General features: G+C 44.6%; 17 protein-coding genes across 41 annotated transcripts; 7 read left to right on the plus strand and 10 right to left on the minus strand.

The window, feature by feature from the left end:
- Nucleotides 1-1,301: 1,301 nt before the first annotated feature.
- LOC309376664 (elongation factor 1-alpha 1-like) lies at nucleotides 1,302-16,154 on the minus strand. Of its 6 annotated transcripts, none has more exons than XM_081923214.1 (8): nucleotides 16,068-16,154; nucleotides 12,710-12,873; nucleotides 11,651-11,830; nucleotides 10,876-11,172; nucleotides 9,995-10,145; nucleotides 9,277-9,533; nucleotides 3,732-3,966; nucleotides 1,302-1,625 (listed from the first exon to the last, which is right to left on the minus strand). In XM_081923214.1, exons 2-8 carry the CDS (start codon nucleotides 12,851-12,853, stop codon nucleotides 1,504-1,506), a joined length of 1,386 nt encoding a protein of 461 aa, XP_081779340.1. In that variant the 5' UTR covers nucleotides 12,854-12,873; nucleotides 16,068-16,154; the 3' UTR covers nucleotides 1,302-1,503. The 6 variants fall into 6 exon arrangements, with proteins under 6 accessions (XP_081779340.1, XP_081779336.1, XP_081779338.1 ...); XM_081923210.1 differs by lacking the exon at nucleotides 16,068-16,154 and adding an exon at nucleotides 14,101-14,220; XM_081923212.1 differs by lacking the exon at nucleotides 16,068-16,154 and adding an exon at nucleotides 14,101-14,200 and having other exon boundaries at nucleotides 12,710-12,913.
- LOC309376663 (cyclic GMP-AMP synthase-like) lies at nucleotides 14,291-23,776 on the plus strand. 6 transcript variants are annotated; one of them, XM_081923209.1, is made up of 7 exons: nucleotides 14,291-14,309; nucleotides 17,137-17,396; nucleotides 17,771-18,048; nucleotides 19,140-19,371; nucleotides 19,876-20,121; nucleotides 20,903-20,993; nucleotides 22,148-23,776. In XM_081923209.1, the coding sequence occupies exons 2-7, from the start codon at nucleotides 17,141-17,143 to the stop codon at nucleotides 22,596-22,598; spliced, it is 1,554 nt and encodes a 517-aa protein (XP_081779335.1). In that variant the 5' UTR covers nucleotides 14,291-14,309; nucleotides 17,137-17,140; the 3' UTR covers nucleotides 22,599-23,776. The 6 variants fall into 6 exon arrangements, with proteins under 6 accessions (XP_081779335.1, XP_081779330.1, XP_081779334.1 ...); XM_081923204.1 differs by lacking the exon at nucleotides 14,291-14,309 and adding an exon at nucleotides 15,602-15,633; XM_081923208.1 differs by lacking the exon at nucleotides 14,291-14,309 and adding an exon at nucleotides 16,147-16,237 and having other exon boundaries at nucleotides 17,140-17,396.
- A 997-nt stretch (nucleotides 23,777-24,773) lies between these two features.
- RPL11 (ribosomal protein L11) lies at nucleotides 24,774-31,540 on the plus strand. Its single transcript, XM_081921559.1, has 6 exons — nucleotides 24,774-24,905; nucleotides 26,781-26,934; nucleotides 27,878-27,984; nucleotides 28,085-28,216; nucleotides 30,088-30,198; nucleotides 31,466-31,540. Exons 1-6 carry the CDS (start codon nucleotides 24,900-24,902, stop codon nucleotides 31,493-31,495), a joined length of 540 nt encoding a protein of 179 aa, XP_081777685.1. The 5' UTR covers nucleotides 24,774-24,899; the 3' UTR covers nucleotides 31,496-31,540.
- A 2,318-nt stretch (nucleotides 31,541-33,858) lies between these two features.
- On the minus strand, nucleotides 33,859-44,005 carry LOC309375612 (kelch-like protein 31). The gene is made up of 3 exons (XM_081921472.1): nucleotides 43,857-44,005; nucleotides 36,861-38,067; nucleotides 33,859-35,277 (listed from the first exon to the last, which is right to left on the minus strand). Exons 2-3 carry the CDS (start codon nucleotides 38,048-38,050, stop codon nucleotides 34,545-34,547), a joined length of 1,923 nt encoding a protein of 640 aa, XP_081777598.1. The 5' UTR covers nucleotides 38,051-38,067; nucleotides 43,857-44,005; the 3' UTR covers nucleotides 33,859-34,544.
- Nucleotides 44,006-47,470: 3,465 nt separating this feature from the next.
- ELOA (elongin A) lies at nucleotides 47,471-72,110 on the plus strand. Its single transcript, XM_081921444.1, has 11 exons — nucleotides 47,471-47,598; nucleotides 54,071-54,127; nucleotides 54,577-54,695; nucleotides 57,076-58,282; nucleotides 60,707-60,821; nucleotides 62,453-62,608; nucleotides 63,960-64,057; nucleotides 66,711-66,891; nucleotides 67,366-67,477; nucleotides 68,404-68,561; nucleotides 68,826-72,110. The coding sequence occupies exons 1-11, from the start codon at nucleotides 47,527-47,529 to the stop codon at nucleotides 68,885-68,887; spliced, it is 2,337 nt and encodes a 778-aa protein (XP_081777570.1). The 5' UTR covers nucleotides 47,471-47,526; the 3' UTR covers nucleotides 68,888-72,110.
- A 957-nt stretch (nucleotides 72,111-73,067) lies between these two features.
- On the plus strand, nucleotides 73,068-82,364 carry PITHD1 (PITH domain containing 1). Its single transcript, XM_081921547.1, has 6 exons — nucleotides 73,068-73,369; nucleotides 75,786-75,829; nucleotides 76,399-76,476; nucleotides 78,640-78,744; nucleotides 80,124-80,232; nucleotides 81,560-82,364. Exons 1-6 carry the CDS (start codon nucleotides 73,172-73,174, stop codon nucleotides 81,659-81,661), a joined length of 636 nt encoding a protein of 211 aa, XP_081777673.1. The 5' UTR covers nucleotides 73,068-73,171; the 3' UTR covers nucleotides 81,662-82,364.
- A 2,710-nt stretch (nucleotides 82,365-85,074) lies between these two features.
- Nucleotides 85,075-110,873, plus strand: LYPLA2 (lysophospholipase 2). 3 transcript variants are annotated; one of them, XM_081921542.1, is made up of 11 exons: nucleotides 85,108-85,172; nucleotides 90,378-90,460; nucleotides 95,655-95,753; nucleotides 99,414-99,445; nucleotides 100,156-100,221; nucleotides 103,037-103,084; nucleotides 103,923-103,993; nucleotides 105,323-105,396; nucleotides 106,379-106,480; nucleotides 106,699-106,875; nucleotides 107,804-110,873. In XM_081921542.1, exons 3-11 carry the CDS (start codon nucleotides 95,676-95,678, stop codon nucleotides 107,852-107,854), a joined length of 699 nt encoding a protein of 232 aa, XP_081777668.1. In that variant the 5' UTR covers nucleotides 85,108-85,172; nucleotides 90,378-90,460; nucleotides 95,655-95,675; the 3' UTR covers nucleotides 107,855-110,873. The 3 variants fall into 3 exon arrangements, with proteins under 3 accessions (XP_081777667.1, XP_081777668.1, XP_081777666.1); XM_081921541.1 differs by lacking the exon at nucleotides 90,378-90,460 and having other exon boundaries at nucleotides 85,075-85,172; nucleotides 95,649-95,753; XM_081921540.1 differs by lacking the exons at nucleotides 85,108-85,172; nucleotides 90,378-90,460 and adding an exon at nucleotides 90,506-90,647 and having other exon boundaries at nucleotides 95,648-95,753.
- Nucleotides 110,874-115,832: 4,959 nt separating this feature from the next.
- Nucleotides 115,833-133,686, minus strand: GALE (UDP-galactose-4-epimerase). The gene is made up of 11 exons (XM_081921520.1): nucleotides 133,576-133,686; nucleotides 124,297-124,423; nucleotides 122,717-122,832; nucleotides 121,641-121,754; nucleotides 120,984-121,160; nucleotides 120,096-120,209; nucleotides 119,920-119,986; nucleotides 118,648-118,733; nucleotides 118,112-118,189; nucleotides 116,770-116,884; nucleotides 115,833-116,217 (listed from the first exon to the last, which is right to left on the minus strand). The coding sequence occupies exons 2-11, from the start codon at nucleotides 124,415-124,417 to the stop codon at nucleotides 116,162-116,164; spliced, it is 1,044 nt and encodes a 347-aa protein (XP_081777646.1). The 5' UTR covers nucleotides 124,418-124,423; nucleotides 133,576-133,686; the 3' UTR covers nucleotides 115,833-116,161.
- Nucleotides 133,687-136,720: 3,034 nt separating this feature from the next.
- On the plus strand, nucleotides 136,721-147,574 carry LOC309375642 (uncharacterized protein). Of its 4 annotated transcripts, none has more exons than XM_081921545.1 (6): nucleotides 136,721-136,871; nucleotides 142,819-142,848; nucleotides 144,927-144,959; nucleotides 146,648-146,809; nucleotides 146,913-147,032; nucleotides 147,136-147,574. In XM_081921545.1, the coding sequence occupies exons 2-6, from the start codon at nucleotides 142,836-142,838 to the stop codon at nucleotides 147,267-147,269; spliced, it is 462 nt and encodes a 153-aa protein (XP_081777671.1). In that variant the 5' UTR covers nucleotides 136,721-136,871; nucleotides 142,819-142,835; the 3' UTR covers nucleotides 147,270-147,574. The 4 variants fall into 4 exon arrangements, with proteins under 4 accessions (XP_081777671.1, XP_081777672.1, XP_081777669.1 ...); XM_081921546.1 differs by having other exon boundaries at nucleotides 136,737-136,905; XM_081921543.1 differs by lacking the exons at nucleotides 136,721-136,871; nucleotides 142,819-142,848; nucleotides 144,927-144,959 and adding an exon at nucleotides 144,629-144,866.
- Nucleotides 147,575-153,182: 5,608 nt separating this feature from the next.
- On the minus strand, nucleotides 153,183-167,604 carry HMGCL (3-hydroxy-3-methylglutaryl-CoA lyase). 2 transcript variants are annotated; one of them, XM_081923317.1, is made up of 9 exons: nucleotides 167,456-167,604; nucleotides 164,388-164,471; nucleotides 162,278-162,385; nucleotides 161,555-161,650; nucleotides 160,000-160,148; nucleotides 159,418-159,481; nucleotides 158,286-158,474; nucleotides 157,268-157,393; nucleotides 153,183-156,251 (listed from the first exon to the last, which is right to left on the minus strand). In XM_081923317.1, the coding sequence occupies exons 1-9, from the start codon at nucleotides 167,489-167,491 to the stop codon at nucleotides 156,150-156,152; spliced, it is 954 nt and encodes a 317-aa protein (XP_081779443.1). In that variant the 5' UTR covers nucleotides 167,492-167,604; the 3' UTR covers nucleotides 153,183-156,149. The 2 variants fall into 2 exon arrangements, with proteins under 2 accessions (XP_081779443.1, XP_081779442.1); XM_081923316.1 differs by lacking the exon at nucleotides 167,456-167,604 and adding an exon at nucleotides 165,536-165,680.
- An 870-nt stretch (nucleotides 167,605-168,474) lies between these two features.
- Nucleotides 168,475-182,724, minus strand: FUCA1 (alpha-L-fucosidase 1). Of its 2 annotated transcripts, XR_014171286.1 has the most exons (9): nucleotides 182,334-182,724; nucleotides 179,698-179,832; nucleotides 179,429-179,566; nucleotides 178,244-178,349; nucleotides 176,601-176,801; nucleotides 175,207-175,397; nucleotides 173,921-174,020; nucleotides 169,638-171,069; nucleotides 168,475-169,598 (listed from the first exon to the last, which is right to left on the minus strand). XR_014171286.1 is itself a non-coding variant. In XM_081923315.1 (8 exons), the coding sequence occupies exons 1-8, from the start codon at nucleotides 182,699-182,701 to the stop codon at nucleotides 170,929-170,931; spliced, it is 1,380 nt and encodes a 459-aa protein (XP_081779441.1). In that variant the 5' UTR covers nucleotides 182,702-182,724; the 3' UTR covers nucleotides 168,475-170,928. The 2 variants fall into 2 exon arrangements, 1 of the variants encoding a protein (XP_081779441.1); XM_081923315.1 differs by having other exon boundaries at nucleotides 168,475-171,069.
- Nucleotides 182,725-184,955: 2,231 nt separating this feature from the next.
- On the minus strand, nucleotides 184,956-197,798 carry CNR2 (cannabinoid receptor 2). Of its 5 annotated transcripts, none has more exons than XM_081921601.1 (3): nucleotides 197,228-197,798; nucleotides 191,202-191,281; nucleotides 184,956-186,891 (listed from the first exon to the last, which is right to left on the minus strand). In XM_081921601.1, exon 3 carries the CDS (start codon nucleotides 186,817-186,819, stop codon nucleotides 185,779-185,781), a length of 1,041 nt encoding a protein of 346 aa, XP_081777727.1. In that variant the 5' UTR covers nucleotides 186,820-186,891; nucleotides 191,202-191,281; nucleotides 197,228-197,798; the 3' UTR covers nucleotides 184,956-185,778. The 5 variants fall into 5 exon arrangements, with proteins under 5 accessions (XP_081777727.1, XP_081777725.1, XP_081777726.1 ...); XM_081921599.1 differs by lacking the exon at nucleotides 197,228-197,798 and adding an exon at nucleotides 195,326-196,766 and having other exon boundaries at nucleotides 191,202-191,855; XM_081921600.1 differs by lacking the exon at nucleotides 197,228-197,798 and adding an exon at nucleotides 194,698-196,766 and having other exon boundaries at nucleotides 191,202-191,478.
- Nucleotides 197,799-209,591: 11,793 nt separating this feature from the next.
- Nucleotides 209,592-214,034, plus strand: PNRC2 (proline rich nuclear receptor coactivator 2). Its single transcript, XM_081921243.1, has 3 exons — nucleotides 209,592-209,742; nucleotides 212,606-212,814; nucleotides 213,275-214,034. The coding sequence occupies exon 3, from the start codon at nucleotides 213,293-213,295 to the stop codon at nucleotides 213,707-213,709; it is 417 nt and encodes a 138-aa protein (XP_081777369.1). The 5' UTR covers nucleotides 209,592-209,742; nucleotides 212,606-212,814; nucleotides 213,275-213,292; the 3' UTR covers nucleotides 213,710-214,034.
- Nucleotides 214,035-218,245: 4,211 nt separating this feature from the next.
- Nucleotides 218,246-226,218, minus strand: SRSF10 (serine and arginine rich splicing factor 10). 3 transcript variants are annotated; one of them, XM_081921533.1, is made up of 6 exons: nucleotides 226,018-226,218; nucleotides 223,919-224,025; nucleotides 222,124-222,225; nucleotides 220,678-220,840; nucleotides 220,355-220,408; nucleotides 218,246-220,220 (listed from the first exon to the last, which is right to left on the minus strand). In XM_081921533.1, the coding sequence occupies exons 1-6, from the start codon at nucleotides 226,080-226,082 to the stop codon at nucleotides 219,926-219,928; spliced, it is 786 nt and encodes a 261-aa protein (XP_081777659.1). In that variant the 5' UTR covers nucleotides 226,083-226,218; the 3' UTR covers nucleotides 218,246-219,925. The 3 variants fall into 3 exon arrangements, with proteins under 3 accessions (XP_081777659.1, XP_081777658.1, XP_081777660.1); XM_081921532.1 differs by having other exon boundaries at nucleotides 226,012-226,218; XM_081921534.1 differs by lacking the exon at nucleotides 220,355-220,408 and having other exon boundaries at nucleotides 226,012-226,218.
- A 3,629-nt stretch (nucleotides 226,219-229,847) lies between these two features.
- Nucleotides 229,848-235,118, minus strand: LOC309375657 (uncharacterized protein). Of its 2 annotated transcripts, none has more exons than XM_081921577.1 (5): nucleotides 235,010-235,118; nucleotides 231,995-232,026; nucleotides 230,867-230,899; nucleotides 230,207-230,368; nucleotides 229,848-230,103 (listed from the first exon to the last, which is right to left on the minus strand). In XM_081921577.1, the coding sequence occupies exons 2-5, from the start codon at nucleotides 232,008-232,010 to the stop codon at nucleotides 230,027-230,029; spliced, it is 288 nt and encodes a 95-aa protein (XP_081777703.1). In that variant the 5' UTR covers nucleotides 232,011-232,026; nucleotides 235,010-235,118; the 3' UTR covers nucleotides 229,848-230,026. The 2 variants fall into 2 exon arrangements, with proteins under 2 accessions (XP_081777703.1, XP_081777702.1); XM_081921576.1 differs by lacking the exon at nucleotides 235,010-235,118 and adding an exon at nucleotides 233,928-234,010 and having other exon boundaries at nucleotides 231,995-232,028.
- Nucleotides 235,119-238,468: 3,350 nt separating this feature from the next.
- On the minus strand, nucleotides 238,469-245,078 carry LOC309375658 (uncharacterized protein). The gene is made up of 5 exons (XM_081921578.1): nucleotides 245,026-245,078; nucleotides 242,542-242,571; nucleotides 240,649-240,681; nucleotides 238,830-238,991; nucleotides 238,469-238,726 (listed from the first exon to the last, which is right to left on the minus strand). Exons 2-5 carry the CDS (start codon nucleotides 242,552-242,554, stop codon nucleotides 238,650-238,652), a joined length of 285 nt encoding a protein of 94 aa, XP_081777704.1. The 5' UTR covers nucleotides 242,555-242,571; nucleotides 245,026-245,078; the 3' UTR covers nucleotides 238,469-238,649.
- Nucleotides 245,079-248,375: 3,297 nt separating this feature from the next.
- On the minus strand, nucleotides 248,376-253,242 carry LOC309375654 (fatty acid-binding protein, liver). The gene is made up of 4 exons (XM_081921568.1): nucleotides 253,080-253,242; nucleotides 251,605-251,777; nucleotides 249,421-249,510; nucleotides 248,376-248,502 (listed from the first exon to the last, which is right to left on the minus strand). The coding sequence occupies exons 1-4, from the start codon at nucleotides 253,144-253,146 to the stop codon at nucleotides 248,452-248,454; spliced, it is 381 nt and encodes a 126-aa protein (XP_081777694.1). The 5' UTR covers nucleotides 253,147-253,242; the 3' UTR covers nucleotides 248,376-248,451.
- Nucleotides 253,243-257,534: the final 4,292 nt, after the last annotated feature.

Below are 257,534 nucleotides of genomic sequence, written 5' to 3' on the forward strand. Positions count from 1 at the left end.
AGTTGGGAGTCAAAATAGTACCTGGAAGACTGTAAATTTCCCCACCTATTTTAAACTGGCAGACATGCCTGACCATTATGCCTGTTTGCAACAAACAGAACAAGCTTTCCACTGTCAGATTTGCAGTGCAACTCTATAAATGTATACTTCAAAATAAGCCCCTTGATTTCAGACATATGGTAAAGGTAAAGGGACCCCTGACCATTAGGTCCAGTCGTGACCATCTCTGGGGTTGCAGCGCTCATCTCACTTTATTGGCCGAGGGAGCCGGCGTTTGTCTGCAGACAGCTTCCGGGTCATGTGGCCAGCATGACTAAGCCGCTTCTGGTGAACCAGAGCAGCGCACGGAAACGCCGTTTACCTTCCCGCTGGAGCAGTACCTATTTATCTACTTGCACTTTGTGCTTTCGAACTGCTAGGTTGGCAGGAGCTGGGACCGAGCAACGGGAGCTCACCCCATCGCAGGGATTCGAACTGCTGACCTTTTGATCGGCAAGTCCTAGGCTCTGTGGTTTAACTCACAGCGCCACCTGCATCCCTTGGACTTGGCAATTTTATTATTTAGGAGAGACCAGATAACTTTCCTCTTCAACGAGCCTTTGGTGCAAGATGACATCTTTCTGTCTCACCTGTTTTGAGAAATATATTATGCCCTGATGTCCACCTCTCACTCTCCTCAATATTGAAAGATACAAAGACTGGAAAGTAAATACATGGGGCAGAGGGAGGATGGTTTAAACTTTAAGCTTAAAGTTTGGAAGGGAGAAGACAGCTGAGTTTGAGCCTTATGGAAGAATCACCTTGTACTCTTGCTTAGCTTTTTCTGGATATATTCATTGCTGGAGAGTCCTAGGAGGAAGTCACTGCCTGAGGTCCAGCAATCCTGGTAACTATGCATGGCTGTTCATGTTCTCTACTTTTTAAAGTATGGCTGGGTACATCTAGGTTAGACCTAGATTGTAGAATCATCCTCTTACCCCCTTCTCCTACAAGCAGAATCCTCATAGTTGCTAATGCAGTAAAATAACACTAGCATTTGTTTAGTACTGTAGATGCAGTTTTTAAGAAGTCTCCAATCCTATGCACACTTACCTGGAAGCGAGTTCCATTAAACTCGGTGGACCTTACTTTTGAGTAGACATGCAGGATTGCACTGAGAACCACTACAGTCCTTAAAACTAAGGATTATAAAGAGGCCAATATATTCTCTTCCTCCCCTCCACCCAACTGCAAATTGTACATTTGGACACAAGTATTATAATCTGGTTATGGATGCTATAACAATGGAGAAACATGGCAAATTAGATGCACATTTTTATTTTTATATATTTAAGGCTTTTAAACCCACCGCCCACACAGAGTGTCCAGTTTCCTTCAAGATCCTCTTCCGCTGCATGGCAGTGCTCAGCCATCAGTCCAGTTTGAGTGAGGCCAGGCTCCAGTCAGGGATCAGAAAGAACCTAAGCACCAGCTGTTGGTGCTGGGGGGGGAGCAAGAAGCTGTTCACTTTTTACTGGCCTTTATGGCAGACTTTGTTATTTTAGCTGCCCCACTAGCCTTCTTCTCCACAGACTTAATTACACCCACGGCCACTGTCTGCCTCATGTCCCGAACAGCAAAACGACCTGCCAGAGAGAAGAGATCTCATTAGGGCACAGAAAGTTCAACACAGTTTCCAGAATCCTTTTACCTATTGATGGGGGGGCATGTCTTCTTCACCTTCTTCTTCGCTACAATATATCCATTTATTTCCAATTGTCAATGTCAAAAGGGACTAAAATCTATAAAATTCATAGAAAATCAACGTGCCAATTTGCTCAATTTCTCTAGGACTCCATGACACCTCCCTGTCCTCCATAATCCCTCAAGCAAGGTGTCAAGACCCTAATCCTGTCAAATCACTCTGCCAAGCCTTTCCTCCAGGCAATGCCAGTACATGGACCATTGTCTTCTCATCACCGGTACTCAGGATGTGCTTATCTGCGCATATCTCCAGCTCTGCATATTTCCCCCTCCCTCCTCCATATGTTAATCCTGTGTAACCCAACCTCTTCTTAATGTATTCATGATGTAACTGGGATGTGTTTTGCACTGTATTCTGGGGCATGGAGGGAAGTTTCAAAAGTTCATGTCACCCCTTTCTCGCTGTTCTATCTCGCCTTGAACCTGTTGCGCAATAAACTTGGATCTTCTGCAGCTTGCTCCTGTCTCCGGCTGAGCTCATTTTCCTCCGCAGGGACCCGCGGACTTAGTCCGACGAGCTGGGTGGCAGAGCAGCCTCGCACCCAGATTTTACCGTAACACTATGACCAACAGGTTTGAACTGCCATGGCTTAACTGCAGTTGCCAAGTTTGAGATTTGTAGCTTCACTCACAGAATTACCAGCTCCTAGTATTCCTTAGGAAGAAGGACTGATTATTAAACTAGTTTTTAAAGTTGTCACATAGATGTAGCTATAAATGGCTGTAGAATGCAAAACTGCAAGCTAGAAGAGTGCACCATTAGCAAGCAGCAGCCTTCCTAAAAGCCAGAAATAAATGTCTAACGGAAGATGGGGGTAACCTTTGGTCTGCCAGATGTTGCTGCACTACAACTCCCTTCAGTCCTAGGAAGCTTGCCCAGGGATTATGGAAGTTGTAGTTCATCAACATCTGGAGGGGTAAAGGTTACCTACTCTTGGCCTACCCACTCATATCATACAATAGCCACTAATATTTAGCATGTGGCACATTTAATAGGAGGATACAGTTAAAGATCATCACTCACTGCCAAGCTTCAAAGGAGGACCTGATTCATCACAACTGACCACAGAATGATTCATTATTTGTTTATTTGGACGATTTATGTGCGCGGTTTTCAAGTTCAGTCTACTCAAAACAGCTACTGAGGCAGACAGGAGAGGCCTGAAAGAAGACTCCTAAACAGACCCAGAAGGTCCTACAGAGGCAGTTATTCCTAGCAGAATACCCTTACATGAGCAACACACATCAAGTACAAACCTACTCAAAACTTCCTGTTACAGCAAACTCTCAAACCACATTCTGCACCCACTCCCACAATTCAGTCTCACATCCTCAGTCAAGGGCAAGGTGTACTGGGTATAGACTTAGCTACCCAAAAATCTAATTTTTCAGTCCAATTTTAAAAAATCCAAGTTGCTAGCCCTCATGGCTGTTGGGGTATGTGCACATGCACAATGCCCCTTAGTGCCAGAGGAAAACAGGAACATACCACTGGCCCATCAAGCTCAGTACGATCTGCCCTGACAAGCCACGGTTCTCCAGGGTATCCGCCAGTGAGTTTCTCTTCCAGTCTTACCTGGAGATGCCTGGGATTGAACCTGTGACCTTCTGCATGCAAAGCAGAAGCTCTGCCACTGAGCAATTGCCCTTCCCCAGGTCAAGGCCTAGGCATAGCTGAATGACCCAAGTGATGAAAAGGCCCTTGCACAACCTAGACCCTCACCCTTCCACATAATGAGAAAAACCAAAATGATGCCCATTGAAATGGAAGTATGGACACTTTTGCATGATGGTTCCCGAGATCAAGCAGCAGGTTTTAATCTGTGGGTTTTTTATACATTTGGAAGTCATTTTGAATCGAGATAGTGGACTGAACCTTTCTAAGCTACACCAATTTCAAAACTGCCCTGATGTTTTAGTTTTTTAGAATTCCTAGCCAATCCCAGATATGAGGCCACAAGTCTCTGATAAATGTGCTGCAAACTTACCAAGAGGTGGGTATTCAGAGAAGCTCTCCACACACATGGGCTTGCCAGGGATCATATGAACAATGGCCGCATCGCCAGTCTTCAGGGATTTGGGGTCATCCTCCAGCTTCTTGCCAGACCTGCGGTCAATCTTCTCCTTCAGCTCAGCAAACTTACAGGAGATATGGGCTGTGTGGCAGTCCAGGACTGGGGCATAGCCTGCTGAGATCTGGCCCGGGTGGTTCAAGATGATCACCTACAACATCAAGGTCAAGGAGGAAGAACAAGGAAACATTCACTCTACCTGTCCAGCAGCCTTTCCCCAACTGGGTGCCCTTCAGATGATTTGGACTACAACTCCCATCAGCCCTGGGAACATGGGAGATGGCCTTTTCAGTGGCTGCTCCTAAACTATGGAACTCCTGTGATGGTTCAGAATTTATCTGGTTAAATTCCCCTGGTGTGTGTCACCTGCTAACAGTCAGCTTACAGCTGGGCGGAGACAGAAGCTTTTAGAAGCTAAGAAGGAGGAGTTTTTCCCTGTACTTTCACTTCCCTCTGTGTATCTGTGAGGGAGACATGGCTGAAAGAAGCCCTGGACTTTGTTTGCTGTAATGTTTTAATAAAGAGCTGTAAATAGACGAACCTGTCTATGTGTGCTTACAAGAAGCAAGACTGCTTTACACGCTGTGCTTCTACTCTGCTAAAAAGCCGTGACTGAAACGAGAGACAGCAGGAGTTATTGCGCAGCTTGAGAGGAAGCCTGCCGGACCGCTGTAGGTGATTGATGCGGATCGTAAAGCTGTCTGACGTTGCGGCTCTATCGATAAGGCAAGATCGATATATCTCCGAACAGGTTATGGTGTCAGAAAACGCTCGTAAAGCAGTCGGTGTGAGCCTCAGGAATGCTTTGAAGTCAGCGGTCTGCGGCTGAGGAGCGGAACGGGAGCTGACTGGGTGCCGGAGAGCAGATGATTCATTGCCTGCTTCCGAGAGACAGTGAGAGCTTCTGATACACAAAGAGCTAAAAAGCAGCTAAAAGCTGGGAGCTGAGACGCAGCTGAAATATCGTTTCTCCACGGAAGGGAAGGCCGGAGGAAGCTGGTACGGAGTAAGTACAGCTTGGGGCACCTTGGGAGAACGGGAGAAGATGGCTGAAAGCCAGAATATACCGCTGGAAAAGCTCACTCTAAAGAGTTGGGCAACGTGGTCCAGACAAATAAGGGGATGGTTCTTGGTCGAAGGGCTCTGGGAAGCAAGTCAATGGGAGCCAAAATCACCCCTTAGCCGGCCAGCAGCTGGAGCAGGTGAAGCAAGCTGTGGGGCTGTGTTGGCTGAAGATAGCCAGCAGAGAATGCAACTTGAGCTGGATATGCTCAAAGCATGCGTTGATGCATCACTGAGGCCTCATTTGGAGGGCGTAACGACAGCGTGGGCTGCCTGGAATTTGCTGAAGGGCTTGTGTGAAGCGTCAGCGAAAGGCCAGAGCCCTGCAGGAAGCCCTGGAGAGGCAGAAGGATGCCCAGAAAGCCCAATGGGGGCTGGGACAGTGTTGGGGAGCTGTTGTAATGCTTCTACACGTCTGTGTGATGGACTGAGTCCTGGAGAGGCTGGACTGGCAGGCCCTGTTCCCGATGTCTTAGCCTCTAGGAGCGCTAGTGAGCAGATCGGGGGGGCGAAGAGTTCCAAAGGCGAGTTTAAACAACTTTCCCTTTGTGCTGAGGCAGAGAGGAGCTTCAGGGGGGGCCAAGCTGGTGGAAGGCACCGTTCCAGAAGGAGGAAGGCCAGGCCAGCTGGGAGGAGCCCCGGGCAGTGTTTTTCCACTGGAGTTCAACGTCGGCGTGGCAGTTGCCCCCACCGGAGCAGAGAGCCGATGCAGGATGTTTGCAAAGACTTTTCCCATGGGAATCAGGCAGGTTTCCATGGCAACAGGCCTGGGATGACAGGCAGGCGTGGAACTGAGCCAGGTGGTCGTGGTAAACAACAGGAAGAGTCTTATCAGGTTTCTGCGAGTATGGCAGTGTTTGAAGACGGCGGAGTGGAAAATTTCCAGCTCAGCCTTGTAATAGACTCTGCAGCTAACCGCAACATGGTTCCAGAGACCCCTGCAGTCGAGAGGTGGAATTGCACAGCAGTTCCGAAGGGACAAACTATTAAGTTCGCGAATGGACAGAAAACTAGAGTTCGCAAATGCACTAATGTCTATCTTTCTGTTTTACAGGAGACGGTGGATTTTTGTATTGTTCCGGAGATTCATCACTGTTTGCTATCTGTGCCTTATTTGTTGAATAAGGGGTTCAAAGTTTGTTTTGAAAATGATGTCTGCACAATCTCCAGAGAGGGGAGGTTACTGGCCAAAGTGCAGAAGGGACAGAATGATCTTTTCATTCTTAAAACGTCTCTTGGGGGTGAGGGGAAGGTTGAGAAAGCACAAGCGTTGCGTGCTACAGTTCCCAACCAACGTGCTACAATTCCCGCTCATAATGTTACATGTGCATGCGTATGGCATCAGAGAACAATTCATGGGTCGGTAGAGGACTTGCAGACTCTGCCCGAGATTGCCACGGGGTGTAGGATTCAAAATTGTGGAAGTGCCATTGATTGTGACACTTGCAAGCAGGCAAAGGTGAGAGGGTGCAGTTACCCAAAGGTGGAACGTGTGGCCACTAAACCTTTTGAGTTGGTACACATAGATTTGGCCGGTCCTGTCAAGGAACCAAGTCTAGGGGGGGCCAGGTTTCTCCTAACTTTTTTGGATAATTTCTCGCAGAGTTCCTGGGCTCACGGTCTCAAATCCAGGGAGGATGCAGCACAGCTGATCAAGAGCTGGATTGAGGGGGTGGAACAGAGGTTCTCCACCAGGGTTCAAGAGATCATCAGTGACAGAAATGCTGAGTACACTGGTTCTGCGTTGCAGAAGTTCTTGCAGAAGAGAGGGATACGCCACACAGTTAATTCACCCCAGCAAGGGGGGGGGCAGAGCTGAGGAGTGGAGCTCTGGTTAAGGCTGCACAGGTGATGCTGAAAGAAGCCAGGTTGCCTCCTGAGTTTTGGGTGGAGGCTACTAGGGCTGTGTCATTCACCTGGAATCGTGTCTACAACTCACTGGTAGGTGACACACCGTTTTCTTTGTTAAATGGCCGCAAACCCCAGGTTCACTTTCTGCGGACTTTTGGGACTCCTGCGCTTGTCGCTTTGCCTAAGGCTTTGCAAGGGCCAGATGGAGCCAAAGTCCAGAAAATGATCTTCTGTGGGTATGAGCCAGATGCCCGTGCATGGCGTTTTGCCTACCCATCAGGTGATCAGAGTAAGGTGTTGATCAGTAAACACGCTGAGTTCTTAGAGGAGGGTGTAAAGTCAAAGACTCCTGTCAGGCGTGATGTTCTCTCAGATTGTCTCTCTGACCCAGAAGACAGTTCTGATGAGGCAGAGGAAGAAGGGGCTGAGGCTGCTGATGACGACCAGGTCACTGACCAGGGTCAAGAGCAGGATGTGGCATCTCCACAAGTTGTTAAGAGACAGCCCAAGAGTCAGCCTAGTTCTCCTGTGAGTGTAATGGAGAGGATTCGAAGACGCTTTAAGTCAGAGAGTGAATCCCATGATGCAGAGGATACACCTGCTGATCAAAATGAGTCAGGGGGAACACCTGAGTTTGTGCCTAGGAGGTCCAGTCGCACAACGAAAGGTATCCCACCAGAGAGGTATCAGGCCACAGGTGCGTGGGTAAGTTTCGCACAGTGCGATTCTGAGAGTTGTGAGGTGGTTCCACAAATGCCAAACAGGTTTGCCAAGGGAGGGCACAAGGCATTGGGGAAGGAATTGATCTCACAAGGTGTTACTGAAGATGTTGCACAGGTATCACGCAGGGACACAAGGGGGGGTGTGATGGTTCAGAATTTATCTGGTTAAATTCCCCTGGTGTGTGTCACCTGCTAACGTCAGCTTACAGCTGGGCGGAGACAGAAGCTTTTAGAAGCTAAGAAGGAGGAGTTTTTCCCTGTACTTTCACTTCCCTCTGTGTATCTGTGAGGGAGACATGGCTGAAAGAAGCCCTGGACTTTGTTTGCTGTAATGTTTTAATAAAGAGCTGTAAATAGACGAACCTGTCTATGTGTGCTTACAAGAAGCAAGACTGCTTTACACGCTGTGCTTCTACTCTGCTAAAAAGCCGTGACTGAAACGAGAGACAGCAGGAGTTATTGCGCAGCTTGAGAGGAAGCCTGCCGGACCGCTGTAGGTGATTGATGCGGATCGTAAAGCTGTCTGACGTTGCGGCTCTATCGATAAGGCAAGATCGATATATCTCCGAACAACTCCCTCCCTGGTGAAGCTAGATTGGCACCCTCCTTGCTCTCCTTCTGCTGGCAGGTATTTTTTTTTTTTTTTGCTCCAATAGGCTTTTAGGAATTGACTGCTTTTTATGAAAGGGTTGGTGCCGTACTGGTTTTTATTGTAATTATTTGTAAGGTTTTAAATAAATTGTATGTATGTATATAGCTTTTTGTTCTATCAGTGTTTACTTTTTTAATGATTGCTTTCCCCCCTTTTTTGCAGTTCTTATTTTTACTTATTTTAAGGCACCTTGAGTCCTGTTCTAGGATGATGATGCTACACAGCAGAGGCAGGAAACTGCCCACTTGACATTGGATGATTGTTCAACTTCAACAGATTCCTCTTGCTGTTTATGCAGTATTCCACAAGCTTTGTTTTCTTCTCTGAATGCCATGCCACCTGGGGCAACTCCATGTTTCTGACCAGGACAGTAATAATAGTTCAGGATTCAGAATACTTGTAATGCAAAGGGCTTGATCTCAATGGTGACTGGAGCCCATGGGGAATGGCATTATGAGTTACTGTATCAGCCATGTTGATCCTTGATTCTGGCCCTGATTTTAAGGTACTTAACCTGGGCAGACTGGAAATGAGAACTGAGCATCCAATGAAGCAAGCTTGGCCTTTTTACACCTGGTCTGGGAGGGTGGGGCCTCAGGCTGCTGAGGTGGGATTGAGGAGGGAGTTGTTGCTCTTATTGCTAGGTTGTTGTTCTTTTTGTATTGTTTGCTGTGATGTATGGGAATTGTTCGGTTTCGTTTTGTATTTTTGAATTTACTACTGATGTCTACTTTTGTTATGTTGTAGTTATGTGTTTATTCATTATGTAAGCCGCCTTGAGCATGGCTTGAACTGTGGAAAGGCAGCATACGTTTGTTTGTATGTATGTATGATTGATTGACAGGTAGTAAGTTGGCCTGTGCAGGTGTGGGGAGATAAAGGCCTGGCCCACCAGGCCAAAAAGGTCCCCCACCCCTGCTTTATGGAGTTACAAGGATGTGCAACCAAGCATTATGGGAAGGGCTGCAGCTCAGTGGAAGAGCATCTGCAGACAGAAAGTCCCCAGTTCAATCCCCAGCAACTCTAGGTAGGACTGGGAGGGAAACCAGGCCCAAATCATGGAGACCTGCTGCCAGTCAGTGTAGACAATACCAAGCTAAATGGACCAATAAGTGACTAAATATGGAAGCTTCCTCTATCTCCCAAGACCCCTCTGGCCCTGCCCACCCCTCACCTGGGCTGAGAAGCTGCCTGTCTCCATGGGGGGGTCGTTCTTGCTGTCCCCGGCCACGTTCCCACGACGGATGTCTTTCACCGACACGTTCTTGACGTTGAAGCCCACATTGTCTCCTGGCAGGGCCTCCGCCAGCGCCTCGTGGTGCATTTCCACAGACTTCACCTCTGTGGTGATGTTGGTGGGGGCAAAGGTGACCACCATGCCGGCCTTCAGGAACCCTGTTTCCACCCTGCCCACCGGGACAGTGCCAATGCCTAAGGGTAAAGCAACAGGGTTACCCACTGAGCTGCACAGCTAATGGCCTGACAGAGTTACTCCAAGCTCTGCCTCATAGAACAACAGCCGCCCCAAGTCGAGTAGTGAAAAATATGGCCTAGTCAGCCTCAGGCAACCCACTAGGCTTCCATATGTAAAGTAGTACTATTTAACACTTAAGAATTGGTGGCCGAGTTTGTGTTTCTCCTCTTCCATCCCAGTCTCTTTCCCCTTGTGTGCCATGGCTTTTAGACTGCAAGCCTTCAGTTGATTCTATGTAAGCTGCTCTGGCAGCCTTTTTGGCAGAAATGCAGGCTACAAATGCAGACCAGCAAGGACTTGGAATTCTTCCTGAAAGCTGGAATATTTGCCTGCATTGAATCACTGCACTGAGCATAACTATGGAAGCGCAGGTCAATATCCTTTTACATTATTATCCCACTTGTACAATAATGCATACCGCCAATCTTGTAGACATCCTGCAGAGGAAGGCGAAGGGGCTTGTTAACAGGGCGGGAAGGAGGGATAATAGAATCCAGAGCTTCCAGCAAAGTGGTGCCAGAGGCATTGCCTTCCTTCCGGGTGATGCTCCAGCCCTTGAACCAAGGCATCTGCCAACAGAGATGAAGAGCATGTGCAGTTTTGAGCATGCCGGCAAATATTTGTGACAGCCTGAAGTCACATCATGCAATTCTACAGCTGGAGACCTCTTGGTCTTTGGAAGGGAGCATGTTCTCCTGTCCCTCTCCTGGGAATGTGTTTCCAGTTTTTAGGAAGGAGTAGGAACAAGCTTGGCAAGTCTAGGCTTAATCCCTGGGATCTTCAATTGGGAGCTTACCAAAGACTTCCTTCATGGTACTCTGGAGAACTACTGCCAATCTATGTTAGCCAAAGTGGGTCAGGTGGGCAAACAGCCTAACTCAGTATGAACAGGGCTATCTGTCTTCTGCAATTCCACTGGATGTGGAATTCAGCTTACCAAAAGCCTCAGATTTATTTTCAAAGGAGGGGGGAAATGAACTTTCTAGTTCTTATGACTGCAGAGGTATGTTTGAAAGTGGGCATAAGATGTCTGCTTAAATCTCCAATGCCAGAATAGATGCTTAAGTAAGATTTTTAGACATGGGATAAAGATAGGATGAGGTCTTACGCCCTCCAGATGCTTGACTCCAAGTCCCATCAACCCCAGCAAATACAGTCAGGAATGATGGGTGTTGTAGTCCAACAGCATCTGGAGGACCACAGGTTTGTGCTGGAGAAATACTACTGACCTCATCAATCTAAACTTCCCCACTGAGTAGGTTTGAGGAAAGGGGAAGAAAAATACTGCAGGCTACTCACATTACTGCTGGGCTCCAACATGTTGTCTCCATGCCACCCAGAGATGGGCACAAAGGCTACAGTGGCTGGGTTGTAGCCAATCTTCTTGATGTAGGCACTCACTTCCTTGGAAATCTCCTGGTAGCGCTTGCTGCTGTAAGGAGGCTCTGTAGAGTCCATCTTGTTCACCCCAATGATGAGCTGCTTCACCCCCAAAGTATAGGCCAAAAGGGCATGCTCACGGGTCTGCCCACTCTTGGAGATGCCAGCTTCAAACTCACCCATGCCAGCAGCCACAATCAGCACTGCACAGTCAGCCTGGGGAGACCAAGAGACAGCTCTGGAATACTGTCTGGTGTCTAGGGACTCCCAAGGAGTCAGGGTAGAATCTAGGGCACAGTTAGGGCAAACTAATATGGCAGGTGTAAGTCATTTACATTCATCTAGAAACTATTAGTGCCATGAAATTGGATACAAATCTCTAATGGAGTTTCAAGAGTCCTCAGCAAACTACAACCCATGAGGTTGTGTTAGGGGAAAGCTTTGATTTCCAGACTTTTTATCATCTTGGTAGCCCTCCTCTGCACACGTTCCAGTTTGCCAATATACTTCTCAAACTGTGGCACCCAGAGCTGGCCACAGTACTCCAGATATGGTTTGACCAAGCCTTGATCGAGGCTTTAAAAAAAAAAAGCAAGTTACATTTTACTTTGCACTGTTTTGCAAAGAAAAAGGAAGCAGACATAGCTAATGGCACACATTTCCTCTCCATGGGAGTGGAAGGCTGCAGCCTTACCTGAGATGTCCCAGTGATCATGTTTTTTATGAAGTCCCTGTGGCCGGGAGCGTCAATGATGGTAATGTAGAATTTGCTGGTTTCGAACTTCCACAGGGAGATGTCGATGGTGATCCCTCGCTCCCGCTCAGCTTTCAGCTTGTCCAGCACCCAGGCATATTTGAAAGAGCCTTTCCCCATCTGTAAGGAAGAGAGAAAACTACTTTTAGCAACCAAACTATACATGATGCAAAATGCATCATCAGGAAGTCCAACTTACTTTGTTTTTTTAATTAACTGCATGCACAGATGGCGATGGGGTCGGGGGAAGCTTTAATTAGGACTGCAGTGCAGCACATAGGGAGATTTAATCTTTTCATTCTGTACCACATTCCTTATTAAAATGGCATACCTACTCACTGCTGTAGGAGCTGTTTCTTTCTGGAATTAATTGCATGTGAGGGGGATTTTCAAAATGATTGTAACAGGGTTAGAAAGGGTTAACTCTTCTCCATGGTCATATACCAATAATAGCCTCTTAAGTGAATTTAAATAGTTTGTTAAAACAAAACAAAACCCTGATGTGCTTGCTGCTATGCATTTAACATCTAAGCCAGCTTTCTCCTGAATCTGGTGCAGTTGCAGGAGGTAGATGTAGCTGTGTGTAAGAGAGTGTTAATATATTGCTACCGGCCACCCCAAACTCAGCCAAGCGGTAGCAAGATTTCAGGGGTCTTGGCACTTAACCGGGGTTTGTGTTCCTTTGGAATGAGGCATGGCAGAGCCTGTAGTATCTTTAAGATATATAGTTTTATTTACACATACATACACCTTAGCCTTGAAGATGGAGGCTACATTAAGTTAAGTCAGCATCTTAAAAATAAATAAAAATAAATGCACACTATTTCCAAAACACTCCAGTGGGGTGAGAAGAGGACAAACAAGGGGAGATAGGATTCCTGGAGCAGCCAGTGGCTCAAAGCTACCCCAATATCCTAGTTGTGCAAGCACAGTCAAGGAAGTAGGAATACCTAGAGGCACTGCCTTTCATTCTAGGCCTGAGCCCTAGCATGAACTCACCTCAGCTGCCTCCTTCTCAAATTTCTCTATGGTACGCTTGTCTATGCCTCCACATTTGTAGATGAGGTGGCCTGTGGTGGTCGACTTGCCAGAGTCCACATGCCCAATAACCACTATGTTGATGTGGGTCTTCTCTTTGCCCATGGTGACGAGGCTGGGGGAGCCTGTAAGGATTGGAAGCAAGAGGACAAAGCCCAGATGTACCTGGAAGAGGGGGGAAAGTCTACAAACATGGTTCAAACTGCAGCTACACAGCAACATTTGCAGGCCGCCAGCTGCAAAAAAAGGACTCTGGAGTCCAAATTATGCCTCCAAATTTAACATCAAAGTTTTCCTACTATGCCTGCATGCTTCACCCCAGCATTTTTTGGGGGGGGCAGTAAGTAGAAGACAGTGGCCCCAATCAGAGGCTGCTAATTTAAGATGCCCATGCCCATCTGATATGGCAAAAAAACACCTATCCAGGCTTGAATTCTGGTGCATGCACCAAAGTTACTGGAGTGAGACCCATTTAGACCACTGTAAAGATGTGCAGTGAACACACACACACACACACACACACACAGCCAAGACAAAGCCTTGGCTCGGAGAAAAGACCAGAAGGGAACAGAATAAGCAAGATGGGCAGAGACCCCCACCAGCAACTGGCACCTTCACTGGTCCAGTTTGACAGCCCTATATTCTGCATTATGGATTCAGAAGGAAGTCCTATTCAGAAATCCTATCCAGTTCAATGGGCATAAAGTAGGTGGGTTATGAGTCTACAATTTTAAGAACTAGGGAGTAAATCCTATTGAGCACAGTAAGTATGTATAGGATTGCAATGTTCAATCCCAAAGAAATTCACCCAAATAGCCACAGTTGGGGTGGGCAGGGAGCCAGATAGGGCAGGTCTCCTGCACCTTTAACAGGTATGTAGAATTGAGAATCTCTCCTCCGCAGGTGTGCCTGGGATAACAAGCTGCTAAATTCGCTCCCCCACACAGATATTAAAGGCACAGAAGCACAGCCCCTTCACCCAGCCACCCGAGTACACCTCTCCCGACCCGAAAACCAAACGCCCCCTAACGGAAACCGAAGCGACTTCGAAGTCAAACCACACCAGAGTCCCTTGACCTTGCTAAGATCAGAGGGGGAGACACACACACACCCGGCCAAGCATCGGTTTTATCGGGGGGGTCTTTGAAAAGAAACAACCCCCCCCTTTCCAGCCTGCGTGTAAACGGATCAATTCGAATGAACCTCGTAAAAGACACCCAGCCCTTCCCACGAGCAGGTGCCAGCTTCGGCACGTGCAGAAGTGAGCCCCCCATTTTGCAACGCACAAGTCACTCGCGAATAAAACGGGTTGAGAAACCCCGCCGAGTCCTCCCGCACAAACCCCGCGTCACCTTTCTCCACGTGTGAATCCCGAAGGCCCAATGTGCACGCAGTGCTTTGGTCCGCGGCTTTTAAGTCCTCAAAGGCGGGGCCGAGTTTGGGCAGAAACCAAAAATCCCTCCCCCCCATCGCTTCTTTTCGGCCATCACAATGGATTGATGGGAGGGCTGGGTTGACGTGAAACAGAAGTTTTTAAAGGTGGAGGGACCAAACGAGAGAAGTAAAGTGACACTGGTGTCTCGCTTTACTTCGGAATTTGATTTTTTTTACAAACTCTTACTTTCCTGGAACAATGAGGGCTAGAGAGTTAAAATGATAAAATCAGACATTCCCTTCAGTTTTAGCGGTGGATCTGTTTCTCTACAGGGAAAAGGGTGGTGCTATATGCAGCCACAATGCAGTGCAAAAACACTTTTTTGAGGCAGTGGCAAGGCAACTCCCATCCGCTCCAGCTGGCATAGCCAGGGGTCAGGGATGCTGGGAGTTGTAGTGCAGCAATATCTGCAGGACCACAGGTTGCCCAGCTCTACAGTAAACCTGCATGAGTTCACGCTGCTCCTGCTAGACTAGAGGTGTGTGGTCTGAATATTAACATAATTCTAGACAGATTTCTAGTGCAGAATTTATATATATATTTGGGGGGAAAACACCTCTCATTGGATTCTTCCATTTTAGCTGCCAACAGAATATATTTATTTTTGATGGATCAATCTCAATTTCCAGTCTGAAGAAATGCTCCACAGAATGTAAAGCAATTTTCCATTGTTTAGGCTATATAATACATTCAAATTCCTTAATTCACACATCTCATAAGATCCATTAAGTTTGTATGAACAATGGCTACAGGTTCAACTTTCTTTAAGGATCTCGAAGCTACAAACATGAGTCTGACCAAACTGCGGGAGGCAGTGGAAGACAGGAGTGCCTGGCGTGCTTTGGTCCATGGGGTCACGAAGAGTCGGACACGACTAAACGACTAAACAACAACAAGGATCCAGCTATTTCCTCCAATGATTTAGGAGATGTCACTCATTGTCACTTTTAATCTAACACCCAGGACCCAAGATTTGACTAGCCACACCCATTTGTTATAGATGAGAACCAATAATTGCTCTAGATTGATCAGTTTCCAGTGGAGTAGCTTTATGGCACTTTAAAGCCTCACAAATTTGTTATGAACAGTTCACAAAAACTAATGCCATAATGAATTTGTTGGACTTTTAGGTCCCACAAGACTCATTGTTAGTTTTGCTAGATTGGTTAGTCACTCTTCCTGCAGAAAAATAATTAGGAAATGAACACTTTATCCTGAGTTCACACACACACACCCCTTGCTCTTTAGGCAAAAAAGCTCTCAGAATAACATAACACGTGAGGTAAAAGGAATTGAGAGGGAGGAGAAATATCAAGTTCAAAGACAAATTATTCAACTTATAGAGAGTAGTTCATAACCTAGTTCAAAGACACAAGGTTTGGTGTAGCTGAGCATACATATGTTTACTCGGAAGCAAGCTTAGTCTGCATTTAATGGGCCTTACTCCCAAGTAAGTTTATTTTATTTCTGTATCAAAATATTTAGAGACCCCACTTTAATAAAAATACATAAATAAGGTATGCAGCATACAAAACAAGATAAAACATCAAACATTAAAAACTTCCTATGAAAAACTAGCTCCAGTAAACTCAGTGGCAAAGGATTGCTAAGAGGTTCAGCTATCTATATGGAAACCATCTAAAAATTTTACCACTAAAGACCAACTAAACAGACATGAATGAATCAACAAGCTTTTGAGTTTATCATAATTATTTATCAGCAAAGAAAAAAATTGGTTTTGTTTTGTTTTGTTGCAGAGATACAACATAGTATTTCTGGGCATGATGAAAAAGCATCTGATGAGATATACCACTGCAAGGCTGAAGCCCTGTACCCATTTACTTAAACGTGAACCAAACTAGTTCATTTTGTAAATGGACTAACATGGAGTGGAATCAGTTCCTTTGGGGACATGTTGAACTTGAAATAGTTCCTCTTTAAAATGAACTTTCCAAGCTCCAAGCAGCCCTCCTGTCTGATCAGGAATGTTTGCTCCCTAACATTCTGAGGGTTTGGGTTTGACCGTTGGAAGTGGGCAGTTGGTGATCTCTGGGGTAAGTAAGGATCCTTAGGAAACTCTGTGGGGTGGGGGAATTGCAAAGGCAGGTCCCTACTAGTGAATATAGGCTAGGGGGACTTAAATATAGTAAAAACAAAGAAGCCCAACGTACAGATCAACTTCCCTACAAACCAAGAGTAAGTTCATTAAACACGAAACAGCTCCATCATTATGCCTTTTAGTGTCTCTTCACTTACTTGTCAACCATTATTTCAGTAATTTTATTGATATCTACTATGCTTTTATGCTCCACACACTTGTCGGTCTGTTTATATACTACAGTGGTACCTTGGGTTAAGTACTTAATTCGTTCCGGAGGTCCGTTCTTAACCTGAAACTGTTCTTAACCTGAAGCACCACTTTAGCCAATGGGGCCTCCTGCTGCTGCCGGGCCGCCGGAGCACAATTTCTGTTCTCATCCTGAAGACAAGTTCTTAACCTGAAGCACTATTTCTGGGTTAGCAGAGTCTGTAACCTGAAGTGTATGTAACCTGAGGTACCACTGTATTCTCTTTTGTATGCTCGATGTTATTGCAGGAAAACTCACTTTTTAAAAGTCTGTCCTTGTCTCCTTCCTCTCACGCCAGTCTCCCTGCCAGGCCTGCCAAATGTGCTGCTACTCCAACCACAGACTAAGCAAAATATTTCCTTAGCACCCACCCCTTGCTGCAGGATGTGAGATTCCTCAGGTAGTTTTAGGGCAGCCTGCCCCAAGGTATTTTGGACTACAGCTGCCATCACCCTCAACCTTTCACTGTGACGGCTGGGGCTGATGGGAGTTGGAGTCTAACACATCTGGAGGGCATCTGGTTGGGGAAGACTGGTTGCTAATCTTTCAACATGGCTTCCAGAGCGGTCTGTGAAACTAGGCCCGGTTCTCCTTCCCATTCTCAGCAGCATGCCTGTCAGGAATGGCGAGAAGATGGAGAAGAGGTCTCAGAGTAAGAACAGAGGGAGGACATGCACAGAGACCAGCGATAGGGAGGTGCCTGGCTACAAAACCCCATTGCTATCAGCAGGAGAGTCCAAAGAGCCTGCAGATGGGAATCTGCAAAGTCCCAAGGTGCCCCAAATCCCTGAAACTGTGGAGCATCCTGGGACACCAGCCCCCTGGTCCAGACGGAGGGCAGACAGGCTCAAGCAGGAGCCGGCAGGTAGGTTATTATCTTGCTTATTTTATGCTCATTTTACTACTGGTGCCACTTTTGTATTCAACATTTTAGATCAGCCTTCTTTGACCTGGTTCCCTCCAGATGTTTTGGACTACAACTCCCAACAGCTCCAGCCAGCACAAGGATATTGACTCCGGTCTTCCCTGCCCAGTGTGTATATTTGTAAAACATGCACAAAACCTCCAGATATTAAAAATACACCATTAATCTCACAAGAAAACTAATTTCATGTGGCAGCTGTTCCTGGAACTCCCCACTATCTTGGGAAGTGTGGAATGTAATCAACATCATCATCATCATCATCCTTAGCAAGCGAACTAAATACAATTATGATCCGAAATGTTTTTTTGTTCTAGCAGGTGATGGGTGGGTGTCCAAAGATGCAGAGGCTTTGTCTGCAGTGGCTGTGGGAGGCAGAGAAGGAAACCACCAAACCCTGCAGGCAGAGAGCAACACACTGGTTCAAAAGAAGGCAAAGCCTCTGTCCCTGGAGGAGCCAGACAGAGCCCAGGCAGCAGATGTGCTTGAGAACTTCCTCAGTCATTTTCTCACCTATCTGCATGATTGCCCAGACAGGCCTTACTTCAGGGACACCAGGGAACTCGTTCCAGGCAGCAGCTATGAGTATGAAAAGGTAATGTATAACAAATGCCAGGTAAGCAGCCTTATCCAAACCTGGGCAACCTCTCAGTTGTTGTTGGGATGCAACCCCCAACATTCCTAGTCAGCTTGGCCAGTGGTCAAGGATGATGGAAGCTGAAGTCCAGCAACATCAGGGGACCCAAGTTGTAGAATAGGGCTGGGGAATCTGTGGTCCTCCAGATGTTGCTGGACTCCAGTTGCCATCAGACTCAGCCAGGCGACCAATGATCAGGGATGATGGGAGTTGTAGTTCAGCAACATCTGGGGTACCAAAAGTCCTAGTAGAAATGGCTTTACATGCTGTCCTGACTCATTTGGAGAAGCAAGGGAACTACGCGAGACTGTTATTTGCAGACTTTAGTTCTGCATTTAATACTATTCTTCCGCATAGATTGGTGTCCAAATTATTAGACCTGGGACTTCCACCGTGTTTGTGCAGGTGGATATTAGATTTTCTATCAAACCATTCCCAAAGGGTCAGGTTGGGTTCCCATGTCTCTGTGGATCTCATCACGAACACGGGGACGCCGCAGGGGTGCATGTTGAGCCTGCTTTTATATACGCTCTATACAGCTGACTGTGCCCCCAACTACCCCAGTAATAAGATCATTAAGTTCGCAGATGATACAATGGTGGTTGATTTAATCACGGCTGGAGATGGGGAGGTGGCCTATAGGAAGGAAGTTGAGCAGTTGGGAGAGTGGTGCAGGAAAAACAACTTACTCCTTAACTTAAAGAAAACAAAAGAGATCATTGTGGACTTTAGGAAATGTAAATTGAATATTCAGCCACTTATTATTGAAGGAAGAATTAATCTCAAGGAAGCTGCCATGTGTCTCCTTGCTGCTCTGCTGCTGCAACCGCCACTAACCTGCCCCACCCCCTGCAATGCAATTGGGCACACCTCCCATAATCTCAAACCACGGATCATACTGGCTGAGGCTGATGGGAACTGAAGTCCAACAACAGCTAGAAGGGAAGACCTCAGAGTCAGTGTGACAGGTGAGGCAGGGTTGGTTCTGTGCCTCAAACCCTCTCCTTCCTTCCTTGTTGTCTTCAACGATGCTGTTGGTTTGCCTGCAGGTCTTGCATCCGGGCGAGTTTGAGGTGATGCTAAGCATCCTTGTCCCACAGGACGTCCAGTACACTGAAGTGGAGGGCTATGGTGGCCTCTTTTACACCCTGGCTCTCTTGAGAAAGTCTCGCAGCTTCCCAGCAATGCTCCTTCTGGAGGATGGGAAGACCATCTCCCCACGGAACATCATGGAGGAATTCCGGAAAGACGTCGACCAGTTTCTTAAAGCTTCTTATTCAGGTGTGGTTGCCAAACAGGGATTTGGGGTGAGGGTAGGAGGAAATGATGAATAGCCAACATCGGAGTGGGGGTTTGTTTACAGACCTGAACCACTTTATATTGCACCCAGGCACCACACATTCCTGGGAGGCTTGTAAACATTGCCAGCCACAGCTTGCTGAACTATGCAGGCACCCCAAGCAACTCCCTGTGGTGCCTGGGATACCCAACAGACATCAAAAGCATATGACTTCCCCCCCCCCAAAAAAATCCTGTGAACTGTAGTTTCCACCTCACAGAGTTATAATCACCAGCAAACCCATTTTCTGTAAACTGCTTAGAGAATTATTTATGTTTAAATTAAGTAGTTTATAAATCCTGATAAATAAATTCATAAATTTGCTGCACACATGTACACCTGGAGGTGTACTGCATTTTTGGCTTGCATTTTTTGCTAGTGTTGCAGGCTGTTTGGCTCCCTGAGCTGCCTCACTTGTTCACCTAGCTGTCCATCTGGTCTCTCAGTGCCTTTTCCAGGTTGGCAGATGAGGCTGGAGAAGAAGAAGTCAAACTGTCCAGCAGTTCAGCTTGTAATGCTGGACAACCAAGGCGCCAAGTTCATGTCCTTGAACCTCATCCCTGCTCTGGAGATGACTGGCCAATGGCCCTGCATGAAGAAGGCGAAGGAGCTGATCAAGGGGAAAGAACTGCTTCACTTGATGAGGGTGTTTTATTTCATAGCTGAACAATCCCCCGGGAGGCACAATAAAGGTAACACACCCCACTTACCTCTGTCAGCCAACCTGGTGCCATCAAAGGGTTGTTAGGGGTAAATTTCAGGCTGGAGATATAGGCAAAGGTTCCAGTTTCCCAGCAAACTCTTCCAATATGTAGGCTCAGCAAATGTTTCACCTAGATTCCCACTTACACACAAACACTCATGTGCCCATTAAGGATTTTATTTTTGTAGAAAATAACTAAACACGTCACATGTCAGCAAAGCACGAAACTTCTTGAATTTCCCCCAGAAATGGTAAATCTGAATTGTGTGGATGCTGTAAAAAATGTGCATGCATAAAGAGCATTGATCCTACACAACAAGCCCCCACCTGGAATTAAGCCTGGTCTGTGTTTAGCCCAGCTGATCTTGGAGCCCTGCTTGGTGGAAATTGGGGGCAAGGCAGCCAGGGAAGGGGCTAGGTGCAAGGAGGAATGCAGCAGCCATAGGAGCCAACTCCAGGGGACTGAGGTCCCTATGGCCCCTCCCCCAAAAATATTTCAGGGGACCCCCCCCATTGATGGGCATTGCCATTCAAATGGTGTGTGTGCACCACGTCTTGTGATTGAGGGCGGGGCTTACCTGGGACCCCACAATATTCAAGTTGCCACCCCTCTTCCACACCCTGCATAATTTAATCCACCTCTTTCATATAACATGTCTCCTGCCCCTAATTTTTTAAAAAAGCTGTCCACCAGCAAACGTTTCCTTGTAAGGAGGTGTCTCCAGCTTACTGACACAGAGTGGTGCGTGTCTATGTCCTGTATATTTCAGAGACCTGGAGAATTTCATTCTCTCATGTTGAAAAAGAGATTTTGAACCTCAACAGCAGGTCCCAATCGTATCACAAGACCAAGTGCTGCAGGTATGTGTGCCTGGCAACATTGTTAGGGTTTGTGATTAATGAGGGCAGCACTTAGTTTCTGACATAGGTGCTGTGGGGGGAGGGGCATTGTGTATGCATGACTTCATGCACATGATACCCCTGCCAACCCTGCCAGGCCAACTCAGACTGCCACCCCCCTTCCCTGCCAGCCGTCTTGCCTATGTGAAAGGGGTGTGCTGGACAAAGATGCTTCACCCTGCTACATCCCTGGCAATCCTCAAAAGGATATGGCAGGATGAAGCATCTTTATCCTGGCGCATCCTTTTCAGGATCGCTGTGGATTTTGGGAGGGAGCTGCCTTCTGGAAAATATTGGGGGGCTGCCCCCTGCCCCCCCCCAGTAGATGGCATCCCTGGCTTCCGAAATGAGATGGGCAGCTGTACCAGCATTCCACAAATGGGGAGCCACTGCAGAAAAGGCCTGTTCTCCTGTTGCCACCTACTGGTGGAGTGGGCCCACAAAGAAGCCTCTGTTCCTCTGTCTCAGCCTCCTCCCTCATGTCATCCTCCTGTTCCCCCCCTTCCTTGTATGTCTCAGCCTGACGTTCTATTTCTGAGCTCACAGAAGACTTGAGACTCATAACAGAAAGCCTGCTCTTTGGCAGGTGTCTTGGCTGAGATCTTGCAGTGCAGAAAGGAGTGTTGGACCAGGAGTGACAATGTTTGGCATGGAGTGTCTTTGCAAACGGAAAGCTTATGTGCTGCATGTAGGGATGAGTGCTTTCATGTGTGTGTTAGAGAGAAATTATTCCCTGCTGTTGGGTTACAAGAGAGCTAGAGAAATATAGTGTACAGACATGTTCCAAGGCATAGTAGTCATATATTAGTAAAGGGAAGAGCAACTGCTCCACCATCACTTTCTCCACCACCTTGCCCCCCTGAAGTTTTCTCTTTTCTATAGTTCCCCTCAGCAGATATCCTCCATGTGTGCTCATGTGTGGATGACGGACTGTATGGCCAGAGAGATATACCTCATGCCACAAGCCCTATCGTCAAGTGACTACCCAAGTTTCATAAATGATAACCATGGTTCATTGTACACAGAGAGATGGGGGGGGTGGATATTGTCTGGGGAAAAGCTCTAAGAAAAGATCTGAATGAGTCAGGCTAATGACTGGGAGATGTCTGTTCTAGAAAAGACTGCTTGAAGATGCTGGAGGACCTTGTGAATGCTCTCAAGATGGAATACCCTCAAATGTTGGGTCACCTGAGTTCCTACCACAGTCGGACGTCCTTCCTGCACACCCTGTGGGAGTGGAAGGCCGATAAAGACTGGAAGCCTTCTGAAGTCTCTCAGTGTTTCGAGAGAGTCTTGACCAATTTCATCCACAAGGTGGCCACTGCTCACCTGACCCACTTCTTCCTACCCAAATGCAACCTGTTTGGGGCAAAGTTCTTCCCGCCCACAAAGCTGAAATTCTTATGGGCGCAGCTGAAAGAGAAGGAAGGAACTATGAAGTCATTCACTGTGTCCCGCAAGAGACGTTGTTCTGTGATTGTAAATCCTGATATGACTTGGCCTCTCATTATTACCCTTGGCCTGATAGTTCTAGTGTCAGTTGTTCTCCCACAAACTGCAACTTAAAAATGTAGGGTTATCAGCTTCCACTGTTTGGCTTTCTGAACTGAGAGAAAATGTGCTTTAGGATATCTTTGTTAATGGCAATTCATAGTCATCTCATCCTGACCCAGATAGCAACATTTTGATGTAATCCACAGCAGTGCTTTAGAGGCAGTGTTTTACAGGATGGAATTTGTGTGGGGAAAATGTGTCACTGGGCTGGAAAATCCACATGGAGTTTAGGTAAGACAAGAGAACTGTGAGCAGGATAGCAGATGATTGTCAGATCCTCCTCTTGGTCCTTCTTGCAAAATCTGTGGGGATCTTTCTCTTACACATTTTCCCATGGAAGGGTGTTTGTTTGTTTGTTTGTTTGTTTGTTTGTTTGTTTGTTTGTTTTGCATCTCAAGCACTCCTGACTTTCATCAGAGATAGCTTATATGGTAACAGTGGTAGCACATGCAATGATCCTCAATATTCCTGTTATGCATTTATCCCTTGATGATTTGACCATATGAGGAAGACAAAATATGTGAGTATATGGTGAGATAATATACCAGAGGAATGTAAATAGAAGGCCTTATTCCTAGTATAAGACAGGCCAATCCCATTACCACTTTTGAACAGATCTCTGTATTCTGTTTAATTAGGAAATGTTGATTTGTGGGTTGGTGCTCTGTCCTGAAAATTAATTTCTCTGTGTGTTTATGCCCATAACAGCTAGTTAAAGCTACATCTGTGGCTCCAAGTTGCTTGGTCCTCTCAGTCACAATATACAGGATTTGATAATGTACTGATTTGCCATTCAGCCATTCCCAATCTGGTGCCCTCCAGATGTTTGGACTGCAACACAATCCCATTAGTCCCAGGCAACACAGGCATATTTCCATCAGCCTCAGCATCATGCATGCCAGGGCTGATGGGAGTTATAGTCTAAAACATCTGCAGGGCATCAGGTTGGGGAAGAAAGGCTAGTACAGTATCACCACCTTTTGCTTGCCTGGGTATTACTTCAGCTAGAAATGGGCTGCCTAGTTTGGTTTGGAGAGATCTCTGAGTTAATGAGTGGGATGAAAATAGTTTGTGTTTCGTTTCCTTCCTCATTGTTTTGTTTATTGGTGAGCTGTGTTGGTGTTCTGAGGGATGGACTTTGTTTATTTAAAACCAGAGAAAAATATAATAAATAGATTTCCTAAAGTTTATTTATGTGTTTGTCTTATTTATTACCTTTTTATCTGGCACAAGCACATCCAGAAAGCTTCACGGTGGAGTGAAGATTTGAACCCAAGTCTCTTTGGTCTTAGTCTCAGTGTACCACACTGGCTGTCTATTCCCTCATTGCACAGCTAAAATTCCTCGAGAGGGGGAGAATGCCTATTAAATCAGAGGATGCTGCAGCTAGACTGCTGACAAGACACCTGCTTATTTCAACTTAGTACTCCAATACTGCATCCTCTTAACTGGCTTCTCAGAGTTTCCTGTGAAACAGCGTTTTTAAATCACTATGAAAATTGTAGCTCTAGGAGGGTACTAGAGGTCTCCTAACAACTCTCAGCACTAGTAACAACCTACAGCTCCCAGAATTCTTTGCGGGAAGCCATGTTTGTTTAAAGTGGTATGATACTGCTTTTAATGTATGGTGTGAATGTGGCCTTAGTTGAAAACAATCCTTACGTCTATTACAGCCAAAAACCACAGAGTTTTGTGTAGTATGGTCACATGTTGGACAGAGGACAGTCTTTTGTTTAAAGGACTTCTCAGGTTGAAAGGCTGTTCAGTCATAAGGATAAATTGTTCAGTTTAACAATAAATAACCCTAACAAGGGAGAGCTGAAGTTCCCCTTCCACAGCTAGCAGCACCTCAACAGCACACTGAGCAGATACAAAGGTTGCCTGGTTGCTGAGATTCCTGCATTGCAGGGCATTGGACTAGATGACCCTTGGGTTTCCTTCCAACTCTACAATTCTACGATTCCATGACAATCTTCTCTTCTGCAGTGAGATGTATCACATTTCGGCTGAAAGTATAGTAATGATGTCTAAATTTCCACCTGCACATATAAAACAGCAGATGCAATTTTCATGCAAATCCGTGTCATGCTTTTTTGGCGATCTGTAAGCGACCGCCCGCGACCAGCGGCAGATTAACACAGCGTAGTTATCCAGTGATGGGGATAGAGTGCAGTTCCTCCCTCCAGCCTCCAGAGGGCAGCAACGTCCCCTTCAAGCAAGCCTTCTAGCTCCCCTTCTCTGTGGCAGTCTAGCGCAGCTTTGGCGTTTAAGATCCCGTTCCGGGTCTATCGCGCTCTCTTCCACGCCTCCAAGATGGCGGTGAGTAGCTTGTGTTTGAGGAGTTGCGCGAAGGGACCCCTTGAATCCGCCGCCATCCTTCCGCGTCCGAGTCCTTCTGGGCAGGAATTTACTCAGACGCGGCGGGGAAGGGCTGGGGGCTTTCCGTGGGGCCGTTTTGGGAAGCGGCGAGAGTCTCGCCGGGCGGGGAGGGAGGGCTGTAGGAATAGCTGGCCCTGTGGTTAGACCAGGCTAAGGAGTCGAGCTTCCTCCTTTGGAGAGGCCTTAAACGTGGGTCTGAAGATACTGTGGTCCTCCAGGCCCTCTTATCTCTGACCCCACTGGGCAAGTTGACTGGGCCTGATGGGGTGTTTCATTCCCATCCTCCATTCCGCACTCAGTTCTCTTTGGGGTGCGCGCTCCGGGAAATCAGTGCATCCCCCAAACTTCACTTTATTTGGGGGTGCATTTTCTTACCCAAGATGATATGTGGTTGCCAGCTCTCCCTTCTGTTTCTTCTTCCCCCCTCCAACTTGGCGTTCTTTGAGAACAGCATGATAACACGAGAAAAGCAGCCAGTGCAATTTGCCCTGTTGCTTTTGTCTCCATGCTTGAAAAAGCTTCGCTTGCTGAATTCTGTAGATGTAGTTCTCTCTCTTAAGGCTGAAGGGTTTTTGGGATAGAATACCTCATGCAAGAAAAGTTCATTGCACACAGAAAGTTGGTATGTTGTTAGAAAGGCTAGTTTAGAATATTTCTACCTAGCATGCTAGAAGTCTAGGGAAAGGGAATGTATTTGCTATCTTGTTTTTGTTGTGCTTTTTCTGGGCAAAGCCAGTCCAAAGTAGTTTACAAACAAGGTATAAAAAGTCAATATTACTAAAAACAGGGCTAAAACAAATTCATGATGTTAAAAACAAACCAGGACCTGTTGGGTTGTCTGCATGTCTGGTTCTTGTTGTGTTTACCTTCGTGTATTGGTCACTAGCCTCACTATATTTTAAAGATACTGTAAGTTGCAGTTACCCCTTGTAAAGTATCACTCAGTATTGTATTTACCTCTTGCTGGGTTTGGTTTATAGCCATGCTTATGAACAACCTATTAAAACTCTACATAGGGTAGCTACCAACAGGTTTTTACAGAAACAGCTCAAACTTTGAAACAGACCTCCAGAATTAGGAACCATCTTAACAATTACTGTGTTTCTCATGGTGCTGCTTATTCTACTCTATAAGGTGCTCATGTGATACATATATTGATGTTGAGGTATTGGAAGGCTTCCAGTAGGGAAGAAAAGGCTTTGGGATAGGATTTTTCAAGAGCCTGTACTAATCACATTTTGTTGGCTAGTAGGCTGGTTTTCTTTTTCTTGAAGCTTGCCTACTAGAGCAGAGTAAGGGGACTGGGCAGACAAAGGAGTTTGATGGTAATTTGGCCCTTTTCCTCAAGTGGATGGGCAGTGTCAACAGTATTGATAAGCCATAACAATTGGAGAGGGTAGGGTCCAGTTCAGGAATCTTTCTAAATTGCAATAATGAGAGATGAATATGGAGAATACCACAAAGAGGGGTACAGTGGCCACTTGAAGGCCTTTTAGGGTCCAGGGCAAGGATGGGGAACCTTTGGCTCTCTGGCTGTTGCAACTCCCATCATTCCTGACCATTGGCCATGCAGGCTGGGACCGGTGGGAGTTGGAGTCTAACATAATGTGGGGTGGGGCACACATTCGCCACCCCAGTCTAGGGTTTCATGCTAAATTGTCAACATGGGGACAGAAGATATGCTTGTAAACATTAAGCCTCTTATGAAAACTTGTCCCAGCCCAATACGTTGCTCCTTGTGTTATGCCGTGTGAGTTGGGTATAGGGAAAAGCTGTCGCTGGTTTAACTGCTTTCTTTCCCCCACCATTGCACAGCAACAAGACAAGGGTGAGAAGGAGAACCCCATGCGGGAGCTGCGCATCCGCAAACTCTGCCTGAACATCTGTGTTGGGGAAAGTGGAGACAGGCTCACCCGGGCAGCCAAAGTGCTGGAGCAGCTCACAGGCCAGACTCCTGTTTTCTCCAAAGGTAAGCTTTTTTGGAAGACTGTTACTGAAGTTTCTAGAAGAAGGCTGAAATTTTATTTATACCATTTTATTTTTATTTTTTGAAAAACAAAGGAAGGATCAGCTTCTGTGCAGGATGTATAGCAGTGTTTCCAAAGTTATTTAAGACTATCAGTGGTCTGGAAACTTCATTTGCTTCCCCTTGCCCAGACTTCTCTTTTTGTTATGTGGGTGGGCACCCTGGTCCAGCTTAACGCATGCACAGCATGGTGACTAGGGCAAAAGAATAGGGATAGGTGATTGCCCCAGGGCAGGAAGTCAGGGAATGGGTTGGCCCACCTCACAGTTCTCTGTACACCAAATTGGATTGATTTTGAACTGGAATCCACATTTCATGCTTTCTGTTCTGTAGTGTCCAGGTCTTTGTCCTTTGCAGACTTCCCTTTAACTATGAATGCTAGAAACCTTTAAAAAAGAGAACTGGATTCTTAAGTTAGCCTATCAGTATTACCAAAAGTAGATTTTAGCTCAGGCCTCTCTGCTTAGTGCTCTCTAGAAGTTTGGGCGGCAGCTTCCAGCAGCCTCACTAAGCACAGCTAGTGGGTAAGTGTAATGGAACTTGTCCAAAAACATATGGTGAGTACTAGGTTGGGAGAAGTTTAAGCCATTGACTGGGGCTGCTTACAGCTGGTGTTTTTGTTGGGGAGTTGCCACTCAAACCCATTTCCTGATCATGCCTTCCCCTCTCTGTGCTTGCAGTCATATGGCCTGTCAACAAGTTTTCTGTATAGCTTGTTTGCAGATGTGGACCGGCTGTTTGGAAGTTGTAATCTTAAACTTGGAGCTGGGTGTTTGGTGGACATTTCTGACCATCATATTTTTGTTCTCCTTGAATATGGCATGTCATACCTGTCCTTTTGCTGACCCTTTGAGCAAACTTAAGAAAAGTTGTGTTTCTTCTTCAGCTCGATACACAGTCAGGTCCTTTGGGATCAGGAGAAATGAGAAGATAGCCGTTCACTGCACTGTACGCGGAGCCAAAGCTGAGGAGATCTTGGAGAAAGGGTTGAAGGTGAAGTGCTGTCCTTGCTGTATTTGGATGCTTTCTTAAGAGAACTTGGCACATGCAAGTCGGAAAATGTCAAAGTTTAAAGCTGATGTCAATGTTTCAGGTGCGAGAATACGAGCTGAGGAAGAATAACTTCTCTGACACCGGCAACTTTGGCTTTGGAATCCAGGAGCACATTGATCTGGGGATTAAATACGATCCTAGTATTGGTATCTACGGCTTGGACTTCTATGTGGTTTGTATACTTAGCTTACCCTTTTGCATTCTTAGGCTGTAATCCAGAGGTCATGTCTGTAGAGTTGTTTTGTTGGTCTTACTAACTCTGAGCCTAGGTGCCACTGCAGTGGTAGCTGCCATTTCCTGCATGGTTGGACATACAAGAGAGGGGCTGTTACCCTAAAACAAATCTGGGGAGCCTGAACTTAAGCTGTAGCAAGTGCACTTGGTGCATGCGTGCAAGCAAATATTTATTGATAAAAGTAAACAGCTGCAAAGACCTATTGGCATAGAAGGTTCTTCAAGATATGCCTGAAAGTCAGAAGCAAGGATGCCTGCTGAATCTCTCCTGGAAGACTATTCCACAGTGTGAGAACAGCAACACTGAATGCCTGATTTATAGTTGAGGCTAGTTGGGCCTCTGTAAACACAGGAGAAAACTAAATGCTCTCCACAGAGAGTCTCTGTGATTGACCTGGTATATAAGGGCTCAGCAAATCCTTAAGGTATCCTGAGACCAAGTTGTTCAGGGTTTGTAAATCAACACAAGAGCCTTGAACCTGACCAAGTAGCATAAAGGGAGTCAGTGCAGAAGTTTTAGCAAAGGTGTCACATGCTTTCAGCTCCCATCAGTGGTCTAGCTGCTGCATTCTGCACCAGCTAGAGCTTGTGGACCAGAACATGCCATGATATTTTATTGTTCCAGTCTGTATCTAGTTAACATTTGTATCTATGGACACCTGAGTTACGTATGAGGTTAGGTAGGCCCAAAACATGTGGTGTGGTGTGTGTGGGCTCTCTTCCTACTTTCTGCCCCTGTGCTATAACAACTGGTAACAGCTGTAGAAAGGAAACTGTGTGGTTTGACCAATTTACACATCTTACTTTCTCTGCAAACTTTGCCTTTGGATATGCTCATGCTGAAATTCCCACTTTGTCAAGCTTATTGGATGAGAAGTGTCTCCTTTCTCAACCTATTTTAGCTGACAGGGCAGCTGTGAGAATTGAATAGGACCAGATTGTAAAAGCATCAACTGAAAAGCTGGAATGATTGCTGCTGTTCTTTACTGCTGCTGTTCTTTACTTCTGCAGCCATACAGAATCGTTTTTTGAATAGTTTACTGTGTGTTCCTGGGGTGAGACTGACACATATGTCCAGTGAAGCACTGCTGACACTGCTCTTAAGATAATTTTAATTGGCTTGCTGGAAGTTCCCTTGTTACGCTTACTGTTTTAAAAATAGGTTGCTGCTTTTAAAAATTTATTTCCCAGATTCATTTTCTCCAGATTTTTTTTTACAAAAATTAAACACAGAAAGTTAAAAATATATAAAATATAATAGTTTAAAAGTAATTAAACTAAACTGGAATCAAAAGGATGTTGTCAGTTTTCTGCTCTGTTTTTTGATAGTCAGTTTTGGGGTAAGTCTATTGGGGGGCACGCAGGCGGAAAAGTGGCTTTACAAGGAACACATTAAATAGCTGTTCATGTAACATTATGTCTATAGATTCTTTAAAAGGAGCATAGGAGTTAGTCCTAAGCAAGTGTTGCTCATGATGGCTTTGCTTATCTCATTAATGTTGGAAAGTGGGGTATAGCATTTTAATCTTCAGACCTACATCTGAGGTAGGTTAGTCTAGGAGAGTGACTTGCATCAGATCGCCCAGCTCTTCCTTGTTACCCAGGTCCTGCATCCAAATTCAACACTAGCAGCTGCTGCAGCGTGTTTACTCTGTGAGAAGCTGTGAACCCCCTTCTTGGGTGCTGTGGATAACTTGGTTGCTTTTCTTAAATTTCTTTCTCGAACATTATGAAAGATGGAAGTCTGTCTGAAAAGGCTTTCTAAAGGTAGGTCTTTAGGACTCAACGAGGCTTGTGTTTCTGCTGCAGGTTTTGGGCAGGCCAGGCTTCAGCATTGCTGACAAGAAGCACCGAACTGGTAGCATTGGGGCCAAGCACCGAATCAGCAAGGAGGAAGCCATGCGTTGGTTCCAGCAGAAGGTAGGTTTTTCTGCATTTTAAGCTGCGAACAATCTTGCAAAACATGTTTAGTCCACTTTGTTGACCTCTTTGTGTTAGACCAATATATCTAAAAGAAACTATCCCTGCCCTGCCCTCCCCCAAGTGTACAGTGATGCCAAAATCAATTGGAGGCTTAACAGTACAATCTAGTGCAATCAACAGTTTCTGACCTTAGCATCTTTAGGATAGGGTTTACAGTTAGCTTGGCTGATGTCAAACGGTCAGCGAGAGCAGAGGTATGTTGAACTTTGCCACCTGGCCAAGCTCAAGGTTCTTGTGTTAATTCACAAAGCCCTGAATAACTTTGGCCCAAAATACTGTAAGGGCAATTATGATATCTTATGCTCCACCTGGATCACTGAGGTTATTTGATGGAGCACTTCTTAGTGTTTTTAACACTCCTGAAGCCCAATCAGCCTTCACTAGGGACCAAGCCTTTAGTGTGGCAGACACTGCCCTGTGGAACTCCCTACCAGTAGAGGTTTGGCAAGAATCACTCCTGCCTTCTTTTAGATGTCTCCTAAAAAGGATGTTGTTTAGACAGGCCTTTGAAATGTGAATTTGTCCATTTTGCAATTTATTTGTTTTTATTGAAATTTTTGTATGGTGTAAATAGACTTGTATTTTTATGGAAAAGCTGTTTATAAGTATTTAAATAAAATAATTGTGCTCAGTTCTTACCTTCCACTTCTAAAAGAATCCCAGTACATAAGTCTTCAGCAGTTCTGGTAGTTTGGAACAGTTTTGGAGAGCTGCATTGAATTGTTAGTGTTTGTCTAATGGAGCTCCGTTTAACAAATGTAAAAGATGTGTGTGACCTGTGCATTCTGCAGCAAGGTTGGCTGGAGATTTCGGGGGTGGGGAGCAATTCATACAGTTCTTCACAGTATTGGGAAATGTTGTGAGCAGCATCTCAAAAGTATTTGGAATATGCTTCCACATGGCAAGATCATTACTTACAATGTGTAAGCTTCTCTTTTATACCACTCTTCCTGCTTAAATGGCTTGTAAATATACTCTTTCCTTTCAGCCAATCAGAAATTGGTTCTTTTTTTGTGCCACAAAAAATCACTAATGTGTGGACTGGTGCAATATTTATAATCTGCTAACTTCTGAGTTTGTTTCCCAGTGCACCAAATCACTTTGCCATAGGCATGATGAGGGAGAAATTTCCTGGTGGTGGCTGTGCTTTAAAGACTATTCTTTCTTGCACAATTATTTTGATAATCCTTTTCTTCTCTTGCAGTATGACGGCATCATCCTTCCTGGTAAATGAAAAGTTTCCAGTATAAAAAAGTCAATAAATTTTTCCACCATTTAACTTGCTGCTGCGTATTTTGTGGTCATTTATCCTTTGCTGAGCCACTATATCTGTTTGTCCTTTCCATGTTTTGTCTCAGGAGCTATTGTCTGCCTAATCAGGAGGAATGGCAAAAGCCGCTATAGGAGGAGGACTGTGTAGACATACAACATGATTTCAAACAGTTCCTGAAGCCTATCATTTGGCAGGGTGGGGGTAGATTGAAAACAGGACAGAGACACTCCACAAGTAGAGAGGGTGGGGTGAAAGTGGCAATATTTCTGATTCTGCTTTCTCTTTCACTCTTACAAAAATAGCTTGGAGGTGTTGCCTGTGGTTGGCTTGGCCATGAAGAGCCTAGTTTCCCCAGCCTAGGCCACTGGCCATCAAAGACACAAGTGATCCCAGTAGCCGTCTCCTCATTGCTAACAATAGATGTCATTTCTCTACTTTGGAAGATCTTGTACCTCCTTAGATAGTTGTATGCATGATAATCCATTTCCTGTACTAGGAAAATGCTCCACATTATTTTGACATCCAGGCCACCACTTTTATCTTAACATTTTTCTTCTAAGGAACCAAAGTGGCATATAGAGGGCTCCCATCCTCTTGTGTCCAAGCACTGACAGTAGACCTAGACCTGGTTAGCTTCGGCACGGCTGCTGCATCACATGTCTTCAGATCATGCTCTGTCTGACATTAGTAACAAATTGAATTCTGTAAAAACTTCACTTCGTATTCTCGGTGTGGAGTGGAGCAGAGTCTTTGCTCAGACTGCCTTTTAGCATATTCTCTTACTAATCCCCTTTCTCTAGTTCTGATCTGTATTCAATATTTGATAGACAGCTGGAGTACCGTGGGTGATTCTTTTAGTTTTGGGTGGGTTGTAAAAAAAAACCCATTGGCCTTCTTGGCTGGGACGTTTCCTGAGATCAAATTAGTAGCGCTCCTTGAAAAGCACAAGGCACAAGTGAGAGCGTGAAGGAGAATTAAATATATGCTGAGTCTTCACAAGATGTGCCATCCAGACACACAAAATGAGTGACTTCCTTCTCCCCAAATGGAGCTAGCTCAAAGAAAGTCTAATGAGAAATAATTGCTCTGGCCTAAGAGCCAAATGGGTAGATGAGAGGAAGGGGCCATGGAGGATGGCTTTTAGCATGTTGTGTGTGCACTTAGTGGGGAAAGCTGAAGGCTTGCTGTAATAACACCGGAATACAGTGGTACCTCGGGTTAAGAACTTAATTCGTTCTGGAGGTCTATTAACCTGAAACTGTTCTTAACCTGAAGCACCACTTTAGCTAATGGGGAAGCAAAGTTCTTAACCCAAGGTAATATCTCTGGGTTAGCGGAGTCTGTAACCTAAAGCGTATGTAACCCAAGGTACCACTGTATACCACCTCTTGGTCAAGGTAGGGACAGACAAAAGTGAGCTGGCATGGCAGATTTAATCTTTTATGGTAATTGAATGGGCTGTATCTGAGTGGCGGAGTGCCTAACTATGGACACAGAATGCCCAAGTTGAGTGTTGAACTCTCCAACTAAACGCATCATAGGAAAACGGCTCTGGAAAGACTTTTTTTTTTGCAGGACAAATGTTGGCACCAAAATTACACAATGCAGGAATTTCCACCTACGGTATTTAAACTGCAAGTAGTAATGGGAGCTGATCCAGATAAGGACTGCCAAGGGGAGGGATGTTTTCCTTCCCGTTTCTGTTGCTACCTGTAGAAATTTTTTTAAAAAATCCACATATTTCCTGTTGTTGCATCCTTACTTAGTAGATACTATTGGGTTAGATGGACCTGGTATAAAACAGCCTCATAATTGGCACGAGGCAGGCCTGTGTGAAAACAGGAAAATCTTGTGCCTTCCTCTGTAATGGTCGCACTTTTTCTTGGGAGGCTTATACTGCCTTGTACAAAAGGCTGTCACCACAATTGTACAATGCCCTCAGCTCAGTACAAACACTTCCAAGCACACGTTCCCTCTTTGCCCAGGGTGGTGGGGGAAAGTGCTGTCAGCCACCCTGCAATTAACTCAGCTTCATTTGCCTCTCATAATTATTCTGTCCCCTAGCAACGTACTTCCTTGAGGCATAGTGTGAAAGAGAAATTATTAATGTAAAAGATTTGATGAGAAACCCTTTTGTTCTTATGGGTGGTACTCCGGGGATGGGGAGGCTGTAAAACTGTAAGGGCCTGAATGGGCAAGTATGGGAGTGCAGGATTTGCAGCCTAAATCCCTTCCTTGAAAACTTCAAGAGAGTCATTGGTTGACAGAACACACTGGATGCCATTTCAAAGTTCCTCCACACCACATAGACGACACAACACAAATTTGTAAAGTGTGCTTCAGATTTTTAATTTAGACCTCAAGAATCCTTTATCTCAGTGACACAGTTCATTCAAGGTAGGCCTTAAGGGTCACACCTTTCTTTTAAAAAACTAGTGGTGATATTTGGGGGTAGAAGCTGAGGGACGGGGAGTTGTATTTCAGCTCAAATGGCGTCTTCAGGTTTCACTTGAGGCACCAAAAATTGTGCTTTAAAAGTGTTATTAAAATAAAACCGTGGGAAGAAGGTGCTGTATTCAGCCATGTTACTTATTTTTCTGTGAGGTAAGCTATAGAACATGGGTAACTAATTTGTGGCCCTCCAGATGCTCTTACACCCCATTAGCCCCAACAGTAAAGGATGGGGGTTGTCCAATAACACCTGGAGGGCTGCAGGTTAGCCTCCCCTGCTGCAGTAAGACAGTGCTAATTCTCTAAAGCAAGTTTGGGGGACCTTTGGCCTTGGAAGTGTTGCTGAACTACAATTCCCATCAGCCTCAGCAAGCATGGCCAGTGGCCAGGGTTTGTATTTCTGCAACATACAGAGGACCAAGAACTGCCCACACCTGCTCTACAGGTAGAATATTTATCTCCTGGAAGCTGGCAAAACCACTCTTGTGAACCCCCTGATCATGCCAGCTGAGGCCAGTTCTGACTGTTTCCTCCATTCCATCCAACCATCCTCTCACCCTTAAATGCTGACCGTTGCTGAGGCAGCTGAGCTGGCTCTGGAGCCCCTGGTGCTTGAGTGCGGAAGGGCGATGGTGCAGCAGGAGACCCCCACGGTGCCTTCGGAAAGTTCTCCTTCCTCTGTCCATTCGTTCAGGTCCGGATTGTAGGCGTGGATGCTCTTCTGATACTTTTTCCCACTCTCATTCCAACCGCCGACAACCAAGATCTGCCCACCGAGGGTGGCCACTCCCGCCATGCTCAAGCCGGTGGGCAGGGGGGCCATGTGGCTCCACTGGTTCGTGGAAGGGTTGTAGCACTCCACCGGGATGACGTCCACCCTCTCCCCCCGGGGACCCAACTGGCTGCCGCCCAGGACGTAGGCGCGGTCTGCTAAGGTGGCAGCGCAGTGCCAGCCTCGGGGGCTGCTCAGCCATGCCCCGTCTCGCCATGAATCTGTGGCGGGGTCATAGCTGCAGACGGTACGGGAGTAGGCGTTGTTGACGTAGCCGCCCGTCACCAGGATCTTGCCATCGATGACCACGCTGGCATGGCAACAGCGGGGCAAGTCCATGTTGGCTTTGGCATGCCATGTGTTGGCTGAAGGGATGTAGCATTCAAGAGAGACTAGGGTCCCCTTGGCATTACGTCCCCCGATGGCATAGAGGTTCCCATTGAATGCGCTGAGGCTGAAGTGAGTTCTTCTGTGCGACATGCTGGCCAAGTGCAGCCAGGTGCCGAAACGGGGATCATACCTGCAGAGGGGAAGAGAGTTTGTCATTGTCGCCATTGAGCGTGATGGCTATGCTCTGCCTCCATAGTTGGAGCAGTAATGCCCCTGAATACCACTGATGGGAACTGCAGGAGGAGAGAGTGCTCTTGTGCTTGGGGCCTGCTTGTGGGTTTCCACTGCTTGGCCACTGTGAGAAGAGGATGCTGTACTTAATGGACCATTGGGCTGATCCAGCAGGCTCCACAGGTGTTGCTGTGTTGGCTTCTTATGTGTGGTTGAAGCAGGGGATCTGAATTTGCCTGGTGAAGCTGTCAGGGTAACAGTTTGCGGTCCCACTCCTCAGATGGGGCCCCTAGGAAACCCGAGACCAGTTAACTTAAGGGGTCACAGGTTATACATTTTCTAAATACAGTCATACCTCGGGTTACAGACGCTTCAGGTGGTGCTTTTTCGGGTTGCGCATTGCGCCAAACCCGAAAGTACCAGAACGGGTTACTTCCAGGTTTCGGCGCATGCGCAGACGCGCCAAATTGTGATCCGCGCGTGTGCAGACGCAGCACTGCGGGTTGCGAACGTGCCTCCCGCACAGATCACATTCGCAACCTAAGCATCCACTGTAAATAAATGCAGCAAGGCCATAAGACCACTAAGCCCAGAGTCATAGAGAACATTCAATTTCTCTAGGTGCCCCTGGGGGGAAAGACCTACTGCCTCAAAACACATCTAAAGTTCCTCTGCCTGCCTGTTGTGCCCCTTAATTTTTTGGCTCAAACGGATGTGTATTATAACGTCTCTCTCACCCATGAAATAATGTTTTGTGACATGCCTTAGGCTTCTGTCTTCAATAAAAACCAGGGTTAGAAATAAGTACCTTCCCCTGTCCATAGGAGCATAATATAAGAAGAGCCTGGCTGCTGAATCAGCCCAAATGTCAGTTCAGCAGCCTGTTCCAGTGGCCAACCAGATGCCTATGGAGAAAATGTAAGCAGGACCTGAGTGCACCAGCAACTCTCCCCACTTGTGATTCCCAGAAACTGGTCTTCAGAGGCACCTTCCCTCCAATACTGGAGGCAGCATGCAGCCCTAGCAGCCCAGGATAGCTGGGGGAGTTTATACATCAGGTGTAGGGAACCTCAGCCCCAGGGGCCACGTACAGCCTACTGGATCTCTCTACTTGGCCCGTGGGACTCTCCCCAGGCCACACCTCTCACCTGCCCCACTTCATACTGTCTTTGGACTTTTTTCCTGGCTGGAATGTGTCTTTGAGCTTTGACAATGCCTCTTGCTTGCCTAGATGGAGGATAGAGAGGGCTGGGTGTACAGAAACTAGTCTACTGTACAAAGGTAAAATTCACATTTGTTGCTCTGCCTACTTGTGCCTCTGGCAGGTGACCCCAGTATATCCAGGGCTGGGAAACTGCTGGCCTCTTCAGATGTTGCTGGACTACAGCTCCCAAAACCATTGTCCATGATGGCTGGGGATAATAGGAATTGGAGTTGGGCCATGGATACCCCAACATGGATTTAGAAGATTTCAGGCATGAGGAAGACCCCTGCTTGGGCACCCTATAGACAGTGTCAATCAAGGTGCAACCTCCCCATTACCTGCACAGGTTGTTAACTGCATGCTTTGCCTGGTTCCGGGCATCAGTTTGATCCTCTCCGCCAGCCACGTAGAGGAATCCGTCCATCACCACAACACATTGGTTAAAACATTTGGTAGGCATCTCTGTTAGCTTATTCCAGTTTCCTTCTTGATCTCTGTAGCTTACATCTTTGCTAAGAGCTTTCTCGGCCGAGCACGGGCGGCCCCCAACCATGAGCAACACTTTACGGCTTCCTCGAATCTTGGTCCTTCTGGACTGGAGGTCATTTTGCTGAAAAGGTAACAAGTGGTAATTCATAGCGTCTACCAGGAGCTTGTGGCATTCCGGGTTCTGCATCATGCACGGCACAGGCTGGATGTAGTTGATCAAGTCGTGAGCCGGGATCGTGCCAAATCGGACATTGTTCAGGAGGTCGGCGGCGTGTTTGATCCGCTTGGGATCAAACTCGATCCATTTCATGACAATCTGAAAGACCACCACCTCATTGGGGAACTGAAGGTTGTCGTCCATCAGCAGCTCGTTGAGCTGATCGAAGGTGAGTTTCATGAACTGTTCAGTGTCGGAGAACTCCAGGAAGCATTCCCGGATGAACTTCCTTGCAGCATCCTTCGCCTGGCTGAGATTGTAGGTGTCTGCCAGGTTGGCGATGTACATCCAGTTTTCCACATTCATCTCCTGGATGAGGAAGTCGGTGCACATGTTGAGCAGAGCATACATCCTCAGGCGGCTGGCTATGGAAATGGTGCTCCCAATGGTGTACAGAGAAAGGTTCAGCTTTCCGGTGTAGGTGTAGGCAATGGCCGTAGCCAAGCCTAAGGAGGAGGCATCTTTGAGGTCCACTTGTTGAAGGTTTGGGTCTTTTTTCAGCAGGCTTCTGAAAAACTCGCTGCAGGAAGACATGACCAACTTGTGAACGCTGAAGGATTTTGTTTTTGTGACAATAGTGAGGTCACAGAGGAAACGCTCCTGGTGCATGAGGCTCATCTCCTCCAGAACACTGGTTCCGTGGCTAGGATTTGTGACTTCTGTGGCAGTGCAGAGGAAGCCACCTGAACCATTTTCAAACAAGCCGTCCAGCTGCTGATGGTGGTCAATGTCAAGAGAAGAGTCCTCTACCATGGTGACATTCGTAGACGTCTCTGTCTTTGATGCCTTGCTCTTCTTTGGGGCTTTCTTCTTGGGTGCCATTGGAGCGGAAGTGTGGCCTGTAAGGCGTATTAAGGAGAACGTTGCTTTGTAAAGGAATATCATAGGTGACATATATATTGGCCTCCTGCACAAAATGGATGGAGGAATTTGAAAGAGACAAGAGTGGGGAACCTGTGGCCCTCCAGATGTTGCTGAACTACAATTCCTATCAGCCCCAGGATGGATGGCCAGTTGCCAGAGGCAATGGGAGCTGTAGTTCAGCAACATCTGGAGGGCTAAAAGTTCCCTATGCCTCTACTATCAACAATTGCATTTAGATGTGGTCCTAATCTAGGAGCCAAATGCATTCTACCCCCACCCCCTGCTTCTCTAAAGCCCTTAGGACTGTCTCGAGGCCACAACCCATTCTTAGCCACACCCCCAATCCCCAGGCCACACCTCTCACCTGCCCTACTTTATACTCTCCTTGCGTATTTTTGCCTAACTGGAATTCATGGGCATAGCCAGGGGGCGGGCAGGGAGCTCCATGGGTATAGCCAGCATTTTTGTTAGGGGGGCAGGCCTTTTCTTAAGGAGGGACAGTACCTCAGTGTGCTATGTATTTTCATTGATTTAGAGGGCAGCTGCCCCCCTTGGCTATGCCTATGGGGAGGTCCCCCCCAGATCAAGTAAAACAATAGAAATACTTAACTTCCTGACTAATCACGTCAGTTCTGCCATCTCCCAACAAAAGTCCCCCCCCCCAAAAAAATCCTGGCTACGCCCATGCTGGAATTTCTTTGACTTCTGCGAATGCCTCTTACTCTCTTACTTACTTGGATGGGGGCTAGAGGAGGGGTTTGTGGATGTGTGGATAAACTAGCCTATTTTACAAAGCTAAAATTAACATTTATTGCTCTAACCACTTTTGCCTCTGCTCACACCCCCACACTGGTATTTTATTTGTTGCATTTATATCCCACCTTTCCCTCCAAGGATCTCAAGGTGACATACACAGTCCTCCCCCCCTCCTTTTATCCTCACAACAACCCTGTGAGGTTGGTTAGGCTGAGAGGCAGTGACTGACCCAGAGTCACCCAGGGGGCTTCATAGCCAAGGGAGATCAAAACCTGGTAGTCTGACACTCTAACCAAGATTTGTGGCCCCCTAGAAAGTTGCCAGGAAGCGAACATGGCCTTTGGGCTGAAAAGGCCGATCCCTGGATCAGACAATACTGAGCTGGTTGGACCATTGGTTTGACTGGGTAGAAAGCAGCCTCCTGTGTTCCTGTAAAGTAAAGGTAAACGGACCCCTGACTGTTAGGTCCAGTTGCAGACGACTCTGGGGTTGCGGCGCTCATCTCGCTTTACTGGGCGAGGGAGCTGGCGTACAGCTTCTGGGTCATGTGGCCAGCATGACTAAGCCGCTTCTGGCGAACCAGAGCAGCCCACGGAAATGCTGTTTACCTTCCCGCGGGAACGGTACCTATTTATCTACTTGCACTTTGATGTGCTTTTGAACTGCTAGGTTGGCAGGAACAGGAACCGAGCAACGGGAGCTCACCCTGTCGTGGGGATTTGAACCACCGACCTTCCGATCGGCAAGCCCTAGGCTCCGTGGTTTAACTCACAGCGCCACCCGCATCCAGTATTATAATACTGTAATAATACTGGGCCAGTATTATTACTGTCCTAGTACAAAGCTGGCAGGGTGGGCCTGAGGCTTTAAAATAGTAGCTTGGCCCAGGTCAACCAAGGGAGCTCATAGCTGTGGTGTGATTTGAACCAGGGAGTTGCTCCCTCACTACTCAAACTTCCAGCTACTTAGCTACTCCAGCTCTGTACAGTTCTTTTTGCAGAAACCCATCGTGGGAGAATAGAGTATACGATTTAGGCTGTTGCCTGTAACTGAAAGCACAGGCTGTGTCTCTGAGCAAGACAGGCACCTTATCTTCCACAACACAGAGAAAAGGTTGGTGTACCCTTCTGTAATAATTCCTTCCATCAAGGCCTGCCACGTGTGGACTTCATGACTTGGGACATGCTGCATGACTGCATTTGATATCTGAACTGAGGGTGCATACAGATTCTGACCCTCCACAGGCAGGACGGCTTATTGCTAATGTTTCTCAGCTGTTTCTGTCCACCTTCCCTTCCCTCTGCTGGGGGCGGGGAGAGGAGGGAAGGAGATCTGAGCTCCTGGGTGACAAACCTGTTTGTTACAGGCCAGAAATAGCCAAAGTGCCTCTCTGTCTTGCATCTCTCAGAGCTGGACGTAAAGATCAAATTTCTGGAGGGTTAAGCAATTGGCAATTCTTAGAACAGGATGGGGAGGAAGCAAAGTCCTCGGCTAGGGTTGCCAACTTTTTTACCAGCCTTTGTAGCTGTGCCTTTAATAGGAACTTGATCTGCGGACATTTGTAAGTGTTAAGGATCTAGATGGAGTAGCACACCCTCTGAAAGATCAGGCTTTCAGTCTAACAGTGTTTCTGGACCCAGCTTTGCCTCTGGGGGGCAGGTTGTTGCTGTGGCCACAGAGTGTGCTTTGTGCATCTGTGACTAAGGTGCTACGTAGCTGCAACCCTTCTTACAGAAGGCAGATCAAGCCACAATTACACATGCTTTGATTAAATGTAGGTTGGACCATTGCAACATCCTCTGCTGACTCTGAAGACTGTTGGACAACTATACTCTGCTACTGCCACAGACTCCTTATTGACAGACTCTGTATCTATTTAGTAAAGGTAAAGGTGGCTCTCAGTGTATTTTTGAAGCCCAGTTCTAAGTATGCAGCTTGGGTCTGTGAAGGACACCTCCCCTTGCTCCCTCTGCAGGACTCTGCTCACCAGTAAAGACTTTCTGAAGAGGTCCATGTGATGTGCAATTGGAGAGTACACAGAACGGGACCTTCCCAGAGGTGTGCCTAGGCTCTGGAAATTCTTCCCTGCCTCTTCCCTCCCAGTCTTTAGGAAAATGTTCCAAGCAGACTTATTTAGATATGCTTTCCATGCCGTCTGTTTCCCAGATTTGTATTTATGATGCTACTGGTTCCCCCTTCCCCCCACACTTTTCCTAGTGGGGTTGCTTGTTCCTAAATTGATTTTGTTTTATGATGGTTGTATTTTGGTCTTAGGACAAAAATGGTGTGCAAAATCTGTAAAGGCAATGTGAGTTCAAAACTGGGATGTACTAGTGTACCGCAAGCAGGGTCTGAGACTGCAATACTAAGGCACTTTCCAGGGAGTAAGCCCCTTGAGAGCCAGTGTGGTGTAGTGGTTAAGAGTGGTAGTCTTGTAATCTGGTTTGAGTCTCCGCTCCTCCACATGCAACTGCTGGGTGACCTTGGGCCAGTCACACTTCTCTGAAGTCTCTCAGCCCCACTCACCTCACAGAGTGTTTGTTGTGGGGGAGGAAGGGAAAGGAGAATGTTAGCCGCTTTGAGACTCCTTAAAGGGAGTGAAAGGCGGGATATCAAATCCAAACTCTTCTTCTTCTTCTTGAACTCAATAGGCTGTGTTTTTTAAAAAAAAAAACACTTCTGAGTAGATCAATCTACAATTGCACTGTAGTGTGTGTTTTGAAAAATATATGGTACAATCTGATATGCACATAGGAAAGCTACCTTATACTGAATCAGACCATTGGTCTATCTAGCTCAACGTTATCTATACTGACTGGCAGTGGCTCTCCACAGTTTCAGACAAGGGACACTCTCAGCCTTACCTGGAGATGCCAGGGACTGAACCTAGGACCTTCTCCATTGAAAGCAGATGCTGTACCACTGAGCTACATCCCTTCTACTTAAAAGTAAATTGAGTTCAGCGGTATTTGCTCCCAGGTAAGTGTGCCAAGGATTCCAGCTTGAGCCATTACATTGGATGCCTCCACTACTCTGTGTCCATTGAGCAGCAACTGGGAGGAATAGGGATTCACTTTTTCCTAACGGGTCCTGCATTACAGGTGTACATCTGGCCGGTGATGTATAAAACACTGCGGACCAGGTGGTTCCTTGATCTGATCCAGCAGGACTGCTCTTATGTGCTTATATCATAGAACATTAATTACATTCATGGAGGTGGTGCAATCGAGCCCTAAGGTATTAGCTATGGCAGCTGAAGAGAACCTCTCCATCTAGATATAGTCTACCTATTAATGAATAACACCTGCTGGGATGAGGGGCAAATGACAGGTGAGGATTCTTGCTTCCATGTTTTGCTTGTCAGCATTTGTCTGGCCAGTGTAAGAAACAGGAATCTGACCTAGATGGACCCTTGCTTTGATCCAGCAGAGCTCTTATTAGCGTTCTAAAATGGATCCATATTTTTAGTGGAAGTGAGTGAAATGTGTGCCTCCAATATAAGCCAAAAAACAAGCTAACTGTGATCCAGATAACAAAACACTGTAATGGAATAACTATTAAAAACAGCAACAGCAGCATCAACTATGTGATGTTCATTGTAGGTTTATCTATGAGGCTACCATTCACTGCTGCACAAACCATATGGCTTGCCTAAGCATTTGCGTGGAGATGGGTGCTGATTCCTGCCTTGGAGGAAATGCTCATATGAGCCATCATTCTCGGTTCCCAGGGATTCCCCCTTTCCTTTCCAACTCTCTATTGAAGTTTCTAGCCAAAACAACAAATGCACTCTTGAATTACACTGCAGAATACATGCTTGGATCCAGACTAACCAAGTGGCACTTTGGTCTCTCTTAAATCAATATGAAAAGTTTAAGTCAATGGGACCTAAATGTGATTGACAAGCAGACATAAACTGCAATCCTGTGCCCCTTAACTGGAGAATAAACCTGCTGAACTCAATGAGACTTACATCTGAGTATAGGAACATGTCGTTAATCTGGATCCAGCACATCCAACTCAATTTGCCAGTGTAAATCCCTATCAATAGCAGAATTATGTGCAAAGTTACTACTTTGTTGACCAACTATCATATACACACAACACACAGTACAAAACCTATTGCACCACAATGTTTGGAATCTGGATCTTTATTCTGTTCATGTTTTAATAAAATAATAATTAGCATTTATCTCCTGCTTTGAGTTTTCAGAGCACTCTAGGTACCCGTCTCAGGACATCCTCAACTGTTCTATATCTATATTCCTTCTCCCTCCACCTGCTGCCTTTTTGGACATTACCTTTGTTGACCATTTTTAAGCCCCACCGGCAGATTAGATCAGGGTTAGAATAATCTGTTTTATGTGTTGCAATCCTCCCTCCCTCTGCTTAGAATCCCTCGCTCATGGCCACCAACATGTGTTAAATTTATAAAGCGAGAGTGCACACTCAGTATCTCTTAACAGTTAAGGCATAAGTAATCAGTGTCAGATGATACTGAGCATGCTAAATGATACGTTTACTTAGAACATAAAGAAGTGTCTTGCTAGATCAGGCAAAAGACTACTGAGTCCAGCATTCTTTGCAAGAATCCTAAGAACCAGAAATTGTCCATTACGAGACTTCCCCTCCAATCTATTTTTTCTGCCCACCTCTAGCTTAGCTAAAATACTGCTATGGCCGTTCTGGTTCCTATTTACTTTTTGGAGTGATGACTTTGTGTCGATAAATAGCTTGAGTTTTATTTTGTTTCCCCACCTTGAAATCATGAAAAATTGTAGGTTTTAGACAACGGAAATCTAAGCTTTCTCCTGTTGTTTTTTCCACATTCCAGTCACTCACACAGCTAATGTTTCTTTCTCTTAAGAAGGACTCGCTTTGTTCCATCTGCACCCAACTTTTTAAGAGCTCAAGCGACCCGTAAACCACTCTGCAAATATTAAAGTAGAAATGGGCAAGCTGGTTGGTTCAGGACAGACAGACAGACAGAAGGGCCTTTGCTCCCTACCTTGGCGTCAAGAGGCTGATCCAGTGGAGGGTGTAGCAACCAATGCCTGTACGCTGCACAAGCTAAGAGGCACTCGGGAACCCAGGCAGACGTCCAAAATGTAGCAGCTACCTTGTCCCTCCTCCTCCTTTCCCAATTCAGCCTGGCCAGCTGACGACCCTTATCAACTCGCCAGTTGCATCCAGCTTGATGGGAGTGACGCACTACTGCCATACAAGTATGTGGTAAAAAAAAGAAAAAAGACATGGGACTTCAAATGAATGTTTGGGCTCCAAGTGGGTCTGAGGTTGAAGACTATTGCATTCAGTGGTCTTAGGCAAGCCAACATTCTCTGTCTTAGCTGCTATTTGTTATGTGGGGATGATGATTATTATAATTAAAATAATAAATAATAATAGATGGATGTCAACCAATAACAACTGACCTATCACCTTTGGCTGTGCACACACTAAAGGTAAAGGTAAGGGACCCCTTAAAGCACATAGCTCCCCCCACAAAAAAATACTAGGAACTGCAGTTTACCTCTCACAGAACTACAATTCCCAGCACCCCTTAACAAACTACACCTCCTAGGACTCTTTGGAGAAAGTCATGTGGGGTGTGTACATAGCCTTGGTCTGCTGGAAGGATTGGTTATGAATGCTTGAACTATATATTCAGCAAAATGACATGGTGGGAAGAATTCTGGTGCCAGACTTTGAGGAGCCCTTGGCACTATGCTGCTGATGCCCTCGAGTACACACATCCACTTAGCAGGGAAGAACGGGCACATGCCTTGGGCAGGTGGGCTGAGTGCTGTTGCACTCATGTCCAGTTTGCAGGCTTTCCACAGACAGTGGGTCAGTCATAGTGAAAACAAGATGCTGGACTAGTTGAGCCTTTGGCCTGATCCTGCAGGTTCATCTTATGTTCTTAGGCAGCAGTGGCACCGCACATCATCATCTCTTTAAAAAGCAAGCGGCTCATCCTGGGAAAAGAAATAGAGGGCCCTGCTTCTCATAATTTTTTCATGAACAAAGAAGTGTCCCACTGGATCAGACCACAGATTCATCACCACATCTTGTGATGGTGAGTTCTGTAAATTAATTTTGCATCATATGACGAACTAAGAAGTAAAATCAGGGATGAGGAACCTACCTATAGCCCTCCATATGTTTTAGATTTGTCTGTCTTATAAAGTAAAAAGATAAAGGACCCCTGGACAGTTAAGTCCAGTCAAAGGCGACTGGGGTTGCGGCGCTCATTTTGTTTTCAGGCTGAGGCAACAGACAGCTTTCCGGGTCATGTAGCCAGCATGAATAAACCACTTCTGGTGCAACAGAACACCGTGATGGAAACCAGAGTGCATGAAAATGCCATTTACCTTCCTGCCTCAGTGGTACCTATTTACGGTATCTACTTGCACTGGCGTGCTTTTGAACTGGTGCTTTTGAACTGCTAGGTTGGCAGGAGCTGGGACAGAGCAACAGGAGCTCACCCCATCATGCGGATTCGAACTGTCAACCTTTCACTCAGCAAGCTCAAGAGGCTCAGTGGTTTAGACCACAGCAGCACCTGTGTCCCTGACCTGGCTGGGGTTGATGGAGGGTATTAGGTTGGGGAAAGCTGAAATAAGAGGCAAATCAAGAATGAGGAACCTGTGGCTCTCCATTGTTGGATTCTCCCATCATCAGCCATAGCATACCCTCCAACATTTCTCCAGTGAAAATAGGGACACCCCATTTGGGCCATTCCATAATGATAATTTTACTATTTATACCCCACATATCTTACTGAGTTGCCCCAGCACTCTGGACAGCTTCCAACTAATAATAATAATAATAATAATAATAATAATAGTAAAAAAAAATTAAACATTATAAAAACTTCCCTATAAAGGATTGCCTTCAGACAGCTCAGGGGTTGGATAACTCCATACCCTCCAACATTTCCCCAGTGAAAATTGGGATATCCTAAGGAAAAGCCTGGCGTGCTCTGGTCCATGGGGTCACGAAGAGTTGGACATGACTAAATGACTAAACAACAAGAAGGAAAATCAGGACATTCTGGGATCAAATCAGAAACGGGGACGGCTTCTGTAAATCAGGGACGTCCCTGGAAAATAGGGACACTTGGAAGATGACTGACAAAGTTGGAAGGCCAGACATTTCCCCATGCCAAGGATAAGCACAGTTGTTTAAAGAGGAGTAACCAGTTTTGCTCTTTCCTTACAGTGGTACCTCTGGTTACGAACTTAATCCTTTCCGGAGGTCGGTTCTTAAGCTGAAACCATTCTTATCCTGAGGCGCACATTCACTAATGGGGCCTTTTGCTGCATGCGCGCCAGCGCACGATTTCCGTTCGCATCCTGGGGCAAAGTTCACAACCAGGAATAGCTACTTCTGGGTTAGCAGAACTCGTAACCTGAAGCGTTCATAACCAGAAGTGTTCATAGCCAGAGGTACCACTGTACTTAAATTCCAGTTTTGGGGTTTGTTGATGCAGACACAGGACCAGCAGTTGGTCTGGTTGGCAACTATCCAGGGCTCAGCAGGACTGATCACTGGCCTAGCCCAGCTATGCTGCACTTCATTGCTGTTTGTGTTGGGGGCCTGGCTGGCTACTTTAGGGGTGGGTGGGTGGTAGATCCACTTTTGAATAGGAAATGAGGTCGTCTACTGCTATGCAATGGGAAAAAAGAGTATGTATGAGAGTAGGGGTCTGGATAGGGCCCCATTGTCAGCACTAGGCTGAGAGCTCCCTAAATGGTTCTGGCCCTGTAGAGACAGTTTTGTTTGCTCCTGATGCTTTGGGGGGGGGGGAGGGATCCCCAAGAATGGATTAGGATGGAGAAAAGGCTGATATGCAACAAATTCTCAGTTGATAACAGATGGAGGTTCCTGGAAGTGAGGCATCTAATCATAGCCTGCATTTTTATCAAGGCTTATATTTTGATCAGGATCTGTATTTTAAAATGAGCTTAAAGATTTTCAAATGTTATATTTATTTGTTGTCAGACAAATAAATTATTATTTTAATTTCTCTATTGCTGCGTTGAATATTTCATTCCAGCTAAGCGTTAACCACAAGCAGGGTGCTACAGAAGCATTTCCCACAAATTGCAGTGGAAAAAAGACTTTTAAAACAAAATACCACCCCATTAAAAGTATATTTTATAGTAATTTCCTTATTTGAGCTATTTATTCAGTAAAGCTGAAATCCTGGGGTGCTCATACTATGTGAAAAGGCACGAAAAACCTCAGCGACCGACTCCAGGCTTAGAACATATGAGGAGAGTAGGTTCTTGCCAGCACGTAAGATGGCGGCTGCACCTCAGCAAGGAAACTTCTTGCCCTTCTCCAAGATGAGAGGGTTCCAACCCGTTATCTCTTCAGCTGTTTTTCGAGCTTCGCCCTGATCCGAGATGGCGATTTTTGTCCCTCTCTACCTTTCTCGGTTTCGAAGCAACTTGCCAGCTCCTAAGATGGCGGAGCCGACCTATGGAAGAGAACGGCTTACTGGCCCTTCTTTTGACCAGCGTCTCCTTTTTTTGCCCGGAGCAAACATGGCGGCGCGAAAAAAAAGGAAGCGAGGGAGTAAAGGTTCGGAAGGAGGGAAGCCCCGAGTCCTCCTGGGTAGACGGTGAAGCAGCAGCCACTTCCGCCGAGGAGAGGCCTCGCCAGCAGTAAAAATGGCGGAGTCGGTGCTAGAAGTTGTAGGGAAGCTGCAGTCGCGGCTCACGGGCAGTTCAGAGCCCAAGAAGGTAAAGGACCCCCTGAAGGGGAGGGCGAAGCAAAGGTGGCGGGTGGGTCCTCTGGTAGCCGAATGGTTTGGGGAACGCTGGCTAACTGGGTGGACAAAGAGGGGGCCCCGCTTGTAAGGGCCACACAGCGAAGGAGACGAGAACTGGGGAGGGGTCCTTGAGAAGGAGGTGGGGGGCGACTCGGAGGAGGTCGGTGGGATGTGGCGGGGTGGCTCCCTAGTATGGATCCAGGTGATCTGGAGTAAGGGATCCCACCCCCTACTCAAATTATGAATTTGGGGCAGGCTTGGACTTTTTCACACCGGGAAGAGGGAAAGACCAAGAGATCCAACGTCTCTTTTTCAAAGTGGGGTGGCAATCAGCAGAGCTCCGTTTCCAAGGGCATGTACCTTAACGTGCCTTAAGTTATTCTACGCCTCCCCCCTCCCCGCGCCGCCCCACGACACCCCGGTTGAACTCTGCAAGGAGGGCTCCGTTCTCAAGCCCCGTTTCCAGTGTGTTCCTTGAACCCCCTTTTCAGTGTGTGCTGATGAATGGTGTGCGGGGTTGTCGCTATGAAAGGGTCGATCTGTCAAATAAAATCATCATATGTGCAGTGTAAAGAAGAAAGCGGGGAGGTTGTTGGGTTTACCCCCACATCGAGCGGGTTGCTGGAGATATCTGAAGCAAGGCAGTCCTCAAAATTTTATAAACCCCTCTGCACAAATGTGGAATTATAACCACCCTTTGATTTTGTAGTTGCAACTACTTTAGGTGTGCTGACCAAAAAGTAGAATATATCCCTATTAATTTTAAACAGTGCTTTTTTTCCTGGGGGGACGCAGGGAAACGCTTATCCCTAAACATTTTGTGAATCTAAGTTTGGCTTCATTGAAGGAAAATGAGAGTACCCCTAAACATTTTTAAAGAAAAAAGCACTGATTTTAACCATCATGTTTACATGCATCCCCAAAATGGTTAAAGTGTGCAAAGAGGCAACTAAGCTAAGCTAAGTGATTTTCATTATGTGCTGATTGGGGATGTAAAGTGGGGGGGGGGCAGGCATGGGATATGGTGAGTGACTCTGTGAATAATTTAGAGGAAAGGGCTGGATTTCTTTTTACTGGACTCATAAAAGAGGGTTATTCTGGCAAATCAATATAACTTTGGTGTCTGCTGAATACCTCATCATGTCTTTGCATTGAACTGATTTAAAATAAGGTTACGGGAGAGATCAGATGCATTGCACTCCATGTACTGGAGCACATTAAGTGCTAGGGGGAAAGCACCATATCTCTGGTGCACAGCATCAAACCACGAAGTGAAATCAACTTTGTATCTAGAAGTGCTTCCTGTATTTTATGGGTTTTAGGTTTGCTTAGCAATGTGAGTTACATTTTTACCTAGAGATTCCTTAAAATCAGATGGCCCTGCTCCTTGGGAATTCTGGGAACTACAGTACTATAGGCTTGGGGTTTCAAACCAGGTCAAAATGCTTTTTGATTTATATGTAAAATGTTATTTTTTTAAAAGTGCCTGGTTCTTGCAACAATTTATAAAAAAAAATTCATAGGTGTGAAAAGGAGAGTTCCAACGCACCCCCCCAGCTTAATTCTTATTAATCTACATGTCCACAAGTATGCTTTTTGTATCATCTGCTCTGTATCATTTGTGAGAGGGGGTGGGAAATGGCATGCACAGCTAGAATCTGGTGTCTGCCCTATAAAATATTGGCTTCTGCTTAAATAAAAATGTGAAAGTCCTAGACCTACTCATTAGAGGGTGGGTACCGATCGTCCAAAATGGCAGCTTATCATAGTGTACCTGTTACCATGTGAGACATCAGGGTGGTCTGTAATATCCAGGCAAATGCTAAGGAGTGTGTGCCTTTTCCTGTTTTGTTGACTTTCTGAATGGGTGCAGATGTTTGGCCAAGGTCTTGTCATACAGGCAACTAGTTGTGCCATATGGCAGCATGTGTACCATGATAGCTGATACCACTTGGTAAAAGGACCGTCTGTGTTCACCCTTCATCTGAAAAATTCTGTGAGCTTTGTCTAGGGCAAAGTCCAGAAACCAGTAATATAAGCTTCTTGGGAAGAATTTCCACTGGAAAAGCAAAATCAAATAATTTTGCTGCTTTTAGCAAAAACTTGATTTTATTCTTGCAACAGTTTTTCTAGTTGAGTCTTCATAAATCATCAAGGTGAGAGGACTGCAATTTAGAAAGAAAGGGACTTACATACTCATGTAGATCAGTGTTGAACAATCTCGGGTCTCCAGACATTACAACTCTCGTCATCCCTGGCTAGCTTAGTCAATGGGCAAGAATGATGGGAGTTTTAGTACAATATCTTGGGACCCAAGTTTGAAGAACACTGTGCTGAACTACATGGTCCTGAGGCTCCTAGGTGGGGATTTTATTGAAATAATTTCTTCTTTGCCTTTTAGCCAATAAGGCTTCCAGAGCAGTTAGAAAAACCAGTAGTAAGTGGTTCACTGCCCTCAGGCTTATGACACATGAGGAAAAAGGGGCAGGAGGGCACTCTTTCTCATTCCTCTCAAATGCTAACACCTCAAGCAGACCCTTGCCTCTCCTCCCCCTGCCCCATGAGGCTTTATGTCTGTTGTCCAGGAGATAGGGATTTTGCATGTTTTATAAAACCCAGGGAAGTGTTGTTGGAATAGAACTCACACCAGCCCTTAGTTGGTGATCAGGGCTGATGGGAATTGTAGTTCAAAAACATCTGGAAGGCCACCCCTGCTATAAATCCTCTTTTCTATTGCCCTTTTGTTGTTGTTTCACCTGTATTAAATCCCCACCCATACTTTATTCTCATACTTTTCTTTTTAAATAAGCTGTTTGTATGCCTTTATTCTTCACTCTACCAGATTTTGCGTAACTGAAACTCTAATTTTGGGCTTAGCATAAATGATTACACAGTTTGTAGTTTTATTTTTGCTTCCAGACAGTTTTCAAAGATGTGGATTTCTCTTTTGGGCGAAAGGCTGAAGTGGCAAGGTGGCAAAAAGGACTGAAGACTCCGGAGATGGGTGTTCTTTGGCCAGTCCGGGCTTGTAGGTGCACTGTGGCCAGGGGGAAGGAAACGGGGGTCGGAGAATGGCCCTGTTCTACCTCCGTGTCTGATCCTTTATGAAGCATTTTCTATTTGTTTCCTTACATGCCCCCCCTTTTTCTGTTTTGGAGCCATGCTGTTAGCTGCAGGTCTAAATGCTAGACACCAGACTGACACCAGACATGCTTGACCTGCTGCAGAACACATGCAGCCCTGGCTGCAAATAAAAGTCTGAAAGGAGTTTGATCTCTAACTGAAATTTTGCCATTGAGCCTCTAATCCAGGGTTGGGCAAGTGCATTCGTCTATGTGGATGGCTCAGAAAATGTCGCTCAGTGATCTGAGTTGCAGAAGTTCTTTACGGCTTGTGAAACATTTTGCCTGACTCTGGGCTTTTGCTTCCAGACTGGTTTCTGGAAGAGGTAGTGCTCTGGCTTTAGCCAAGGGGGCTGTAAAGGGGAAGATAGGAAGTTGACTTATATGAAGTCAGACCACTGGTCCATCTAGCTTAGTGTCATCCATACCTATTGGCAGCTGCTCTTTGGTTTCAGGCAGGGAGTCTCTCCCCCTTCTACCTGGAGATACTGGGGAATGTTCTGTGTGCAAAGCGGATGTTCTCCCACTGAGCCAGGGCCCTTCCCTTAAACAAAGATAGCGTGCACTAGTGGCAACACCAATGTTTTCTTTTTTGCTTTGTTAGTTTGGTCTTCTTTCTGAAGAGAGGCAGAGAGAGAGAGGTTGACCAGCTGCAGGAGAGAAAAGGAGCAGATATCTGGCTGCACCCAGAGTAAATAATTTGGCACGGCACATTTTAACTCGTGCAGCTCTTCTCTAGACCATCTATAAACAAAACTGCAATAAAAGAACAAATGACAAGACAATTGGATGGGCTCCCTTTGTAGTTTAGATCCATTCAATAAGCGAGTTTGTACAATTATCCTGTTAAAATATCTTCGGATTGTAACCAGTGTTGGTCCGACTCGGAGTAGATCCATTGCAAATAATGGACATGGCTAATACATTAATTTCCATGGGTCTACTGTGAACATAACTTACAACCCCCTTGCTGAAGAAAGAGCAGTGCCACATTGGCCCAAATGAGACTCTGCACCTTTGAGGCCACGTCTCCCTTTTGCTTTTAGACTTGGCAGATGGGAAGGAGGTGGGCGGAATTTTTCTCAAAACAGTTGTGTAAAACAAGAGATTTGGATAGATGCTGCTTTTTCACCCACGAAAAGGCACTCTCCCCTTGGAAGAATTCCCTCTGCTCCACAATTGTTATAAATACAGGAGCCTTGCCTTTGGGGAAGGGCTGTAGCTTAGAAGCAGAGCATCTGCCTTTCCTGCAGGACACCCCAGGTTCAATCCCTGCCCCCCAGCAGCCTTAGCTGGGCAAAAATAGCCTGGCTTCAGTTATCCATTCTACGGTAACCTTCAGGTTAGACTACTGCATGGGATTGCCTTCAAAGATTGCATGGAAATTATTAGTGGTTGGTGGGGCATAAATAGAATATATTCGTGGCATTGTATACAGTGTTAGTCTTCCTCAGAGTAGCCCATTGAGGTTACTGACCTTACTAGGCACCACACAGTTTGAGTCATAGAATCATAGAAGTGTAGAGTGAGGAGGGACACAAGGGTCATCTAGCCTAACCCGCTGCAATGCTGGAGCCACAGCAAGAGCATCCATGATAGATAGTGCTTGATTCAAGATGGTGCAGCCCTCAGTAGGTCTCCTATCTGTCTGTCTGTCTGTCTGTCTGTCTGTCTGTCTGTCTATCATCTATCTATCTATCTATCTATCTATCTATCTATCTATCTATCTCACCCTTACTCCAAAAGCAGCCCATGGCGGCAAACAAAGCTGCAAAACAACACACTTAAAGATAAGTAAAAAAAGAAACAACCCGTCAGAGACTCCATCAGCAATGCATACTGTCCTTGAGGTTGGCCCAGAAGCTGCAGCTGGTGCAGAAATTGGCAAGTTGACTATTTGGGGCAAACTATCACCACCGTGTTTCACTGCTGCTGAAAGAATTGCTCTGGCTGCCAGTTTGCCAGCAAGCTTAAGTTCAAGGTACTAGTGTGCAAAGCCCAGTACAGCTTGGGACCAGGGTGCCTGAAAGATAGTCTCGCCCCTTCTGCACCCAGCCACTGGGTTCTGCAGGAGAGGGCCTCCTGTGGATACTGTCTTATTAGGAGGTCCATTGAGCATGATAGAATTCCTTCCAATACATACTAAGACAGGCACCGACTATGTTGACTTTTTGGTGCCTACTGAAGACATTCTTCTTTCAGCAACTCTTTTAAGTGGAGATCTTTATCCCAGCCTATGACCACATTGGAACTGTTTTTATATGTGGATTTTTTTAAATGTTCTATACATATGGAACTGGGTTTCCCCCCTCACACACACACTTTTTTTGTTTTACAGCTGTAACTCTTTTATTTAATTTTTATTTGTATTAATTTATTGTTGCTACCTTTCCTGGGACCTTGTGGTAGAAGGTGGATTGATTAAATAAATAAATAAGAGCATAGAAAAACATTTTTTAAATAGTTGCATGTCCTCATGGCTAACAATTTCAAGGTTGCCGAGAACAGTATTTTTCAGCCATCAGATGCCTGCTTAAACAGGAATACGCTCAAACTTTTCCTGAAACTTAATAATGCGGGGAGATGGGCATGCCTCACCAGGGAGGGCATTCCACAAATTGGAGAACCACCACCAAAAAGGCCCTGTCACCAGTCAGTGGCAACCGGGCAGCATCTAATGGTGATACTGCCACCAAGGTCTCAACTGCCAATCATCGGCTCCAAGATGGTTGATATTGTGGGAAGGTGCTCTTTTAGGTACCTGGGTCCTCAGCCAGTTAGGGCTTTGTATGCTAGTACAGACATCTTGAATTGGGCCAGGTAGCTCCTGGGCAGGCTGTGCAGTACATTTGGGACCAGTGGCACATGGTCCTTCCCACCAGCTTTGCAGCTGTATTTTGCACTAGCTGCAGCATCTGGGCCACCTAAACAGGTCTGGTGTTGGTAACTCCTTGACTCTGCCAGCTTCTGGTCCTGGCCATGCTGCCTTTGCAGACAAGCCACAGCAGTGGAGGGTTAAAGTCAGAGTGGCACCTGCCTTATGAGATGCTAGGAAGCTTCCTGTGCTCCAGTAATTCAAATGATAGGAGAGCTGCAATGGGGCTGCCTTTTGCTGAATCTTCAGGATTCCTTGTTCTGCATCGTTTGCCCACAAAAGGTGTGAGTATTCTTGTTCAGCAGGACTTAATTTCCCTCTGTGTGGCTGCCATCATAGAAGCTGGATGGATTTGTTTTCTTGTGCCCTTCCTGCTTTGCTGCTGCCAAATGGAACTCCCTTTGATTGGCGGACACCTCATTCACTTTTCATTTTTGTCTCTGCAGCTGATGAAGAGTTTGAAGCGGCTTTCAGAGTTGCCTATTACGGTTGATATCCTTCTGGTAAGACCTCTTTTGATAACAGCACTTCTTATTCCCAGATATGCAGTGCATCACTGAGGGTATGAACCACCTTTAGGATTAAACAGGTGGAAGCCAAAATGAGCTCCGGTGGCTTTTTGTCTGACCCTTAGCATCATTCCTAATCTCAAGGATTCTCACAAAAACCCAGTATTTTCGCCCAAATTGAGAACCAAGCAAAGGATTCTTTCATATTTTATTTTGGGTGGGGTTTTTATTTGGTTGTGTTCTGATGTTTTTAATTTAACTGTTTTGGGCTCCCTTTGGAGAGTGAAAGGTGGGGTAAAAATAAACGAGCTTTATTTTATGTTCTTGGGGGGATTGGACATGTTACCTGCCAGGATGAGACTGGATATACACAAACCTAAAAGAAATACACATTGGCAATCAATGATGGTTAAAACTTGAGGTTTTCTGTATCCCTTCTGCAGGAGACTGGAGTGGGGAAAACTGTGAACGGTTTACGGAAACACGAACAGGTTGGAGAGTTTGCCAAGAATTTGGTGGCAAGGTGGAAAAAGCTAGTGCCAGTCCCACAGGAAGTGGAACGGTAAGCCAGACATCCCCTAATTCTGTTCTTTGATGACCTTTTATACCAGATGACATCTGGGGACTTGTAATTCATCAGCTGAAGTCATTTCATACCTCAGAATAATTTGAAAGATTCCCACATTTCTTGCATTGATTGTGGCTGACCAGGTAGGGACCAAGTAAGCAAGCCTATAGCAGTGTGGGATAGAGTCCAGGAATCCCTGCTGTTTTGGGGTACTTGGTGGTACAGCACATTCTTGGGGTGTAGAGTTTCCTGGCTCAATCTCTAACATCTCCGGGTAGCACTGGGAAAGGAGCTTCTCTATTGGAAACCCTGGAGAGGTGCTAACTTTGGGTTATAGCCAATGTTAGTCCTACTCAAAGTAGACTCATAGAAATTAATAGGCATGACTAACTTAGGTTTATTAATTTCCATGGGTCTAATTCTTGATTATCACCCGTTCTGTGTAGTGACAATATGAACTTGGTACAAGGCAGCTTCCTTTGTTCCATAGCACAGGGGATTCTGGTTTATCTCTGATCTGCCTTGTAAGCATTAGGAAGGTTAGAAGGGGCCTGTTGGATTAGGCCACTCTAGCACAGCATCCTGTTTTTGCGGTGGCCAATCAGATGCCTATGGGAAGACTGCAAGAAGAACCCAAGTGCAATCCACCCTTCGACTTTCCAGAAATGTCAGAAGCATACTGCCTTCAATACTGGAGGGTTGTTCATAGCGACCGACAGCTTTATCCTCAATGAATTTGTCTGAATGCTTTTTAAAACCATTCAAGTTGGCCCCCACTACATCTTATGGTAGTGAATTCCATACTTCTAACTTTGTGCTGTGTCTAGAAGTACTTCCTTTTGTCTGTCCTGATTCTTCCAACATTTGGCTCCTCTGCATGGCCCTGAGTTCTAGAACCGGGTGACTGGGAGAGAGAAATGTCTCTCTGTCCATTTCCCCAACACCATGAATAGTTTGTCCACTCTGGTGTTTCTCTCCCTTTTGATCATTCATATAATTCCTTGCTGGCATTGTAGTGAAACATACATGCCACTCTTACAGGAAAGCTTTTAGAGAACTTCAGTGCAAATATGCTTTTAGTTGGAAGGCAGGCTATAATATATTTTTTAATGGATACCTTCCCTCAGAAGAACAACCCTCCCGTTACAAGTATTTCTGCAGGAATTGGTGATCTGGGCATGACTCCTGATTAGAAGGACACAGTGGGTTATATCTCCCCACCAGGAATGCTTGAATGGTCCAGTTGCACCCATTCTAGAGGCAGGCAGCAGAATTGTCCACCTCTAAGTGATGCTGCATAGCTATATGAGACTTACCCAGAGGGATAGTAGGCATCTTCCTCAGAGGCCATGTAATCTGTTGAATCTGCATTGTGTGCGGTCAAATAATCTGTTGTTCCCAGTCCAGAATTGGGTCACAGCAGGAATAGCCCACCTCCAGGAGAGACTGGCTGAGAGTTGGCACGGGCATTTTCATGTAGAGATAGCAGCAGGAAACTTCTTCCATGTGATGGCCCCTTTGGGCTCCTTGGAGTCTTTAATTACTATTTTTATTTTTATCGTGGCTCGTTGACCGCTTTCTCCTAGCAGTAAGAATTACTAGCCTAGCTGCTGCTGGCGGACAAAGAACAGGCACTGAGAACTGCTGGAAACAAAGGCAAAGTTGACTGACCTCCTCTCCCTTATGCTCAAGGAGGGCAGTGACTAAGTTTGTGAGAGTGAGACTGTAACTGTAACTCAAACCCCAGAGAGTTGCACCATCTGTGTTGCCTTTTCCTGTGCATTGTATGTGATCATGGAACCTGGGTGCCATTTTTTTTGGCCCTTTTGAATGATGACTGTAGAACACCAGTTTAAGCAAACATGTTCACTTGCATTTTGACTTCTTCTGCATTATCTCAAATGACATAGTCTGTACTTGGACTGTTGGCATGTGAGAAAGTAAATAAGGGACTGTCGAGGTGAAGGAAGAGATACGTTGTACTTCTTGAGTGCAGGGATATTTTATAGACACACGTGGAAATGTGCAAGCTCCATCTTCAGCCATAAGGACTAGAAACTTGGCCTCAAAAAATCTCCAGCATTCTGTCGATCGTAGAACTGGAATGGGGAGCCTCTGGCATTCCCAATGCTGTTGGACTGCAACTCCCATCACCCTTGGCTATGTTGGCTGGGGCTGATGGGAGTCATACTCGAGCAGTGCTTGGAGGGCTGGAGGTTCCCCACTCTTGTTGCAGAGGCACTGAAGTCAATAGTCTTGGCTGCATTCTTTTTCTACCTCAGTAAAGGGAGGGAGGCCAACCTCAGAAGTAACTTAATGCTTTGATGTCAGGTTTTTCTGATCTACTACTACTTTCCTTTTCTATTTTGCAAAGACCTAACCTCGAACCTGTAGAGCGCAGCTATGACCGAAGCATCTCTAGGAAACGGCAAAGGGAACCTTCCCCCAAAGAGGATGAAGAGGTTGACCAGGACTACACAGAGGCGTACCAGCCTTCCTGCAGCCAGTCGTACGAGCCAGACAATGGGGCAAAAAAGCCCAAGAGATATTATGAGCCCGAAAAAGCCCATGAGACGTTGAGCTATGGTGTTCCAGAGGACAGGACGTGGGGCAGAGAGTCCCCGGCTCTCTCCTCCGACCAGGAATGCTCTGACTATGGACATGTAGCCTCGCCCGAGCCTAGTGATAGCCCTCAGGACCTGTACATGGACCTCTGTAGAGCTGAGGACCAGGAAAGGGAGCAGAAGTCCCTTAATCGGAAGTCCAATAAGGGCCATGGCTTTCAGGACAGGCAAGAGGGAAGCCAGAGTAGGAGCTTCAGTGACTCCCAGGAGAAAGCCAGCTTGGGTCGCAGCAAAGAGCACAAGTCTTCTCACAAGGAGAAGCTGCGGCTGGAGGCCAAGGGGGAGGAGAAAGGGCCTGCTTTTAGCCCGGAGAGGCTGCTAAAGGCTTCCTCCAAAGAGCCCCTGCGAGACTCTTCTATGGTGGGGGGCAGCAAGGAGAGGCTGAAGGCCTTGGACGGCACCAAGCGAGAGAAGAAGAGAGAAGGCGGCAGCAGTAGCAAGAAGGAGAAGCCACACGTGGACTTGGAGGAAACGCTGGACAACCACTTGAGGAAGCAAAAGCACCAGGACTCTGAGAGAGTCAAGCCAGAGAAGGTGAAGCTGGGCAGCCTGGAGGCCTTGCCTGGAGATCGGGAGAAGCGCAAGCCAGAAGGCGATCCCTCCAAGAGCAAGGAGAAGAAGGTTTCGGGCAGCTCCAAGAACTTGGAGGGCAAAGCCAGGGCCTCCGAGTCAAACAAGAGACCAGCCAACTTCTCTCCTCCAAACGATGGGGAGGGAGACGCAGAGGATGAGTACGAGAAGCCGAAGATGTCCTTTGAGTCCTACCTGAGTTATGACCAGCCGCAGAAGAAGAAGAAGAAGAACGTGGTGAAGCCCACGGCTCCCGTCCCAGACAAAGACAAAGGGCACAGCAAGCAGAACGGATCCAAGTCCAGCACCAAGAGCTCCGACACGAGCAGGAAGACACACAAGCAGGCCAGCGAGAAGAAGCAGTCGGGGGCTTCCAAAGCGAAAAAGGTGAGCGCGATGTTTTGGGGATACATTGCGCCTTCTCCCCTTGAGGGTTCACTTGCTCCTAAGTGCCTTTTCCAATAAGGAAAGGGGAGATGGCAGGTAGAGAGCATCCACAAAGGCAGCAAAGAGGTGGACCTGCCTCATGGCATGGCAGCTCTGGAGGAGGTTCTCTGGGTTGCAAGGGAACTGGAGTAGCATTCTAGGGTGCTGCTGTTCATTTCAACGAGACCTGTGCAGAGACAGTCTCCTCACCTTATTAATGAGGAGGAGAGGGGAGACCATTTATCTTGGGGTGGTTCTGCATGTGCTCCATCTGTTTGTGAAATATGGTCTCTCTTATCTTTGTGGTCTAGCACCTTCTGGGCAGCCCAGGACCTCCATACATACTGCCCAGGCTTGCACCCCAGAGAGGTCACCGGTGCTGCAAATGCAGCAAAAACAATGTGGGAGGAAGCAGTGCAGTGCAGTTACATCTTGAACATTTTACTTTATTCTTGATGTTTTATTAAAAGGTGTAGCTCGCCTCTTTTTATTTCTATTTAGCTGTGGGAGCGGCCTCAGCTCATTGGCAGAGCTTTTGCCTTGAACCCAGAAGGTCCTGGGTTCAATCCTCAGCACCTCTAAGTAGGGCGAAGAAGGACTCTTGCCTGGGACTCTGGATAGTCGCTGCCAGTCAGTGTAGACAATGCCAAGCTAGATAGGCCCATGGTCATTGGTCTGACTCAGTATAAAGCAGCTCCCTAAGTTCCCTATGTCTTCTTGGTGACTCCAGCCTCTGATAAACTTACTAAAAAGCAACTGTTGGAGATTTGATTTCTCCTTTGCAGCATAATTGCAAGGGGTGCAGGGCTTGTGACACCTCTGCTCCTCAATGCCTCAGGGCATCTTGCTCTCTGTTTTGCTCCTGTGGATTCTGAACTCCCCAAATTCTGAATTAATGAGAAAGAACTGCTCTCTGCTTAGGAAATACAGTTTGGTACCTGATCTAGCTTCAGCACACTGAGGGGCAAGCTAGCTTTAGTAAATCAGAAGGAGGATAGAACTTCTTTGTGGAACAGTGCTATGAGAATAAGGAAGACTATCCATGGAAATGGGATCTGCCTTGTCTTCATCCCAGACTTATTCACATGCAATGATGATCCATGGTTAGTGGATAATTGCATGTATGGGGAGCCTTTGGCCCTCCAGATGTTGTTGAATTACAATTCTCAGCTGCCCCAGCAAACATAGCCAACAGCAAGGATGATGAGAGTTGTGGTCGAACAACATCTGGAAGGCCACAGATTCCCCGGCCCGGCCTGCACAGTGCCACCTCCCTCACCCTGAAAATGGCTCATCAGCATTGTGTAAAGCTTGCTTAACTTCTGTATTCTTGGGGCCGCTATATTCTCCAGGCACTAATCCACAGAGACCAGAGCAAGCCAACCTGTTGGGCAATGAAATAAAATGGACGCTGTCTAACAGCGATGGCTTCAGGTGTATGGAGTGCATGAACTGGCATGGCATAAGGTCATGGGGGCTGGGCAGAGCACTGCCGAATAAAAATGCCTCCCACGAGATCTCCTTGAGTGGCAGCACTGGCAGGGAAATACATGTCTGGGTAGGACTTGCTGTATCTTTCCTTTGAAGAAAATTTCAAACAAAACATTTTACTGCACTTTTATTTTAAAATACGTGTTGCACTGATGACAATCTCTGTTGCTGGTTTTATTCCATGTTAGATTTTCTTTTCATACTGTATTTTATGTTTATAATTTTTACTTGTAAACCACCCAGAGGACTGTAGTCATTAGCTGGTATATAAATATTGGAAATAAACAAGCAACTCTCTTTGGCCTCAACTTGAACTGAAAAGAAGACTAAGTGCATGTGATTGTATTTGCTCTCCTTTCTAGTGGCGGAAGGGAGGTGATCATAGGTCACTGGTAGTGAATGTGCTTTGCATGCTGGGAATCCCTAGTTCAGTTCCTGGCATCTCCAATTAAATGGATCGAGTAGTAGGTGATGTAAAGAAAAATACCCCTTATGTCTGAGACTCTGAAGAGCTGCTGATAAGTTAGTATAGACCAAGGGTGGGGAGCCTCAGGGCCAAATCTGGCCTTGGAACCCTCCCTCAGTCCACACCCTTTACAGGCTGCTGCCAGTCAGTGTAGACAATACTGAGCTAAATGGACCAGTGGTCTGATTCAGTATGGTTGCTTCTATTTGGAGGGCAGAGAGAACTGCCATTAGGCAACCAGGCAGACAAGTGTTTGCTCTCTCGCCACTCCTGCCCACCAGCCGTCTTCCTTCAGGACATCCATGGGCCACAAATGACTGTGTGAGAAGAAAGGCTGGTAAATATTCTTGTGGATTAGCAACACTTTCATGAACTTTATTTTGCAGAGCTGCCTTAGCTTAAACACTTTATTTTCTCCTCTATTCCAGATGATCATTGACGTGGTGCCAACGCTTCCTGACATCCCCTTGCCCCCAATCCAGGCCAACTACCGCCCTCTTCCTACAATTGAATCGATGCCCCTTCCCCAGCCAAAAAGGAAAGGTAACTTCTGAGCTAAGAACAGGATGGAATCTGCTTGAGAAAATCCTTTCTAAGACTAGTGGGACAGCTCCATTCTTTTAAAACCATCAACAACGAAACCCCTATTAGAATGTAAAAAGCAGGTGCTGAAAATAACCAATATAGAGAGTATTGGAGGAATCTTACCTTCCAAAGGCTTTGGAATAGAAATGCACCATAGCTCTTCCCCCAAGGCTTCTAAAGAGCTCAGCATGCAGTCCTCCTGGGGAAGGAGGTTTCACACCTGGGTGCCACTGCTGGAAAGGCACTGCCCTGACTTGCTCTCAAAGGGTGTAGAGAATGGTGTCATGTGAAGATCTTAATGTACAGCAGGGGTGGAGAATGTGTGGCACTCCAGATATTGGATTCCCAGCTCCCATAAACTGGCTGTGGGTGATGAAGGTTGGAGTCTCACAGCATCTGGAGTGCCACATGTTCACTAACCGTGATACATTAGGGAAAGGTGCACTCAGGTACCTTGGACCTTAGCCCTCCGATATGCCTGCTGGATTGAGAAATAGATGAACTCAAAGTTTAAGTCATTAGGATCTTGTGGAAAAGGTATGCCCCTCTGAACATGCTTGGAGATCAATTCTTGACCTCTGTTTGGCTTTGAAATGCAGGCATGGATTTCACTTCATTGATCTGTGATTCAGTTTGTGGAAGCTTATTTCCACTTCTGTCAGTATTTTGCCATGCAGCATGCTCCTTGTTTTCTGTGTTGCTTTTGGTTGCCTGGTATAGAGAACCATCATTCAAAAGCTCTTTGCTTCTCAGTCATTTTAGTCATTATGATATTAGTGGAAGAAGGGCTGGAGCTCGGTGGTAGAGAATCTGCTTTACATGCAGAAGGTTCTAGATTCAATCTGTGGCATCTTCAGGTAGGGCTTGGAAAAGACTCTTTTCTGAAATGCCGGAGAGCCACTGCCAATCTAGCACTGAGTATGAGGCAGCTTTGTATGTTCTTCACACCAAGACTCTGAAATCATAGGATAATAATAATTCACAGTTATGTAGTTATAATAATAGTAATTAAGAGAACTTATAAACCACATCTTGGGATCAGAATGGCATGTGTTCCATCAATTTAAAGTGAATTACTATTAAAAACAGTTCATTGTCATGTTATGGGAGCCATGTCTATTAAAAAAGAACTAGACAAATTAATGGATGATAGGTCTGTCGACTCCTAGAAAACCAGTGGCCCTCCAGATGCTGCTGCACTGCAGCTCCCATAATTCCAGACCGCTGACTATGCCAGCAGAGGCTGATGGGAAATGCAGTCTACTGACATCTAGAACACCACTGGTTTCCCATCCCTGTAATAAATCATGGCGATTGCTATGTGGAATCTTCCAGGTTCATCAGCATACCCGTGTTCTTGATTCAGGAGCTGTCAGCTTTCCAGTGGCAGCTTTTGGACCAGGGCTGGAGATGGAGTGGTATCTAAGCCAGATCGTTGACCTTCTGCAATGAGGCAGCAGGCCTTCTTGGGAAGGACTCAGCAAGCCACCTGAGCTTTGCATTGTATTTACCTAAACTCTGTACTGGATCCTGAGAACTGACAGTGACTTTTTTCTCTGCTTTTATCTCACTTTCCTCCTGTCCCTCAGTACTGTCCTCACCCACAGAGGAAGACGAGGCTGGCTTCACAGGACGCAGGCTGAATTCCAAGATGCAGGTGTACTCAGGCTCAAAGACTGCCTACCTCCCAAAGATGATGTCTCTGTATGAGCAATGCATCAGGGTACTCAGCAATAATATTGACTGTGAGTATTTGCCAGCTGGGCTCCTTTAACATAAAGGGGTGGGTTTTGCAGGGAGGAGGTTGGGGCCTCTGGCTGGCTGAGAAAAACTGCCATTTCTGGTTCCCCATGTTGACTGAGTATTTCTAGTGGGGGAGGGGAGGGCTGCTTAGGCCTTCTCCACAGCTCCTCACCCTTGACTTCCTTCTGCCCCACCTCAATGTAACCATGTTTATTTCCTGGCTCAAATGCTGGAGACCCTCTGTCAGGGTAGGCAATATATACAGCATATATATTTCATTTATTTATCCCAGCTTTCCTGCAAGGAGCTCAATGTAGTGTGCATAGCAACTCCCTCCCTCCTTTATCCTCACAACAACCTTGTGGGGTAGGTTAGGCTGAGAGTAAGTGACTGGCCTGAGGTCACCCAGTGAGCTTCATGGACAAGTGGGGATATGAACCCTGGTCTCTCAGATCTGTTCTGACTCAATCTAAAGCAGTTTCCTGTGCTCCTATTGGCTTGCCGTAGCAGCCACTCTAAATTGTCAATGCCAGGCATATGTGGCTTTCACTAGAGACATGCAAGGCTACAGGAACGTCCTTATTTGTATTCATAGAGTCATGACCAACAGCAACTTTCACTTTAATTATTGGAAGTTCTCTCTGCCTGTTGCTCTGGCTCCCCCGCCGCCTGCCTCTGTGTCAAGATCCTCCTGCTCATTCAGTGATGGGGAACTTGTGGTCCTTCAGATGTTGATGGACTACAATTCCCATCATCCTTGATGCTAGTTGGGAATTGGAGTCTATAACAACACCTGGAGGCCTATTGGTTCCCCATCCCTGTGCTAAATAGTGGTTTGAAATAGAAGTAGGACGTCTCTCCATGACCTTTTTTTGTTCACTTTCTTTGTTATCCTCCTGCTTTGCCTTCCTCAAACCCTTCTTTATATGGTCTCTCAAAGCTCCACTGGGAGAATATTCACACCCCACTCTCCCGGTAAACACTCCTGATGTGTGTGCCCCTCTACGCCAGTTTCAAGCACCCCTTTCTACATATTTGTCGGTTGCCACCAATGGGCTCCGTGACTGGTTTATGTTCAAAGCGGTCTAGGTCTTCCTTCTGCTTACTGCCCCCTCCCCAGCTGGGTAATGGCCTGCGGGGAACATTTGTTATGATCTATTTCTGCCTTTGTCAGCCCTTCAGATGTTTTGGAATACAGCTCCCAGCCCACAATAGCTGTGGCATTCTCACGCGCCCCTGAGTTTCAGAAGGTGCTACAGTGGCCTGTGCTCTATAGCGAGTCGAATCAGTTGGGTCGTTGACTGCTCTTGGGGGCGTTTTCGTGGATCTGATGGGTCGCCTTCTCTCTTACAGCAATCTATGAAGTAGGTGGTGTCCCTTTCTCTGTGCTGGAGCCTGTCTTGGAGAGATGCACCCCGGAGCAACTGTACCGCATTGAGGACTGCAATCACGTGAGTGTTATGAGATGGTGTGGGAGAGTCGGGGGCAAGAAGTGTTTGCATCTGTTGCTGCTGCTGTTCCATTACCAGCTGCGATTAGTGTGTGTTAGTGGAGGCTGGTCCATTAGGGGAAGTGTCACGCTGCCCCATCAGCCTCTGCCTGCCCTCATCCAGCCCTCACTTGCTTATCTTCTTACTTGCAACCAGTCTAGGGTAGCACTAGCTGTCTGCTTCCTTCTCCTTAGCCTCAATGTTGCCCTTATAGAGTTCAGCAGGGAGGGAGATGGAGACAAAACAAGAATCACTTGGCTCTGGCTTCACCTACTGTTGTTCTCCCTGCCTTCTGCCCTATTGGTCCCAATAGGCACTAGCTTCCACTTCCTTATTCAGCCGTGCCCCCAGCTGCCAGTGCTTTACTGCCTTCTGCAGTAATGAAAGGCAGCCCCATTTACTTACATTGGGGGCACAAAAGGGTGACTTGAACCTGCCCCTGGTTATCCCATGCATTAGGAAACAAGACTGCTCCTTCCTCTCTGTGTAGTTTTGTATCCTGGATTTGTTTCCTGGGATCTGCAACGAATTTTTGCAGCACAGAATGTTCCTGTTCAGGTGCCGGCCAGTAAGCCATGTCCATCTGTAGGATATTCCTTTCTCCTTCAGCCAAACTTGCAGAGTCAGCATTCCATGCCACAGAGCATGCTCATTTCTCACTGGTCGTTTTTATGAGGGGTTTCCATCCCTCCCCACCAATATTAGTATATACTAATATTAGCATGATGAGTTCTTCCATTTATCTGGGTCTTTCTTCCAATAAGCTCAGGCCAACGTAAGTGGCTCACTTCTCTCCCCCCTCCCATTTTGACCTCACAACAATCCAGTGAGGTAGGTTAGACTGATGATTACTTAGTAAGGGATTTGAACCCAGGTCTTCCCAGGCCCCCTCTGACACTCCTTAGCCTTCCCCAACCTGCTGTACTCCAGAAGACTTGGACTTCCAACTCCATCAGTTCTAGCCAGCACTCTAATGGTCAGGGATTTTTGGAGTTTTAGTCTGGTAACATGTGGGTTACCAGGTTGAAGAAGGCTGCTCACAGCGTTCTGTGCATGGGTTCCCAGCCACCCTCTCAGGAAAGGTGGCCTTGGAGCTGAGAAGGGAGAGCAAATCCTTTCCCATGGGGTAAGGGGGAGAGGATGTCGGGTCTCCCTCCTTTAGTATCAACGTGCTCCATGGTCAAGATTGATAGGGCAGCTGTTGTGTCTTATCTATAAAATGCTTACTCATCTGACGCTCCCACAGGAAAGCTGACAAAACATAAACGCTGTTAATTGCAGTTAGCCACAGTCTTGTCTGCTGCTTTTCCAACATGCAAAAATAGTTTGGTTTAAAACTGTTTAAAAAGGCAAAACTAAGTTTAAAACTAAATTTAAAGGCTTAAAAACTACTGAGCTATAAATCTAGCTGCCGTTTCCGTCCTCAGCTGGAGCCAGAAGGCTGCTCTTAATCATTATGTTGTGTTTGCTCAACATTGGCCAAAGTGGTGTCCTAGTTGGACAGGATGCAACTGATTTCACCCGTATGAAAATTATCTGACTTACGCCAAAGACACACCATCCCTTGCTTTACCAACCTTACTAAGGGTGTAAATCATTAACTACTTAACGTTTATGTCCAGTATTGAATACAATGAGCCTGATTGCTTTTCAGGAAAAGGGTCAGTTGAGCTACATCTGTGTTTAATAGTAACATTTTAGTTCGGAACTCATAGCTTCAAAGTTGGGTAATGCTGGCCAGCATTTCTGGCACCGAGATCAAATTCTGATGTGAAACTTGAAGTTCTAGCTGTTTAGGCTTCCTAATTCAGATTTTGAATTACAAAAGCGATCAGCCTCTTGGTTTTTCCCCCTTTGTTGATGGCTTTAAAAAAAGGCAGCACAGATTTATCCAGTGTGCATGTGTGTTTCCTCCTTAAGGCAGCAAGCACTTTGTTAAATGTCATACCAGTTATGTTTTGATGAGAAACCTTAATACAACTTTCCCCAATCTGGTGCCCTCCAGACATTTTGGAGTGCCACTACCACCATCCCTGACTGCTTGCAGTGCTGGATGGGGCTGGTAGAAATTGTAACCTAAAGCATCAGGAAGGCATTAGTTTGGGGTGGGCTGCTTTCATAGTACCTGTGGGTTTTGCTACCTTCCCACAAGGCAGAATCTCTTAGAGCTCAGCTGGATTAGGGTTCCCTAGACGGCGATGGAGCGGATGCTGCGTTTTTCATTCTGAGTTGTGCTCAGTAGAGGGAATTAGATCTTGGTTAGAGCAGCGCAGGTTGGTCAGCAGCTGTTGCTGCTCTAAATGAGCCTCGGGGGTATAAACAGAGGTGAAAAAAGAGAGAGGTGTCACATGTTTTTGGAGAGCGAAAAAACACACTCAAGAGCCCTTTAATTTATGCTCCAAGGGGGAATGAAATGCAGCCTCCCCAGACAACCAGGAGGCAGGTGGTACAAGTGATCTCTCAAGAGCAGTGCAGAGAGCTCTGCCTTTAGAAAAGCAGTTCCAAGTGGATGTGTAGAGAATTAATTTAATCCCCCGCGGTGTTTGTCCAATGTTTTGCCTTCTGTCTTTCCCATTTGCTGGGCTCAAGCCTTTTCTCTGCTCATGGCCTGCAGGTTTTAATCGAGGACACAGATCAGTTGTGGCACAATCACTGCCTTCGCGACTTCAAGAAGGAGAAGCCAGAGGAGTTTGAGTCGTGGCGGGAGATGTACTTGCGCCTGCACGATGCCCGAGAGCAGCGGCTGCTGATGTTGACCAAAAACATCCAGTCGGCTCATGCCAATAAGCCCAAAGGTAGAATGTGAAGGCCTGGGATTTGAGGGGGAAAGGCTAGCCATTTGCTTATGAAACTGAAAGGAAGTGTGGATGACAACGGCCAACTTAAAAATAAAATAAAAAATAGTCCTGCCCTTTTGACTTCAGCAGTAGTAGCTTAGGTGGACAGAAATTTAGCATCAAGCCTGGAAACAATGAGAAGGAAAATCTGGCTTATTTACTTTCATTTGTGAATGGTTTCTTGTGAAACATATTTAAATGATTTAGCAATTTTAAAAAGTCAACTAGTAAAACCTATATAAAATCATTTCATACATTAAAAAAAAATGATTTAAACAATTTCATACATCTGCTTGATGTTGGGAGAAAGCCTCTCCCTGCTCCATGAGTGGCTTGAGGCCATGAGCAGGGAGAGTGGGGTGGATATATGGGTTTTCCTTGCAAAGCGCTTTTTGTTTAACCTGATCCTTCTCCATTTGCTCACCCTTTTAGGCAGAGTAGCCAAGATGGCTTTCGTCAATTCAGTGGCCAAGCCGCCCCGGGATGTGCTGAGACGGCAAGCAAAATTTGGGACTGGAGGAGCTGCAGTCCCAGAGAAAATCAAGTGAGTCTGAAACCACATAGTCACTTTTTTTTGTAATGTTGAGGAGAAGAGGACTTGGGGGTGTTTTGCACTTTATCAACCAGTGGGTTTCTGGCAGCTCACTTTGACACATTCCAGCATTTTCCCTATACAGTCCAATAAAGTTACAATTCCACATTTGCTGAGATGCCGTTGTGGTTCTCCTTAGGATCTCACTGGGTATGGCGTTGTCTTTTAACCGTATTGGGTTCTGATTGCCAAAGAATCACAAGTGGGAAGTGTTGCTGTTGCCCTCAGGTCCTGTTTTAGGGCTTTGGGTTGACCACTGTGCAAACAGAATGCTGGGCAAGATGACTGCTATTCCCGGATCCAGCAGGGATTCAGGAAAAGTTCCAAGCAGCTTACAAGATGTGTACTTTTCATTCCTCACCTCCATTTTGGCCCATTGTGGCTGTTCTGGTGTTTGCAGAAGCTGATGATTCCTTGAGCCTAGCAGGGCCCAGACTAACAAGAGACAATTTGTAGGGAGAGGGAGCAAGCATCTGTGAGGCTGAAGTGTACAGTTTTGATTGTTTTTTGCTTTCACATAGCAAGTATGATGGCTGGGGCTGAAAGGAGTTGTGTTACAAAACATCTGGAGGTTACTAGGTTGGAGAAGATTGCTCAAGACGGTTCAGATTTAGCAGTGGTGCTATAATACCTTCTCTTCCATTCATTGTTAGTCTGGTGTCTTTTTTAATCCTTGCAACCTCCCTGTGAGGGATGTTAGGCTGAGAAAAAGAGAGCTTCCACTCTCCCTGGTTCTAAACTGACACCCTCTCGTCTACATTCTTCCAGCTTAAACTCAGCTTAAACTCAGAGTGATTGAAATTGCCTCACTTATTCAGGCAGCAGTGTGATTTCTTGGGTGCACGCAGAGCAACCTTGTGTCTTTTCTCTCTGTCTAGGATCAAACCAGTGTACTTCACGCCAGCTAAAAGCAGCACTGTTCACACAGAAGAGGAACAGTCCTACGATGGACCCAGCACTAGCAGCGGCCACTCAGGGCCGTCCCTGGGCAGTGCCTCCTCTGCTGGCTATGACTCCAGGAAGCCTCCTGTGAAGAGTAAGTAAGGCAAATGTGGGAATGCAGCTTTCTCTAGGGGTTATGCTCTGCTTGAACTCTTAGCTGTTGGTATACATTGTAATACAGCCCGGGAACAATGCTGGAGCTGTAGGGCATCTTGGTTTAAAGGGCTAGAATCTTACTTTAAACATCAATTTGGGGGTTCTGTATTCCAGAGGCACTAATTGGAATCGGATCAAGCACATTCTTGCACTAGATGGTCTCAACTTTCCTTTTCTCTCTGTCTTTATTGTGTTGTTTCAGAGATTGCACCTATGATGGCGAAGACGATTAAAGAGTTCAAAAACCGATTTTCTCGGAGATAAAGACACCCATGCCTGAGCGAGAAGGGAATTATTCTCCTCCTCTTTTGATAGAAGCAGTGCTTAATGGGAAAACAGGGAGGGGTTGGGGTGGCTAGGAATCCCCCCAAGCCCAATTTTAAGACCAACAGCACAGTATTGTTCAAAGCAGCCCTCCAGTTCCTTCCTCTGCTCCTACAACCTGGTCTGTTCACCCAGCGTTTTTTAAAATGTGAAGTCTTGGCACTTGCTGAGATAAGAAGGTCCACAAACTGTTGCTCTTCCTTCAGTCTCTTTCTCTGAACTCCAGAATGGAAAGGAATACCTTCTTCCTCTACCTACAGTGTTCTTTTCTCAGTCCCAATATGTATGGATCTTGATCTCTCCTAGCATCCAGTTTGGAGAGTTCTTTTTTGCTGGTACTGTTACGAACAAAGGCCTTTACTTGTGACTGTGGCAGCCACTGCTGCTTCTCAAACCCCGTTTGGAATCCCAGAGCCCTAGATCCACTCCATGGTTTTGCCAGCCCTCTATCAAATCATCCCTGGTGCAGCATGTTCTTATCCCCTGAATTCTTAAATCCCCATTTTCCCTCTTATCCCTAAAACTCTCATGCCAGATATGTGTTGATTAGGCCTTTCTACATATGGACACAAAACAGTCCCTGCCCCTGCCTTTTCTCCCTTCTCTTCATTTGGCAAAAAACACATGATAAAGCTCTTCCACTTCTTCCTCTTCCTTTTAAACTCATAGGAAAAACAGCACAGGATCTGAGAAGAGGAGCCTCAGGAGGGGAGAGAAAATGGCAGGTTGCAGAAATCTAAATTTAAAGCAGTCTGATGAATTGGAGACTGATCTCTGCTTTTGAAAGCCAAATTTATTTTTTAAAATGAATAGTGATGTTTAAGGTTTTGTGTCCCTGCTCCTAACACCTCTCTTGGTGGGTTTGGGGGTGTTGTTCTAAAACCCACTTCCAGTTTTTGGTCAGACTGTTTTCTGACTTTTTTAAAAAAAATAATGATGACAACAACTGGCACTTTAATCAGTTCCCTGCAAGGAACTTTGGGAGAGATGCATGGAGTAGCTTTACAGCCTGTCTTCGTTTTCACATTGAGCTTCTAGATGGGAAGATGATGAAACTTCTTTCGCCCAAGAATCTTGGACGGCACCTAATCTTAGAAGGAGCTCCAGGCAAAAGATGCAGGTGTTTTGTCTACCTTGAAGCGGCAGCTTGTGCAACTGAGTAGAATCTGGACCTGCATTTTCCCCATGCAAGAGGCCAAGGGAGAAAATCCACTGGGAGTTACATCTTTCTTGTCTGTCTGAGGAGTTTGAGGCATCTGTACTTTTGGGGGCCTGCTTTTTCAGCAGCTGGAGGGAGCACAGGCTTTAACTATTATTTATGGTGATGGGGGTTGTTGGTTGAGCAGGTCTGAATCAGTTTTGGGAGACTTGACGGTGTGTTTTTCTGGTTGCCAAGGCTGCATGAAGTTCGGCTAGGGGGTTTATGAAGGAGCCTAGCCTTTCCTGATCACGTGAAAGTGGAAGACGGGAATCTCTTTCTTCAGTGGTTTTTCAGCCTCGCTCTTGTAAACTCAGGCCTTGCAAGGATGTTCCACAGTTTGACTGACACTCGGTGGTGTTAACCGAATTGCAGCAGCTGAAGAAGGCCTGCTTACCTTTAAAAAAACCCTGCTGCTAATTCCTCAATGCTTGGGGCTCGATGGGACCTATGAGCTGTGTGCCATGCAGGGTTTGAAAACCTTCTTGATGTTCTCTTCAAGCTGAAAAAAGCACCCCAATGTCCCTCGAAGTTCCAGTTTTATACACATGCACACATACATACACACACATGAAAATTTTAATGATGATGGTGTTCGAAAACGGGACTCTTGGTCTCTCTCATGCTGTTTGGAGCTGATTAAAGTTCCGCGGAAGCTTTAATGACATCGTGTAGCATTTCAAGGTGTGTTGTGATGTTGAAAAAAAGAAAAGAAAATCATGCTCCTTTTTGCTTTTTGCTGTACTTCATTTTGCTGTATTAATTTAGTTTATTATATAGATAAATCTTCTGCCAACTGTTGTACTTAATGTATTTTCTCCTTGTAATAATTGGGATCGGTGGTGTGAATGGGGGGGGAAATTGAAGAATTATCAATCACTGAGGAAAGAGCATTTGACCCTGGAAAATATCCCTTCTGTTAGCCACAAAGAGTAAAGGAAACGTGGGTGGTTTCCCTCTTTTTACTAACCAAGGAAGCATCTGAGGAATTGTATATTTGAAATGGTCAGCTGGCTGTAGCCCCTCCCACCTTGCAGTGTGTGATATCACTAGTCTGCAACAGCCCTGGTGTAGGAGAAAGCTCCATAGTGTACAACACACAATAAGTTATGGCGGGGGGGCGGTGACTGTGGCAGCCACTGGACCGGAATGATGTGATATCAGGCTTGCTTGACTGGAAAATGGGCAGTTGGGTGGGCTAGTTCTGTGAGATCAGGGTTTGCCCCTTAATTTCTGGTTGTTGCTATTGCCATCTTGTTGGTAGAGATGAGTGTCTGGATGATACTTGCTGCTGCTATCAGCTATGCCATTGGGTGTATTCCACCACTGAAACTGAGCCATCGAGTATATTCCACCCTTTGTGTCTAATCTGAGACTTCAGCTGTCTTATCAGTATTACGGACTAGTTAGGTGGCATTGTCCGATGAAAGTTGCAGTGCAAATACTGTGACATCTAGCTCAGTGATACTGGAACAAATTTTCTCAAATAGGAAAAGCGGACCCAATGGAGAATGAACTAGCACATTGTCATATCCCTCTATTTTACAGGTGGGCTTTTTCTCCAGCCAGATGCTAGATCAGTTTGGCTTAAAAAGCATTTTTTTAAGCTTTTCAGTACCTGGGTGATACACAAACAATCTTGTGCGGAATAAAATGACCCCAATTCTGATTCTTCTTTGGGCTTCCCACACATTTTAAAATGGGTACAATTTTCAGAGCTATTCTCCATGCAAAGGAATTGAATGAAAGTGCCCTTCCTCCCCTTTCTTTCTTTCTTCCTTTTTTTTTTTTGCATCCTACAAGGAAAAGGTAATGCTGAATTGCATTTGTCTTTTGTTTCCCACAGCTGTAAATAACAGTTTTCTATTTTACTTTTTTGTGGTAACTATATGGAGATGAATATTTTAACTAGATAAGTTATATGAAAGGAAGAAAATTGTGTCTCAATAAAAGCCAAACACTGGACATTTGTGTCTGTCTGTTCTGCGTTGTTTGTTGAGGTGTATGCTTTGTTTGCTGGGACCTGGGAGTCCAACAACATGTGGAAGGCCACAGATCACCCATGCTTGCCACAAGGCAATAATTTCCAAACGTGTCCACAGGGCCATTGTAAATGCCATGAAAGTATGGCGGGTGGACTACTAAGAATAAATGAAATAACTCAAGGATTCTGTGAGTTCAAGATCACAACCTGCATATGTGTCTTGGTTGTGGCATGTGGCAATTCTATCGTGTCTACATGTAAAGCAGAGCTTTCCAAACGGTGTCCACATTAGTGTGTCGTATGAACACTCTCTGTACTCCTGCCGGAGCTGGAAAGGGGTTAATTTAACCTCTGGTTTGCTAGTAAAACTGAATTGCTGTGTTGTGAAATGATGGATGTCTAAAAAGTGTCACCAACATGAAAAGTTTGGAAAGCTCTGTATAAAGTGTGTGACTTGGTTTTAGGAGACACTGTCTATGGCCAAGTAATGGCACATGAATGTCACTTATACCTCAGTTACTTACTGACACTTGATATTTGTACATTTAAGACTCATATTGCTGTTGGGGTTGTAAGATATTTTGAACTTTTTTATATTGTGTTTTAATGTTGTAACTTGCCCTGGGACCTTGGGATGAAGAGTGCGCAACTAATAACAATAACATTAATGATAAATGCTCAGGTGGTTGGGGCGTGGTGCTGATCATGCCAAGGTCGCAGGTTCGATCCCCACATGGGCTACCAGCATATTTCTTCATTGCAAGGGGTTGGACTAGATTAGTTCAGGCATTGCGGGGACACTCTATACTTTTTCTAGCTCTGTAACGAAACGGGCACCGTGTTTCAAGAGACGCGGGAGGAGCCAAGGGAGGCCGGCCTCATCTCTCACAGGGCCGGGAGACGCCTTTGAAGGCGGCACAGCGCATGCTCGGCCATTGTTGACATCCGGGTTCTTTCCCTCTGATCAGTGCGTGTGGCTGCGTGTTTGCTGCTGTCGCTGCGGGGAACGGGGCGTGCGGGGGGCGTCGCCACGCGCTCGGCCATGTCTCACGGGCACAGTCACGGCGGGGGCAGCTGTTGCCATAGCGACGACCACGAAGAGCCTCCCGAGCGGCGCGGCCAGGCCTGGGGGCTTTACCTGCGCATCGACCGCGAGCGCCTGGAGTGCCTGAACGAGCGGAGGGAAGGCAGCGGGGCTCTTGTCTTCCGCGCCTGGGAAGACCGCGGGGACCGCCAGAAGGTCTGCCCTCTCTCTCTCGCCTCCCGGAGGGGTTGGGGGGAGGAGGAGCTTGTGGCCGTTTCGGTGCTGCTGAACTGCAGCTCCTACCAGGCCTCGCCGTGGTCTGTGCCAGGGAGTTGTAGCTCGACAACACCTGGAGGGCGTTGGTGCAATGCACCAGCACAGGTTGCTACACTAGATCCCATGTTGCTGAAGTACAACTCCTGACATCCCTGCATGGGTGCATCCAGGAATTATTTTTGCGGGAGGGGCAGGCTTTAGGTTAGGGGGTCAGAATCGAGTTGTCTTCGACGCAATTGTTCAGTTAGGTAAGAATTTTTTATTTATTTACTTGATGGGGGGCACCTGCTGCTCCCCCTGGCTGCACCCATGCATCCCTATCATTGGTCATCAGGCTGAGTCTGATGAGAGTTGGAGTCCAGCAACATCTGGAGGGCCACAGGGCTCCCCATTTCTGGCGTAGATATCGACCCAGCGAAGGTGCTGGTTATGGGGAGGGGCAGAGGGAGGGTCAAGCGTGTGTGTCAAACGCCCAGGCACTCGCCCGCCCATTCATTGTTATTGGATGCATGTGGTAACTGCGCAGAAAGGTATTTTTCCACGTACAAATTATAACTCAGTTATGAAGTGGAAACTTTTAAAAAATCCTAAGAATTTTCCAGAGACGTAACGGTGTTTATTCTGTTGCCGTAGAAACAAGGCTTATCTATTTAAGATATTTGTAAGCTGACTCTTAGGTAAGCTATCTGAAGGTGGCTTCTTAACAGTATAAATTGAAAATCGGCATGCTTAGAAAACAAAAACTAGAGTTTTACCCGGAAAACGTATGGGGGAAAGTTGCAGCATTCAGGACTTTGTGGTTTAGAGAACAGGCGGGTGTGAGGTGACATGATAGAAATTTATAAAATTATGCATGTCATTCAGGAAGTGGATAGGGAAAAAACCATTTTCTTCTCTCAAAGCACTAGAACTGATGGACACCGAGTGAAGTTGAATGTTGGAAGATTCAGGACAAATAAAGTACTTTTTCATGCAGCACATAGTTAATCTCCGGAACTCGCTCCCACAGGAGGTGGTGATGGCCACCAACTTGGATGGCTTTAAAAGAGGATGGGACAGATTTATGGAGATAAGGCTATCTGTGGCTACTAGCCATGGTGGCTATGCTCTGCCTCCATGGTGATGCTTCTGTATACCAGTTTCTGGAAACTGCAGGAAGGGAGAGTGCTTTTGTTCTCTGGTCCTACTTGTGGGTTTCCTACAGGCATCTGGTTCTCTACTGTGAGAACAGGATGCTGGACTACATGGGTTATTGGCCTGATCCAGCAGCTCTTCTTATGAGGGCTCAGAAATTTAATATTGCAAATAAGATTGACCGGAGTCTTCATGCTTACTGTGAAAGTTAACTCCATCAATATAAATATAAATTACTTCAGAAGGCATACAGTATACTTAGGATGGGAACAGTAATGTGAAGCATGATGCTATTTTCCCATTAGAACTTGAACATATGAGACAAAGTGTTGAGGATGTCCAGTGTACTTTTCAGGTTAGAGAGAGATAAGACATCCCTACTTTTAGAAGCAAAAACTTACTGGTTTCCAGTACTGTCTGTCAATGTGCGTAATACATAGACCGTGAAGGGACAGGTCTTGTTACACCACCTGGTCCAGTCAATTTGTGTGTTGACTGGAAAGGGTCAGAGAGGTGGCTGTGCCATCTTGCAGTATTGCTTATGTCTCCTGATAGATTCCCAGTGCACACTATGTTATAGGACTGTTTTGTAGGTAGTTGAGTTAAAGTTATACTTGCCTGTATTGGATTTAAAGTGCAAAGAGGTTTTAAAGAAGACAGACTTGGATCTGTATGTGTTTGCCTAGATGTCCAGAATTCTGCAACGGAGATGAATTAAGGCAAATTATATATTTTCTGTCTGTGCACTTAAAATTCAGGTTTTGAAGTTACATAGAATTATCTGGGCAAGAATGGTATTGGCATGGAGAGCAGGGTTAGACTGACAGCAGGTGTGGTCTGTGAGTCACAGCACATTAGTTCTGGGAGGCATAAGAGATGGCCTCTCCCCCAGGCTTGGAAATAGCCACCTGCCTAGGGTGGATCATTATTGCTTCCAGGCAATCCAAGAGGGTGGTCTTGCAGAGTGGAAGCAGATTCCTCCTCAATTTTTCAAGGAGAAAATGAATAAGTAGCATAAAGGCTTTCTTTCAGTTTATGTTGCTACTGCCCGGCTTGCATGCATTCAGACTTTTCTTCTTAGCTGTGATGGCTAGGAACTTGTTCTTTAAAAATTACAACCCAAAAGTGGCCTCTGGTGTTCTCAAGGTGCCATGCAGGACAACATTTTTATTCACTGGATATAAATTTCCTTATATTAAATGGAGTTTTATGTTTCTTCTAGTTTGTAGAAAGCGATGATGAAGAAGAGCTTTTGTTTAATATTCCGTAAGTACCTATTTTGCATGAGTGCATGATTTATTGACATTCACGTCTCTCCATGTTCAGTGCTGTTTTCCTCACTCTTGAAATGTAGCTTGAAATACAGAGCATTTGGGTGGCAGTCAAGCTGTAAGAGGTAATTTTGGAAGATAGCTACTATAATTTTATTTTTGTTTCTACCTGATTTTCAGGAAAGACTGACTCTCAAAGCAGGTTGCAATTAAAAATCCACAAAAAGAGTGATATGTTAGGGATATGTGAAGTGTTTATGGCACTCTCCAGCAGCTGATGCCATAATAGACATTTCAGAGGGGGCTGCAGAAGGAGCTGTGGGTAGACTGGGCGGCAGTATGACTGGTGGTAAAGATGGCAACCCACAGCAGCAGTCTTTCCAATGTTCTAAAGAGTCATCGGACAATGTTGAAGGTGTGACATTCTTACTGCAAGATTTTAATCATATGAGTACAGATTATGTTACACTTTAGTACACCACCACCTAGGAATCTTCTGGATTGTTAAAAAAATGCTTTAAATCTACTGTACTTGGAAAACCAGCAGTCTGTCTCTTGTTGCAGTTTTACCGGCAATGTGAAACTAAAAGGGATAATTGTGATGGGAGACAATGATGACACACACCCATCAGAAATGAGACTGTAAGTGGGGCTGAAGGGGAAATATTTTGTGGGGAAACTGTTGTGCTGTGCAAATGCCTAATCCTACCAAGACAATAACTGAGTGGTTATTCTTTTTTTTTTTTTTTGCTTTAGCTCTTCTATTATTCTAGTCAATACTGGCCACTGTGTAGCTTGCAGTAAACGGTTAAGTTCAGTAAATTTGAAATTGCCCATGCCCAAATTCTGTGCCCGAAGAACTGTCTTTCTTTACTCTCATAACTTCCAGGTCATCATTTAGCAGTGACAGCAGAAGCTACAGTTGGCAGAATTTGTCAAGATCTGGCTACTATACTAACACGTGCTCCTCCCTTGCTTTCCTGCCACTGTTGAATGGTCCCTTTGCCCCCGTCCTACGTAGGAGAAAGTAGGAGAGTGCCTCCCATTCTTCAGCTCCTTTCCTCAGGTGTCTGCTTTGTCCCATTTCCTTCTAACCATCTTGCCACTTGGCTAGCCTTCCTTCCACTCCCACCTCACCTTGGTAGCACATAGTGTACTTAAGGTTTCCCTCTTAGCACCTTTGTCACCTCTGAACAAAATACAGGATGCTAGTTCTTAGGTGGAGCCCATAAAAATAGGGCCATACAAATAAAAGCTTATGAAATGACCTGGGGGACCCCTAGAAATCATACATAGATCCCTCACATTCATCAGGAAGAGTGCACGTTTTTACACTCCTGTGAAGACTGAAACTGTAGAATCATGAGAGCCAGTGGATATTGTTGCTTTGGCTGGGTGCTCTAGGCAAATTGGCATTTGGCTTTGCTGTTGTAGCATTTGCAGGTTGGTGCCCTTAGCAGTTGGGTGCAGGAGCTTCACAAGTAGCTTGCCATTCTGTCATCTGTGGTGGTTTGAGGTTGCAAAGGAACAGGAAGTTGGTGAATTGGGGGTGTGGCTGAAGATTCTTAAATTGCTAACATTTATTAAATCAGTATTTCCCCTTGGTAGCAATGTTGGTACTACTGATCTACCAGCCCAGTTACTCAGAGATCCATCAGTTGTAGTTCCTTTCTTTTTCAATAGGAGGAGCAGTTTCCTTTTCTAAGTAATACATTAAGGCAGTACTGTAGTCTTCAACTATTTCAGACCTGGGACTCACCTTCAACTCAAGTATGCATTTGGGGATGTATCTCTTAATTTTTTTTACTACATACAGGTAACTCACATCTATGCTTATTTTAATTACACTATCATAGCTTTGCGTGTGTGGGTAAGGGAAATGATTAAGTAAATAGAGAGCGGAGGAAACCCACTCTCCATTTATTTATTCCCCCCACCTGTGCAAAGCTGCAATTGTGGGCTTACCATGCTTTAGGTAAGCAGTGCAAGGGCCCTGGAAGCATCCCAGAGCCCTTTCACTACCTTCCTAGAGCCAGATAAGTGAGGCACTGGGCTTTGGGAATGATGCATGAGGGCTCTGGCAGGGTTCTAGAGTCCTCCCACCTCCTTCCCAAAGGTGGGCAAGTAGCGCTGGACCTTGCGGGGGGCTGACTCTGGGGGTTCATGACTTTATTTATTTTTGTGTATATGCATGGACCCCTGGAACCTAGCCCTGACATAAAATGAGAGTTACCTGTACTTTCAGGGTAGTATTTCGGCTGTTGTGACCCACCTTAGATCAATCTGTGACCCAGCAGTGGATCCCAACCCACCAGTGGAGGACCAGTGGAATGGAGCAGGGGTAACCATTGCAGTGCCCTCCAGATGTTGACAAACTACAGTTTCCATCATGCCTGATTTTTGGCCATGCTGGTTGTGGCTAATGGGAGTTGTAGCTCAAAAACATATGCAGCTCCAAAACACAATATTGGGCTGCCTTTGCAGTAGATAGACTTAGAGCATGTCTTAAGCCAGCCTTCTCCAACCTGGTTCCTTCCTGGTGATGGTGGGTTACAGCTCTTGCCACCCCTGACCTTTGGCCGTGCTGCATGGGAATGATGGCCATAGCAGTCCCAAACAGTTGGAGGGCACCAGGATGTGAAAAATAACTTATTTTTGTCTTCTGATTTCTCCGTTTGTGTGGTTCTCCTAGCAGTTGGGCTATGTTTCGCAGTACAAAGCCAAATTACTACAGTGGTTGGGATATATAAGCAAACTTTGAATTTGTGCAGGCTGACCTTTGCTGTTGTCTTGTATTTATTTCAGCTTTAAGAACATTCCTCACATGTCTTTTGGTGATACTGCCAGAGAACCAGATCAGATGTTCAGCCTGAATCGTGACGTTACTGGAGAACTGGAATATCCTACAAAGTGAGTCATTACTCACCTGTCACAGGGGATGTGCAGAACTCCCTTGTTTTGAAACTGGAAATAAATATTCAACCTGTGCCTCAACACCATCTCTCTTACAGTTCTCCACGTACCAGATGTCAGGACCTTCTCTTTTGAACTATAATTTCTCGTGTTCTTGAGCATAAGGAGCCATGGCAGTTAAATTGGTTAATTTTTCTACTGTGCAGACATGCTTGGTGTAAGAAACGGAACATAAAGAGAAGGGCAACTTTTATTTCTAGACTGATGCTTAATTATATTTTATTTTCTGGTATAGCTCACAAACAGCATTTTTGCCACTGCTGTTTTATGTGGTATGGTGCTTAATTGCTGCTCCTGAAGCGTATGTGTTGAGTGAGAACTAAGCACCACAGCTGGATACATGCAAATTAATAAAGAAGTCAAAGAAGGGAAGTTAACTTGTTACCTAGACTGTAGAGAAGCTTTTTCCTTACTCAGCTTCTTCTTGAGCTTTCTTCTGCAATTGAGGATTAGAGAGTCTTTTGTGGCTGGAGAAGACTTGAAATGTAGCAAAAGCTATCCATCATGGGGTTTTGGCCTCCTGTTTGTGTGACACCCATTAAATGTCATCATTTGCTCCCATTTACTTTTGTGATATTATAATTAGTTATTATTGATGTGATGTTTTGTCATTACAACAGAAAAAGGTGATATGTACCATTTTCTGGAACAAAAAAACCATAGGAAATTTAAGGGTGTGGAAAGTTGCAGTCCTGGTTTTGAAGTAATTCAATTTCTGAATTAAGTTCCCAAGGTGACATGACCCCCCATGTGCCCTAGAAGAGGAAAGGCAGGAAGAAGAATGTAGTAGGTTGGTTGTGTTGCTGAACAGACAAAACTGGAATTTCAGAGAGTTGGAAGCCCTCTAAATGGGGGGGGGGGGTACTATGAGGCATAAATAGGCACAACAGTCTCTAAATGTGATCGGTTGTGTAGTCACTGAAAAATCCCAAAAATCAAGAAGTGAATTGAGTGGCTTTAAGGGGCAGCATCTGATAGAGGAGTATTTCAGTAAGGGATCAGGCATTAGTAGGTCTCTCCCAGAAAAGAAAGATAGCACCAGTGACAAGTGTGCCCTGATTGGTTTGCTGAAACAGCCAAAAAATGCTCTAACTGCTGCTGCAATCCAGGAAGTTAAGGTGATCCCTTTCTCCCTTCAGGCTTTGCCAGTTCCTTAGCTTGTGTCTCGGTCTGAAGTTGGTAGAGACAGTGACCCCCCCAAAACTGTTTTTCTATCCCTATGTGATTATTATTATCCCAGAGACCAGAATGCAATCTCTTTCATGTCTGTAATGAGAATTGTATATTCAGAACACCAAATTTCTTTTTTGTTTCAGAATTGCTCGCTTCTCAAATGTTTATCATCTGTCCATCCACATCTCCAAGAACTTTGGTGCTGAGACGACGAAGATCTTTTACATAGGCCTGAGGGGAGAATGGACAGAAGTAAGGGGCCAAGATGACAAATGGAAAAAGTGTGCAGTTATGAGGAAAGAGGGCCATGCAGAGCTGCTTAAATTTGTATAAATTATCAATAGAGATAGAAAAACAAGACAGCCCCTGCCCATGTGCTTCTAGATCAGTAGACACAATAAAAAAGGAAAAAGGGGTGGGGGGAAGGGAAGCAAACAAAGATAGATCTTGTGCCAGCAGGAATGGCCACCAAGGATACCGCTACTTATTTATAAAATTTCTATACTGTCCTTCATCACTGGGGAGTTTATAATAGCAGGAGACAAGTCAAGTTACATACAATTCTGTATGTAATTCTGTCTGAGCAGAGGCTCCAGGGTTGGTGCAAAATCAGTGTGACAACCTTGGACGTTGTATATTTAAATGACTCCTAGCTGTTGTCTGCTGTTGTTAGTGGGAAAAATGCATATGAAAGTCTGTGCTTAAGGCACATCCATAGTAAAACATTAACAAAGTTTAAATACAATTATTGCATTCTAGCAGGTGCCCACCCCTTATGGTTCTTAGTGCTATTTGCTGTGGTAATGATGAGGAGTATGACGTATACCGAAGCCATGCAGATGAGTCCACAAAAGCTGCTATCCCGTTGAGCTTGCTTGACTTCCTGAAGGTTACTTGTTACTTTTAGCACGTTGTATAAGGGAGTCACCCTTCTGTAAAAAAAAAAAAAAGCTTTCCTTCCTTGTCACATCTTGATGCATCTTATGTCTCACAGATGACTCAATGAGTGGCTGTTTGCAGACATGCCACTTTTATATACCTGCCACTTGATTGCTACAAATCTGGCCCCAGGCTCTCTGTGCAGGATGTGTTTCAGTTATGTGGAAGATCTGCCCTAGGATCTAAAACAGAGATTCCTTAGATGGGCAGTCTGTCTTCAATCCCACCTGCTGCTCCAAATTGGGGTATGATTGTAAACAAAGCAGTTATAGCTGTTTTGCTGGTTTTCCCTAGTGTAGAGCTCTGCCAGGTTAAAGCAACCGCTGACTTGTCTTGACAATCCTGCCATTTTTCACTGCACACAGCATACCTGAGTGATAAGGCATGCTAGACTTTGAGGGGGCAAGACATGAAAAGAGACATCACTGCATCCCCAAAGGGAGGTTAGCATCATCTTAAAACTCATCAAAGCATGCACAGGTTACTCAAGGAATCTTTGCATAGTGAGTATTCTAGGGAAAACATGGTGGAAGAGAAGGTCCCGCTAAATGGAAATGGTATCAAAGGACTGCTCTGGCTTTCACCAGTTCTCAGCTTTACTGCGTTACATCTTAGGAAGTCTTTTGTCTTTCCTGTACAGCCTCATCGACATGAAGTGACCATCTGCAACTACGAAGCAGCAGCGAACCCAGCTGACCACAAAATTGATCAGTTTACACCGGAGACGTACTTCATTTCCTAAGTGGTTTGTGCACCACCAGACTGCTGTGGAGGCTTGGAAGACTGTCAAACACTTGAGGCTATAAGGAGCATTGTAGCATTCATTCTTTTTTGGGTGTGGCTGCGGCTGCTTTGGTAAAGCAGGGCACCAAATACTGGCAATTAGGTACCAATAATTATACCATTGCTAAGGACAATCATGGCTTGAGATCTTACAAATATTGAAGGAGTTGATTTTGGAAATATTGGCCTTTGCCTGCCTGTAACACGGTTGTCTCAACTATGTTGTATCTGTGCCAGGGCAGAAGTTGTTTTTTTCAGTCAGTCAGTGATCTTCCTGTTCAGTTGCTGCTTCTGCTGGCAATACATAAATGTGTGAGGTTGGTGGAAGACTTGGTCTGGGAGTGCTGTACCATCTGAGATTCTGTTCTGCCTTTTGAATGTACTTTATACAGGGCGATAAGTTATTGGTGTTCTAGATGAGCTCTTGGCTAATTTCAAAAGTTAATGTGACTTGTACATGGCAGTATTCATTTGGTTGTGCTCCAGAGAGTGCACCAAAGTACTGCATGCTTCTCCTTGAATATCATCCAGTAAGCTGCTTGCCAAAATGCAACAGTTTCAACTGTGCATCTAAAACCTGAAGAGAGATGTCTCTCTCCTGGGCTTAACTTTCTAACCAATGTGGCTTAATTTTTTCTAATAAACATGGCAAAGAACGTGTATGTCCCTTACTTATATCATTATTTTTTTTTACCCTCCAAGCAGGAAATCTGCCCTTAGTGCCTGACACAATTGACTGGTACAAAATAAATGTGGAGGAGTACAAAGAGCACAAGAAGAGCCCTGCTGGATCAGATTAAAGGCCTAGCTAGTCCAGTTTTTGGTTCTCACGGTGGCCAACCAGATGCCTCTTGGAAGTCCACAAGCAGGGCAATGGGGAAATAAAATAGTACGGAAGGGTTGAGATTTATGGACTGCTGTCAGCATTAGAGTTTTGTTGACAACTGTAGATTTTAATAAAATCTTTTCCCCCTGCAATGCAGGAATCTCAGCTAAAGCATCCATGACAGATGGCCATCCAACCTCTGCTTAAAAACCTCCCTATCATCACAACATTTATATTCCACCTTTCTTTCAAGGAGCTCAAGGTGGTGTATGTGGTTTTCCCACTCTCCAGTAGGCTAGGCCAATAGAAAATGTTTAGTTCAAGATCAGTGATCTTCATGGATGATTGGGAATTTGAACCCTGATCTCCTTAGTCCTAGTCCAACATGCTAGTAGCCAGTTCTTAACTAAGGCTCAGCCTTAAACCCTTATAGCAGATTATTCCCCATTGAACAGCAGGACTAAAGACACGATCCTGTGCATGTTTCATGGCAAATGTCACTTTACATGTGCCAAAGTAATAAACCCTTTGTTGCCGCTGGGTATAAACAACAGCCAATCCAGCTTCCTGTACATTTTCAAAATATGTGTGCATTCAGTGTCCACTTTATAGGCTAAAGATGTCAGCCTCTTTCCTATTACACCTTAACATTTGATGAAGGGAGGGAAAAAGAATATTTCTTTCATTAGTAGTGGTGGTTGTGAGCAAGTCCATTTGTTGGCATCCGTCTCAACACAATGGAATGTGCCTCTGAGAGTAAAGTCAGACTATGGGACGCAATCCTGCGCAGTGTGTATGAAGGTCCCGGGATGCCAAGACAACAAGAACTCCCTTTTGGTCTCACTGATGTGGTCCAACGGAAAGCAGAGCAGTACGTTTGGCACCAGCTTGGCTGCAGGAGATGCTGTAAGGGAAGGAAGTGTACAAGGCACTATATCCAGCCACCTTAGGGACTCCACTCTGGATTTGTGTAGGGTTTACTCATTAGCCTTTTCTTCTCCCGAAGATATACCACAAGGTAGCAGAGGTTTAGGATCAGTGTTTTCCTTCTAGATGGGCTACCTTCCCAGGTTAATGAACCCCATCTACTCCTCACTTCGCTCTACTGCGCATGTAGAAACTGCCTTATTGTCCGTTGGACCCACTTTTGGTCTCATCTGCTCAATCCACTGGAGCTTGTCTTCACATGCAGAGGAAGTCCCTAACTCAACAAGGGTTTGAGACCCATAGGCTACCCTCATCTGGTTTAGCCAGCCAGTGGAAGCTGTTCCCAGGGCGTGGCTATAAGTGAGAGCTGAGTGCAGGGTGGGGACCAAAGGTGGACAAACTACCCCACAGAGAACATATCCCCTACCTGAGGCACTAGCCCTCCCTAAAATCCCATACCGATTAACACCCACCACCCACTACCAATTAGTGTTTTTCATCTCAGCAGATAGATGAAAATAAGTAATCTTGTTACTGTTGGAACAATTGTGTCAAAAGTCCTTGCTGATTCCTCCTCCCCTCCTTTTTCCTTTCCCCCTCAACTCCTCTTCCTAATTGTTTAAACCAATTCATAAACCAAGAACTTATACATTGACCACTAATAATGAAACACGTTGTAGATATTTTTCCACATTTATTATGCTGTTTTTGTGATATACAAGTGACATGAGAAAACTTGGTATACTTGTTTGTATAACATTATTCTTGTTTATAAAACGCAATTAAAAGAAGTCATTGCCGATCTACGGTTGTACCAGCAGATCCTAATCTATCTTTCGCGGTCATACCCATTGCTAATAGGTGTGGGATGTTAAATTCACAGGAAGGGATCGCCCTCTAACCTGGTATACTCAGTATGGTCACCTGGTCAGACTTTCAAAATCAAGTTAGGCAAAATTTATCCTGCTAACTCGATACAGTTAGCAGGCACGTGCTACTATTAAGTACAGTATGTATGACGTTATTATGACTAACGGCTGATACCAAGAACGCAAAAATAATTAGCAACGCCAACGCTGCTGTTCACCATAATAATTATGAATCGGCCATGGCATCAAATGCTATAATCCCCATTACCTAGACCCACCAAAAAAAAGAGCTGCTATTTCAAATACAGTGGTACCTCGGGTTAAGTACTTAATTCGTTCCGGAGGTCCGTTCTTAACCTGAAACTGTTCTTAACCTTAAAGCACCACTTTAGCTAATGGGCCTCCTGCTGCTGCTGCCGCGCCGCCGAAGCCCGATTTCTGTTCTCATCCTGAAGCAAAGTTCTTAACCCGAGGTACTATTTCTGGGTTAGCGGAGTCTGTAACCTGAAGAGTATGTCATCCAAGGTACCACTGTAATAACAGCAAAAAGCCATGTGAAAATACTGAGCCATTTAATTTATGACACCGGCACGAAGAACCCCGCGGGTCCTTACTTCAGCCGAACAAGATGGCCGCGCCCCTCGAGGCTCCTCTTCCGGACTCCGTTCTTTCCAGCGGGATAGAGCGGCGCGCGACACTTCCGGCGGGGCCGAAGCTTGAGCGGACCCGCCCACCTCGCGCGCGCTGGCGGCAGCGGCGGCGGAAGTTCCGGAGCCGTCTGGTGAGCTCGAGAACTGACTGAATCCTCTTCAGTTGGAAGCCGGGTAGAAAGAGACAAGAGGAAAGAGGTGAGGGGGGAGGGGGGCAATTAGAATCGGGACCATTCTCGAGGGGATAGTCTCGTCGCCGAGGGGGCTTCTGTGTGGGGAGAGAGAGGAGGAGGGTGGGCCGGTCTCTGCGTGAGCGGCGGGCTGTTGGTAGAAGTGGGGGGGGGGGGCACACGAAAGGGGCCCAGGTCTGTGAGGTAAAGGGTTGGGGGAGGGCGCGGGTGGGAGCGGAGGGGGCGTGGGCTGGAGGGAGGCAGAGGGTGAGGCGGGCTGCAGGGAGGGTGTGGCCAGGAGGTGACACTCGCGAGGAGGGAAAGGAAGCTGAGAAAGTGGAAGAGGGTTTGAGGTGCTGGATTTTTTTGGGGGGGGTGTCCAGGGGTTGCAGGTGGGAAGAGGTCAGTGATGGAGGGTTAGGAGCACGAGGAGGTGCTAGCATGGACCAGATACAATGGAAGAGATGAGAGAAAAATATGCACCTGCCAGGACTCCCTGTCATTCTGAGAGTTTGTGTGTGTGTGTGTGTGTGTGTGTGTGTGTTTTTAAAGGTGTCCTGACAGGTGCATATTTTTTTTCATCTCTTCCCAGTTTACATTTACATTTGCCTTTGATGTACAGGAGCTGCTCACCTTTCTCTTCCTTGGTATGGGCTTATCCTAAGAGGACAGGGGATGAGGAGGGGGAATGAGTGTGGGCAGGAAGATGCAAGCGATCGTGGGTAGAATGTGTGTGTGCAGATGAATGGGGGGTGGAATCTGGGTGGGATGCTTTCTGAAAGGATAAGAACCAAAGCTGTGCCAAATCATAGGAGAGAAGTTAATTGCATGCTGCAGTATCTCATGCAAACTGTATTTTTATTGTGAGCAGTGACCTAAGTACCTTTAACTGCTTACAACCTTTGCATATATTGTAGGTACCCTTGCAAATAATAGATGATATGCACTCAGTTTCTATCTTCTACCTTATTCCTAGAACAAAGGTGGACAACACATTCATTATTAAAAGCATATATTGTCTTTTTTCCATTGTATAATAATGTACAAAGTGGATTGCAAGTATCATAATAAAACAGTATGAAATAATAATAAACTAAGCAGCATAAAAACGTAACTTTGATAACTAAAAGAATATGATTCACCTGAACTCAAAGGCTTGTTGAAACAAAATAGCCTTTACTACAATGTTGTATTGTGTAATAACTGTAGATTACATTGGAACTTTTGCCATCACACATCAATAGAAAATGGGTGTCTCTCATGGACTGGGTTCTTTAATATTTAAAGTGGGAGAGACACACACATACATTTGTTAGGAAGAAATAATAACTTCGTTAGTTGTAAGTTGTAAGTTTGAATGCCTTAAACCGTAGTTAACCTACAGATTGATCTGACCATGTTTCCTTGGCATTCCAAGATTGCCTAAGATTGCAGTCAGCATGCCAGAAGTTATAATTTGACTTACACAAAAGCTCAGTTTGTGAAAAACACATCGAGTGATTTGTAAGTTAATTGATTCAGCAAGGCCAGAGTTTCCAGAGCAAGTTATAATGGAATCAAGCTGATGAGTTGTGGTTTTGGCTGAAGATGCACAGCACAGTGTTCTTCATTACAGTACACACAAATCACATTGCTAGATCTGACTAGGAGCCCACTACTCATGCTGTCTTCAGCCAACTACAGTAAATGCCTCAAGATAGAGCATGAAAGCAAGAACCTTAGCCTTCTGCCTTTCCAATTATCTGATGCTCAGTTATACTCTCTTTAAACATGGAAGCTTTGCTGAACTTTTGTGGCTAAAAGTTTCTGTTAATCTTGTCCTTCCATGCGTTTGTCTGATCCTTTTTAAATACCATCTCAGTTGGCCATCAATCACTACTTCTGGCAGTAGCAAATCCTATCAGTTTATTTCATGTTGTGTAAAGTACTCAGGTCCATTTGCAAAAGTTGAAAGCACCACAGCAATAAATAGAATGTGTGGGAAAGGTTTGAAGGGAAGATTTATTCTTAGTATGTATAGTCCCTTTCCCCATACATCTCAGGCATGTAAAATGCTCCATATTGTAGCATTTGTTGTTGTTGTTTAGTCGTTTAGTCGTGTCCGACTCTTCGTGACCCCATGGACCAGAGAACGCCAGGCACCTCTGTCCTCTACTGCCTCCCGCAGTTTGGTCAAACTCATGCTGGTAGCCTCGAAAACACTATCCAACCATCTCGTTCTCTGTCGCCCCCTTCTCCTTGTGCCCTCCATCTTTCCCAACATCAGGGTCTTCTCCAGGGAGTCTTCTCTTCTCATGAGGTGGCCAAAGTACTGGAGCCTCAGCTTCACAATCTGTCCTTCCAGTGAGCACTCAGGGTTGATTTCCTTCAGTATGGAGAGGTTTGATCTTCTTGCAGTCCATGGGACTCTCAAGAGTCTCCTCCAGCACCATAATTCAAAAGCATCAATTCTTCGGCGATCAGCCTTCTTTATGGTCCAGCTCTCACTTCCATACATCACTACTGGGAAAACCATAGCTTTAACTATACGAACCTATACCTATATTGTAGCATGGAGGCTTGATAAACCATTTCCAGCTTGTTGGGTTATGTGTCCTATAAGAAATGAAGTATCTTTTTTTACTATAGCATAGGAATTGATATCAGGCAAAGAACAACATATTTGTGTGAAATAGTTCTTAAAGAGTTGGCTTCTCTTTCCAAGCAACCATCTACTTATGGCATCCTGTTCAGGAGGCACTAGGGAGAGACTTCTTTGAATCAGTAAACAACAATTACAAGTAGTTGTTAGGTCTTTTAGGTCTTCTAGAAAAAAATCCAGAAGAAGTGTCATAACACCTTTATTAGGGTCACCTCAAACACTACCAAGTAGTGAGCAACCTTTCAAATTGTTTGAAACTCACTCTTTTGTAGTGTTTTAGTTGGTCCTAATAAAAGTTTTATGCTACTGTTGCTTTTGGACTCACTCATGTCATGTATTTTGGGAGCATGTTGGGACTGATTTTGTTAGCAATGTACTTAGCTCTGAGAGTGCTATTATTACTGAACAAGCATTATTATTAATATTGCATGACTTCTCTTTGTTACTAGAGAATGAGCAGAGAACACAAATGAAATTCCATTTGCCATTTGAATAGCTTGTTTCTCTTGCCCCATCACTCAGATATGGACAAGGAATGTTCATTTTCCTCAGTCCATTTTCCTAAAGAAGTGCTGGTCATAAGAGCATAGAATTGCCTTGCAGAAAGTCTCTTTAGTCTGGCTTTCTTTTCCAGCTGTGGCTAGCCAGATGCCTCTAAATGAAAATCATGAGCAGGGTATGATGAGAGCCATCCCCTGCTGTTTGTCCACAGCAGCTGATATTCTGTAGTATGCTACCTCTGAACATGGATATTCCAACTGTTCCAGGGTTATTGGCTAGTAGATTTATCCTCCTGAGAATTTGTTTAAACACTTAAAAAAAACCTTCAAAATTAGTGGTCAGTGTTTGGTAGTGCACTTTGTAAATTTAAGAGTTGCATGCCCAACGTAATCCTCTCCTATATCCTGAGCTTGCTGCTGCTTGACTTCATTGGGATCCTAAGTTCTGATAATATTCTGTTTCCCCTTATTCTGTCTTTTTCCCTTTTGAGGCAGAGCAACTGGTAACCTAGTATTCTAATAGCAAGTGCACTACAGTTTTCTATATATGTAATGGCTGTTTTATTTTCGGTCTCTTTCCTTGGGATTCTTCCATCCTGTCTGAATTTTTTTTTATCTTCTACTGCTACCTCATTGTTTCCTACATACAGCTCCATATAATTTATGAATAGGTGAAATAACACCATTCTCAATTCAGAACTGAGGGAGTTTAATTTGCTTCCCACCATTGTGAAAACTGACAATTTATTTCTAATGTCTGTTTCCTGTTTTTTAACCAGCATGCTAAGGGTTTTTTTTCTTAGCAACCCTTGATAAAAAGTTTTGTCAAAAGCTTTTGAGCTGTTCTTGTATTCTTGAATTTTCTGAAATCTTTTGACAAAATTATATGTCTGGCAGGTCTCATGTTTAATGCTCAAGGAATTTTCAAAAAATGGCTAGAAAAAGCTGTGCTGAATCTTTCTCAGGATACTAATTCCTCAGCTGATTCTTCCTCTCTATATGTTTAACAATTCTAGCCCTTAATAAGGTTTTCTGTCAGTAGCAGGGACAGCAGTTAGCCTAATTAATCTGTAGTTTACTGGATCCCTTTAAAAAATGGTGTTATGCTGGCTGTGTTCCAATAAGGAAGCTGATTTCCATGATGCTGTAAGTCGTGAGTTCTCTTAAATTCAAGCAAAATTGTCATTGTTCTTGAAAACTACCTAGCTCATTCAGATTTAGCATGGTTTAGCATGAGGTTCTGTAAAATGTTTTCCCCTCTCCTCAGTCCTTATATATGACAGACTTTCACATCTGTTCCTCAGCTAGGAATGAATGGGCCCTGCATGCAGGTATGCTTTCCTTTTTTTTTAAAAAAAGGAGGCAAGCCTAAGTACTGTATTGTGTAAAATTGGGGGGGGGGTAATTAGATTATAGTACAAGTGTTAATTTCAAGATGAGTACCTTGTATAGAGGTGAAAATGTATGCAAGGTACTAAGATTCCAGTGTCTGATTTTAATTTTTTAATGCACAGATGACCAGATTTTCTATCTGACACATTTCTTTTACACTCCTTCATATAAATAAGGCCATGGTATGCATTTGGGAGAGGAAGGGATTATGATTTCTTAACAGTTAGGGATTGTATTTCTCATGGTTTTTTTCACATGAGCCAGGGTGCCTTGAATGAGGGAATCCTGCTATTTTCTGCACCAACCTTTTCAACATCTTGAGCTCATAGATCATATAAACTAGCGATAGGAAATCTGTGACACTCTAGGTGTTACTGGACTTCAAATCCCAACATACCTGATCTTTGCCACACTGTCTGGAGTTCATGTAAGTTGGAGTTAAACAATCTATGCTATGTGCATAGCAATTTAAATATTTTGGTCACCGCCGAACATAGAATTAGGCACCTTTAAGTTCTTTGCTTTTTGGTGGATTTATGTACACATGGCCCTTGCACAGGTTTGTGGCCCTGATCTTTGCCTTTATGGAATTCTAACCTTGAATACTGTACTGTCTAGTCACTTTTTTTCATAGGCTTTAAAATGATGGTATGGAATAAACAAGCTTGGTATGTCCTCATCTCACTCAATTTGTGGGCAGGTTACAGGACTTCCGGGGAGAGGAATGGTGGTTTGGTTGCCTCTCTGTTAACTCCTGCTTACAGAAGATAATTACAGTATGTAGTGATTGATAATAGACAGATAGCCTGACTATTAATCATTATGCAGATAAGGGTGATCTGGGAGTTGACCTCAAATGTTTTTATCAAGACTGTTTTTATATGCCTGGTGGCTTGGACGGGAGTTATAACGAGCTGGGAAACTGACGAGTTGCCATCGTGCCCAAACTCCACGTAATCAATTTTCACAGGTAAGAAAGACCCACACCCTCTCTTTTTAAAACACTTCTGGGACAAGGAAAACTGTAACAAAAATTCCCTCCATCAGCTGGTGAAAATCTACAATCTGAAAATCTGTAAGTAACACCTTCCGTCATTAAGGAAAACAGAAAGGAAAACGGATTGTTGTCTAAGGCAGAGTGTCTACGGCAGAGCAAAATTCCAGATTTATGGTTTACAATAACGATTAAATGGACATGGGGAACCTCTGTGTGAAAAATCTTTAACTCTTTTTCTCTTTTCCTGCCACTAAACAACTGAAAAAACTGAAAGTAAAGTGGCCGTTGCCAGCTGTGGGTTAGAAGTTAATATGAGATAAGACACGTTGCAGCTGTGATTTTAAGGTGGAAATATTAAGCTAGACTGAATTGCTAATAATATCCAGAACATCAAAAACGTTCATTATGGTAAAGGCACTTTTGGATCTTCCTGTGACTGTTGGTGTAGTTCAACAGTTGATGACTGAATAGTTTCAAATGATCGGATCAGAGATTAATGGAGAAAATGGAGAAGGGGAATACTCAGAGGCTTCAGACTAAATTGATGAAAAGTTGAGAGGAGTAGATCATGAAATAGTTAAGCAGATGGTGATGCTGAAGTGGAAATGACTTCCATGCCTTGATTTGGATGAGAAGGAGAAAATAAAAGTGAGGTTATAGGGAACCCAACAGAGGGCCTTCTCGGTAGTGGCGCCCGCCCTGTGGAACGCCCTCCCTTCAGATGTGAAGGAAATAAGTGGCTATCTTAAGTTTTTAATATTTAATGCTGTATTGTTTTTAACACTTGATTGGAAGCCACCCGAAGTGGCTGGGGAAAATCAGCCAGATGGGTGAGGTATAAATTATTATTATTATTATTATTATTATTATTATTATTATTATTATTATTATTGAAAATTATCTGGATGTGGTATTGATGAAGTTGAGGGGCGAAAAAAACTTTGAGAAAACTTCAGTCCTAGCCTTGCTTCAGTTCTAGTAGAGAGAAAGTATTCTGCACACAATCTGAAGTAAATTAAGAAAATGCTGCTGCTAAAGTTATGATATTCTCTGTGGAAAAAGACTGGAAAGAATGAAAATGGACATGGGCAGAAGAATTTACTATCACTCAATATGGAGTAATGGTGGTGGGAATTAATGGAGGTAATGGCAAAAGAAAAAATATGGTTGACATTTATCAATAGCAATAACAATTAGAGAACCAATCTTGGACTTTTCGTGAGAAAAAGAGGCACCTTGACATAAAAGAAATATTGTTTAACAGAAAGTGGAGAAGGTGGATGTTAGCATGGACTGGATGTTTGAAATAATCCTTTTTTTCCCTTTTTTTATGTAACCTGCGGGTGAAAAATCAGAAGTTTTCTTTTTATCTTTCTCTAATGTTTCTTCTTTTGTCTCCTCCCACCCTTCTTTCTTCTTATTGTTCCTTTCTCTTTTTGTTTCTCTCTTTTGTTTTTCTTCTTTCTTTGGAGTCTTATGTCTGGTGCCTTTATTAAGGTCCAGAGATTGTATACTTATGGGAGTGGTAGATGGTGGATGGAGAACCCTGGGTGAGAGATAGGGAAATGTCGGTCTCCCAAGGTGCTTATTTGTCCTCTGTGGGTGGTAAGGGCTAAGAGTCTAATTACTTGATTTGTATTTTTTGTAGAAGCTATTTTATTGTATTTTGTAATAATAATAATAATAATAATAATAATAATAATAATAATTAATTTCATTCAAGGAAAAAAATTGTGGGCAGGTTACTGTTCACACATTCATGTGTGGAATGCAGTGGATCAGTCTGTGTCTGGACTCTTGGTAAATGGCCTTATCTGAACCATTCAACTGGATTGCACCAATAGCTCAAGATGGCATTTTCAGTGGGGAGGTAAAAAGCTGATGGACCTATGAAAGATCAGCTTCATCCAGATAAGAAATAAGATGCAGGAAATATAGCAATGTGAAGAAGACTTGGTTCCTATGTATTGTTGATATCTAGCTTGGTGAGGTTGCTCAGCACTTGAATCAGGGTGTGAATGATTTGAGGGTCATCTGGTCCACCTTTCTCTCTCATCCTCCCTTCACAAAGGTAACTGTGGACCTCTCTGCATACCACCCTGTCCAGTCCACACCACACTGTGACATAATCAAATAACAGTTGTTTGAGGGGGGGGGAAACAAGCAGAGCAAGCTGCTTCATGTTATTCAAGCAACTGGTACCCTATTGCAATAGAGATGGAAGACCGCTTGAGCTGGACCTCTAAAGATTCTGTGCTTTAATAGCCAAAATCCTTCAAGTGGGATACATTTGTTGTTGTTGTTGTTGTTGTTGTTGTTATTATTAATTGAATTTATATCCCTCCCAGGGTGGCAAACAGATCTACAGTTTAAAAAACAAAACCCTTCTAAAACAGTTAAAACCTTCTAAGAGCAGTTACAGTTTAAGCATTCTAAAAGTTACAGTTAAAACCATTCATTCATTCCAGTGATCTCAGGGATGCCAAGAGCAGTGTTCATGCCACCAAATGCCTGGGTAAACAAGGAATGTTTTAGTATTCCTCCTGAAAATTAATAATGATGGAGACAGATGTACCTCACTAGGGAGAGCATTCCACAAACAGGGGACCACCACTAAATATGTCCTGCCATGGGCCGGTGTCTGCTGAGCTGCCATTGGGTGGGTGCGTGTGGGTGTTTGGTGTTGTTGATGGGGAACATCTCTGTTGTTTGTGTTAATTTCAGGGAAGCAAGGGATGGGCTCACAACAAAGACAAGGGAGCATGGGCTAAGAAACTGGAGTGTGGCTGATAAGTTCAGTAATTAGTGAATAATAACTCTTGTCCTGACCTTTTGGAATTCTCATTCCCGCTTCCTAATCTTTTTCGGGCAAGTTTCTTTGCATAGCTACAGTCACAGGAGGCTAGAAACTTGGTGTTTATTTTAAATAGAAGATCAAATTCTGGATTGTATTCTTAGCCTCTGCTCTAAGCTTTTGTAGGTAACCATAGCATTCAACTTGTCGTTGCTTTTGGCTGTAACACTGATGTGGACTTTTAGGTGATCTGGTGGCAATTGAGCTATACAGTGGTACCACGGGTTAAGTACTTAATTCATTCCGGAGGTCCATTCTTAACCTGAAACTGTTCTTAACCTGAAGCACCACTTTAGCTAATGGGGCCTCCTGCTGCCGCCACGCCGCCGGAGCACTATTTCTTTTCTCATCCTGAAGCAAAGTTGTTAACCTGAAGCACTATTTCTGGGTTAGCGGAGTCTGTAACCTGAAGTGTACGTAACCTGAAGCGTATGTAACCTGAGGTACCACTGTAGTATGATGATTTGCACTGCGTGATTAGGTTAATAATAGGCTTCCAGGTGTACTGGCAGTGTGGCAATGGCTTCATACCTTCCTGGCTTTTGTGGTCATAGTTACACCGAAGTGGGCAGCCATCGGGCATAGCTCTTGTTTTTCATTGTATTGGCTGCATCAGTACATCTCCAGTAGCAGCCGAGGCAGCACAGACTCTTGAATCTTTATGCCCCTGCACTGTTATCAGTGGTTATATAAATAGCCTTGTCCTTTACTGGTGGCATAGAAGTAACAAAAACTACTTTTAAACCTTCAGCTTTTTGGTTGCAGGAGGGGTTTGCTGGGATGAGAAATCCCAGGCTTAATATCAGGGTCTTTATGCTGCAGTTTTGTAAAAGCCACTGACTCCCACTCTGTCCTTAAGCTGTGCCTCCCAAGGCCTTTGGCAGGATGTTACAGGGAACCCTTATCAAACCATATCACTGAATATAACAGATAAGCAGCATTTGAAAAACAAGTCACGGTTGCTTTGAAAACCCTCAGAGTTGGAAAATACAGAGTGGGAGCTCAGCTACCATGTGGTAGCCAATTCTTAGCCTGTTCAAAATGTGTTCACACACACATATACATATTATTTTGTGCCTACGGTATATTCCTCTAGTTGCATCCTGGTTTTGAATTTTGCTTTTTATGAATGTAGCACTTCTTATTCTTATATTTCTACATTAAACGGGTTCATACTTAATTTGTGGGAAAGTACCACAATACTTTCCCACAATACTTTAAATACTAGGGGACAAACCCTCATGGTTGTTTCAGTATAGGATAGGATTTTGTTGACTAGATAATCTGTTACAGACCTCAACTCTATAATTCATTGACATGTATCTACTAGAGGACAACTATAAAAGGGTACAGAAATGTTTTCAGAGGTATTAATAATCTGAATCCTCGCATGTGTCCTTCAGAGGAATGTTTGTAGGTCACATTTCAGGCAGCTCTTTGTGTTTCACGTTTTATATTAAATAATGCTCTAAAGAAGAGATCCATGGCCTGAGATAGGTTGGAGTTTAAAGTATTCAAGGCTTTTAAACGTTGTGTATGTTAGTCTTTTTGCACCTGGCCTGTATGCAGCCTTCTTTTTGTTAGTTCATATCTACCGGAAACTTTCCCAGATGAACTTTTTAAGCAAATGTAAAGTCTCCTTGGAAACCAGACTGGATTTTTGCTTTGCCTAGAGATGGAATATTCTCTTTGCCACTGTCAACTGCTGGAACTAGCTGGTCCAGGTTTTCCAGGTGGATATTCCACCTTGAGAGCTAGTTGTTTGTGGCTTTTGGTCTTGGGTGCTGGTCTGAAGCCCAAGGTTTCTGGGTTGCAACCTTTGCTCTGAAAATCTTGGTTTTCATTTTTAATCCAGGAGCAAGCTTCTAGCCCTTATGCAGGACAGGGAAAGAGATGAAACCTGATGGGCTTCAGAACGGGAACTTGTACATCATGCACACATTTGAAGAGAGGCTTTCACACCCCTTTTGATTCTGTACCCTGCCTGGTTATAAAAGTGACCTAGCTCTTCGCATAGTTGTAAGGTCCAACAAGATTAAGCATTGCAGAGCGGCTCTTAAATTAAAAGTGCTTTGCATATAATAAATGTGTGTGTGTTTCTCTATCTCTGTGTCTTTCAGCGTGAGCTGTGAAACCTCTATTGGTGTATGTGCGGTAACAACATGTCTGTCCCCCTCCTCGCCGATGCCGTGACCATTTCAGGGGCAGAGCGGGAGACTGCAGCGGTAAGGGCTTTCTCTGTCTCTCTCCTTGGCTTGCCATCTGTCGGGATCCAGAAAGATTAGGGGAATTAACTGGATTTCTTTCCTCCACCCCCCTCCTCTTGGTTGCTGCTAATGTCAAGGGGCTGCCCTCCCTTTAACTCAGAAGCTGTTTGAGAGAAAGGGGTGGTGGGGGTGGTGGCAGAGGAATTGTGCAGAGAGAAACTTTGGTGAGGGGAGGGCTGCGGGAAGAGATCAACATGGTTTCGTTCCTTTCCAGTAAACAGCACAATGTTGTTTGTGTAGGACCTGCGCAAAACACCACCGCTGCCTCTGGCAGGTAATTAGCCCAGCTGTATCAAATTGTGTTGGCCTTGACGCTACTACTCTTGCACTAACAAGGAAATAATAGCCAAGGCTTGCTTTCTACCACCCAATTAATGCAAATGTGGGGCTGCTGTGGTCAACCATCATGGCCAGGCGCTTCTGCAGAAATGACACTGACACCCACCAGACTCCCAAGCTCCTATAATCCTCGCCCTTGTTGCTGGCTCTGCCTGCATTTGCACCATCAGATGTACCTTGCAGTTTTATTTCCTGCCTATCTGTGTGAACCAAGCCCTCCCCTTCACAAAGATCTAAATTCTGCAAGGAGAACACATTACATAAATCAAACACATTTTGCCTAGATCGGCTTATTTGTATATAATTCTTTTTCAGTATTTGGTCTCCTCAGTGCTGTGAGAGTAGAGAGATGAGTGGTCTCCAGGGGCGTGGCTGTGAGTGATCAGGAGGCAAGGGGACACCGGAAGTGCTCCCTTCTGACCACTGGTTAGCTCTGCCAACCCCCAGAACACTTTTTTAAAAAAGGTTGTTTTCTGCATTCCTGAGGACTAGTAACAGCTTTTCCGAACATATGTGCCCAACAGACAAAATATGCTAAATTTTGCCACATTCTGGCCAACAGAAATTATCGCAATCTGGAATTCAGCAAATATTACTTTGTAAAGCCCATCTCCTTGTTCTATTATGCAAATGACTCTTGATTAATTTGCAGGTGTAATTGTGCCTCTGTTTCCTTTTTAAAGGACAGAGAGAAAGGCTGATGGGACATGAAGATTTGGAGTAGGGTGTTAAATGTTTCAGAACTGTGGGAAGGAGTGAGATTAAATTATCAAAGAGCCAGCTCCCCTTTGCACCCAAGTTCCATGGGGGGGGTTAAATCTGTGAAACAACCCTCGGATTGTCAAGAACTGTGGGATTGAGAGTTTCGCTGTAATGTGTGCTGATTGAGATGGGGTAGGCAGAGGTATTTGTAGAATTTGTAGCCGTTTTGGTGAGGGTTAGACATAAGAGAGAAGAATGGATGTGTTAAATGAAAGATGGAACTAGAACAGTAATAGGTTTTCTGGCATAACCATTTGGAGCCACAGGAAGGGAAAGGAAACTGTACAATTTCCTCTCCCAAAGACCACAGTGATAATGGCTAGGAACTTGCTCTTCCGCTAGAAATGAAAGCCATGTTTTTCAGAGCTCGTAAGCAGCCAAACCATATATCAAGATCTGCAACAGAAGCAAAGCTTTACAAGTCTCTAGCTTTCCATTGGGTAGATCCTGTGAAGACATTCACGAGAACTTAGTTTGCACTAACCTCTCTGCAAGAGGGTCTCTGGTGGTCTGCCACATGGGGAGTGGATGTGAATACTCAGGTGTAAATATTCGGAATGTGCCTCCTCAGTTAACTTGGATTGTGAACAGAGATTGAAGCTGCTCAGGAGACATGACTCCGAGGTAACTGATGGTGCGAACAGGCCTGCCTGCCCGCACGTGGATCTGTCACTGCCAAAATACTTCTGGGTTTAGCAGTGTGGTAACCTGCTGCAGAGATGTAGCCATGTAGCTGGTTGATGGAAGCTTTTTAACCCTCTCACCTGGACTGGAATTGCTAACTTCCCTGACCTTTCTAATGAACAACTCTGTTTTTCTTCAAGAAGGCTGGAACTTGTGGTTGCCAACAGAAATGGGGAAGCAAAGCACATCCAGCTCTGCTAGCGGGTGTTTGGTTTCCTCTATCTGGGCTGCTGGTCAAGAATAACATTGATAACAGAGGGGTGCAAGAAGCTGTGCACCAGCATTTCTATGTGAATTTTCGAAAGGCCAGATTCCGTTGCATGGAGAGCCTGCCTTTTAAATAGGACCTTTATATCACTGTGATTCTCATTGCTAAGATAAATTGCCCTGTTCTTCAGCAAGATATGCTGAATTCTTAAACCTGTATAATTTTTTGCAAATTTGTTCAATATCTCTTTATTATGTATAATTTACTGCACAACTTCTACTGTTTCCATTCTCATCAAATAAATATACCGTATTTTTCTGTGTATAAGACTAGGCTTTTCTCCCTAAAAATAATGTCAAAAATTAGGGTGGGTCTTATATACAGATACATCTCCCCCCCCATTTTCTTGAATATGAGTCCCCAAAAATAGGGGGTGTCTTATACATGAGGGCATTCTACAGACGGAAAAATACGGTAATATGCAGAGGGGGCAGAGGAGTTATGCAAGGCTCAGAAGCCTCAACCTCTAGAAACCAGACTGGGCCACCTCTATGGTTTTTGAGACTTTGCCGACCATACCCACTTGGCCTCAAAGCCATAAAGGTTAGAAACATCTTCTTTTTGAAAATGGAGATTCTCAGGAAGCCAGATATTGCGATCCTGCGAAAGCTTATACTTTCTTTGAGGTGAAATAATAAATGCTTGAAATAGGCAAGGCTTAGGAGAGGAGGTGGTAACAGCGTGTTGGATTAATTCACAGAAAGCAATAACCTTGACCCAGACGTTATTGGGGGTGGGGCATATTTTTTAAACAACATTTATATAATGGTTACTCAAACAAAAGTCTTCTAAGTGGTTTACAAACCATCTATAATATTCATTTAAAAATACCAGCAAAAGCAAACATTTAAAAAGTTACATCAAAAAGTTTAAAATACAAAAGAATATAAGTAAATTTAAAAACACAAATTGCAACTACATGCCTGAGTATGCTTGCTGAAATGAACAAATTTTTACCAGGCACTGAAAGTATTACAGTAGGTGCCTCCTACTGTAAGTGGGCAGGGAGTTTCAAAGTTCTGCCACACTAAAGGATGGATTTCTCACAAGTGTGGAATGCATGTTTTGTGGCATTTGTAGAGTGCTGGTTCTGGAGATCTAAGCAGTCAAGTGGGCATGTATGGGGTGAGCTTATCACAGTGCCTAGGTTTAGGAATCCTAGATGATGGTTTAGGAATCCTAGGTTCCTAGATTCCTTGGTTTAGGATCCTAGATGATGGGCCTCTCTGCATGGCTCAGCTTACGTCTTGTGTTTGCCTCTGTCTTCCAGGTGCAGATGTGTACATGATGTGTTAGCAGTCCCTTTTCAGTGACGTGGGGTGTGGTTGAGGCATTCTCTTCTTACAGCTGGGGCACACACATGGTGATGTGTAGGCTCTTCGTTCCCAGCCTCTCCTCCTCACTTTAGGTTGGGTCCTTCCTGCTTTTCCCCTTTAGCATAATTCACTACAGCACTTTTTTTTTTTTGCAACTAATTGGTCTCACAGGATGCTCCTGATGTGCTTTGGTAGCACTTTTGCACTTGTTGTGCTGCCTAATGTGTTATTTTCTGCTTGATTTCACAGGTCATTTTTTTACATGGGCTTGGAGACACAGGGTGAGTTGTTTGGGTTGTGTTAGTAACTGAGGCAAGAAGGGAAGGGGAAACCTAATTTGTCCCAGCAGCCTGGACCCAAAAGAGCTCCTGTTTCTAGTTGGGAAATGTTGAATGTTAATATTCTAGCCAGCATGAGCAGCAGCAGGATTGGAATGAGGAGATGTTGAGACAAAAGCAATAGTTTACCAATCCAGAACACATTTTCGCATAGGAAAATGCCTTATACCAAATCAGATTATTGGTCTATCTAGCTCAGTATGTCTACACAAGCCTTCTCCAACCTGGTGCCTTCCAAAAACCTTGGACTACTGCTCCCATCAGCCCATTCCAGCATGGCCATTGGTCAGGGATGATGGACATTATAGTCCAAGACATCTGAAAGGCACCAGGCTGGGGAATGCTGGTCTGTGTGGACTGACTGCTGAGCTCTCCTGTTGGGATGCTACACCAGGTGGAGGAGGGCTTACCGACTTTACTGGATTGCAGTTACTCATACAGGGTATTTAAATTTGCTTGAGTCTTTATGCATAGCTTTGCATAAATGCTTCTTACCACAGTTGGCAGCTATGAAAATGTCCCACCATGTCTTTCCAGGAGAATGGCTTTTGGTGGGGGAGACAGGCAGTGGAAAATGCTTGCTTCTCCATTTTAGTTTGTCTGTTGTGCAGTGCAAGTTCTTATCTATGTTCTTTCTGCCTTCCCTACTTCAGGCACAGCTGGGCTGAGGCCCTGTCCTCCATCCGGCTTCCTTATGTGAAATACATCTGCCCTCATGCGTAAGTGTTGCCTCTGCCCTGGGTTACAATTAAGGCTCACATATGTTTCAGGAAACAGGCCTCTGCTTGGGGTGTGTGTTCCCCTTATCAGTCTGGTTTCCCCCAGCCAGAAATAAGCTTCCCTTACAAACTCAGAAAATACACTCACCACCCCCAGCCTAGTGCCCTCCAGTCATTCTGGACTGCAGCTCCCATTGGCCCCAGCCAGCACAATCTCATCATCCCTCACCAATGGCCATGGTAACTCTGGGCTAATGGGAACCAAAGTCCAACAATGGGGAGGAGGTGCGGAACACAGGTTCCCTTCAGGCCTGTGTGTGGTTTTAATCCTAGCCAAACTGGAAACATTCTCTTCACCCATGGAAACTAGTTTGCAGGCATTCTGACAGCTTTGCTCTCATGTAATTTGGAACCTTATAGGCTGAGAGGCAGGATAAGGTTGTTGCCTTAGGTCATTTTTGTGAGCTTCTCTGGGCTTCTGGTTGGTTACTGTAGGGAGCAGCATGCTAGAGTAGGTAGCCCTTTGATCTGATCCAGCAGAGCTCCTCTTAGGCGCATCATTGCACCAGTGCCAGAGACTTCGCTTCCTTAAGCACAATACAATATATATTCCATTAGTGGAATTGGGCTGTGATGTTTTTCCTGCCTGCATCCACTTTTTCCTTTTTAAAATAGAAATATATGTATGTGCTAAGGCAGAATCTCAGCTGCATCCCAGTTCTCTTTCTTGTTGGATCAAGCCAGCTCTGGCTGTCTCAAAGTGAGAATAGCACTTAACCTATAGCTTTTTAGGGGCTATGGCTTACGTTTTTGCTGCCTGCTTAAGATTCTGCCCTTGCAAAAAAAAAACCCATCCCCACCAATCATTAATTAACCAATCATTGTATTATCCCTGATATTCTAAACTTTTTCAATCAATTTTTTTGAAGATTTTAAACTGTAAGATACTACAATCGCACGAACATCACAACAAAAAACAATAATTTGGTGTTAATGGTAAAACAGCTATATTAAATATTGAGGTTGGTACATTAATATCATAGTGGTGACCCAATCTGAAAAATAGACATCAGACACGATGTTGACTTTTGACCACCTAGAGGTCAGTTAGTGCAAACTTCTTGACTGACCAACATTAACAGAAGCCACCATTTCTCCACGAGGATGTCAGCCTTAATCAGCTGATATTCTAATCTGAAGAACATAAGATGATCCTGCTGGATCAAGCCACTGATGCATCTGATCCAGCATCCTGGTCTCACAATGGCCCACCTGTTGTCTCTGGGGAGCCTGCAAGCAGGACCCAAACACAGAAGCACTCTCCCCTCTTGCACTTTCCAGCAACTGGTACTCACAAACATTACTGCCTCTATGACAGTGGCTGGAAGGAGCTCAGTAGATCTTGCTAGCCAACCCAACACTCTGCCTGAACTCCCTAAGCTCCAGCTCCCTATAACATGCATGGATTATCCAGTGTCAGCCATTCAGGGTGTTGTACACCACCCAGCAGAGGTGCTTATTTCAAAAAGCCTTCAGTAAATTAGCCCAAGATCTTTGAGGCACAAAGCACACTGCCTCTCCACCTCAGCTCTTAGCATGAGTTTGCTTGCTTTGGACAAACATAGTATCTGCCAAGCACATACTAAGAGGGGCTCACAAATAATTTTGCCCTTGTTACAAAACTTGAGAGTCTGTTTGACCTGGTTTTCCTTTCACCAAGTCCCCACCCCAGCAGCTCCCAGGGGGAACATGGACAGATAATCATACCCCACACCTGGACCATCGTGCCCCCCCTTACACTGGGGAATCTTTAGGTTTGCCACAAAGAGCATGTTGACAAGCAAGGTGGGGATGCATCAGCTGGGGTGGGGCTAAAGTGGTGTGTCTGGGTGCCATACAAGATGATAAACGGGCATCAGTTTCCCTTCTAGGCGCCTCTTTGAACTTAGACTTGCAGTGGTAATGGCAGGATGAGTAAAATAGGCTCCAAAAGAGCTGATTTCTGCCTTCACCTACATTCTTTTTGTCAAAACACTGGGAAGAGCCATGCAGTTCTGCCTTGAGCCTGCAGTATCTCCCCCCACCCCCCGCTTACCTTGCAAAGCAGCCGTGTCTGTTTTTGCGACGCCACCTGGGTTAGATTTAAGACAAAATGGAGTGACTTGCAGACTGCTCCTACTTGAGTCCGGCTCTTTTGTTGGTAGCAACAGGCAGACATGCGAAGCCCTGTGCCCACTGTGGTGAGTGCAGACTCGTGAGCTTTTCAGGAGATGGCTGCTGCTTCCTCAGCAACTCTAGCCAAAGCACCTAGCTCATGCTCAAGTCAGTCCCCAAATGTCCAGGTCCCAGGGTGGGCTGCTTGGCAACCACACCAAACGCTGCCTGATCCAGGAGGGACTGTGTGTATTTCTTAGAAAGGAAGTAAGGGCAAGCAGAGCAGGCTGTGTGTGCGTGCGCATATGTAAAGATCTTTGTCACCTGCTTCTTTGCAAAGCTAACCCTACCTGGGCAGACCCTGAGGTTGGGTACTTGGGGAAAAACAGCTAGCAATTCTATAGCTGGAACTCAGTCATGTTTATCCCATACCTTTTGGAGTCACATACAAGTTCAACTTGTACAAGTGTAGAAGTTCAGGATTTGAGAGAATGTGCAGCCTTTGCAGGTTTTTGCAAACTCCGCTATGTCTGGATGAGTTGAGGTTTCTTAGGTTTGTGAGGAGCCTCATGACCTGTTGTCTCTTCCTACTGGAGCATAATTGCCTGCTTCTCTCTCTCTTTTTCTCTCTCCCTCCCCCCACCCTCTCATATGCTTGCAGGCCTAGGATCCCTGTCACCCTCAACATGAAGATGGTCATGCCATCCTGGTTAGTATAAAACAATGTTAATTTAATTGCTGACAGATAAGCGACGTGCCCCGGCCTCCTGCCTCCCAGGCACTTCTTTTTCTGGCCTGCATGACATCATAAGGAGATATGGCAGCCAGAACTAGGCTTGTGGCAGTCACCAGGAGTGATGGGGAATGATACAGATGAGAGGCTGATGGGAGGGGGAAAATTAAAGGCAGCAGCTGTGTGCAAAGGTTTAGTGGACCTGAGGAAGCTGGCCGATGCTTTTTGGCTAGGGCAGATTGGTGCATGATTTGTAGGGGGCACACCATGACTACTCCTATAAGGCTGGGGTTCAAACACTGTCGAGGATGAAGACTCTTTAAATAAGACATTTGGGCCATGAGGTTGAGGGGTACTGCCTACCAGGTAACTTGCCTTGCCTAGGATTCTGATTCCTTTAACAGTCTTTTAAGAAATGTATATTGTTTCAACACCCACAGGTTTCACTTCTAGATTTTTCTACAAACTTTTCCTGTGTCTCTAGTTACTTTTCTGGGCAATGGGCATTAATGTATATTCACAATACAGCAGAGGAGCATAGGCAGGCTTGCTGCCTTTTAAGACCTGGTGGAAAGAAGGTCTCTGAATTGGTGCATGTCTGCAGCCAGCAGATAGTCTTTCGGGTAGAAACCTCTCCAGCTTCCCAGCAGAGTCCTCCCTTAATCACTTTAATTCTTTCATACAGAAGATTTTGGAATGGCACAGCCAAGCTGCCAGGACACTATATAGTCATATAATGTGCTTGCTTAGCCAGCCTCATGTAGGCTGCTGGTGGACCAGAGAACAGGGGCTGACTTGCATTTTTTTCTTCCAGGTTTGATTTGATGGGCCTGAGTCCTGATGCACCTGAGGATGAAACTGGAATTAAAAAAGCTGCTGAGAACCGTAAGAAAAGTTTGCCCAGGGGTAGTGTTAGAGCTGGTCTACATTTCTTCAAATTGTAACTGACAACATTTGAAAGCCAGAGAGAAAGAGAGAGACTTGGGTTCTGTCATAAAGAGCCTCTGCCCTTTTTTACATTCCCAGTTCAAAAAGGCCCACTTCCTAATTCTTGCAAAAAGTAAAGCGAGTGAAGCAGTTTGGGATGTTTACATTCTGAATGCATGGAAGGCTTATTTTAAAACACTTCCTCCTAGTGCAAATGTAACAGAGGCATCCTGTAGACAATGTTTTGCATATCTTAAGCCATCCTCCACTCCCACACCATATTTACCCCTTCTCCAAGAAGATTTCACCCCTGCCTGCCCTTTCCAGTTTTAACTAGTTTTGTGTTACAGGTGCAGTGGTTGCAAGCCATAGTTCCTATCGGAAACATATGGAAACCATGGTTATGAGGAAAGCTGGTTGTAGTAACCATGGTTTGCATTGGTCTGTATAACAAGTCCTTGGCTAGCAACATGGGAAATTACCTTACCTAGTCAGACCTTTGGCTGGGTGCTGTCTATGCTGATGGGCAGCTTTTTGACAAGGGTCTGTCCAGCCCTATCCAGATTCTGGGGATTGAATCTAGGATCTTCTGCATGCAAAGCAAATGCTCTACCACCGATTTGCAGCCATTCCCAAATTGTTAATGCTGGCAGGAGAAGAAGAGGAGATGAATCACTCCAGCAGGAAAGATCCAGAGAGTGGGAATGTGTGCTCTCAAGGCGGATTCCTGATTTGCAAATGTGTGGCACCTTAGCACTGTCTGCCTTTTTAAACACCAAAGAAGAGTGGTTTCTGGGTTTTAGCAATCACACACCAACTCTCTCCAAAGCTGGTGTGACATAGTGGTGAAGGCTGTGAATTGTGAATTCACTGAAGAGGTCTTGGGCAAGCTTCAGATTCCAGAGAAACAGCCATGTTGGTCCACTGCAGCAAAACCCAGAGTCCTCTGGCATCTTAAAAGACGAGCATGTATTTTGTGGCATCACTTTTCATGAGGGAGAGCTTAGCCCAATGCAAACGTTGATTGTCTTATGCTTTCTCTCTCTCTCCCCCCCCCCCTTTTCAAACTCTACTCCTTTTCCCTTGATCTCTGCCACTGGAGGCCTTGCCAGAAAGAACATCACACTCCTTTTAAAAACATGACATTTTGAAGCAGAGGAAACTGTGAAATAGATCTGTGCCAACAGACTTTGTCTTTGTAATTATTGTACACCCAGCATATTTGGCACCTGAGATGCAAGGCCTATGATATTATGCCACCTTGAACTCTCTCCCTCTGCATTCCAGTTAAAGCGGTGATCGAACATGAGATAAAGAATGGGATCCCAGCCAACCGTATCATCCTGGGAGGCTTTTCACAGGTGACTGGTGTGTGTGTGGCAGGCTACATCCCCAGGATGGCAAGCCGGTGTGTGGATGTCGGGGCTGGAAATGAGGAACAGGGCATGAGTACTGGTGCTGGGGAAGATGGAGAACTAGTGGCTGCCACCTTGCTAATGGGGGGGGGGAGCATGGGAGATGAGGTATAGCTTCCTCTGGAGCAGCAACTTGGATGTGTGCAGTTGTTCCAACAGTACTGAGGTTAAGTGGTACCCTGAGTCATACTGCTTTCACTTTTTCCATTCAAAACCCTTATTGCCATGGGAAACACACATGCTTTGGGGCAATGTCTGGTAAAACCTTACAACCCAAGGATGGGTGTGGGAACAGAGTTAGACCTCTGGAGTGGAACTTCTGCCCTCCTAACCTACTACAGTGGTACCTCGGGTTACAAACTCCGCTAACCCAGAAGTAGTACCTCGGGTTGAGAACTTTGCCCCAGGTTGAGAACGGAAATTGCGTGGTGGCAGCGGGAGGCCCCATTAGCGAAAGCACACTTCAGATTAAGAACGGTTTCGGGTTAAGAATGGACCTCCGGAACAAATTAAGTTCATAACCCGAGGTACCACTGTATTTTCCTGTTTCCTTCTGGCAAGCTGAACATTGCATGCAAAAAAAGAGAGGGAAGCCTTTGAAGTTTGTGTTGGTAGAATATAATCAAATATTTTTGAAAGCTTTAGGTTGCACCAGGTCTATTTTTCCCCTCAAGCAGTTAAGTGGGGCAGGAAGCGGCGAGGGCTCTTCTCTGACACTGTGCATGAGGAGTGTGGCCTCCACTGACCTATGTGTGTCCCCCATACCATTCGTGCCATAAGAACCAGGAAATCTCCTACAAAGGGGTGGGGTGGGGAGGGCTGTTCAACGGGGGTGGTAGTAGATGAGAGTTGTGTGCACCTTTGCATTGGTAGAGGGTCTTTTCTGGAGCAAGCTCTGACCTGCTTTCTAATCTTGGTTGCGCTTCAGGGTGGCGCGCTGTCCCTCTACACGGCGCTCACGTGCCCACACCAACTGGCTGGCATTGTGGCCCTCAGCTGCTGGCTCCCCCTGCACAAGACCTTTCCTCAGGTACTGCAGCCCCCTCTCCCCCTTGAATGTGTTGCTGTTGGCCCTGTGGGTTGGGCTTGGTGCATGCCGGGGTGGCTGCTCAACTGGGAAATGCCTGTCTGGTAGAGCAGTTCCTTCACAACTAGCTTGCCCAGGTACTGCATTTCCCAGAGTGCAATGGGTTGTTCACAGCTTGGTCTCCTTCCCCTGCTGCTGTTTTCCCCCCCTCCCTCCTGCAGGCAGCAAATAACAGCATGAACAAAGACATCCCCATCCTACAGTGCCATGGGGAGATGGACCCCATGATCCCAGTCCGCTTTGGAGCCCTCACTGCCGAGAAACTGAAGGGCATTGTGACTCCAAGCAGGGTCCAGTTCAGAACCTACCCAGGAATGATGCACAGCTCCTGCCCTCAGGTTAGTTGGCAGCCGGTAAACCCATTTCCTAGGATGACTAACTAGTCTTAGTTGAGGGCCATATCTTGGTTGCAGCCTGGGTGCATGCCGGGACAGTAGGGTTGAGATGCCCTCTCTCTACCTTACTCTGGAAGTATCTGAGAAGGTCCTGTGCCTGGTGCCTCGAACTTCAGAGGTTCAGTGGATGGCATCCAAAAGCAAAGCATCCTTTGAGGTACTCCTTGAAGTGCCTTCTGCCATGAGCCCTTATTATGGCTTGTATGCTCCAGTTTTTGCAGACCTGGTGGTCTCAGGCAGCCTCTTTTTGATCCCCACTTAATTATATCGTACTGCTGCAATCAGCTGTCTTTAAGAGGATATGTATTTTTTTTAACCGATTAATTCAAAGGAGATAACAGTGTTAGTCTGGAGAACTAAAAATAGCAGGTGCCCTGTGGAAGCTTAAAGGTAGACAACTATATTGTGGCATCAGCTTTCATGGGCCAGACCCCCGAACTCCTGATAAAGCCAAGTGCCATCATGACACTTTAATGGTGGCTTTTGTTTAATCTCAACTTGCTTCAATTGACTTTTGATTTTATATGAGCAGCGAAATAAGTTGCTGTGAGCTGGCTTGGCAGCCGCCTCTTGTGGCAGCCAAAAGACTGCTTGAAGCTTGAAAATCAGCGTACATGTGTGGGCAACAACTCATGTAGCATAACAAGGAAAATGGCCAGTCCTCCCCCCCCCCCCGCCCTCTTGATAAGCTCAGTTCTCATTTCAGCTCTTGATTTTTTTTTCTGTTTTATGGCCCTCAGTTCAATGCAGAGAATCTTGTCACTCCCCGAAGGGAGCACATGAACTGTTTGAGGCTGTTAAGTCTTTGAAGGGGAGCAGAATGAGCACACGCACAAAGAAAAACCACTACTTCTCTTTTTACTCTGTGCAGGAGATGATGGCTGTGAAAGAATTCATTGAGAAGCTGCTGCCCAGGATTTAAACAAAGCTACTGGAGACTGTTGCAGGGAGAGGAGACAGAGGTCACCACCTGTGATCTTTAACCTTGACCTGCCCAGCTGCAAATGGGGAGCCACAGCAATCCACCTCCACTTCAGCCAGTTTCCTTTCTCTGGCCTTTCCCTTCCTCCTGCACCGCCCCCCTCCTGTGCATAGGGAGGGTTGCCCCTCTCTCTCCAGTACATGGAGTGAAGGTACGGAGCGGTTTTAAGGTACAGCTGAGAACCATGTGGCTGCCTCCATGCAAATTTAGTATTTTTGGTCACCTGATTTCCGCCTTTCTTTGCTATCTCTTCCCCCTTCCCCAACCCCACACAAATGCTTGCTGTGGCAATGAACTGGGTGGTAGCCAAAGGCTTAAAACAAAGGTATTACGAGACTGTGTTCTGCGCTGTTACAGTATTTGCAGGGAGCATCTACAAAGGTATCTGAGCTCCCTGATGGGTTTGCAACAATCCCACCCACAGTCCCTGTGCCCCCCCTTTTCTGTGATGCAGAGCCTGAGCCTGTCCTGGTGGAACCCCCTTAGAGGTGCAGGTAGGCTCAGGGCCCCCCTCTCGAGTTGCCAGTGCTTGGCTTTTTGGGGGCAGGGGAGGCAGGTAAACTGCCCCACCTAGGCAATCATTCCATCCCTGTTCTACCATCCCATCCACTCTGCCAGGCGAAAGGAGGAAGGTCTGGCTGGCTGACGGGCTGTTGTACATCCTCCAAGCATGTCCTGGGGCTGCTCCTCCCCAGTCAGCCACATGCACCATTCAGCGTGCTAACAACTCCCAGCTTGGGCTGGAGATACCATCGGTTGGGGCGGCGTTAATGTGGTGGAGGGGCCCCCACCTCACCAGGAATTGCTTCTAATGTATGTTCTTTTAAAAATTCCTTTGTTTGTTTCTTTCAAAATCATCTCTGCTGTGGTCCCCTCCATTGGGTCTATCTTGTTTTGTACCTACACAGATAGGGTAGCGTTTGTCCGGAAGGTAGACACGCAGCAAGCTCTCGGCAGCCTTTTGGGCACCGCAGCTCTCAGAAGCACCACTCCTCCACTTCCTATCCAGTCTGTATCGAGTAGCTGCAAGCGGCCTTTTTGTCTATGGGGTGCAGTCTCCCTCTTATCACTCCCCACCCCGCTGGTCTTGTTAGTGGAATGGGCAAGCACGGTCCCCCTCTCTCCCTTCTAGCCCTGGTGGCTGGCATATTTTTTGAGGCTCTCCCCTAAGTCTCTAGTCTGTTTTATTTCAGTAACTCTCCCCTTTCACCTCAAGCAGAAGGCTCTCATCCCTATTTCTGGCAAGGGGCTGTGCTGTTGAGCAGCCAAGGTTCTCTTACCATCACCCCTTCAGCATCCAGACCCGAATTATCCACCGGCGTGGGCTGACACCAGCACTGACAGCCAGGGACAAGATGTCTATTCAAGGAGTTTTCTTCCTCTTTTTGTGTGAAGGGCTAAATGTTGCCTCCCACATTGTCCTACTGTGTTGCTCTTTGTGAGGGATCTCTCTGCTCATTTCCTTCCCCTGGCTCTGTATGGTCCTCGGTGGTTGGTAGCAGCAACAGCAAGGGAGGTGTTTGGGGTCCCCCAAAGCTAGGACAGCCCTCCCTCTGCTACACTTTCCAGTGCTTTATACAGCTATATGCAGCAAAGGGGGATCTCGGCATATCCATGTAGGAATACATGGCCTGCCCTTCTAGAGCTTGCATCACAATGGCAGCCCCAAAGGAGATGTTGCTCCCCTTCCTGCTTTCAGTGCAAGGCTGCCTCCTCTGCCCTGAGCAGCTGCTGCTTCCCCCAAAATCTGCTTTTTGCCAGCCTTGGGGATCATTTGGCCGCGGCCAAACTTGGCTTCTCTAGAAGGCAAAGTGCCTTCACTGCCAAGTGCAATGCCTCCCACTTGGGGGTCTTTCCTTTTTAGCAGCTGGCAACTTGCTGGGTTGTCCTCCAGGTCGCAGGGGCTTCCCAGATCTCACTGGAAATGGGGCCAGATTACATGGCTTGGTGCTGGAACAGCTCACATTCACAGAAACAGCAGGGGTGGTTGGAGAGATTTGTTTGTAATGGGCCAGAATATTCTGTATGGCCTCTTTTTATCGCCAGAGAAGCAGAAGGCACTAATCATTTCATAAACTGATTTGCATTAGATTCATTTTGAGCGACTGCTTAAATGGCAAAGCTGCCTCTTGCTTGCTCTGTGGAGGGTTTGAATCCTCCACTATTCTGCTTTGGGTTTGGACGTTCTAGTGGTTGGGAGGACTGTGGCTGGTCTTGGACATGCAGCAGAATGAAGTGGTAGAATCCCAAGGTAGTAGAGGAGGGGGACTGTACAATTTCACAATTGCAAGGTGGGTTTTGTGTGCACTGTTCTTGAATGCTCCCTGACGTAAAACTCAAATCCCTGTAAGTAGCAACACATCAAACAGAGGTTCTTATCTAGCCCTCTCATCTGCTGGATTTCTACCTGCAGGGACCTTTGTGCGTGTGTATGCTGCTTTTTTACGTAGGGAGTATTTAGGCATGTTATCCCACCACCACTTCAGCCTTCACAAGGAAGTGTTGTGGTGACAATCCTTTTCCTTCTGCATTTTGCTCCATCTGCAGACCAGGCCTTGGCTTCCTTCTCTATAGTGAGCGTGGGCAAGCAGACATGAGGGGTGATGCTCCTCCTGTGCTTGTGGCTGCCTGGCTGCTGCTGCTGCTCTCTCTCCTCTTCTCTGACCATAAATTGGATTGTTCTATATAGTAGTTACACAGAGAAGCGCCCTGGACTCTGCTTCAGTTGCCACTGCCAATTTTGATTAGATCCTTCTCAAAGCAAATTGTCAAAGTGGCCTGCAAGTCTTGGGTGTCTCTGGAGGGAATGTGTTAAGAATATGGAAGCCAAAGCAAAACAGTGGCTTCTGTATGTTCCTGCATATGAATTAATTCTCTTCCCCAACCCCCCTTTCCCTTTTGTCTTCCCCATACATCATTTTTATTTTTGTGTTCCACTGAGATTAAACAAACACAACCATCTGTGCCTCACCTTGTTGTTTCTTCAGTGTAGTCAAGATGTGTCAGTTTCTCCTACAGTCGTTAAGTGTTTAAAGCACTGTGTACGCCTCTTGGTTTAGATGAATAACAAGCCTGTGCAGTAGCTCATAGGCCAGGGGCGGCTGGTATGTGACCCTCCAGTTGTTGCTGAACTACATATCCCATCACCCCCAAACATTGGCCATGCTGGCTGGGGCTGATGGAAGTTGCAGTTCAGTAACATCTGGAAGGTTGCAGATTAGCTACCCATGCTTATAGGTGACTTTCCTACATGAAGAGCAGCAGGGGAAAGAGAAACTCACCTAAGGCCCTGTGGGCTTCATTTGTGAACTAGCATTTGATCACAGATATTCCCAGTCCAGGCCCAAATACCTATTGCAACACTGGAATTCTACAAACTGCAAGTTACCATCTTTGATTTCTAGAGTGCAACATGTGACCCACAAGACAAACTCCCTAGAAAATATTGTTTTTGTCTACTAATTTTTTTAAGGCTCTAGCCCTTATTGTGGCACAAAAAAGCCTCCTGAGGCTAACTGCTGAATGGCTCTGAATCCAAATACTGTATGTACAAAAGGGCTTTATGTAATAGAGAAGCAGAGTGGGTGGTTTGGGTAGGAGAGACTATTCCCATGTAACATCTTCGGTTTGAAAGGGGTTTTCTTAACTTCCCCTTCTCATTGAGTCAGGGCCAGCTCAACTGTTAGGCAGGTGCTGAAGACGTAGGGAGCAGCAATGAAGTGTTGGCTAGCGCTGTGTGCTTGTGCCTTGTGATCCGCCTTGCACCCCCTCAGCTGACCGCCTGTTTCACCAGTTGCAGTGGAGAATGCTGTTCCATCACCAGCACTGAAGTAAGGCTGAGATGCCACTCGGGGTGTGCGTCTGTGTGCATGCATTATTTTGTCTTTCTGGCACTGGCAGCTAGATCTCTTAGGCTGGCCCTGAGGACAGTATTGTTTACTCTGTTTAACACTGGCTGTTCAAGATCTATCTTCCTTGAGAATTGTTTCAGCTCGAGATGTTTAGGGACTGAAGTTGGAACATTACATGCAGAGCAGGAACTCCCACCTCAATCACACAGGAAACTTGTAACCCAAGCAAGGCAACATTCTCATTGCAATAGATCTTGCTATTGCCAGGGTGTGTGTGGTAGGCATCTGTCTTAAGTGAGGACAAGGAAGTTCCTGTTGCCTACATTTTGTCTCAACAAAGAGAGATGCCTTGTGCGTCTTGAGGTGGCAGTCTAATCTTACTCTGCTATCTCAGAGTATGTTAGGCAAGGCCTTGTAAATACCTGGCTTTGGGGCAGGAAGCCTTAATCCACTTGTTCGCAAACAGTCCCATTGACGTCGGTGGGCGCTGTTTCACCACCAGGATGTGCTTGCATGTTACTGCTGGTGCTATAATAAAAGCTGGAAGTGAGCCTAGTAATTATTACTATGTGTTAATCATTTCGTGTATATTTTGCAATATCTAAAAACATATCAAAACACACCTTTTAAAAACCTCATCCCCCTTAGTCTCAAGCCACCAAATTTACACTGGCAAGATTTACATTTTGCTAGTATCTTCTGGGATGTGTTCCAGGCAGATGACCCTAAGAATAACATGGTTATATATAATCATTCAATTGCATTTTCTCCAGTGCCCTTCTATGTTTTTTTAGACCTCAGAAAAATCTGGCTCCTTTTAGAAGGATCAGTGCCACCTCTGCTGCTACTTGGCCATGTTTCTGGTGGCAGTGGCTATCATTATGCTTCACTTACTCGGCACAATTTTAATAATGTGTCTATTTTTATTGAACTTCTAATTTGCCCTAAAATACTTCTGCCTACATTAAAAATTATATGCACATTCAGATGCTGGTGCTCAATAAAGAAGTGTTTCACTACAGATTTAAGAGTTCTTTAAAAAGCTAGGCTGCTAAATGGCCATTCTTCAGGGCACTGTAACTCACTAGGGCAGAGGTTGCCAACACGCCGCACACAGGTACTAATGTGCCAGCCAGTATCACCTACAGTGCCTGCAAAAGGTCTTGGTAAATATACATAACATAAGAGACTGTTTGATCTTCCTGTTCAATTTGTGTTTGCACTTGGCTTGGCTTCTCCTACGTTGAATACGCCCCTTTAATTATGCCTACTTTTTTTGGCTGCCCAAGAGTGGGCACCTACCATCTCTGCTGCTCTAACAGGGAAATTAGGCTACCCCCACCAGCCATTTTGGCACTTTCTCAAAATTCCAAATATACCCCACAGGCCCCAAAAGGTTGGCAACCCTTGGACTAGGTTATGTTTCCCAATGTAGTTGGAATATAGCATGACACTACCCACCTCCCACCAAAATTGGGAAAAATCAGCTGCAATTCTACATGTAGCTTACAGTGGGAGCAGTGAGCTTTAAATGAAGTTTTCAAACATTGAAAGATGGTAGCCTCAAATGGATTCTCTTGTTCACTCCAGTAGGCAAGGCTATGCAGCTTCTAAGCCCCACAGAACACATTAAGAATTGCTTCTAAGTAGGCAGGCACAGGGTGGTGCTTGCAGTGGGGATAAAAAACCTCCTAGCAACTGGCATGGGAGTTAAAGCTTCACCTGTGAACCGCTTGCCAGCAAGCAGGGTGGATCATAGATTATTAGCAATACAGAGGTGCAAAATCTGGCCTTGGACTTCTTTTTTTAACTTCAAAAAATAAAGTATTTAGTCCTTTTTAAGATGGAGGGATCACAATGGCAACAATAGCACCACAACAGAGACACACAAATAGATCAGAAGGGTAGAAAGAGTAATCTCTGGTTCTTTGATCTTGTAATCCAACATCTGGGGCTGCATCTCCCATTATCCCTGACTATTAACTATGCTTGCTGTGGATTATGTGAGCTGTGATCCAACAAGAGATAGGGAGCCATGGTTGAAGGACATTGTTCCAGTCAATCAGGTAGAGCTTTTTCCCTCAAAGCTTTCTGCCCTCAAGTTCTACACTAATAAAACATTCTGTGCTCGTGAAAGCTGCTATATACACAATTTCTTCTAAGTGCACAATCTGGCTTTACACTGCAGGAGCTACACACAACTTTGCTACTGGAGTAATTTATCTGCTACAAGATGACTGCAGCAGGGTTTTGATTTGGCCGCGACAGAAACTGCTGTGTGAATTCAAGTTAGTTGTAACAGATCAAGGCAGACCAGAAAGGGGAACTTATTCCACCAAGCAAATCCTAGCTGATGCTCCATTTTTGCAACTGGTTTCTTTTTCTTTTTTAATCCGTACACCACCAAAAATTTTCATAATGCTTCAGAGATTGCTACTTATAAACTTGTGGTGGATGATCACTAGAGAGGCCAAAATAATTGGTTCCAATGGGGGCAAGAAATGTGGCTGGTTTAGGAAAACATGTCCTGCCTCAGAATACATTAAATATAGAAAGAGGAAGGCGCATTGCAGGAGGGCAATTGCAAAGAAATCCACGTGTGATGGTGAGCTGAGCTAGCTGGTGCAAGACTAGGCTTTTGAGTTTCCAGGCTGACCACAGCCTGTGTCTCTACTTGACCAAAGAAATTAACAGATTTTTGCACCAACTGTCACAGTTACAATGAACACCAAAGAGGAGCTTAGGAAGTGCTTCCCCGCCCCCCTCCGGTTAGGGATCTGGCCCCTATGCCACACAGCCTAAGCTCAATGAACTAGTTTTACTGGAGTGGCCATTTCTGTGGCGCACCTGAAGTGAAACAGGAATGTGCTGTCCCCTGCCCTGCTCCACCACCATACATTGCCTGCCCCTCACTTCCACTGCCATCGGAACGGCCCGGTTCTCACCAAAACTCTGCAAGAAGGGGCCATTCCGTGAGTCCTTGACACTCATCTTCACCCTAGTGAAAGAGGAATAGCAATATTATGGCCAGCTCTGAATTTTACAGGACTCTCTGGATTCTGGTTTTTATGGGGCTACACAAGTGCAATTATGCTTAATGAGAGGTCAGCTATTTGCCTCATTATCTAGTGCAGTTCACACTGGGATTCTACCTCCTCCTGCCTCCACTGCAGCTACAGCCCTAAAGCCAGCATTAATTATATTGGGCTTGACCTTTACAGCGACCCTGTTTGCTTAGCCTCTGCCTGCTAGAAGATACTTCAAAAGGTTACTACATTCCTATTCAGCTGCAGTATTTGTCCCCTCCAAGTTTGCTTAGGAGCAGCCTCCTACCCTGTTGAAGAGTAACAATGCAAACCAGATTTCCCTATCCAGGTGGCATCCAACTGTTGTGGACTACAACTCCATACAGCTCCAGGCATCACAGCTGATACTCGGGAATGATAGGAGTTGCAGTCCAAAGCTTTCTGGGGGTGCACCCCTTGATCTAATCTGAAAAGCGTGTTTTCCCACAGGTGGTAGACATGCCCTTGGAACTGACACCCCTCTTTTTCCTCTCTTGATTTTCATCACGGCCTCAGTGACGCCTGGCAGTCTGTAGACCATCCTGCAAAGGGTCACTTGACATAGCATGGCCTCAAAGCTGCACCAAACTATAAGCCTGAAAGTTCACTGAATCACCTGCCAAAGAGTTGGTGTACTTCTCTCCTACTACTGCTTTGTCACATCAGTATTGGGGAACCTGCCGGACTGGTCCAGGATGATGATGAGCTGTAGTGCAGTCACGTCTAGAGGGCCACAGGTTCCCCACCTCTGATTTACAGAAGGCATTACAATTTAGAAACAGGAAGCCAGGGAGCAAATGACAACAAGGCTCCATGGACCTAGCTGTCGTTTTCCAACTACATTTTAACACTCATACCTCCATGCAGCCTCTTCCCACAGCTCAGAACCTCATGGAGCAGCCTGCATCCACCAGGACATCTCAAGAACCTGGCAGCAGAGGGTGGACTCTAAAACCAAAGAAACCAAGTTTGTCCCCAATGAGGGGAGCATGACATCCTCCATGGGCTCCCATTGACACTTTTTATTTGTCAGTCTTCCCACTCAATGGGAGGGTCAGAGCTCCTTGCTCCCTGTTTGGTACCAACCTGGCTGGCAGAGAAGGTTCAGGGAGAAGGCACAAGAGAGTTAAAGAAATGGGTACAGCAAAAGGCCAAGATAATCTTCCCCTTCCTGAGTCTATTTGGTCTCTTACGAAAAGGGAGAAGAAGGGCAGGGGAAGGAATGAGCAGGAACCACCATCTTCCCTGAGTGAAAAGCAAAACAGCCCTTGGAACTGCCCTTGGGTCATGGCAGCCACGCACTGGGGAGGACAGGCAACATCTTCCCGGCGCTAGTTCTTGCTGTAGCCAGTGGGGTTCTGTGACTGCCACCTCCACAAGTCCTCACCTGGAAAAGGGCAAGAGAATAACAGCAATGAGTTAAACTGGAATTCGCTACCACGCTGTGGGGGTGGGTGCCACTACAGAGAAGGTCCTTTCCTTGATTTGCAGAGAGACAAATCCGTGGAGGATAAAACTAAAAATGGCTACTGGTTGTGATAGCTATGGTCTACCTCCAGTGCCAGAGGCTGCATATACCTCTGAATACCAGTCGTTGGGAATTGCAAAGGGGAAGAGATGTTGTTGCACTCAGGTCCTGCTTGTGGGCTTCCCATTGAGGCACCTGGTGGGCTGCTGTGAGTGAGAGCAGGATGCTAGGCTAGCTGGGCTACAGGCCTGATCCTGCAGGATTCTTTGCATGCAGATGTCAATGGAACATCCCACCCCATGAGGCTCCAGGTGAACAGTGGCGGGTGAAGCAACTTGGTTGAATTAAGGAGGAGGGAATGGAAACCCATTTATTTCTCCAGCTTCTGCCCCTAGGAATAAAGAAGGGGGAGGCAAAGGCTGGCAGAAAAGGAGCAGGCAGATGGCCCTCTGTTGGGGAGGCTCCACTTACACATTTTGTCCAAGCCAAAAACAGCTTTCCAGCCCAGCTCCTGTTCAGCTAGGGCAGGGTTGGCGTAACAGGAGGCGATGTCTCCTTCCCGACGTGCAACAATCTTGTAGTTTATCTAGAACAAAGACCGCAGCCTGTCATTAAGCAATGGGAAACTGACCCGGGCAGCAGCCAAGATGATAAGACACATTACTATTAGTAGTACTATAATTTTGATTTATTAGTCTCTCACTACAAAATAAAACCCTCTCAGACATAACAAATTAAGTGTCACAGGCAAAGAATGAAAATGAAAAAAATATGCATTACAGTGAAGCAAATCGCCAACAGCAATAAGCAAAACGTTTATCATAAACCATCAAATGCATGGGAGAAGAGAGTTGGAAGGATGTTAATGATGGTGCCAGGTGGACCTCACTAGGGAGAGCATTTTTCATTTATTTAAAGGCAATCATTGGTAAGCTGCTTAATATTCAATTATCTGCAACCTAATCACAATGGCATTCCTTCCAGAAGACTAAAGCGCTGGTTGACGTTCTCTACTCTAGTGTGAGGCTCCTAGACCAAACTCAAAAGCACCCTGCATTCTGCATAGTAGGTGGGCTGGTCGTGCCACTGGCAGAGGGGAGCAATGTGCCTCTCTATAGTCCCAGTATTAAAATTTAAAGGTACACATTCTAGCCCCAGTTTTATGCCAACTCTTTTTAAACAGGGTCGCAGATCAAAGAGGCCATGTTTGCCTCATATCAAAGGAGGCAGATTTTGGATCCCAAAATACTGAAAGCTACCTCAGGTATGGCAGGCATTTATTATTTTAGCACAGGCTAAATAGCCTATGAGCCCCTAAAGCAGGGGTGGGAACCTGTGGCAAGTCATTTGATTCCAATTCCCATCATCCCCAACATCATCTAGAAGGCCACAGGTTCTCCCCAGCCCTGCAGAAAAGTGGATGCAACTCATCAGCCATATATGGAGACCTGGCTTGATAGCCAACCTGATCTTGCTGTCATAACTAGCACTGTGAACAGAACAGCCTGGCAATGGTCTGGTAAGTGCTAAAATGTGTGGGGAGCCTCCAGTCCAGGGGCAAAATGCAGGACTTCTCCAGGCCACTCCCCTTCCTGGCCTTGGTCCACTCTCAAGTGCTTTTGCATTGCTGGAATGTGTCCTTGAACATCTGGAGGGCACCAGGTTGGGGAAGGCTGAACCAGACTTCTGCTTCGGGTGGGCCCAGCGAGGGTTGGCCAATTGGCAATGCCTTCCTCTCTCTGGTCCCCTTTACCTAGACCCTAACAGGAGTTCAATCCCCCCTCCTGGAACCCAGGTTGTCCCGATACTCTACCTCTCTTCCCGACGCCTTCTCCATTGCCTTCACCATTTGCAGGACTGAGCAGCCGGTGCCGGTTCCAAGGTTGTATATCTGCAAAGATGCAACTCTTGTGACAAAGGCTTTGTCGACCTTATTGCCCTGTGCGGCACTTTCCAGGTGCCTGTCCCGAGGAACTTACAAATATAGGAAAAACTGCACCACAAGGGAAGGGTCTATAGGAAGGAAATGCATTCACTTTTCAGGTACACATCCCTTGAGCTTAGTTTCTGTAGGTTGTGGGAAGTAACTAAGGAGCCATGCCAAAGTCTTCATGGAAAAAGCATTCTGTGAAACGGGAAGTGTGCGTAATAATATAGGGTGGTGGAACTTTCTTGGCACAAAATTTTGGACACACCCCCGCCTAAACTGAGCATGTCTCCTGAACAAATTAGGAGAAGTGCCTGGAGTCTGCAAGCAAGGATGCTCCCAAAATCTAGGTGACAAGAGCTCCAGCAGAACACAACAGGGATTGAAGCAGTGCTACTGTCCAAGTCTATGCACTTCCCTACCTTGCAGCCGCAGTTCTCCTTGAGCTTTTTCAAAGCCGCAATGTGGCCTTTGGCCAGGTCCACCACGTGGATGTAATCCCGGACGCCTGCAGAAGAAGGAGGAAACCCATTAGCCAGCGCACTGGCCACCCCCCTCTGGGTAGGCTTACATCTTACTTAGTTCAACCTTTGCCAACCTGGTAGCCTCCAGATGATCCCATCAGCCCAGCTAGCTGAGTCGCCACCAGGATGGCGAAGGCTGAACTGGTTTATCATCAGAAGGAGGGATGATAAATACAGACACTATCCTGCTATGAAATGAAAGGAACAACCCAGGGAAGATTTTCCAAGCAGATCATGGATTTGCCAAGTTTGATTTTAAACAGGGCTTCCAAAAAAGAATTATGGGGATTCCAGTTTGCCAAGGGTGCTGGGAGCTGTTAGGAGACCCCCTATTCCCCTCCCAGTGCTTCAATTCCCAGAGTTCGCTGGGAAGAGGGATTGTTAAACCACTCTGGGAATGAGACTCTCCCCAGGCCACACCCCTCACAGGCTACCGCTTGCAACCAGACTGCTTCTGCCTGGCTGGAAGGTGCTCTGCTTCTTAGTTGCCTGGATGGAAGACAGAGACGGGTGTTTCAAAACTAGCCTATTGTAAAGGTAAAGGGACCCCTGACCATTAGGTCCAGTCGTGGCCGACTCTGGGGTTGCGGCACTCATCTTGCTTTATTGGCTGAGGGAGCCGGCGTACAGCTTCCGGGCCATGTGGCCAGCATGACTAAGCCGCTTCTGGCGAACCAGAGCTGCGCACGGAAATGCCGTTTACCTTCCCACCGGAGCGGTACCTATCTATCTACTTGCACTTTGATGTGCTTTCAAACTGCTAGGTTGGCAGGAGCAGGGACCGAGCAACCCCGTCACGGGGATTCGAATCACCAACCTTCTGATAGGCAAGTCCTAGACTCTATGGTTTAATCCACAGCGCCACCTGCATCCCTTTATAAGGGGACAATTCATGTTCACTGCCCCACCCAGGTTTGCTGTTCCTGGCCCTGCCCTTCACTGGCCTGTGACCCTCAAAAGGTTCCCCTTAAAGTTTCCCCATCTCTGCCCTAGAACACATACAAAAGGAGAAAACACCCCCGTGCCTATGTGTGTCTATAAACCACTAGGGTTAGAGGCCCTTAACCTCTATGGCTTCCACATCTCCAAACTTCCCAGTGCCGTGTTTCAAGTAGATTTAGGGGTGGAGGTATCTTTCCTTTCAAGCTAGGGTGATTCCAAGCAACTCACCAGTCCCATCCACTGTATCATAGTCATCCCCAAATACACTCAGGTACTCTCGGCGCCCCACAGCCACCTGGAGTGAACAGAAGGAAGAAACGACAAGAAGGCACAGGAGTTAGCAGGAGAAACTCGCTGTGCAAGAGGTGGAACAGAGCAAACTCTCCCAGGGGGGTCTTGGGTACCTGAGCAACGTAGGGCATCAGGTTGTTTGGGGTGCCCTGGGGGTCCTCGCCAATTCTCCCCGACTCGTGGGCTCCAATGGGGTTGAAGTATCGCAGGAGAACCGCGTTCCAGTCCTGAGAGAAGCAGCACAAGAGATCGGATCAGAAAATACCGCCCAGGAGAGCTGTATGGAGGACTCTGGGACATGCTTTCCGGTTCTGCCTTGCACAAGTCTGACTTTAGAAACATGAGATAAAAAGCTTTTATTTATAGTGGTATCAGAAAAACTAACACGTCACTCAAAGGTACAAAGAGGTAAAGCCACTTCTGAGGATCTGGCCACTGTTTGGTGGCGATGGCAGTGGCGTAGCGTGGGTTGTCAGCACCCGGGGCAAGGCAAGTAATTTGCACCCCCTAACCCGTGGATTTGCGCCCCCTAACCCGTGGATTTGCGCCCCCTAACCCTAACCCCCAGATGTTGCGCCCGGTGCGGCCGGCCCCACTGCACCCCCCACGCTATGCCACTGGGCCATGGATCAATGATCCACTTAAATATTATATGCCCAGACACAATTCATTTATATGAAATTACTTGTAATCAATCTCCGGATTATGTCAATTATATTTTCAATATATGTTTTTATATACTGGGGCAGATAAACTAAGCTAAATGGATAGGCTTATGCTGTTATTATAAGGCCATGTACTTGTGGATTCTTAATATATGCCTTTCCTTCCATTAGTTCCAGAAGTAATGAAATAAAATTAATGCTATATGAGTTTTTGCAAAAAAGACAATAAAGATTATTTTAGAAGAAAAAAAGAAAAAAAACCCAGAAAATACTGCTGAGGACAGTTGTACCCCTGTGTTATAAGGGGGTTGGTGGTGTGGTACGTTGCTCACTCACCGGTTCTGCCTTGCACAAGTCTCGGATCATCTCCTCAATGAAATACTTGGATTTCCCGTAAGGGTTTGTGCAGCCTCCCACAGGGTGGTTTTCGTCAAGGGGGAGGTAGGCCGGGTCGCCGTATACTGTGGCTGAGCTGCTGAACACAATGTTCTTGACCCCGTGCTCTTTCATGGCCTGTGGAGGAATGCAGACAACCTCAGTGCTCTTCCTCCAGATGTCTCTGGATGTTGTTGGACTGCAACTTCCATAATCCCTGACCACTGAGATGGCTGAGGATTATGGGAGTCCAACAAGAGTCGGGGAGCGAAGGTCGAAGGGCACTGAGCTAGCCATGCTCTATTTAGCAGCGGTTCTGTTTGAAAGTGATTCCTCAAGAGCAGGAGGAAGCCCTGATGATGGGTGAACAGCACTTTCCCAGGCCAGGGCGGGCCAACAGATAGGCCACATCCAACCCCTGACCAGCCTTCCTCCAGGCCAACATGGCGCCTTGAGTGACACTATGGAAAGCCTGTCGCACGTGATGCCGTAAGCTGCTCTGACAGGTATCTGTGCCACACACGAGAAGGGCCTCCTGCAGTTGACGTCCTCCTGCAAACCCAGACTTATAACAGAAGCCTTTTAAACACTGGTGGAATAAGCCATGTTCCTGCTCACCTCCAGCAATCGGATGGTCCCAGTCAGGTTCACTTTGTAATATTCCAGCGGCATCTGGACAGACTCTCCCACAGCCTTGAGGCCTGCAAAATGCATCACGGCAGAGAAATTGTGCTGCCGGGAAACAGAAGGGGGAACTGCCTTAAGAATACTTTTGCGGAGGCTATAGTACGTTTTCTATTTATACGTGCCCATTTTATTTTTTTAAAATGTTCCCCTAATGAAAAGCCGGAAGAGAGCAAAAACCCCTGTGGTGCTTTTCTTTTATGAGAAATGCCATTTTGTGTAGTGATTTCAAAGGGCTTTTGGCCCAAGCTTTGACCAGAGCCAGATGTCCTGCATCTCTGGCAGGAGAGGCAGATGCCAGCCTGACACAACCCACAACAGGGCTGCGTGGCTCCCGAGTGGTGCAGATGCCACTTCTGAGTTCTGGGATTGACAGGTGTCACTTGTGGCTCCCCAGCAAAGCCCAAGGAGGCACAACTGGCACTTTTGCCACATATCTTTAGGCAAAAATGTTTTTCTAGAAACAGGCCTTTGGCTAATTAACATCCCATGTGTTTGTGGGAAAGGGGGCTATTGGTTTATTTTTGTTCTTGCTTTTATTATGTATTTACAAAATACAAAATTATCATGTTTTGAACCACCCTGTGATCCTTCAGGTGAAAGGCGGTATACAAAATAAATAAATAAATGGGCCAGAAATAAACACCGCAGGGGTGTTGGGGGGAGCAGCATGGCAGCGACACAAAGATGCACGCACATTGGGAACAATGAAATCTCCCCAGAGGCTGAAAGGAGTGCTGTGGGGAGGGAGGGGAGCAACAGGGGGGGTGAACAGACAGCAGAGGCAGGAGAGATGGAACCCCTCTCCTGCCAGCCCAAAGTGTAGTCCAATACAGTGTAGACAAGAAATCTAGGGGACCACCACTGAGGAGGCCCTGATGCCACCCAGAGAGCAAAAAGTAAGCCAGAATAGTGCCCCCATTGGTGGGGGGGGAAGGGGGCGATGCTCTGACCCATCTCAATAGGTGCAATGGGGAAGGAAACATTAAGCTGTAGGATCAGGCCCTCACCTTCTTGAAGAGGTTGTGGAGACCTGCCTCATCGAGGACATCCAGTTCCTGGAATGGGATCTTCTTGCCCACGATCTCCTCCACCCGCTGAATACTCTCGGGGACCGTGCTGCCCCCTGGGGAGAAAGACTGTTTTTGACACCATGCCAAAGTGGACCCGATTCCCAAATCACTGCTGTCCTCTTCAATGAGTAAGACTTAGTGGTGCCTTTTGGGGGGCAGAAACCCAGGGGCCCCCACTCAGCAGAGTGAACGGGTGGGGGACCCTCAAATATAGAACGGCTGGGCTAATGATCACATTGTGAGGTAAATACATGTTTCCATCTAAGGACTTAAACTATCGTAACAGCACTACTGAAAGGACTCACACATCCAGGGGGTTGGTCTCGATGGCCCTTGTGGTCTCTTCCAACTCTATGACTCTAAGATTCTATGATCCAGATCTATGATCCCCTTCTTAGGATTGGGATAGGCATCTGGTGGTCCAGGAGCTTGGTCTAGCCTTCAGGGACTTTCCATCCACGTTCCAGCCTAGAGCAGGGATGGGGAACCTGTGCCCCCCCCAATTGTTGGGCTTCAACTCCTGTCAGTCCCAGCCAGGACAGTCAATGGTTAAGGAATAATGGTTGCTGTAGTCAACCACAAACATCTGGAGGTTTCCCCTCCTGGTCCTAAAGAGTTAAATAAACCTCTGCTTTTGTGAATGGGTGAGTGCAGCCAATGTTGCTGCTCTTGATCCCTTCCACAGGTGGAGCAATAGTGGCCTGGTCAGATGACTGGCTGAGGTGCAGAAAAACAAAATCCTACCACTGACCCAGTTGCTGTTCATGGGGGGAGGTTGGATGAAAAATGGAGACCTTTTGTCTGTATCTCAAGTAAGTGAATGAGGAGGCCTAGGAAGAGGAAGGCCAAAGTCTGTGTTGCCACGCTGGGAAAGAGAGGGTTAAAGAGCCCTTTGCCTCTGCAAATCAGTGGGTGGAGCTAATGCTTCTGGCTTAAGGGGCTTTGCTCAATTATGAATCTCCCTTTGCTGAGTCGGACCATTGGGAGGGCCATAGCTCAGTGGTTGAGCATCTGCCTTCCATGCAGAAGGTCCCAGGTTCAATCCCCAGCATCTCCAGGTAGGATTCCCAGAGAGCTGCTGCCAGTCACTGTAGACAACCCTGAGCTAGATAGACCAACGGCCTAAGCTCAGCTTAAGGCAGCTTCCTGCATTCCTAGAGGTCCATCTAGTTCATCAGAGCTCAACCTCAGGTCCCCAGATGTTACTGAACTACAACTCCCATCATCCTCAGCTACCTTTGCCAATGGCCAGGGATAATGGGAGGTGCAGTCCCAACAGAATCAAAGGACCCACAGTTGAAGAAGGCTGGTCTGCATGAAATGGTAGCGGCTCTTCATGGTTTCAGGAGATGGAACTTCTCCATTCTTCTGGATAAACATCAGGTGTGATCTTTTGCCAGGGATTGAACGTAGGACCTTCTACATCCAAAGCAGGTGCCCTACCACTGAGCTATGGCCCTTTTCTAAATCCCTGTCAAACCATTTGCTGCCAGCCCTGGCCTTGGCTGCCTCCTTACCTCGGATGGCATTGTGGAAATTGTCCAGGACCACAGGGGTGTAGCCGGCCTCAGCCAGTTCCAGAACGCAGTGGCTCCCGATGTAGCCGGCTCCGCCCGTCACAAGGATCTTTTCCGACATTCTCACCTGAAAGGGGACATGGAAGCTGCTTGAGAGAGGAGGGATGAGGGCCTTCATGGGAACCTCAGGGCTGCAAAAGCTTTCACAGAGGACCTAGGAAGGATGTAGGTGCCCCCAACTGATAACTGCCTGGATGGCACAAGAGGCGAAAATCCAGCCTGAGTCAAGGCAGGTGTTGCACAGAATGAATGCACACAGCTTTCATATATCACGACTGCACTGGGGAAGTAGTGACATTCTTTTCAGGCCCAGAAGTCAGCATCCTGAGTGTTTTGGCTCATATTTAATAAGGGAACATAGCAAGTTTCAAGTCTTTAAGGCTGCAACGGCAGACTTGGAAATCAGACAGCGATGTTTCAGAAGATGGGCTTCCAGTGGTGTTGAGGTACTCAGGACACTAAAACTGTGCTAAGACAGTGTAGGGTTGTTGTGAAAAGAACCGTGATGTCTTTTGGCGCCCTTTGCATGCTAAACAGAAATAGGGGAGTGTTATCTTCTCTGAAGATGTGACATTAATGTCACAGGATGAAACCCCCTCCAAGCCTGCCTCCTTCCTTCCCACAACTTCCCTCCACCTCAATACAATTCGGAGTAAATTGCAACATTTACTTCATCATCTATTTCCCACTCCTTTGGGGTCCTCTGTGTGGTAGATGCCATACAGAACCAACACTGTCCTTAGCTAGGGAGCAAAGAAACTTGCAGTTCGTGCGTGTGGCGAAAATATAGTCATCGGGGAGAGGACAGGATCAACCACGGAGGGGGGGGGGGAATTAGACTCTGACCAGGGCAATGAGTCACTTTGTTGAGATCCACCCTGTTTTGCCCAAGAACCAAAGAGTGGGTTGCCAACACCACAGGGCAGCTGCCCAAAAGCACACCTCTGGGCATGTGAGCCTCTTCGCAGTTGGCAGACACATGGGTCAGCCCCACCTTTCTGCCCACTGAAAGAGGTTTCTGTCCTTCTGCTCCCTGGAGAGAAAGGCGGGGCTGGAGCAGGAAGGGGTGGAGGGGTGTTTCATCCTCCCAAATGGACATTTTTTTTTTCCAGAGAACAGACAAGCTTTTAGTCTTCTTGAGCTGGCAAGGTTCAGCGTCATGCTTGGAATAGAAGCTCTCAGAGTAGCAGCTGAGAAGACTAAGCCAACTAGACAAACTGGGCTCACTCCAAAGGCCAACGGAAAGAATATCCAAATACACATACACAGAGAAAAGCATTCATGTTGGGGGGAAATCATCGCAGAGATGTGGCTGGGCTGTTAGGCTTGGACTAAGGTTCAAATTGAGCCTCAGGCAGGCTCCTGAGCAGCCTTGGCCAGATTACCCCAGAGCCTCAGTTGTCTTCATCTGCAAAATGGGAACACATTGGGTCCCTGTCTATTTCTGGATCCAGCAAGAGCATCCTGTCCTTAGCTTCAAAGCCCTTCTTGGCCTTGCTCCCTCCTCACAGTATTCAATAAACTCTTGTCCGTGATCTTCCCTCCTTCAGTTCCACCACCCTCAACCAACCAAACATTTTCTCAAAAGACTCCATCCTTCCTCTCTCTGCTAGAGACTGCCTCCTACAATGCCAGCCTGATACCACCTCTCCCCCTTCAAAACCCACCCCCATCTTTTCTGTGAAATATTTGGCACAACCCCACCCCAATATCCTACTGAAGCCACATGCAACTGAAAGAAATACATATTTTATCCCCATTTCGTCCCTTCCTCTGTTGCATCCGCTGCCCACTGAGTCCAATTACAGATTGGAAATGCCATGGGGGCAATGACTTATACACTGTAAAGTGCTGATACCACTATGGAAATGAACGATTAAAAACTAAACTAAAAACAAGGTGGGAACAAGGTCATGGAAGAGATGCAGAGCATGACAATCTGAAACCAGAAACATGCCTAATGCCCAGGCCAGCCTCCCTTAACCTCGTTCTCTCCAGATGTTTTAGGCTAGGCTGATGGAACCCAGAACATCTGGAGGAGAGCACCTGGTTGAGAAAGGCTGGCTTATACACCCAGCAGAGGAAATACGAAGGACCCAAGTGTACATGTAATGCCCATTAACATAACTCTTACAAAGGCATCCGCCACAAAATCCCCACCACTTCCTAAAAGAGAAATAGGAACAGGCGTGAGGAAATGGCTGGCAAAAAGAACTGCAGTTCAGCGGTCGAGCACCTTCTTTGCATGCCAACAATCCCAGGTTCAATCCCCAGCATCTCAACGTGGGACAGACCCCCCCCCCTACGAAACCCTGCAGAGCCACTGCTAGTTGCAAGAAGGACCGGCTTCCTGTGTTCAGATGCTCCTATGACAATCTCAGCATATGAGCTTCTTCCAGGGCCTCAGGCCCATTTACACACCATAATAAAGCAGTTGTGTGGACTTTGGCGCTCCTGCAAGCACATTTGATCCAATATTGTATTTGGATTATTGTTTTTACTATTTTAAATCGTGATTAGCCAAAACAGAAGCCCTGGTGATAGCCAGCAGCTATGATGTGTTCCCCCTGCCATTTCTCCTGGCTGAAGAGACCATCTGCTTAGCCCCTTCTGGGACTGCCCTGGCGTAACCTCACTTGCGCCTCCGCCCAAAACCATGTTTTCAATCCGTTTCTGCTTTATAATCTGCAACCTTTGCTGCAGGGTGATTAACGTTTAAGCTTTGATTGCCAGGACAGGCAATGGATATATTGTGCTTCCGACAACCGTGCAGTTCCCAGCACCCTCCAACTTAGCCAACTTTTAAAAATATGTTGACAGGTTCTGCCCCTGCGCCTTTAACAACAGCCTGAAAAGCACAAATGTAACAGAAAGCTTTTCCCATTTCTGTGTATCTTTATGTCTGGAAAAGCTACATTTGCTTTTTGTTGTTGTTGTTTTGCAGGAGCAGGGAGGTAAAAATGTCGTTGGCTCAATTCCTGCATTGCTGCTTTTGCAGGGAACAAGAGAATTAAGATCCATGCCAGTTCAATCTACTTTCTGGCCCCCATCGCAGGTATGTTGAAACACAGTCACACCCTGTGGGTGTGCAGAGTCAGTTACATGGCTGGGAGCCAACCTGCTTCAGAGAACAGGATATGGAGACACCAAAGTCACACAGTTCCTGGTCAGAGATAAAAGGGGGAGTGGCATGATGGACTGGAACTCACCTGGGCAGGCCAGACACCTGCAAGTGGAAATAAAGCCTTAGGAGGAATGGCTGAGGGAGTTGGGTAAGTTTAGCCTGGAGAAGAGAAGGCCGAGAAGTGATGATAGCCATCTTCAAATATCTGAAGGACTCTCCTTCACTGGGGGTTTTTAAATAGAGCTTCACTAGACATCTTTCAGGGACTCTTTATCTGTAATTCCTGTGTTGCAGGAGGCTGAACTTGCAGGAGTCTCCTCCAACTCTACAATTCTATGATAATTAGACTCTCCTAATTAGGAGAGTCTAATTAGACTCTCCTGCAGGAGTCTCCTCCAACTCTACAATTCTATGATAATTAGACTCTCCTAAACAGTAAACAGTAACTTATATGCAGAATTCATCATGCGAAAGGCTGGGCTGGATGAATCCCTAGCCGGAATTAAGATTGCCGGAAGAAATATCAACAACCTCAGATATGCAGATGACACAACCTTGATGGCAGAAAGTGAGGAGGAATTAAAGAACCTTTTAATGAGGGTGAAAGAGGAGAGCGCAAAATATGGTCTGAAGCTCAACATCAAAAAAACGAAGATCATGGCCACTGGTTCCATCACCTCCTGGCAAATAGAAGGGGAAGAAATGGAGGCAGTGAGAGATTTTACTTACTTGGGCTCAATGATCACTGCAGATGGTGACAGCAGCCACGAAATTAAAAGACGCCTGCTTCTTGGGAGAAGGGCAATGACAGGCCTAGACAGCATCTTGAGAAGTAGAGACATCACCTTGCCAACAAAGGTTCGTATAGTTAAAGCTATGGTTTTCCCAGTAGTGATGTATGGAAGTGAGAGCTGGACCATAAAGAAGGCTGATCGCCGAAGAATTGATGCTTTTGAATTATGGTGCTGGAGGAGACTCTTGAGAGTCCCATGGACTGCAAGAAGATCAAACCTCTCCATACTGAAGGAAATCAACCCTGAGTGCTCACTGGAAGGACAGATTGTGAAGCTGAGGCTCCAGTACTTTGGCCACCTCATGAGAAGAGAAGACTCCCTGGAGAAGACCCTGATGTTGGGAAAGATGGAGGGCACAAGGAGAAGGGGACGGCAGAGGACGAGATGGTTGGATAGTGTTTTCGAGGTTACCAGCATGAGTTTGACCAAACTGCGGGAGGCAGTGGAGGACAGAGGTGCCTGGCGTTCTCTGGTCCATGGGGTCACGAAGAGTCGGACACGACTAAACGACTAAACAACAACAACAACAAACAGTAATCATTAGAATAGTACAGTGGTACCTCGGGTTACCGACACTTCAGGTTACGGATGCTTCAGGTTACAGATTCTGCTAACCCAAAAATAGTACCTCGGGTTAAGAACTTTGCTTCAGGATGAGAACAGAAATCGTGCTCCAGCGGAGTGGCGGCAACAGAAGGCCCCATTAGCTAAAGTGGTACCTCAGGTTAAGAACACTTTCAAGTGAAGAACGAACCTCCAGAATGAGTTAAGTTCTTAACCCGAGGTACCGCTGTAGATGGATTCAGGCACGGACTTTTCATATTATTATTAATTAGATATATTGGTCCCTTTTTTTACCAAGGTAACTCAAAGCAACTTACGGTATATAAGCAAAGAAACACATGCAGTAAAACCAGCATAAAAGAAAAACATTTGAAGCAAAATCAAAAGGGCAATTCTATCAAGGAAACCACAGATAATTAACAGCCAAATGTTTTTCTAAGCTATGTAATGATGGTGCCAGGCAAGCATCCCTGGAGAGAGTATTCCACAAGCTGGGAGCCATCACAGAAAAGACCTGTTCTTGTGTTGCCACCCCTGGACATCCTGAGGAAGGAACACACGATTAAGGGCTTCAGATGACACTCCCTGGGTCCAGGTTGGTTCAGAGGAGACTTTAGAAGGTGGTAGGTATACAAGCTGTACTGCAGTTACACCAGCAATGCCACACCAGGACCATCTGGCTCTGCTGGCACACCTTGAGTACACACAGCCCTCTCTTCCACAATTTGAGCGCAACTCTAACAGCCCAATGAATGAGGACAAGTCAAGGTGACTCAGTTATGTGAGAAGAACCACAAGCTGTCAACAACTGTAGGAGAAGCAAGAAGAAACCTGATTTCAGTCAGACCATGTACAAACAACAAAGAGACACTGTGATGGGCAAGATGCAAAAATCCAGGTAGTAGATCAACTAGCAGGGGGGGAAAGCATGTATAATACAGACAGATCTTTATTGGCATGTCTGTGAATTTTGACAGGTACAAATTGCTTTAAACCAGATTGTGGAGACACGTCTAGAAAATTTATTTATTCTTGCAATGACCAGAAAAATCTTCTATCATATCATTAATGAACCCTGTACAGCTTCCGTTTATTAACCGGCAAGAGCCAAAATTTATCCTAGGACTGTGAGTTACAAGCTGCTCACAGCTCACAGCATCTGCATCGCCGAAGGGGTGCTACAGAGGGAAGGTTGACCTTCGTCACTCATGCCTTTTCCTTACTCTGAAATCTCCCCCTTCCAACCACTGTTCATTCTGAAACCTGTATGCAGGAGGGAGCAGGGGCAAAGATTTAGATCAAGGAAATAGCACCAGAGGGAAATTTAAACCACTTCCCTTATCTTCAAGGCAGCTATGCAGTGCTGGTAATTAGTTAACCAAAAGGACAAGCCATGGTTTGGCTTGACATGTTGTCTGAACCCAGGCTCATGGTTAAGCTCCCCTGGTCTAACCAAGAGCTGTAAACCATAGGTTCAAACCACCAGCCCTGTTTCAGATAGCATGCTAAGTAAGGCAAACAGTAGCTTGTCCCAGCACATCTACAGATTGACTGGCAGGGAGCAAAGTGACCTCAATCTCCTCTCCCACAGCCCATGCATTTGTGCTAATCCATGGCTTGGCTCAGCATGATGTGCAAAGTCTTTGTTGGCCATAGTATCACACCAACATGATGCAAGAATATGAAGATGAAGGGATGGAGCTATGCAGGTCCAACTTGCTCATTTCTCAGTGGCACTCACCCAGTTCTGTATGTGAAAGCTCAGTCGGGGATAAAGCTGAAAGTGACCAAACCTTCCTGACAACAAGAGGGCAGGGGTGGGGAAACTGTTAGACTCCAGCTCCCATCATCCTTCACCTTTGACCATGTGGGCTGAGGCTGATGGGAGTTGGAGTCCAACAACATCTGGAGGGCCACAGGTTACAATGCCAAGTATGACTTCAATATGATATCTTCGATTTTTTATTTTATGGTCCAATTTCAAATACAAGGGGAAAGTGAGTATAACATGAAACATATCCTGCATAGAACTTACGTTCCAAAAACCTCACACATATACTTTGTAAAAGAATGAATGTTTACTACCCTCTTCTCTCCTCATCTCTCTCCCCGCCCACCATATACTGTATACAGCATTAAAATTTCACATCGAATAAAAACGATCTGTAAAAAAAGACTTTATGATCTGAAAACATCTTTGTGACCCAAGAAATTCTTTAATAAAAACCATTTTTAAAAAAGAACTTGCATTCCAAACAAAGCACACAGGTGTAGCCTCAGGAGGAAAGGGAAAGTTTTGCCACACACCTTAATATCACCCCAAACAGCCATCAAACCACAATATACTCCCAGCACAAGTCACGTGCAGCGAGGGGCCTAATTCCAAGTACATCAATTTTAATGAAAGAAAAGAAATGCGAATCACATTGCTTCAACAACAGTATCCTCTAGTCTAACAAACTCTTTAGTAATCTGTTACAATGTATTAATTGCCAAACTCAAGAGTAACAGCTTGTATAGACACAACTTTGAGGACATCATCCACACTCCAGATATTTCCATGCTGGCTGCTACTAGAAGGAAATTTTTCCTTTACAGAAAAGTTCATCACTGCAGAGAAGCAAAATCTTCCCTCTATATGTGATGCTAGGCGATCTGAAACCTACAGACAGAGATTATGCAATGGGGAAAGTGCATCTCTGTGTAAAGAAAACATTGGGGTACACTGAACACACCTGACTCCCTGCAACACACTGGTTTCTCCTACTACTACCTATTCTAAAACATAGGAAGTTGCCTTCTGAAGAGTCAGACTATTGGTCTATTTAGTTTACTATTGGCTTTTACACTGACAGGCAACTAAAGTGGTACCTCTGGTTACAGACGCTTCAGGTTACAGATGCTTCAGGTTACAGACTCCGCTAACCCAGAAATAACCCAGAGGACGAGATGGTTGGACAGTGTTCTCGAAGCTACAAACATGAGTCTGACCAAACTGCGGGAGGCAGTGGAAGACAGGAGTGCCTGGTGTGCTCTGGTCCATGGGGTCACAAAGAGTCAGACACGACTAAATGACTAAACAACAACAAAACCCAGAAATAGTACCTCGGGTTAAGAATTTTGCTTCAGGATGAGAACAGAAATCGCGCAGTGGCAGCAGGAGGCCCCATTAGCTAAAGTGGTGCTTCAGGTTAAGAACGGACCTCCGGAACGAATTAAGTTCTTAACCCGAGTTACCACTGTAACTGCCTTGCAGGGTTTCAAGCAGGTATGCTTCCCAGGTCTACCCGGAAATGCTGAGCATTGAACTTTGGACCTTTTGCATACACAGCATGTGCCCCAGGCGCTGAACCCTGCCCCTTTCCCATAGACAGCATTTAGCTGGTTATAACTTTAGAGGAAAAGCACAAAAGTTATTATGGCCTAAGCTTCCACTGAGTAATTTGTTCGTCTTTTATTAGGTGCCACACCAGTCGGTTATAAATATAATGGATTGTCCACAGTTTGAAGTGATCCTGACCAGCTTGTGGAAAGAGCAGATTATCATGCCTTGTTTTGATTTTAACACACAGGTGTTTACTTGCATAGCACTAGAAGCAAGATGCCAGCCCTGCCTCCGGATATTTAATTTCTGGAGATTCAGGAGAAAGCAAGAATGGGAATGCAAACTAACCTCCCCACTCACCCTCCACTAGCTCTTGCAGCATAATTACCCCAAAAGCAAACAGGAAATGTAGGAATACGGAGAACTGCCTATACTGAGTCAAATCATTCCTGCATCTTGTGTACCGGGACTAATAGTGGCTCTCCAGGGTTTCAGGCACAGGCCAGCCCCCAGCCCTATCTGGAAATGCCAGAGTTGGAACCTGACACCTTCTGGATGCAAAGCGGATGCTCCACCACTGAGTTATTGCCCTTAAAGTGGTTTAAGACAGGTAAAGGTAAAGGGACCCCTGACCATTAGGGTCCAGTCATGACCGATTCTGGGGTTGCGGCGCTCATCTTGCTTTATTGGCCAAGGGAGCCGGCGTACAGCTTCTGGGTCATGTGGCCAGCATGACTAAGCCGCTTCTGGCGAACCAGAGCAGAGCACGGAAACGCCGTTTACCTTCCCGCCAGAGTGGTACCTATTTATCTACTTGCACTTTGACGTGCTTTTGAACTGCTAGGTTGGCAGGAGCAGGGACCGAGCAACGGGAGCACACCTCGTCGTGGGGATTCGAACTGCTGACCTTCCGATCGTAGGCTCTGTGGTTTAACCCACAGTGCCACCCGTGTCCCTTTAAGACAGGTATCGGGAAGTAAATGGAGAAAGCTGTATTGTTTCACGGCAGGACACATGATGGAAACGATCAGGTGAAGGCTGTCCTTTGCATGGAGGTGAAGCAGGCCAGGAAAGCTGCTCATTTGCTAATGCTCCAGCCTGCTGTTAAAAGCACACGAGCAGAGCCATCAGGAAAAGGTGGCAACCTGATTGCACAGAGGCTACCCGGGCTGCCGACCTCCCCCGCTGAACACCAAGAGATCCTATTAACCCCTCCTAAAAACTCTCCCCCACCCCGCTTTTAGGATGAGCAGCATCCCTCGAACAGCATCGCATGTATTAAATCAAAATCTCAGTCAGTAGCATTTTCTTCTCTATGAGGTTTCAAATTGCCAAGGCCCTCCATTTCATTCACAAATATATAAAAATGCACACACACTGCCCGGTACCGCCTCCCAAACTCCCCCACTCACCAGCAGCTCTGAAAGCGCCTCCAATTCAACAGGGGCGCATTCTTCGGCGCGTCTCCTTTAAGAGCTCCTGGGTCCCCCTCCTCCCCTGTTCCCTCCTGGCCCCGCCCCGGCCCGTAGCGCGGCGACACGCAGCAGCTTCCCCATGGAAACGTGTCACTCTTCTCCCGCCCCGTCCCCGCCCCCCGCTACGGGAAGAGGCAAGAGCCAAAAAGAGCCGAGCCATCAGCCATTGGATATAGACAAGTCGGCGCTGTCTTTCTCCCAGCCAGGCACCGGCTAGGCAGAGACCTGCTCAGCTGCAAGCTGCATTGTGACTGGCCTTGAGCACCTTCTCTGCTTGGCTTCGGAGGCAGCCTTCTCACACAAGGGATCCCCAGGTGGGGCTAGCCCATCATCCCTAACCAGCAGGGCCAGCGGTGAGGGATGCTGGGAGTTGTAGTCCAACATCTGGAGACCCAAGGCTGAGAAAGGCTGCCCTGAGTGCACCTTGCCAACAAAGGTCCGTATAGTTAAAGCTATGGTTTTCCCAGTAGTGATATGTATGGAAGTGAGAGCTGGACCATAAAGAAGGCTGATGGCCGAAGAATTGATGCTTTTGAATTATGGTGTTGGAGGAGACTCTTGAGAGTCCCATGGACTGCAAGAAGATCAACCCTATCTATTCTGAAGGAAATCAGCCCTGAGTGCTCACTGAAAGGACAGATCCTGAAGCTGAGGCTGCAATGCTTTGGCCACCTCATGAGAAGAGAAGACTCCCTGGAAAAGACCCTGATGTTGGGAAAGATGGAGGGCACGAGGAGAAGGGGACGATAGAGGATGAGATGGTTGGATACTGTTCTCAAAGCTACCAGCATGAGGCAGTGGAAGACAGGAGTGCCTGGCGTGTTCTGGTCCATGGGGTGACGAAGAGTTGGACACAACTAAACGACTAGACAACAACAACAAAGTGCATAGTTGCTGTTGTTTTTCCTCGCCTTTCAAGAATATCGAGGTGCAGAATAATAAAAATGTCTTCCGTAATATAGATATGTGTCATTTTAGAATCAATTATTGCAAAGGTTGATGAATGCAATACATCAAGTAACAACAGAACAAATAACTATTGACTCCCGCACGACTCCTCCCCGCCCAACAGAATTCTTTTTGCTGTTGTTCATGAAAATAAGTTTATATTCAAAAAGTGGGAGAGACACCGTTACCTCTTCAGAAAATCACATCACAAGCATTACCTGATTTAAAAATTAATTTCACTTATTGGATGCGTTGTATCAGTGGCTACTTCTTAGACCACACTGCTCCCTAGTGGCTGAATGTGTGAACTCATATCTACCTTCTTGTACTTAATTCTCGAAGTACAGGGGTTGGGATCGCCTGGCCCCAGGCCCTCTTCCACTGCTTGTGCCTGGTTGGAATCTCATTTCCTCGACCTGTGATAATGCCTCTTGCTTGCCTGGATGGAGAAGGGTGTGTGAGTGTAAAAAGATTTGGCTTTTGCACAGCTGGGATGTAACAAACAGTAAAGAATCACACCTGTTACCCCATTGCCTTTGACTTGCCCACAAATGGGATGTTCCACCCCCAGCGAGGTTGCCCACAAGGGAATGTGGTTCTCAGGTTTAATGCTTTTAACATATTATCATCAGGGTAAACGAATCAGATGACAATATATTTAAAGAATGTAAGCCTACCCCTTAAAAAGCAGAGAATTGCCAACAAAGGTTCGTATAGTTAAAGCTATGGTTTTCCCAGTAGTGGTGTATGGAAGTGAGAGCTGGACCATAAAGAAGGCTGATCGCTGAATAACTGATGCTTTTGAATTATGGTGCTGGAGGAGACTCTTGAGAGTCCCATGGACTGCAAGAAGATCAAACCTCTCCATTCTTAAGGAAATCAGCCCTGAGTGCTCACTGGAAGGACAGATCGTGAAGCTGAGGCTCCAATACTTTGGCCACCTCATGAGAAGAAAAGACTCCCTGGAAAAGACCCTGATGTTGGGAAAGATGGAGGGCACAAGGAGAAGGAGACGACAGAGGACGAGATGGTTGGAGAGTGTTCTCTTTTTTAAAAATATTTTTTATTAAGTTTTAAAAATAACAACAAACAAGAAAAGAAAAACAAATACACAAAAATACAAAGTTATAAAATACATTAAAAAAGAAAAATAGTTTCAAAATAGAAAAGAAAAATCACATTTAAAAAGAAGAAAAAACACAAAAATCCCTCTTTTACTTCTCATCTTTGATTCACTTATTTTCTTGACTTCCTCACATCTCCCTTTTTTGTATCCCTGTTAAAAATTAATTCAGCAAATTCATGTCCAATTAATTTATCTAATTATCCATCTGATCTTATTTTTAACCTCGTTGCTACAACCCCTTCTATTCATTTCAATGCCATTAGCATTCAAAAATATTACAATATTTCTGTAAATAAATTTTAAATTTCTTCCAATCTTCTTCCACCAACTCTTCTCCCTGGTCTCGGATTCTGCCAGTCATTTCCGCCATTTCCATATATTCCATTACTTGCATCTGCCATTCTTCCAGAGTGGGTAGATCTTGTGTCTTCCAATGCTTTGCGATGAGTATTCTTGTTGCTGCTGTAGCATACATAAAAACGGTTCTATCCTTCTTTAACACCAATTGGCCGACTATGCCCAGGAGAAAGGCCTCTCGTTTCTTAGGGAAAGTGTACTTGAGTACCTTTTTAAATTCATTATACATCATCTCCCATAAAGCCTTAATCCTTGGGCACGTCCACCTAAGGTGAAAGAATGTACCTTCTGTTTCTTTACATTTCCAGCATTTGTTGTTGGGCAAATGATATATTTTTGCGAGCTTGACTGGAGTCATGTACCACCTATACATCATTTTCATAATATTCTCTCTTAAGGCATTACATGCCGTAAATTTAATCCCGGTGGTCCACAAGTTCTCCATGGGGTCACGAAGAGTCGGACACGACTAAACGACTAAACAACAACAACGGCTCGAACCCACAACATTGAGAGTAAGAGTCTCGTGTTCTAGCGACTGTCATCCAATTTTGCTCAAATATTTGTGTATCACTTTCGTTTCTCTCCTTCTCCTCAGAGGGCTGGGAAATAGAAACCTAAAGGTTTGTGGAATGGTCCCTGGGTGTTACTTAATAACTGGAACAGGGCTGCAGCATGGAACTAGAGTCCAGATTCCGTTTACATTGGTGGAGTATGCTGTCAGTCACTAGCCTCTTCCCACTACAGAGAAGGATATAAACAAGTGGTGGCAGTGGCTGCATATACAGAAGAAGCGGAGTGGGTGCGCAGGAACTTCTCGCAGGGTTACCCAAAGGGTAAGCAAGGGAAGTTGGTGACTCCATCAGTTCCTTCCCCAGCAGCTGAATATTGAGATGTTTCTATTTCGGAGAAATATTTCTTAATACGCAAGACCAAGTATCACTTCTCAGAATGTATATTTTCCAGAATTGCGTAGCTTTTAAGCTTATTTGGTGGGGAGGTAAAGATACGTAGTGTTTTTGGCAAAGTATCTTAAAAAATCAAAGAAAAAGCAGGGTGTGAGCTTCCCTTGCCCCTTTGGTTTTGCTGTTAGACAACATTAAGGATGTTTTTAAAATGAAAGATCTAACTGTTAAAGTATGGTTAATAGGTTGCTTTCAACACAAATACTGAATGCCTTTTTAAAAGCAACAATACCTTCGTTTAAGAAAAGAAAATCTGGTGAGAGGTAACCTAATACAATTGCTCATATCGTTAGCAATTTGTTAGCTTAATGCAACATATATAGGATAGATTGAAACAAGCCGACTCCTCATATAATTGGCAGCTGCTTGTTAAATTTCTGGATTAAAGTCATATGGAAATGTTAGGTAGGAGATTCTAAAAATTAACTCTTTGGCTGTGAGGACGTTCTTTACTTCACCTGAGTATAACCTGGTGGCTGTTGGTTGTTTCCCTGATACTATGAATTTTTAATCATATAAGTTTGCACATATTAAATTTACATTTGGCTATACAGTATTAAAAGCACAGTACAGTATTCAGGGGTGAAACTATGCTTTATTTCACTGAGGTCAAAGACAGTTTGGCGTGAAACAAGATTTGGAATATTCTATAGGCCCTATCCTTAACTATGGAAGTTTGGCTGGAAGGAATATGATTACTGTTGGGTTGGAGCTTCCCCGAGATCTGGTTTTCAACACCAAAGACTATCAAAAAGATTGGCAGAGGGGACACGAAAGAAAGCCTTGGATTTAAGAAAGCCTCGGATTTAAGATCTCCGGGTTGATGGTTTTCTGAGATTTATGGAACTATTGCTAGGGGCCGAAACCGGGGAGGGGATCTGCTGGATGAAAATTGGGAATTTAAAGTGTATATAATATAATTTGTTTTGTTTTTCTTTTAAAGAGAGATGGGGAAATCGTGGAATTGAATCTTCCTTTGACCCTAGGAGAAATGTTTTAAGAATAAGTACAGATATATAAGTTTTAATGAGAAATAAGATTAAATAAAGTAAAAGTGGATGGTTATTTGGTGAAAGAAAGAATGGAAAATTACAGTATATTAAGATAAGATATAAGGATAAAATTAAGATGAAGGATTTGTTGAAATATCTATATGAATTAGAATACAAAGAGGGAATTATAGTTGACGAGGGCCTGCTCGCCATAAGAAATAAATCAGTCTCACACCAAAAATGGTTTCAAAAGGCCTAGCCAGCAACAACTGAGCTGAACTGAGCTGAACAGAATTGAACAGGCCTGAACATGCTCAAACTGCTGCGGCCTAGCATTTTATTTTTTCACAGAACATTGTATCAACTCAACAGTAAAAGACAATACCATATAAGGAAAATCACACCACTATCAGGGCAGGCTATGTAGACCAATCACAGGCCAGCATGGGGTGTCCACGCGCTGATCATGCTTAACACAGCCTGCCCTGCCAAAAGGTCAGGCTGTAGTACATTTCCACCCATGCGCCCATTTTCCCTATAGGTAAACCAACCATATTCCCACATGCCCTCTTTTCTTACTTATTTTATGAAAAGTAAAATTTTTCTTAACAAAACTTAAGCAGAATCATTTGTCTCATTTTCTAAACGCTTATAACTTGCAACATAAATTCTTCTTGTCATCCCTGTGGCGGGTTGAATTGAATGCAGCAACACAACACAATGAATCCTGCAACAAGCAAAATTACAATTAGCAAAAGTTTTTTTAACCATACTCTATTAGGTAACCAGGAAGACAACCATTCCATGGATCAAAACCTTTGGGTGGATTCAAAGGATTATGGGCTATCATTTGTTCCATATAATCAATAGTAGCAGAAATATTGGCCGATTGATCAGATATATACATACAACAATGAGAATGAATCAATTACATCTAAAGCATAACGATTTTGTCATGTTGGTCGTGACATTATTAACTAAATAATGGCCTACCATTCATAGTGGTAACATTAAGAAAACAAGAAGATCCATTAACATTATGAATCAACCTTATATCCCACAAAGAACAAAAATCAGAAAAGGCCTGAGAAATATATGCAGGGCCATTATCAGTTTTTAAGGTATGGGGTTTTCCCATAACAGCAAAACAACGCACCAAATGTTGAATAACATAACGAGTGGTCTCTCCTTTAAGAGGAGTGGCTAAAATAAAGCCAGATGCAGTGTCCACAGTGAGATGTAGCGAACAAATTTGTAAAACTTTGAAGTACTATAAAATTATTGATAAAACATCTTTCTGTACATTTATCTTAACTTACTTAAGGTTGCAGGAACTATAGTAAATGCATAAGGAGCCATGTTGGTACCCTGTTAATTTAGCTAGAATTGTATGACAATGCAAAAACATTCTACTTATGATCAGCATTTTTATGAACTACTCCTTATTACCATGGCAAAAGTAAACTCTTATATTCCTTTGAAAATATGTTAAAGAATACCCCACGATACATCCTGCTTTTAAGTGCCATTTTACAGCTGTGTTTTGTTATCACACCAAAAGCTCTGAACGGCACTGTCCAATAATGAAGCCCAAAACAAAATAATACTCTTCTGCTATACCTTGTAGCAATGTTCAAAATCAGAGCTCCACAGTAATATGGAATTACCGTTTATTTAAAAAATCTAGTGTCTTAGTATATTTGTATATGTATCTCTTCAAATATAGGGACGCAGGTGGCGCTGTGGGTTAAAGCCTCAGCGCCTAGGACTTGCCGATCAAAAGGTCGGCAGTTCGAATCCCTGCGGCGTGGTGCACTCCCGCTGCTCGGTCCCAGCGCCTGCCAACCTAGCAGTTCGCAAGCACCTCCGGGTGCAAGTAGATAAATAGGGACCGGTTACCAGCGGGAAGGTAAACGGCGTTTCTGTGTGCGGCTCTGGCTCGCCAGAGCAGCGATGTCACGCTGGCCACGTGACCCGGAAGTGTCTCCGGACAGCGCTGGCCCCTGGCCTCTTAAGTGAGATGGGCGCACAACCCCAGAGTCTGTCAAGACTGGCCCGTACGGGCAGGGGTACCTTTACCTTTACCTTTATCTCTTCAAATATCTTGCTTGTGACATTTACATTTCTTAAAAAGCTGGTGCAGTATGAGCATTCCAAAACTACCATTTTACCCTAACATTTACACTAACACATATTACAATAAACTTAAATTGTAAAACTATACTAAAATACAGGTATAAAGTCTGTATGCAAAGCCATGTTTTCTGTTACTTTTTTCTATCATTAGTAAAATGCAGTTTGTTGAGTAGTTTATTTTGTTACATGGATTATAGAGTATGTTAAAAAGCATAAAGAAATAGCAAAGTGATACGTCAAATGACAATGTGATGATTAAAGTGAATTTTCCCCAGTTCACTAGGACAAATAACAATTTGGTGTTCACATTTTTCGAACATTTCAAAACAGTCATAGGAAAAGTCTTGTATTAATTAACATTATGGTAGTTCTTCACCTATTTCTTAAAATACGTTTGGAGTTATGATCGTAAACATTACTTAAATAATTCATTCAATCTCTAAATCTAATAGTATGTCAAGATAAATTAGTAGGATAAAAACAAAGTTGGAAGGATTTGCTGAAATATCTAAATTGAATTGGAATACAAAAATGGGAGGCGTGAGGAAGTCAAGGAAATAAGTGAATGTAAGTAAGTGAGTTTAAGGTTTGATTTGATTTTTTTTCTTTTTTCTTTTTCTCTTTTTTCTGTTTTTTGATGATGTTTTTTATATGCATTGGTTTTTCTCTTTTTTTCTTTGATTGTCTTTTTTATTCTCTTTGTAACCTTGAAAATCTTAATAAAAATATATTTTTTAAAAAAACACAAAGACAGAGTTTGGCACACACACACAAACACGCCATAGGCATTTGCGCACACAAACACATCTCAACACATTTGTTCGTAACAAGTAGACAAAATATTATTTGAATACAAAGTTTTGCTTTAAAAAAAAATCCCCCCAGCATAATTTACACAACAGAATATCCAAAATAACTTATATCAACAAGTAATAAAAAGTATGCATTTATTTATTTTTTTACAGTTTTAGGGGATATAATTTATATCTATTTAGAGCATTATAATGTTTTTGCTGCAGGTTAGCTGTGAGATAAAAAAATTGTTCTTATATATTCAAGGCCAGAGCCAAACTGACTGAGGATGGGAGTGGGTGGGGAATAAGAGTGCAAAGAACAATATACATGCATGGAAACCTGAATCAGGATTGCTCACTTACGAACAGGAAGGCTGGGCATGCAAGCTAATCCCTGAAGCCCTGCAGGCTGGGAGCCTCAGTGACGCCCCTCTGGATAGGGATTATTATGACCAGAATGTAATTGAAATTTGGAACACAAAAATAAAGAAAATAATCAAATCATCAATTCCAGCACCTGGGGGCCACCTTATCTAAATTATATAATTTGGTATCTTAATGATTGATATTATTAATTGTGTTATGAATGAGGGTTTTATTGGATTATGATTGAAAATTAATTAAAAATATTATAAAAATAAAATAAAAATGACACCCCTCTGGAGGCTTCACCCGCAGCAAAAAACGTGGCTACCCACCCTCACCCCCAACTAACTTTTTCCACCAGTGCCCTTCTTACTGGCTCTTCTATGGCTTTTAGCAGCAGCCTGGCCTGCAGAAATGTCTCTGAATATTTTCCTGCCAGGCAGATGACAGAGTGAGGAACCCTCTTCCCAGCACTTTGTTTATCTGCATGCCAAACTACAAACTGACAAACTACAATTCCCAGGATTCCATGAGGGGACACCATTTTCTGAGTTCCCTGGGAAGAGGGAGTGATTGCTAAACCACTTTATCAGATACACAGAATTATCCTAAATTGGCCAAGTGATGTATACACAAATGCTTGGGAGGCAGAGGGTATGGAGAGGTCAAGAGGGAAACAAAATGCAAAAAAAAACCCAGGCAGTTGGTAATCGTGTAAAGGGAAATAATCGTGTAAAGGGAAATAATAATAATACCCCACCCTTCTGGGTATAAACACCCAGCCACTTTTATTTTACTCCATGAAGGAAGGACTACAAAATGGGGAAGGTTTGATACAGGGCAGCCATAATCCCTTCAGCATACCAGCACATCCACAGGAGCCCTGCCCAGTTGCCATGCCAACCCTGATGGTCCTAGACAGAATACCATCAAGATCACAAAGAACTTGCATATGGGAGTGGATTCAGCACAGACTGGAACAAAGGACAATAATCAGCTCTTCCCTCTGGGGGCAGGAAACTGCAAACTCCCCTCTGTCACCTGGAAAGTACTCATGGAGAGGGGGAAGGGGGGGGGGAACCACCCAGGTGACAGGACACTCAGGTTACCACCACAACTCCTCCCTCAACCCCTCCTTTCTGTGATGTATGCGTGATGTTTCTGGGGGTGGGCTTGATCTGAAGGATGGGAATTTCAAAAGTCCTTGTAAGACCTTGCACACCATTTTTTCTGTGTCCTTCCTCTCTCCTGCAAGTGAGGGGAGCACCCTGTTGCAACAGTTCAATAAAGGCCTACAGGCTGCTGTTTTGCTCCAGTTATCCTGGTTGGTGTCTTTGTTTTTGTCCAAGGGAGCCCTCGGATTTTTCCGTTAACACTCTTTTAAAGCCACCCAAAATTGGTGGTCGTCACTGCCTCCTGTGGGATTGAGTTTCATATTTTAACACACAATTGTACACTGCATTATCCTAACAAGAGTTTCTGGCATCTCTATACAGGTCTTTAGGAAGCCAGCATGGCTGATCCAGGTAAGAGAGCCTGTTTACTTTCTTGGGGATTGGGTAACTGTAACCGTATAGTCCAAAGAAGTTGTCTCAAACTCTCAGTCAGCGACACAAACTCTCCTCACCTCCACCCCCACTCAGTGCAGATTAAAATTGGAAGCATGCTTCCCCGTTAGGTTCTGTTGACACTATGGCATTAATGTGTACACAGGTAAGGGGAAAAGGTAAAGGACCCCTGGACGTTTAAGTCCAGTCAAAGGTGACTATGGGGTTGCAGCGCTTATCTCGCTTTCGGGCCGTTTGTCCACAGACAGCTTTCTGGATCATGTGGCCAGCATGACTAAACCACTTCTGGTGCAACGAAACACTGTGACGGAAGCAAGAGTGCATGGAAACGCCATTTACCTTCCCGCCGCAGTGGTATCTATTTATCTACTTGCACTAACATGCTTTCTGCTAGATTGGCAGACACTGGGACAGAGCAATGGAAGCTCACCCCATCGCGGGGATTTGAACTGCCGGCAAGCCCAAGAGTCTCAGTGGTTTAGAACACAGCATCACCCGCATCCCAGTACACAGATCACTGTTTCTGTGCATGTATTCGTGTGCCTTCATCCGCATAGGAGTGCTTTTAATTTTATGTTTCCAAAATCTGTCTTAATATTCATGCACACTAGTAGGCAATACTTGGTTAAATGTGTGTGTTGCCCCACGCTTCAATTAGAACTTCCCTGTTCCTGAAACTGGAGGTCTCTTGTGGGTAGGAATGCAAGTACAGTGGTATCTCGGGTTAAGTACTTAATTAATTCTGGAGGTCCGTTCTTAACCTGAAACTGTTCTTAACCTGAAGCACCACTTTAGCTAATGGGGCCTCCTGCTGCTGCCGTGCCGTCGGAGCACAATTTCTGTTCTCATCCTGAAGCAAAGTGCTTAACCTGAGGTACTATTTCTGGGTTAGCGAAGTCTGTAACCTGAAGCATATGTAACCCAAGGTACCACTGTATTTCAAAATCTTGTACAACTGTATACATAGTGACCAAGACTAGATGAAAGAATTGAACAAATCTTAAATTCTTTTCTTCTAGTTCTGCATGGGCAGTTACATGCTCTTGTAACATCTTAGATTAATGTAACAGGCCACATCTTGGGCAGCTTTTGAAGACAGCACGGAAACTGAAGCTGGTTAAGAAATGCAACTGTGCCATTATGTTGGAAAATGCCAGTTTGAAATATATCTTGCCCAGTATTAAAAGATTTGCACTGGATAGCAGTTCATTTTTGGGCACAGTGCCAATTGATAGCTTCCCCTTCCCTCTGCCACAGGTAGGGATGGGGGAGAAACTCATTTCCTTTCAAATTGAAAGGTGAACTCCCCTAATTTGCACTTTCAGAAGCAGTACAAGAACCAAAACAACCCTTTGAGATGTGCACTTCTCTGAATTTTGCAGTGCAGTTCTTCAGCCAAGCAATGTGTAGAAAAAGGCACACACTGTCCTTAACAATGTGTAGATTAGTAAAAATAACATTTTAAAAAATGTATTGTTTTAGAGAAATTGCTTTGCAAAAAAAAATGTGTGCACTAGGGAATATTGCATACAAATGTATATATTAGGAGAAATCAGAATTGAAATGTTGGTAAATTTTCATGAGAATTTGTTTGCATTTGATTTTAAATCAAGGTGATATGGAAATGTGAACTGAACCTGAGATTGAAAAACATGAGGAACAGAAAGGAACTGAAACTGACAAATATACCCATCACAGTTGGAGCTCACCTGATGCTTTTTTGCATTTTACAGTCATACCTCTGGTTGCAAACATGATCCATGCGGGAGGCACGTTCGCAAGCTGCAGTGTTCATAGCCTGAAGCGCCGTGTCTGCACACGATGCAATCCAGTGCTTCTGCGCACACATGTGACATCGTTTTGTGCTTCTGCGCATGAGCGAGCGCTGAAACCTGGAAGTAACCCGTTCCGGTACTTCCAGGTTCTGCGCGGTCTGCAACCCGAAAACACGCAACCCGCAGAGTTCGTAACCCGAGGTATGACTGTATATGTACTTGAGATCCATTATAACTTATTAAAACAAGTCTCTCTTTCAGTGACTGCAGTTTTGGGAGCTGCAGCCGGCTTGGGTAAGTTTTTAGCAAAAAGGATTTCCAGTTGGGCAAGTTTGGGTGATTATTTTGCTTGCAGCAGCATGAATGAAGCTTGCAAGTCATTGGAAATGGTGGAGTTCACAATGAAAGTCTGGCTTGATGAGAGCTGTGAAATGGCTTTGACAGAACACCTGGCATATCAAAACAGAATAACTGAAGGGATAGCCAACAGCATTAAATTAAACAAAATTTGGATGCCCTTTCTGCATTAAGCAAATACAGTGGTACCTCAGGTTAAGTACTTAATTCGTTCCGGAAGTCTGTTCTTAACCTGAAACTGTTCTTAACCTGAAGCACCACTTTAGCTAATGGGGCCTCCTGCTGCTGCTGCGCCGCCAGAGCACAATTTCTGTTCTCAACCTGAAGCAAAGTTCTTAACCCGAGGTACTATTTCTGGGTTAGCGGAGTATGTAACCTGAAGCGTATGTAACCCGAGGTACCACTGTATCTATATATCGTAGTCAGTTCCCCCACTTTTTTCCAAGAAAAAAAGCACTGGTAGCCGGGATAGCCAAAGCAGGAAGGATGGCAGGGGTGGGTGGATGGAGGAGAGAAGCAAACTGCCTTGACTGTCAGAAATGCAGCTGAAGTTAGGGCAAGTTGTTGTGCGCAGGTGCTAGCAACGGAGGTACCTAGTGCTGGTGAAAAGCTTTGTTCCCCCCTCACTCCACTGGTCTCAGAAACAGTGACTGGTCTAGGGCTACTCTGATTTTTTAAAGCGAAAAAGGGACTTGAACCAAATTCTCCCCAAGCCCAAGTTTCTAGGCACCTGGTTGCCCGCCCCCCTCCCAAAATAAATGAGGTCTGGATGCAAAAATATGCATTTGCTTGATTGGGCATATTTTTAGAATCCACCTTATTCATATGACATTAAGTTGTTTTCTAATGCCTTTAAATATTGTGTTTTAATTGTTGTAAGCTGCTTTGGGACCTTGGGGTAAAAGATGGATTGATGATGACAACAATGATAGGTGGAGAGCTTTACATGCCAAGTCGTCTGAATTAGGCACTCCTAGTTTAATTATTTTAGATCAGGCTTTCTCAAACTCAGCCCTCCATGTTTTTTGCCTACAGTTCCCATGATCCCTAGCTAGCAGGACCAGTGGTCAGGGATTATGGGAATTATAGTCTCAAAAGATCTGGAGGGCCAAGTTTGAGGAAGCCTATTTTAGATGAGAAGCAACCAGGAGCTGCTTCCCCTTCCGTCCTAGCAGGGCTCCATGAATTCGCCCCATGGAGCAAGCAATTTGCATTCTCACTCTCTCCTTGTACCAATTGCAAGAGCCATAAAATGATGTCAGAGGTTTTTCCCCAATCCCTACTCTCTTGCCATCCAGCAACTTTCCCTGATAGTGCGTGGAGGCTCAATGATCCACAGATGGCTTTCACTCCCCAATTAGCAAGATAAGCAAGTTCTCTCAGGGGGGTGCAACAGACCACACACACCCCCAATTGGAAACCACTGCCCTAAATATCCAAGCCCAAGAGCCTTAGCTTTTGAAATTATAGTCTGTCAGTCAGGGACCCACCATCCCAGGCCAGGTGGGAAAAGGCCTGCAAGGTCTCCTAGGACCCACAGCCAAGACGGTTAAGCACTGTGGTCTAGGCAATTTAGATTTAAGGCTTCTATCATGTAACATATTCCTCATTCTGTGTTCTTGCAGCAGTGGCCACGATTGCTGTCCCAGCAGCACTGGGAGCAGCAGGCTTCACTGGAGCTGGAATTGCAGCTGGCTCTCTGGCTGCAAAAATGATGTCGGCAGCGGCCATCGCCAATGGTGGAGGAGTAGCAGCTGGGAGCGCTGTTGCCGCGCTTCAGTCAGTCGGTATGTCTGCTGCTCTCAGGACAAGAACCACATGATTGGCAGAGCCAGTCTCCCCACCTTGAGATCTTCATTACAATAATGGTGTGCCTTAATCCTCTTCTAGGTGCTGCTGGGCTGTCCACTGCTACCACAGCTGCAGTGACAGCTGGTGGAGCACTGCTGGCTGCCGTTACCAAGGGTGGAGTAGCAGCTGGGAGCGCTGTTGCCGCGCTTCAGCCAGTCGGTATGTCTGCTGCTCTCAGGACAAGAACCACATGATTGGCAGAGCCATTCTCCTCACCTTGAGCTCTTCATCACAATAATGGTGTGCCTTGCTCTTCTTCTAGGTGCTGCTGGGCTGTCCACTGCTGCCACAGCTGCAGTGACAGCTGGTGGAGCACTGCTGGCCAGTGGCGTAACGTGGGTTGTCAGCACCTGGGGCAAGGCAAGTAATTTGCGCCCCCTAACCCGTGGATTTTAGCACTCAAGTCTCTTCCACTAGATTAGTGCGCCCCCCCTCAGAGGTTGTGCCCGGTGCGGCCGGCCCCCCCTGCACCCCCCACGCTACGCCACTGCTGCTGGCTGCCATCTTCCGTTAAGAAGAAGACACACATACGCAGAGGCCATATCTACTTGGAAAAGCAGTACTTGGAAGATTATGCCTTGCCGTCAACAGCATAAATGACCTTAAGCAAAATGTGATTTTAATCAATGCTACGTTATTCCTACTGGCTGAGATATGCAACAACAAATAAAGCTTTGAGAATTATAAAACAACAACAAGAAGTGTGTTAGCAAGAAAGCTGATTGGTGGTATCGCACAACGCACATGTAAAATACTTGCTGTCCCATGAGGAAAAGATCCATGTTTTCCTTAGCAGGCTTTTGACTTCAGTGTTTTGTGCAGCATTGGGGGAAACTCCATTTCCCCTCTTTCCACAGTTATGAGCTTCTTAGTTGAGAATCCCATTCTGATATGGGCCCAGACATGTACTGAGGCCCCCAGTAGTAGAGCTCGGATTCACCTAGTGCAATTAACGGCAGTAGATTCAGAATCAATAGAGGAAAACACTCCTTTGCAAAGTTGTGATAGTCAATAGCTTTGAGGGGACATTAAAAAAAAATAATTGAGGATTAGACCAATTGATGGATGGCAGATATGGGACAGTTGCATATTGTTGGACTAGATGATCCTCAGGGTCCCTTCCAACTCTATGCTTCTATGACCCCAAGGGCTGTTGATGACTATTAATCACAATAGTTATTTGGAACATTGAGCAGACTATACTGGGAACAAGCATGGGACAGGCCTGCCTGTTAAGCTTCACAAAACTTATATTGCCAGCATTCAAGGGTGGTCCTTCAGCACGCACCACAAACTACAGTGGTACCTCAGGTTAAGAACTTAATTCGTTCTGGAGATCCGTTCTTAACCTGAAAGTGTTCTTAACCTGAAGCATCACTTTAGCTAATGGGGCCTCCCGCTGCCGCTGCGCCACCACTGGACAATTTCTGTTCTCATCCTGAAGCAAAGTTCTTAACACGAGGTACTATTTCTGGGTTAGCGGAGTCTGTAACCTGAAGTGTATGTAACCCGAGGTACCACTGTATTTGGAGAACTTTTGAACTTGGGGTATGTGCTACTTAAAAGCAACAATCTTAAATGGAAACACCAGGCAGAATTGGAACGCCACTGGGACTGACAAACAGGAGATCTAGGGTTCTTCCAGATGGTCAGTATTTTATGTGTGATTCCAGCACAAAGTGGAGCGTAATATCTATGTATTTCAGTGGATTAAACAACACTTCCCCTCGTGCAGGGATGTCAAATTGGGCTCTTTTTCCTTTGGGGGGGCAAAAGAGCATCTGGTCCCGCCCTCTTGCCCTGTCCTCCATTTTCGCCATGATCCTGAGCGTTCTTTTGGTAAGCGACTTTTTCCTTTCCCCGCTAAAGTCAACAAGTTTGGCTTTCCTCCCTAAAAAGAAAAAAAAGCTCAACAACTTTGACCTGAATCCCTCCAAAAGGGGTAGATCACTGCCAGTTTTTTATTCTGTAAGTAGATCGCAGTCTCTTGGGAGCTGGACGTCCCTGCCCTAGTGCAACGAATCCACTTTTTTAACTTCCGAAACTGAAATTGACCAGTTCTATGAAGACTTACAAGACCTTATAGAAATGACACCAAAGAAGGATGTTCTTCTCATTATAGGGGATTGGAATGCTAAAGTAGGGAATCAAGAGATAAAAGGAACAACTGGCAAGTTTGGCCTTGGAGATCAAAACGAAGCAGGGCAAAGGCTAATAGAGTTCTGTCAAGAGAACAAGCTGGTCATCACAAACACGCTTTTCCAACAACACAAGAGACGACTCTACACATGGACATCACCAGATGGGCAGCATCGAAATCAGATTGATTATATTCTCCGCAGTCAAAGATGGAGAAGCTCTATACAGTCAGCAAAAACAAGACTTGGAGCTGACTGTGGCTCAGATCATCAACTTCTTATAGCAAATTCAAGCTTAAACTGAAGAAAGTAGGAAAAACCACTGGGCCAGTAAGATACAATCTAAATCAAATCCCTTATGAATACACAGTGGAAGTGAGGAACAGGTTTAAGGATTAAGATTTGGTGGACAGAGTGCCTGAAGAGCTATGGATAGAGGCTCACAACATTATACAGGAGGCAGCAATGAAAACCACCCCAATGAAAAGGAAATGCAAGAAAGCAAAGTGGCTGTCCAACGAGGCCTTACAAATAGAGGGGGAGAGAAGGCAAGCAAAATGTGAGGGAGATAGTGAAAGATACAGGAAATTGAATGCAGATTTCAAAAAAATAGCAAGGAGAGACAAGAAGGCCTTCTTAAACGAGCAATGCAAAGAAATAGAGGAAAACAACAGAATGGGAAGAACCAAAGATCTGTTCAAGAAAATTGGAGATATGAAAGGAACATTTCATACAAAGATTACCATAATAAAAGACAAAAGTGGAAAGGACCTAACAGAAGCAGAAGACATCAAGAAGAGGTGGCAAGAATACACAGAGGAATTATACCAGAAAGATATGGATGTCTCGTACACCCCCGGTAGTGTGGTTGCTGACCTTGAGCCAGACATCTTGGAGAGTGAAATCAAATGGGCCTTAGAAAGCACTGCTAATAACAAGGCCAGTGGAAGTGAAGGTATTCCAGCTGAACTATTTAAAATTTTAAAAGATGATGCTGTTAAGGTGCTACACTCAATATGCCAGCAAGTTTGGAAAACTCAGCAGTGGCCAGAGGATTGGAGAAGATCAGTCTACATCCCAGTCCCAAAGTAGGGCAGTGCCAAAGAATGCTCCAACTACCGCACAATTGCACTCATTTCACACGCTAGCAAGGTTATGCTTAAAATACTACAAGGAAGGCTCAAGCAGTATGTGGACCGAGAACTCCCAGAAGTGCAAGCTGGATTTAGAAGAAGCAGAGGAACCAGAGACCAAATTGCAAACATGCGCTGGATTATGGAGAAAGCTAGAGAGTTCCAGGAGAGTTCTGCTTCATTGACTATGCAAAAGCCTTTGACTGTGTCGACCACAGCAAACTATGGCAAGTTCTTGAAGAAATGGGAGTGCCTGATCATCTTATCTGTCTCCTGAGAAATCTCTATGTGGGACAAGAAGCTTCAGTTAGAACTGGATATGGAACAACTGATTGGTTCAAAATTGGGAAAGGAGTACGACAAGGCTGTATATTGTCTCCCTGCTTATTTAACTTACCGGTATATGCAGAATTCATCATGCGAAAGGCTGGGCTGGATGAATCCCATGCCGGAATTAAGATTGCCAGAAGAAATATCAACAACCTCAGATATGCAGATGACATCACCTTGATGGCAGAAAGTGAGGAGGAATTAAAGAACCTTTTAATGAGGGTGAAAGAGGAGAGCGCAAAATATGGTCTGAAGCTCAATATCAAAAAAACGAAGATCATGGCCACTGGGCCCATCACCTCCTGGCAAATAGAAGGGGAAGAAATGGAGGCAGTGAGAGATTTCACTTTCTTGGGCTCCATCGTCACTGCAGATGGTGACAGCAGTCACGAAATTAAAAGACGCCTGCTTCTTGGGAGAAAAGCAATGACAAACCTAGACAGCATCTTAAAAGGCATAGACATCACCTTGCCAACAAAGGTCCGTATAGTTAAAGCTATAGTTTTCCCAGTAGTGATGTATGGAAGTGAGAGCTGGACGTTAAAGAAGGCTGATCGCCGAAGAATTGATGCTTTTGAGTTATGGTGTTGGAGGAGACTCTTGAGAGTCCCATGGACTGCAATAAGATCAAACCTCTCCATTCTGAAGGAAATCAGCCCTGAGTGCTCAGTGGAAGGACAGATTGTGAAGCTGAGGCTCCAATACTTTAGCCACCTCATGAGAAGAGAAGACTCCCTGGAAAAGACCCTGATGTTGGGAAAGATGGAGGGCGCAAGGAGAAGGGGACGACAGAGGACGAGATGGTTGGATAGTGTTCTCAAAGCTATCAGCATAAGTTTGACCAAACTGCAGGAGGCAGTGGAAGACAGGAGTGCCTGGCGTGCTCTGGTCCAGGGGGTCACAAAGAGTTGGACACAACTAAACTACTAAACAACAACAACAAGCCCACCCCATGCCTCAGCCAAGCACAGCGGGCACCCTCTGCAGGGGGTGGACTCTGATTCTGTGGAATGGGTTTCAATGGGCTGGAGAGGATATATTGATTGCAATGTATCCCTCCAGACACCCATGCATGTGGGTTGAACAGAGTTTCCAAATCCCATCCTTGGCATCAAAACTAAAAGCATAGGGAATTAAGCTGTAAAACCTTATTTGGAGCAAGTCCAACTCTGAAGTAAGCTGGCTTTCCCCTTTTTACCCTGTTTAAGAATCAGGGAGTAATTTAGGAAGTAAGTTTAAAAATATATTTACTTACTTTATAATCATGGATTGGTTCACAGCAACAGTAGCAGTAACAACTATGCAGGCAAAATACTTTTATTTACAATATAACCAGCTTCAGGCCTGGGCCTAAAAGTGGGGCAAGCAGAGGCATGCCTGCATCCAGCACTGGTCAAAGGAGCAGAGAGAACAGGAAGTACTATATGCTGCTTCCTCCCCAGGAGAGGAGGGGAAATGACATCACACAGAGCCCTCTCTGTGAATTGCATTTCTATGGGCTGAGTATCTGGCTATCGGCAATACAACTCTGTGGACTTATCCCTTCTCATGCTAACTAGCCAGAACATGCACTTGTTGGGTTTGGCTGCTAATTACCCACAGATTGTGCCTTGCACAGAGGAACGCTACAGCGTGGCCATTGCATGCAGCAGCAGTGATAGCCATTCAATCGATGTTTAAAATGCCTTCAGTGAAGGAGAGTCCGTCATCTCCGAGGGAGTCCCTTCCACTGTCCAACAGCTCTGTCAGAAAGTTCTTCCGGATGTTTACTTGGAATCTTCTTACTTGTAACTTGAATCCATTGGTTCAGCTCCTACCCCCTGGAGCAGCAGAAAACAAGCACTGCTCCATCTTCCATGTGACAGCCCTTTAGATATTTGAAGATGGCTATCATCACTTCTCAGCCTTCTCTTCTCCAGGCTAAACTTACCCAACTCCCTCAGCTGTTCCTTCTAAGGCTTTATTTCCACTTGCAGGTGTCTGGCCTGCCCAGGCGAGTTCCAGTCTATCATGCTTCTTCCCTTTTTATCTCTGGCCAGGAACTGTGTGACTTTGGTGTCTTCATATCCTGTTCTCTGAAGCAGGTTGGCTCCCAGTCATGTAACTGCACACCCACAGGGTGTGACTGTGTTTCAACATACCTGCGATGGGGGCCAGAAAGTAGATTGAACTGGCATGGATCTTAATTCTCTTGTTCCCTGCAAAAGCAGCAATGTAGGAATTGAGCCACCAATATTTTTACTGCCCTGCTCCTGCAAAAAAACCTAGCAGGTGTAGCTTTTCCAGACATAAGGATATACACAGAGATGGGGAAAGCTCTGTTACATTCTGCTTTTCAGGCTGTTGTTAATGGTGCAGGGGAGCTGACCTTGAAAACATTTTTTAAAACTTCCTCATAAGGCTTGGTTTCCAGACTCTTGATAATCTCTGCACATGTTTCAGCTTGTCAATATCCTCCTTAAACTGTGGCGCCTAAAACTGGACACAGTATTCCAGGTGGGGTCTGACCAAGGCAGAATAGAGCGGCACTATTACGTTCCTTGATCTGGACAACTTCTGCTGATGCAGCCTTGAATTACATTAGCTTTTTTTGCTGCTGCATCACACTGTTGGCTCATGTTAAGCTTGTGCTCTTCATTAAGATCCTGATATGCCCTCCATTCCACTCCCCTTGCCCATCCACAGCAATTCGAAAAAAGAACAACAGATTTTATAACTAATACTTTATTTAAAACATTTCTATACCACCTCCCACATCATCTCAAGGTGATGTACAACAATATTAAAATACATATCAAAACATTAAAATGTGGGAAGGAAACACAACAGAAAATCTAGGGTAGCTTTATTCTGAGACCAAACGGCACCAGAATCCTGACGGCACGACGTGGTTTTAAGATGTGCAAAGTAATGAGGTTTAGGCATACTGTATTTTCCACTCTCAGAAGGCAGGTGGTTTAATAGTATGGGTGCCACCACTGAAAAGACTCTCCCTCCAGTGGCTGCAAACTGTAGCTCCATAGGCTGCAGCCCAACAGGAAGAGCCTCAGGTATCCTGGTACCAAGTTGCTTAGGGCAATAGAAGTCATTACCAAAATCCTTAAAAGCCTGGCCCAGCAGCCTGTTTGCAGTCAGTGCAACTCCTTGGATTAGTGTAACATGCACATGTTGCCCCAGCCTGCAGCCTAGCAGCTGCATTTCATACCAGCTGCAGCTTCCAGAACAGCTCCACAAAGTGTGTGTTACAACAGTCCAGTCTTGAGGTTACCAATATAGGGGTCACAGTGGCCAAGCCAACCCTGTCCAGAACCAGGCAACAACTTGATTATTTACCTAATAATTCCCTTCCCTTTACCTTCTATATAGAAAACCAGAACAACCCCTTTCCATATATTATATTTCAACCCTCCCCCCTGGGGCCAACCGAGTATCCTCCAGATGTGCTGGACTTCAACTCCCATCAGCGCAAGCCAGCATGGGTATCAACACATGTGCCTGGCATATTGAACACCACATGTACCTCTAAGGCAGGCATGGCCAAACTTGGCCCTTGAGCTGCTTTGGGACTACAATTCCCATCATCCCTGACCACTGGTCCTGCTAGCTAGGGATGATGGGAGCTGTATTCCCAAAACAGCTGGAGGGCCAAATTTGGCCATGCCTGCTCTAAGGCATGGGCTGTTTGGGGAGTCTCAGACCTGAAGGGCCACAGGTTTGTTACCTCTGCTCTAACCAGTTCTGAAGGATTTCCCCAGCAACAACAAGAAGCTAACAATCATTTGGCACCAATTCCTCCAGCACAGGTCTGTTAAAATTGCCAGAAAGCTATCAAGCCCTGGAGCCTTTGCTGTTCCTCATCTTCAGAAAGACTTAAGAGCCTAACAAAGAAAGGGAAAGCGAACTATAAGCAGTGAAGGAACCAGGAAGCAAAAGGGTGAGCACCATATGGACATTAGGATGACACAGAATTGTAGAGTTGGGACCCTGAGGATCATCTAGTCCAACTCCCTGCAATGCAGGAATGTGCAGCTGTCCCATACGGGGATCAAACCTGCAACCTTGGCATTATCAGCTGTGTCATCCATGGTATCATTTATTTATGGCTGGAAGTAAATATAGCTGGTGCAGATTTGTACCAGGGAAGGAAGGGTGCTATTGCCATTCTGACACCAACTCCTGGAGAACAAAAAGGGGTAGGGGGAGGAAAATGGAGTAGAGGGACAAGCGTGAAAGGAGCCCACTCCCCTTAGCTGGCAAGCAGAACTAGTTGGGTCAGGGGCTGGAACAGCACAAGGATCAATCAGCTGCAGCGGCCCAAATCTAGGGGCAGGCACACCATCACTCAGTGGCACACAATCCCTGCTACACCTCTTCCCCTAGGATTGGAAGCCATCATCCATACTGGCACGAGAAGGAATGAAGGCCTGCACACTGTTCTCCAAGAGTGGGTAGGAAACTGAGCATGCCCCACATTTCCTAAGGAAGATCATGTGGGGAGGCTGAACTGGCATGGATACTGGCAGCAGGAGGAGCTTGTGATGGGCTTGTTCTACAAGAGGGACTCTTCATGGGACAGGAGTTGGGGGGGGAGTCAGACCAGGATCCCACCCTCTGAGGCCCAACAAGACAATTTCAGCAAAGGTTTCAGAGAGGCTACTTGCTTTTAGATATAGAAAGTAGCATATGGGCGGGGTATAAATAACAAAATATTTATTATTTATTTAATTGGTCAATTCTTTTTTGCAAGCTGGGCAACCTTGGGATAGGTGTGGTGAACAGAAGGCAAAAACTATTGCCTGTTTTGGGTTGCCCACTTATATCCCCACAAGTTGATTGAGAAAGGCATCCTGGTTGGGGGGGAGGGTACTCCACAGCGCACTGTTGACGCAACCACAACGCCACATAGGAGACTCCGAATGAGAGAAGAGGAAAAGATAAATTATGGCCCAAGCAAATGCAGGGTCCAAGAATACAAATAGGGATAGAGGTATATAGGAACTCAGGATGCTCCCATGAAGATGAATGTTTTAAAAAGCTCCCATTGATGCTGGAAGATTCGAGACAGGAAAAAGGAAGTTAATTCTTCACAAACTGTTTTTAAACTAGGGCATTTGCTCCCAAAATATGTAGGGACGACCCCCAACTTGGATGGCTTTAAAAGGCAAATTCATGGTGGATAAGGCTATGAACCACTATGGCTAGGTTCTCCCTCCCCCGTCAGAAGCAGGATTCCTCCGAATATCATTTGGAGTGACCCCCAGGTGAGGAGGGCCCCACTGCACTCTGGTCCTGCTTGTGAGCTTGCCATAGGACTCTTGGTTAGCCACTGTGAGAACAAAGTGCTGGACTATGATAGGCCTTTGGCCCAACCCAGCAGGGCTCTTTTTATGACCCCCTGCAACAAATCTGTTCCTTGGAGGCAAGTTGTGACCAGTGGAAAGGAGTCAGGTTCTTTGCGAAGCCCAAGATATCCAACCAAGTGCAAATACAGTGCTTTAGACTACTTTTTTAATGTCTCTTTTCAGGGTAAAATTTGGCTGACTCATCTTCCTGCCGTTGAGTCCGGAGAGTGCTTAAATAAAGTTAGGAGAGGAGACCAAGTGCAAACATGGCAGATTCCAGAGTGTCGCTTGTAGTTTTGCTTCCAACAAGTCCCGTAAAGGCGCTGCTCTGCTTCACAGTTTGCAGGAGGCCTGTGCCACTTTCGAATTGGTCCTCCTGTTCAACGCCTTGCAAATAAAGGTTCCTGCATCTAGAAGTTTCGTGAGGTCCACACCCTTCATAGGGAAGAAGAGACACAGCTGCTTACTTGGTACATACAAAGCTGCATTAAATGACGTCAGATCATTTGTCCATCTAGTCTAGTACTGCCTGCTCTTTAGACTGTCAGCTGCTGTCCAAAGATTCAGACACTGGTCTTTCCAGCCCAGTAAACTGAGGTCCTCCCACTTTCTTTCTTTTTTTAAAAAAAGGGGAGATGCAGAAAATTGAACCTAAGACCATCTACACCCAAAAACATGTGCTCTTCCTCAGAGGTCACATCCGCACCATGAATTTAAAGTACACCTATACTGTGTTAACAACCATGGCTTCCGTCAAAGTATCCAGGGAAATGTAGTTTGTTAACAGAGCTCATTAGGAGACCCCTATTTCCCCCACCATGAGAAGAGAAGACTCTCTGGAAAAGACCCCGATGTTGGAAAAGATGGAGGGCACAAGGAGAAGGGGACGACAGAGGACGAGATGGTTGGACAGTGTTCTCAAAGCTACCAGCATGAGTTTGACCAAACTGCGGGAGGCAGTGGAAGACAGAAGTGCCTAGCGTGCTCTGGTCCAGGGGGTCACAAAGAGTCGGAAATGACTAAACGACTAAACAACAAATTTCCCCCACAAAGCTACACCTGATAACTATGCACACCCCTAACAAAATTCAGTTCCCAGGATTTGTTGGGGGTGGGGATAGACTTAAAAGTGGCATAGGAGTGCTTTAAATGGATGGTATGAAGGTGACCAAAGATACATCTCTTACTCAGAAGAATATAATTTTGAGGCAAGTCATGCAGTGACCTCATGCAGTGGAAAACTTCAGACAACCTGTTTCCAACACATATACAACTTGACACACAGTGGCAGATAAAGCTCGGCTGGATGCTCTAGTTGGGAGAGACATCAAGTACAATAGCAGCTGATCAGCCAATGAGGGCCACAGACACCCATCGCTATCAAAGCAAAGCCTGGTACTAACTCCCAAAGCCAAGACAAGTGTGTCCCCCTCCTATGACCAAGTACTTACAGTGTGGATGCCAAGACCGTTGAGCATGTACACCATGTCTTCTGTGGCCACATTCCCAGATGCTCCTTGGGCATAGGGGCAGCCACCAAGGCCAGCGACTGAGGAATCGACCACATTCACGCCCATCTGCAAACAGAAGCAGAGCCGTTCTAAGGAAAAGTCCTGCCTGGTCCATCCAGTGAAATAGCCACTTATGGGCTGATTAACTAGACCAGGGATGTGGAAGCGGTGGCCCTTTTGATGTGGATGGTTCCTGGCTCTCATTAGCCCCAGCTAGCATGGCCAATGGCCAGGGATGAGGGGAGCTGTGAGCCAACAACTGGGAAAGCCACAGGTTTCCCATCACTGAATTAGACTGAAAAGCCAGGTAAGGGGTTCTGCCTCCCTTTTCTTTTGCAAAAATAAAATTAAATAGGTCGCCTCCCTTTCTTCCAAGGTATCAGAAATTCTTGTATGATTTGGGGAAGGTGGATGTATGCTGGAAAGGCCCCTAAGAGCATTCCTTCTGCGTGGATCCTGTTTTCTATGTAGTCCGAATGCCTTTTGTGGGGCCAAAACATGCCCCAGGGACCCTTTTATTCATTCAAGGTCACTGAGCTCTTTGGAGAGTCACTGCTAGTGGTTCCCCCATGGCTCAGATGCACAGCTTATATGTGCCAGGAGCTGTCCATTCAGAGGACCCGATTTTATAGAACTTCCTTCCAGCTGAGGTCAGACAGGTCCCCTCTTTGTTACTACTTACTACTGAAGACTGCTTTTCATTCCAGCAGGCATTTTAACAGAATTCTAATCTTTTGTTTGTTTTAATTGATTTTTATCTGCACTGTACTGAGTTTCTTGTACATGGCTTACAGGCAATTCCAATTAAGCGATACATAAACTGTCAAAATAAAAATAAAATCTCTATCCCAGGCAAGATTAGCCAATGACCAGGGCTTGTTCGTGGCTAGCATGTGGATTGGGCGCCACCCATTTTAGTGAATTATGTCTTGAGCTATGAAACCAGCGAGGAAGTCACCTGAAGCGCTACCAGCGTGTTGGCGAGTGCCTGCCCGTAAGTGTCATGGCAGTGAACAGCCAGGGCTCCAAGAGGCACCTCCTTCATGACAGCAGAGAGCATGTCCTTCATGTTGCCGGGGGTCCCAACGCCAATGGTATCACCAAGGGAAATCTCGTAGCACCCCATGGCATACATTCTCTTTGAAACCTGCAGCAGAGAACAGAACATTTACAGAATTTCCAACACACGAAGCTGCCTGACACCAACTCAGACCACCGGCCCGTCTAGCTCAGTGTTGTTTAGAGTAGTTTCCCAAACTTTAGGTCTCCAGCTGTTTTTGAACTACAACTCCCATCATCCCTGACCACGGGTCCTACTAGGTAGGGATGATGGGAGTTGTAGTCCAAAAACAGCTGGAGACCCACGTTTGGGAAACCCTGGTTTAGAGTGAGTGGCAGTGGCTCTACGGGATCTCAGACAGGGCTGTCCCCAGACCTACTTGGAGAGGGTAGGGACCGAATCTGTGACTTTCTGCGCAGCAAAGCATGTGCTCTACTACTGCACTTCCCATGCACACCTACCATTTAAAGTTTGAGCTACACAATGTAAAGAGCACAGGCACAATGCAAAAAGCAAGAGCCCCTGGCTGAGTTCCATCTTCCCGTTGCATAACATATACTTCCACTCACCCCATGTCCTATTACAGTGTGCGTTTTCCTGCTCTTCACATTGTTGGCTGCTGGTGGTGAGGATAAAATACATGCAGCTGCCTTTTACTAAGTCAACCCATTCTTTCACCTGGCCCAGTACTGGGCTCTTCCCATCCCTGCACTGCTGTCAGAACACAGTGCAAGGTGAATGGGGTGTGTGTGTGTGCCTATATCACATATATACACACACCAACTTAATACAGGGCTGCCATTTCGGATGGCAGCCCTATGCTCTTTGCAAAGTGCAATTCCTTCTCGAAAAAGGCGCCTTTTGCTTTTTTCACCTGGCACTGAGAACTGAAACGACGGCAGCTGCAACACGCAGTGCTGATGTGTGACTGAGGTTACCAAGAATATCAAAGATAGAAGGCCACCACCGCCCACAAATGCCTTTCAGTATTGATGCTGGGTGCACAATGGATGCCACAACATATACTCACTTCTGCTACTTTCGCAGGAGAAATCTTGCCTTCATATGGGCAGCCAAGGACACAGGAGACATACCTGCATGCAGAGGGGAAAGAACAGGCATTATTATACCCAATACATGCAGGAGTTTCAAATGCCTTTTACACAACCAGAACGGCAGCCTCAGACCACCGGCCTGACACGTTACCTATAAATCATTTGCAGAATAAGAATAGCTCCTAGGGATTTACGGCCAAGCCTGTGGAATGAAAACCTCACCACAGCCTGTTATGTACACCAGAATCTTCACTCCATCACATAAAATGTGAAGAGCTCCCTTGCTCACCTACTGGGGAGCGGCAGCTGTTTCCTCACGTACATGGAAGACAGCAACCGATGGCCACACCCCCAATTATGGCTTATCAGGACCGCATTATGAAAAGCTCCTTCAGGCCATCTCAGAGACAATCCAGTATTTTGGTTCTGAATCCCCTCCCCTCTCCCAAGCTTCACCAGCCCATTTGTAAATGTAACAATAATAAATAAATCATGGTAGATTAGCAGGTAGAGAGGATCGCTCAACACCTCAGTTAGCACATGGCCCTAAAGCTTACCCTCGGACCGGGATACTGGTTTCTTTAGCTGCACTCAGGACGTCACTGAATCTGTCCAGACTCTCCTCAATGGAACAGTTGATGTTCTTCTTTGTGAAAAGTTCTGATGCTGCCCCGAAGATGGACACCTCCTTAGCTCCTGCTGCCACCTGTCAATACAGGGAATATGCCCTATATATCACTCCCTCTGATAAGTGAACGCAGGTGCTGGTGAGTGACAACAATTTAATTTTCAAACTCAGGTGGTGACTGCAAGCAATCTTGATTTTCTGCTTATCTTTTAACGCAGGGGTCACCAACCTTTTTGGATTGGGGGCACTTTTTGAATGTTGAGAAGCGCTGTGGGGGGCCAGTCACAAAATGGCTAGGGGCGGCATGGCATAACACAAAATTAGTTACTGTACTTTTCCGTGTATAAGACTGTGTTTATTTGTTTAAAAATCATACTAAAAAGTGGGGGTTGTCTTATACATGGGTAGTGCATAAGGGTGGATGTTTGATTGGTTGCTGCCGCAGCTGTCAGTCACTATTGTGCATGTTATTTGTTGCTGCGTCAATGGGCGGTGTTGATTGGCTGACACCCCGGCAGTTGGGTGGGCGATTAGCAGCTTCTGCTGGCGATGGGACAGACAGGAGGCTGACTTCGCATCGTGTGTGGGTGAGCGAATTGTGGCAAAAAAAGCTCAACAACTCTGATCAATCTACTCCCTTTTTCTAAAATGTGAGGGATAGTTTTATACATGGGAGCGTCTTATAGAGGAAAAGTATGGTACCTCCCCAACAACCTTATGCTAACCATGGGACGTCAGCTATGTCCGGCTGCTCCTGGTTGTGGAAATCACATAATATTGATTCTACACGTATAAATGATGTTGCTGTGTAATAACAGAAGGCATTTTGCAGCACCAGGTGGCAACATCACACTCGCTCTCATTTCACAGAAATTGATTAGAAGGTATCTGAACATTTTGCCCCAAAACTTTCTTCCTATGAGGATTGTTGTTGTTTTTTATAAAAAACTTAGTCTCTGGGACACCTGCCTGGGGCAGCAGTGAAAGCCTTTGCAAGGTGCAGGGTAGGGGACCTCTGCCTTAGTGGGATGGATCTGATCTATTATACGTATTATTGGCACAAGCACTTTACCTTTACCTATTATTCTTTTCACTTGTTTTTAAAGTTCCTATTTGTAAGTCACCCTGAGTTCACCTTTCTAGAAAAAAAATGACTAATCAATACAATCAGCAAATAAATAATGTACAAAAATCGTACCAAAATGGGTCTAGTTGACCCGATTTAAGGCTACATTGAACTAATTGAGATTCCTGTGATGCTGGAGAGGCTCTTCCCAGCATGGCCTGCAGGTTTTTACATATACAAGCACCTTCATTGAGTTCAATTCGGGGGGGGGGGGAGATGTGCCTCCTCTATTTAAATAAATGAGCTGCCTGTCCAGGTGCACCATACCTGGAACAGGATATGAAATTATAGTCATAGTTGTGTATTTCTCACTACTAAAGCCATGACCTCAAAGCTTCTACACTGCCATCTTTCTTACCGCTGCTTGGAAGCCTTTCAGGTTGGGAGTCAAAACAGGGTAGCTGATCCCAGGAACCTTCCGAATCCCTTGCATGACTTCAGTATGATCAGCCATCTAAGTTGCAAAACGAAGAACGTAAAAGACAGGATTTTAATTTTCCACTGTAAAAGAGGGGAGCACCTTAAAGCTTCCAAACCCTCGCAGATCAAAATGAGAAAAAGAAATAGGATTGTTAGGCGGCAAATGAAAAGTATTTTTAACCTGTTGACAAGACTTTCCTCAATGAAAAGCAGACTCCTCTTGCAAGCTCTGCTTCCATTATTAGCTGGTTTTTAAAGAGGGACTCTAGCTCTCTGAACAACGTTTTACAATAACAGGCAGCTTTGAGAACAATGCTCAGTAATCTACAAAGATCAGAAACTTTTTATAACAGAAACAACCCCCTCTGCATGCTGCTGTGTTAAATTGCTGCATAGCCACATTACGCTTAGCAGACCTGGGGGGGGGGGGGGAGTCCTGAGAATCAGAGAGTGGCTCCCAGCTTCCCAGACCTGTACTAAACTATAGTTTGGAATTACCTATATGCAAATGCAGCCTATGAAAGAAACCAAGTTGAGATACAGTAATTTATCTAAGCCACCCAGCAAGGTTACGGGAGAAGCAGGGACCCGCTCCCTTCACTGCAACCCACTATGAGACTCACACGTCAGCAACGTGAATTTGAGGATCACCCATACTGACCTGAGGAATCCATTTGGGAGACACAAAGCTGGTAGCTTCTATGACCGAAAGACCCGTTTCCGACAGCATGTTGATTAAGTCAATTTTCACATGGGTGGGGACCATGTTCTACAAAAAGAGAGAAACACATTTCCCACTTGTAACAATTCCACAATCCCTTCCAGAAAGTCTAATCAAACCCTTCCCTGAAGTAGAACAAAACTGGCTTCGAAGGGTTGGGGAAGGCCACTGAGGTGGAGGATCACAAACTGGAAGGCAAGAAGGATGCCTCTTATTGGAGACAAGGGAGTGGAAATGGCTGGGATCCTTATACAATGATCTTCTTATTATTTTTTATAGATAGGTGAATTACCACAACCTTTTTGCATTTCTTTAATTTTTATACTGCATCTGACCTTGAGCTTTTGAGAATGGAGAAGACTAAAAATCTCCTATTATAATAAACAATAAATACGTAAGAACCGGCTACACTGAACTCAGGGGAGCTGACATTGTTAGTCAATTTTGCATCACTGTGAGTATTGCGCACCACACAGCCTGCCAGAGGGACAAAGATTTCCTGTTTTGCAACGTGGTAACGCTGGACAGACTTTGCAATGGGTAAACATTCACGTCAAGCCTTAAACAAACTCCCTGGCGGCTCTGACTTTGTGTATTGGGAGATATTTTCCCCTCTCTCTCCACAGTTACCGTAGGTCAGAACTTGTACTGTTTTACCTAGTTGGCTACCTGCAATGATTAAATAGCTTTAGAAGAGGATCGGAGAAATTCAGAGAGGAGAAGTGGTCTATCAATGGCTGCTAGTCAAGATGCCAATAGGCAACCTTCCAGTTTAGAAGCATTATGCCTCTGAATACCAGTTTCTGTGAAGCAAAAGCAGCAGGAGAGGCCCATTACTCCCCCGTGGGCTTCTCAGGGGCACTGTGTTGGCCACTTGGGAATCTGGGTGTGGGGCTAGACAGACCACTGGCCTGATGGGGACGTATTCTTGGTATTCCAACAGGATTTTTCATTATGCCTTTATGAAGTCAGTCTCTCTATGGGGTGCAGGTAAGACTGCTAAAATCCCCCAATGGAACTTCCAAGATATGGTTCACAGGCATAAACAAAACCATACACATCCTACAAGCTGCAAAGGCTCCCACTGAAGCCAGAGGCAGACAGGACAATTCTGACTCCAGGCCGGGCTCTTGCAGCTTCTCCTCCTAGTACAGAAATCCTTCGATATTTCTGAATTGTGCCATTTCAAGGCAAGAGCTGGTAAAATGTAGTGGCTAAGGAGCTAAGCTTGCTATGACCCAGGAAGTGCCCAGTTCAAACCTTGCCTCTGCTATGGAAGTAGCCTTCGGCAAACTATTCTCTGAGCCTCAATCTCCCATTTGCAATATGGGTACAACACCACTGACCTACCTTACATATTTGCTGTTTGAACAAAGATAAGGTATGCAAAAGCATTTTGAGCAAAGAAAGAGGGACATAAATACTAATTGTTATTGTCAGCATCACTCATTAGGGTGCCAATCTCCTGATCACAATCCCGCCTTAAATCCTTAAAAACTGAAACTATCAAGGTCTATGTAATGCGGAGTGCTTTTCAACCCAGAGCGTGCAAACATTTATACATACTACTGTGCATGCTCATATGAATCTGATGAAATGCAACAAAGATCACAAAATGTTAGATTAGAGCATGTTATGAAATGTTATCTCTCCAGGTGCTCCTTATGATGGTCCATAGCATCTTTGCATCATCTGTGCAGTAGGATGTACCCATTTCACAGACTGATTTAATTCATATAAGCTGCTGTATTGAAATGAACAAATGAGAAATTGAGCAGCAGAGACTGCAGTTTGCCCAGGCCTAAGTCTCTGAGGTGAGTCTAATGTGACCCACCAGCCTGGACTGATGCATTTCTAGTGATCAATATACAGGAATTGCCAGAAACAGACAAAGTAGGATGAAAGGGTGAGGATGGAATTTTTGAGCTGTGACCCACGTTCTAGTTGGCAGCAAAATCAAAATAGCGCAGATGTTGAAAGAGCAGGTTCATGAGAACATATTATTGTAGATTTCAGGAACAAGACAAATAGCTTATCAGGAGTCATTTACCTTTTCATTTTGCAAGCCATCTCTTGGACCGACCTCAACTATTTTCACATATTTGGGAAGCGTACCAGCTGCTGTTGAGCTGAGCTGCAGAGGGGGTAAAATGATAAATTTATTTATTTACAACTGGGATAAACAATACATTTTCACAATGTTCTTATCGGTCAACATGCCTAATGAATAATTAATGAAAAGAGATATGAAGTCCATCTTGGTACAGTACATAGCTAAACCAAAGGATGTAGCGATGGTCCCCGATTTGGATGGCTTTAAATGGGGTTCAGGACAAATTCATAGAGGTTAAAACCAATTCACGGAGGGCAAAAACCAAAATATAGAGTAGATTCAACTAAGCTTGACATCTGCCCTTCTAGCATTTTTGGAAGGGTGGGAAGAATGTAGACAATGATCTACAGTACTGGTAGATCTCTGACAGATTTATAGTAGATCAGCAAGGACTCCCAATTGTTTCAGAACAGCAACAACAAAATGTCATCCCTTACATCCGGGAGAGGGGCGGGAATCCTAATATCCTGAAATGAAGAAAGCTTAAAGTGGAATGGATTTGTGCGTGGAAGGACTATAAGCCCATCTCGAAATGATTCCTCATGCCTCACAGCACTTTATTCATGTATTTCCCCAGTGAACCCTGGGTAAGTGCATCATTAAAAAAAACAACCTATATTCCTGTACATACATACATCCGTAAAACATGTTCTTATTCGGTGATTCACAAGTTAGTAAAAACCTTTGGGACTGGTCTTTGGTTTTCTGGAGAACTTGCAAACGAAACGGACCTCTACCATTCTCCGGCAAAAGTGCAATTGTTGCTCTCGCCAGTCTCAATCTGCGAGCCTTTGCAAGTGTTTATCTTGCACACCAGGTTGCAGCTGGTGGAGCTCGGGAGGTTGCAGCGCAACAACTAACCTGAAGCGTGCCCTCCCCACAGGCCCTACAAGCAGCCTGTCCGGGGACGATGTAGAAAACATCTGGAGGTAGTCCCTGCCGTTCGCAGGCCACCCCATAGCAGCTGCCAGGGCAGCTTAGGGACACGGCTCCCCACGGAGAGCCGCCACAACCGCAGCGCCCGAAGCAGCAGCAACGTCCCACTTCCCAGCCTGGACCCGCCCCAGCTCTGCTCTCCCGCTCACCGGCCGCAGCGAAGCCACCAGCCGCGGGAGCGCCCGCTTGGCCGCCACCATGTCGCCGCTTCTCCAGCGAGAGTCCGCGACTAGAAGCAGGTCACGTGACGGCGGGAGGGCTTTGTTCCTCCACGTGACCCGCTTCCCTCGATGCGCGTGCGGCAGAGTGGGCGGCGCTGACGCGTTCGCCTTCCCAGGAATGCGGGCGGGGCTTCACCTGGTGAATCTCTGCCTGTCCGCTTGGGGAAAAGTGACCGAGGATGGGAGACCCCGCCACGGGAGGGGGGCGGTTTGTTTTATAATAATAATATATAATAATAATTTATTATTTATACCCCGCCCATCTGGCTGAGTTTCCCCAGCCACTCTGGGCGGCTCCCAATCAGTATTAAAAACAATACAGCATTACATATTAAAAACATCCCTAAACAGGGCTGCCTTAAGATGTCTTCTGAACGTCAGGTAATTCTTTATCTCTTTGACATCTGATGGGAGGGCGTTCCACAGGGCGGGCGCCACTACCGAGAAGGCCCTCTGTCTGGTTCCCTGTAACCTCACTTCTCGCAATGAGGGAACCGCCAGAAGGCCCTCGGTGCTGGATCTCAGTGTCCGGGCTAAACGATGGGGGTGGAGACGCTCCTTCAGGTATACAGGACCGAGGCCCTTTGCGCCTGAGCATGTGCAGAGTGCCTCCCTCGCCCTTGGCGGAGTAGCAGTGGCTGGCGCCGCCGCGCAGCTGAGAGCTTGAGAGGACAGCGTAAGAAGTGCTTTGATGAATTAGGCGAAATGCCCATCGTGGCAGACATCCTCTTGGCCAGGCATAGGCAAACTCCGGCCCTTCAGAAGTTTGGGACTACAATCCCCATGATCCCTAGCTAACAGGACCAGTGGTCAGGGATGATGGGAATTGTGGTCGCGAACATCTGGAGGGCTGGAGTTTGCCTATGCCTGCTCTTGGCATTAGTAGCTGCTGCCTCCAAGCAGGCGTTGGCCCTGGGAGGCTTTCAAGAAGGGAATAGGCGCTTCCTGTATTTTCTGACCAGCTACAACTGCTAGAGCTCTGTGCCGGATTTACCTATAAGCTAAACAAGCTATAGCTTAGGGCTCCACTCTCTTGGGGGCCCCCCAAAAACTAAAAGGAAAAAAACCGATGTACGAAGTATAAGTTAAAAAACAAATAAAATAGAACCTATAGCAACAGTGTTTTGTTTTGTATAGGCTCCTATTATGTGCAAATGGCTTTAGATACCTATTAGGTCCATAAATTACCATATAGCATATATTCAACACAAAAAACAGTGACAATTTGTTGTTGACAAAGGACAGCTGGACATATAAAGGGCCCCATTACCTTCAGTAGCTTAGGGCCTCGTCAAACCTAAATCCAGCTCTCTGTATGTATAAAATATCACCAAACTCATACAAGCGTAAGAAGGATTGTTTTTGACAAAGGTAAGCATGACACACAAGCAACATGGACAAGATACTGCGCCATAAAAGAATTCCTCATCAGTTTCACCTTTTTGCATATTTGAGGTATGCTTGAACCTCAACATCCGAAGCAAATCCCTCACCTTCAAAGCTCTTCCTGATCAAGCCTGATTTCCTGTTATCTCTCTGCCCCATAACTTTTCCACCTCTTAGCCTTAGTCACATGGCTACTATGAAGTTTCCTGCTAACAATCTGAGCTTATGCACAATAGGGATGGCAGCCCTACATGGCTTTTGACGACTCTCAACTGCTGCTGCTCGTACCTGAATATCCTTTCCAAATACTTGATGCCACCTTTCTGCCCTGCTTTGTGTTCTTCACAACTTACTAAGAGGCTGAAGAAAGCAGTGTAATGACACATAATCAATTACAACTCATTTTGCTTGCTACACTTATCAACCTAACATACTATTTGCACCCATTTTTGAAAAGTATACCTGTCCCATCAGGCTTCCTCTTCGTAAAGGTCCCATTTTGCACTCTGGTGTCTCCTGCTCACACAGACAGGGGTTTGACTTAGCTTGGCCTGCACGGGTGACTTGCAGCACTGCCCTATGCACATTTATACCACTAAAGTAACAGAAGCCTGTGGCTCTGAGATAAGAGCTATTTGTTTTGGCTCTAAAACTGCCAATTTTGTTTACTTGAGATATTCCCTTCACCCAAGGATCTATGGAATGAAGCAAAAAGGTGTGTTACTATTCTCCTCCCTCCCACCAAAGTTCACAATGGTTGCAACCCAGTGCCAAGAGAGTTTGTATGCCCAGTATATACTCAGCATTTTATCATCATGGCATTTTCCTCAGTATGTTGCAAGGGATGAACAATGCCAAAGGCTATTTGCCAATGTACCCAAGCCAGGAGACAGATGACATCAATTGCATTTTTTGGATCCCCCTAACTGGCACTGAGCTTGAGCTTTTGAGTTTGACTGTTACTTCACAGCACTGCAATTAATGATTGAACCAGGATGTTCATTGGAAACCACCTTTCTTTGGAACTCGCATAGGTCTTTCCCCTTGAACGTGTTAAAAATCATTTTAGAAATGATTGAAGGTAACTAAAGGGTTGGGAGAGGATTTTCTTTGCCTCAGAGGTAATGGATACCTCTGAAAAGTATTGGAGTAAAACAATGGCACCTCTCTGGTGTCTCCTTGGCTTTCTTAAGAACCTGTGTCCATGCTGTGAGCTGCTAAGTCCTAGATAAATCCCCTATTCTCTCAGCCTATGCTTATCTATTATGGAGATAATAATACTAAGATAGTGATTAAATGTGGTATTATTATTATTCCACAGGATAACTGAAAAGCTGCATTTTATGTGCAGAAAAACTGGACACCACAAAGGGCATTCTCACAAGCCAGTTCTAATGGCCGCCTACCTCTTCCCAAGTTCTTACCCATTTTGCTTCCAAACTTCACCTGTTGCAATGCCATATATTCAGATCATGCAATGCTTTTACTTCAATTCCAATGTTTTATTATCTTTGCAAAACCAACATTTGAAATCAGATATGAAAAACAGAAAAGGCACTGTGATTGATACATTGCAGAATAACACATCAGGAGGACCACTCATACCACGTGGTTCAATCTAGCTGTTTGGTTTTATATATATATAAAAGATTTAAACATCTGATTTAAAGTCATTCGTTTACAGAGTTGCACCGTACGAGTTTCCCTTTGAAATATACTGTCTGTCGTATTTTGTCATGATAGGCCATATGATGGAGGTGAGGAAATCACCTGTTATAGTTGCTAAGCAACTGCAACACACTCCTTAAATCTGCTGGGATCTACTGCATTGCTTGATCATAGAGGCCATAGTGGGGGTGGCAGAATGCAGTTGACTGCTACATACCCCTTGCAGCAGAGTGGAGAACCTGTAGCCCTGCAGATGTTGCCCAGCTACAAGTTTCATCAACTGGCTGGTGCAGATGGGAGCAGGACTAACATCTGTAGTGCCACAGATCCCACATCCATCAGGGATGTGGGTCAACATTTCAACCCAATTACTCATACCCTTCACTCAGAGCCACATTTGCCCTCAACTGCATGATTAGCTTGTACTTCCAGAGCACAAGAACATCCCTCAAGCAACGCGGTAAAAGGTCCTGCAATCATATTCCCCATCTTGTATGTTTATTCATTTAGAAGGTACGTTTATATGCTATGGAAGGGTTAGCCAACATGGTATCCTCCTGATGTTGGACTACAACTTCCATCAGTCACAGCTAGCATGACTGGTTGTCAAGGATGTTCAAGTCCAACATCTGGAGGCCACCAGATTTGCTACCCTTGACATAAGGGAAGGGACTAGCTAAGGAAAAACGGGGTGAGATGAGCAGCCAATGGTGAAAGTTTCTAAATTTTGCCAGCTATGCCTGTGGAAAAGGCACTTAATGCCATATGCAGCCATATGAATTAACTGGATGTTTCAGGATAGCATTAACTCTTCATCAATAGAATGCATGAGATAGGCAAGTGAGGGACCAGCTACTTTTCTTATTTACAAGTGAATTCTTAATTGATTTGTAAGTCTAGACCTTGAAACCCATTCTAAGAGAGTCCTTTCCCTGTTCTACATGGGCTCACGTTCCACTTTTTGCAAGAGATGAACTTACACAATTCTGAAAACATGAAGGTCATATCATCACTGCCTTCCAAGAACAACGTTGTTTTGTTCCCCTCAAATCACTGCACCAAAATCTGGCATTTAATTATCTATTGCCCCACAGCTGTGATGTATTGATGGCTTGTTACCAGTGATTCTAGTTAATTCTGTGTTCCCTGCCATTGGACTTTGCTGGTTTGTGAACTTAGATACAAGGCCTCTCCATTCCACTTCCAAGCAAAACACTTTTCAGAAGCTTTCAAAGTTCTAATTAGTACCTCATAATACTAATGGTCTATGTTTTGGACATATATTTTTGTTCATATTTACTGGATGGGGCAGTTATTCATGTTTTTGAGTGATTTTTGTGAATGAACACTTAATATAGTTATTTTGTTTTATACTTCATATATCTGTTTCATTTTGATATTTTTTTATTGTCGATTGTATGCTGTTGTCTCTGGAAACTGCTTTGTGACTCCTGTGTAAAGCAATACATAAATGGGAGATCTGCTCTAATTCAACTGAGATCAATTGCTGAGCTCTGCTCATTTTGCCTCTAATCAATGGCCTAAGTTTGCATGTCACAGTATACCAGGCAATGGTTTGCTGGAATGTGCTTTTCAGAGCTGCTTTTGTCGCTTTCCTGCAAGTGGAACCAAACCATTATCCCTGGCGTAGCATTAGAGCAAAACAAACCATGACCCCAGATTTGGAGGTAATGCTAAGCCAGGAATCATGGTTTCTTTTGCTCTACCAAAGCATCATCAGTAAGCCAAGGACAAACCTTGGCTACAGATCAGGGTATGCTGAGACTGAAACAAACCACAATTTCTGCTTCAGGTGTAATGCTAAGTCAAGGATCACAGTTTATTTCAAGCTAAGTGGCCAAGATCACAATAACTTTGGTGTTCAGTTAGCCACTAGGTATAGTTCCCCATAACATGTAAGTGAAGTGGAACTCACCACAGCCCAAGTTGATTTCCCCGAGAAGTTACTGGAGACAGTTCTCATTATGTGCAAATTATGCTCAATGCATTACAGCAGAGTGCTTTTGGACATTTGTGTCAGGCAAATTAAATCCTGCCGGGAGAGTGCCCGTTCTTCGGTTTCTCCCTACTGAAATGCAACACCTGAGGATTGCTAACACATAAACACTGCATTGCATTGCAGACTCATCTTTTAAGCCCCAACCACCCACGATTTCAAACCCATTCATGCCACTAATCACACCAGCTTGAATGGTTCGTCATTGAGAGAGAAACAGACGTTCCTCAATTTCCTTCCAACGTCACCATCATGCCACTCCAACTAGCTTAAGAGTCCAGCCATGCTGCAGAGGGAGAAGTGAAGGAACAGCAGAGGGCAGCATGATCTTCAGTCCTTTGTCTGGGGCTACCTGCCATTTCAAAGGTTCAGAGAATCCCAACATAGTCACCTACAACAAGGATACAAAAGTTGTTAATTTGTTACTTTATACAAAAGCATTGTAAGATAATTAGGCGGGATCACATAGCTAGCAATCTCCATATTGGTCTTGCGGAACATGTGGAACCACCAAACGGCTCATAACCTGACTAGTAATGTATATTATGACTGCACATCTTTTCTCAGTGACATGGCCACCCCGCCGCAGAATCCTAGCTGGGCCATGAGCCCAATGCAGGTACTGTGTGTCAATCACATGGGGAGAACCAGTGAGGAGTAGTGGTCCAAATCCCCACTTATCCATGAAGCTCACTAGGCGATCCTGGACCAGTAACAGTCTCTCAGTCTAACCTACCTCACAGGGTTGCTGTGAGGAGAAAATGGAGTGGGGGAGCACCATGTACACTGCTTTAAGCTTCTTGGAGGAATGGTGGGATATAAACATGAGAAATATAAATAAACAGCTACTGCAAGAAGGATCCCCATTGCACTAAACAACTCGCTGTCTTCAAACCATTCAGAATTAGGGTGGAAGGAATGTTCAGAATAAAGCACAATGATTTCAGAAATATCCTCTGCTTTGTAAGAGTTTCCAAAAAAAAGGAAGAATATGGAAATGGCAAATTTCAATTAGGGATAAGGTTTTCACTGTGTTCTTTAAGAGAAAACTGTACCACTGTAAAAACAAACTGTACCAAGATTGTAAGGAGGGGACTGCCTTTATCAAGCTTACTGCAGTTAAGAAAATACCAAGAATAAGAAAAAAATAACTTTAAGGCACAGACATGTGCCAAGCACTTGCTTACTGGCTTAAGGCCTGAAGAGTCTAGGAATTGTGGGTAGCCTGAACAGGCACAAAACTACCACTGCTTCCATCCCTACAAGAGGACACAGTATGCATCTGCATAGATTGATCTCTTGTCAGAAATGAATAAGTAAAAAGTGATTGCAGAGCACGGGGTAGACCACATACACAGGATGCAAGAGGAAGCAAATAACATTCTTATAAAATGGCATTTAAAGATGTGAATTTTGTTTTCAGATGGCATTTTGCTGTTTAAGTCTATTACAGAACATTCTGGAAAGTATCTAGCTACAATTGCCTATTGGAGGAAGGAGCTTCTCTGATTATTTGTAGCAATCTAATTTTCTGAAGAGTCATAGGGCAATTTTAGGAGTGAAAACCTGCGGCTGCCAGATGGCGCAGCAAGATGGGAACATGTGCCAACCCTGAAAGCTCTACACTGCCTGCATGTGTGCTACCAGGTTTGATTCAAGGCGTTAGAGATGGCCTAAAAGCCCTAACCAGCCTTGGGCCCAAATATCTGCCAGAGCATCTCCTCCAATGCCAGACAGCTTGATCTTAAGATCAGCCAGTGGGGAGGTGGAGGGAGCAGCTCTGTTCACAGCCCCCACCAGGATTCAGAGTGAGGGGATGTATAGAAGGAACGTATATGTGGTAAGACCACATCTCTGGAATTATCTCCTCTACAAGTGAATTTCAGTTCAATTTATTTATGCAGTCTGATAATAGAAGATTTACCCTTAGCAGCAATATAAAGTGGAACCTCGGGTTAAGTACTTAATTCGTTCTGGAGGTCTGTTCTTAACCCGAAGCACCACTTTAGCTAATGGGGCCTCCTGCTGCCGCTGCACAATTTCTGTTCTCATCCTGAAGCAAAGTTCTTAACCCAAGGTAATATTTTTGGGTTAGCGGAGTCTGTAACCTGAAGCGTATGTAACCTGAAGCGTATGTAACCTGAAGTACCACTGTATGTGTTTTAATTAGCTGTTACAATTTCCACCCTTATTTGAATATGCTTTAGTTATATTTGCTGTATTTTTGTTGATATGTTTCTGAGACAGGCTAATTATAAATATCCCAAATAAATTAATCTCTTGGAAATACTCAGCAACTAGATTGACCACTGACAGGCTGCCTTCCTACACTGTAGTTACTACTTCTCCTGCTGCCCACCTCACCCAACTGCATTATTTATAGGGAGCAGAGGCTACACCTCTGTGTTAATTTGTTGCCTCCTCACAAAAGGAAGAGAATCTAGGAAGGCACGTGACTGACAGGGAAATGCAAACAATGCACGCCTATCATTTTCTGGTGTGGGCATCATAATGACCTGGAGCCAGTTGGAAGACCAGCAAATCTGCAGCTGCCCCTAAAGTGGGCAAGAACAACAAGAGCAGTGCATGGGGTGGGGGAGATGGAAGGAGCTACCTGCCTTCATGCTGGGCAGTTTTCCCTGCCCCTCAGAGGTTAAACCCAGCTAATCAGATAACTGGGGAAGTGCCCTAACAGCATGAAGATGCAGGTTCAACTCCTGGTATTTCCAGTTAAAAAGATCTCAAGAAGCAGAGCTAGGAGAGAGCTTTGCCCAAGACCATCAGCAGCCACGTTCAGGATCAGGAACAATCCAGTCTCCTCTTGGTCAGTCAGGGTTTAAGTTGCCATCATTTAGCAGAAATGGGTACCCATGAATGGAGCACATGAACATGGATGATATGAAGTGATACTTGGAATAGGTACTTTGCCTTTCCAGAGCAAATATGCATATGAATCTGATATGGAGATTCCGTGGTGCATTTCCTTTCAAGCGAAATCCAGCACAACTTCTACTGTATGTTGGCAAAGGTAACTGAGAGGGCGTTTATTTGGTCATGCCTGGAATAGACAGACCAATAGCCAGACTAAGGTAATTTCGTATTCATATTGAATATGGGGTATTCACGTTCCTACTAGAGCCATTAAAACTATTCTATGCCATACCAAAGGCTTAAGAAATGTTAAAAATTACTGAGATGCCAGTAGACGCAATTTTCAGGCCTACTTTCCCTTCTTTCCTTACTTTGGTAGTTGCAGATGAGACAGGTGATGGAAGAATCAACACACTGCTTTCTGGCCAGGTCAAGAAGATGGCATAGACTGTTGCTCCCTTTGAAGTGTACCTAAGAAAATACACAGCAAAGCAAAGTTGTGGAAAGAAACACAAAAATTCCAAAGCAAAGAAAAAGCATCCATCTTTTGCAGGAGCAGAACATCTGTTTCGGAAATACCTTCCCTTGCTGATGTTTGCAGGGATCTAGCGCTTGTTCCACCTTCTCATGTTGTGGCTGCGTGGCCAAGAATGACGAAAGCCTCAAAGTCCACCTTTACACTCACACCCCCTAAAAGCAAACATTGCATGACAGTCTGTCCTTGCTTTTCAACTGCTGCCGTCACCAACATGGAGGTGGGTCTGGCAGGGGCCTGTGGAAACTTTCCATTAGAGTTCTATGCTGGGCCATTCTCTTTTAAATGTTCTCTGCTCCTGAAAGACTTTCGGAATTGGCATTCTCTCATCTCTCCCTCTACGTAGGATTTAGCGCACCACCATGTCATAGCTGATGTACGCAGGGGAGCTCTTAATAGCAAAAATTATTCCTGCATTGAATGAGGGATGACCCCCGAGATTTATTTATCTTTTAGATAAATAAAATAACTACCCCCAATGTAGCAAATACCAAAAAGTCAACCAAGAAGATTTAAACGTGTAACCAGCATTTAAACAAAACAAAGCCATTTGTGGTTTCAGATGTTAAATCTAACACAAACCTTCTCATTAAGTAAAATAAAGCAAAGCACAGTAAGAAAAGAAAGCATTAATCTGAAGAGCAAACCTTCATGGGCTTTGGGTGCTAAAAGAGTAGAGAAGTACAGTCCAATAAAGTACTTTTGACAGCCTGAGTCACCTGTGATTGACAATACTTTATGTCTTTTTCTAAGGTGAGGCCTCTTGCATTTCAGTTTCCTCTGAACTACTGCAGCACATGCAAAAGGTTTGCCCTTCTTACTACCTCAGTAAAATAGTGTCTAGGTAATAAAGGCTTATAGAGACTAGATCTTCTTTCACACCTGAATTCGTGTAAGATACTACAAAAGGAATTTTGTGTAAGTCTGCTCGTTCCTAAAGAGGTTCTAACACAGTTTACTCATCACGTTAAGGCCAACACTGCAACCAAATATCCATGAAGAAACTGACATCGCCTCTTGTTGCTATGCAAATAATGGTTAACTATAGGTAGCTGAAGCATTAGAGGATACCTTCCTGAATCTTCAAGAAGAAGCCTGCTTTTGTATTAGTTTTTGCCATACCATGTGCTGCAAGTGCAATTCTCCTTTTGTATTCTCCATGGCTTTGATTCATAAATGGCCTCCCCATTAATGCCTAGCCACTTCCCAAGGGCTAGGAGCCTCTCTTGGAAGACTGGAGCAATCACCCCTTCTTTTGTGGGTCCCACATTGAGAAGATAGTTTCCACCATAGCTCACAGTTTGCACAAGTTCCTGTGGTAAAGACAGAAACAGAACATATAAACATTTTTAAGTCAAGAGAGAAAGAAAGCCATCCCCCAAAGCAGCAATAAAATTGCAAGTGCCTGTTTGAGTCAACTAGTCCAGTCCTTTACATTGAGAAAGGATACTCTAGAACAGGGGAGACAACATGGTCAACAATACCTCAAAGACTGCTTCTGCCCATATGAACCAACCTGGACCCTGCACTCATCCTCTGAGGCCCTTCTTCATGTGCCTTCTCTGTTAGAGGTCCAGACAGTGGTAACATGAAAGGGGCCTTTTCTGCAGGGGCTCCCCATTTGTGGAATGCTCTCCCCATGGAGGCTCTCCTGGCACCTTCACTACATATCTTTAAGTGCCGGGCAAAAACAGGTCTTTAACCTTTAACTACCTGTGACCTTTTAGAAGTGAATGGGATGTTTTAATGTATGTATGTTGGGTTTACTGTCTGTTCGTAAGTCGTTTTGGGTTTCATTGGGCAAGATAAAGCAACTAACAAATGTTAATAATAATAGTAGTAGTAGCAGCAGTCCAACACTGCCTCCTTTTTCCTGACTTAGGAAATTCCATAACCTCACAAGTACCCAACATTATAGTAAAATATTCACATTGCAGAATGTATCCTGCTGCTCTTGCAGTAATTTCAACAATCTGACTCTGATAAACATACAAAGCAAATTTTTCACTAAACATAAATATCTTGCATGCTCATGTTTGATGCCTCTATCTTTTGTGGGGGATTTAAGTATAAGTTGGGAAGAAGGAAAAGGGCCTGTCTGAGCAGGTGTGGTGGTGGCATTTCATGCCAGTTCTTATCCTCTCCTTCACCTTTTATCTTATACAGTCCCTTCAAAAGTCAACAAACAGGATGAATGCTTATGGTTTTGCATGGTTTGTTCTCTTTTCAGGTATTCATCTGTGGTTGGAGGCGGCAGTTGGTTTGGGGAAGATTGAAAAAGCCTTTTTTTTTATAAAGATACTGAGCTTGTCCAGCACCATTTACATGCGCTTAAGCTGAAGTACAAAAGAATCTAGCATTTTCCTAAAGAATATGGCCTACTTTAACTAGAGATGAGGCTCAATTCAAATCTCTGCTCCAGCTGTTGCAACCTCCAGGCAACTCTCTGCAAGCTTTTGCAACATCATTGCTGGATGGCCAATCCTTGGCCTTTGTTTACACTTCAAAGTGCTCACCTGAATGATGCTGGATTCATCCATGAGTTCATTGATTTGCATGTTGCTTCGATACCCCCAAGATCTTCTGTCAATAGAGCTGCACATCTCCCACTTGTGGTCTGGCAGAGTGCCAGGCTCATATTTATCTTGACAGTTATAGAAACCTCCATGGTGGCAAGAGCAATTGGTGCCCCATCGATCATTCACCACTACAGTATCCTAGAGGGAGAGATTCATATGAAATAACTGCAGCTGTTTTGCCTTATGCTACAATCCTCAATAATTACAGGTGCGTGTGAAATCCTCCAGATAAAACAGAGCTTAATGTTTCAGGATAAAAATGGAAGTATCCAGTGTGTTCTGCTTCTCCACTTTCCTTTGGATCAAAGACGGGGGACAGCAACACGTGGCCCTATAGATGGCTGTAGAATCCCTGTTAGCACTCTGAAGAAAGTGGCCTCATTCACACAAAACCATGACTTGCGCCTGAGCTGGAACAAACCTTAACAAAGGCTTGGGCTTGCACCCAGCTCCCTGACAGTGCAGTGAGGAAAAAGACTTTGCTACAGTTTAGTTTCAATGTTACAGAATCTGGCTTGTTGTCTGCCCATTCCCAGATGACTGCAGCATTGGGTGGCAATCTGCATGTGGGAATGAGCCACTGATGGAACTTCTGTATTATCTCACCTTAAGCAAATGCCTTTCAGCAGAGTTTGTACACACATTCAGCTGCCTGGTTGCAGTGACAGACTGGATGAGGGTGCTGGATGGGGATAGACTGCCTATGCTCTGGTAACATCGCATTAAGTCTAGTATAGCATGTTATATGTGGGGCTACCTCTGAAGAGGCTTCATGAACTTCAGCTGGTGCAAAATCTGGCTGCCATATTTATAAGTGGAACTGGGATGATGAATAATCTAATAAGAGCGCCAGCCATCTGTACGGGCTTTCAGCTGATTTCCAGGCCAAATTCAAAGTTCTAATTTTAACCTATAAAGTGTCTATTGCCTTAAGGCTTATGAGGTGTCTCTTCCCTTATGAACCTGCTCAGAACCCCCTGGTCATCTCTGGAGCCCTTTCCTGAATACCATCTCCAACAGCGGTGCAGAGAGTTGCCACGTGAGAAAGTGCCTTTTCTCTTAGAGGCTCTCTGCCCAGAAAGGTGCACCTGGCTGCAAATCTAACATCTTTTCACTGTCAGGTTGGTTTTTTTTTAAAAAAAAAATACTGTACACCCAAATATTTGAATACTGACATCATTCTCTCACTAGCTCAATGGAACGTTTTTAGCTGCTTATGGTTTTACGGTGACTGTGTGTGATTAATTTTATGGCAGGAAGTGCACTCTTGGAGGGACACATAGTGTGATCTTTTTTATTGTAGTTGTAGGTTTAAATATTTGTTTATAAACTGCCATGAGACCTTTGGGTATAATAAAGCAACACATATATAATCATAACCATAAGCTGATCCTGCATCAGAAGCAATTCATACATCTCACCCCGGAGGAAATGGAAAAGGGCAGAATTTACAAAGGAGCACAAAAAGATGTGACAACCCCATATTCCAGAAACCATTCTAAGAGATTCATCTCAAATGCAAACAAGGAGACTACCCAGTTCTTAACCTTTTTAAGTAAACATGAAGGAAATTGAGATACCTTGACTGGACTGTCATTGTAAAGCCAGGCGAGGAAAGAGGTTGAGTTCCAGTAAGTATCTGGTGCTTCCCAGTCTCCATCAGACCAAATGAGATCTGGCTTGTATCTAAGATGCAAGTACCATTGCGTCATAAATCCGAGTTGGTCTTTCTGCAGAGATGAGCCACTAATAGCTGCTCATGGTATTCAATTATTTTGTAAATGTATTACAACAATTTATACCCCACCTTTCTACATCAAGTGTGCTAATTGCACTTGTCTACAAATGACCGGGTGGAAAGAAGTCTATTGTGCCAGCAGTCTGCATGCAAGAAACCTACATTCTTATTACAAAACTGGAGTTCTTTGTGCACTACAAACATGTTTTAGAAATGACAAAGTTATAGGGTTACATATGTACTGCAGTTCCATAAAGCATAACATTGGGCACCAGGTACAGAACTTGAGTGGGGTTTTTTTTGTTTTTTTAATGTTCCTAGCTCTCTCGTCTGTAAAGATATGCTTGAAAGTCTGTCAGCGTTGTTTGCTGAAATTCTGGAAGCCACTGTGGGCAAAACAAAAGGGGTTGACCTTTACACTCACTAAGACTGCAATCCTATGCACCCTTACCTGTGAGCAAACCCCACTGAACACAGTACGATTTCCATCTGAGTAAACATGCCTACAACAGAGCTGAAGGGGATGGGGCAAAGCTTGGCTACCATTTCTAAATAAGTAACCATGACAGGGCCTGAGAGGCACAGCTTCAGCAGCTTGCCCAGCTATTTCCCCCTCTAAGACTATCAAAACAATATATGCATATGCATATATAGCCCTAGCATATATATCCTGCCCTTCCTCAAGGAGATCAAGACACTGCTTATGAACTTACCCATTTCATCCTCATAACAACCCACCAAGGTAGTTTAAGGGGACACATAGTGAACCATTTGAGATTTCATAGCTAGGTCATGGTTTCAATGTAGGAAACATGGTGGTAGAATGTTGGGATCATGGCAGAGGCAGCCTATGTAACTTTATACAGCCCCATACACTCTGTTAAGTGTTGCAAGAACAATAACAATCTACCACAGCAACAAGTAGCAAGGGGAAACCTCTGAGCAACCCAATTTACTTGAAAGTCTCACTTTATTCAATGGGGCTTGGAAGGGAGCAAACATGTAAGTGGAGGTTGTTCAATCTTACCTCAAGACAAGCTCATAAAGCTCAGGCAGGATCTTGCCATAGACAAAAAACTGACTCTTGAAGCCATTTTTTTTGTCCAATAAATAGAGCGGGTTAAACCATTCAAAGAGGGAGTGGTACAGTCCATAGTGTATGTTCCTAAAGATTAAACAAAGGGGGAAACACAGTAATAGAATTAGATAGGTCTGGATGTCAGCAGAAGGCTGCGAAGCCCAGGACCCTGCACAGCAATAAGCTTCCACTCCCCACTTGTTAACCCACATAGATACCTTTCTCTGAGAGCATCCCCCAGTTCACCCACCAAGTCTCGATGGGGCCCCGTATCTACCGAATTCCAGTTCCATGACACGTTGGACCCCCAGTTGGTGAAGCCTTCATGATGCTTTGTTGTTAACACCACATATCTGTAGGAACCAAAGACACAGGATTAGAAGGGAAGAAAATTAACCAACAAGATTCCCAAATGTAACAGGGAGGATAGGTGAGAGCTGGAGAGACTAGACCAAGATGGGCCTTCCCAACTTTGTTAAATCACTTCATTTTCTCTCACTCTGGCTGCACTTCCAGATTGTCACTATTTTCATGTGAGATTCAATCATGTACCAGCTAATTCAGGATGTAAAATTATAGCTGATTTGGAGGTCTCACAGCAAATCCGCTTCCCCCAAAGGTCTGACATTTTGAACTAAGCAACAGGAAAATGAACTGGAAAGTTGGGATAACATTTGCTTTGATGCAATGGCATTTAACCACCCCACGAACAAATCAGAATGGATGCTCATTAAATAGCCAATGGCATCTAATCTCCCTGCAACCAAATTAGAACAAATGCTTAACAAACAAGTTGGCCTGAAAGACACTTAAGTAATGCTTCTATTTTGCCTTCTCCCTGTGTACAGTACTCTTCAAGACACTGTAGAAACAACCATTGCTCATGTATTCTGTTATCTTCTGCAAAAACACAGGTCTCTTCTTTTATTTTCCCAGTTTGATGACTGAAATTCTCTTTGTACGCTCAGATTCACCCTTTCTCCTCCATTCTTATTTCTGGTGCCCGTACAGCTGGGTTTTTTCCATTTCTTGTTTTGCTGGCTTCTGTTTCTTCATTGCCCTGCATTTTGTCCAGTTACTACTTTTCTTTTTTTATTTTCATACTCTGGCCCCTTCTTATCTATCTCTTCCTCTCTGCAAGGGATTGAACTTCTTCCCCAAAATCTTCGACCTCTTGTAACTTCTGCAATGACTTCCCCATTCCACTTCCTTTTGTATCCCTCCCCCTCCCTTTACTGTATTGTATTCTATTCTATGGATAAGTCCTTTTAAATCAAGGGTTGTATACAATGCTACTCCAACAGAGCAGACCCAATGAAGATAATGAACATAACTTAAGTCCATTAACTTCAATGGGTCTACTTGAAGTAGGACTTAGTTGGATACAATTGTATGGCACATACCTTTTGAGGTGTTTCCTCAATAAGCCTATAATTTTAAATTAGACCATCCCAACAGCAATGTCTGGAAAATGGCCAGCCCAGCTTTGTAAGAAGCCTCACCAAGAGATAGGGTGTGCTAGCTGGTCAAGAACTGAATGACTGAGGGAGGACCACAGCAAAACCTTTTGCACCCCAACTGGATAAGACTAATTGCCTATCTAGTTCAGCATCCTGTTTCCCACAATGACCAACCAGATGCCTCTGGGAAGTCCCCAAGCAGCACCTGTCTGAAGGCAATAGTTTTCTCATTACCACATCTTTCAGCAGGAAATCTCAAAACTTAATTAAGTGTCTTAGTATGTATTTTACATTTTTGTAAGTCCAAAATCCACTGCATGTCGATTTTATTGGGTGATGCTGTGACAGAATTTAGGAAAGGGCCATAGCTTTGCAGAGCATTTGCTTTGCAGACAGAAGATCCCAAGTTCATTCCCTGGCATCTCCAGGTAAAGCTGGGAGAGGAAGTGACACAGTTCAGTGCAACACCTTCATTCTTCTGCAGGTTAAGACTGTACTCAAGCTAGACTCAAGCCTAGAAAATATAGCTATATCCTAATGTTATAATAGTTTTGCAATGATTTGAGTTGAATGCTATAATAGTTTTGCAATGATTTATATTATGAAAGAGCAATGGTGTGTAGTAACAATAATTTTCTATGCAAGAGTATTTTATCCATTGCAGAACAATGAAAATCCCACGCAATAAAAAATATTGTAACATAAATGAAATGAATTATGCGCAGCATTATCCTTTCCAAAGATGCTGTGTAGGAATAATTTGCTATGCGCTACATCATCATGCCAATAACAGATTATACACAGCATAACCACATAATGAAAAGAAAACACTACTATGCAGTTACAAGCATTCCATATCAAATTATTACAAACAGCATTATTACAGGTCAGCTAAGCTAAGGATAAGGTAAGGCACATAATTCTTTATCAAGTACACCTCCACTTGTAACAATGCTAATTAATCGTCCATCTTTAGTTGCAAAAATGCTATGAAGTCCTAATAAGATCCGATATCATTCAATGCGTTTTCATGTTGATATATATATATATATATATATATATATATATTCCTGATATTGTTTCTGTGACTGCTGTTTTAAACTGATTTCGATGTTCTTTTTTATGTTGTAGCCCACCCTGGGACCTTAGAGTGAAGGGCGGGAAATTCATAACAACTACTGCGATTAACACAGTCCGCGCGGTGCTGTTTGTCACATGGATTATTATACACCATTATTATTATTATTATTATTATTATTATTATTATTATTATTATTATTATTACTACTACTACTACTACTACTACTACTACTACTGCTCAGTCGTGCTAAACCCTATGCCGGCCGCTATGCAGAAGCGGCCTCTGCTGCCCGCTCCGCCCGTCTGCTGCTGACCTGGCGCCGGCCTGCTGGAAGAGCCGCGCCCACTGCTGGGGCTGGAAGTCGTGGGCGGTGAAGCGGGGGGCGAAGTCCGCGTAGCTGGTGCCTGGCGGGAAGCGCGCCTGGACGAAGCGGTCGAAGTCGGGCTGCTTCTCGCCCCGCCAGTGCCACCAGAACCACTCGGAGCCCCAGGCCGGCACCGAGAAGACCCCCCAGTGGACGAACACGCCGACCTTGGCGGCGTCGAACCAGCCCGGCAGCGGCCGGGCGTCCAAGCTGGGCCAGTCGGGGGTGTAGCGCTGAGGGGGCGCCGAGGCAGAGGCTGCCCCGACGAAGCAGAGCCACGCCGCCGCCCACAGAAAAAGCCCCCGGCCCGTCTCCATGTCTTTCCCCTCAGCAATCGCCGCTCAGAACGGTGCTCGCCAATTGGCGCCTGTAAGAGCTTCCCTCGGCCAATCGCAGCCTCGCTCCCTTATGTAATCATGCATAATAAGTGCGCGACCTGCCCCGGGGATGAGAGCGAGCAGCTGATAGCCCGAGGGAGTGTTGAGCGGCATATAGCGACAGAAGCGGAACTCCAGCAGTCTCCCAAGGACTTGGGTCTCGAGAAAGGAAGTGGGCGGTGTGGCTTGTACAGTATTTCATTTTTTTATAGAAGACTCGCTAGACGGAAGTCTTTTCCAAGGCGGTTCCATACGAGGTTAAAATAGAAAGGCGTACCAACAGTCAAAAGGAGGTGGAAGCTGTCGCATAAACTCTGAATGGTAGCTCCAAAGGCAAGCCGGATGCACTGACTGCAGTACCAGATCCGAGTTCAAATCCTCAGCGCTAGATGCACTAGATGACTTTGGGCCGATCACCAACTCATAGCCTGACCTAGCTTGAAGGCTTGTTGCGAGGATTAAAAAATAGGGAGAATCATGGATCCTGCCTCAGCTTCCTCATACATAAGTATAATAATAAAAGTAGCAGTAAAAAAATTCCAGCTGGCTTACTAATACCATTTCAGAGCACATAAACCTTAAAACTATTATAACACACAACTTCTGTGCCAATGCCATCTGAAACAATGTCCTCAGTGGCTATATATATATGTGTGTGTATGTGTGTGTGTGTGTATCCCAGGAGGGAATTTCATAGTCGGGGTTTTGTTTTGTTTTTGAAATAGTTTTTATTAAAGATTTTCATGAATGTGCAGCGTCTCTTTTTTGAATGTGCAGCGTCTCTTTTTTGTTGTTCAGATCAGGAAATTTCATAGTTGTACAGTGGTACCTCTGGTTACGTACTTAATTCGTTCCGGAGGTCCGTTCTTAACCTGAAACTGTTCTTAACCTGAAGCACCACTTTAGCTAATGGGGCCTCCTGCTGCTGCTGTGCCGCCGCCGCGCAATTTCTCCTGAAGCAAAGTTCTTAACCCGAGGCGCTATTTCTGGGTTAGTGGAGTCTGTAACCTGAAGCGTCTGTAACTCGAGGTACCACTATAGTAGGATGATCACTAAGAAGGCAGGTCATATCTGCCAGCCGAACTGGTTGTATTGGTTGGTCTCTTCTGCAGCTTATCTTAAAGAAAAGTCAGACTGGTAGAGCTGGAGGCAACCTGGATCCAAATGGTTTGACAGCAGGCTCTTCTTCCTTCTCACACAGTTAGCATGAAGCCTGGTTTTTTTGGGGGGGGCGACTGATTTACTGCTTAACTTTGCTTACCCCTGGGCTGACGCTCCACATGACTGGTTCAGCCATGACTGCTTCCTCCTTCAGCCATGACAAGTGTGACATTACTATGAATTCTTGGTTCTGGCAAGTGTCATAGGGCAGTGTGTAAATGCTACTCGTGTTTATTTTAATATAACTACATTCATAACCAACCTTTTCTCCAAGGAGCTGTTGTATATGGTTCTCCCCTCCCCCATTTTATCCTCACAAGAACCCTGTGAGGTAGGTTAGCCTTCATAGCTGAGTGAGGATTTGAACTCTGGTCTCCCAGGTCCCAGTTCATCCCTCGATAACCACTGAAGGGTGCAACCTTCACAGGTAATCAGCTTTAACTTGCCTGGCATCTTGTATAAGACACATGGAGACACATGGAGCTGAATGAGAGGATAGAGATTGCAGGGGTCAAAATGGGCTGCACTACTGCAGGTTGGTCACATTGTTGTGTCTTTCTGGATATCAAATATTCACAACCAGCCCATGTACACATGATTGCCAATTGAACAGGGGGGACAAACCTGACTGTTCATTTATTTTGCTTTTGGACTTGTTTTCAGAAAGGTTCTTTAAAAAGGTTTTTTAAAAAACTTTTAAAAACTAAAGCAGTTTTTTTAAAGCTGTATGTCCAAAGCAGCAGCTTTCTTTTCTCCGTCACCTTAAGTCTCACCATAAGCCATGCGGCACCAACATGATGCTCCAGGGAGCAAAGGTGCCCATTAGGTCTTCCCCTGACACCCATTAAGCCTCAACACTATACACACACTCCCTGCCCACCTTGGCCATTTGTTGATGAGAAGCGTTATCTCTTTCTATCCTTCATCTGGAAATCTGGAAGCAGGAGTTAATATGTGTTCTTTTAAGTATAGGAATCAAGAAGTAAGATGGTTTAGATTCTGTACTAAAAATAACAGAAAAGTCTACAGCCAGCAGAACATAATTTTCTTTTATTTTGCACATTGTAGTTCATTCCAGCTGTTGCTTGTTGTAGATGAAGAGGGACAGGAAAGTATTCAAGGTGAGGCTCTGCCCACAACCACTGGAAATTGCATGTAGACCTCTCTCTGGATTCAGACATGCCTGCACAAATTTATCACATACTGCCAAGCATAATTTTTTTCAATCATAAGGACTAGATACCTTTTATTAATTAAATAAATCTACACAAAATGAAAGCGGAGATTCTTAGGAAGCTAATTTTTGCACACAGCATTTCTTTATTTGTGTATTAGCCTCCCAAACTCTCTTCAGCTAAGGTCAGCTCCCAAAGTGTTACATTCTGCCTTTTTTCTGCTCTGCCATATAAATATGACATCTGAGTAGCCCTGATTGTGTCCAGTCCTGGCCCACAATAATTGGAGTTTGTGTTTGCAGAGTGTAGAGAGGTGCTCCCACTTTACTTTTTATTAAATAACAAATAAACTCTCCAGATGCCACCCTGTTGTTGCAAATGGTCAGACTTGATAGTCTGTTCCAGAGGTGGACCACTTTAATGGCCCTGGTTTCATACTGTCCTTGACATCCATTGCTGGTGATTTGATGGTTTGTATGGAGTTGTTCCTGGGATCTATAAACTGGGAAATCATTGCAACCGAAAAATTGCTACCATATTCAAAGGGCAAGTTGAACTCATGTAGAAAATAAGCTCTAGAGTCCCTTCAAACAAAGTATAAAACATCAGTTTCTATGTATAAGTTTTGACGCCATTTGGAGCGCAGACCTTCATCAGTTCTGCCCCTGTTCCAGCGACAAATTAATCGCAAATTGTTTCGATTGGGCAGGACTTCTGAGTGCTCTCCACTTCTGGGTTGCTCTCAGATACACCCAGCAGTCTTCCAAAACAGGAGCAGACTCTCTTCAGGGAGGAGCACAACTCCCTACTCCTTAGGGCATAGATAGCGGGGTTCACCATAGAGTTCACCAGACAGAGAGTGCTGCAGAAGGCAAACGCTTGCTTCACGGAGTCGTCTAGTTCAGCAAAGATGCTGTAAGTCATGAGAGCCAAGGCTGGTGACCAGCACATCACAAGAACCACCAGGACAATCACTAAGGTCTTGGCAAGCATGACATCTAGTCTTACTTTTGTGTTCTGCTGGCCTGTTTGAATGTGGTACTTTTCCATGTACACCACATGCTTGCGGGCCTTCCAAAGAACATTCATGTAGGCATAGACAATAAATGCCAGAAGGATGGCCACCAAGACAATCCAGCTTGAGAGATATTTGTTGTCGACGAAAGGAAAGAGCTCGGAGCAGGGGGAGCTGAGGTGGCAGCAGTTCCATCCCAGCAACGGCAGGAAAGCAATTAGCATGATGATGACCCACAGCATCACCAGGGCCACCACAGCTCTTCTGCTCGTGACAAGGACTTTGTACTCTGTCGGCCTGAGGATACAGATGTACCGGTCAAAGGCCATCAGCAGCAGGCTGCCGAGGGAGGCTGTGAAAGACGTGTTGACCCCTCCAAGTTTTAGCAAGAAGATGTCCTTTGATGAATCAATCTTATTGAAAACATGGAAGTTGACAAAGCTACAGACAAATATCATGCTGGCTAGCGTGTCTGCCAAGGCCAGGCTGCTAATGAAGAGGTAGGAAGGCTTGTTCCGGATCTTGGGGGAAGAAAATATGAGGTATAGCACCAAACAGTTCTCCAAGATACAAAGGCTCCCAACACTGTAACAGAGCACGGCAATGACAGTCTGAGCTGAATTGTCAAGTACCATGTAGCATTCCATGGGCGTTGCACTGGAGCTGCATTGAGAGGTGCCGGCCGTGGTGTTCTTGCACTTCTCCATGCTGGTGAACTCAAGAGTGAGCAAGCTTTCTTCAGAAAGGCGTTGTCTTCTTTTGCAGTATTTATGGTGCAACTGCAAGAGAGTTGGAAATGAGAGAACTTAAATATATAATAGTGTACAAATGTCATCAATGTGTTCTGGTCAACTCCAGCCTGGATTTACTAAGTTCTATCTGCAACACGTCCCTTTTAGCCGCATAGTTTCCTTGATTGATTGATTGATTGATTGATTGATTCCTTCCTCATTTTACTATATACAGTGGTACCTCAGGTTACAGACTCCGCTAACCCAGAAATAGTACCTCAGGTTAAGAACTTTGCTTCAGGATGAGAACAGAAATCACGTGGTGGCGGCGGGGCGGCAGTGGGAGGCCCCATTAGCTAAAGTGGTGTCTCAGGGAAAGAACAGTTTCAGGTTAAGAACGGACCTCCAGAACGAATTAAGTTCTTAACCAGAGGTACCACTGTACTGTACTGCATTTCATTTCATTTTCTTCATTTTTTAAAATGCAAAACTGCATTTTTAAGAATTGCCCAAAATTACTCAATCATATTCTTGTCTTCTATTACAGCAAAAAAGGAGAAATGTATCTCAAAGGTGCTGGAGAGGATGACTATTTTATTATTCAATTAGTCCAGCATGTTTTGGCTCAAAGGCTTCTTTGTTTCCTTTCAAGTTGGCATCTGGCTGTCTTGGGAGACAATGGAGGAGTGCGCCTTTGAGGGTGAAGTCAAACTGTTGGAGAGTTATAGTGTCTGCTGAAACTGATACAGGAGAGACATGTTTTGTTGCAACTGGGGCAGATGAAGGCGTTCGGTTCTGCTGCTGCAGATGCACCATGGCATTTCTTCTCTTTGCACTCCTCCCAGTGGTCATTTCTCCTCTGGTCACTACTGTGGTCTGTCTCCAGGCACTGTGGTCATCTGCAAGGGATTCCCACATGGCGGGGCTGATGCTGCCAGCCTTTATGTTTTACAAACTGCTCAAAAGTCATCCTGGGGCACTTTTGTCCGGCAAGATCTTTGAAATGGAGAATTTTAAGCAGTTTGTAAAGAATCTAGGAACACTTTCAAAAGGTACCTGAGCCAAAATGCAAAGAGCTAATTAAATGATAAAATAATAATCCTATCCAGCACCTTTGCAGTACATTTCTCCCTTTTCTTTACATCATTGGATGCTTCCTGGGTTTTGTATGTTAATGATTTTTTTTGAACAATTATGTAACTAGTTTTTAATGGGTTTGTTGTATTTTAAATAAACATTCTACACCATGTGTAGGCAAACTAAGGCCTGGGGACCAGATCCAGCCTAATCACCTTCTAAATCTAAAACTTTTACACAAGTAGAATGTGTTCTTTTATTTAAAATGCATCTCTGGGTTATTTGTGGGGCATGCCTGGTGTTTTTACATGAGTAGAATGTGTGCTTTTGTTATTTGTGGGGCATAGGAATTCGTTCATTCCCCCCAATATAGTCCGGCCCCCCACAAGATCTGAGGGACAGTGGACTGGCCTCCTGCTGAAAAAGTTTGCTGACCCCTGCTACACCATCATGTAAATTGCTTAGAGGTCTTTTGCTCTAGTAAGTGGTATATACATTTTGTTAAAAGAAAAAGGCAGAATGAATGTTCAGTAACAAGGTTGTCTGGAAGTGTCCCGCTCCTCCACAGTGGAGTAACAGCACAGGTGTAGCACTGTAGCCTTTTAAGAAGATGCAAGAAGCAAAGCCTCTTCATCTTTTCATGCACTATACTGGTGCATTTCATTTATATGTTTTCTTTTCCTGTACATGCATGGTTATGCAAAACTGCAAGTTATTTATTGAGGCTGAGTGCATGCACATGGCATTATGTAGTGAACTGTTTGCACATTTAAAGCGACATGCTCTGTGCTCCTGTGTATAAAGCAGCTAATGGGAAAACCAAAACAATGATATAATAGAAGCAGAAGTGCTAAAAGGCGTTTTCTTTCTGAAGAGGAAGTTGTTTCCATCATGTTTCCTGTTTTCACAAGCATACTTCTTTAACTAGAATACCCTTAGAAACCCTTTTGGGGGGAAATCTAGCAAAGAGAAATTAGGCAGCCTTTGATGCTACTAATAGCGCTAAATTAAACGAGCTTTGACGCCTTATTCCAAGCCCTGGGTTAGGGTCCGCAAGTACATGACATTCCCTATAACCTCTTGCCTCCAGAGCTTTTTTGCAGCACCACATCTGCTTTCGCTAGCTCCTGTTTTCTAATGTTTGCTTCTGCCAAGCACACAGCATTCTGGATAGATTCTGGTCTGTGCTTTGGATTTTTGTAAACCTGGGCTACCTGACATAACTCCTTGAAACATCTAGTCATGACAGCTAAAGGAAACCTCCACACTCAAAGGCAACATAGCTAGGGAAGGAAGGCTCTGTCTATTTTTGTTTCCGCAGCTTCTCGTTTTTGCAATCTTATATTCAGTTCTCCACATTCTTGTAGCAATATGTGATTTTTAAAAAAAGTCTTAAAGAAAAATATTCAGCATTTTAGTGTAAATCTCTCCTAATAACACCTTTTTCCATGTAGTTGTGACAAATTTACACCCTTTTGGTGAGCAATTTTTCCTAATATAATGTATTCTGGTAAGTTATTTTCACTAACACATTCATTTATATGCACACTTTCCCTTAACATACTCACTTTTTAAAACATTGGTTGGAGAAGTGCATTGCAAAATTCAGGTAAGTGTGAATTTCAAATGATGGCTGTATTTTGGTTCTCATATTGTTTTGGAAAGTGTGAATTTGATAGATTCAGCTTCAAATGTGAACTGAATTGAATTCCTCTTCCATCCCTAAGTACGGGTACAGTTCCTGGCTCTTAGAGGCAAACAACAGGATATGGCTATCCCCTGCTTCCGAGATTCTCGGGAGTCTCTTGCTAGCTACTTTTAAAGAGAAAACATTGAGACCAAAGCTCCATCTTAGCACATTAACATCCATTCACCTTCTTTCTAATTAGGAGAGAGGACCTTGCATAGGATAGAATCACACTTTGCAAAAAACTGTGTGGCTGCAGCTGAAACCCCATGTTCTGACATTGTGTTGTTCATTGTCCTTCCTCCAACAATTTGAAGTGAAATGCAAAAGTGATAGAAGAAAGGGGAGTAAGGCTGCATTCACAATATACATTTAAAGCACATTTAAAGGACATCCCCACCACCACAAAGAACTCTGGACGCTGTAATTCACCCCTCATATAGTTACAATTCCCAGCAGCCCTTAATATAACAAGCTACAAGGCCCAGAATTCTTTGAGGGAATTAATGTACTTCAAATGTGCTTTAAAGGTGCCATGTGTACACAGCCTTTTATATTACAGAAGATAAGAATTTGATAAAGGCCAGCCATTTTCAGCATTTCTGCTAATGAGCTGTTCCACTCTTTACAATCCCACCCAATGAGAGATAACATTATTGAGCATTTAAAAACAGTGGGCTGCTTCAGGAATAACGCCCAGCTATGTTTTAGTATTAAATAAACAAGCCTGCCTGAGCCTCAAAACATGTATGCTCCTTACCTCACAATCTCTCCTCCTGCATGCTCAGTAGATCAGAAGCATTTTAAACTAACCAGAGTTCCCTATTATGTCCAAACTCTGGATTGTGTGCACTCTGGTTAGTGAACAAACCAGGATCACAAACCATGGTTTGCTCCTGCTTTGTTTGAGCTATCTGTAGTTTGAACCAGGGATGGAGAATCTGTGGCTTTCCAAATGTTGTTGGATTCAAACTTCCATCAGCCCCAGCCAACATTGCCAATAGTCAGGGATGACAGGAGATGTACCGGTAGTTAAGGAAAGCAACATCTGGCGGGTCAATTTAGCCACTCCTGATTTAAGGTAATCCCTATTCCATGGATTCTGACAGAGAACTGTCATTAATTTAAAATCGAAAGCAGGATTTTTTGTTCTCTTACTCCAGTACATTCTCAGTGTTCTCCCTTGGAGCACACCTGAAGCTTGAGCAGGCTTGTTCATATAAAGCTAAACCACAACTTAGTGTAACATTCAAAAAAGGCCTTAAAGACTTATTGAGATCCCTGAAATTTTATCTCAATTTCATCTCACTCTCCTGCAATGAATTACTGCACATTTATTGACTAGAGAACTTGGATTATTTAGAAAGGCTCTCAAAAGCAGTGCACTGTACTCTGCAGCTTCCCAGATAAATGTGCAATTATCAAATGCAATTTTCTTCGTAAGGTTTTAATGTTGGTTTTACAGTATTCAATCACTTTTCATGTAAAAAAAAAATCATCAAAAGAGCCTTTTACTCCTTGCTTCCAACTACAAATTTCAAATGCAGGATTGTCATAATCACCGCTGTAAACTGAAATTTTGGGAAGGACCTACCTGGCTGACTTCTTGCGATTTCCTCACCTGATCTGAAAGAGTTGCACAAAATCAGCCCGAATGTTCATCTCCGCGAGAGTCTGTGGGAAGAACAGATGTCTGGAGAGCTAAAACCACAAAGTAACAGCCTTTGCAAGAGAAGAACCACAGAAACCTGCAAAAGCTGAATCATGGCATGTCGGAGAGTAGAGGGATGTGGTGGAAAAAAGAAGACCATGTGAGATTCAGCGCTGGCTTGATCTGCGCTGGGACTTTCCAGGAGTCTGTGCCTGGCTTTCTCTGCGACCTTTGAAATGGAAGGAAAGCAGGCAGGCATCAGCTCTGACAGGAGAGCAGGTGGCAGGAGCGGAACAGCTCTCCAAAGGCTGCCACCGCAAAGGGCTTGTGGGGCAGAGATCTCTGTGTTAACAGTTGCCACCACCAGAAAATGTAAGCAATGTTGTAAAAAGAGCTCAAAGTTGTATGCAAAGAGCACTATTGTTTGTGACACTCACATAATTTCATTTGACCCACTGTTGTCTCTCTTCTCAAGGTGGTTTTGGAGCCTGCATCAGCTCCAGAATTTGGGGAGCCCTTGGGCAAGATGGTCTCAGAGAACCCTCCTCCTGGGTTGTCCCCCTTGCTACCCTCTTCCTCTGGACCCAGTACGCACCACTGTCTAGACAGAAAACGCAAGGGAAATGGAGGCTGTTACTCTTTCTCCCTGATCTTCTTGCACACTTTAGAAAGGACAGGTGACTGAAGAGGAGGAGGAGCAGGGTCGGGGGGGGGCAGCTGGAGTGTTGGGGCATCACCAGGCACCCTGCAAAAACCTGTTGTTCCCTAATGAGGAGCAGGACAGAAAAGCAAACAAACAGATAGGAACATTAGAGGCAACAACAGTGATTCTGCCAGTAAGGGACATTTGAGCATTTTTCTTATAAATGCCAATCTCGTGAAGATAGCTGTCTGGAAATTTGGGCTATGTTCACAGTCCTATTTACTGTGCACTTAGTGACTTTCCAGTGATTGGTCTTTAATCCATGTTCAGACAAAGTTATTTGGGTATGTTCATATGACTGCTTACTCTGCATCCACTGCACTCCCACTGCTAATTTCTGAAGCCGCATTGACACAACATTAGCCACAATCCATATTGATCCTGCAGTTTTACAAATACTACCATCACCAGCAAAGCTTCCTGGCTGACAGGAATGCATCAAACTGCAGTATTTGTCAAACTACAGGATCAATATACATTTCCAACCTCTGCTTAAAACCTCCAATGAAACAGAGTACTATACACCACTTTCCCGCTGCACCGTGTCAAGGAGAAACTTATCGCTCCCTTGCCTCCAGGGGTGGCTGGTGCCCATTGGGAACTGTGCAGCAGAAGGCAAGAAGACCAATAGCAGATGGAGTCAGTGCCAATGAGAGGAGCCAATTATTTCTAATTTGCCCCCATCCTCTCCTCTGCTGAGATCTACAAAGGCAACACTTGGGCTATGTGCACACCATACATTTAAAGCACAACCCCCCAAAAAGGAATCTTGGGAGCTGTAGTTCCCCCCCCCCCAGAGCTACAATTCCCCAAACTGTCAACAAACTACAGTTGCCAGGAAGCTTTCTTTTGGGGGTGATATAAATGTATGGTGTATACCCAGCCTGAGAGGAGGAGGAAGCTGGTAGGCAATGCTGTCCCCTGGACTGGATGTAAGAAGATGGGCAGGTACAGGTGAGATGAGATGGGCATTCTCTCTATGGTTTGGGATGTGAGATGCACACCTGAGGATGCTGTCATTAAGCAATGCACTCACAGATACGAATTGGCTGTTTCCCACATATCTTTTAATGTTTAACAGACTATTGTATTTTAATATTTTGTTGGAAGCTGCCCAGAGTGGCTGGGGAAACCAGCCAGATGGGTGGGGTATGAATAATAAATTATTATTATTATTATTATTATTATTAATTGGGCCACGCACCATTTTCCTTAAGTCAAATCTTAGAAGGTGAGATTGGTGGCATGCTTGTGGTAGGTCTGTGCCACTTGGGGGAAAAATCTAGAGGCTGACAGGGGCCCTCTGGTGATGAGGCAGAAGCACACCTAAAACCCTGTCAATGTTTTTCACTGGGGAAAAACAGGAACAGAGGGATCCAGGAACTGGAGCGTCGTGGGAAAAGAACAAGACTGGTTATAAAAATGACAGGTTTACGGCCTCAGCTGTATTAAGAAGAAGGATTGCTTCTTAGCTGAAGAGAACATGGCTCTTATCTCGTGCCTTTTTGGAGTGTAGAAGAGAGGAAAAGTCAGCAAGTGCAGCTGTGTTTGCACACAGAGCAGAAAGAGATAACAGCAACATATTGCAAGAGAATCTGGAAAGATTTGCAGCAGTGTACTGTGGTACCTCGGGTTACAAACACCTCGGGTTATAGACTCCGCTAACCCAGAATTAGTATCTTGGGTTAAGAACTTTACCTCAGGATGAGAACAGAAATCACGTTGTGGCGGCACAGCAGCAGCAGGAGGCCCCATTAGTTAAAGTGGTACCTCAGGTTAAGAATAGTTTCAGGTTAAGAATGGACCTCCGGAACGAATTAAGTTCGTAACCAGAGGTACCACTGTATTGCGAGAGAATTCAGTGCTCCTTTTTTCCTTCTGTGCCTGCATACCAAACAGTACCTGCTGGAGGAAACAAACCTCCTGAATCCTTTGAAGGCTCAAAAAAGTACTGAAAGCAGGATTGTGTATAACTGCCCCAACACCATCATGAGCACAAATCATTATGAATGCACAATAAATGGGACGTCTGGAGGGGCCCTCAGATGGCTAAGAGTGGTGTAGCTGAAGCAGTGGAGGTCACTAACAGAAGCTGATCAGGAAGGAATTTTTGTTGTTTTGACTATGGCAGACCAACACGGCTACCTATCTGTAAACAGAAGCTGATCAGGATACAAGAGCAGAGAGAAAACTACTGTGGGGGCTACAGAGGAAATTTCACATCTCTTGTTAAGCGTAAGTTGGCTGAGATCTTGAAAAGCACCTTTCCAAGTTACTTTATCAATTTTGCATAGCTTTTGTGGAAACTTTTTCAAACCTAGCAATTGTAACATGTGGATGCTCCCCTGCTTTGGGCTTGGGATAAAGAGCTCAGTGCACTCTTTTCATACCCTCTGATTTCAGATTTAAAGACAGTTGATAAAAGTTTCAATAATATTATTATTTTCCACATTTTCTGGGGGCCCCTTCACCCAAATAGTTTCCCTTCTATTTTTGTCCTCGTTGTCAGCTAACATGCACCAGATTTCTTGTTGTTCCAAGGCAAGTGATTTTAGGACTGCTTTATTTTTTAAACTTGTTTCCTTAGCCTCCGGAGCGACTGAAGTTGCCCCCGCCCCCCGTTGAGCTGTGAGTTCTCTGAGCTGATTTCTAAGGGGCAACAATGGTTTCATCCCAGTCTTTCATTATATCTGATCTAAGTTTTAAAGGAATCTCCATCGTGAAATCAGCATCTACTACTTTGCCACCTTTTCTCGACTTTTGCGCTGTGTTTGAACAAATCTCAGAGTTGGAAGGACCAGTGCTTTCCCAACTGCCATAAATGGCAAGTGCTGAGGGTGAGGGCTGTAACTGCCATTGCAGACTGTTGCTGTGAAGCCAACTGAATTGAGACAGGGGTCTGTGCTCTACAAGTTGCCTTCTCTGCTCCCCTTTCCCTTGATCTCTTCAAAAACCTTCCCATTTAGAGGGCAGCCCTCTTCTTTATGTTACAACTGCGTTAAAAGTGGCTTAAGCCATTTGCTTTCTCCTGTAACAAGCAATCTCTGAAGAGATCTAGAAGTCTTCACTTATCCCATTCTAACCACAGTAAATCTCTTTACAAAATAAATCAGCCCCACCCGTTTTTGTTCTAATTATGAGCACTGTAACATGTCCAGACAGGATTTGCTATTTTGCTAAGCGTTTTTTAAGATTTTGAGTTATCTAATGTAAACATCTGTGAGCCCTGGGGTTGGGGAGAGAAAAGCTATTCCGCCATCTTGTGGTGATGACGTCATCCGCCTAAGCATCCTCTTGCAAAACTGCCTGCCTGTGCTTAAGGTTTTCTTGGGGGTTTGCAAAATCTGTTGGGCAGTCTAGGCACCTGTCAGCCAGAAAGCCTTGCTGGTGATGGTGGCCATTACTTGAGTCTCCTTAAAAACAAAGCAAAACAAAACATCTCATAAGTCTTGGTCCTGTCCACCCCCCCCCACTCTAGAATGGCAGAGCCTCAGGATGCAGTTGATATTGGGCCAGGCGGATCAGTGGTCTGACAGAACAAGGCAGCTCCCCTGCATTTCCCCAACTGCCACTCTTTTGCCTTTACTCTCAGTTCAGGAATTGAGAGTGATCCATCTCCTCAGTAATGCAGCAAATTCACCTCAGCCAGGCAGCAGAAGGGTGGCAGGGGGGCGCTGATGGTATAAATGACTATCAGACTTTGAAAAAGTGCTATCATTGGATCAAGTTCAATGTGTAAATAATTGCTACTATTTTGACTTTTATTGTGTTATCTTCCTTAGTGGGTTGTGGAAAACACTATTATGAATAATGCTTTTTATAGGGTAGGATAGTATGCACTGAGATGAGTTTATGGAACCAAGGGATCAGTAGCCTGGTAAAGTTTGGGAACTACTGACCTAGGGGGTTAAAACTTGCTGGGTCAGCCAGGCCAGCCATTCCAGGTCCTGAGCAGGCCTTGTCCAGTAAGGAAGGCAGAGAGCTTAAAAGCTCTTTCCACAAACTGGGAAAACCCAGCACAAAATAACTTTTAAATTCTCTGCCTTCTTTACCGGGCAAGGCACTCAGCATGTGTGCTCAGTGATGCTCTTATGAGATCTTGCAGGGCTGTCTGAGTTCTCGAGAGATCTCACATAAGCACCCCCAGGCAGGCAAGGAAGGGTGATGCTCACACGGGCACAGTTTGAGTATATGCATTCTTAGATATACGTGCCATCCTTGGAACATAACCACCACGCAATATAAGCTGCTGAAGAAGACCTCTGAGGTGTACTCAGTTAAACCTCTGTGCAAGTTCCTCCAGTGGATGTACCCTGGCAGAGAGTCTCAGGTGAAGCACTTCCACAAGCTGCTCAAGAAGCTGCTCAAGAGTGATTTTGGATGCTTGCTGGACAAGCACAAGACCTTCCTGTGATACTATGATCAGCTGTATTCAACAAAGCCAAGATTTCCATTTTCTGAAAACCAGATCTGCATGACCTTTATCTGGAAAGATGCTTTTGACGAGAGGTCTCTCTTCGTAGGATCTGTCCAACTTGCTTTAGCAAGTCTAGGCTGTGGGAAGACTCGTGTGTTGGTCAGTCATGGAGCGTTGGCTAGCATCATTAATAAAGTATCTTCAAAGAAGCCCTGCTTGTTATAACTAAGGGAAACTTGCCACAAGCACACTAAAACTGTAGTTCCAGTTCATGTTTATTATAATTTATATATCCCACTCTACCATGTGGGCTTTCGGCCTGGTTTCAAACTCTCCAACATTCCTCAGATGAAAATAGGAACATTTCTCACTCCTCCACAACCGACCCTCATCGATCAATGGGGCTCACTCCCAGGTAAGTGCATATAGAATTGCAACTGCAGATTCTTTTTTAAGAAAGTAAATACAGTCTGTCTGCCTACAGTTCCCTACCATCATCATGATCATCACACTCACATGTTAAACACTGCTCAGCTAATTGTTGATCATCTCTCTATGCAGCACTTATTTTAAGTGTAAGCCAAATAATTCAAAGAAACGGGCAAATGATTTATGCAATGCTGTTGATGCACATGGCACTTTCCAAAAAGAAAAGGCCATGCCCCAAGGAGATTCCAATCTACATTTCAGATAGGGAAGGCAGCAGAAGGAATGGAGGGAGGGAGGGAGAACCAAAGCAGTCAATGAGGCAACAGGGACACATCTCTACAAATGCGGTACATGTACTTAGGCTACTATAAACGAATAAACATAAATTAGAGTCAGTAAACACTTTCATCTTACAAGTACCTTTTCTCCCAAGAAAGCTGGACCCTTTGGATAGCAGATCAAAGCTCCAGGTGGCTTTATAGATGGGATGCCCTGGTCTGGATGCTTTCTGAGGTCCTCTCCATTCCACCGCCTGGGTTCCTTATGTTGCCCTCCTTCAGCAACTGGGCACTGCACACCCCATGCCTCTTGTGCTCATTGGCTCTGCCAGGGCATCCATTCCTGACTGGGTGGTAACTGGCCGAGGTTCACCCTCCTCTCCTAAGTAGAAATGCTCTGTTGTGCATCTCTTCTTGGAAGAAGCATGGGGGAAGACACCCTCCTTTCTGTTTAATCAGCACTCTAGTCAACCTCAGTTGTAGATCACCTTCCAGAGTTAGATTTTCCTCCGAGCTACAAGAAGTGTTTTAAGTTGCAAGCCAGAGCAGGGAAGTATTTATTACTTCTCCATCTCTTGACTTCTGCAGGAGTCTGTCAGCCAAAGAATGCGCTCAGTCTCCTGTGGCTTTGCTATGCATCACCTTTGCTAAGAGCTCAGTGGTGTGCTTAAACTCTTGTGGTGTTTCTCTGTAGGTAGGAAGGCAGGCAGGGAGATTGTGGCGTTTGGAAGACTTCATAAGCCCCTGATCAGCATTATCTAACCATTGTATAGAGCCTGATTAAACTACCCATTCCCATTCTCATTTCTAGTTCCCACCTGTCTGCGGCAATACACACACACACACACACACACACACAGTGGTACCTCAGGTTACATACGCTTCAGGTTACGTACGCTTCAGGTCACAGACTCTGCTAACCCAGAAATAGTACCTCAGATTAAGAACTTTGCTTCAGGATAAGAACAGAAATTGTGCTCCAGCGGTGCGGCAGCAGCAGCAGGCCCCATTAGCTAAAGTGGTGCTTCAAGTTAAGAACAGTTTCACGTTACGTATGGACCTCCGGAACGAATTAAGTACTTAACCTGAGGTACCACTGTATATATAACCTTCTCACAAAAACATTGTAAGCATTCTAGAGCTTGTCCGCACCTAAGTTTAATGTGTATTCAAATTTGTTTAGGTTCCCATTTAAGCCTGTGTACACACATAGCCTATGAATGCACAGGGACCACCCCCGGAGTCTGCTTTTGTACATGGTGGCTTGCAATTATACACACCTTTGCACGATAACGTCATCTACTATCCGTGTTGTCTGTATACACGTGGGCGTGTTTATAAACTAGTGAGTGTGTAATGGTGTTCTCTATCCACCTTCCCTCAATTAGTGTTTTCATAGACACACACACACACACACGGCTAATTTAGTGTGTTGCTTCCTATTTCATCCATAGGCAAGTTAAACATGACGCTGGGTGTGGGGCACAGACCTGCAATGTCAGTAGGTCTGTCCCAGTGGGAGGGGGACCTGAGAAACCCCACTCTGTGTACACATGCACAAAAATGGAGTATATGTGCAGGAATCTGTGAGCTATGGAACAAGCCCAGTCTATTCTAGTTTTTAAAAGCACAAGATCCAATAGAATCATTACTATAAGCCATGATGCGTAAACGGAGCCTCCATGTTTTGAGGAAGTGTACTTAGGTCAGTGGTGTAGCGTAGGTTGCCAAAGCCTGGGGCCATGTGGAGGGGATGGGGTGGGAGGGAAACGTACTCCGTACGCATGAGCATTTAACTGTCTAATGGCGTCCGCGTCACCCAAGAGATCACAGCCACAGAGATAAGAAAAGAAGAGTCATTCCATTGTCTGAAGAGATCACTTCCTGGTTCACATGGAGAAGCCATTTTTAACAGAGCACAGCTGCAGAAGCGTGCAGCTGTATTGAGGCAGTACTGGGTGTTGAAATTCTACACCACTAACACTGTATGCTTAAAGCAGAACAGCAATGACTGGCTGCTGCTCAATCACCTACGGTTAAAAGGCAAGAGCAAAACAATACAAAATGCTACATCTGATTTGGCCCGTGCCAATTTTTCCCTTTGTACAGTATTTTAATTTTTTTTGCTTCTCTCATTCAGTTGCTTCTCTCTTATTTAAAACGTATTTAGCCCAACTCTTAACTGGTGTGCTGTACTGCCACCTGTTGGGGGGGATGTGCCATCACCAGACCATAGTTTACCTGGTATATTATACTGTACAGTGGTACCTTAGGTTACATATACTTCAGGTTACATACGCTTCAGGTTACAGACTCCACTAACCCAGAAATAGTGCTTCAGGTTAAGAACTTTGCTTCAGGATGAGAACAGAAATCGGGCTCAGGCGGCACGGCAGCAGCAGCAGGAGGCCCCATTAGCTAAAGTGGTGCTTCAGGATAAGAACAGTTTCAGGTTAAGTACGGACCTCAACCTGAAGCATCACTTTAGCTAATGGGGCCTCCTGCTGCTGCCGTACCGCCGGAGCACGATTTCTGTTCTCATCCTGAAGCAAAGTTCTTAACCCGAAGTAATATTTCTGGGTTAGCGGAGTCTGTAACCTGAAGCGTATGTAACCTGAAGTGCATGTGACCTGAAGCGTATGTGACCTGAAGCGTAAGTAACCCGAGGTACCACTGTAGTTGCCTATTATACAGTATCTTTAAAGCCCATGTTTCCTCCTTCAAAGAGTTCTGGGCATTGTAGTTCCTGAGAACTACACATGAAACTCTGTGAGGAGTAAACAGCAGTGTCCAGGGAGCGCAGTGGAATGTTCTTTAAAGGTGTAGTGTGTCTTCTGCCTATGAGGCAATACAGCCTATTGCTATGGCCCCAAGAAGAGTCTGAGCATATAAGCAGCTGTATTGATCCATTATTAAACACACACACAAAAGAAGCAGGACATAGCATGATACCTAATTTATTAGGTGGCATGACTTCAATCCTATGCTGTTTTCTGCAAGCAAGCTCCAAGGAAATCAGAGTTGCTTACTTCTGACTGCAGGTTCAACGTATACAGCACGTTAAGCTTTAACAAAAGATCTTTATGCAGTTGAAATTCTCTGTTTAGTTTTTAATTAGAAATTCAAGCAAGCTTGTAAAGGGGTATTGCCATTTAAACTGCTACCACAAAGCAGGAACCACATCAAAGAAAAAACATATATAGCCTCTGCTTGGTTATTGTCCTCATTCTCTGACTTGCTCTATGCTAATCTGTCACAAACAAACTCGAAAGCCTCCTTATCACCTCATTCACATGCCAGAGCAAAGACGGTCCATCAATTTCCCTAGCCCTCTAGCATTGCTCCTGTGCTCTGGAAAAAATAGAATAACCCTGTAGCTACACACTCCTACACTTCGCTTTGCTATGCTACTATTCTGCTTCCCAGCCACTGTTCAGACGTGGACTAGGAGACTTGGACCCAGAAAGGTCCACAACTGGAAATTATCTTTGGGTTCCTTGTGATTACTGATAGAACTGTTTGTAACCTAAGACAGCCAATGAGAGAGATAGACGGAGTCAGGTGTACAAGATGGAAGACAAGCCAGTGGAACACAATGCCAGGAGCTGCGGGGATCTGTGCACAGCTTGCCTCCTGTGGTGATCTGGTGAAGTGCAGGTAGCAACTTCTCAGCTCCTTTGGGTGTTGGGCAATTCCTCCCATCCAGGCAGACCATTGGATCACTCTGGAAAAGGAGGAGTATAAAGGGCTTCCAGTTCCCACCAAACCTTGTCTGAACTAGAAGGTCTTCCTGAACTCTACTGTATTCCTGTAGCCGTTTCACTTAAGTAAAGTATTATTTTGTGTCTGCACCCCAATCTTTTAGCAGCAAGAGACTCCGGGAGCAGGGTACTGTGCTTACCCTGGGTTTGGTTTCCAAATGATAAGTGGGTTTCAAATAATAATTTCTCCCTTTCCCCCAGGATGTGAGTTCTAGTAACACTCAGAGCATTTAATGGGCCTTATTCCCATAGAGATATATACTTACATTTGCAGCCTTTAGTGCCATTCCAAATGAGGAAAGAATTCTATGCCTTTACAAAGAGTAATTCAGTGAAGTCCATTCCTGCCATAAGGACAAATAAGCAGGCTAGGACAAAAATATATTTTTAAGCCTGGGATGCATATAAGAAAGAAAGAAAGAAAGAAAGAAAGGAAGGAAGGAAGGAAGGAAGGAAGGAAGGAAGGAAGGAAGGAAGGAAGGAAGGAAGGAAGGGAGAAATAACTAACGCATCAAGCCCTTGACGGAGAATTTAGGCTATAAAGCCAATGAAATATCTTTGGTGCTTGCAGCGAGTGCTGAGTCTCCTGGCTGCTTGTTCAGACTAATAACTCGGTAGCCATAGAATTAAGTAATGGAGGCCATTATCCTACACAGACCCAACAGTAGACAAAAATAAAAGCAGAGAGAAAGATAGTAGCTGACTAGGGAAGACAGGTTCCAGAAGATTTGTGCCAGTCTGCTTTGCAGCGGCGAGGGAGGTATGTGTGGAAAATACTTATAACACACTTATAGCCACTCTGGGCGGCTTCCAAGTTCCAACACATAAAACACATATAATTATTTTTAAAAAAAAAAAAAACCCCAAAAAACTTTACAGGTATTGTTTATTAAAAGAAACTGGAACACAGTTAAATTTGGCTTTTCATTCTGAAGTAAAACCTGCACTGCAAACTACTCTGCAGGGTAAAAGCACCCCTGATTTGACCTTAAGGTGTGGATCATGGTTTCAAATAAAAAGGTAGATGCCAAGGCAAAACAACAACAACAACAATTTATTTATTTATACCCTGCCCATCTGGCTGGGTTTCTCCAGCCACTCTGGGCGGCTTCCAATAGAATATTAAAATACATTAATCTATTAAACATTAAAAGCTTCCCTAAACAGGGCTGCCTTCAGATGTCTTCTAAAAGTCTGGTAGTTGTTTTTCTCTTTGACATCTGGTGGGAGGGCGTTCCACAGGGCGGGCGCCACTACCGAGAAGGCCCTCTGCCTGGTTCCCTGTAACTTGGCTTCTTGCAGCGAGGGAACCACAGAAGGCCCTCGGAGCTGGACCTCAGGCTGGATGATGGGGGTGGATACGCTCCTTCAGGTATACAGGACCAAGGCCGTTTAGGGCTTTAAAGGTCAGCACCAACACTTCAAATTGTGCTTGGAAACGTACTGTAGGGAGCTGCCTGATCCCAAAGTCGGACCATTGGTCCCTCTATCTCTGTATTGTCTACTGAGGTTCTCCTGGGTTTCAGGCAGGATTCTTTCTCAGCTCTACCTGGAGATTCTGGGGGTTGAATCTGGGACCTTCTGCGTGCAGATTGGATGCTCTGCCAATGAACCGTTTCCCTTCCTCTCCACCACCACCATGCGTGCAAACGCAGGCATTTCCAGTTAATGCTGATATTATTTCTTTCGATACAAATTAGAAGCACGTTAGCATGGAGACATCTGCAGGCATGTCCACAGCAGAGTAAATTGTGGATGCTCACTAGCCTGTCTCCCCATTAATACAGATAAAAGGACCAGGTAGAGCAAACTGGCTATAAGCTCCTCTCCTGCAGCTCATGTGTGTCCTGACAATGACATCATTGTTCCTGCTCTAAAAAGAGGCCCAGAATGGCACTGCCCCTCCACTACATCACTAGGAGCACTTAGAGGATGAATGTAATACTCCAACATTTTGTTGCAGGTGCTACTGGTAATAATATCATACAGAACTAGGCGACTGGTAATTCTAATTGTACAACAAAATCTGTCCCCTGAGGCAGGCTGCTGCACCCTGCCTTATGATAGGGCCGGCCTGCCCAGTTCTCCTCCACTATTCCTGTTCTGTGACAGTTTTATGATTCATCCAGTGCCTCTCTGGCTGTATTCCGCCCCTGAAACTAGATAGGGGCAGCAGCTGTCAGCTCTGAGTCACTAGGCTTGGGTAATATATTTAGCCACATTTCCTGCTGGGAATTTTGCCAAGCCAGTTACCTGAGATTGCAACGACTGCACTGGATATTTTCTGTGTGGAAAGCCTCCCATGAGAAAGATAGAATCACCTTATTCTCCCTGGGCTGGGCTTGTCCAAGACTGAACCCAGGGCCTGTTTCAAAATACCATACATGTCTCATTTTCTGTCTTTAGTTTGTTTATTTAATAGCATTTATCCACTGCTTCATAGTTCAAAAGTCTCCAAGTGATCTGTAGTCTATAAAAGCAAATAATGCATCATTAAAACATTAACATGAAAAAACAGCCTTAAAACCAATAAAACAGCAATATGAAAGGAAATAAAACAGATATCCAGAGGATTCAAACATGTAAAACAGAGTTCCATCTTATTGGGCAGGTAAAGCCTTGGCAAAACAATAAGTCTTCACAAAAGGTGTGGAGCAACTGATGTTTTTGCTCTTGGGAAAACAACTGCTTTGATTGAGGTGATTTAATCAGGGAAATGGCACAGGAGGAAAGGTTAAACAACCATCTAACCAAATAAGCAGAAGAAAGTTGCTTATGCATCGTAGCAATGAAACTTAATTGAAATGCAGGAATCTATTTGCCGTGATGTAAGCTAAATTATAACCCTTCCTCTAATGTGCGAGGCAACCATGTATATTGGCTTATAATTTGAAAGATGTTAGGTTGAAATCCCCACTCATCCATGAAGCTCATTGGGTGACCTTGGACCAGTTGCTGTCTCTTAGCCAAGCTACCTCGCAGGGATGTTATGAGGATAAAACTGAGAGGGAGAGAACCGGTACAACACCTTGAAAAAGACTTGGCATCAATAAATGTATATGTTTGGTGTTCAATAATTAGCTGGAGTCTAGCAAGCAGCTGTAAATGGGTAGGACTGCTAAATTCAGAGGTTCTTCTGGGACAAATACGCTCCATTCCTGTACCCACTTTTCTGGGTTTAAGCTGGAATCAGACTATGTACATATTAGTGACTCAAAACACAGTCACATTCCCCCCACATGCCGCATTTCAAGTCACTTTTTAATGTTGCTGGTCATACCAAAGAGGGGGCAGGGGTGTCTTAACCTGATTTGTTTCCCTACACCAAACTCCAGTTCACTGAACTTGAATCTGCAGCGATTGTGTGAAGTGTGCACCCCTCAGATCAATTGCTGCTTCTGTTTCCTAAGTGATGGAGGCTGTTTGAAGGGAAAGCGAGCCAAACAGGTGTATCTCTCAAGAAGCTACAGACCACCTGTGGATTGTGGCTAACACTGTGTGTACTTTGTTCCAAACACCAACAGTGGGACCACACTGGAGCCAGACTAACTAGTAATGTGTACACATCCACCAGTGGGATGTTCTCCTAAATAGGAAGAGACAAGACTGTGCTGTTAATTAATGGGGATTACTAGCAGGCAGCTGTGGCATTTCTAGGTGATTCACAACAGCAGGATTATGTGGGTTAGGTCACTTCTGATTGATGGGTTGAGAAGCACACCAGGAAGAATGAAGACTTGTGTGATGTCCAATAGTGCTGACCACTGACCAGCTTTCTACATCTATCTCTGGATTCCTTTAACAGGTAAATGCCTGTAAAATGTTGAGGGTCTATGAGCCTACCTCAAGTCATTGGAGGTCCTGCTCAGAGTGCCCCCTCTTGCTGGGATTTTGGGGGTGGCAAGGAGAGAGGAATTTCTCAGTGGTGGTGCCACACCTGTGGAATGCTCTCCCCAAGGAAACTTGCCTGATACCCACTTCACATGCCCAGGGCCCTAAGTGAAGACTTTTCCTTCTAGTATTAAAAGCTAGAACAGGTCAGGTCAAACCTTCTTTGCTTATTTTCAATGTTCTTTGCAAAAATTCAAAACAGACTCAATGGTCCACAGTAAATCACATTTACAAAAACAAATACTGAAAATACTGTATACAAGAACACATTAAGTAAAAGCCTGAATCAGGATTTGTATTTCTTTTAAGCAATGCGTCAGTTTATTTGTTGTTTTTTCTCGGCCAGTGACTAAATATTGTTTACTGTGGCTGCTATATCATCTGCGCTTTAGTCAGATATGCTTTGTTTTTAAATGTAAGTTAGCAATAAGCTCCTGTGTAGTTGACACATAAATTCAATGATCATAATCATAATATAAACTTGTTATTCTTTATGAAGTCACTTATGCACACATATTCTCAGTCACCCATATCTATACATCTGTCAAATTCTGCTGTGCTTTGTTAAATCTCATTGATGCAATTTCTAGACTTTTGGACTTTGTAAAGGTTCTTGGTGACTCAGTAAAAACAAGTTTACTTCCTTTATTTGTTTCCTTGTGGTGATTTAAAAGGAACTCTTGTCATTGTTTACCATCTAATTGTAGGAAAGTTTCTCATGGGGGATGAAGATTAAAACAGTGCTCAAGGCTGATAGTCTAGTAAAAAAAACCTGAAATAACTGGAAATCTTGGTATTTCAATGGTCCTCTTTGGGCCTTGGGTAAGTGCTTGTGATGTTATTGATATGCAAAGCATGTCTATCATCCCAGAAATGAAACCTGGGCAGAAGTGTAAAGCAGAGGAGGTAGTGGGTGGCAAGTAATAAAAGAAAAAGCAACTAAAACAACAGGGAACATGTAGAAAAAAGCAGAAATACAAACTAGAAATGAAAGTGGCCCATATTATTATTATTATTTTATAAAAAGCTTGGGTTGTATCCAGCTAAGCCCTACTCAGAGGGCTTATAAGTGTTACGGTAAAATCTGGGTGCGAGGCTGCTCTGCCACCCAGCTCGTCGGACTAAGTCTGCAGGTCCCTGCGGAGGAAAATGAGCTCAGCTGGAGACAGGAGCAAGCTGCAGAAGATCCAAGTTTATTGCACAACAGGTTCAAGGCGAGATTGAACAGCGAGAAAGGGGTGACATAAACTTTTAAAACTTCCCTCCATGCCCCAGAATACAGTGCAAAACACATCCCAGTTACATCATGAATACATTAAGAAGAGGTTGGGTTACACAGATTACATCATGAATACATTAAGAAGAGGTTGGGTTACACAGGATTAACATATGGAGGAGGGAGGGGGGAATATGCAGAGCTGGAGATATGCGCAGATAAGCAAATCCTGATGAGAAGACAATGGTCCATGTACTGGCATTGCCTGGAGGAAAGGCTTGGCAGAGTGATTTGACAGGATTAGGGTCTTAACACCTTGCTTGAGGGATTATGGAGGACAGGGGAGGTGTGATGGAGTCCTAGAGAAATTTAGCAAATTGGCACGTTGATTTTCTATGAATTTTATAGATTTTAGTCCCTTTTGACATTGACAATTGGAAATAAATTGATATATTGTAGCGAAGAAGAAGGTGAAGAAGAAATCCCCCGCCCTTCCGTATCAATAAGCAAGAGCATTTTTGCTAAATTAGTATTTGAAAGATGGTGGAACTACCACTGAGCTTTTTGGCAGTGTAACCTGTATTATCTTCACTCTTCTTAACAGCAGCGAAAGTTTCCTTGGCCGTCAGCAGACATTGTGCTTTATGGAGTTCTCCCTGACCACAGGGCACATCGTTTTTGCTGTTGCTGTTGATGGCAAGGGAATTGTTTGCACTCAGCAGAAAATAAGAGAAGTGCAAGTGAGGCAGCCTATAATTTCCCTATGATGAGACAGGAGTTGTTGCTTCATTTCTATCAACCTTTTTTGCGGAGCTGCTGACCCATTATTTTCCTGCTTCATCCTTCAGTAGTTTTGGAATTGGATAACTTTTTTTGCTATTGTAGTTTTTAAAGTGATATTTAGAATGGCAAGTAATTACATTTCTGACAGCCCTAAGGGGCTCAAGTCGGTGCCATTTAAAAAATGGAATTCTACCAATAATCCAGAGGCCAGTCTGTACTGCTTTGAGGTGGCTTAGGCCTGTCTCTTGCTCACGATGGAATGTTGAATGTTTCCCGAAATAATGAATCTACATTGCGCAATTAGCTGCTGTAGGGTGTGGCTTTCCAAAGGAGGACCTCTGTCTGGCACATGCAGCCTTGGGAGGGAAAAGAACATGTAGACAACCTTCTTCATACTCCATGGAAGTACATAGATAGGCCAGATGGCTAGACACCAGGAATTCAGAGCTGAAGAAGGCGAGATTGGCAATGAGACATTGAATGAATCAGTCATCAAATGAACTTTGACTAAGGCTATGTAAACATTACCATTAATGGCTCCAGTGCACTCCCACTACTGGTCTTTGAAGCCATGTATGCATGACTTTAGCCACAGTCCATATCTGTCCTGTTGTTTCTTGAGTAATACTACTGTTTGATGTGTTGTCTCTCAAACCAGATTCCATTCAATCTGAAAGCACAAGCTGCATTCATTTTGCAGTTAAGGTGAGGTGTGTATGTTTGAGACAGCGGTTGCGCATGTGCAGATGACAGCTTCATAGAATAGGAGTTCGGCGGGCAAGGAGTAGGGCTGCAGGCATGGGAAAACATAAATGTGTGCCAGATTAAGACATCCCCACCCCTTCTCTGGGGTGTACAGCAACATGCAAATGTGACTTGAAATGCACAGGAGGCAGGAATAACCTTTCTGCATTTAAAGCCACTAATGAGTACGGTACATATCCACATGTTTTTGAGCACTTGAGTTGGGCTTTTGGCATCCATATAACCTGTGGAGAGAAATAAACAAAAAGTAGAGCCATAGCTTAATGGTAGAGCATCTGCTTTACATGTGGAAGGTCCCAAGTTCGAAGCCCCCAACATATTTCGGTAGGACTGCCTGAAACCCTGGAGAGCGGCTGCCAGTCAGTGTCTGCAATACTGAGCTGGATGCTCCTTGAAGCATCACTAGCTTGTCTCAATGACAAAACATACCGTATGTACTTGACCAGGTCTTTAGACATGCAGGTACCATACTTAACCAATTTGGCTGGGCCATTGTCTTAACAAAAATTAAATAGTTAAAAGTGTTAAATTCTTAACAAAGAGTTTGACAGTTTCTTATATTTATTGTGAGCCATCCTGAGGTCACAGAATTGGGCAATTCTATTTTTAAGTAAATAGATAAATCTTAAAAATGTTTGTAGGGGAAAAACATTCCATTTTTAATGAATAGAATAGGGGCTAAATTATCTGGAAAGTAAGCTAGAGAAATCCTACATAAGTATACAAGCCATGTGTCTGCAATAGTGCAGGAGAGCAATCCTGTAGCCATTTTGACTCTTCCAGTGACCTCAAATATTCCTCTGCAGTAAGGGAGGCCAATAGGGAAAGCCTTCCCATTGTCTTTTTGCTTGCAAATCCTGTCTTAAGGGTGTATTTGTGTATGAATAGGGTGAGCCTGTGACCTGGATTCAGGAGCCAAAGTATTAACCATCACAAAAGGATGGCCAGATTGCCCAGGTAATGCAATCAGTGACCATTATCAGGTATCCTGGCAGACAGTGATGTGATGTATGTATGATGTTTTTCGGGGGTGGTGGTGGTGGATGGGTCTTGGGCTACAGGGTGGGCAATTTCAAGAGTCTTGCTTGCGCACCATTGTTCAGGGTTCTCCCCCCTGAGTGGGGACCCTTTTGCAACAGTTCTTTTAATAAAGATCAAGCTTACTAGCTGTTTTGCTTCTCAATATACTGTACTCTGGTTGGCCTCTGTTACTTTCTCCTAGGATTGGGAACCTTAGAAGGACTCTATATGGGCTCCTGGAAACCAGGAAAGAGGAGTTTTTCTTACAACACTCTTTAACTTGAAACATGGTAAACTTGATCCTTTGGGCATATTCTCCTTATTTCAACTTTGATATTTGTTACACGAAATTTTACAGCCCAATTCCTCAAGGGACTTGAGTCCATGATCGGTCAGAGAATAATGGATGGAGGCAGGAACCAGGAAAGCAAGGAATTTCTTTTATTTTTTCTGTTGCAACAGAGTTCCCTCTCCCCACTGCAATGTGAGGACCCAGAACGAAAGCGTGTAACAACTCTTACTTTTAAAACTGCCCAACCCCTTCGCCAAAGACCACCCAAAAGCATCATACACGCATTCTCCCCCAGAATTCATGAGAACCGTATTTTGTTGAGGCCGGTGCTGTGGAGTGTAACTGACGGGCCAACCACAGTTCCCAGGCTTTTCTTGGAGCGGGGACAAATGTACTCTAAATGTATGTTGTGTGATTGTGACCTAATGCACAACTACCCTCTGAACTGTTGATGAGTAAAAACAAGATACGTGCAAGACCGAGCAAGAGAAGCAGAACACCTCCCTCTCAGGAGCAGCTACAGTCCCTCCGCCCCACATCACATCCTCAGCTGCTCCCGCATCCCTTCATTATCCCGACATGCCCCTCTCTCGAGAGGTTCAAATCGAACAACAGCAGGAAAAACAACTCCTCGGCCTGCGCCATCCCCCTCCTTTCCTTTTCCCTTTTAACCACTCCGAGTTCCCTCCCAAGCCTAGCAACAGGCGGACGCAATTCCTATTGGCTATCTGTTCTCACACTTCGCTCTCTCATTGGCTAGCCCGAGCGAGAGAGGACGCCCTGTTGTGCGTGGCTCCCCCCCTCCTCCTCGCTCGTACGTAAGCGGGGAGAATGTGGCCGCCATTTTGTGTGCGAGTTTGCTTCAGCGGAAGGCGAGAGCGGCAGCGGCGGGAGGCGAAGAGAGGAGCGGAGCGGGCTGCGCTTTAGCGGTGAGGCGAAAAGGACTGCGGCTCCCGCGGCAGTCGGGAATGTGTTGGGCGGCCGAGGGGAGGCTCTGGGTGCGGTGGGTGGAGGGAACCTCCGGGTGGGTTCGCCGCCATGTTGTGTCTCCCGCATTTAGGATGGGTCTTTCTTCCCTAATCGGTGGTGGAAGTGATAAGAAATGGTAAGGTTTATAAGGGGGGGGGGGAGAGGAATCCGGGGTAGCTGGCGCCTAACTCTCTGTCCGTGTTTATGCGGAACTGAACCTCAGAGGGTTGTCTCCTCCTAAGCTCTACTCTTGAGTAGGCTTATTGAAATGGACCTACGTTAGCCGCATCCATTGATTTCAATGGGTCTTGTGAGTAAGAGCTCAAGCTCGTTTCTTCCTTCCCTTTTCTCTGGGCGGGGGAGAGACTCCGGTTTCCTTCACTCGCGTGAGATAAATAAGGCATCAACAACAGGGCCCTTTAATACCAACAGCTACAAAAACCCGCATCGGGTTGTTCCTGACCAAATCATACACTGAGAGTGGACTCGCTGAAATTGGTGGACTTGGGTGATAGACCGTGTCCCATTTATTTCTCGGTGGATCTGCTCCTTCGTAAGATACTTCGTAAGATACAAGCCCGTTTCAAGACGTTGACCAGTACAGGGCCCTCCTAATAACGTTGGAAGGCTTTGTTTTCTTGTGGGAAAGGAGGAAATCGAAGCCTCCCCCTCCCTTGGTGTTGGCGGCGAGAAGGGAAAGACTTTAGGCTTCGGTTTCCCCGGAGGATTGGTGGTTTCTTTTTCAGCAGGGAGGCTTTACGAATTCCCCTTTGTGTTTGTGTGTCGCGGTGGTAAGGCTTTACTTGGGAAACGAATTCCAGAAGTGATAAGTATATAGGAGGTGGCTAAAGTATCCTGCCTTGTTTTGAACCCAGGACCGATCCCCCCCCTGTAGTGGTAAAGGAGGTTAGATAAGGAAGCAGGGTTGGGTGGGGAGGTCGCTATCAAAAACAATATGAAATAAAATTTGGTGAAGAGTTTGCAGTGTGCGCAGTTAGGAAAATCTGTGTTACTACTTGTGATCCGGCTGAGGGTTTTGTTTTTATTCCTTTGGTCATGTGAGTGAGCAAAGAAAGTGGAACAAGTACAGTATGTATCCTTGATTTAAAGATCTCTCCAAGCAGCATACGAAAGAAACTAGCTAAAACGTAGCTTAAATCTGAAAACCAATCAGAAAACAAATATATATGAAACATTGTGATGGTGTTGTAGTGCTCTATAAATAATTGAAATAAAGGGGTTTAAGATGCCACCAACTGCATATCTCTGAGAGAGTATAATTGGCAACGGTGGATAGAGGATTTGCTTGAAGGAAGATAAATGCTGCCATGTAGTTTCTATTGGAAGGAAGGAAGAAACGTTTTGCATGCAAAGGAAACCAGGTTTTATCCCTGGCATCTTAGAAAAATAATAATTAGGGAGCAGAGCAGTAGTTGGTGAGACACCTCTTCTGGAGAGCCACTGCCAGTCAGAGTAGACAGCATAGGAGCAAACTCCTGGGGGCTTTGGCCCCCACAATAAAATATTTTTTGGGGGGGGCTAGACCCACACAAAGTTGATGGGCATTCCCATTCAAATTGTGTGTGTGCACTGCATCATGTGACCGATTATGCAGGGTGGGGCTTATTTGGGCCCCCCACAACATTTTATTCAAGTTGGCACCCCTGATAGACAGTCCTGGACAAAATGTACTGGGTATAAGACAGTTTATGAATCTAACCCCCTTTCATATTGTCTTGAATGGGAGTACTGGCTTCTTGAAGACACTTTTCAAAGATCTAGCTGTGCTTGCTTTTTAAAGAAATAAATTCTGGAATCTTACTCTTCCTGAAAAAGGAGAATTCTGGTAGTCATAATCTCAGGAAAAGGATTATCTTTTAAATTTGACTGACTCCAGTTAACGACTGTAATGATTAAATTGTCGGGTACTGAGCTTGTTTAAATAGAAACTGTTTAATTAGTTTCAGCACTTGTTGCTAAATATCTTAACTACAAACCATTGAACATTTGCACTTATAAGGGTTTGCTGCTAAAGTTTTTTTTAATTGACATGTTTCTGGTTAATGCAGCCTTCCATAGCCTCGTGTCCTCTAGATGTTTTGATGGGAATTGTATTCAAAAACATTGGGATACAGCACATTTGAGAAGTCTGGGTTAAATTACTATTGTAATGAGTGGGGAGTTAAGAGTACCTTCTGGAGTTAAAAATAAATACAGCGGATGCTTGGGTTGCAAATGTGATCCATGTGGGAGGCACATTCTCAACCCGCAGCACTGTGTCTGCGCATGTGTGATTCAGCGCTTATGCGCAAACCGTGTTTTAGTGCTTCTGCGCATGCAGCAAAACCCGGAAGTAACCCGTTCTGGTACTTCCGGGCTCGGCGCGGTGCGCAACCTGAAGCTTCTGTAACCCGAGATATGACTGTAGATGGACAAAGGCTGCAGTCCTGTGCATACTTATTAGTAAGCTTCCTTGAGTACACTGGAACGTCTGAGTAAGCATGCATAGAACTGGACTCTTCCAGGTCCAGGCTTGTTTCTGTAAAGTGAGATCTAGCCCACAAATTCTTATGCCACAGTCTATTTTATTTTAGTCTGTGCTTTTGCTAATATGGCTGCTCCTCTGAAATTTGATACCCATACTGAAAAAAATACTAGAATTACTAATGTTTTTTTCAAATGCAACTGATGGTTTAGAACAGAGACAATGTGTTGATGTTATTTTTAAGAGAATCAAAATTCTATTTGTTCTCCAAACTGTATTTCTGACTAGGAGCTATATCTGATTTGTTTGTTTTTTTAAAAAAATCTTTATCTTTTCAGAGCTGGGACTTCTACCCTAGAAGCCCGTGTGCCGAGAATCCGATGTTGGGCTCGGCTTCGTGGCTGAAAACAGCAAATCGGCCCATGAGAACTACCATTCCTAGCCAAAGGAAGGGGTCCAGCAGGAGTCAGTATCTATTCCTTCAGGTCTGGCAGCAGGAAATAGAACAGGAGGTGGAGACTGTGGAATCTGAAGAGAGAACTGAAAGGTAGAGGACAAAACAGCATTGGAATATCACAAGTACTCCTAACCTTCTACAATTAAGACCTGGTCTTTGAACCACTTGAAACCTATTTATCAAGCTTCTTGAACCCTTCAAATTATGTCTGTGTGAGGGATTAGGGATTCCTTGGCATAATGCAACCTTTAAAAAAGTTTGCAAATTAAACTTTTAAGTCATTATGACTTGTTACATGGTGTAGCTTGAGGCTCTTAAACCTATGGTTAATGCTGTTGTTTTATTTTTTTAAAAATAGTAGTGACATGAAAGGCCAGTAAAGTCATTTAGATTTTTGTCTTTTTAGTTTGAAAACACAAATCTGATAAATAATTTAATCTCTTTAAGCAAAGGAAGAATATATAATTTAGAGTGTGCTTTGTATCTTCAATAAACTTTATCTGGCTTTCTATTGACAATTGCATTTGCTTTCTTCTCTGCCTTGCCCTAGGTGACACTTAAGTTGAAGATGGGGGGTGGAGAAAGGTTCAACATTCCATCTACCCAGCCCAGAAATACTTCGAAGAACCACCAACAACTGAACAACAGGAAAAAAAGCAAAGATCAGAATTCGCAGATAAAGAAAATCCACAAAAAAGAGAGGGGACATGGATGCAGCCCATCATCTGTAGCATGGCAGGCCATGCAGAATGGGGGGAAGAATACAATGCACTTCCCAACTAACCAGACTTGGAGTCCAGCTTTATCCCACTCCCTCTTCATGCCTCAAACCAATGAAAATTATGCTGGAGCAAAATTCAGTGAGCCACCATCGCCCAGTGTTCTTCCTAAACCACCGAGCCACTGGGTAACTGTTTCACTTGACCCTGCTGATAAAGAAATCATGACTTTTCAACTTAAGACCTTGCTTAAAGTCCAGGCTTGAGATACAATCTATGAATACATTGGGATAAAAGATACACGTTATCATTTCAAATTCCATAAGGTTGGTCTGCATTGGGTTCCCAAATGCAAACCAAGACACATCTTATGGAATTAATGAGCTGTGTAATAGAAGTTGGGTCAGTTTTTTATGTCATGCGGGGAATCCCCACTTGGAAACACCCGTTTTGGGGTTTTGTGCACTGGTTAACACCTATTTTGGGGTTCTGTGCACTTTTATCAACTTCTGTGCTACTGATGCACCATTGTAATCAATATGTAGTCTGAACCAACTTCTGGTGTGGTGCTGGAATTACAAACACTACCGGGCCCTTCGAACTGCTTGATGGAGCATGTATTTGGGGGAATTAAAATTTAACACCAGCTGACCAAATTTACAACCACTGAAATGCAAAGTAATTGCAAAATATCATTGATATCCCCCACATACTGTGAAATGTTAGTAACTTTTTGCCTAGAGTTTCTAATGTAAAAAACACAAACACCTAAAATTGTTTTAAGAAAGCCATTTAGATTGTGATGGATTTTATTAGTTTACGAGACCTGTATCATTTGAACTGGTGGTTTGGGCGGGTAGGCATCCATTCAAAACCCTGTGACCAAAATGTAAACGCTTAAATTTGGAAATCTCATTCTGTATAGAACTTGTTTAATAAGAATGAAAACATGGGCATGCACTTGATCTTTAGCTTTTTACACAACCATAGAAATGTATTGCATCAAGCACAAACAGTCTATGTGTGCCAGGTCAAGAACATTTTTGCATTGCCGATTGACTGCCAAAAGCTTTCAAAGTGTTTTTTTGTTCACAGAATTTCACTGAGCTGTGTGTTTGAAACACATTCTGTATGTTTTGTATCTTTTGCTGAAACAGAACTGTTGAGGCCAGTCTGAAATTGGATGATATGAACTTGTTTAAATGAACTTAGCAAGTGTAAAACATCCTTTATCTAGGGAAAAAAGAGCCATGTAAATAAATGTAAAACTTTGTAGCATATGTAAATTTATGCTGGGCTTTCCTGCCAAGATGAAATATTTTTAGTACAAAACTGCTGAATGTAAGAAGACCATGCTAAACACATGGCATGATTTTTTTTAAAATAAAAAAAAAGTTTAAAAAAACCTTAAAAGCACATGTCTGTGCCATTGCACTCAAGTATCAGTGAGGGTATATGCCCCCATTTTTTGGCTTTGGTTGTTAAGTTGAATTTTAAAGTAACCTTGGTACAAAGAGAAGCTGCTTTTTAAAGGTAAAACAAGCATTTTTTTAAAAAGTTCAGGGTGCAATGGAGCTGAATTGTGTCCTTGGGCAGCAATTCTAGGCACACTTAACTTGAAAGCAAGCTTGATTACATCTGAACTACTCAAGTGTGTTTAGGATTGGGCTGTTGAAGGAAGGCTGCATTGTAGCCAGTAAATGCTTTCATTTTGAATGTACTGAGTAAACAGCAGAGACAAACCATTATCAGAAATTTAAATACCCACAATGGTAGTAAGTGTAAAATAAAGATCTGCCAAAAACCCATCTTTTATTTGTGACAGTCTAATCTTAGTTGTGACTCGGGTTGGATATTTTATTTGGTTTAAGAGTATGCATTTGAACTCATTACCTTTCCTAGCAGCGTTGAATGATGCAATTAAGAGTTGTATACCATGTTAGTCACACTTGAGTAGATCCATTGGAATTAATGGGCACGACTAAACCAGGTCACTTAATTGCAGTGGATCTGCTGTGTAGAACTTCGCTCTCTCAGACCTGTAGTTCAACTATCTCATGACACACTTGAAAAACCAATTTTCAGTTTCTGCCAGCATCCAAGAATCTACAGAATTGGATATAATTTCTTAAATTGTATGTGGTGCTTGACTTGGTAGCAATGGAAATCTTAAATTCCTTCCATGATGAATATCTGGTGGTGATACCAAAGGTGGATTTCTACCAGTAGTTACTAATAAACATGTTTAATTACTTTAGAAAGTCTCTGCAGCACTTGACAATACAAAAGTGCATGTTTTATCTATTTGTACATTCAAAATGTTTGCAACCATAAAGAAACTTTCCATATTCCCAAATGAAATGTATTGGGCATCTTGAAAAAACATAAGTATTGTTTCCCCAAATTGTCATCAATATGTTGAAATCATTGTTATAGCCCAAATGTAATTCTGATCTAAATTTCATGTTTGAAGTACTGCTTGAATTTGAATTAGAAACAAAATTTAAATAAAAAATCGTAATGTTTTCTCTCCCCTAATAATGTGTTGGCTTATTACTTTTACACAAGCTTTCCCTTTTCTGGGGTGTGGGGGTTCTACACACTTTAAATGTACTGTAAGCTGCAAGATTAAATCACTTGGTCACACTATTACTTAATTTGCTTTATCTTAGAATTATGGATTTGGGTTTGTAAATTGAATATGCCTTACTCTTCTCAATTTGAGTTTATTAAAGAGTAAAAGACTAGACCTTATGTATATGTTGGTAAAGGATGCCTTGGAAAGAATGAATGGGAGAAAGACAACAGTAGCCTGAGTTTTCTGTTGTCTTTCTCCCATTATTCCTCTGCAACTGGAGCAAAGAAACTATTTAGACAGGATTTGGTGTGCTTAATAATAAATTTTATTTATATCCCGCCCTCCCCAGCCAAAGCCAGGCTCAGGGCGGCTAACAATAAAATAGTGCAACATTCTAAAAACATTTCATTATAAAAATTAATTAAAATCAAGTTGATGGCAACCATAAGCTTAAGTTCTGTAAAGATTGCCAAAGGAGGGAGTCAGGCTGCGCCATGACCAAAGGCCTGATGGAACAGCTCTGTCTTGCAGGCCCTGTGGAAAGATGTCAAATCCCGCAGGGCCCTAGTCTCTTGTGAAGGAGCGTTCCACCAGATTGGAGCCGCAGCCGAAAAAGCCCTGGCTCTAGTTGAGGCCAGCCTAACCTATCTGTGGCCTGGGACCTTGAGGATGTTTTTATTTGAAGACCGTAAGTTCCTCTGTGGGACATACCAGGAGAGGCGGTCCCGTAGGTACGAGGGTCCTAGGCCGTATAGGGCTTTAAAGGTTAAAACCAGCACCTTAAACCTGATCCTGTACTCCACCGGGAGCCAGTGCAGCTGGTATAGCAGTCTCACTGCGGCATTCTGCACCCGCTGGAGTTTCTGGGTCAGTCTCAAGGGCAGCCCCACGTAGAGCGAGTTACAATAATTCAGTCTGGAGGTGACGTCACGTGGATCACAGTGGCTAGGTCAGGGCGAACAAAATTAAAAGCAACTGCACAACTTCAGAGTGCTCTTTCCCATCTCTGGTTTGTCAGGTCTGCATCGTTTGGATGACAAAATGCAGCAAGGACTCATAGCTGCTCACTAAATCAAATGTGCATCCCAGGGACCTCAACAAACTTACAAATCAACCAAACCTAAAGTGATTGTTATAGCCAAATAAGAAGTTGAAACACTTGTCTGCCAGAAAACTAGTGGTTATTTAGCTTACAGTGTAGACACATGGGGAATTTGGAAGGGTGAGCAATGAGCAATACTGGCTTTTGGAATTATAATGTATTAACTTCATTTGAAAAGGAATAATGAAAGAACTGTAACTCACTTCTTGTGTGGTATGTAGCCAGTGGAAAACGATAGGAATTCACAGGACTGTATCTGTTTTAGGATACCTTAACCCTCCAAAATCATCCCTATACCCAACAACCTCTCTTACTTGCATCATGGCATCTTGTAGCAGTTACATGGTTGAGGGATTCCCTGCTCCCTGTACCCACAAATGCAGCACTGGAAAAGCCCACAACCCTGTTGTAGTAGCCAACCATTCTTTAATTTTCCAGGAAGCTTGTCATATAGTAGCCCCAGTGCACATCTGAACTAATGTATGGCGTGGATGTAAAGATAGCCTCTCTAGTGTAATGCATATGTACACTGAATATAAATGCAGAATGAGCCCTTAAGACTATGAATATGGAGGTTTGTGCAGGATGCATTTGGCATGATTGTCTCAAAGGACTGCCTGTCATTGCATCAAGGATACTTTGCAGAAAGTGTAGTCAGAGAACAAAGTTTGGGTCAAGAAAACCTTTTCTTAGAAAAGGAATCCTGCAGCTTTATGTGCCACAATGGTGACTATCATAGGGTCAGGTATTGTAACAGGACGATGAATGACTTCATATAACCTAGCACTGTGCTAGGGAGAGCAGGAGCTTTTTAGGAACCAGGAGTTCTACAGTGAGCACTACAATCTGAAGGCTTATTTTAGCTACTTGATTTGACCAGTATTTTGTTTTTTAAACTGGTCAAATGCAATCCTATACAAATACCTACACCAAACTATCCCAACAAAGAATTATTTTGTTGATCAACCTTCCAATCATAGTTGGAAATACATCATTGGTATGTCTTGAGCAATACAACTTAGTACCCATTTTTACGCAATACTGATATAAAATTTTATCCCTCAGCCACAAACCGATACATTTTAAACAGTGTTTGGAACAGGTTAAGATTACAATGCAGAATCACTGGATCTCTTTTATTACAGCATGTTTGCTAAATTTACAGCAGATAATAAGCTGGGTCCTCCTTGATCAAAACATTGATGTTTTAAAGTAGTACACAATATTTTAAAAAGAACATATAAAAATACCCTTTTAGAAGCCTCTATAAGAAAGGAAATACAAAGTTTATTTCCACAACTTTCATCTGACCAGAGCTGCACAGTAACGCTACCATTTTACACTTTGTTTTAAACTATACATCGGGGAAAGTCTACAAAATTAAAGGAACGCAGATATAAATGATTGCATAGCAGAACGTTAACTTTTAACATTAAATGAAAGTTAGAAATACTATCAAATATACAAAGGTTCTAGAATCACCTCTTAAACACATTCCACAGCCAGAATTTTAAAAGCCAGCTTTATTTAGAGTGGCCTGTTAGAACTAAAATTGAAACAAAACAATTCATCAACATTCAATTATCCTACCAAGCGTAAGTGGAGGGTCTTTAAGTGTTTGATACTGGCTTTCACATTTGAATTAAAAAGCTATGGTTTGTAATACAAGAGAGCTCTCTGCAGAGAATACTTTGAGATTATGCCATGGCAACTTTTCATGTTCAGTTCTGATACTGTATTACAACAAACCAAAAGTAGGATGCAGCTCTTCTTCATAGGGATGAAGAAGCTCACATTATGATAAACTACCAGTATACTGGAACTGGATATGCTACATTGCAAGTGGAGCACAATTTATTATCACCTTCTGGGTAAACAGACTAGTTTAACCTACTATGATGTAGGTTCTGACATGTAAACTCAAAACTGTCAATTATAATTTTTAAAGATAGGAGACTAGAAATTGGTTCTTATGGATACACAGGCTACCTATGAAGTCATTGGCAAAAAATATTCATTCTTACATATCATACACATTAATCTGAGATGTTTTCTTTGCAGTTTTACAGCAAGTAACCCTATGCAATGTTGAGGTCAACTGTTCACTAGATACAATACACTGGATATAAATGTATACACATTCACCTAATTATGTAACTAAATATTTTAGGTGTCAATATAAGTAGCTGGCAAAAAGTACCTGGAACCTTGACAAATTCCACAACAGTCTCATGGCTGTTTTATCTCCTTTTCACTATGCTACAAGAACCATCCCTTCAGATGTTATCAATGAGAATCTTAATACTATTTTTCACAATGCCTTAGGAACGAGCCACCTTGGCACAAGTGGGGAAGAAAAATGCAAATCCCCTCCCTCTCAAATGTCAAAGTACTAATTTCTGATTTCACAGCAGTTACCAGTGCATCACAAATGCGCAGTTTTCCAACTGTACTGCAGGGATTATTGGACAATTTAAATATACATGAAACAGTTATTGTTTGTGGGTGAGTTCATTAGGACAAGCTGTAAACTACTGTCATAATCAATGTGCCATTGATATTTGAAGCATAAAAATGCAAGTCTTTTACAAAAATATACATAGAAACACCACAAGAACCTCAGTAGCTGCCCATGACATTTAACAAAGTGGACTCTTTTGTATAAGATTCTCAATATTGTGTTTTAATAGTATTAATTGTCTGCTAACAGGATAACTGACGAAAGTTATTTTATGCAATGTTGCAACATCATAACTCAACTGTGTAACTGGATGATACATGCCTAAAAAACAAGGTACATTGTTAGTGGCCACTGGACTTGGGACTAGCCCATGACCTGGATCTGGATTTTGATCTAGATCTAGAATGCGATCTCGACTGAGATTTGGATCTAGCTGGTTCTTTTTTCCTTGATTCTTTTTCATATCTTGAGCTGGATTTATATTGTGTTTTAGAATCCGTTTTAGAGGTGCCTCTAGATTTAGTGCGAGATGCAGATCTAGAACGTGATTTAGCCTTCATTTCTTTTTTGGGTGATTTAGATCGTGATCTTGAATTGGACTTTGACCTTGAAAAAGATCTGTTACGGTGTCTGAACCTATCAGAAAGAGGAAGATAATACATTTGAATATGGACAAGTTGCTAGGAGTTGGGTATCTCACATCAAAATAGCTTACTCTTGCAGGCACAGACTAGTCTGATTTTGAATTTGTTATATAAAAGAATGTTTACCTATCATTATCTGAACGACTTCTGCTACGTCGACGTCTTCCAGCAGGTCTACTGCTAAAAAGGTACATCAGAAAAAGTAAACAGTGGCATATACCTTTAAAATTATTCACACACACCCAACTATGTTAAAGTTTCTTGAGAGTTGCATTTGTTTTTCATTTTTCTTCAGTGATGCACAGACTTTTGGATGGTCCATGCAAGGTACAACAACTTCCATGCATGTTATTACAAAGGTGACTTGATATCTAGAAGTGTCAAACAGTCAATATGATCTCTCTTCTCCATTACATGGCAGCATAGGTCAATCCAAGTACAACACTTACTTTCTAGGACTATAAGATCTGCGATAGCTGTAGTCAAAAGAGCGGCTTCTTGACCTCCTCCTTTCGTAACTGCGGCTTCTAGAACGTCTGTATCTGTCATAGTCATCGTAACGGGAAGAGCTGTATACATTTCTTCCTTCCTTGGCTTTCATTTGGTTTGGTGCTACAGAAGAACAGAACAGCAATTTTTTAATGTTACAATAAAAATTCTCAGTTGGTGTTTGTAAATGCAATACATGTTCATCATTAAGTAACAGACCCCTAAAATGACTTCCCACCACCAATGGATCTTCATCTCTGAAATGGAACAATTTAAAAAACATACTGTCCGATCATTTCAGTTTAAGATATATGGAGGGCCAAATGTTTCCCATCTATAATCAACAGCAAAACCCTTCTATAGTACTCAATTACAGTAAGTTATTGTATGCACACTCAAATACATGATTATATGAATACATTTTCTAGCTGAAATACACATGTACCGTGCAGAAATTATTAGAAACATATGCAAATCAACTCTGCTTCCTTTATTCGGCATCCAGCACTCTAGTTTATTATCTGCACTCTTCTTGACAAATGAGGAAGTTGGACTATCAGGACTTGGGCAGATACTAAGTTCTATTAACTTTAATAGGTCTACTTTTGAGTATTACTGATATTGGATCCAACCCACTAGCTTTGCTTCCAGGATTTTCTCCTTGCCTCCAATCATACACGTTAGAACCTTAAAAATGGCAAGTAGCACTCACTCCATCAGCTGTTGTGATAGACCAACTCCATCTGGCCTCCTCTCCCTGGGAACAGACATTCCATCAGACTGTCTCAGTGGGATGGATAGGAAGCAGGGTTTATTCCATCCACTTTGCTGAATGCCTAGCTCAATCAGGCTTTCCATAATATTTAATAATAATAATACTTTAATTATTTGTATGCTGCCCTTCTGACTCAGTTGCTTTAGCCACGCTGGCTGGCACCCAAGAGAGTATTAAAAACACAATAAAACATCAAACATTAAAAACTTCCCTAAACAGAACCCTGAACTGTGCCATCTAGTCATTAACAACTGTTTAGGAATAGGTGCCTAAACAGTGCCTCTTCTGCTTCCCTCCATGTCCCTTTCCCTTTGTGTCATTTTTATTTATTTAGTGTAAGCTTGTGGGTCTTATTTATGTATTTCATAAAGTTTATATACCACTTGTAGAAAACCCCCTCAAAGTGGTCTTGTTTTAATTTATTGTACCATTCACAAGCCATTCTGGGAGCCTTGTTGGCTGAAGATTGGGACAGAAATGCTTTAAATATTCTAATTTATTTTATTTCGCAGTGCTAAACCCGCACCAGATTTTGTCTTCTTCTGACAAGTCTGACCACACATTTAATACATAGCCCTGAGTATTTGGCTTTACGTTTTACACTACACAGTTGTTAAGACAGTATACATACTTTTACGATCTCCTTGAGCAAACTGGATTTCTATTTGGCGGCCACAAATCCACTTCCGGTCCAAATTATGAAGGGCATCTTCAGCATCACGGACATCTTCAAATGTGCTAGATGTTAAGGTACTTGGGAATTTGATGTATTTACAGCTACACAGTTAGCAAGCTTTGTCTTTCCCATAATGTCATCACACACCCTTGTTTACCAACTTGTCCTCATTTTTTGGCATGTTCTATGGCATAACAAAAATTAGCTGACATTAACAATATCTATTTGAGACAAAAGACAAATTTCATTTTAAAGTAATCGTTCTATAGTTGTCTATATGGGTATTTCAAATATAGCTTCTCTGAAAAACTGTTTTGCTTCCCTCAGCAGAGACTCATTAGAAGACATCAAAATGTTGCTTTTTGCTGATGAAACTAGTACTAGATGTTTCCTAGATTCTTATACAGTGGAACCTCAGGTTGCAAACGTGATCTGTGCGGGAGGCACATCTGCAACCCGCAGCGCTGCGTCTGCGCGCGCTGCAATTTGGGGCTTCTGCGCATGTGCCAAAAGTAACCAGTTCCCGGTACTTCCGGGTTCAGCGCAGTGCACAACCCAAAATCGCATAACCTGAAGCATCTGTAACCTGAGGTACCACTGTACTAAGGTTTTAAAGTATGAAATTATACCAAATTTTATTATATAATGTAATAACCCATATCCTGCATACCTCTAAGTAGCCTAAACAGGTTGTCCCTATATGTTCATGTACCAAATCCTAAGCCAAATTTCACCCTATTACAGGTATACTCATCTCAAATAATGAGTGATTGCATTTCATTGAGAACCATAATTTCAGAAGATACTACCAAAGTTAAGCAAATTATTACAGGGCCCAAAGCTAGACTAAACCAGAAAAATTGATTGGTTAATCACTTACACAAGCAGCCAGAGGACAGCTGTTATTCTGTAGGATACATCAGGTTTGGCTCCTTTTATCTTGGCCACCAGTCAACTTCATCTTGACCTTTAACTCTTTAAGTGCTTGTCAGAAGGACTTGTCATGAGATGCTTGGTCAAAAGTGACAGATGGCTTTATCTTTATACTTTGAAAAACAACCTTTTCCCCCATTTGCAGATAAAGCGAAGCTTTGTCTCCCATTATGGCTTGTCCTTCTTCCAGCTTTTTCTTTATCTTTTCTTTTCCCAAACTTTCCCTTCTCTTCAAGCCTGATCCTTAAGAGGTCTTTGGCTTGTCTACTTGCCTTAATTCTTGAACTCTACTCTAAAGGTTCTTTCATGCTTTCTCTTTGGGGTCGCCATTACTGTACAGCTTTACACTCTGAGGCAACAACAGAGGACAGTAAATTAGGGGACAATAATCAGAGCAAAACTTTTCACCTCATTTTTATACAAATCTGCTTTTGATCAAATTATTCCAGTTTCCACGAAGTTAAACAATAAAATATCAGCCACATTTTGCTAAGCACAAGAACAAGTTTATCAATGCCAGTAATATAAAACTGCAACGATACACTTGGAGGCAGCAGCAAAGGCCATTTCAATGTTAAAAGCACAGATCTGTATATGAAGCTTGCAATAACAAAGCACATTTTACTTGATGCAATTTAAATTTTAACTTATAGAAATTTTGTAAGATAGTCATCTGTGAGGGAAATGGAGCACACTACAATGACATTATATACAACACAGAAGAAAACAGCTTTTTCATTTAGGGTTGTTACCTCATACACAAACGTGAATTTCAAACTTCAACACCCCTCACTAATCAGCCATGTGAAGAAAGGATATTGAACATAAGCGAATCCTCTTGGACGGCGAGTGTAGAAATCCAGAGGTACATACACATCTACTATCGGACCGTAACGACCAAATTCACGACGTAGATCTTCAGACCTGAAACAGAACACTGACCATTTGAATGTCTTTACCAATTATAATCAAAGCAAGCTGAGAAAAAACAAGCTACACGAACACATACTTAACGAGACAATTGCCAACCACTATTTGAAATTAAGGTTGTATCCAAGGCTGTGCTTGCAGAGTTCTGCATGTGTCCCCAAAATCTGCTTTGGAGAGGAGTTCTGTTGTGCAAGTGGAACACTAATGTTGGATACAACCCTAAGGGATCTATCCAACTAAGTTAGGCTCAGAGCCACTGAAACTGATAGACCTATTTTAGCTTATGTCCACTGTCCAATAATATCAATGGCTTAACTTTGAGTGGGATTCATGTTGGATCCCTAAGGCTACAATTCCATGCTAACTCAACAGGGAATATAACCCACTGAACATAGTAGAACTTACTTTAATGTGGGACTGAAGACCATTTCCGTAGCATTTTGTGGTAACAGTCCATTCCCAAATACAAGTATATCAAATCATTATTAAAGTGTATCAATTAGATGAAAATATTTTCAAGCTGTTTTTTAATTTAAAAAAATCTATGCTAGTGTTCCTCAAGACTTTTAGGAATTATTACAGAATAATAGCGGATAAAAAAGCAAAGGAGCACATCCACCATCGCCAGGAGCTATGAACTGCTAACTGTAAAATACTTTAGAGTTGTGTTAAGGCCTATTGAAACAATGTACTTTAAATAAATAGGTACTATTTAAATGTTAATATCTAATATAAAATTTTCCTAATGACACACATTCTCCTTTTCTTTGTTATTGCAATCTGGAAACATTTTTTTTAAAGAAAAGAAAGGGGACTGAATTAATAGAAAAAGTTCGACCGCTCTTGATTGAATATAAACTACTCTATATTTCAAGTAATTTCTAGAGGCTTGCTAACCAGTTTAACCATAGGTGGAGGGAGAGAGACCTGGCATAACAGACCTAGTAAAACATAAAGGAACTAGATACTGAAGTTAACTGAAACTGAAAACCTAAAAATTGTAGATTTGGATTAGGGAAGTAATTAAAAACATAACAGCCCACTAGATCAGGCCAACTGCTCGCCCAGTCTGGCAATTAGTACTCGAGGACCAACCAGATGCTTGTAGAAAACTTGCAAGCAGGATTTAACCACAAAGTACTCTCCTTTCCTTATTTTTCAGCAATGGGTATTCAGAAGGATACTTCCTCAGAGACAGAGTATAGCCATCGCAGCTGGTTGAAAATATAGGCAAAACCATCTAATGAGGATAAATTCCAAACAGAAATTAGATGGTGCCATGAATAGAAAAAAAAGGTAGACAGACGAGACTCAGGTGGGGATGAAACAATATGAGGGAAAACGAAAGAGACGAAAAGAGGGCAAGAGAAGAATAAGGACAAGAAGCGCGCGGGAGGGGGAGAGAGAAAAAAGAAGTCTTTGAAAATAAACGCTGCTACGATAGGGTTTTTAACATTAATTTGTAAGCTACTCGGGGGACTCTTCCGGCTGAAGAGCGGAGCCTAAATGCCTATTTTTCTTATTGTGTTTTGCCAAGTCACGTTTGGCTCCAAACGGGAAAGCTTGAGAACAACACACAGAAGTTCATCGGCGCTTACTCCCAGGGAAGCCGCGTGCTGAGACCTCAGAACGACATTGGCGGTTAAGCGCCACGGAACAAACGCGCTGAAGTGGGACGTGAAACGAGGGGCATGGTGTGCAGAGGCCCGACGAAGAGCACACAAGAAGCGGGAAGATAAGACAAATGGCGGGAAGGCGGCTCGCCAAGACCTCCGCCGCGAGCTTTCCCCCCAGCTTAAACGGAGGCCTGGCGCATTCTGCATAATGCCTATGCGGGACGGGAAGAATCAAGAGAGCTAATGGCGACGGGGGGGGGAAGGGGGCTCCTCTCTCGCTCGCTCGCTCGCTCTTTCTCCGCGCCTCGGCCAGCAGGCCCAGCCAGGCGGCTGCCATGCCCTCTCCACCCCCCGCCTCACTTACACACACCTGGTGTCGTCAGCCACGTTCCGCACGAAGAGCGAGGTGTTGGGAGGCCGCAGGTAGCGGGACATGGCTCGTCCGGAGGCGGCTGGCTCGAAGGGAGAGCGAGGCAGAACGCGAAGGGAGGTCGGCGAAGCGACCCTCCTGACGAAAGAGACACAAGCAGAAAGCGCCTCAGGCCAACCGCCTTGTGCTGACCTCTCGCGAGACTCGAGCCGCGCGGGGCGGCAAGACTGGCGCTCGCTCACAATAGGAGCGGAGGGAGTGCGAGCGCGCAGGCGCCGGAGAACTTTCGCCGGCCGTCTGGTCTCGCGGGGCGTTATGCGCAGGCGCCGAAGTTTCTCCCGTTCCCCTCCCAGCTCCACCCATTTCCTTCTTTTTGAGGCCTCGTCATTTCTTTTTCAAGCGGGTGCTCGCGGAGTACGCATGCGTATCTGTTAAAGTGGTCGAAAGTGTGGAAGCGAGGGGCTCATTTCCCCGCGTTTAAGGCGCGCGCAGTGTTGCTCGCTTAGGGGGTCGGGGTGAGAAGGTTGCTATTGGCCGTTGGCCAGGCTTTCATTCATCTGGGCACTACCTTGCAGGACACAAAACCTTTCAAGGATATATTTCTACGAAAAAAGAATTTTTTTGTAAACCTTTATTAGGTTACATTTTAGAAAAGAAGGCGACCTTTAGATGTTCTCTCTTCACCTAATGCTCATAAGCCCTCTGCATGGGCCTAGCGGGGGCAGATGCCTCCCTAAATAAATACAAATCCCCTGCCCCTCCCAACAAAAGTCTGCCCCCCCCAAATCCTGGGTATGCCCATGGTCCTCTGGTTTCATTACATTGGTACAAACTAACTTGGATCCCCTGTATGGGAATACACACTGTTCAGAGACACTGTGCCTGTGGTTTCACTCATTTAATAAAAAATAAAATAATAAATCAGGAAAATGCCCTCATTGGTAAAGGGAAGGCATTTTCTGTCGGAGCAATACTCTGCATATCCTGAGAAGCACTTTGCCTGCCTGTAGCCACTTTTGATTCTTTCGCTCGTAAAGCACTGTCCAGTAAAGCCTGCAGCCTGGGGGGTGATTCAGGCAATGATATCCTAGGACAGTGTGTTTCTGAGGCTTGCCAGTGGAAATAGAAAGATGGTGGAGAAAACTACAAGCAAGGTACTCAGTGCTGAGGCCAATGTAATGATTAGTGATTCTATGGTTACAATCACTTTGTAGTAGATACATAAAAGTGTTGCTAGTACATCACATAAAAGTATTGTGCCAAAGGTATACAGGTAATGAGTCGAGTGAATAAAGCACTTTGGAGTAGAAGCCTAGCTAATGTTTGGCTTGTGCATATTTAAAAAAACCTTCAACCAGATGGAGTCATCACAAGTCTCCACATGCCCTTATGCTTCTGAAATATGATGCTGCCAGCTACAATGCACTTGTTTTTCAAACCTCTTTAACATCCTGCTCTTGCTACTAATTATGTTTGGAATGCAGTGCCTTAAAAAAAATACATTTTCACTGAAAGTTTTTTTTATGGTGCAAGTTACATAATACAAAACAAATCCAATAGGATAACAATATACTTCCCAAAAAGGGCAGCAGTTTTCAAATCGTGTTTTAGGGGAATCTTAGCATTCCTTTTGTTTCTCTGACAATATACACAACTTACATTTAAAGCACATACCCCCTGGCAAAGAGGCATGGCAACTAGTTCATTCCTCACAGAGCTACGATTCCCAGCACCCTGGGAATTTGGAAGGGCTGTAGATCAGTTGTAGTGTATCTGCTTTGCACGCAGAAGGTCCCAGATTCAATCCTCAGCATCTCCAGGTGGGGTAGGAGAGACTCCTGCCTGAAACCCTGGAGAACTGCTGCCAGTCAGTGTAGATAATATTGAGCTACATGGATCAATGGTTAGGTCAGCAGGAGGCAGCTTCCTACATACCCTTAACAAGTTTCCAGGTTTCTTTGAAAATGGGGGAAATGTGCTTTAAATGTATGGTGTGTATATGCACCATACATACAAGGAAGCTTAGGATTGGTTATAGCTTCAATTTCTTTAAATACTTGTTTCTGCTCATATTTCAGTCTACCGAAGTGAGTGGCAAAAGCACGTCCAGTTCTGAACTTCAGACGGCAGCACAACCTACTTTTGTTTTTTCAGTTTTATCTGGGGTGCATTTTTCTACACTGGATGCCATTCCTGTACATGTGTTTGCCGTTTTTTATAAGACGTGCTGATTTATGGAGGAATTTAAGCCAAGCTGCAGCAGAGCTGTGCATTCGACCAAGATAACTTTGCTCCGTATTCCTGGGACTGACCTTGTTCCCTGCAGATACAGTAATCAGTGGCTGACTGTACTTTGCTGTCTGCATCTCAGGGTTGCTGATTGCTAGTCTGCTAGCCCATTGCCCTTAGCAAGTCTCTGGTATGTCTTCCTTTCACAGCTCTTCCTCCCCGCCCCACCGCTAGCTGTTCAGCACAGCTTCATCAGTGTCAGATTCAATTCTGTTTGTGTACACACCAAGGGGCTTTCAAGGATGTCTACCCTGTGCAAAATGAACCTTGGCAAGTAATGAATTAGCAATGGCTAACCCAATTGTTATGAAACTGCTTGTTGTGCTTCAGCTTTAAAGAGCAGGTTTTCACAGGGAAAGCTCTGGGTGAAGGAGAGCGCTCAGAGCTCTAAGGCATGGAACTCAGTTGGTTAGTGTGTGATGCTAAGAACTCCAAGGTTGCAGGTTCGGTTCCTGTAAGGGACAGCTGCATAGCCCTGCATTGCAGGAGGTTGGACTAGGATGATCCTAGGGTCCCTTCAAACTATGATATATGACACGTGCCTGTAAAGAGCAGGGCAAAAAGTAAGCGTGGATAAGCCCTTTGTCTAGTCTTTAATGAGCATTAATTCTAATTTGTTTATGGGATAGTTCTAACAGCATTCTTCTTGATTTGCTTGCAGGTTGTTTACATGTCCTCCCATTCGTCATTCATTCCACATATTTCAGTGCATGCCCCCGTCACTCTTCAAACTACAACAAGTTATTAAAAGATAAATGTGGATTTGTTGCACTAGGGGAAGAGAGTTAAATGCATAGACCCCAGGTTTCAGTTTGTGCTGGAATCACTCACATAAAATACTGACCATCTGGAAGAACTCTAGGTCTCCTGTTTGTCATTTCCAGTGGTGTTCCAATTCTGTCTGGTGTTTAAATTTAACATTGTTGCTTTTAAGTAGCACATACTCCAAGTTCAAAAGTTCTCCAAACAGTTTGTGGTAAGTGCTGAAAGACCGTCCTTGAATGCTTAACAGGCAGGCCTGTCCCATGTTTGTTCCCACTATATTCTGCCCAATGTTCCAAATAACTATTGTGATTACTAGTAATCAATGGACCTTGGGGTCATAGAAGCATAGAGTTGGAAGGGACCCTGAGGATCATCTAGTCCAACAATATGCAACTGTCCCATATCTGCCATCCATCAATTGGTCTAATCCTCAATTATTATTTTTTAATGTCCCCTTAAAGCTATTGACTATCACAACTTTGCAAAGGAGTGTTTTCCTCTATTGGTTCTGAATCTACTGCCAGTTAATTGCACTAGGTGAATCCAATCTCTATTACTGGGGGCCTCAGTACATGTCTGGACTCCAATCAGAATGGGATTCTCAACTAAGGAGCTCATAACTGTGGAAAGAGGGGAAATGGAGTTTCCCCCAGTGCAGCACAAAACACTGAAGTCAAAAGCCTGCTAAGGAAAACATGGATCTTTTCCTCATGGGACAGCAAGTATTTTACATGTGCGTTGTACGATACCACCAATCAGCTTTCTTGCTAACACTCTTGTTGTTTTATAATTCTCAAAGCTTTATTTGTTGTTGCATATCTTGGCCAGTAGGAATAACGTAGCATTGATTAAAATCACATTTTACTTAAGGTAAGATGCCGTTGACGGCAAAGCATAATCTTCCAAGTACTGCTTTTCCAAGTAGACATGGCCTCTGCGTATGTGTGTCTTCTTCTTAAGGGAAGATGGCAGCCAGCAGTGCTCCACCAGCTGTCACTGCAGCTGTGGTAGCAGTGGACAGCCCAGCAGCACCTAGAAGAGGATTAAGGCACACCATTATTGTGATGAAGAGCTCAAGGTGGGGAGACTGGCTCTGCCAATCATGTGGTTCTTGTCCTGAGAGCAGCAGACATACCGACTGACTGAAGCGCGGCAACAGCGCTCCCAGCTGCTACTCCTCCACCATTGGCGATGGCTGCTGCCGACATCATTTTTGCAGCCACAGAGCCAGCTGCAATTCCAGCTCCAGTGAAGCCTGCTGTTCCCAGTGCTACTGGGACAGCAATCGTGGCCACTGCTGCAAGAACACAGAATAAGGTATATGTTACATGATAGAAGTAGGGGAACTGACTACAATATATCATCATCATCATCATCATCATCATCAAACCTTTTAATGGCATCACATACAAACATCCAAAACAAATCAATACAGAATTTCCACTTTCCGAGTGGCACAAAACATTTGCTAAAAGAAAGGAGGCAGAGCAGACTATCATGTTGGGATACTGCCAGGGAGACAAAGTCCATCATGACTCCATGTTGTCTCCGGACGTCCATCAATCTCCCGTAGACAAGCAGTATCAGCAATTAGCGACACGAGCTCCAGAAATAGCATTGCCACATTCTGTTTTAATATGCCAGGTGTTCTGTCAAAGCCATTTCACAGATCTCATCAAGCCAGACTTTCATTGTGAACTCCACCATTTCCAATGACTTGCAAGCTTCATGCTGCTGCAAGCAAAATAATCACCAAAATTTTCCCAACTAGAAATCCATATTATTGAAGACTTACCCAAGCCAGCTGCACCTCCCAAAGCTGCAATTACTGAAAGAGAGACTTGTTTTAATAAGATATAATGGATCTCAAGTACATATACAGTCATACCTCGGGTTACGAACGCTGCTAGTTGCGTGTTTTCGGGTTGCAGACCACGCAGAACCCGGAAGTACCGGAACAGGTTACTTCTGGGTTTTGGCACTCATGCATGCGCAGAAGCACAAAATGACATCACACACATGCGCAGAAGCACATGCACGTGTGCAGACGTGGCGCTTCAGGCTATTAACACTGTGGGTTGCGAACGTGCCTCCCGCACAGATCACGTTCGCAACCAGAGGTATGACTGTAAAATGCAAAAAAGCATCAGGCGAGCTACAACTGTGATGGGCATATTTGTCAGTTTCAGTTACTTTCTGTTCCTCATGTTTTCCAGTTTTAGGTTCAGTTCATATTTCCATATCAGCCTGATTTAAAAACAAACACACACAAATTCTCATGAAAATTTCCTCACCATTTTAATGCTGATTTCTCAAAGTTTTACAAGATTTTAAAATACATCATTAGCATTTCGAGGTAGCTTGCCTGGAAACATTATTTCAGTTTTCTGATGACTTTTTATCCTTTTCTTCTCTGTGTGGTCTCTTTTTAAAAAAGAATTGCTTAGCAATGCTAATGATTCAGCGGCATAATGATTTATCCCTAAATTTAACAAAGTCAAGACAACTTGTATTACGACAAGCTGCTGGGCCCAGGTAAATGTCTATTCATGCCCACAAGAGACCTCCAGTTTCAGGAACAGGGAAATTCTAGTTGAGGTGTGAGACAACACACACATTTAACCAAGTACGGCCTACTGGTGTGGATGGGAAACACCAAGATAGATTTGGGAAGCATAAAATCCAAAGCACTTATATGCAGATGAAGGCACACAAATACACACTCAGAAACAGTAGCCTGTGTATGTACATGTTTGTGCCATAGTCTGGATGCAGTCCAATAGTGATGTGTGCTTCTAATTTTAACCTAGGCTGAGTGGGGGCAGAGGTGAGGAGAACCCCATATCCCTGACTGAGAAGAGTTTGAGAAGACTGGAAGGTGACAAGTTACCCAATCCCCAAGAAAGTAAATAGGCTCTCTTACCTGGAACACCCACCATGTTGGCTTTAAGAGACCTTAAGAGAGATGCCAGAAACTCAGTTAGGCTAATGCAGTGTACAATTGTGTGTTAAACTATGGAACTCGATCCCACAGGAGGCAGTGATGGCCACCAATTTGGGTGAATTTAAAAGAGGACAGCACAAATTCATGGAGGATAAGGCTATCAATGTCTACTAGCCATGATGGCAGCAATGCTTCTGAATAGCAGTTGTCTGAAACCACAGGAGGGGAGAGGGCTCTTGTGCTTGAGGGTTTTCCAGATGCATTTGAATGGCCACTGTGATAACTGGACACTGTCTATTTAGGATACAGTGGTACCTTGGTTTACAAACTTAATCTGCTCTGGAAGCCCGTTCTTAAACCAAAGCGTTCTTAAACCAAGGTGTGCTTTCCCATAGCAGCAGGGGACTCATTTTACAAATGGAACACACTCAACAGGAAGCAGAACATGTTCTTATTCCAAGGCAAAGTTCACAAACCAAAACACCTACTTCCGGGTTTGCAGCGTTCTGAATCTAAGTTGTTCATAAACTAAGCTGTTCTTCGACCAAGGTACCACTGTAATTCTATACATCTGACAAAGTGGACTCTGGTGGTTTAACTACCAATCCCTCTTCCCAGTTAAGTCAGGGTATTGTAGTTTTTAAAGAGAGTTAATTAAGAACTCTCAGCACCAAGGCCGGCTCAAAACATTTTGGTGCCTGAGACGAATCAGAAAATGGTGTTGTTCCCTCAGGAATCCTGGGAATTGTAGTTTGTTCCCAACTCTGGGTTCCCAACTCTGTCATCTGTCTGGCAGGAAAATATTAAGAAGAAGCATTCCTGCATGCCAGGTTGCTGCTAAAAGGTATAGAAGGACCGGCAAGAATGGTAGCAATTCCTATGCACAATATGGAATAATCCAAAGTTTGAAAATAGGCATTTACCCTGTGAAAGACAGATGTACTCTTTTAAAGCCTTCTCAGACATGTAATTCTATTATGTACATTGGTTTTTAAAATCTGTTGCTTTTATCTCCTTTTGTTTGAAAGCAATATTGTCTTTATTGCTATGTAAAGTCATTATTGCTATATGACTATTTCATACAATTTTATGTATACAGTTTAGAGGGGTTTTTTTTAAGTGCTATATAAGCATTGTTAAATGAATAATAATAATAATAATAGAAAATAAGTAGTACCTAAAATCTCAGCATTCCCTTTGTAGAACATGTAGCCCCATGACAAAGCAGAGCTAGAAAGGATTCATCTTTCTTTCTTCTGGGGGTGTGTATGAGGGATGTGTTTATGTGTGCAGCACCTCCATTTTCAGAGGCAAATATACCAGCAGCTGCAAAACTGCAGCTGCCCCAAAGAATAAATGCTGAGAAACAGCATAAAGCCAAGATTTGATTTTTAGATACAAATAAATGAGTATGAATCAAGGGGAAATAAAAGTGCTTGACAGCAGCACTGGACACCCACAAGCTCAGGAAGAGGATAAGAATATGGCTTTTATTTGTGGTGTCTGGGATTGTCTGTAACAGCTGTGTGGCAGACAGAAATGCCAGAAGGCCAGCTCTCCCCATCAAGGCATCCTCATGCTGGGAAAAGCTGAACCCTGGTTTTTGTTTTTCACCCAGACACAGATAACCTAAATATGAAAGCATGAGAAGTCACCTTCCTTGCCTTTTCATCAGGAGACATAACACTGCAAACAGTGTTAGAAACTGAGATATGAAAGCTAGGAGCTACATAAATGGAATCTTGAACCTTTGTTATGGGCAACAGAATGTCTAGGCACGCTTTTTTATAACAAGAATACAAAGCTGAAAATGAACGAACCGCAGCTAAAATCTTATGTTCATTTTTCACATGGTCTAGTCCTCATCTGAAGACTGCAAAAAAACACAAAGCCATGCTTCCTTTGCCCACACTGCTAATATTCTTATGAGGGTCCCTTCGCCCATCTCCAGAAAGTGGCTGGAAGTGGGGAGGCAGAAAAAGGTCCTCCTTTCCTTCCAGCAGTGGCAGTTTTAATCTGAAATCAGGTGCAGTATTGCACCCAGAGCCCAGAAGCTGCTGGAAACAAATTCCCTGATGCAAAACATGCCAAAACAATGGGGAGTTTCGAGACAGAAGAGAGGAGCCTCCATTTCAGTTTGGATTGCGTCAGAATGACGGGATTAAAGTCTAAATCAGGGATGGCCCAGCCAGGCCCAAAGCCCTGCTCCCCACACCACCCACCTCTCTTTGTTTGCCTCTGGCTCGATCTGTACAGGCAGCAGCTCCCAGCCAGCGGATGAGGATTTTTTCTCTGGCTTCTCCCCGCTCCTGCTGCCCCCAATGTGCTTGCCGCTCACTCTGCACAGCAGCGGCTTCTCCTCAGCTGGCGTCTTGGCAACAGAAAGCGAAGGCCCCAGGACCCCTATGCTGGCCCTGCAGTCCCCTGCAAGGCGTCACCTAATGTTTCCATATAGCTTTAATTGGTTCCAAGGATTTAACAAGCGGCTGCCGGTTATCCAAAGAGTCTGCTTGCTTCGATCCATCCTATAAGTGTTGCATAGAGCTAATACATCGCTAACAATATAAACAAGTTACCTCTTACCTGTTTTTCCTTTCTGAAATGCAAATGTTTTTGTTAAAAAATGGCATTCAGTATTTACATTGCAAGCATCCAATTAACAATACTTTTACAGCTAGATCTTTTATTCTGAAAACACCCTTAAAATTGTCTAACAGCAAAAACGGGGGCAGTGTTATTCTTTAATTCCTTTTATGATATCCTGCCGAAAACATTGCATATCTGTACATATCGAACAAACAAACTTAACATCTACTAAATTCTTGGAAAATAGACATTGGGGTGGGTGTGATACTTGGTCTTGCATATGAAGAGAAGTCAGCTCTCCAAAACAGAAACATCTCTATGCTCAATTGCTGAGCTGGGGAAGGAACTGATCGAGTCACCAATTTCCCTTGATTGTTTTGGTTACCGCTGCTAGAAGCTGTTACTTACCCACGCCTCTCCTCGGAGATCTGCAGCTACGTACTTCCACCACGTTCTCTATATTGGGGAGAGGCTAGTGATTGACAGTATCCTCCGCCAATGGAAACAGACCTAGACTCTCGTTCCATGCTAACCCCCCCCCCCCAGATTTAAAGTGATTCTCAGAGATCAGCCCACAAAACCTTTAGGTTTCTATTTTCCCGTCTTCTGAGGAGGAAGGGAGGAAACGAAAGTGGCATTGATACCACGTGGCTTGTAATTTAATGATTCAGTTTTCCCTTTTGTAGCTTGCCTAGGAGCAAGAAGAGATAGACTGAGCTACGTCTCTATGGGAATATTCACAAATTAAGCATTTTCATCAGGAACCATGAGAACGTGAAAACCATGAAACAAGGACTGAGTCTATGAAGTGTTTTGAGCATATACTGGTAATGAACCCTATTAAAACACTTCTCCCCACCATTTTTTTAAAAAGGACAATCCAGTAACTAATTGTAGCTGGAAAATTTCAGGAGATGAATGGAACTATGTAGGGGAGGAATGAAATGATAAAGCTGAGTCATGATGAGATTTCAGTACTTGTATCAGAAAGGATTCAAAATTCTTCAGACAAATCCTGGGAGTGTGAAAGAGGACAAATGTGGCAGTGAAGGGCTGGGATGGCTCCTTGTAATTATGCTAGAAGGTAATGGAAGCAATTATTACTGTGATTCTGGAAGAAAACTGAAGCCCAGGCAACACCAAGTAAAAATATATCATTCTGCATCTGCAGTCAGCATGGGTGTTACTAGCACATTTTTGGGGTTGGGTGAGACTTTGTCAGCCCAAAGTGGTGACATTTTGGTGAGTGATATTTTCCACCATTAACTTTCAGGAGGAGTTTTAAAATATTCCTGCATACCCATACATTTGATGCATGGGTAGGCAAACTCCGGCCCAATCGCCTTCTCAATCCGGCTGTGGACGGCCTGGGAACAAGCGTGTTTTTACATGAGTAGAATGTGTCCTTTTATTTAAAATGCATCTCTGGGTTATTTGTGGGGCATAGGAATTTGTTCACCCCCCCAATATTGTCCGGCACCCCACAAGGTCTGAGGGAAAGTAGACCGGCCCCCTGCTGAAAAAGTTTGCTGACCCAATTGATGGCTGTAAGATACTACTCCCAGTAAACTAGACATTACTAGCTTTCAGAGCATTTATTTCTTAAATTTTTGGATGTTTTTAATGTTTTCATTTTATTTACAACTGTGTTGCGGACAAAAGGTCCAGTGGTGGGGTGACCTGAGCCATTAATCACACCAGGATTGAGAAGGAAAGATTTAATCAGACAGCAGGAAGAAAGTATGGGGAAATCGAGTTCCAAATCCTATACGTACACCATTTGTGGCATGCTCACACAATTTATACAGTTAACTCTATATGTAGTAATACTTATGACGATTCAATTGGCTATCAGCATCGGCATATACAATCCCCTTAGCAACCTACTTTTTTTTTGTCTTATCTTGCACAGCCAGCAGTGTGTTGTTGTTGTTTAATCATGTCCGTCTCTTCGTGACCCCATGGACCAGAGCATGCCAGGCACTTCTGTCCTCCACTGCCTCCCGCAATTTGATCAAACTCATGCTGGTAGCTTCGAGAACACTATCCAACCACTATTCTCCTTGTGCCCTCCATCTTTCCCAGCATCAGGGTCTTTTCCAGGGAGTCTTCTCTTCTCATGAGGTGCCCAAAGTATTGGAGCCTGAGCTTCACGATCTGTCCTTCCAGTCAGTGAGCACTCAGGGCTGATTTCCTTAAGAATGGAGAAGTTTGATCTTCTTGTTTTAAGTCTTCATAGAATTGGTAAATTTCAGTTTCAGAAGTAAAAAAAGTGGATTCGTTGCACTAGGGCAGGGACGTCCAACTCCCAAGAGACTGCGATCTACTTACAGAATAAAAAACTGGCAGCGATCTATCCCTTTTGGAGGGGTTCACGTCAAAGTTGTTGAGCTTTTTTTTAGGGCGGGAAAGAGACAAACTTGTTGACTTTGGGGGGGAAAGGAAAAAGTTGCTTACCAAAAGACAAAAACTCTGTCTTCCGTACTAGCGATTGTGCACAAATGGAGGACAGGGCAAGGGGGCGGGGCCGGATGCTCTTTTGCTCCGCAAAGGAAAAAGAGCCCAATTGGACATCCCTGCACGAGGGAAGTGTTGTTTAATCCACTTAAATACATAAACCTTACACTCCACTTTGTGCTGGAATCACACATAAAATACAGACCATCTGGAAGAACCCTAGATTTCCTGTTACAGATAGGTAGCCGTGTTGGTCTGCCATAGTCAAAACAAAAAAAAATTCCTTCCAGTAGCACCTTAAAGACCAACTAAGTCAGTTCTTGGTATGAGCTTTCGTGTGCATGCACACTTCTTCAGATACACAGTGTATCTGAAGAAGTGTGCATGCACACGAAAGCTCATACCAAGAACTGACTTAGTTGGTCTTTAAGGTGCTACTGGAAGGAATTTTGTTTTGTTTTGCCTAGATCTCCTGTTTGTCAGTCCCAGTGGTGTTCCAATTCTGCCTGGTGTTTCCATTTAACATTGTTGCTTTTAAGTAGCACATACCCAAGTTCAAAAGTTCTCCAAATACAGTGGTACCTCGGGTTACATACACTTCAGGTTACAGACTCCGCTAACCCAGAAATAGTACCTCAGGTTAAGAACTTTGCTTCAGGATGAGAACAGAAATTGTCCAGTGATGGCTCAGCGGTAGCGGGAGGCCCCATTAGCTAAAGTGGTGCTTCAGGTTAAGAACAGTTTCAGGTTAAGAACAGACCTCCAGAATGAATTAAGTTCTTAACCTGAGGTACCACTGTAGTTTGTGGTGTGTGCTGAAGGACCACCCCTGAATGCTGGCAATATAAGTTTTGTGAAGCTTAACAGGCAGGCCTGTCCCATGCTTGTTCCCACTCTATTCTGCCCAATGTTCCAAATAACTATTGTGATTAATAGTCATCAACGGCCCTTGGGGACATAGAAGCATAGAGCTGGAAGGGACCCTGAGGATCATCTAGTCCAACCCCTGCAATGCAGGAATATGCAACTGTCCCATATCTGCCATCCATCAATTGGCCTAATCCTCAATTATTATTTTTTAATGTCCCCTCAAAGCTATTGACTATCACAACTTTACAAAGGAGTGTTTTCCTCTATTGGTTCTGAATCTACTGCCAGTTAATTGCACTAGGTGAATCCGAGCTCTATTACTGGGGGCCTCAGTACATGTCTGAACTCCAGTCAGAATGGGATTCTCAACTAAGAAGCTCATAACTGTGGAAAGAGGGGAAATGGAGTTTCCCCCAGTGCAGCACAAAACACTGAAGTCAAAAGCCTGCTAAGGAAAACATGGATCTTTTCCTCATGGGACAGCAAGTATTTTACATGTGCGTTAGGTGATGCCACCAATCAGCTTTCTTGCTAACACTCTTGTTGTTGTTTAATTCTCAAAGCTTTATTTGTTGTTGCATATCTTGGCCAATAGGAATAATGTAGCATTGATTAAAATCATATTTTGCTTAAGGTCATTTATGCCGTTGACAGCAAAGCATAATCTTCCAAGTACTGCTTTTCCAAGTAGATATGGCCTCTGCGTATGTGTGTCTTCTTCTTAAGGGAAGATGGCAGCCAGCAGTGCTCCACCAGCTGTCACTGCAGCTGTGGTAGCAGCAGACAGCCCAGCAGCACCTAGAAGAGGATTAAGGCACACCATTATTGTGATGAAGAGCTCAAGGTGGGGAGACTGGCTCTGCCAATCATGTGGTTCTTGTCCTGAGAGCAGCAGACATACCGACTGACTGAAGCGCGGCAACAGCGCTCCCAGCTGCTACTCCTCCACCATTGGCGATGGCCGCTGCCGACATCATTTTTGCAGCCAGAGAGCCAGCTGCAATTCCAGCTCCAGTGAAGCCTGCTGTTCCCAGTGCTACTGGGACACCAATCGTGGCCACTGCTGCAAGAACACAGAATTAGGAATATGTTACATGATAGAAGCCTTAAATCTAAATTGGCTAGACCACAGTGCTTAACCGTCTTGGCTGTGGGTCCTAGGAGACCTTGCAGGCCTTTTCCCACCTGGCCTGGGATGGTGGGTCCCTGACTGACAGACTCTAATTTCAAAAGCTAAGGCTCTTGGGCTTGGATATTTAGGGCAGTGGTTTCCAATTGGGGGGGTGTGTGGTCTGTTGCACCCCCCCGAGAGAACTTGCTTATCTTGCTAATTGGGGAGTGAAAGCCATCTGTGGATCATTGAGCCTCCACGCACTATCAGGGAAAGTTGCTGGATGGCAAGAGAGTAGGGATTGGGGAAAAACCTCTGACATCATTTTATGGCTCTTGCAATTGGTACAAGGAGAGAGTGAGAATGCAAATTGCTTGCTCCATGGGGCGAATTCATGGAGCCCTGCTAGGACAAAAGGGGAAACAGCTCCTGGTTGCTTATCATCTAAAATAGGCTTCCTCAAACTTGGCCCTCCAGATGTTTTGAGACTATAATTCCCATCATCCCTGACCACTGGTCCTGCTAGCTAGGGATCATGGGAACTGTAGGGCTGAGTTTGAGAAAGCCTGATCTAAAATAATTAAACTAGGAGTGCCTAATTCAGACGACTTGGCGTGTAAAGCTCTCCACGTATCATTGTCATCATCATCAATCCATCTTTTACCCCAAGGTCCCAAAGCAGCTTACAACAATTAAAACACACTATTTAAAGGCAATAGAAAACAACTTAATTCCATATGAATAAGGTGGATTCTAAAAATATGCCCAATCAAGCAAATGCATAATTTTGCGTCCAGACCTCATTGATTTTGGGAGGGGAGGGCGGGCAACCAGGTGCCTAGAAACTTGGGCTTGGGGAGAATTTGGTTCAAGTCCCTTTTTCGCTTTAAAAAATCAGACCAGTCACTGTTTCTGAGACCAGTGGAGTGAGGGGGGAACAAACCTTTTCACCAGCACTAGGTACCTCCGTTGCTAGCACCTGCGCACAACTTGCCATAACTTCAGCTGCATTTCTGACAGTCAAGGCAGTTTGCTTCTCTCCTCCATCCACCCACCCCTGCCATCCTTCCTGCTTTGGCTATCCCGGCTACCAGTGCTTTTTTTCTTGGAAAAAAGGTGGGGGAACTGACTACGATATATAGATACAGTGGTACCTCGGGTTACATACGATTCAGGTTACATACTCCGCTAACCCAGAAATAGTACCTCGGGTTAAGAACTTTGCTTCAGGTTGAGAACAGAAATTGTGCTCTGGCGGCGCAGCAGCAGCAGGAGGCCCCATTAGCTAAAGCGGTGCTTCAGGTTAAGAACAGTTTCAGGTTAAGAACGGACCTCTGGAACGAATTAAGTACTTATCCTGAGGTATCACAGTATTTATTTAATGCAGAAAGGGCATCCAAATTTTGTTAAATTTAGTGGTACTGTATTGGCTATCCCTTCAGTTATTCTGTTTTGATATGCCAGGTGTTCTGTCAAAGCCATTTCACAGATATCAAGCCAGACTTTCATTGTGAGCTCCACCATTTCCAATGACTTGCAAGCTTCATTCATGCTGCTGCTACCAAAATAATCACCCAAACTTGCCCAACTGGAAATCCAGATTACTTACCCAAGCCAGCTGCACCTCCCAAAACTGCAGTTACTGAAAGAGAGACTTGTTTTAATAAGATATAATGGATCTCAAGTACATATACAGTCATACCTCAAGTTACGAACTCTGCTGGTTGCGCGTTTTCAGGTTGGAGACCGCGCAGAACCCGGAAGTACCGGAACGGGTTACTTCCAGGTTTCGGCGCTCGCTCATGTGCAGAAGCACAAAATGATGTCACACGCATGTGTTGAAGCACCAGATTGCATCGTGCGCAGATGCGGCACTTCAGGCTACGAAAACTGCGGGTTGCGACCGTGCCTCCAGCATGGATCACGTTTGCAACCAGAGGTATGACTGTAAAATGCAAAAAAGCATCAGGTGAGCTACCACTGTGATGGGCATATTTGTCAGTTTCAGTTACTTTCTGTTCCTCGTGTTTTTCAATCTCAGGTTCAGTTCACATTTCCATATCAGCTTGATTTAAAAGCAAATACAAACAAATTCTCATGAAAATTTACCAACATTTCAATGCTGATTTCTCCTAATATATACATTTTTATGCAATATTCCCCAGTGCACACATTTTTTTTTTTGCAAAGCAATTTCTCTAAAACAATACATTTTTTAAAATGTTATTTTTACTCATCTACACATTGTTAAGGACAGTGTGTGCCTTTTTGTACACATTGCTTGGCTGAAGAACTGCACTGCAAAATTCAGAGAAGTGCACATCTCAAAGGGTTGTTGTTTTGGTTCTTGTACTGCTTCTGAAAGTGCAAATTAGGGGAGTTCACCTTTCAATTTGAAAGGAAATGAGTTTCTCCCCCATCCCTACCTGTGGCAGAGGGAAGGGGAAGCTATCAATTGGCACTGTGCCCCAAAATGAACTGCTATCCAGTGCAAATCTTTTAATACTGGGCAAGATATATTTCAAACTGGCATTTTCCAACATAATGGCACAGTTGCATTTCTTAACCAGCTTCAGTTTCCGTGCTGTCTTCAAAAGCTGCCCAAGATGTGGCCTGTTACATTAATCTAAGATGTTACAAGAGCATGTAACTGCACATGCAGAACTAGAAGAAAAGAATTTCAGATTTGTTCAATTCTTTCATCTAGTCTTAGTCACTATGTTGTACAAGATTTTGAAATACTTGCATTCATACCCACAAGAGACCTCCAGTTTCAGGAATGGGGAAGTTCTAATTGAAGCGTGGGGCAACACACACATTTAACCAAGTACTGCCCACTAGTGTGCATGAATATTAAGACAGATTTTGGAAACATAAAATTAAAAGCACTCCTATGCGGATGAAGGCACACGAATACATGCACAGAAACAGTGGTCTGTGTACTGGGATGCGGGTGGCGCTGTGTTCTAAACCACTGAGACTCTTGGGCTTGCCGGCAGTTCAAATCCCCGCGATGGGGTGAGCTTCCATTGCTCTGTCCCAGCGTCGGTCAATCTAGCAGAAAGCATGTTAGTGCAAGTAGATAAATAGATACCACTGTGGCGGGAAGGTAAATGGCGTTTCCATGCACTCTTGCTTCCGTCACAGTGTTTCGTTGCACCAGAAGTGGTTTAGTCATGCTGGCCACATGATCCAGAAAGATGTCTGTGGACAAATGTCGGCTACCTCGGCCCGAAAGTGAGATGAGCGCTGCAACCCCATCGTCACCTTTGACTGGATTTAAACGTCCAGGGGTCCTTTACCTTTCCCCCTTACCTATGTACACATTAATGCCATAGTGTCAACAGAACCTAACGGGGAAGCATGCTTCCAATTTTAATCTGCACTGAGTGGGGGTGGAGGTGAGGAGAGTTTGTGTGGCTGACTGAGAGTTTGAGACAACTGCTTTGGACTATACGGTTACAGTTACCCAATCCCCAAGAAAGTAAACAGGCTCTCTTACCTGGATCAGCCATGCTGGCTTCCTAAAGACCTGTATAGAGATGCCAGAAACTCTTGTTAGGATAATGCAGTGTACAATTGTGTGTTAAACTATGGAACTCAATCCCACAGGAGGCAGTGACGGCCACCAATTTTGGGTGGCTTTAAAAGAGGACTGGACAAATTCATGGAGACATGGCTATCAGTGATTACAAGCCACGATGGCTGTGCTCTGCCTCCAGTTCAGAGGCTGCAATGCTTCTGAATACCAGTTGCTGGAGTTGCGATTGAGGGTTTTCCAGATGCATCTGAATGGCCATTGTGAAAACAGGATTCTAGACTAGATGGACCATTGGCTTGATCCAGCAAGATCTTATGTTCTTAACTAACAACCCACTCAGACTCCCACTTTGTCCAGAACCCACTCGCACATTATGCCATTACACTGTTAAAATGATTTGCTTAAAACAATTCCCAAGGTGGGAAACTGCCGTGTTAACTCTGTTTCACAGCAAAAGCAACCAAGTCTCATGGTAACATAAAGACTAGCAAATTATATCCAGCAGAAGCTTCCATGAGTTAAAAAAGGATTCTGGTTCATGGGTGTAGCGGGGGGGGGGGGGGGAGCAGCTCCCCCCCAATCAAGTAAAACAATATACTGTAAATACTTAACTAACTGACCAATCACGTCGGTTCTGCCCCTCTAACAAAAGTCCTGACCCCCCCTACAAAGATCCTGGCTACACCCATGTGCTGGTTGACAGTATTATACCACTTTAAATGGTCATCATGGCTTCCCTCAAAGAATACTGGGAACTATAGTTTGTTGAGAGTTGTTAGGAGATCCCTGTTTCTGTTTGAGAGCAAGAAGTATCAAAGTGGTTTAACAATCACTCTCTAAATAGTTACAGTGACAATTATCATCCTCTGCTGGTCTCTGTTTTGGGAAGTTTTTACTGTGTGACATTTTATTGTTTTTATATTTTGCTGGGAGCAGCCCAGAGTGGCTGGGTATTTATACTCAGAAGGGTGGGGTATTATTATTATTTCCTTTTACACAATTACCAACTGCCTGGGTTTTTTTTTTTGCATTTTGTTTCCCTCTTGACCTCTCCATACCCTCTGCCTCCCAAGCATTTGTGTATACAGTACATCACTTGGCCAATTTAGGATAATTCTGCGTATCTGATAAAGTGGTTCAGCAATCAACCCCTCTTCCCAGGGAACTCAGAAAATGGTGCCCCCTCATGGAATCCTGGGAATTGTAGTTTGTCAGTTTGTAGTTTGGCATGCAGATAAACAAAGTGCTGGGAAGAGGGTTCCTCACTCTGTCATTTGCCTGGCAGGAAAATATTCAGAGACATTTCTGCAGGCCAGGCTGCTGCTAAAAGGCATAGAAGAGCCAGTAAGAAGGGCACTGGTGGGAAAAGTTAGTTGGGGTGAGGGTGGGTAGCCACGTTTTTTTGCTGCAGGTGAAGCCTCTAGAGGGGTGTCAATTTTTTAAATAATTTTTTAAATTAATTTTCAATTATAATCCAATAATAGCCTCATAATAACAATACCAATTTATAATACAATTAATATCAATCATTAAGATACCAAATTATATAATTTAGATAAGGTGGCCCCCAGGTGCTGGAATTGATGATTTTCTTTATTTTTGTGTTCCAAATTTCAATTACATTCCGGTCATAATAATCCCTATCCCGAGGGGCGTCATTGAGGCTCCCAGCCTGCAGGGCTTCAGGGATTAGCTTGCGTGCTCAGCCTTCCTGTTCGTAAGTGAGCAATCCTGATTCACATTTCCATGTATATTGTTCTTTGCACTCTTATTCCCCACCCACCCCCATCCTCAGTCAGTTTGGCTCTGGCCTTGAATATATAAGAACAATTTATTTATCTCACAGCTAACCCCTGTCCCCCTGAAAGGATATCTGTGGCAACAAAAAATGAAGTCAGACAACTAATAAAGCAGGCAGGAATTTGCTGGCAACAATTCAGGAGTCAAATAGAGTTAACACGGGCAAGATGCAATAGGAACGTAGGGATCACTTCCCTGCGATGAGAGAGATGGATAAAAGAAAAGGGGGGGAGGCTCGAACAAACGTGTGGCTGCCTGCAATCAGTTTACAACACCGAGAATGAAGATAAACTGGTAAAATAAGGGGGCTGGGTTAAAGCTAAAGGGAAAACCCTCAAAGATCCCTCAAGAACAAGGCAGGGGTTCAGAGCTCCCAAAGCCGAGCTGCAGCCTTAGAAGGGAAAAATGGGGCTTTCGGAGGTGGTTTTTACTGCCCTGCTGCTTCCAATTTTTAAAAGGCAAATTGTGGGAGAAGATGCAGCAGTCAATCACTCTCTCCAAGCACCCACGCTAGCAAACAAACACACAGGCAACCACACACTCACAAAGCACACACACTAGCAAACGCACAGTCACGCTGCACACACAATCAAGCAATCAGAATGGCCAAACCTCCTAGCAAGCACTTCCCTGGCTTCTGCTTACCTCAACGAAGACGACCCTGTTGACTCGAAGAAAATGTGTGTGCAATGGCAGGGATACTGGCGCGGCTGCATTTAAACGGCAAGCCACGCCCCCACTGAGTTTCCCTATTGGGTGCCCAACTGGGGAGGGGCGTGGCACGCCAGCCCTGGAGTTGAAGCAGGGGGCGAAATGTAAATTTAAAATGTGCAAACTTATATGATTAAAAATTCATAGTATCAGGGAAACAACCAACAGCCACCAGGTTATACTAAGGTGAAGTAAAGAACGTCCTCACAGCCAAAGAGTTAATCTTTAGAATTTCCTACCTAACATTTCCATATGACTTTAATCCAGAAATTTAACAAGCAGCTGCCAATTATATGAGGAGTCGGCTTGTTTCAATCTATCCTATATATGTTGCATTAAGTTAACAAATTGCTAACAATATGAGCAATTGTATTAAGTTACCTCTCACCAGATTTGCTTCTGTCGACAGGTGTCTTTTGTACAGGTACTGTAACGAGCTGGGATTACAGGTAAGACCTCTCCCTTACAGCAGGTGCTTCTAATCTCGGCTCATTACATACAGTGAAGATACCAGGTAGCCTGACATCTGGCTGGTTGATAGGGGATCAAATACTTATTTCACTCATTCTAATGCACATCAATCTCTAACGTTTGTCTTCTGGGTTTCTGGGGGTTTTCCTGTTGTAATTCTATCTCTCACAACTACAATAAACCTACCATTAAAATTATGGACTGGTCATTTCTTCATCAGAGGGCAAATGGGCAAATTTAGCAGGGGATCAAATAATTTCCCCCATCACTGTATGTCTGGCACCTTCGTTATACAGTTTTTAATCATATGCTGATGATACGCCTCTTTGCCCTGGCTTTTGACACCTGAGAAGTGTGTTTTAGGGACCTGCCCTACTCTTGTGATTTGCTTAAACTGCTTTTAGCATTGCATTTTAGATTACGGTAACAAACCCTGGGACCTGCTCGTGAATAAATAAATTTAATGCTAATAATAATAATAATAATAATAATAATAATAATAATAATATGACAGACAGTTTTTGCAAAGCAATTTTCCCAAACACAATGCATATTTGTATGTATGTATTTTTTTTTGTTTTGTTTTACTAATATATGCATTTTGTGCATGTTACTTGGCTGGAGAACTGCATTCCAAAATTCAGAGAAGTGCAGGTTTTGAAGAATGGGTCTGTTTCACTTTGCATATGGTGGTTTCGGAAAATGTGAATAACGTAGGTTTTGCTTTTAATCTGAATTGAATTTCTCCCAAATCCCTAGCTACATATGACTACTATACTAGGTACTGTATATGTGCACAGTCAGGCTAGTAAAAGATAACAGAATCATAGACTGTAGAGTTGGAAGGGATCCTGAGGGTCATCTAGTCCAACTCCCTGCAATGCAAAATCTCAACCAAAGCATCCATGACAGATGTTCATCCAACCTCTGTTTAAAAACTTCCAAGGAAGGAGAGTCAACCATCTTCCGAGGAAGTCCATTCCATTGTCAAACAGCTCTTACCACCAGCTTGTCAATATCCTTCTTAAATTGTGGCACCCAGGACTGCAGGACTGGACACAATATTCTAGGTTTGATATCACCAAAATAGAATAGCCATCTTATTATTTCCCTTGAAGTGGGCACTATACTTTTGTTAGTGCAGCCTAGAATAGCACTAGCTTTTTCCGCAGCTACATCAGATTGTTGACATGCTAAGACTGTGGTCTCCTAAGACCCTTAGATCCTTTCCACATGAACTACTGACAAGCCAGGTGTCCCCCAATCTTATATTTGTGCAGCTGGTTCTTCCTGCCTAGTGTAGAACCTGACATTTGTCCCTATTGAAATTCATTCTGTTAGTTGGGACCCAGTTCTCCAATCTGTTAGGATAATCTTGAATCCCGATTCTATCATCTGCAGCATTAGCTACCCCTCCCAGTTTGGTGTCATGTGCAAAACTGCAGATGTGTGTGTGATGGTAATTCTGAACTTATTTTTAAGGTTCTTACCATGTCGTTAATTCTAGCGTTCTCATTTTTTAAAGGGTGCCACAATTTCACCGGAGGCAGAATTGTGAATGGGTTCTTGGATGCATGGATGATGTCAATACCAGCACTTATCTATGCTGGAGGAGTGTCTGAAGTGAGCATTGCTTTCCTATTCTAGTCACTCTTAGAGAGCTGTTACGCAAATGTACCAAGGTTTGGCCCTCTAGCTGAGGATTGACAATAACAGTGTTCATTGCTCTTCTTTCTTCTCAGCTGCTGCAGGTCTATAATTAATTGGCACAGCTTTATGGGCAGCTATAGGGGCACTATTGGGAATCTTATATGAGGGTTTTGGCATGAAAGAGGCAAAAGGCAGGAGATGATGTCCTTTGCAAGAGGCACTTGATGCTTAACGATGCATCTTTGCCATTTGATGAGAAGCCATCTTCACATGACAAATTTGTGGTTGTACCCAACTGAGTTTTCTGTGGAGTAAATCCATTGAAATGAATGGGCCTAAGTTAGTCATGTCCATTAATTTCAGTGGATCTACACTGAGTAGGACTAGCGTCGGCAGCAACCCATGCTAACTCTATTCCATTTGGTGACACCAGAGTTCTTTTCGTCCCAAAGCTTTCCTTGGAATCTTTTCAAAACTAAAGTCCTCTCAATTTCAGCAACGTCCCTTTACATTTCCTTTAGCTAAACTTGAGAAGAACCTTATTGCTGAAACACACCAATGGCCCATCTAGTCCAGCATCCTGTTCTCACAGTGGCCAATGAGATGCCTGGGGGAAACTTGCAAGTAGGACTCAAGGGCAACAGCACTCTCTTCTCCTGCAGCTTCCAGCAACTGGTGTTCACAAGCACACTGCCACCGACAGTGGAGGCAGAACATATTGATAGTCTTGTTAGGATTTTTATCTCACCAGCTGCTCAGCAAGTAGTACTATGGTTGTTTATATCATGTGAGTGTCTGAGAGTGTGAGACAGGAAGTCTCATTACTGTTGGAGTACTGATAGAGGTTATTTCACTTCTGTGTGAGATGTTGTTCTGAACTGCTGCTGAGAGAGAGCAGACATGCTGTTGGAGTCTCTGTATATAGACTGTTAAATAAAGTAGTTTATAGCTACTCATTCTCTCTTTCTTCAGCAATGAGATGCCAGAAGACGAGCGTGCTCCTCTCGGGGGGGGGGGTGTCGCTTATCACAGGTCTCTCTGGACTGAGGAAGATTTACAGCCAGAGAGTGACCACCGGAGAGACCCCCCGGTGTCTTGGGAAGGTGGCGGCCTTCCCGGGCGTTTTTCCAACAAGTCTTACCCTCCATAAATAAAAGGAAACATTATCAGTGATGGACAGGACACTTTATTCCCCAAATATAAAAAGTCTGCTACAAAACTGGGTTGTCTTCTGCATCTTTAAACCTTCCGGCTTCGTCTGGTGAATGTTGCTGAGCCAGATGTGATGGTCTGTGGAAGAGAAATTGGAAGAGGTTTCTCTAAATTGCCTCGTAACTAGCAGGTGTAAGACTTACCTAAGCAACGCAAAGTACATCAGAACGTGTTCCAAAACACTGCAAATAACCAGGTAATTGGGGCAATCGTTGAAGCCAGGGGACCAATTAAAAGTAGATCCCTTAGTAAATTAATTAACACATACAATTTAGCTTCAAAAACATTCCAATGAAACTATTTTGTTTGGGGTGAGTTTTCACCTTTGTTCAAGCCATGGCTATTGTTGGAGCATATTCCTGATGAGATCCAGTTTGCTGTAGTCTTGAATTGGGGATAGGGTGGCCATGTTCAAAATGCTCTTGTATGCATTAGCAACTAGACCTGCTTTGATTCTTTCTTTCACATTTGCAATAGTTAAAGGAGCAGGTGCCCTTTGAGTATGTGCAGAGTGCCTTTCTCTAGATGGCCTGCAGTATTTTGCTGAACCATGTGGCACGATGCAAAATGCCAAAATAAAAGTGAGCAAAATGCAAGATGTAAAATGCCAAAATAAAAGTGAGCAAAATGCTTGCATTCTTGACCAATACTTCCCACATATCTGGGATTGGGAGAACAGGAGCTTCCAAAGGCAGAGGCACAGACATTCTCCCAGCCCCTCTTTTGGAGAAAGTGACCCTTCTGCAACTGTTCATCTTAAAATACAGTGGTACCTCGGGTTAAGTACTTAAGTCATTCCGGAGGTCCGTTCTTAACCTGAAACCGTTCTTAACCTGAAGCACCACTTTAGCTAATGGGGCCTCCCGCTGCCGGAGCACGATTTGTGTTCTCATCCTGAAGCAAAGTTCTTAACCCGAGGTACTATTTCTGGGTTAGCGGGGTCTGTAACCTGAAGCGTCTGTAACCCAAGGTACCACAGTATCAGCATTTACTCACCTCCACCATTTCATTGCCAACTACTTGCTGCTCATGGACGAATTTATCTGCTTTGGCTATTAGTTTTCCATTTTCCAGGGTTACTGTGCACTGTTTTAAAAAAAGAAGAAGAAAAACCACTACTGCACAAGGTTTGGGCAGTAACAGATCAGATGCATAGGTGGCCACAACCAAATGGCCAGCAGAAGGCAGAGTTGCACCAGAATGAAGGAAATGAATACAGGCAGTTCGTGTTTTAGGCACCTCTGATATGTGCATGACTTCACATGTCCACATTGCAGTGTACTCAGAAACACCCAGAAAAGGTCACAAAAAACATCACAAAAAAGGGGCAGGACAGGACAGGGCGCCTTACACAGGCACCACTGATGTGTGCAGGGGTCTGGAATGTAAACCCACACTCAAATCAGTTGCTGCCTGTATATACATTCTAAACAAATGTGTACATTATGGAGCCCCTAATGTGAATAGAAGCTTCTCCATACATTGCAATGGGAAAGAAACAGGTGCCTCCTGGGAATACTGTGCCACAAAGATTGAGGGTTGCCAGCCAGGCCCAGAGTCTCTGACCACTTTGCACCATTCATTTATAGCACTTTGCTACCATGTTAAACAGTCATGGTTTCCCCCAAAGAATTCTGGGAACTGTAGTTTGTTAAGGGTGCTGAGCATTGTTCCCAGACCCCTGTTCTCCTCCCAGAGCTTCAGATCTCAGAGTTTCCTATGAAGAGGGCTTGGCTGTTAAACTACTCGGCGAACTGTTGCTCTCTGAGGGGAGTAGGAGCCTCTTAATGGCTCTCAGGATCCTTAACCACCTACAGCCCCCAGAATCCTTTGCAGGAAGCCATGCCTGTTTAAAGTGGTGCCATAGCACTTTAAATGTATGGTGTGACTGTGGCCTCTGTGTCTAGCTTTAAGAACCCACCCATGTGGGCTCTCACATGCAGGGATGAGTAGGGATGAGTGAACCTGTTTTTCATTGTTCCATTCTTCAGTTCTCTACATTTTCACATCGGTTTGATTTTTTTAAAATGTCCTTGTGAAAATTCACTAGCATTTTCATACAAATTTATCCTCAAATATATACATTTTAATGCATTTTTTTTTACTAATAGACTCAATTTTGAGAAGCCATTTCCTCCAATATAATGCATTTTTCCCTTTGTTATTTTCTCCAGGATATGCACTTTAATGCACACTTCACCCTAGCAGATGCCTTCTCATACACATTACTTGACTGAAAAACCTGCAATGCAAAATTTGGGAAGTGTGGATTTTGAAGGACGTCTGTCTTTTGCCTTGCGTATTGCTTCAAAAAGTGCAAATGAGGTAGGTTCACCCTGAAATGAAAACTGGAACAAATTTCTCCCTTGCCTGCCTTTTTCTCTGGGTTTGGCAACTCTACAGAGAATTCAGGACTCATGCACATGTTTGCTTGTCCTGTGCGTAGAAAGGAGACGTCTGAGGGCTTTCCTGCTTGTCCCGTACTTTCTAGGTGCAGGTCCAAGAGGTTTTGCCTTTGTCCCACCACTTTCCTACCAGGAAACCTGTATTTTAGTGCTTTATTGGAACAAGCAGCAATCTGAGGGAAACCTGACGGCCAATTGTTCCAATTCAGTGCTAAACCACAGGTTTCCCCAGGGGAAAGCGGCAGGGCAAACAGAAGAAGTGTGGATGAGAACAGCAGCCAGGTGAGGCAGCTGCACCAGGTGGCAGCTGCATCATATGCCTCTGAGGATGGCAGAGTAAAAACAGGTAGGGCAGATTGGAGTCAGGAGGCACAGTCCTGTGGGATTTTCTCTTGCTCAAGCCCCAGTGAAATGAGCAGCAACTGCAGCTTAGTGTTGCAGGAGATTGCGCACCCTGTTAAATTCATTCACGTATGAGGAGCGATCAGTTTTCTACATTATGCACCAAAATATCTTGGACTGGCTCTTTTCTGTACATTACAAACAAGACGGTTTTAAAGAAGTGTGGTTATAATGTCTTTTCAGCAAAGAACCTTGGGAACTGTAGTTCTGGCAAAGCATCTGGGAATCTCCACCAGCTACAGTTTCCCAGCAACTCTCACACTGGAACCAACTCTGCTCTAGTTTGTGTTGTGTTGCAGATGTGCCTGAGTAATCGATCGGCAGCGTCAAGAGCCACCTGCTAATGCTGTTCACTCTCAAAGCCCTTAGTTACCTTCACTTTCTTGCCATCCATGGTGGTCATTTCTGTTTCTTTTCCCAGAGTAAATGAATTTGTGACGGATTTGTTGGGGGTTTTTGATGTGACGACAAAGCTGTTCCCGGTTTGCTGGATTTCAGTGATGGGCTTAATGTCTTTAGCCGCTTTGATGATATCGTCTGACAAAGCTGGGGAGGTGGAGAGAGACAGATACACACAGAGAGATGTGATGGAACAAAAAAAATGGAGAACATGAAAGATCCTGACTGGATCAGATCAAATAACTGCTTATTGGAGCATCCTGCTTCCCCCTTCCTCCAATATACCTCTGGGGACGCCTTCAAGTAGGAGCACAGTCTCCCCCCAATATTCACAGGCAATGGAAGTTCCATTTTGCTATCATTCCTTCTATTTCCCAGGCTTCTGGTTATGAGTGCCAATCCTTTATGTAGCCCAAACAACACCACCTCAACATGACTGGGAGGTATATCTACAGGCTTGGGGGGGACTCCAAATTAAAGGACCCCCAAACTGAGCATGCTCATTGACCACAGAATGACTGTAGGAAGGGGGAGAAGCCAGAGGGGAGGTGGGGTTGGAATCCTGAACAGCAGCCCTAGAAAGGGCAACATTTGGCTGCAGGTGCCAACTGTGCATGGCTAATAGTCACTGCTAAGCCTCTCTTCCTCCATGCATGTGTCTCACTCGTTTTTAGAAACACAGGGAGCTGCCTTGTACGGAGTCAGACCCACTGATTCATCTAACTCCATACCAACTGGCAGCAGCTCTCCAAGGTTGTAGGCAGGGGACTGTCTTCCAGCCCTCCTCAGAGACCCTGGAGATTGAACCAGGATCTTCTGCATCCATATCAGATGATCTGCCATTGAGCTATGGCCCTTCCTTTTAGATTTAACGCCTTCTAAAGCAGTGACCATCACCCCATGCATGCTTTCTGCCTTAAGGATTGCTTCCTCTTGCCTGGAAACAAGGAACATTTTATTCTCAGTAAAAGAGCAATTCTGAAGCTGGAAAGGTTTCGGGAAGATGTCTAAATTGGGGTGATGGTGAATGTGTGACTGGGCGAGGAATGATGTAGAATTGGAAGGGACCCTCAGGGACATTTAGTTCCACCCCCAGCAATGCAGGAATCTTTTGCCTAGCATGGGACTTGAACCCATATCCCTGAGATTAAGTGTCTTAATTGCCAACTGAGCTATCCTTGGCCTCTAAAACTGGAGGGAAACAATCACAGAATTGTAGCAAAGAAGGGCTTTCTATTGCTGCGAAAGATTGATTTTGTAGCAGAAGATGCTGCTCACCTTGATCTAGCAAAGAGGTCTGCATGGTTCCTAGCCCTGCCCTTTGCCTCTCTGCCCAGAGGACTTTACAAATTCTATTAGTCCTCAAAGCAAGAGAGCGGCTCTCCTGTGAGACCCCTGATTACACTCCAGCGAACTTGTCTCTTCTGGAAAAAGCAAGGGGCTGCTTACCAATAGCTTTCAGGAACTCTTCATATTTCTCTTGGCTGTAGACCTGCCACGTGCCATTGAATGCCATTTTGGAAACCGGGAATGACAGAATGACAGGCTACTGGTGCAGGGCAAAAGCAGTTGTTGGTGTCCCCAACTTAACTGGGTGCAATTTATAAAGATGTGAATCCTGTATCCTGTCCAGATTCAAGCTGCAAATGATTATACTAGGAACTATCAATAATTAATCCTAAATGTTGGCATTGTGGAAATAACCTTCCGGTCATTGGGTTGGTGCAAGCCTTGACTGATTCCTCACAGGAACAGGCATTGGCAAATCACACATTATTTCAAGATCCAGGGTTTATGTAACAATGAAGGAAGGAAGCCTCAATGTATTTGGGGTGGGTGAATTGAATGCAAAGGTGATTGAATCTGTCGATTTCAGTTTATCACTTTACTACCCTTAAATTCATATGCTACATTTCCACATCACTTGGTGATTTATTTATTTTTTAAAAAGCAAGTCCTCATGAAAATGCTATTTTCACTAATTAGGCATTTTTTGTGTGTACCTCACCCTGTTATATCATATATCTCCTCCACCCTCACTTCAGATTTTTACCACAGAACATTCGGGAAGGATGAATCTGTTGATTTTAGTTCCACAATTTCCCAGTCTAAAGTTAAGACCTGCAGTTTGCATTTTTTAAAGTCCTTATGAAAATTTGCCAACATTTTGGTGCACATTTCTCCTAATACACACACTTTTGTATGCAATTTTGACTAGTATGCACATTTTTGCAAGCAATGTCTCCCAATATATTTTGTGTTATTTTCATCCATGTGTGCATTTTTATGCATGCTTCCCCTAATATAAGCATTTCTGAACAAATTTATTTGGTTGGAGAACCACATGCAAAATCTGGAGAAATGTGAATTTTAAAGCATATTTGGAAGTATCTTAGAGAGTGGCTGCCAGCCAGTGTAGACAATACTGAACTATGTGGACCAATGGCCTGACGGTGTAAGGCAGCTTCCTTTGTTCCTAGCATAGGCTTAAAAGCAAAAGCAAAAACAACAAACTACCTTGCAGCATCCAGCTTGTGAGAGTTTTGATTCCTGATTGTCTAGAATCACCACAGGCAGCCAGGTGAAGGTCTATTGAAAAACGTGGCCTATCAGGCAGGAGGATAGAATAGAATGCTTGATGGTCGGTCCTTCAAAGCTGAGATTGCTGGTCTTCTGTTTGATAGGAAATCAAGTGGATCATGTAGGACACTAGCATGGTGACAACCTTCTTTTGTACTTAGACATCTTGGGCAAATTCAAAAGTTCATGGTCCGTTTATGATAGTCACAGCCATGCCCCAGTCACAGCCACACCCTCTTCTAAGATTATGCAATACAGGGGTACCTTGGGTTAAGAACTTAATTTGTTCTGGAGGTCCGTTCTTAACCTGAAACTCTTCTTAACCTGAGGTACCACTTTAGCTAATGGGGCCTCCTGCTGCCACCGCACAATTTCTGTTCTTATCCTGAAGCCAAGTTCTTAACCCGAGGTACTATTTCTGGGTTAGCTGAGTCTGTAACCTGAAGTGTGTGTAACCTGAAGCATCTGTAACCCAAAGTACCACTGTAATAATAATTAGTGGCTAATTGCAACAATCAGTGCAGATCTCCCTGTGTTGCTTTTCAGCGAGAGCTATTATTTTCTGTGCACGTACATGGGCAAATGATTTGGAGTGCTCCAATATCTTCCTTTGCAGTGGCTCAAGCTGTGTTTTCCTTGAAGTTCCATTGTGCATAACAGAACTTGCACACTATTCTCTTGAAAACAGAAGCACCTTGTGTTTTCAGTGATCGTAAATGCTCAGTTTTGGAGCATATGGAAAAACAACTCCTTGGTGTTCTTCCCATGTGGCTTCTCCAGGGTGACCCTAGGAGCCAATCCTCAGTGGCCAACTCACCTCCTTTCACTCCGATTGGCTCCAATCAGCACAAATGGTAAGAAGAACTTCTTCTCAGTGGCTACGAAGCTCCCCTTTCATGCTGGCCCTAGGATGCTGGAGAAAGGGACCCTGCTGCAGAAATAGTAATGGGTCTTTGACCCCATGACTCCAAACCTCTGCACTTTTTGGGCACAGGGCCAAAGAACAGAGATGAATCATCACTCCAGGACGATGGCTTGTTAACTTTGGCAGGCTTTACACTGCAGTGTAACCTTGTATGCCACGAGATTGCTTAATTGAAGTAGTATTTGTGTGCTACCAGGTCTGACCTACCTTGGTCAACATTTCTAGTCCTGCATAATACACAATGCACCTCCTCTTGATAGCAGAATGGAAGAGTAATACTTCCCCCTCTTTTTGTAACTGTAAGCAACTTGTTCCCCCCCCCCCAAAAAAATGCCAAGAGGTGGAAACCATCTTAATATCCCTGCACTGTACTTTGAGAAACATCACACCATGAGTCCTGGTTTGGAGCAGCTTTGCACTTGCAAAGTACTGTTGAACTGATTTGGTGGTGAAAGGCTTGGTGACTCCAGGCTCTCACTAAGAACTCCTTGTTAGCAATAGCACCATGGGCTACTGCTCTGTTTCCAGGCATAAATCAGTGCTGGTTTTGACCTACAAAACCTTATATGACTTTGGTCTAGGCACTTTTGGTGAGGACATAAGAGAGGGATTTCTCGGTGGTTCCTCCCAGATGGTGGAACTCCCTTCCATGGAAGGCTAGGCTGGTCCCCTCTCTGCTTTCCTCTTGCCAGCAGACAGAGAGCTTTTTGTTCAGACAGGCCTCTGGCTGTTATGGCAGAGTCTTCTGAATGTGGGTCACGATTAGTGATCCTGCAGCTGAGGTAGGACAAAAAGTCTTACCAGCAGGGTCCTGGAGCAACTGGCAGATGTACAGGGAAGGGCTGTAGCTCGGTGGTAGAACATTGACCTTGCATGTAGAAAGTTCCATCTTCAATCTTGGACATCTCCATGTAGGCATGGGAAGTGACTGCTGGCTGAAACCTCAGACCAAAAGTCTGACTCAGTTTAAGGCAGCTTCATATATTTGTATGTTCCTATTTTTATAGCCTAGGTAGAGTAGGCTTGAGTAGTATAGAGTAGGCTTGAGTAGTATTGAGTAGAGGCCCCACCCACTAAATGCTGTATCTGGTCAGTTGATGGGCTGATGCCTTCTGTGGCCATTGGCTTCTGCTAGGCCCTGGGGTTTCAAGCTGTGGGGATATCTCCTCAAGGCTCTCTTCATCATCCAAGGAATCTGTTCTGGGGAGATGTGGACTCTGGTACACACAGTTGTACATGGGATGGACCAGGGAGTGGAGCTATCTTCTCCTCAGAGAACCTCCAAGGGTTCCTGGACTAGGATCAATAGCAACCGAATCATGCAGACCATGCGTAGGAACACATTTTCAGAGCTAGCTTTGTATCAGAAAAACATACGTACGTATGAGATGGAGATTAGGGCTCTCTTAGACAGGGTGGCCATGTCTTACTTTACAGAAGACAGTCATACATGGCTCTCTGGTTCCAGCCTAGTTTAAAAAGAAATAATATAGGAAGGGAGAGCAGGAGTGGCCTTGAAGAAGCTGTCCATCAACACTTAGCACCTCGACAGCAGACCTGGAGAGTAGGTACACAGGTCACTTGAGCAGTCTTTCCCACTGCAGTGAGAAGTATTGTGTTTCTATTTATTGTAATTATTTCTGAATTTGCATCTTTACATACAGTATAAGTTAGCATATGCCGATTTCTTAAAATCTGCCTCTTCTTTTGGGTTATGCAGTTCCTCTTCTCTTGCTCCCCAACGGTATCGGAATTGTCCTTTTGTGCCTGAAGGCATTTAGTGCATAACAGGACATATTCAGCTGTAACACTGGAAAAGCTATCTCCTAAGCAATCCTGCTCAGTTCTGCCAGTTACCTCTTTTGACTTCTGCTGACCCTGGGGAGCTAAAATTTAAGCTGCTGTGTCAAAGGGACTGTGGCATTAGCTAACCAGCCCTAGCCACTAGAGAGGGTGAAGAGGACATGACAAATGGCCACAAATGCTTTTAGGAGCATTTATAACACAAAACAGTGTGGCAGATTTTGGCCACGTCTACACCTTATATTTAAGGCTAATGACTTTCCCCAAAGAATCCTAGGAACTGTAATTTATCCTCCCACAGTTACAATTCCCAAACACCGTTAACAAACTATAGTTCCCAGTATTCTGTGGGGGATCCCCGTGCTTTAAATGTATTACGTGCATATGACCACACTGTGGTCCATGGACCACTGTCAGAGAAACAGTATAGAAATGAAAGAATTAAAGGAAATTGAAATGTGTGTGAGAGGGGGTTGAGCAAGCGAAGGTTGTGTTCGCAAGAGAACCGTGAGAGAAGGGTGGAACAACAGGAGCTATCGCTTTAAGTGTTAAGGACAAAGGGAAGGGAAGCTAAGAAAGTTGCTATGTCTTGAGAT

This window comes from Podarcis melisellensis, assembly GCF_964234715.1.
Source record: "Podarcis melisellensis genome assembly, chromosome: 8".
NCBI classification, from domain to species: domain Eukaryota; kingdom Metazoa; phylum Chordata; class Lepidosauria; order Squamata; family Lacertidae; genus Podarcis; species Podarcis melisellensis.

Bases quoted from the DNA above. Each gene is read 5' to 3' on its own strand.
- LOC309376664 (XM_081923210.1), bottom strand. From the start codon at position 14,218: ATGGGGGGGAGGGATTTTTGGTTTCTGCCCAAACTCGGCCCCGCCTTT. The intron at 12,874-14,100 runs GTGACGCGGGGT...CAATCCTTACAG, and splicing joins GGATTCACACGTGGAGAAAG to GCTCCCCCAGCCTCGTCACC. The intron at 9,534-9,994 runs GTATGCATTATT...CTTTACCCTTAG, and splicing joins GGATGTCTACAAGATTGGCG to GCATTGGCACTGTCCCGGTG.
- LOC309376663 (XM_081923204.1), top strand. The intron at 17,397-17,770 runs GTAGGTTATTAT...TTTTTGTTCTAG, and splicing joins GCTCAAGCAGGAGCCGGCAG to CAGGTGATGGGTGGGTGTCC. The intron at 20,122-20,902 runs GTAACACACCCC...TGTATATTTCAG, and splicing joins CCCCGGGAGGCACAATAAAG to AGACCTGGAGAATTTCATTC.
- RPL11 (XM_081921559.1), top strand. The intron at 26,935-27,877 runs GTAAGCTTTTTT...TTTCTTCTTCAG, and splicing joins GACTCCTGTTTTCTCCAAAG to CTCGATACACAGTCAGGTCC. The intron at 27,985-28,084 runs GTGAAGTGCTGT...TCAATGTTTCAG, and splicing joins TCTTGGAGAAAGGGTTGAAG to GTGCGAGAATACGAGCTGAG.
- LOC309375612 (XM_081921472.1), bottom strand. From the start codon at position 38,050: ATGGCACCCAAGAAGAAAGCCCCAAAGAAGAGCAAGGCATCAAAGACA. The intron at 35,278-36,860 runs GTAATGGGGAGG...TCCCCTCTGCAG, and splicing joins GCAGTTAACAACCTGTGCAG to GTATGATCCCCGTTTCGGCA.
- ELOA (XM_081921444.1), top strand. From the start codon at position 47,527: ATGGCGGAGTCGGTGCTAGAAGTTGTAGGGAAGCTGCAGTCGCGGCTC. The intron at 54,128-54,576 runs GTAAGACCTCTT...TCCCTTCTGCAG, and splicing joins TTACGGTTGATATCCTTCTG to GAGACTGGAGTGGGGAAAAC. The intron at 67,478-68,403 runs GTGAGTCTGAAA...CTCTCTGTCTAG, and splicing joins GCAGTCCCAGAGAAAATCAA to GATCAAACCAGTGTACTTCA.
- PITHD1 (XM_081921547.1), top strand. From the start codon at position 73,172: ATGTCTCACGGGCACAGTCACGGCGGGGGCAGCTGTTGCCATAGCGAC. The intron at 75,830-76,398 runs GTAAGTACCTAT...CTCTTGTTGCAG, and splicing joins GAGCTTTTGTTTAATATTCC to TTTTACCGGCAATGTGAAAC. The intron at 76,477-78,639 runs GTAAGTGGGGCT...TATTTATTTCAG, and splicing joins CACCCATCAGAAATGAGACT to CTTTAAGAACATTCCTCACA.
- LYPLA2 (XM_081921541.1), top strand. From the start codon at position 95,676: ATGTGCGGTAACAACATGTCTGTCCCCCTCCTCGCCGATGCCGTGACC. The intron at 95,754-99,413 runs GTAAGGGCTTTC...TTGATTTCACAG, and splicing joins CAGAGCGGGAGACTGCAGCG to GTCATTTTTTTACATGGGCT. The intron at 99,446-100,155 runs GTGAGTTGTTTG...TCCCTACTTCAG, and splicing joins CATGGGCTTGGAGACACAGG to GCACAGCTGGGCTGAGGCCC.
- GALE (XM_081921520.1), bottom strand. From the start codon at position 124,417: ATGTCGGAAAAGATCCTTGTGACGGGCGGAGCCGGCTACATCGGGAGC. The intron at 118,734-119,919 runs GTGAGTTGCTTG...CTTCTTCTGCAG, and splicing joins TGATACAGTGGATGGGACTG to GCGTCCGGGATTACATCCAC. The intron at 118,190-118,647 runs GTAGGGAAGTGC...GCATCTTTGCAG, and splicing joins AGGAGAACTGCGGCTGCAAG to ATATACAACCTTGGAACCGG.
- LOC309375642 (XM_081921543.1), top strand. From the start codon at position 144,644: ATGATCCATGCGGGAGGCACGTTCGCAAGCTGCAGTGTTCATAGCCTG. The intron at 144,867-146,647 runs GTATGACTGTAT...GTGTTCTTGCAG, and splicing joins CGCAGAGTTCGTAACCCGAG to CAGTGGCCACGATTGCTGTC. The intron at 146,810-146,912 runs GTATGTCTGCTG...ATCCTCTTCTAG, and splicing joins TGCCGCGCTTCAGTCAGTCG to GTGCTGCTGGGCTGTCCACT.
- HMGCL (XM_081923316.1), bottom strand. From the start codon at position 165,586: ATGGTGGCGGCCAAGCGGGCGCTCCCGCGGCTGGTGGCTTCGCTGCGG. The intron at 161,651-162,277 runs GTCAGTATGGGT...TTTGCAACTTAG, and splicing joins CTCCCAAATGGATTCCTCAG to ATGGCTGATCATACTGAAGT. The intron at 158,475-159,417 runs GTGAGTATATGT...TCTCTGCTGCAG, and splicing joins CTCCTGCGAAAGTAGCAGAA to GTTTCAAAGAGAATGTATGC.
- FUCA1 (XM_081923315.1), bottom strand. From the start codon at position 182,701: ATGGAGACGGGCCGGGGGCTTTTTCTGTGGGCGGCGGCGTGGCTCTGC. The intron at 178,350-179,428 runs GTAAGATTGAAC...CTTGCATCTTAG, and splicing joins CTTTATGAGCTTGTCTTGAG to ATACAAGCCAGATCTCATTT. The intron at 174,021-175,206 runs GTATGGCAAAAA...GTATTTTCTTAG, and splicing joins AATTGCACTTGCAGCACATG to GTACACTTCAAAGGGAGCAA.
- CNR2 (XM_081921597.1), bottom strand. From the start codon at position 189,966: ATGCAGCCTTACTCCCCTTTCTTCTATCACTTTTGCATTTCACTTCAA. The intron at 186,892-189,819 runs GTCCTCTCTCCT...ACTCTCTTGCAG, and splicing joins GTGATTCTATCCTATGCAAG to TTGCACCATAAATACTGCAA.
- PNRC2 (XM_081921243.1), top strand. From the start codon at position 213,293: ATGGGGGGTGGAGAAAGGTTCAACATTCCATCTACCCAGCCCAGAAAT.
- SRSF10 (XM_081921532.1), bottom strand. From the start codon at position 226,082: ATGTCCCGCTACCTGCGGCCTCCCAACACCTCGCTCTTCGTGCGGAAC. The intron at 224,026-226,011 runs GTAAGTGAGGCG...GTTCTGTTTCAG, and splicing joins GCTGACGACACCAGGTGTGT to GTCTGAAGATCTACGTCGTG. The intron at 220,841-222,123 runs GTATGTATACTG...GTTCTTCTGTAG, and splicing joins TGCTCAAGGAGATCGTAAAA to CACCAAACCAAATGAAAGCC.
- LOC309375657 (XM_081921576.1), bottom strand. From the start codon at position 233,960: ATGGGCGAAGGGACCCTCATAAGAATATTAGCA. The intron at 230,369-230,866 runs GTAAGTCTTCAA...GTGTTCTTGCAG, and splicing joins GGGAGGTGCAGCTGGCTTGG to CAGTGGCCACGATTGCTGTC. The intron at 230,104-230,206 runs GTATGTCTGCTG...ATCCTCTTCTAG, and splicing joins TGCCGCGCTTCAGTCAGTCG to GTGCTGCTGGGCTGTCCACT.
- LOC309375658 (XM_081921578.1), bottom strand. The intron at 238,992-240,648 runs GTAAGTAATCTG...GTGTTCTTGCAG, and splicing joins GGGAGGTGCAGCTGGCTTGG to CAGTGGCCACGATTGGTGTC. The intron at 238,727-238,829 runs GTATGTCTGCTG...ATCCTCTTCTAG, and splicing joins TGCCGCGCTTCAGTCAGTCG to GTGCTGCTGGGCTGTCTGCT.
- LOC309375654 (XM_081921568.1), bottom strand. From the start codon at position 253,146: ATGGCATTCAATGGCACGTGGCAGGTCTACAGCCAAGAGAAATATGAA. The intron at 249,511-251,604 runs GTAACTAAGGGC...TTTTTAAAACAG, and splicing joins TGGATGGCAAGAAAGTGAAG to TGCACAGTAACCCTGGAAAA. The intron at 248,503-249,420 runs GTGAGTAAATGC...TCTCTTCCACAG, and splicing joins TTGGCAATGAAATGGTGGAG to ACCATCACATCTGGCTCAGC.